This window comes from Onychomys torridus, chromosome 4 (assembly GCF_903995425.1).
Source record: "Onychomys torridus chromosome 4, mOncTor1.1, whole genome shotgun sequence".
NCBI lineage: Eukaryota > Metazoa > Chordata > Mammalia > Rodentia > Cricetidae > Onychomys > Onychomys torridus.
Genome location: NC_050446.1, coordinates 79,330,291 through 79,618,648, shown reverse-complemented (window position 1 = coordinate 79,618,648; position 288,358 = coordinate 79,330,291). Strand labels below are relative to the sequence as shown.

Sequence of the window (288,358 nt, the reverse complement as noted above, 5' to 3'; positions counted from 1 at the left end):
TTTCTTGTTGTTGTTGTTGTTGTTGTTGTTGCTTTGTTTTGTTTTGTTTTGGTTTGGGTTTTTGTTTTGTTTTGTTTTGTTTTTTGTGGGTGCTGGGAATTGGACCCAGGTCCTCTGGAAGAGCAATCAGTACTCTTAACCTCTGAGCCATCTCTCCAGTCAGAAAAATTGTTTTTTTTATTTTGTTTTGTTTTTTAATGCTTTCTTTGTCTGGCAAGATGGCTCAGTAGGAAAAGGCACTTACTTACGCTAAGCCTGACAAGCTGAGTTGACTCCTTGGTAGAAGGAGAGGACCAACTCAGGCATGTTGTCCTCTGACATCCACAAACATGCCATGAGCATGCCTGCATATACACGTATTTGTGCACACACACACACACACACACACACACACAAATATTTAAAACTTTTTTCCTTTTTTTTTTGAGACAAGATCTCTCCACATTTCCCTGGCTGTCCTGGAACTCACTACACACCCATCTGGCCTCTAATTTAACAGGCCTTTCTTTCTCTGCCTCCTGAGTGCTGGGATTAAAGGCATGCACCACAACTCCTGGCTAAAACATTTCTTTAAAAGATTCTCTCTGACTATTGTGTTAACATCAAGTTGTAAAGGAACAAAGAGACACTTGCAAGCCACTGCAGGGTGCTAGAGAGGGCCACAAAGACTTCAGAAAGTCCTCATTGCAACTTCATTTGACAGAGCATGGCTCAAGGAAACAGTGGAGAAGGATCAAAAGTGTTCAAGCATCCCGGCCTCTCTGTCTGCCTTGTGAGATAAGACATCATCAGTTGTTCATTATCATTTCCCCTCGGTTCCACCGGCCTATATGTCATCATTACAGAGAAACTGACACTAAGACTGGACTGTGGTCCCAGGACAGAGCACTAGCCCAGCACTGAGACACCCTGGCTTCAATCACCAGCACTGCCAGGAAAAAAGAGAGTAAGAAATTGACACCCTGGAATAGTGATGATACGAAAAATATTATGGGAATCACATAAATAATTTAACTTTTTTTCTAATAGGCATAAATAAAAAAGCAAAAAATAAGCCAGGTGTGGTAGTGTGTGCCTTTGATCCCAGCTCTCCTGGTGGATTTCTGTAAAAGTTCAAGACCAGCCTAACCTACATAATGAGTTCCAGGCCACCCAGAACTGCATAGGGAGAGTCTGCCTCAAATAATTAATGAACTAATTAAAGAAAAAATAAAATAATGAGCAAAAGGAAATAGGTGAGATAGATTTTTAATGTTTTTTGACTTTACCTAATATCCACAATGCCTTTTCATAGTATACACAATATATAACAAGTCTGAGCTCGATCACCTATTTTTCAATATGAAATCTGAAATTCCGCGAGTGTTGTATATATCAGTTAGACTAGCCACTTTTCTAGTGCTTAGTAGCCATATATGGCCAGGAACTTCTACATTGGCCAAGACAGATCTAAAAGAGTCTAGCTTACTTAGTTAGTTAATGTATAGAAAAAGATCTCGGGCAAAATCTGAGTATTCTCATGACACTAAGAATAATGGCCAGCCTGAGGTTACAAAACTCCCAAATCATAGTCTCTGGGTTGTTTGTTTGTTTGCTTGTTTGTTTGTTTTGTTTCTTTGGTTGGTTGGTTTTTCGAGACAGGGTTTCTCTGTAGCTTTGGAGGCTGTCCTGGAACTGGCTTTGTAGACCAGGCTGGCCTCAAACTCACAGGGATCCACCTGCCTCTGCCTCCCGAGTGCTGGGATTACAGGTGTGCGCCACCACCGCCCGGGCTAATAGTCTCCATTTTTTTTTCCTTCTTTTGCTGTGTAGCCAAGGCTGACTTTCAGTTCAAGCTTGCCCTGCTTCATCTTCTCACATGCTTCACCTTGTCATGTTTCCCATTGATTTCTCAGCAAACCTGTCTAGATGGTGGGATGAAGGCGTGAAAGGAACTCTTCCTTTGGGATGGACTGAATGTCTCTAACTTAATCTTCTGATGCGCCTGTAATTTTATAAATAAAGTTTAGAATTCTTTTAGTATACGCTTATATGAAACCTTCAATATAAAAATGTTAATGTGGGGCTGGGGAGGCAGCTCAGTGACTAGCTCCTGCTCTGCAAACCTGACAACTTCAGTTTTGATCTGCATCAGCCATGCAGAAGTCAAGAATGACCACTTGTGGGTCTGTAACCCGGTCCTGGGAAGTAGAGAGAGGTGGACTCTGGGAGCTTGCTGGCCAGCCAGCATACCCAAAGGTATGAGTTTGAGGTTCGGTGAGAGACCCTGGCTCAAAGGAATAGGATGGAAAGTGATAGAACAGGGCACCTATCATCATTCTCTTCTGGCCTCCTAATGCGTAGGTGCACCAACACACGAGCACACACACACACACACACACACACACACACACACACACATCACACACACACACACACACATACACACACACACATCACACACACACATACACACACACACATCACACACACACATACACACACACACACATCACACACACACACACACACACACACATCACACACACACATACACACACACACACACACACATCACACACACACATACACACACACACATCACACACACACATACACACACACATCACACACACATACACACACACATCACACACACACATACACACACACACACACATCACACACACACATCACACACACACATACACACACACATCACACACATACACACACACACACATACACATCACACACACACATACACACACACACACATCACACACACACACACACACACACACACACACACACACACACACACACCAAAAGAGCATACTAACTTATCATTAAGGCCCTAGGCTGGACTCTAGCACTAGAAAAAAGAAAAGAAAAGAAAGAAAGGAAAAGTAATAGGAAAACAACCTTTGGGAAGAATAATCTCATCTGTTATTTTCAGGGGAAAAAAATCACCAGGAAGGATAACTGAAACTTTTTTTATTTTTTTGTTTTTATTTTCATGTGTATTAGTGTTTTCCTGCATGAATGTTTGTGTGAGAGTATCAGCTCTTGGAGCTATAGACAGTTGTGAGCTGCTATGTGGGTGCTGGGATTTGAACCTGGGTCCTCTGGAAAAACAGTCAGTGCTCTTAACCACTGAGCCATCTCTCCAGCCCGGATAACTGAAACTTTAATAATTTTTATTTATGTTAATAAACATAAACAACTCAAGTATTGTCTGAAATTGCCAACATTTCCCCAGAAGCCGTTTTACTGATGCTATTTGGGAGGCCAATCGCAGTCACCCAGGAGAGGCTGGAACAGTTACCCAAATCAAGAGAATGATTTTTTTTTCTCTAGTTAAAACAGGAAGTTTCTGCCTTACCTTTACTGTGTTTGAAATCCTTTTGTGTTTCTTTGTTAGTCTTTACCACAAAAGAAGCAGCAAACGTCTTTATGCACCGCCGCCTGCTGTACAATAGGTTTGATTTAGAACTCTTCACTCCCGGGGACATGGAGAGAGAGTGCTATGAGGAGTTTTGTAATTACGAAGAAGCCAGAGAGATTATCGGGGATGACGAAAAAACGGTAAATTGCCCGGTGATGTCAATCACCTGGAAAGTTGCTTCATTGTACTTTGAGAAAGTGGTGATAAATGCATGATAGACCGATGTGCTTTAAACAAAATCAAAATTGTATGCCATTACCTTCTTCCACTTCTTAAAATGCTAAGTAAGCCTCTTGAAAGTTGGCTCTGTGCTTCACCAGCTTTTGTTTATAGTAATTAGCAAATTATGGGCTATGCGGTGATTTTGTGGTTAACCTTTTTAAAAATTAATTATTAAGCCGGGCAGTGGTGGCTCATGCCTTTAATCCCAGCACTCGGGAGGCAGAGGCAGGTGGATCTCTGAGTTCAAGGCCAGCCTGGTCTACAAAGCAGTTTCAGGAAAGGCGCAAAGCTACACAGAAACTCTGTCTCAAAATTTAAAAAAAAAAAAGTCTCAGGGCAGAGTGGATTTCAGTTCAAGTTTGAAGAAGGCTCAGAGGCAACAGCACTAGAAAGCCCAAGCCCTGGGTTCTGTCCCCAGCAACTAAGACATCATTGGAGTTAGTGCTTTGAGCATCAATCATTTAAAACAAAGCACAAGCTTTCCTCTTAGTGATCTTACCTTGACTGCCCACATCTATATTTCAACTGTTTATTGACAATCTCCTATGGCCAGGCACTGAGGATGTTAACGTGTTTGTTTCTGTTTTGTTTTTTTTTTTTTAAGATTTATTTTATTTCTGTATGTGTATACATGTACTGCTTGTCATCTGAGTGCTGAGGTTTGAACTCTGATCCTTAGGAATGCACAGCAAGCTCTCTCAACCATTCACCCAGCCATTCACCAGCCTCTGGCACTGAGGATGTAAAGTGGCCTCTGGTGTTTAGGACTTTATTGATTTGTCTATGTAGTTTAAGAGAGGATTTTTTTTTTTTAAGTTGGGAGTCTCAGTAAACGGAGATCCTCCTGCTTCTGTCTCCCGAATGTTGAGATTAAAAGCATGCACCACCATACCTGCCTAAGGAGGGGGAAAGACTTTTTTAAAAATTTAATTCCCAATTTTTTTATGCATATTAGTATTTTTTCTGCATATATGTTGTGCATCACATGCTTACTTGTGCCAGAGGAGGTCAGACTAAGGCTTCCCAGTCCCCTGGAACTGGAGTTATGGATGATTGTGAGCCATGCTGTGGCTGCTGGGAACCAATCTTGGGTCCTCTTGCAAGAGCAACAAGTGCTCTTAATCCACTGAGCGATCCCTCCAGCCCCCAATGTTGTTGTTTTTTAAAAACCTCTATTAAAATATAATTCAATTCTGCCTGTTAATCTAGATAATACAGGACACAGACAGGTAATACTGTGCCTGCTGTAATACAGAATCTTCCAGAAGAACTCCCTCCACATGGAAATAATGCCAGCTCCTGCTCTCCCTTCTCAAGCACCCTTCTTTGCTCTTTGCTGAATAAGAAACTCCCCAGGGAGCCTCCAAATGCATAGCGAGAGAACCTAGTTATCCATTCTTCCATAATCCTTCCCAACCACTTAACTTCCTGCAAGTATTTACCACATGCAGGAGGTGGGAAAACAAAGAATATGTTTTGTAGTTGTGCTTGTTGGGGTTTAATAGTGTTTCTTCATAATTAAAAAAAATTATTTTAAACTAGGTGGTGGTGGCACACACCTTTAATCCCAGCTCTCCAGAGGCAGAGGTAGGTGGATCTCTGGATTTGAAGCCAGCCTGGTCTACAGAGTGAGTTCCAGGACAGCCAGGGCTACGCAGAGAAACCCTGTCTCAGAAAACAAACTTAACTAACTAAAATTGTTCTACATGATCCCTCAAAACTCTTCTATTCTTTCAAAGCACATAGAACTTGAACTGCCTGAGAGTTAAGTTTGCAAGTCAGTAAATTCAACTCTCCTAGCAAAGCGAGCCCCACACCCCAGTGCAGAAAATCAGACTGCTTTCAAGATGACCAGCCTTAGCTGGGTAAGGGGAAACTAGCAGGGCATGGTCATGGAGAGCTGGGGCTAGCAACAATCCCTCCACCAATTAGCGAGACACCAGAGACAGCAGCAGGAGTCACTGCCGTCAGCTTGAATGAACTGATGTCCCGACTGTGCCACAGGCCAAGAGCTTACCATCTCCAATCTAGGTCACTGGGAACAAATGAAATGATAATACATTACAGAAATTTGAAAGTGTCGTCTTTTTCCTTAGACTACGTTTTGGCGGGATTATTCCACTAAAGGACCGACCACGCGCTCAGGTAAGGGGAAGAACTGCTGACATGTGCTGTCCTCACCTCTCATCGCTGTAACACATTTTAGTCTTGATGTCTGAGCTTGGCTATTGCTCAACGTGCATACCAAGGACAGTTTCTCAATTATATGCTGGGCTGTGCGAGACAGAAGGCTGCCTCCCTCTGTTTACATACTGAAAATCAAGTTTGGTGAGATATTAGGGAAATGAGATAATGGGCTTAAAGGTTGTTTAAGCAGCTGGGCTAAGTTAAAGCTTGCACAGAAGTAGAGTAGGGCCCTGCTAGTTTCAGCTTATAAACTAGTATAACCTTTTCTTCTGTTACCATTACAAATGAACAGGACACCTAGGAGAGGTAAATGAGATTGCTGGATAAGGCTAAAGGTAGGTAGGGCTGGGGCTGCAGTTCCAGAGTGCTTACCTAGCAAGCTCATGCACCTAGGCTTGCTCTCCAGCAAGGAACACACACACCTGCACTCACGCAGGTGCACACCCACAGTGAGCATGTAGCTCAGCTGGTAAAGTGCTTGCATGAAGCCTCAGGTTTGAGCCACCAAACTGGCATAAAATGGGTATGGTGGTGTACACCTGTAATCTCTTTGTTCGCCTTCCTCAACTACATAGTGAATTCCAGGCCAGCCCAGACTCTAGGAGGCCACACCCCACCCCGGGAGCAGGAAGAAGAGGATCACTGAAGATACATCTCAGTGGTTGAAGACACGCTTAGCATGTACGAAAGTCTGGGTTCAAACTGCCACACCAAAAAACAAAAACAAAAACAAAACACCAGGAGGAGATTATTTAGAAGTAGTAGCTGCTAGAGAAGGGAAGGCCTCTCTCTGTCTTACCTGTGTTGATCATCTCAAGCTGCTTGCTTTTCTTTTTAATAATTTGATCCATAACACTTGTACCTATTAATGGAATACAGTGTGGTATTCTAACACTTATATACAATGTATGGTAATCAAATCAGGGAAGTTATCATATCTATCACATCAACCATTTGTCATTTATTTGAAATGATAATACAAAAATCTTCTATTTTGAAATATCCAATAAATTATCAATAATAGTTACCCCAACTTGCTACAGAATAGTAGAACTGACTGGTCCTATCTGACTGTCATTCTGTTCCTGGTAACCTATTTTTTAATGCCTTCTATCCATTTCTCCTTCTAGCTACATTTGGTCATTTATTTAATTAATTTTGCCCTTTATTCTTTCATTTATTTTAGGCACCTCCTGTAGGGGACTATTCCAAGATTGCCTAATAAATAGACCAACATGTCTAGCTGAGCAAAATACATGTTTATCCCACTTACCATGACCTGTTTAAATAAATGAAATAATAAATAAGTGTCTAAGAAATACCATCTAAGAGCTGGCAGGGGGTTGGGGCTCTAACTCAGTGGTAGAGCGCTTGCCTAGCAAGTGCAAGGCCCTGGGTTTGGTCCTCAGCTCCGGGGGAAAAAAAAAAGCTGGCAAGATGGCTCAGTGGGTAAAGATGCTTGCCACCAAACCCAGGTTCAACTCTCAGGCCTCACATGGTAGAAGGAAAACACAAACTCTCAGAAATTGCCCTCTGACATCCACACATGTGTCATGACAACCTCCTCACACACAATATATAAATAATTTTTTTAAAAAAGAAAAAGAAAGGCCAGGCAGTGGTGGTTCACGCCATTAATCCCAGCACTCAGGAGGCAGAGCCAGGCAGATCTCTGTGAGTTCGAGGCCAGCCTGGTCTATAGAGAGAAAGATCCAGGTCAGGCACCAAAACTACACAAAGAAACCCTGTCTGGGAAAAAAAAAAAAAAAAAAGAAAGAAATTTAAATAACTAATATCACTTACATTTTTTAGGTAGTTCTATGACACAAAGACTTCAAGATAAATTAGTATTGCTGGGCCATATTGTGGTGCACACCTTTCATCCCAGCATTTGGGAGGCAGAGGCAGGCAGATCTCTGGGAATTTGAGGATAGTCTGGTCTACAGAGTCAGTTTCAGGACAGCCAAGGCTATACAGAGAAACCCTGTCTCAGAAAAACAATAGATAAATAAATCAGTTATTAGTTATGAAATTCTCCTTAGTGATGCGTTAAATTTATTGAAATTATAGATGATGTTTTCAGTCATGCTATTAACTTATTTTACTGGTTTCTTTTAGATGTCAACAAAGAGAAAATTGACGTTATGGGTCTTCTGACTGGACTAATTGCTGCTGGAGTATTCTTGGTTATATTTGGCCTGTTTGGTTACTATCTGTGCATCACCAAATGTACCAGGCAGCCGTCCTTGGGGTAAGTCAAAAGAGTAACTTCATTGTTGTATTCTGTGGTGTTGTTTTAAGTGGGTCAAGCTGATAGCCATTTGTTTTGAGGTTTTTACTCTAGAATAATCCTACATAATCAAGATGATTGCCAAGACAGTTCGGGGAATTTGTGCACCCTTTGCTCAATTTCTCCCATAATTTCCAATATGTTACCATCGTAGATCTGTCAAAACCAGGAAAATGGGACCAGAGATACGGCTCAGTGGGGGAAGTGCTTTCTGCACAAGCATAAGCCTTGAGTTCAGATCACCAGCAACTAGAAAAGCGTGGTGTGGCAGCATGGGTCTGCACTCCAGCTGCAGGGAGGTGGGGACAGGGGCTCCCTAGGGCTCACAGGCCAACCAGCCCAGCTTAATCAACCACCTCCTGTTCAATGAGAGATTCTGTCTCAAAAAACAAGGTAGAGAGTAAAAACACTGGTGTTGAACTCAAACTCTCTCTCTCTCTCTCTCTCTCTCTCTCTCTCTCTCTCACACACACACACACACACACACACACACACACACACACACACACTGTAACATCATCATTAACTAAACTCTAAATTTAGATTTTGTCATTTTCTGATAGTGTCCTCTCCCTACCCCATACTACATTTATGTCTTCCCAGACTCTAGATGTCTGGTGTTTTAACATCCACATTAACAACCTAATGATGCTATTTCTAAATTTTTTTAAATGTACTTTTCATTTAGTATATATGTGTATGGCCACCTGTGTGTCACAGCAAACATGGGCCAACAATGCTATTTCTAAGATCCTTCAAAAGAATACAAGGTCTAGGTGTAGCTGCTCAGAGCTATAATCCCAGAACTCAGGAGGTAGGGAAACAGGATTCAAGTTCCATACCTGTCTGGGCTACATACAGAGACTGGTCTCAAGAATCCAGAGACCAGGCTGGGCGGTGGTGGCACACACCTTTAATCTCAGCACTCAGGAGGCAGAGCCAGGCGGATCTCTGTGAGTTGGAGGCCAGCCTGGGCTACAGAGTGAGTTCCTAGAAAGGCTCAAAGCTACACAGAGAAACCCTGTCTCAAAAAACCAAAAAACAACAACAACAAAAAGAATCCAGAGACTGGAGCCCTAGCTCAGTAGTGCAGGACTTGCATGGAATGTATACAGCCCTCCTCTTGATACCTCTGCCCCATTATTTTCAAAAACAGAAGGTCCAGCAGTTTCCTGGGTCATAAACTTAACAGATCTGTGTGGCAAAAGTAAAACAACTCAGGGACTGGGGGTATAACTCAGTTGGTAGAGTGCTTGCTGGTGGCAAGAAGTCCTAGGTTCATTCCCCAGCACCACATAAGCCTGCTGTGGTAGCACATGCCTACAAATACCAGTATGAGGGAGGTGGAGGCAGGAGGATCAGAAGTTCAAGACCATCCTTGGCTACAAAATAAACTGGAAGCCAATCTGGGACATATGACACTTTGTTTTAAGGATAAGAGGGAAACTGGTTTAACCTATTATTGATACCTTAAAATTAATAAAAATAAAATTATTACCAATTAAAGATAAATAGTACATTAACAGAGATTGATAAGAATTCATAGGGACCATAATTATTTGCAAAACTGTCTTGGTTAGGGTTTCTTTTTCTTTTTTTTTTTTTTTTTTGGAGCTGAGGATCAAACCCAGGGCCTTGCACTTGCTAGGCGAGCACTCTACCGCTGAGCTAAATCCCCAACCCTGGTTAGGGTTTCTACTTCCGTGATAAAAAGCAACATGAGGAGGAAAGGGTTGATTTGGCTTACAAATCCTGGGTCACAGTCTGCTGAGGGAAGCCAAGGCAGGAACCTGGAGATAATAAGCAGAAGCCAATGAGGAGCTATGCTTATTGGCTTGTTCGCCCTGGCTTGCTCAGTCTGCTTTCTTTCTTTCTTTTATTTACTGATCTTTTTATTTTTATTATTTATTTATTTGAGTTTTTTGGTTTTTTGAAGACAGGATTTCTCTGTATAACAGCCCTGGCTGTCCTGGAACTTGCTCTGTAGACCAGGCTGGGCTCAAACTCACAGAGATCTACCTCCTGTCTTAGAGTTTTATTGCTGTGAAGAGACACCATGGCCACAATAATGCTTTTTTTAAAAGATGTATTTATTTATTCAATACACAGTGTTCTGCCTGTATGACAGAAGAGGGCACCAGATCTCATTAGAGATGGTTGTGAGCCATGTGGTTGCTAGGAATTGAACTCAGGACCTCTGGAAGAGCAGCCAGTGCTCTTAATCTCTGAGCCATCTCTCCAGCCCCCACAATAACTCTTTTAAAAAAACGAAACAACAAAAACCATTTAATTGGAGTGGCACAATTACAGTTCCAGAGATGCAGTCCAGTATCATCATGGTGAGGAACATGGCAGAGTGCAGGCAGAGCAACATGATGTCTACTGAAACACTGGGCTGTATCCTGAGCATAGAAAAACCTCAAAGCCCGCCCCCACAGTGACACACTTCCTACAACAAGGCCACACTTCCTAATAGTACCACTCCTTATGAGATTATAGGGGTCAATTACACACTTCTCAAGTGCTGGGATTAAAGGCACACACCACAACTGCCTGGCTCAGCCTGCTACATCACAGCATCCAGGACCACCTGCCCAGGGCTGGCACCATCTACAGTGGGCTGGACCCTCCCCTATCAATCATTAATTAAGAAAATATCCCATAGTCTTGCCTATTGACCAGTCTGATGGGGGAATTTTCTCAGTTGGGCTTCCCTCTCTCAGATAACTGTATCTTATGTCAAGTTCACTACAATGAACCAGCACAGTTGCTGATCATCTTAATGATTCACTGTGGAGATAATTTTAAAAGGAACACCAGGTGCTAAGCACGCTGCTGGTATTGATGCTTGTATAATCCTGCTCACACTCTCAACGTCAACAAAGAAGCTCATGATGGGCACCACATATCCTTTTCCCACTGCTAGGAACTGAATCCTGGCCTCACACATGAGAAGCGAGTGCTCCATCACATGTGTGCAATGAGTGCTCTATCACATGTGTGCAATGAGTGCTCCATCACATGTGTGCAATGAGCGCTCCATCACATGTGTGCTCCATCACATGTGTGCAATGAGTGTTCCATCACATGTGTGCAATGAGTGTTCCATCACATGTGTGCAATGAGTGCTCCATCACATGTGTGCAATGAGTGCTCCATCACATGTGTGCAATGAGTGCTCCATCACATGTGTGCAATGAGTGCTCCATCACATGTGTGCAATGAGTGCTCCATCACATGTGTGCAATGAGTACTCCATCACATGTGTGCAATGAGCGCTCCATCACATGTGTGTAATGAGCGCTCTATCACATGTGTGCAATGAGTGCTCCATCACATGTGTGCAATGAGTGCTCCATCACATGTGTGCAATGAGTACTCCATCACATGTGTGCAATGAGCACTCCATCACATGTGTGCAATGAGTGCTCCATCACATGTGTGCAATGAGTGCTCCATCACATGTGTGCAATGAGTGCTCCATCACATGTGTGCAATGAGTGCTCCATCACATGTGTGCAATGAGCGCTCCATCACATGTGTGTAATGAGCGCTCTATCACATGTGTGCACCATCACATGTGTGCAATGAGTGCTCCATCACATGTGTGCAATGAGTGCTCCATCACATGTGTGCAATGAGTACTCCATCACATGTGTGCAATGAGCGCTCCATCACATGTGTGTAATGAGCGCTCTATCACATGTGTGCAATGAGTGCTCCATCACATGTGTGCAATGAGTGCTCCATCACATGTGTGCAATGAGTACTCCATCACATGTGTGCAATGAGCACTCCATCACATGTGTGCAATGAGTGCTCCATCACATGTGTGCAATGAGTGCTCCATCACATGTGTGCAATGAGTGCTCCATCACATGTGTGCAATGAGTACTCCATCACATGTGTGCAATGAGCGCTCCATCACATGTGTGCACCATCACATGTGTGCAATGAGTGCTCCATCACATGTGTGCAATGAGTGCTCCATCACATGTGTGTAATGAGCGCTCTATCACATGTGTGCACCATCACATGTGTGCAATGAGTGCTCCATCACGTGTGCAATGAGTGCTCCATCACATGTGTACAATGAGTACTCCATCACATGTGTGCAATGAGTGCTCTATCATACACGTGAAGTGAGCACTCCATCACTAAGCGATAGTCCCACCCCTAACTGGTTACAAATGGAAGGCATTTGTTCATTCTAATAGTTTTTATTTAATGATTTATTTATTTTTATTTTATGTGCATCTGTGTTTTGTTTGCATGTATGTTTATATGAAGATGTCAGATCCCATGAAACTGGAGTTATAGACATTTGTGAACTGCCATGTAGGTTCTGGGAATTGAACTCAGGTCCTCTGGAAGAGTAGCAAGTGCTCTTAACCACTGAGCCTTCTCTCCAGACCTTATTTTAATTTTTTTTTTTTTTGCAGGGCGGGGGGAGGGTGTTTCCAAGACAGGGTTTACTCTGTAGCCCTGGCTGTCCTGGAACTTTCTCTGTAGACCAGGCTGGCCTCAAACTCACAGAGTCTACTTGCTTCTGCCTCTTGAGTGGTGGGATTAATGGAGTGCACCACCACTGCCCAGGATTTTGTTAATTTTAAAACATGATTTTACAACTGTTCAAGTCTAAATGTAGACCAATATGAAACCAGAAAACTTTAATTACACTGTTTAAATTAATGGGATAAGACTGTTCTTCATTATTTCATATCAGATATAAATAAAGAATAGAATAATTTGTAGAGGAAGAATACTCAATTGGGAATTAGGAGGCAAAGGTTCTTATGTTACTTCTGCTACTATTTAATAATGGATCATAAAGCAAATTCTCCCTCTCACTCCCTTTGTTATTTTAGACATTATCTCACTAATTAACCTATGCTAGCCTCAGACTCTGTGTGTATCCCAGGTGAGCCTTGAATTAATAAATTCTAAATTCTGGAATTACAGGCATACCTCTAAGCCACTAAATTCCTTAATTAAAAAATTATTACTATTTTTGCATATGTGCTTACGTGTATGAGTTTATGTGCACCACATATGGGCAAGTGCCTGAGAATGCCAGAAGGCATTGGATCCCCTAGAGCTGGAGATACAGGCAGTTGTGAGCCACCTGATGTGGGCGCAGGGAACCAAACACAGTTCTCTGAAAGAGCAGTGTGCTCTCTTAATGGCTGAGCCATCTCTTCTGCCCTCCTAGATATACATATTTTTTAAGTTTCCCTCATCTTTTTAATGAATGAGGAAAAAAAAAAGATTCCTCTTAAAGTTCCATAAGATAGTTTTCTTGGGGTTGGGGATTTAGCTCAGTGGTAGAGCACTTGCCTAGCAAGCGCAAGGCCCTAGGTTTGATCCTCAGCTTCAAAAAAAAAAAAAAAAGATAGTTTTGTTTCTCCAGTTTTGTAACTTTGGCTGTTTGTTTGTCAGAATTATCATTTTAAAAGTTACTTATTTAAAAATAAAAATTCTTTACATGACATCAGTAAATATAAAGGATACATTTCTCCACAACATTTAATAGAGTGTTTTTTCTGGGGGATTTAGCTTAGTTAGTAAAGTTCTTACTTAGCATACAAAGGCCTGAGTTTGATTTGTAGCACCACATAAACCAGGGGTGGAACGTGTCTGCCATCCTAGCACTTGGGAGGTAGAGATGGGAGACCAGAAATGCAAGAGTATCCTCAGCAATATAGCCAGTCCCAGGCCAGCAAAGCATTCCCTCTTGAAGGCTTAAAGGAGATCATGTTGGCTCATCTGAGAGAATCACTTAAAAGTTATTTCTATTGCTATATGAGTGTCTCAAACGGTATTGATAATGAAGATTAAAGTCTTCAAAATTTTTATTCTAGTTTGTGCCCCCAAAAGCATTTTTTTTTTAGTGTCCTGAGAGATAGCTCAGCCATTAAGAGTGTATGTGGTAAAATATCACCACATTTCAGCACAAATAAAATATTATCACAGATCTCTGTGAGTTGGAGGCCAGCCTGGTCTACAAAGTGAGCTCCAGGTCAGAGCCAGAGAAACCCTGACTTGGAAAAAAAAGAAAAGAAAAGAAAGAACTGCTAGGCCGGAGATAGCCCGGTCAGTAATATGCCTGATATGCAAGCATGAGAGTCTGGATTGGACCCTAGCATCCATGTAAACAGGCAGCACATGTTGACATGTGTTTATAGTCCTGTATTAGGCAGACAGACAGCTGGATGCTTAGAGCTCTCTGGACAGCCAGGCTAGCCTAATTGGTGAGTACTGGTCTCAGTGAGAGACCTGTCTCAAAAAAACAAGATGAATCTCTGTGAGTTTAAGACCAGCCTGATCTACATTCAGAGTTCCAGGATAGCTAAAGCTACCAAAGAGACCCTGTCTCAAACAATAAATGAACAAAAAATCACCCTAAAATGACTCCTGGGGAACAACTGAAGTTGTCCTCTGGCTTCTGCACATGCATGCACATTTGCACACATACACACACACACACACACACACACACACACACACACACAAGAAAAGAAAAAAAAAGAAACTACTATTGTGGATTTGGTATGCACATTACATGTTCTCATTTGCAACTTAATTTTAGTATTTAATAATACAGTTTAAGTGCATTTCCAGAATAGTAGTTCACATAAAATAAAATCTATCTTCTTTTATATTTGTAAGTAAGTTGTTCAAGTTCAGAATTCATCTCCAGCTTCATGCCTGTGGGCACAGCCACACCCATCTTCTGTTCAAGTCCCCAGCCCACCTGCTCAAGTTCACCACCATCCGACCTTCCACCTCTGTGAATTTTACTATTCTGACATCACACAGTACTAGTCTGCCTGGTTAATCTGGTACAGTACTTTCAAAACACTTGTAAACTTGCATTTGCCACTTAATTTATATTTTCTGGCATATTACTCTAAGATATGATTCCATCCTAAAATAACAGCAGTCTTAGACCAGCATTTGTTTCTGAAATGGACCAATGTGTATTATGCTGGGTTGAAACAGGACGTGATACAATAATGTATGTGAAATCATGGGAGCTAACATGCTGCTGTTCAGATCCTGCGTACACAATTGACTAGGGTTAGTCCTTGGACATGTTACTTACATGTCCACCCCACATAATAATCAAAGCCATCATGCATTATAGTTCCACGGGGGCAACCTTCACACAGATATGTAAATAATGTCTTTGGGCATCGTGCAATATGGTGGCCCAGATCATTAAGTGCTTAAAATAATGCTTGTATAGTACTAAATCAGTATTAGCTATTAGTGTTATTGTTCATTTTTGAACTCAGGTTGTTCCACACATTAGAGAAAGAGTATTCCTATGTACTCTTGTAGTGTTTATGCTTTTTAAAAATAGCCTCCAACCCAGGCATACAGCTCAATGGTAGAGCACCTGTATAATCCATGTGGGGCCCTGGGTTCAGTCCCCAGCATCTAAATGAATAAACAAATGAGTAAGTAAACAGCCCCCAGGGCTGGAAGCTGAAGCTCAGTGGTAGAGTGTGAAGCCCTGCGTTCAATTCCTAGCACCATAAAACAACCAAACACAAAACCTGTTCAGAGCTTGTGCCAATTACAGAGGTACTCAGCATTCATATATTCATATAAAATTTAAATTGAGATGTATCATAAATAAGCTTTTTTTTTTAGCTCAGTAAATTATAAAATATTAGCCAGTGAACCGGCCCCGGTCCCTATATAACTAAGTTCTGCTGCTTGGGCACCGTATGCTGCCATTGTTCCTCTACACCTGTTGCTCAGTGTGTTCTGGAGTTTTTGAAAGTGAGGGGGAGTGTTCAAAGAAGACGTGGAGTGATTACCATTAGGTGAGAGAGAGGGAGGGAGGTATATGTGTGTGTGTGTGTGTGTGTGTGTGTATATATATATATATATATATATATATATATATATATATATATATATATATATATATATATATATAGAGAGAGAGAGAGAGAGAGAGAGAGAGAGAGAGAGAGATTCCAAATTTAAACATTTGAAAGGGCTGGGAAATTTCTGTCTGGGGAAGATGGCGACAGGCAAATCCCCATAGAACAAGAAGAAAAGAAGGCTTCTTTTCTGGAAAAGGTTTTTGAGAAAGCAGTAATCTGTTCCATCCTGGGAACACAGAGGTGGCAAAGCAGACATATTGCTTAAATGATGCACAGCAGAACAGGAAGAACCTGGAAGGTAGAGGAGCACCCAATGGGATGCGAGCGTGGACTCCCTGGGGAGGTCAGGAGTCTGGACTTGTCTTCGGGAAAGGAAGCTGTGGGTTTTGGTGGCTGGTAGAAAGCTAGAGGACATATAGGGAGAACCGGAGTTGAATCTTGACTTCTGGCTGAGGAGGAAAATGAAACTTGGATTTGACAGAATAAAATAATATTTTATTTCAAAGATGTTAAAGACAGACGAGAGGGCCTGAAGAGGTGGCTCGGCAGTTAAGAGCACTGGCCACTGGTATAAAACCTTTTTTTTTTTTCTTTTTTTTAAGATAGGTGAAGGAAGCAACAAAAGAGAAGCTATAAAGATAAAGGACTTGAGCTGACATTTCTCCAGAGGGGACAAATGTCTGACAAACACCTCAAATGACAGTGAGCATGCTGGGATTACACACGCCCATGCTACTGTGTCTGCCTTTTACATAGCTTCTAGGAATCGAAACTCAGATCATCAATTTTCAAGACAACTCCCCAGACCTATGCCAACTGTCCCCTTAGTGGGAAAAATACTATAGACATGCATCAGAGGTTGGTCAAAGCTGTCTGACTTATTGTCGTATTACCCTTAACTCTAGGAGGTTAGTGTATGCATTGATACTTTATAGTTAGCCAACTCCATGGTCTAAACAGCTCAGTTTACTAACATTTAAATTGTAGTTTGAGGACTGGCAATATGGCTCAGTGGGTAAAGGCACTTGCCACCAATTCTGATGACCCATGTTCAATCTTTGAGATCTATAAGATAGAGAGAACCGACTGAGAAAGTTGTTCTTGGACTTCTACAAGCACACTGTGGCATGTGTGTGTATATGTGTGTAAATATATATATACACATATATACACACATATAAATGTAATTTTAAAAATTTTAATGTAGTTTGCAATTCAGAGGAGAGAATGGAAAATCATAGGTTGAAAATGTCAGACCTGTGTGGGATTTTAGTTTTCGCTGGCTGATAAGGCTTTGTGAAATTGTTAATATTGTTTAGGTATAGTAGTACAAAGCTAGAATTTTAGAACGCAGGAGGATTGCCAGTTCGGGATCAGTTACAATAGTGAGTTCAAGGTCAGTTCAGCAACCTGAAAAGACCCTTTTCCAAATTTTTAAAATGACTAGAGATGGCAGCTCAACAGTACAGTATAGCATGCCTACTAGCCCGTGACTCTGGGCTCAAACCCAATATGAAGAGCAGACAGGAGAAGAGCAGGTTAGACTTTGTGTTTCACTGTGGAGTGGAACCCAGATCTTTACACACACTAGGCCACTGCTTTACTATGTACTTAGCCAAGAATAAATGAGCTTAGAGAAAAAGCTGGAGAAAAGAAAAAAACAACATTCCTGGAATGGAACAATGCCAGTCAAGGCACAGAGAAGTGGGCTGGGGTGGAGCTCAGTTGGTATATCTCTTACCTAGCATTTATGAAGTCAACGGTACAATACCCAGCACTACATGCCTATAATCTCAACACTGAGGAGGTAAAGGCAGAAGTTCGAGCTCATCCTTAACTACGTAGTGAGTTTGAAGCCAGCTTGAGCTACTGAGTCCCTGTCTCAGAGGGAAAAAATAGAGCAGAGAGCAAAAGGGGGTCTCAGAATTCTGTATAATTAACCAAGAAGAAAGCTATGAAAAATACAGTGAATCCAGGATAAGGGAGGCTTTGCAAAGAGGGTTCAGGAGTTATGTAATCATGGAAAGCAGGCCATGTCTAGATTACATGACAGAAATACCACTTGGGAAGGTCAAGGGTCAAGCAGGCAATAAGACTGAAGTGACTTGGCGTCATGCTGCCTCACAACAAAGCCTGGATTTGATTTCCAGAGCAGGAGGGAAAGGGATTCACTCTGCTGGAAGCATTACATCAAACATCTTACTCAGTGCACACCAGCAACTCTGTTGAGATAGCTCTATTACCCCATTTTAGAGAGGAGGAAACTGAGTCAGGGAGCTTGACTTTGATCACAGGATGACAGAGTACAGTTTCTGACTAACGTCTGACTTCAGTGCTTCTCTGTGTCGCCCTGGCTGTCCTGGAACTCACTCGGTAGACCAGGCTGGCCTCAAACTCACAGATCCACCTGTCTCTGCCTCCCCAGTGCTGGTATTAAAGGAGTATGCCCACCACCACCTGGCTTCTAGAATTTTTAATGTCATTATCCCAGAAATATACTTCTCTTAAACTAAATGTCATCTCTCTGTTTAGTTCTTCAGCTGTCTACACAAGAAGGGCCAGACACACACCCTCCATCATTTTCAGAAGCCCGGAGGAGGCTGACTTGCCTTCATCACCACCATTAGAGGACGCAGGACTACCTTCCTATGAACAGGCAGTAGCACTGACCCGAAAACACAGTGTCTCACCACCACCTCCATATCCTGGACCAGCAAAAGGGTTCAGGGTATTTAAAAAGTCTATGTCCCTCCCGTCTCACTAAGCCCACCTTGCCACCTTGCTGGAAGACATTCATGTGGTTTGAATGATTTGTTCTCCCTGAAACAAAAAAGATTTGTCAGCTTTTTATGACAAACTGCAAGGAATGAAGGAGCAGTACACACTGAACAGAATCCACCACAGTTCTGCTTTTGGCTCAGACCGGGACTGGATCTCTATCATCTTGGTAAGAGACTTGAACTTCATTTCCTCGAAGTTAAGAAGAAAGTGCCTTTGTGCAATGTATGTTGTACTGGTTCAAAAGTCTGCTATAGCTGGGTAATGTGATGAATACCTATAATCCCCACACTCAGGAGGCTGACTTGGGAAGGATGAGACTTCAAGGCCAGCCTGGGCCCTGTCAAGATGCTGTCTCAAAACAAGACAAAGCAAACTAGGAACCGTCAATCATTAATTTAATGTCAAATCATGATATTGGATCTTCTCTTCATTAGGATTTCTTTTTGGCTGAAAATCACAGAATTTGACATTTTGGTATAGCTTTGTGGCCTTGATGTAGTCACTTGCTTTACTGATTTAACTGGGGCAGAGCATCCACCAGATTTGCAGGTCTAGTTTTTCACTTGTTATCAATCATGTTTCCGTGAGGTAAGAGGTGCCAAGAGGGTTTTGTTGTTGTTTCTAAAAATTACTATTCAAACAAAAACACAAACCAACAACAAAAACCATGAGAACTTGATACATACCTACAATCCTAGCACTGGGTAGAAGGACATAGGAGGACCCCTGGGGTTGGTAGCTAGCCACTATAGCTGAATCAGGAAGCTCCAAGTTCAGTGAGAGACTCTGTCTCAAAAATTAAAGTGGAGCCAGTGAGGTGGTGCATTTACCTTTAATCCCAGCACTCAAGAGGCAGGGATCTCTATAAGTTTAAGGCCAGCCTGTCCTACATTGTGAATTCTAGAACAGCTGGAAAGCTTGCCTCAGAAAAACAAAAACAAAAAACAATGTCCAGAGCACAAGCCTTTAATCAGCATTCAGGAGGCCAAGGAAAGAGGATCTCTGTGAGTTTGAGCCCGGCCTGGTCTACAGAGCTAATTCTAGGACAGCCAGGGCTACACAGTAAAACCCTGTCTCAAAAACCATAAAAATTTTAAATTAAATTAAAGATGAATTAAGGTGAAGAGCAATTGAAGAAGAAACCAATATCAACTTCTGGCCTCTACATACATGTGTTCGCATGCATGTGCATACACACATCCACAGAACTGAGCTGAGTGACAGAATAGTAGAGGCAAATGGTTGAGCACTTGCTTTCATATGCATGAGGTTAGACTCCTCAGCAATACCAACTAAAGTCACCAGAAAGCCTTTCCAGCTTGTGTGTGTGTGTGTGTGTGTGTGTGTGTGTGTGTGTGTGTGTGTGTGTGTGCTGGAGACTGAACCAGAGCATCACATATGCTAAGCACATGCCGTATCATTAAGTTAACGCCCAGTCTCCCTCGTTCCTCCTAGTCATCTTAACACATGGAAAACATACCATAGTTTCAACAGATACTTTTCGGTTGTAGTCATGTAAATGACCAGTTCTTCCTCAGGAATGTAGAAGAGGAGCTCAGTGGGAAAGCCCATGCCTAACATGTGTGCAAGACCCTGTGTTAGATCCTCAGCACCAAACCAGAACGAAATGTAGCGGGGTGTGACTCATAAGCGGAGCACACACTCCCTGACTTACATGTCTGTCTATTTCAGTGACTCACAAGCGGAGCACACACTCCCTGACTTACATGTCTGTCTATTTCAGTGACTCACAAGCGGAGCACACGCTCCCTAACTTAACATGCTTGTCTATTTCAGTTCATTTGCTTGTCATGTGTCAAGGTACTATATGCTCTGGGGTCAAGGAACTTGAACTCTTGAAAAATTGACTAGACACCAGGCGCGGTGGTACACACCTTTAATCCCAGCACTCGGGAGGCAGAGGCAGGCAGATCTTTGTGAGTTCGAGGCCAGCCTGGTCTACAGAGTGAATTCCAGGATAGGCTCCAAAGCAATGCAAAGAAACTCTTGGAAAACCATAAAAAGAAAGAAAAGAAATGTTGACTAGAAAAAAATTGGTGGTCTTCTCTGTTGTCTGTTTCTGTCAGACATTTTCCTATTCTTTAAGATCCTTTATAAATTGTTACTTTGTTTTATGATGTTATAGAGTTGAGATTGCAACCCTGCTTGCATTGGATAATTACACCCAAATTAAATATTTAGAAAATCCACATCAGTTTGCAGTGTGTGTGAATGTGTGTGTGTGTGTGTGTGTGTGTGTGTGTTTCTTTTATAGCATTGTAATCTGTGTTACACTAGTGTAACACATCAGCAGTCTCAGCACTTAGGAGGCATAGGCATGAGGATCACAAGTTTGAGGCCAGCCTGGGCCACATACATAGTTCAAGGGTCACCCGGAGTAATTAGTGAGATCTTGTGTCAGGTAAATCAAAGCAAAACAAAAGACAGCATGATCTTTATTAAGGCAGATAAAAGGAAGATGTCAGTTGTTAGAGACTGGCAAAGCTTTATCCTTTTACATTTTCAGACTTGTTGGCTGCTGGTCACAACTAAATCATCTATCAACACTTCCATGTAATTAGAAGTATTTTCAAGCCACCCATATTACCTATAAAGTTCTGCTGTTCTTCACACCTTCTCTTCATAGCAGCTTCCCTGGTGTAACTGTATGCTTTACACTGACTTTAATTCTCTTTTTAAAAGGTTACTAGAACTGACTTTGCTCACTTTGTAACAATCAGAGTTAAGGCATGACTTGCTTGAAATCTACCAGGTTGGTGAAAGCTGGTTTTGCAATGAGTAACCCACTTACCTAGTCCCATCCCATACTTCACAGGGGAGCACAATCCTAAGTCTACAGGACAAGTAGACATATACAGATATGAGAGAGTTGGAGAGATTGTTCAAGTGGTTAAGAGCATTTGCTGCTCTTCCAGGAGACCCAAGTTTGGATCCAAGCACCCATGCTGGGCTGTCACAACCACCTACGATGCCATCGCTCAGGTGTCCAATGACTTCTTCTGGTCTTTTTGGGCACCTGCACTCATGTGGCATACACTCACATAGACATGCACACATACATATAAATTTAAAACTATTATTTTTATTTTATTTTGGTTTTCTGAGACAGGGTTTCTTCTTGTAGTCCTGGCTGTCCTGGAACTCCATCTGTGGACCAGGCAAGCCTGGAACTCAGAGATCCACCTGTCTCTGCCTCCCAAGTGCTGAGATTAAAGTGTGTGCCACCATACCTGGCATGTGTGTGTGTGTGTGTGAGAGAGAGAGGGGGGGGGGGGGGGAATGAGAGAGAGAAAGAAATATAAAGTTTTCTTCTTTTAAATTTACAGTGCTTGGGGTCAGAACACAGGGCCTTGCTCATGGCAGGGAAGAGTTTTTACCACAGCTTACACACCTCCACACCCTGTATCTTTTACTGAATCCTAATTTGAACTATTCTACTGACTCCCCAAGTCTAACTCCAAAGTTAGCTTCAGGACACACCTGCGACAGCCTCACATTGTCCCACTGGCACCCTTATACTTGCCATCTACCCTAACTTGAAGGGATCTCGAATTCACCACTAACACTGGGAAATCACTGGTATTTCCAGAGCATCTAGATATCATGATACTTTGAATACAAACAGAAAAATGTAATAGAACCATTGTTAGCAGGCACCTGGAAACTGGAGGGAATTTCTCAGCCACAGCCACAGCCACAGACTTCTGTGCCACTGGTGGTTTCCTTCCCTGCGGTGTGTTTGGTGCGGAGGTCTTTGCGTGGTTACTGTGGGATGTGGTTTTGTTTTTTGTTTTTCTGGTTTGTTTTTGTTTTTGTTTTTGTTTTTTGAGACAGGGTTTCTCTATGTAGCTTTGCACCTTTCCTGGAACCCGCTTTGGAGACCAGGCTGGCCTCTAACTCACAGGCCTGGCTCTGCCTCCCGAGTGCTGGGATTAAAGGCGTGCGCCACCACCGCCCGGCCTCTGGGATGTGTCATTTAGTCTGCTGTTTCGCTTTTGCTTCTTCTCTGGGGAATAGATGGAGGTTAAACATTAAATCTGTTTTCACAGGTTTTATATACAACTAGCCCCGTTTTTCTTTCCGTTACAATTAGGAAATGAACGGAATATAGCTATAATTGATTTGAAAGAGACAAAGACATAGTTATAAAACTCTACATTTTGTAGGACAAAAAAAAAAAAGCTTTGGCTGTGGGAGTTTTGCATCTATTAATAATGTGCTCCTGAGTGAGGAGAATGGGAAGAGATGCTCTCAGAACTGTCCAAAGCTGGAGAAGGTCACGGTCCTCTGCACCTTTGGGCTCCCATTTGCCTCCAGACTTCCTTCTTTTTTGTGTTGGTGTTGGTGTTGGGAATCAAACCCACGGCCTTGTACATGCCAGACAAACACTCTACCAGAGGTTTGAACTAACATCCCTCCCTCTTTGCATTGGTCTCCGGATTTCTAATCAGATTTTTTTTCTATTTCTCAGATAATTTATTTGTGTGTATACTCCTCCTAAATGTACAAGAGAATTTTAATGCTAAAAGTTACTTGTGCTTAACAAAAGCTCATATTAGTCATAATGTTTTTGTTTTAATCAGATGTAAATTAAATTTTACTGGTTGTTTGATCTGAAATGTTGTGGATGACATTTATGCTATTAGAGGGATGTTTAGTATTTCTGTAATTTTTTTTTTTTTTAGGATTAGATTTTTGGAGACAGACATGGTTATGCCAGGAATAGCAGTACTTGGGAAATAGAGGGAAGAAGATTGATGCAGGTTCAAGGCCAGCCTTGACCAGAATGAGACCCTGTCTCAAAAAAAAAAAAAAAAAAGAAAAGAAAAGAAAAGAAAAAAGAAAGAAACAACAAAGAAAGAAAGAGGAAAGGAAACCAAAGCCAAACACTGAGGGGACAGTGAGGGAACATTCTTAGCTTACACTAGGCACCTGGGTTTGATCTCCAACACCAACTGAGCAAATTTAAATAATGGCTGGAGAGAAGGCTCTGTGGGTAAAGGCACTTGCTGCCAAGATGGACTTCCTGAGTTCAATCCCCAGGTCGCACATAGTTGAAGGAAAAAACTTACTCCTGTAAATTGGTATCTGATGACTTCCACATGTTTGCAGTGGCATGTATACGTCACTACCCTTCAATAAGTAAATAAATGCAATTTAAAAAATTTTAATTAAAATAAGATAAAAATAAAAATTATTGCTTTTGTAGATATTGTCTCTGGTCAGCTGGAATATGTATGATATATGTTGATGCCTTCAGTCTGATGGACTGCATTTCTGCCATGTTTGGAGTTTACAAACATTTTTTTTAACAGTTTTTGTTAACCAGTACAAATGTATCAGTATTTGTATTATCTGGAAAAAGCAACCCATTTTTTAATGCATAGCCTTCCTAAAACATAACTGTGTTTTATTTTAATGAACTTCTTGTTACATTTACTTTTTTTACATGTGAATAAACTTTATACTAAGTAATATTTATTGCTTATTCTATAATGACTCACATGCGATATTATGCAGGTTAAACCTGACCAACTAATTGCGTGTTTTCAAAATAATGTTTATAGCATATATATCTTTGATTTGGCTGGGCCAGCATCCTATTTAAATGATTGAGCTACAGTTGTGTGGGTGTTATTGTTTAATAAAGTTTTAATATTTAATTCAACATGTGAGGCAAATATATTACTCCTTAAGACTAAATGTATGTGTTCTGGGATGTGGCCTATCATATGAGAATGCCTGCATTTGACCCTTAACTCAGCACCAAACCAAAAAACACCTCCTTCCTCTCTCTACAGCTTAATAGTCATCTCCTTTCAGCACTAAATAACATACCTTTGTCTAGATGGACCACAGTTTTTTCATTAACCCTTTGAAGTACATCATACTTGCTTTCAGGTTTGGCAATTGTAAATAAAGACACTATAAATAGCCATTTATAGGTTTTGTGTGGGCATGAATGTACCCATAATTTAACAACCAGGCCACCAACCACTACTTTATCATTTTTGTGCTCTGATGGCTACATAGTGATATTGTGGCTGATGATTGTGGCTAATGATATGTACCTAAGGTTCTTCCACATCTTCTCATGACTTGATAACTCATTTCTTTTGAGCATTAAATAACATTCCACTGTTTGGCCAACCTGGCCTACATCATGAGTTCCTGAACAGCCTAGGCTATGTAAAGACCCTGGTTCCAAAAAAAAAAAATTGTATTGTCTAAGTATACCAGTTTACTTATCTGTATCCATTGCTTCTCTCATTGTTGAAATGAAATACCCAACAAAATCAACTTAAAGAAGAATACATTTATTTGAACTCCCAGTTGGAGGATATAGTCAGTCCACTGTGGTGGGGAAGATGTGGTGGCAAAGGCATGAGGTGGTTGGTCACACTGAGTCTAGAGTCAGAACACACGGAAGAAGAACACTGGTGCTCTGTCACATCCCCTATTCGGTTCGGGACCCTTGGGATGGTGGTGTAGCATTCAGGCTGGGTCTTCCCTCCTCGGTCAGGCGTGCCTAGGAATCCCTCAGGGACATGCCTACGAGTTTGTCTTCTAGGTGATTTTATATCTTGCCAAGTTAGCCATGGAATTACCCAGTCACTTCCTTGATTCCTTCCAATGTTGAGGATGACAGTATCACTTTTGAAACCTCAAAGCCCACCCCCAAGCACACACTTCCTCTAACAAGGCCACTTGTACTCCAACAAGGTTACACCTCCTAATCCTCCTAATCCTTCTCAAAGAGTACTACTCCCTGGTGACTAAGCATTCAGAGATATGAGCTTATGGGGGCCATTCTTATTCAAACCGCCACAAGCATCTTTTATACATTTATTTTTAACTCAGTTTTGTTTCTTTATTCAACCTGGAGCCAGTGGAAGATTCACTAACTGCTTAGGCTTAGGGTAAGCCACCTATAAAAGACATACAGTTAAATTAGAGAACTTGAATTAATCTCAAGCATAGCATAAGCCGTGCTTCTACGGAAGCAGAAACCCAAGAGAAATATTTGGGTATAGGGAATTTACTCTGGAAGGAACAAGAATAAGCAAGGAAGGAGACAAGGAAGAAGGATCAAAGTATATGTGATTGAAGTCATGGCTGAAAACAGAGTCACCCTAACATGGGAACCACCAAGAAGAAAGCGAAGTGCCTTCTAGAACAGTCTACCTGGAGCTGAGAGCCTGGCACATTTATTTATTATCACCCTTCTTCAATGATAGCAGGTTTCTCCTGGTAGAGAAATGTAGGCACTCCCTGAGAGCTCCAGTGGTGTCCAAAACATCAGAAAAACACTCACTGCAGGGTCTTGGGGGTAGGAGCCTGAGAGCGTAAAGTAAGGGGTCTGCTACAAAATGTACTGACCCGCATTCTTTGCTTATTTTTCCTGTGTGCGTGAGTACACGTACACGTATTATATATGCATAAGGAAGACTTCAGCTATCTTCCTCAACTACTATCCACTTTTTTTTTTTTTTTTTTTTAATCTTGATTGACAATTTGGCAGGATTTAGAATCACCATGGAAATAAACCTCTAGGCTTGTCTATGAGGGATAACCTAAATTAGGTTGAGGTGGGAAGACTTGCCCTAAGCATGAGTAGCATCATTCCATGGGCTGGGGTTCTAGACTAAAAAAAAAGAGATAGCCCACCCTCTCCCTGCTTCCTGACTATGGACACGATGTGACTAACTGTCTCCTGATATCATACCTTTCCTGCTATGATAGGCCTTACCCTTTTGGACTTTAAGTCATAATAAACCCCTCCTTCCTTCCAGTTGCTTTTGCTGTGGGTTTTGTTACAGCAACAAGACAATAATGGATACACTCCCCTCCCAGCTGACCTTGGCTCTCAAATCCCTCCAGGGGTCCAACTCACATCATGTGACCTGCAGCCCCCTCATGTGGTTAACATAAACTATGTGGTGTGGGCCAATACCTCTAGTAAATGAAGGTATCCTTAAATTGGACAGAATATTCCAAGCATGTACAACTTCGAGGCTGGGGCTGGACAGACAGCTCAGCAATTAGGAACACTTGAAGCTCTTGCAAAAGACCCAGGTTTGGTTGCCAGCACACACACACACGGTGGTTCATCCTTAATTCCAGTTCTGGGTAATCCAATGCTATCTTCTGACTACTGCAGACACCAGGCATCGGTGTTGTGCACATACATACATGTGGGCAAAACACACAGAAAATAAATACATCTAAAAATGTTTTAAAAGTTTATAGCTGGGGCTGGAGAGATGGCTCAGAGGTTAGGAGCACTGGCTGTTCTTCCAGAGGTCCTGAGTTCAATTCCCAGCAACCACATAGTGGCTCACAACCATCTAGAATGAGATCTGGCGCCCTCTTCTGGCATGCAGACATACATACAGGCAGAATATTGTATACATAATAAATAAATAAATCTAAAAAAAATTTAAAAAATTAAAAGCTTATAGCCACAGAATCAGACAAGTGTCAAACTTTTCTTTGTCATGTATAGGGTTCAAACAAACTGAACCTACTTTACTAGCAAAACCATGAACTGAAATAAGAATCTATGGGTTCAGAGGCTGGAGAGATGGCTCAGAGATTAAGAGCACTGGCTGCTCTTCCCAAAGTCCTGAGTTCAATTCCCAGCACCCACATGGTAGTTCACAAACATCTGTAACTCCAGTTCTAGGGGATCTGATGCCTTCTTCTGGCCTCCACAGGTACCAGGCATATACCTGCTGCACAGACATACATACAGGCAAAACATGCACAAAAAATAGAATAACAAAAAAAAAATAAATGAATAGGATAAAAAATTAGTTTCTCCTTGTAGAAGAATAGTAACTAATGACTGTATGGCCATACAAGAAATGAAAATGATGGAATTAGGAAAATTACTCTTTGGTGACTGTATTACTTATTTTTCTTTACTGCTGTAATGAAACATGACCGAAACAACCTACTGGGGGGCTAGAGAGATGGCTCAGCAGTTAAGAGCACTGGCTGTTCTTCCGGAAGTCCTGAGTTCAATTCCCAGCAACCACAAGGTGGCTCCCAACCATCTGTAATGAGATCTGGTGCCCTCTTCTGGCCTGCAGACATACGCACAGGCAGAACACTGTATACATAATAAATTAAAAAACAACCTATAGAAGAGTTTTTTGGGGGCTTACGGTTCCAGAGGGTTAAAGTCCATGACAGCAGAATGGAGGCAGCAGGCGGCAAGAAGGAGATGCTGAGAGCAGAAGTTGAGGCTCACATCTTGAACTGCAAGCACAAAAGAGAAAGCATGTTGAGAATGGGCCAAGGTTTTGAAAGCTCAAAACCAGCCCCCGGTGACACACTTCCTTTAGCAAAGCCCCGGCTCCTAAATCTGCCCAAATGGTACCACCAACTCAGGACCAAGTATTCAAATGTCTGAGCCTATGGGGACAGTCTCATTCAAAACATCACAGTAACCAAAATACTGATTGGTTGAGGCAAAGATCATCAGTGGGTGCTGTAGTGAGTTCACTGGTGACTCTCAAAAAGGTGTGTCCATGTACCAATCCTCTATATGAATGAATGTTAAAAGATCCTTGGCATAAGGATCTTTGCAGATTACAGGTCTTGAGGCAAGCTCATCCTGAATTTACCAGCTAGGCCCATACCCAGTGGCAACTGTCCTCATAAGTGACAGAAAAGCAGCAACATGAAGACAGAGACAGACTGGAGTAATGTGGCCAGGAGCCACGAAAGCCACTGAAAACAATAAGACAAAGGTTCTCCTCAGAGCTTCCAGAAGCAGTATGGCCTAAGAAACAATGAGTTTCTGTTATGCTAAGTCACCTGGCTTGTGGTCATTTGTTTAAGTCACCATAGGTAACCAATTACAGATGCTAAACTTTGAGGTTCATGGGTCATAGAGCACCCATGAAATACTGAACTACAAAAGAACACACAATAAGTAAAGGATGTAGCTCAGTGGCACAGCATCTGTACCTATATCTTAGGGAGTTCATGAGGATGGAGCATACAAACCTTTGTAAACAATACCCTTACCAAGGGTGATCACACTCAGCTTTGCTAGCTACCTCTCCGTACCAAGCTGCTGATTAAGTAGTCCCTGAGAACATTTTGAGTCTTCACGGTCTTTAAAGAAACCTCACTTCTCGAAGGAGGCTTCCAAAGAAGCAGGCTTCAAGAGGCACATTTCCTGATTCATTACTGTCTCCCTTGGAATTGTAGCAAGCAACAAAGTCATCAAACCTGCCTGACAAGATCAAACTTCAGAGACTGAGAAAATGATAGAACTTCATTCTGATTTTCAACTGGCCTCAAACTCTTCTATCTAAGTGATCCTCCTGCCTCGGTCCCTCATCAGGGACCACACGTGGGTATCACCTTGTCTGACTCATTTTTGTCGTTTTAATTCCCAATACTAGCCTAAGAAATTGAAATTAGAGATTTGTTAACAAGGTCAGAGCTGATGGCGCCTTTCAATTCAAGAAGGAAAGTGGAACACTAAACCCCTTCACCATAATCAACTCATTTCTCTCAAACAAACCCCTCAAAATCAAATTTGAAATGTGACCTCTTTAAATCTTTTCTACACAATGGTTGGTCTATTTGTAGAATAGGAAGTGTGTGGATTTATAGACTACATTTCTAATCAATCAACTCCAAATTCTGCATCTCCCGATCACTTAATGAACAAAGCCACCTCACAGGAGATGGTGTTCCATTGCTCTCTCCATCTGAATCCCTCTGTTCCCTGGAAGGGGTGTGTGTGTGTGTGTGTGTGTGTGTGTGTGTGTGTGTGTGTGTGTGACAATAGCTATAAATGTGGCCCAACACAAAACTGCAAACATACTTAAAACGTTATGAGATTGGTGGGGAGAGGTTACTTTTTAAAACTTGACATAGTGGTTCTCAACTATGAATTTTGTAGAAGATACTGTTGCATGGCAATATCAAAAAGTTGGACATGGGCCTGAAAGATGGCTCAGTGGTTAAAGGTACTTGATGCCAAGCCTGAAGACTTGAATTCAATCCCTGAGGCCTAGTTGGTGGCAGGAGAAAAATCTACTTTTGCAAGTTGTTTTCTGAAATCTATATAAGTGCCATGACACAGGTGAGCCCCTTACACATACACAGTATTTACACACACACACACACACACACACACACACACACAATTAAAAAGAAAATATTTACTTATTATTGTCATGTGTGTGAGTGTTTTGACAGCCATGAGCCTATGTAGGTGGTATGACCCAACCCTGATTCTCCAGAAGAGCAGCAAGTGCTCTTCACCACTGAGCTATCTCTCCATTCCAGTTGTTGTTGTTGTTGTTGGAGACTAGGCCTCACTGTAGGCCTTGTCAACCTGGAACTTACTTTGTAGCCCAAGCTGGACCTGGAATTCAAAGAGGTCTACCTGCTCTACCTCCTAAGTGCTGGGACTAAAGGCTTGTGCCACCACACCAGGTAAATGTAATAATTTAAAAGAAGAAGAAATGTTTGACTCACCTGCAACAGGAAGTCATAGGATGTTGGCATGGTACTTACAAAATGAAGATATAAACGATTTGGTCTAACTCCAGGCTGCCTATCAGTTTAAATAATGATTTTGAGCTGGGCAGTGGTGACATACACCTTTAATCCCAGCACTTGGGAGGCAGAGGCAGGCAGATCTCAAGGCCAGCCTGGTCTACAGAGAGAAATCCAGGACAGGCACCAAAACTACACAGAGAAACCCTGTCTCAAAAAACTAACTAACTAACTAACTAACTAACTAAATAAATAAATAAATAAATAAATAAATAGAGATTTCAACTAGACTGAGGGCAGAGTGGGAAACGTGGGGGAATGTTTGCCCACATATTTTTTTAACGGTAAACTTTATTTTCATTACTGTTTTACTTTAACATAATTTCATAGTCGACTTTTGTTCTGAGAGGAGCAAAAGATCACACTTCCTGAATTATCACCGAGAGATTCTTTCAGACTGTTCTTTGGAGCAGAACATGGAGCTTTGGGGTCCCCAGGGTTGATACACAACACTTTACTACTTGAGATATCATTTCCTGATGCGTGCTGGAGAGATGGCTGAGCACTGGCTACAATTCCAGAGGACCAGAGTTCAGTTCCCAGCATCCACATGGTGGCTCACAACTCTGTAGTTCCAGTTCTTGGAGATCTGATGCCCTTTTCTGGTGTCTTCCAGCACAAGGCACATAATGTGGTACAGAGACATACACTCAGGCAAAATACACACACACACACACATACACACACACACACACACACACACACACTTATTTATTTATTTATTTGTTTGTTTGTTTGTTTTTTTTATAAAGATGTCATTTCCTTTCTTAAAGATTTATTTATTTATTTATATTTTATTTATTTATTTATTTATTTATTTATTTATTTATTTATTTATTTATTATGTATACAGTGTACTGCCTGCATGTATGCCTGTGCGCCAGAAGAGGGCACCAGATCTCATTACAGATAGTTGTGAGCCACCATGTGGTTGCTGGGAATTGAACTTGGGACCTCTGGAAGAGCAGTCAGTGCTCTTAACCTCTGAGCCATCTCTCCAGCCCTATTTATTTGATTTTTAGAGATAGGGTTTCTCTGTATAACAGCTTTAGCTGTCCTGGAACTCACTCTATAGATGCCTGCCTCCCGAGTCCTAGGATTAACGCTGTGTACCACCACCAACAGGTCATATTTTCAATGTATAAAGAGAAAGCAGATTCTGACATTTTAAGAGCTAATGCTGCCCTCATGCAGTTTGTTTCTTGTATGATGATACCTCTCCTTTCTTTTCCTTCCTTCCTTTTTTTCCTTCCTTTTTTCCTTCCTTCCTTCCTTCCTTCCTTTCTCTCTCTCTCTCTCTCTCTCTCTCTCTCTCTCTCTCTTTCTTTCTTTAGGTTTTAGAGACAGGGTTTCTCTGTGTAGCCCTGGCTGTCCTGGAACTCACTCAGTGACTAGGCTGGCCTCAAACTCACAAAGATCTGCCCACCTCTGCCTCCAGAATACAGGGATTAAAGGCCTGTGCCACCATGCCCATCCCCAGTGACAACCTCCTCCAACAAGGCCACACCTTCTAATCCTTCCTAAATAGTTCTACCAACTGCTGACCAAACATTCAAATACGACCTAACATTCTAAGCCACCAAAACCATAAAAGTTCCAGCTAGACCTGTCAATCAACTGTCAAAGAGGTCATGCCTGATCTACTTTATGCCATGTTAAAGTGATAGAAGGAATAATTACCCCTTTACACAGATACTATACTTTTCATTTCCTACCCTGTCTCTGGTGCAGTTATTTACGGAGCTATAAGCATGCAGCTCTGATAAGGTCTGAAGGTCTGCCCACTTTTCTGTGTCCTAACTCTGGAATTTGTTAACATTTTTTCAAGCCACCCACACACACACACACCAGCCCTGCCCCATGCTGGTTATGCCTAGGCATGTTTTCCCAAATACTCAGAAATTTCTCTGAAGTTGTTCCCTGTCCCCACTTACACCACGGGGCTACTGACAAACTGCGTGGTTTTCTCTCTTCCTTTTCCTCTTCCAGGCAGTTGCTGAGATTTACAGCTTACTGCCTGGGGTTTGTTTTAAACTTTAATAAAACTGTTCCAAGCTTCCTTCTAAGTCTGTTCTCTAACTTCCTTAATTATGGGTAAGAACTATGAAAGAACCCCAGTTTCTCAGGATACATATGACAGCCCAGGTAGGATTCCCCAAAATTTCAGGTGCCAATTGATAGAAAGGGCTGGAGAGATTTAGTGCTAGTCACACAGTGAATTAAAAACAACCTGTCTTAGTCACTGTTCCATTGCCGTGAAGAGACACCATGACCACAGCAACTCCTATAAAGGAAAGCATTTAATTGGGACTGGCTTACAGTTCAGAGGTTTAGTCCATTATTGTCATGGCAGGCAGACATGGTGCTGGACAGGTAGCTTAGAGTTCTAAATCTGGATGAGCAGGAAGCAGAAGAGAAACCAGTGGACCTGACTTGGGCTTCTGAAACCTCAAAGCCTGCTCCCAATTACACTCTTCGGCCAAAAAGGCCACATCTGCTCCAACATGGCCAAAACCGACCAACCCCTCCCAAGTAGTGGCGTTCCCTGATGACCAAACAATCAAATATATCAGCCTGTGGGGGCCATTCCTATTCAGACCACTACATAACCCTTGCCTTGATGAAATCCCTGATCTGTGATGGGAAAATGGTGGGTCGTTATACAACCAATTGCAATGCAGTGCTAGTGTTTACTATAATAGAAATTAGAGCTATGTGGTGGCTTACACTTTTAACTCTAACACTTGAGAGACAGAGGCAGGGAGATTGCCAGGAGCACAATTGTTAGGTCACGGTAACCCCTAAAAAATGGCTGAGGTGTCTATTAGCATAACAAAGTGGCCAGCTCTCCCAGCATCTCTCAGTGCTTGTGGCTCCACCCAGTACTTCTAACCCCGCCTCCTCCGCAGGGGCTGGGCTTCTGCGCCCTTCAGTCCCCTGTCCTTCGTAACCCCCACCCCCCAAAGCATTTTGGCTACAGTGGCCTCTTGGGCTCTTGGCCCTGGCAACCTCTCTTGGTTGGTGGCTCCTCTCTTGCTCTCTCTCCCCCACTCTCTTCTTCTCATGGTCTGGTTCAGTCTGCCTGCGGTGTTCAGCCCGGACTCCACCCCCCCCCCCCCCCCCGCCTGCTTTCGCCTTTACAGCTACAATAAAGATACTTTAGGAACAGTCAGGCCCTCCTTGTATTTCATTTTCTTCATTCAGACCTATAATGTATAGTGAGTTCCAGGTCAGCCTGAGGTGCATAATAAAACCTCATGTCCACAAAACCAACCAGCCAATCAATCAACAAAACACATAGTAGAAATTAATAAAGCACCATGGGACAACTGAATATAAGCAGTTGATTTTTGCCTGGAGGAGATGGGAAACCATAACAGAAGGTTTATCATTTCAAATGAGTCTTTAATGAGTTAATGAGCAGGCGTTTCATAGGCAAAAAAAAAAAAAAAAAAAAAAGGATTTTTAAAAAAACCTGCTTTTCAAGACTGGGGAGGTTAAGAGCACTGGCTGCTCTTCCAGAGGAGCTGGTTTGATTCCCGGCACCCACATGGCAGCCTACAACTGGCTGTAACTCCAGTTCCAGGTGACCTGACACCTTCTTCTGGCACCTGGCATGCACATGGTGCACAGACATATATGCAGGCAAAACACCCATACACATAAAATAATAAAACAAAAGTCTTATTTTTTTAAAGCAAATAAAAACTCTACTCTGCCATATTTATTTCCATTTATTCTGCAGTACTAGGGATTCAACCCAGAGCACATGCTGAATGAGAGTTCTATCTGTGAACTATAACACCACCACCACAAACATACATACACACACACACACACACACACACACACCTGTTTAAAACAAGAACAACAATGCTCATTCTAAACTTTTTTAATAGTATTTTTATTTTATAATTAACTTAATTTCACATATCAGCCACAGATTCTCCTGTCCTCCTTCCTCCCACCCCTCATTCTAAACTTTTGATTTGAAGGAGACGTGAAGTCTGCAGTGCTGGGGACTTTACCTTTGGTAAAGACATCCTTCTGAAGACCACCCATTCATTCAGAATGCGTTGACAATTCAATTGTACATAGCTTCACAATTTTACAAGGTTTGCTTACCTGTATCAGAATATCACATTGTGCCCTATAGATGTATATAATTTTATTATATTAAAATATTCAGCGATTAGCCAGGGCGGTGGTGGCGTACACCTTTAATCCCAGCACTAGGGAGGCAGAGGCAGGCGGATCTTTGTGAGTTCGAGGCCAGCCTGGGCTACCAAGTGAGTTCCAGGAAAGGCGCAAAGCTACACAGAGAAACCCTGTCTCAAAAAACAAAAAACAAACAACAACAGCAAAAATTCAGCAATGATATTCATAGACATGTAACATTTGAGAATAAACTTGTGTTGATTTTAGGTTAGAAAAAAATGTTATTCAGCAAGCAAAGGAGCATACCATAATACAAGCAGTATTATTTTAAAATACTAAAATTTTTCCTTAAATTTTTTTTCTGGTTTATGTGACATTAACAAACTACATAATAGTGTGAGAGACTATAAAGGTTTTATTGGCACTTGCTTGGGTTTTGCCTGTAAACTCACCCTGAGTACCAGCTGTGGGTATCTCAAACCAAGTTCCATAAAACATTTACAGCATGCCACTTCATTTCCTACATTCTCCACAGAGACAAAAATTTAGTGCTCACAACTTATATTATAGCTAGCTGTGAAATCTTGTTTCACTTAGACTCGAGATCTCGCAGTGTGCTGGAAGAAAAAGTAAATGTTGTAAAGGATATTCGAGGTACTTCTCAGCAGGATCTGAGATTTGGCAAATTCCTTCCCCAAGGAAAACCACTTTTCAAAGATATCCTTGGTAAGTGCTTACTGAGATTAACATAAAACTGGAAAGGTCACGTGTGTCTACACCTTCGAATTCACTTGTAAATAACCATTACTTTCTTTACTTCCCCACCCTGGAGCCAGGCTCCTAGCATCACAGGTGCAGAAGGGCTTACACTAAAGACTGCATAGAAACAAAAGGATGTAGGCGCCAGGAGGAAAACATAGTCTCGCAGAACAAGATCAGTCTCGGAAGGAATAGCAGATCTAATACCAGGTATTACAGAAGTCACTGAGATAGTGTATCGACTTTATTAGGTCTTCCGCTACGCCTGTCCGATTTGCTTAAACCTTGATGTTAGTCTTTATCTTGAGGGATAGATCTCTTTGCTAAGCCCATGATAGGCGGTAAGCCAATACGGATTTTTAAAGGGAGATAAGTCATTAAATCCAAGCTTCACGGTTAATTTTAACTTTCAACTTTTGGCTCACCAGCCAAACGATTTCTATGACCCCTGAATTTCATTACTCATAAGGAAAAACAGCTTTAATAGACACAGCCTCAAAGTCATTAAATTACCCACACCACACAGCTTGGAAGTTAGATAAGGCAATGTTTGGGTAGAGTCCTGAAGAGATTACAGATCTTGAGGAGAAAACCCCCACACAGAGTACATAGTGAGTTCAAATGTATTGTAATTAAAGTCATCCAGATGGTAGTTGGATTAATCAATGGTGCGGCAGTATTTATCTTGAGATAGAAGATTCTGAACTCCAGAGTGAGAAAATCCCCGAGGTGGGGGGGTGGAGACAGTTAATAAGCACTCCTGGGAAAAGCCCATTCAGCGAGGGCTGGAAAATTCGTTTGAATTTGAATCAATTTGAATAGAAATCTCCCCCAGGAAGCAGGAACCAGGAACCAGATCCTCTAAGCCCAGCAAACTTTGGGCAGGAAGCGAGTACTGTGAAGCTGCAGCCCGTTGTCTGTGGTTTGGGGCGCAGAGAAAGAAATCAAGAGCTGGGAATCGAGTGTCTGAGTTCCTCCCAAGAACCCCGGAGAGGAGAGTAACGAACTCCAGGCGCAGCGTTGGCAAGTCTTCCCCGCTCCGCACCCACGCGGGTGCTCGAGCGCGTAGGCCTCGTCTGCACCGCCAGGGTGTCCACCGAGCAGCCCGTGTCCGGCCCGGCCCCCGAATCCGCAGCCCAGAGCGCGGGGCGCCGAGGGGGCGGGGCGATGAGCGGGCGGAGGGCGCGGGAGGTGCATCCTGGGAAATCCAACAACATGGGGCGCCTGGGCTGCGGGCGCTCTGGCCGCCGCGAGTCCCGGCCGCAGGCGCCGCCGTTCGCCTGACGTCCTAGCCGAGGCCCGCCAGCCGCAGCCCGGTTCCTCCGGCCAGCCGCCCCCGCCCCCCGCCTCCCCGGCCGAGCCATGTGAAGGGCCGCTCCCGCCGCCGCCGCCGCCGCCGCCGCCTCTTCCTCCCCGCGCCTCCCGCCCGCCCCCGCCGCCTCAGACCCCGCCATGGACGCGCACTACGCGCCAGCGGGCTTCGCCGAGCCTCCCGCGCCCCCCGCCAGCGCCGCCACGCAGCCCGCCGCCCCCGCCTGGGCCTACGAAGCCCGAGTCCCGACCGCAGCCTCCAGCCCCAGCTGCAGCGGTAGCAGCCCCAGCCTCAAGGCCAGGTAGAGAGGGGTGGGCTCGGGGTCTCACTGGGCCAGGAAAGGCCGCGGATGCGCCGGGGCCTGTGCCGCCCCTCTCGGGGCCCGGGCCGGGTGGGGACCTTCGGGGCGCCATTCATCGCTTTCAGGGAAGCGAGTGGACCACTCCGGGCGGGTGGTCCGGGCTGGGTGGGGGCGCCCATGGGGCAGGAGTCATGCCTGGGTCGGGTCGGGGCGGGAGGCTGAAGGGAAGGTTGGGTGGGAGTGGAGGGGCGCAGTCACCTCTCGGTGCTGGACTCCCACTTTTGGTGAAGTTTAGGTTCCAGGCTGAACGCGGTATCTGGGGAACCGGTCCTGACTCTGGGGGGAAGGCCTAGCGGGGCGCCTCAGAGCCCCGGGCAGTGACATTCCATTGTATTGGAACCTGGGTGGCCGACAATGTGGTGCTGGGGGCCTGGGCAGTGTAAAGGTGGGCGCGATGGCGGGGGTGAGGGGGGACGAGGCGCGGCGCCGTGTTGCTGACACTGAGGGACCTGGAATGGCTGGGCTGCAAGGGAACCCCCAGGGCGGGACGCAAACGCTGTGCAGGGGCTGGGTGACATATGTTTGTAGTGGTGGCTCTGTTCCACGCGTTCAAAGTTGCTCCTGGGTTTCCTCTCCTTTTAACAACGGCAGGAAGTGAAGAATCCCTCTTTGCTGTCTGTGCCTGAGGGTGACTTGAGTGTTGGGAAGCGTTGAGGGCTGGTTGGGGGGCAAAGAAGGCTCTGGAGGTCGAAGACCCAAAACATGTTTCTCCGTCTCGGCTTCGTTCTGTAGCGCGGGCATTCAAGAGTTCATCTTTGCTCCAGAATGGCTAAAGGACCCCAAAATGTGGAGAGTCCTGTTTGATATTTAAGCTCGCGGGGAATGTGTAGTAGTACCACACTTTGAAACGGTCCTATTCGAAGGATAACTGGAAGGCGTGGTCTGGTTTGGAGGTTTTGGGAGCCGGGTATTTTGTAAAGCCACCTCCCCTGAACAATACTGAATCTGGTAGGTGCCGCTTTCCGATCCAAGAACTGGGGAATCCTGGCTTGTTAATGACTTCATCCCCAGTCACCAACAGGAAGCTTCGTTGCCTATATGATCTCACCAGGTTTCTAAATCATTTTAACAACGACACGAGTGAACTTTTTAATTTCACCTTACACATTACAGTATTCTAGTTACCTTTGTTTATATGAAAGTGCCGCTTTCATGATTTAGAATAGATATGTGAAGAGTAGCTGGTCTTTGTCTTAGACCGTACCTTGGAATTATTCTGAAAGAATGAAAAAAATAATGCTCCAACAAAAGGGTAATAATAAACCTCAGAAAATCTTGGCCCTTTTATTTAAAAGAGCTAGTATTTAAAAAAAAAAAAATAAAGTGATTTTCCAATTTCGAGCTAACTGGTGATATGCTGAGGTCTTTTAGAAATAACTATAGTTTTGTGTTATATGTAAGTTAAGCCCTTTCGAAGAATTTTAGGAAAGGTATTTGGACCTTCCTTGATTATTTTTGATGGTAGTTTTACTATCATTTTACAGAGAGCATTTTCATTTCTATGATAATTTAGAAATTAACTTTCTCTTCAGTGAACAGAAATGATAGGTAATGTTCAGCATTTCTTATCTCAAGTTAAAAAAAAATATTGTATTGAGCAAATAACACTGAAATGCTGCCTAGTTATTGTCTGCTATTTCTTTGAGCAGAATACATACCTTCAAGGCAAGAAACAAAAACTGGCTGGTCATATTTTCCAAATGTTATCAGAGTAACACAGAACGACTCCCCAAGCCTGTTTGAAAACAAGTTTAAAAGATTTTTGTTATTATTTTTTAGATGTTAGTAGTACTTAAATGCAAACTCCCTGCCATTGCTTTAAAACATTTTTGGAGGGGTGTGGTCAGCTAAATTGTAGCGCAGAAAATGCAGGCTTTCCCCCTCCCCCACAAAACCTGCTTTGTTAACATGTTGTTAGGATCAGGCCATCTGTACAGGGCTGCTCACACTTCTTAATTGTTCTTTACTTTTCTTCAAATCAGGCAAATGTCTTCTTTGATTTCAGTTACATCAGAAATACTGTATATCTGGAATGTGCCTTGAGATTCCTTAAAATATAAGGCATTAGCTTAATATTTTTGCAACATTTTAAAAAGCTGTTACATAATTCATGTATCACTTGAATGTTTTTATTTCCCTTTTGTGGCAGTTTCTTCTGAAGGTGCAAATGAACACTAGCTGTGATGATGTAATATGGATATTTATCCATAAAGAATTAGCTTGTCTGCCACCTTATTTCCTGTAACTTATTCAGAAACTGACAGATGGTAATGGCAATCACTTGTTACTGACATGGGATTTAATGTCTTTGCTTACTCCTAAAATGCAATTTCATCACTCAGTAAGAAGGTGCCTGGTTAATCTTGAGTTTGAAACAATATTTACTTTGATGCAGCAGCTCCATTAGATATATTTTTTTTATTTTATTATTACTATTTTTTGGTTGGTTGGTTGTTTTTTTGAAACAAGGTTGTCCTGTAACCGTGGCCTCGAACTCAAGAGATTGCTTGCCTCTCTCTGCCTCCAGAGTGCTGGGATTAAAGGCTTGCACTACCACCGCCTGCTGAAACTCCAGGTTTTTTGTTTTTGTTTTGTTTAAAAAGGATTTATGGAGAGGATTTTAGATTCCAAATGTTTCTAAAATAGCACTTGGTAATTACTTGTGTAGTTTGGCAATAGGAACTGATCTTGTACATTTCCACTTGTTTGTGCTCGTCAGTTTTAGAAACCAAATGAGCATATCCTCTACCCATCATCGTTACCTTTTAGGGGGTTGTTTGCTTTTGTCTTTTCAGTGGTCATTATGGATACTTTAAGAGAGAATAAATTGAAGGGAGTAAGAAAAAGGCTAAGGTGCCTTTAAATTAAGGAGCTTTATAAACCATATAAGTGAAAGATAATAGGAGCTTGGATCAGAACAGAAGGAGATAAAGAGAAGTGAAGATATGTTTAACAGTAGCAAGGCTAGACAAGCATGGAAACTGGCACCTGTAATCCCGGGGGAGAGGAGGATTGCGTTGAGTTCAAGGCCAGCCCGGTTTACAATGTCTCAGCCCCACAAAAGGCAATAAGGCTTGGTGACAACACTCAAAACCCCCAGGTTTCTGAATTGAGTAACTAGATGACTAGAGGTGTGGACAAAGATGAGTCCGTAAGGACAAATAGAGGTGAGATGGGTGTAAAAACATGAGCTCATCATTAAATGACCTTTACATATTCAAGTAAAAGGTCAGAGAGATAGTGGAGTATGTGACTAGGTGCTCCAAGGAGGTTTGAACTGAAAACAAAAAGGTCATCCCCTTTGAGATGGCATTTAAAAACACATCAATCCCAAGCTTTGAGTAAACATGAGGGATTAGTTAGAAGAGGAATTAAAAACTAGTCAAGAACAAGGAAAAGCTGAGGGCCAGAGATGATGAAGGCGAACCAGGAAAATGCAACGCAGTTGAAAGAAGTTGACTCCGGAGCAAAAAGAACACTGAAATAGGATAGTGGTCTTGTTTCTTGGCCAAACCATGAACACTTATTTATTTAACTGTCATGTGACTGAATAGTGCCAGTAGACTTAGCATGCAACACTGCAGTATATGGCTGAACATGGAAGTTCAAGACTTACAATGCCCAGATGTGTTGCTTACTGTGTCTGGTCCTTAGTTTCCTCATCCATAAAGGAAAGTAGAAAGAATACATACGCTAGGGCTGGAGAGACGGCTCAGCAATTAAGGGCATTTGCTGCTTTTGCAGAGGACCCAGGTTTGACTCAGTTCCCACCACCACCCACATGGCAGCCCACAGTTCTGTAATTTCCAGTTTCAGGAGATCTTGATGCTCTCCTCTGGGGGTACCATGCATCCACGTGATGCACATATACACATGCAGGTAAAACACTCATGCACATAAAACTGTATTTTAGAAAAACCTGTTGCAAAGGATTTTTGTGTAAAACAAATGATGTGTGGCTTAGAACAGTGACTAGTACAAATTAATTGCTTATGAAATAAATGACACCTATATATAGCAACAACACTGTTTCCATGAGTTTATAGTTTTTGAACTGTAATAGCAGAAGTGTTGTTGAAATAATTTTTTTCTGATTTGGGATTGTCCTTACTTACAAATTGTGATCTTATAAGAGCTTTTGAAAACTTGAAGGACCCTCTAGCTTTAAAACTTTAGTCCCAGCACTCAAGAGGCAGAGGCAAGTGGATTTTGAGGCCAGCCTGGTCTACAGAACAAGTTCCAGGACAACCAGGGCTACACAGAGAAACCTTAAGACTCATTCAGGCTGGGAGTGTAGTTCAGTGAGTAACTTGCGTGCCTAGCATGCTATAGGCCTTGGGTTCAGTCCTAACACCACATAAAAACTGGGTATGGTGATGCATGACTGTGTGTGGGATAAGGTGGGAGTTGAAGTGAGCAGTATAGGTGCATCTCATTCCCCTCCACCCTGTGGCAGGGTCCAAGATGGAGGGTTTGGATGTTTGTGATTATTGAAGTATAGGAATATGGGCCACTGCTTGCCTTCATATTTCCTAGCTATTTTCTCTGGAATGAGTACTAAAGTATGTCTGCCATGGCATATATGTTTTTTCTTTCGTTTACTAAATTGATATTTGAAGACCTGATAGGTGTGAAGTAATGTAGCCTTTATCATCAAATGTATTTCTCTAGTGAAAGCTCACGAAATCTAATGACATGCATTTATTCACTTATTAAAATGTATCAAGTATCTAAGTTCATGATACTAGACTAAATCCTACGGGGTACTGCAGATAGGAAAGACACTGTCCTGCCTCTTAAATAGCTTGTGATCTATAAGGGTAACAGGGTAATTAATATACTTGTCACTTCTCTGCTTGGCTTCTAAATGCTGGTGCAAGCCGGGGCTTAGAGTTCCATCCTTTTCTTCTCTCTCCACTCACTCTAGCTCAACTTGATATGAATGAGATAACATTCGAGTTTATATCTCTGTTTTTGCATCTAATGCCTGACATCTTCATGTGAATATTGAATAGGTGTTTCAAACATAGTAATTCTAAAACGTGATTATCTTTCTCATCTTAGTAAATGCTGCTACTGCTTGCTGTAATCCCCACAGAAACTGTTGTATTTTTCCTGTTGCTTTCTTTGCTTCTGCTTTAGGTTCTCTAAATTTTGTTTTAATTATTTGTTTGGTGTGTATGAGGGTTTTGCCTGCATGCCATGCTCTTACAGGTCGGAGGAGGGCTAGGATTCCTTAGAATTGGAGTTACAGATGGTTGTGAGCTACCGTATGGGTATCGGGAATCAAACCAAGGTCTTCTACAAGAGCAGCCAGTGCTTTTAACCCCTGAGCTTTCTCTTCGGCTCCATACCACATTTTATTAGGTATAGATGGACAGAATAAACCTTTTACAACTAAAATCAAGTGATGAATTGTCCTGATTAAAAACTTTCAGTGTTACTCAGAGTCAAATGGAAGAGTCAGATCCTTGGCTTATGAGGCCCTCTGTTTTAGCCTCAGCTAATTCTGAAGTCTTCTTACATGTTTCTCACATTGCACCATCTCTGCAGTCAGGTTGCTCTTTTCCTGAAACATGCTGAAATTATGGCTTCTGTGCTGGGTGTTCTTTTCACTTAGAGTTGTCTTTGCTTTGCTGTTTCTGGGCGATTGAGCTCTTTCCCAGATGTTTTCCTGACTGCCCTGATGGAAGATCACAGAACAGGTTAGCAGTTCTCATCAGAATACAGTTTCCCTTCACGTTGTCATCTTTGAACTAATTCTACTGATTGTCCTGTAACTCTGTAGTGTTGCTACTCTTTCCCTCACCCTAATTACTAGAATACACATTTCATGAGAATAGGATTCATGTAGTAATTGACAGCATAAGCTAACCAGTTTGTATAACTTAGAAAAGCATTTAGAACTATGTCAGTGTATAGAACAGTGCGCACAACATGTATTACTAGCTCTGTTGCATTCTGAATGCTAGTAAACATTCAGCAAATGGAATAACTGGTACTAGGCACACACTTGGTTTCTTTTTGGGAGAGGTATAAATATGGCTGGGGGAACTTACAGTCAAAATTCTTCCTACTTAAGATGATCGCAGCCGGGCGGTGGTGGCTCACACCTTTAATCCCAGCACTTGGGAGGCAGAGGCAGGTGGATCTCTGTGAGTTTGAGGCCAGCCTGGTCTACAGAGCTGGTCAGGACAGGCTCCAAAGCTACAGAGACCCCCTGTCTCAAAAAACCAAAAAAAAAAAAAAGATGATCATCAAGCATTTGTCAATTAGATTGCACACAGACTGACTTGCATTGTTAGTGTTGCCTAATCGAAAGGGATTAGCACAGAAGAGGAATTTCCAAGAACAAGTGTCCAAGAGGAAGGACTTGGACTCTGCTCTGCTAATTTGGGGCTGGTCTTTGAGCTGGAATGGCATCACTTCTGTCACAGTCTGTCTGTCAGTCTGTGAAGTCTCTGGTTAAGTGCGGTCATTATGGGAGGGAGATCGTACAAAGGTATGTTTCATTGTGGGAGCTCACCAGAGTTATACTACCACAGAGTGAGTGCTATATTTTAGTCTTTGTAACGACTGGGAAACTTGAAGGATTTTATAGAAGGATGAATTTTGAATGAATTGGCTTTTGTTCTTTGATTTTTTTCAAGGTTTACTTTTATTTATGTGTATGTCTATAAATGTATGCCACTTGTGTGAGTGCTCGACAGCCAACTCTTTTTTCTTCCTTCCTTCCTTCCTCCCGTCCGTCTGTCTGTCTGTCTGTCTTTCTTTCTGCCTTTCTGCCTTCCTTCTTCTCCAACACTTTCATTTATTTTGACGTATTTGTTCTTAGATGGCAAGACCAGAGAGGAGTTTGTATAGAGACAATAAAACAATTTCAGAAATAAAAGATTTTAGTGAGTGAAGTATTTATTCTCGGTACTTAGCTGAAAGCTATAGCATTACTAAATGCACTGGCCTAGTAATTGTAGTATGTGTGTTTGCTTACATACCTGGTACCCTCAGAGGCCTGAAAAGGGTGTTGGATCCCCTGGACTTGGCGTCAGAGATGATTGTGAGCTGCAATGTGGGTGCTGGGACTTGAACATGGATCCTCTGGAAGAACAGCAAGTGTTCTTAACCACTGAGTCATCATCTCTCAAACTCCCATGAGTTAGTTTAATAAGATTAAATTGGCAGTTAATTACAGAATTGGTTAGAATTGGCAGAAGTAGGAAACAGGCTTTTTTGTTTTGTTTTTTGTTTTTTGAGATAGGGTTTCTCTGTGTAACTTTGGAGCCTGTCCTGGAACTCACTCTGCAGCCCAGGCTGGTCTCAAACTCACAGAGATCTGCCCGCCTCTGCCTCCTGAGGGCTGGGATTAAAGGCATGTGCCACCACTGCCTGGCTTTTTTTTTTCTTTTTTTGAGGAAACAGGTTTTGAGGCAGTATACCACATCAGACAAGAGTGAGGTGGTAGAGATTTATAATGACCCTGGAATGGAAAAAATGGGATAATAATGGCTCAGTGAGCTGGCTCAGTCTGTAAAGGTGCTCACTTGTAAGCTGGTGACCCGAGTTCCATCCCCAGAAACTCTGTAAAGGTGGGTGGTAGGAGAAAACTGACCCCGTGAAGTTGTCCTCTGACCACCATGTGTGCCCATGGTACATTTGCCTCTTCCACAGTAAAAATTAGGAGAAAAAAGAAAAGGCCAATGAATGAAGAGACAAAAGAGACATCACCAGGAGGGCTTGGCAGCATACATGTTAAACGGTAAAAGACAGGTACATTTTTAAGCTGGTAACTAGAAGAAAAATGGTGCAATAATCAAAAGAATTTTTACTGCACTTAATGTTTTTATTAATTTGAGAATTTCGTGCTGTGTTTTGGTAATACTCATACACCGTCCCCAACCCTGTTTTTTGAGATAGGGTCTTAATATATAGGCTGGTTAGCCTGGAATTCTCTGCGTAAACCAACTAGCCTTGGTTACACGTTCACAGAGATCCACCTGCCTCTGCCTTTCAACTGCTGGGATTACAGGCATGTGTCCCTTTTATTTTTCTAAAGGTATGTTTTAATGTGTGTGGGTGTTTTGCCTGTATGTATGTCTATGCACCCTATGTATGTACTGCTTGTGGAGACCAAAGAGTGCATCCCCCCCAGAACTGGAGTTAGGGAGAATTGAACCTGGGTTATCTGAAAGAGCAGCCTGTGTTTTTGATACTGAACCATCTTTCCAGCCACACCACCACCACCACCATCCCTGCCCTGCCCCCGCACCCCCCCCCCCCCAAGACAGGGTTTCTCCATGTAACAGCTCTGGCTGCCCTGGAACTCTCTGTCCCAGGCTTGCCTCGCACTCACAGAGATCCACCTACCTCTTCCTCAGGAGTACTGGGATTTAAGGTGTGTGCCACTGCCGCCCAACCATCATTGTTTAAGTGACAAATTGTTGATAAGTTTGTCAGTATTTAACATGAGGGGATTTTTTGTTTTGTTTTTTGTTGTTGTTGTGTGTGTGTGTTATAAAAAATATTTGTATTCATGTCATTGTGCATTCATATGTGCGTGTGTGCATGCACAGAGGCCAGGAGTAAATGATTTCCTCTATCACTCTCTACCATAGATTTTTGAGACAGGGCCTATCACTGAACCTGGAGCTCATAGTGCAACTCTGACTGTCCAGTGAGTCTTGGGATCTGCCTCCTACAGTGCTGAGGTATCAGATGCATGCCACCATGCTTGGCTTTTTTTGTGGATGCTGGAAATCCAAATTCAGCTTCTCGTGCTTGAATACCAAGTACTTTTCCAGCTGACCTACCTCCCTAGCCCACCAGCTGTTTTGAATTCTGCATATATTGCATAAACATATGCTGATTCACTTTTGTCAGTAAATGCTGTATAACTCTTGTGGACATTAAAGATTCAGTGGCAGTTAATTCAGGAAAAAAAATCTTTGTTCTTATCCAGTCATAGTTATAATTCTAGCATGCTTAGAAGGAGCCTAGTAAGTTCCAGAGCTACACAGGGAAACCCTCTCTTAAGGAACAAAATGAAAGTTTTGCGGGTTTTTTTGTTTGTATGTTTAATTTGAAATGGAGGGTTATTTAGCTCAGGCTGGATTCAATCTGGCTATGTAGCTGAGAATGACCTTGAACCTTTTGATCCTTTCACTTCCCAAATGTTGGGATCACACATGAGTGTGCTACCATGTATCTGGCAAAATTCTTTGCCCTTGTTGAGCTTAATTTAACTCCCTAGCTACTAGAAAGTCAGGGGCAGCTAGTGAGAAGATTTCCTCTTTGAGGAAATAGCTAAGGAAGCAGCATGTGCAAATGTCCTAAGGCAAAGAGTTTGACAGTTACCTTCCCTGATACAATCTTAGTGGTCCTGCAGAGTCACCTGAAGGACTTGGTGAAAGTACTGGCTGCTGGCCCAGAGTTTCCTAATCAGGACATCTGGATACAGCCCTATAATTTGCATTCCTAACAAGTTCCTAGGTGATTCTACTGCTGTGTAGTTAAGGACCACACTGAGAACACTGATGTGGATCTTATCTCTCTTGTCAGAGTGTTTAAGTTAGAGCTACCTCTTCACAGATCTTTCCTGACCACCAAATCTATTGTTAATTATATGTAGGTATCTTTGGTGGGTATGTGATTAGAGATGCTGTAAGATGTGTCAAAACCATTGAAGCTGGAGTACAAAAAGTCGTGATCCTCCTTGTTTGAGTGCTTGGAACCAAAGGGTCCTCTGGAGGAGCAGCAAGTGTTAACCTCTGAATCATCTTACCAGCCCCTCCCACCTTTATTGGTGAAATTATTAAGGCCACTCCACGTAGTTAAAAGGGAGGTTTATTTTGTGGGGTAACTTACAAATGAAGGGGTAGGTCGCAGAGTCTGGCAAAGGTATAGGGTAGTCCGGCGGCGTTCTCTGGAGAACTCTGCTCGGTCCACCTCTAGCGTCCCGAGTCCCGGCACCAACAGAGCCACCTCCTCCTGCTCCTCCCTCTTCCGTTCCCTCCTCTGCCCCGCCTTGTGGGCGTGATCATTACTGAAGCCTCAATGGGTGTTGGAACTTCCAGGCCAATGCTGGGATGGCTACCCACTACATCTCCCCCTTTTGTCTAAATAAGAAAGTTCTAACCTAATACAAGACTATACACAAAGAAATGGTTATCAAATATTGTCCAGGAGTAATGAGGGATAATGACTTAGATAAGTTGGAATTACAATAAATGCAAACAATATCAAGCAAAAAACACATAGTAAAATCCAGGGAAGTCTAGAGCGTGGGTAGGTGGCATGTTACAAAGATCATTCCAAAAGGTATCCTATCCTAAAGAACCTGAGTCTAATACATAATATATTCTATCTAAGATATTATATATGTATATATACTAAGTTGTAACTATAACTGCTAATCTCCAACCTCATCAAAGACCTGAGAAGGAATATAATAATACCTGAGAAATGGGAGAAGGACGCAAGCAACTTTCGGGAGTCTTGCAAGAGTAGACAGAGACAGCTAGCAGCCTGGACAGTCACCTAACGTTTCTCAGTATCATTGGTGCATTCAAATTGGCTACAGGCCTAGAGTATCTGACAGACCATTTCAGAAGCAGGAATTCTGAAAGACCATCTTACCCTGTCTTGGCAAAGTACAGTGGTCGCTTTCCTTGTGTCCCACTTGTCCAGAAAGGGCAGCATTTGTACTGTCAGCAGTTGAGGCAAGGGCAGTTCTTTGCCCAGTAGGCCATTTTGTGCCAAGAAGACAAACTTCCAAATGGAAATGTCTTAGAAGCCCAACATTCTCTCGGGATCAAATTGGTGCTGCCAGGAGCAATTGTGTCTCACGTCAACAGAATTCTAAATTATTTAAATGCCATATTCTCTAGGTCCATGAAGTGGTTGAAGATTACCTGTACATCTGACCTATATATTTATAAATCTGGTTAACCTAACTAACATAATTATAGAGGTGACAAGCATAGGTGACAATAACTCTGTAAGTCTCATCTACCTAAACAACCTAAGGACTAAAGCTTCCTATAAATAAGGCAAACAGTCTGTAAGTAATTGTACAGTAAAAGGACAATGACTTCAAATTGTGACAATACACAAAATATCTTTAACAGAGGTAGGAATGTATAGTGCAATATGCAATATGATAATAATCCTAAATATATATCAGTATACAGAATATCTTAAACAGAAGTAGAACATGCATACAGTATGACAGGCATAAATTCACATTTGTATCAATATACAAATTTTTCAAATAAGAGTAAAAATATGTGTACAATATAACAAACATAGTTCTGTATTTGTATCAATATACAAATTATCTTAAATAGGAATATAAAAGGTTTATATTTGTATCAACAGTGCAAAGGCTGCTATATTGCTAAATTTGTTTATTAATGTATGTGATAGTCTACCATAATATCTTATACATATCCATTCCATTTCTTCTTTTCCCCTTCTTTTTTTTTTGAGATATATTTTCTTTCCTTAAGGAGAGTACTGAGTTTGACCATTTCTTCTACCCCCAACCCTAGAACCATTATCCATAACCCTGAGAAATATGAAACCTAAGGGATAAGGGGCGTCGTTTTTTTAGAATTGCTTCCTGCTGTTTAGGGGGCGATGGTATCTCTGTTGGGTATTGTGAGAAAGCTCAGATAGTTAAATCTCAGTTAGACTAACTGTAGATTCTGCAGCAACCCTTAGAGTAATGGGTAAGATTGTCTGAAATTCTGGCAAGAAATGTAGTATGATGATGATTACCATGGTATCATTCTGGATTGAGTAGAGTTGTTGTTGTTGTTGGGGCCCCATCTTCCTTCTGGAGACTTCAGAGATTGCCTGTGTAGATTGGTACCAATAGATTCTTTCTTCCTGCTGTAAACATCTGGATATCCAAGGCCTTATGATTTCTGGAAGATGGGGCCTCAATGGGTGTTGGAACTTCTAGGCCAATGCTGGGATGGCTACCCACTACACACCTTAATTTAAATAAAACCCTTACTTTGACTTGTACGCCTAGCTGACAAGACCAAGAAGTGAGTTTAGGGTTTACATAGAGACAATGGATGCTCAGAGATCAAGGTTTTAGAGAGTGACATATTTCTTCTCGGCCTTTAGCTGAGAGCTGATAGCAATTATCAGTCTCCAGGTGTTGTGCACTACTCTAATAAATTTTTGTGTGTAATCTCAGCTCCTCTCACTATGCAGAGATATTATTAACCCATTTTACAATGAAACTGAAGGACAGAGAGGTTCACTTTAAGACCATAATGCTTCTAAGTGGCAGAGGCAGTATTTGAACTCCGGATGTGGGAGAATATGCTGTTAATCACAAGGTGTTTTAGTTCTCTGGGGAAATTCTTTGTGAGGTCGAGGATATAGGAGAACTGTTAAATGAAGTAAAAGTAAAAAAGAACATTAGGGATGGAAGACTTTGAAGAAGGGTCTTTGGGGTCTGCAGCTGTGCTGAGAGGCTGTGCTCCCCTTTGTTTAAAAGGATTGGGATTATTTTTCCTAGAGCATACTTTTGGTAAGTTTTTAGACTAAGGCCAGATTGAATAATTTGCCACCATATGTGGAAAATTCAGAAATACTAAAGTACTTATATTTAAAGTACTGTTCAGTATATAGTTTTCTGTTAATTTTCTTTCAGTTTCTTATGGAACCTCCACAGATTCTGCCTTATCTTCTCATCTTGAGATGGGCACACCAGTTTCCAGTTTTTCACTGTGTGTATTCATTACTTGTTTCCTTGCTGACAAAATAGTTGAAAAAGCATCTTCAGGAAGCATTTGTTTTGGGTTATGGTCAGGACTGGTGGCAGAAGCAGGTGGAGGCCAGTCACCTTGCACCACAGTGGGAAAGTATTCATTCCAAGACCTCCGTCCCACAGAAAGGTACTACTCATATGTAGGGTGGATCTTCCGATCTTGTTTGATCTAGATACTCCTTCACAGACATGCTCAGAGATTTGTGTCAAATTGGATGAGATTGAAAAACCTCATTGGATTGATGATGAAATGGACCATTACAACCCCACCCCTTGTAAACTTGACACTCAAACATCACTTTTAAGCCGTGACTTTCCCCTCTGTGTCCCCATAGGTTCATCGCCATCTCACTGAAAAATGAATTCAGTACAACTTCAAAAGTGCTATGGTATTTAGCCGTTCCCACATTGTTTCAAAGTCCAAATCTTATCCGAGAGTCAAGGCACTCCTAATTGTGAGTGCCTATAATAAACTTACAAAAGAAAGTTACATTCTACCGACACAGTAAGCATTCATTCTAATAAGGAAGATCAGAGCAAGACCAAAACCCAGCCAGGAGAAAAGTGGATCCCACAACTCAAGTCTAAAGTCTAAAGGGGTGTGCTAGCTTTCCATCACTGACAGAATACCTGAGAAAATAATGAATTTGTCCTGGCTCATGGTTTCAGCCCATGGCAGCTTAGACTTTTACTTGGGCCTGTGCTGCCACAGAACTTCATGGCAAGAACATGGCAGATTCAAAGCAACTCACTTCCCTGCTAGAAAGCCAAGAGACTTGGTGTGTGTGGGTGGAGTGTGGGGGCTATTATGCCCTTTTAAGGTATAGCCCCAGTGATGTAATTTCTTTAAAGTTCCTCTCCATTGACATTCAGGATCAATATCGGGTTGAGAGAAGGCTTTGCAGTTAAGAGGCACTGTCAGAGAGCTGCTGTGAATGTCTTTTTTTTGTTTTGTTTGTTTGTTTATCGAGACAGGGTTTCTCTGTGTAGTTTTGGTACCTATCCTGGATCTCTCTCTGTGTAGACCAGGCTGGCCTCGAACTCACAGAGATCCACCTGGCTTTGCCTCCCAAGTTCTGGGATTAAAGGCATGTACCACTGCTGCCCGGCACTGCTGTAAATGTCTTTATCCAAGTCTCTTGGTGAATGAAAGCCACCTTCTATCATCAGTGTTGCTTTGAAGAATTACACACACACACACACACACACACACACACACACACACACACACTTAACTCTCTTTCTCTCTTCCAGTCTATCAGGTATTGTAGCTATAAGTACTTGAATAGGTAAATCTGTCAGTATTTTTAAAACTTTTATTCACTTATTTTATGTGTGTGTTTGTGTGTGTGCATGCAAGTATGTGTGCACATGTGCCTCGGTGCATGTGTGGCATTCAGGGACAGCTGGTTAGAGTTGGTTCTCTCCTTCTACCACTTGGATTCCAGGGACTGAACACAGGCAATCAGACTTAGCCACAATCACCTTTACCCACTGAGCCATTTTGCCTGCCTCTCTACCCTCTCCTCTTTTTGCCTTTTTTTTTTTTTTTTTGACCTGAGGATCGAACCCAGGGCCTTGCGCTTGCTAGGCAAGCGCTCTATCGCTGAGCTAAATCCCCAACCCAAGGGGCATTCTTGTTACAGACCCAAGGAGGATTGGAGAGAGGAAGTGTACGTCTATTTGAGAATGCATTGTGGATGCCAATCTGGGTGTTCTCAACTTGATTATTATAAAAAAGAAGAGTATTTTCCTGGACTAACAGATACTACTGTGCCTTGTTGGTTGGGACCTAAAAGAGCTAGCAGAATCTGAAAGCTTTTTAATCTCTCTAAAGAAAATTATATCCTGCAATAACATTGGCAGAAAGCCCTTAAACAAAGATGGTAAGAAACCCAGGACCAAAGTACCCAAGATTCAGTCTTGTTACTCCACATGACCTCTAACACAAATGCAGATGTATAGCTCTGAAGAAAAACAATATACTAAGGAAAAGAAGGAGGCTTCAGGATATGCTAAACTTTTGGCCAAGACAAAATGCTTGTATTAATTAAATACACTCAGATGCTTATCTTAATTAAAACTGTTTGGCCATTAGCTTAGGCCTACCACTGACTAGCTCTTACATGTAAACTAACCCATAATTCTTATTTATGCTTAGCCATATGGCTTGGTACCTTTTCCCAGTTCTGCCTTCACATCTTGCTTCTCATGTTGGTGACGGCTGGCAGTGTCTTCTGACTTAGCCTTCCTGTTCCCAGAATTAAGTACTATGGATGATTGATAAATAAAGTGACTGGCCAGTAGCCAGACAGGAAATATAGGCATATAGATGGGACAAAGGGAGAGGAGAATTCTGGTAAGTGGAAGGCTGAGGCAGAGAGATGCTGTCAGCCACCAAGATGAAAAGCAGATGTTAAGATACCGGTAAGCCATGAACCATGTGACAACTTATAGATTATAAGTCTCTGTGTGTTTACTTGGTTGGGTCTGAATGGCTGCGAGACTGGTGGTGAGAGAGATTTGTCCTGACCGTGGGCCAGGCAGGACCAGGAAAACTCTAACAACAGCAGCCAAAGAAAAACACCAGGAACAGATTGCCAAGAGATGTAAGCTGTCCTCTTTCAGGGCTTCTGCTTCTGAATCCTGTCAAAAATTAAGTCTCTCTCTCTTTTTTTTTTTTTTTTTTTTTTGGCCAGAGCTGAGGACCGAACCCAGGGCCTTGCGCTTGCTAGGCAAGCGCTCTTTACCACTGAGCTAAATCCCCAATCCCAGCAAAAAAAATTAAGTCTCTTAAGAGTAACAAATAATCATACCTTGAAGGGGGGGGAGGAAAAACTACGAGAATTGGTGCACAATCAACTAAGTAGTTCACTGCTGTAATCCCATCAACAGAGAGGCTGAGGCGAGAGGCCCAAAGTTCAATAAGAGCCAGGGGTAAAGTAGTGAGATGCTGTCTCAACGAAAAGAACTTCAAGGAATATACACTGTTTAGTCTTCTGAAATTTATTTTACAACTATACAAATATATACAGAGTTATTGGTAGCTGTGGGCTGCCCCAGCTACCACCAACGTAATGCAAGAAAATCCACGAATGCAGTGAGGGCTTAGGAAAAATCCGTACATATCTGAGGCTAGACTTTTCTATCTGAGGGTAAATAATAAAGGAACACACATGCTTCCTGATGGTAAATTTCTCTTTGACTTCAACTTAAGAAATCCTCTCTCTGAAAATGTTTCCACAGTTATATCTCTTTACATACAGCTACATTTTCCACACACACTTACACAGCCCCCTCTTCTCTGAAAATCTCTCTTGCTCTCTCCTGCCTACTATGCATGTTCTCTCCTCAGCTCTTCCTGCACACACACTCACTCACTGCCCAGCTCCTTCCCCAGTTCCTTCACATAGCTCTTCTTTCATGGCAGCTGCTCTTTCACCCAGATCTACACAGCCGGCTCTCCCCTCCACTGCTGCTGCCCCAAAGCCAAGCTCTGAACAGTGGTAAGTTACATTTTGAGGGCCCTACCCACTCTCACAGTACAAGGTAAGTCATGTGGCTTCTCTTAGGCTAGTAATGTCACATTGACCCATGCATGTAGTGCTAAGTTGGTGAGGGATCCCGACAGGAAACAACTGACTGAACCTTGAACAGTCAGGTGCACCAAAGAACTACTGCAAGGAGCCATGTCTCAATGTAAACAGCCTGGCCTTGATTTAGCAGTAAACAACACCTGGGAACTAGTCTTTGTGTATTTTCTGCAGGGGCAGGTTAATTTGTTTTGAGTTTGTTCTGAAGTCCAAAATTAGCTGTGTAAAAGGCTACTTTGTGACTGAGAATCCTGGCAGTCTGAGTAATGTAAAAAATCCTAGTATAGTTTCTATGCATCAGAATTATACAGCCTAAACAGAAATATCTTCCAGAACATCCACAGCTGTAATTGTGCCCAAAGATGGAATATATTCTTGAGATAAACACACAAACACTGGGAAAGCACCCATAGCAGTTCTTTGGGAAGAAATGTAGTGGCACATGAGAGAAATTATAGACAGAAAACAACCAGTTCCGTAGACAGTGACCCCGTGGTCTTTCCAGGTGGGGCTGGCTCCCCATCAGGTAGATAGCCCTGTTGAACACTAGTTGTCACTGCTGTACATTCCCACGGCCCCCTGCACAGAGTAATGACTTTGTGATGGGCATTGTCTTAGGGTTTATCTCTGAGATAAAATAAGTGGACCAAAAACAACTTGGGGAGAAAAGGTTTTATTTCAGTTGGTATGTCTCAGTCACATTCCATCTTGAAGTCAGGCAAGGAACCTGGAGTCAAAACTGGAGAGGAATTCTGCTTACTGGCTTGCTCTACAAGGCTTGCTCAGCCTGTTTGTTTATACAAATCAGGACCGCCTGCCCACATTAATCAAGAAAATGCCCTAAAGATTACCCATGGGCAATCTGATAGAGGCATTTTCTCAACCGAGGTTCTTCTTCCCAAATAACTCTAGCTTGTGTCAAGTTGGCAAAAAGCTGACAGAGGATAGAGCTCAGAGCCTTGCACACCCACAAGGCAAATTCATTACTTCTGAGTGATATCCCCAGCCCCTAATCCAAATATTTTTTGTTGTTTTCCCAGTGCTGGTATTCCAAACTAGGAATGTATGTGTATGGGCAAGCATTCTGTCACTGAGCGATTTTATATCCTCAGCTCTGTGTATACATGTTTTTAAAATGATTATGCAGTATATAGAGATGGGCCAGGCACAGGAGACTGACATATGTGGAGGAAGAGGCAGATCTGTCATAGACTGTCGTCTTACTGATCCATGTTGCACAGAAAGAAACAGTTACCACTGATCACTGGATGATCACAGGCTGTACAGCTGGCAGTACTATGCAGTACTGTGCGTTTTCCTCATCCCATAAGGAACCACATTCCTATTTGCTGCTTCTTGTTCTGTCCTAGCCCCAATCCCTGACAAGCACAGTGATTCTTGTTTCCCCATGAATTTGCTTACTTAGGAAATTTCAGACAAATGCAATCACATATGGCTGCATCTCTTTTGTTTTTGGTTTCTGCTTAGTATTTTCTGTGTTCATCCTTTTGTGTCTGGACAATATACCATTATATGGCTGTCTCACATTCTGTTTATGTTTGTTTCTCAGTTATTGGACTTAAAGTTTGTTTCTACTTTTTGTTTGTTGGGAAAATGCTATCAACATTCATGTGGTGGTTTTGTGTGAATCTTTCATGTCTCCAGCAGTGGAATTGCTGGGCCATAGAGTAAAAGGAGCACAAAGTTTTAATTGATCTTCTTAATTTTGTGAACTGTTGTCAACTAATCTTTGTGCTTTCAAATAGTTACCAAAAACAAAACTGCAGGCCAGGTGCCCCAGTGCACACCTTTAATCCCAAAACTTCGGAGGCAGAGACTGGCCATATAGTGCGGCCCTTGTCTTACTCTACAGGCAGAGGCAGGTGGATCTCTGTGAATTCAAGGCCAGCCTTTTCTACACGGTGAGTTCCAGGACAGCCAGGGTTACATAGAAACCAGCTTGAAAAACAAACGTGCGTGGGTGCGCGCGCACACACACTCGTACACACAACTGGGCATGGTGGCCCATACCTTTAATCCTGGCACTTGGGAGGCACAGGCAGGGGGAATCTCTGTGTGTTAGAGGCCAGCCTGGTCTACATAGAGAGCTCCAGGACTACATGGAGAGACCCACTCTCAAACTCCCATTTTTCCCAAGAAAGAAAAGAAAGTAATTTGAGATAATTTGCTTAAACACACACATGTACAAAGCAAAACAAAAACAACAAATACCCTATTAATAAAAGTTTGGAAGGTATTTTTCAACAGTATTTCTTGTATTGCTTTCTCTAACATATTTTTGAGGTTTTTTTTTTTTTTTTTTTGCTTCTATGTATGTGTGTATATGTATCTTGTGTGTGCCTAGTGCAGAAATGCCAGGTTATTAATGTATGGATATAAGCTGACCCTCTGGCTTAATGTTTGAATTTTAGGTCCTCAACATTTAGCAAGATGCCTGGCAGCTGAGTAGATGCTTAGTCAGTGTTCTGAAACTGAGCATAAAATTTTAATTACTTGTAAGTATCTACAGTGTATCAAATACAATCCTTTGTGCTAGTGATGAAGCAGTGAATAAGCAAAGACCTTGTCCTTGTGGAGTTGATGTGTTTATTAGCTATCTAATAAGCAAACCAGAAATGTATAGTATGATGAATGTTACTAGTCTTGTGGGGAAATGAAAGAGAGTTGGGGAATGAAAAGAAAGAGGATGGAGGAAATAGAAATATGCCCCTTGCCCTAGCTACTTGGGAGACTGAGGCCATAGAATCATGAGTTTGAAGTTACTTTAGGCTGTGTAGGAAGGAGGAGATGTATCTCCAAAAGTCAAGGACTAGAAATGTAGCTTAGTGATATCATGTGCTTGCCTGGTGTGTACAAGCCCCTGGATTCAGTCTAATGTTTGTGTATGTTGGGGGTGGAGTGGGGCAGAATCTCAGCTATGACTTTATATCCTGTTCAAAAATTAACTCCAAGTGGAATCTGAAATCCACATGTTTTGTACATTGCGTAATCTTTACACACTTGCAGATGTTAGAGTTGTTTGGATTTTAGATTATAGATTCTTAGCTTCTAGAAGACTATGCAGATATTTCAGAATCAAACTTTTATTATTTTGTTAACTTTATAACCTAGAATCACCTGGGAAAAGTCTCCAAGAGGGATTGTGGGGGGAGGGGGTTCTTTATTATGTTAATTGAAGTTGAAAGACCCAGCCAGCGAGTTGGCAGCACCACTCCTTGGGTCCTGTACATAAAGGAGAAAGCTAGCTGAGCAGTGAGTATGCGCACTTGCGTTCTCTGCCCTCTGCTCTTGATTCTGGATGTGATTAGCTGCTACACATTCCTGCTGCCTTGACTTTTCCCTGCAATGATGGAATTGTGAGCTAAAATAGACCCTTTCTCTTCTAAGTTACAGGGCATTTTGGTACAGCAATAAAGAAATTAAGAGTATCTTTTCACTTTTTCTTTCCTGCTGGGAGATGAATGGAAGGTGTCACACATGTTAAATACTACCTGCTACACCCCCAGTTCCTGTTGTTAGAGACTGATGAGCTATTCAGCTTGTACTCTGAAAGAATTTATTTCCAGGAGAATACTCATATTCTCTTATTTCCAGAGGAATACTCAAGGGGGAAAAATTCTTTGAGACATTAGGTTAAACAAAGGTTTTTATTGTAATTTTAGCCAAATGACAATGTATTTAAAAATTAAAATTAGTACTAGTTTTTGGAAGACATTTTTAGAAAATGAAAGCTATGGGTTGGGAGAAAATATTTGTATCTGCCCAAGGAGCTGATTTGTTTCTTTCCCTTTTTGGGGATGGGGTGGGGCGGAGGTGGGGGTTTCAAAACAGGGCTTTACTGTGTAGCCCTGGCTGTCCTGGAACTCTCTCTGTAGACCAGGCTAGCCTCAAATTCATAGATTCACAAGTAAAATTGCTAGAGATTTCTTCATGCCAGATGAGGAAAATGTTCAACTTTTTTTTTTTTTTTAAGATTTATTTATTTATTTTGTATACAGTGTTCTGTCTGCATGGATCACATATCTCTGCAGGCCAGAAGAGGGCACCAGATCTCATTACAGATGGTTGTGAGCCACCATGTGGTTGCTGGAAATTGAACTCAGGACCTTTGGAAGAGCAAGCAATGCTCTTAACCTTTGAGCCACCTCTCCAGCCCAACATTGTTAGTTATTAAATGTAGTGAGAGACCACTGCAAATCAACTAGAATTACTAAAAAAGTAAGTGTGTGGCATTGAGGTCCAAAGTCAGGCCTTTGTGCTTGCTGGAGGCAAGAGCTTTGTTCCTGAAGCCTAAGTCAACAAACTGGTGACTCAGTAGTTCCCCCTTAACTTGTAGTTTTGCTTTCTCAAGTGAGTATCATCTGCCATAAAGAATGAAAGCGTGTCATTTGTAGTAAAAGAGATGGAGGTGGAGTTATATGTTAAGTGAAAAAAGCTGGACTAGGTGGTGCATGCCCTTAATGCTAGACTCAGGTAGAGACAAGAGGATCTCTATGAGTTTAAGACCAGTGAGGGGGCTACACAATGAGATCCTAAAAGGACTATTGGGAAAGAGACAACAAGACCAGCAAAAGAGGGTAAGGAGGGTATGGATGTGATTGAAGTACATTACATAGCTGAGCATGGTGGGTCACACCTTTAATCTCAGCACTTGGAAATACAGGCATGTAGATTCACTTTTCTTTGGGCCACAGACTCACAGAAGACAACACTGAGACTTATTAACTATGAAAAATAATAATTAAAAATTATTATTGCTCCTAAATAGTTATAACTTAAATTAATCTATTTATATGAATCTATGATCTATTACATGGCTTTACCTCTCTTCCATCTTGCACCTCTTGTTTCCTTTCTGTGTTTTCTGGCATCACCACCTTTCTCCTTCCCAGAGTCCTCTCTGTCACCAGAAGTCCTGCCTAACCTCTTCTTACCTAGCTATTGGCCATTCAGCTCGTTATTAAACCAATCAGAAGGCGCCTTGGCAAAGACACATCTTCACAGTATAAACAAATATTTCACAACAATAGCAGGTAGATTTCTGTGACTTTGAGGCTAGCCTGGTCTACATAGAGATTTCCACTCCAGTCAGAACTATATAGCAAGATGTTGTCTCAAGGGGAAGAAAGGATGGAAGGAAGAGAGGTACTTTATACACTAGAAAATTATCACAAAGCCCATTATTTTGTATACCTAATATATTCTAATATAATTTAAAAAATAGGAACAGTTTATTTCTGAAAAATTTCTACTTAAAATTTTCAGACCAAGATTTATTGTGGATAAGCAAAACCCAAGAACATGAAACTGCAAAACAACCCAAATAAAATTGGGCAAAAAATTTGTATTTTCTTTTCATTGTTGAGACAAGATCTCACTTTAGCCCTTGCTGGCCTAGAACTTACAAAGAGCCTCCTTCTGCTTTCCAGTCCTGGGGTTAAAGGTGTGTACCACCATGCCTGGCCTGGGCAAAAGACTTGGGTAAAACTTTGCTTTTTGTATTCTCTGGATATTCTCTGCCATATGAGGATCTCCCACTCTGAAGGCTGTCTATTAGCCCTGGTTGATGGTTCCTTTGGTGTGTAGGAAGGGACCTTTTAGTTTTATGGAATCCCATTTGTTTAATTCTTATTTCCTGAGCTACTGGAGACTCATTCAGAAAGTTTGTCTGTGCCTATCACCAGATTATATAAAAAGTCAAACAATTAAATACTCCACACTAGGGACTGGAGAGATAGCTCACAGGTTAAGAGTACTTAACTATTTTTTCAGGGGACAGGGTATTCCCAGCACTGGCATGACAGCTTACCAGCTGTCCAGTTCTAGGAGACCACCCCACTCTTCTGGCTTCTTAAAGCTCCTATGTGCACATCATAAACATACATCCACACAGGCATAGACACATCCACATAAAAATAACAAATCTAAAACTACACAGTAAGAGGTAACCCAATCAATAAGTGGACCAGTGAATTAAACATTTCTGTTTAATATCCTTAGCCATAAGAAAGTGCATAGCAAAACCACACTGAGATTGCATCTTACCTCAGGTTATCAATAAGAAAATAAAACAGATGCAGAGGTTGGGAGAAGGGGAAAGAAACCTTTATATACAATCTGTACAAATATGATTTACTTAGTCTACATGCTGCTTAAATCATTATTGATTCCTCAAAAAACTAAAACTAAGATATATTTCACCCTGCTATACTACTCCTGGGTAATATACTCTAAGTTGTCAAAGTTAACATAGAGCAGAGAATCCCTATCAGTGGATGAATGGATAAGGAAAATGTGGTATAAGTACATCTATACATGTACAAGAATGTCATTGTGAAACTATTGTTTAAACTAAGTATATTCAGAAAAGTATAAGACATGATATAGGACTTCCTTCCTTCCTTCCTTCCTTCCTTCCTTTCTTTTTCTTCTTCCTCCTTCTCTTCCTCCTCCTCCTCCTCCTCCTCCTCTTCCTTCTCCTTCATTTTTTGAGACGGGTAGCGCTTGCTGTCCTGGGACTCACAGAGATCTGCCTGCCTCTGCCTCCCGAGTTCTGGGACTAAAGGTGTGCATCACTACCTCCCTGGGGGACTATTTTCAAAGAGGAAGGTAAACTAGGATGGAGACAGGGCTGGAAGATGGGAATCTGGTGAAATATGAATCTGTCTAACCAATATACCGATTTAAAGAGATATTTGTTTTGGCACTGCCTATATAATGATTAAGTTGCATTATTCTTATTAGACTGACATATTAATTTATCAAATTTAGTGAACTTGCTCTTTAAAATGGGTATATTCCAGTATCTCAACTATAAGAAACTTATGCATGTACTCCCATCCCTACTTGTGAAGTTGATTTCTGTCTTATGCTTTTGGTTGCTGCTAGTTCTATGTGTTTTTAGCTAAAGCAACTTGCAATTGCTAGCTGCTCTCCTGTAAATATTTTGATCTCATTGTGGGGGGTGTCTGTGTGTGTAAAAATGATTTTACATTATATATTGTACTTTGTATTAGTTACTATATTTTATAATGTATTATTGTAGTGTATATTTTAATACTGTCCTCTCTCATTTAAGCTATGAAGATGGACATCCCGCACAGTCCGAACCAGATATCCTTCAAAGACAGACATTTGCAGCCTCTCATCAGCTTCCCGGTTATGGCACCACTCCTCCAGCAACTGGTAATAGTCCTTTTGTTAAGTACATTATGATTCTGGGTATACTGAACGAATAAGAAGGAAAATCAACTTTCACATTTTGGTTCATAAATATAATCTATAAGATATCTATGCCATGAGAATGTTAAAATGAAAATGAGGTAAAGCTTGGCTTTAATGATAATAAACAGACACATTTTTCTTTCTCGCATCTTTGGAGGTTTAATATATACCTAACCAGAGTCAGACATAGTGGCGCACACCTTTAATTCCAGCACTCGGGAGACAGAGGCAGGTGTTTCTCTGAGTTCAAGGCCAGCCAGGTCTACAGAGCCAGATCCAGGACAGGCTCCAAAACTACATGAAGCCCTGTCATGGGGAGGGGAGGGGGAATAATCCAAAAAAAAGAATGCTATCCTGAAATATACAGTCTCTTGATATTTTCTTATTAATTAATGGTCAATTTTTCATAAGTTATGTGTCTTTTGTTGTTGGACAGTTCATGAGAAGTCAGTACTTGAAGTGTAAAAGATTTCTTCAGTGAGTATAATTTGGTTTAACAGAAAGAAAGAAAAAGAAAACTTTGCAGTGTTAACAACATCTCTTATTTTTATTTATTATGTTAGGTATAGGCAATTTAGTGTTTTAATTTTAATGTTTTGTACATTTTACTTCATTATTTTGTGTTAGGAATTTGGGGTAAATTAACTGCCAGAGGGTCCTGTATTTACTGGCTGTCATTTTCATAGGGCATTTGTTCAATTCCCTATGTGTAAACTTACCTATTTTATAACTGCTACTTCTTTCAGAACTTAGATTTTGCTTTAAGAAAGCAAGCTAAGGGGCTGGAGAGATGGCTCAGTGGTTAAGAGCACTGGCTGCTCTTCCAGAGGACTCAGATTCAATGCCCAGCACCCACATGGCAGCTCACAACTGTAAACTCCAGTTCCAGGGGGCGTGACACCCTCACACAGACATACACTCAGGCAAAACACCAATGCGAGCTGGGCGGTGGTGGCACACGCCTTTAATCCCAGCACTTGGGAAGCAGAGGCAGGAGGATCTCTGTGAGTTCGTGGCCAACCTGGTCTACAAAGTGAGTTCCAGGAAAGACACAAAGCTACACAGAGAAACCCTGTCTCAAAAAACCAAAACCAAAACAAAACAAAACAAAAACAAAAAAACACCAGTGCACATAAAATAAAAATGAGTAAATTTTTTTAAAAAAAGAAAGCTAAAAGCCAGGCAGTGCTGGTGCATGCTTTTGATCTCAGCACTAGGGAGGCAGAGACACACAGATCTCTGTGAGTTAGAGGTCAGCCTGGTCTACAGAGTGAGTTCCAGGACAAACAGGCTACACAGAGAAACCTTGTCTTGAAAAAAAAAGAAAAGAAAGCTAATTTTAAATGTAATTTTAAAGGTTTATCTACAGATCCAATTTGTAAGTCCTTTTATTAACCTATAGATATTTTGATGGGCTAAGAATTTCTGTCAGTACTATGTCAACATTTATTTAAATATCTGTGCTACAATTACATAAAGATTTTTGTATGTTCTCTTCCTAGGTATGCATTCCTCAGCAACAACTGAGCTGTTTGTTACAGGACCCTTGCCAACTGCTGGAACACTTCCACCACCTGTGCTGTCTGCTTATCAGCACCCTGCTGCCTTTAGCAATAGAAACTTTGTGACCACCTCACCGTTGGTGCTTCAGGAGTCATCTTTTAACACTACATCAAATGGAATTTTAAACCCTCATGATCCTTTGCTACAAATTAAGACTTCCCAGGGAACTGTTCCAACTGCTTTGGCATTTGAGCGCCTGGGCAGTTCTGCATTAAGTAACAGCATACCACCTCAGTCTTCAACATACCGTTCAGCTCAAGAGTCAGCACCCCATCTTTTACAACCTCAGTTTAGTTTGTTGCCTTCAACACTTGAGGGAGCCCAGCAAACCCCTCAAGCCTACAGTTCAGCTCTTTTCACTAGTTCTGCTGCTTCCATTGAAAGAGCCCTTCTTCGAGAATGTAGTGTCATTAAACACCACCAGCGGCCTTCAAGTACCCAGTCTATTCAGGCACAACTGACTGGTTCACAGCATCCCTTACATAGTTATTTATCAAGTGCAAGTATTGGTAATTTTCAGGAAACATCCAGGCAGTCATCTTTATCCTGTAGCTCAATTCGAGATTCTACTCAGGTGAGCAATGGAGCATTGCAACAGAAGACCCCTCAGGTCTCAGCAGAACTTGCTCAGTCTTACTCACCTGTAAGTCCATCATCAGGGTATCTTCCTTCTGCTACAAAAGTAGATGGCTGTTCTACAAAACAACCACTAACGTCAGCTACAATTCTGAAGCCTCAAAGTGTGATTCCTCCTGTGCAAACACTAAACTATTCTAAACCTTTACATAACCAGAGTTCTGTAATATCAGGTCAAGCACAAATTTATTCTACAGCACAGCTACCCAGCCTTTTATCAGTTAGTCAGTCCCAAAATTATGGTTTAGTACAGCCACATAATGTGCCATCTATTGTTCATTCACATGTTTATAGGTCCAGCAGGGTTGAGAAGTTGCCATCCTTATACAAAACATTGACATTTTCTGGGTCATCTCAGCCTGTAACCTCTGAAAATGAGACACTTAGTTATTCATCCAATCAGCAAGAAGTATTATCTTTAGTTACAAATGAGAATTACCCTGCTCAGCCAGGAGACCTGTCATCAGTAGGTCACTCTCAGGGTCTATCACCAGTTAGCCAAACACAGGTCAGTTATTCATCTCAATCACAAATTTTATCAGTTGTTAGCCCTTCAGAAAGCTATGCGTCGGGGCAGTCTCTGACATTAACAGCCCCTTCTCTTTCTTATTCTTCTGCCTCTAGGGGCCAGAGCTTGCCAGATTCTAGCCCAACCCCAAATTATATTTCTATGCATTCATCCCCAAACACTCACCCTCAAGGGTCTTCACCACCTCAGCCCCCAAAGCTTTTGCCTGCTGGGCAGTCACCTTTTGCATCCTCTACTCGTGGTCAGGCAATACAGAATAGCATACCTTCCCCTGATCCAAAGTCTTATGCCGAGAGAAAACTTGACTCAAATGTGTATACATCTTCAAAGCAAGATGATGATTTTCCAGTGCAAAAGTTACAGGCGTTGCAGTCACAGGCATCTCTTGAGTCAAGCCAAAGGCTGCCTGATGGAGAAGGAAATGCTCAAGAGTCAGTTTATAAGACATCAAAGTCAGATGACCGATATTCTCAGAGGATAAGCAGAAACAACTCCCACCTTGAAGACCAAGTTGTTGGAGTTGCTCTCCAGGGCTCGAAACAAGAAGAAAACGTGGTTGGTTCAGTGACACAGCTTAGCCAGCAAAGTGGCCAGCCCAGTAATGCAATAAACCCTGATCTTAAGAAGGCAACTAATTTAATGCAAGCTCCACAGATAAGGTTGAACACTAAAGACTTCAACCAGCAGCATTCTCTCATCCATAAGATGCATGAAGCCAAGGTTCAGGAGCAGCATGATCAAATAATTAGTGCCTCATCTCAGATTCAGATTCCAAATCATGCTTTAGGGCATAGTCATCAGGCTCTTCCTAATACACCAGTCCTTTTAGATTCTGCCTGTGATTTACAGATTCTTCAGCAGGCTGGGATTCTGCAGGCAAACCTGGGACAAGCAAAGCCATCTTTACAAGTACAACGTGTACAGAGTCCTCAACAAGTAGTCCATCCTTTCCTTCAGATGGATGGTCATGTCATCCCGAGCAATGGTGAGCATCCCCAGGAGCAGCTCCATCCTCAAAATTCTGATCTTATGAAACTAGACCTCCCTGAACCTTCAAAACCTTTGCAGCAGCTAACAGCGAAGGGCCCTTTCAATGGAACCAATCCACATGATTCAAAGAATCAGTTTGTTTCTCTTGGATCAATATGCTTCCCAGAGGCAATGCTTCTCAGTGATGAAAGAAATATTTTATCAAATGTAGATGACATCTTGGCAGCTACAGCAGCAGCTTGTGGGGTTACACCCTCTGACTTTTCCAAGTCAACTTCAAATGAAACCATGCAGGCCGTTGAAGGTGGTGATTCTAAATCTCATTTTCAGCAGCCATTAGATGTCAGGCATGTGAATTCAGACTTTATAACAGCTACAGTAGGAAAACCACGGAATATTAATGACATTTCCTTAAATGGAAATCAGGTTACTGTAAACCTTTCATCGGTACCCACCCTTCAATCAAAAACAATCCTTGATCAACAGCATGTGGAAGCACCTGGTCAAAATATGCCAACTAAAGCACCTTCAGCCATGGTTGGACCAGGTCATGAAGTTCAGGAGCAAAGTTCTGACCCATTTAAGAAACAGTTGGTTATAAATCATGAATCTAAAGAAGATAGTGAAATTGCTGTTGACAGTGCATTGAGTAATAACAGAAATCAAGAGTTTGTTTCTACTAGCCAGAGCATAAGTGGAGAGAGTGCAGCATCAGAGAGTGATTTTACCCTAGTGGGGGAGGACAGCGCTATGTCGGTGAACCATAGAAGGAGCACACTTGCCCTGCTGGCCATGACGCAGCCTGGGGATGCAGCCAGTGGCAAGACTGAAGAGGAGAAGCAAGATGCAACATATTTTAACCTTCCCAAGACGAAAGCTAAAGGAAAAGGACAAGGTAAAGAGGAAGAGGACAGTAGTCAGAAACAACAGAAAAAGTCTGCCCAAGGCAAGCGCCAGAACCCCAGGGGTACGGACATGTATTTACCATATACTCCCCCTTCCTCAGAAAGCTGTGATGAAGGTTATCAGCATCAAGAAAAGATGAGGCAGAAGATCAAAGAAGTAGAAGAGAAGCAGCCAGAGGTCAAAACAGGATTTATTGCTTCTTTTTTAGACTTCCTGAAGTGTGGGCCCAAGCAACAGTTTTCCACCCTTGCTGTTCGAATGCCTAATAAGACCAGACGATCAGGAACCCAAGTCACCCGAAACATCTATCCCTCACCACTTGCAAAGATGTCACCTGCAATACCTGTGCCATTAGCATTGGAGACTGGAGGGGTCAGTCCATCAGAAAAAGTTGACAATGAACTTAAAAATGTAGAACAATTGTCTTCCTTTTCTTCTGATGAGGAAGATCCTGGCATGTGTGGCCATGATATCTATAAGAACATCTCTGCTCCCTTAACTGCGTTGGATGCTACTTCTGATAAAACAAAGAAAACAGGTAACGTTTTAAACAGATTCACATTCTATCATAGCCTTTTAGCTATGGCATGCATTTAAAACCTTTCTAGTTGTATGCAGCTCTGCAAAAGAAGACGATATCTTGGGGCTTTGCTTTTTGACATTTCCTTACATATAGGATTTTGGTTATTCCACAAGTAGCACCTTACACAGCCTGCTATCTGCACTTCTCTAAGTGGAGACATCTTAAGACAGTTTTGGAATAGGAAGCATTGTGTTATAGGTCCTCTTGCATAAACCTAGCATGTTTTCTTAATATTTCAATTTTACTCAAAGATTAGCATTTTAATATTAGATGTAGTTATGTACAAAATGCATATTAATCTAGTCAAAAAGAGAACTTAAGGATTCTGTGCTGGCTTCTCACTGTATTCCTATATCCTGGTATAGACAAATCACTTTCTTTCTATTAACATAAGAAAGGTTTGGAGAAGCACTACCTTCAATAAACAGTTGACAGGTAAGTATACTTTTTCTTTTGAAATAAGGTCTCATTATGTGGACCAGGCTGACCTTGAACTCAGTGCTGAGATTAAAGACTTGAGCAACCAGTGCAGCCACAGTTTACTTTTTTTTTTTTTTTTTTTTTTTTTTTTTTCTTCTTTTGGTTTTTGGAGACAGGGTTTCCCTATGTAGTTTTGCGCCTTTCCTGGAGCTCGCTTGGTAGACCAGACTGGCCTTGGACTCACAAAGATCCACCTGCCTCTGTCTCCTGGGTGGCGGGAATAAAGGCGTGTGCCACCACCACCCAGCTACAGTTTACTATTTTAAGGAACAGGTTAAAGAAAAAATATTACAGCAATTTATATAACCAGCACCTCTGTGCCAGAAACAAGGGTTAGGAGGTGGCTCAGCAGTTGAGAGCACTTAATACTGCTTTCCCAGAGGACCTGAGTTTGAATCCCCTAGTATCCATGTTGGGAATATCACAGCCCCTGTACCTTCAGCTTCAGGGGGCCACCTGACGTTTCTTTGGGCACCTGCACTCTTCTACCCAGTTATACACATGCCCATTATTAAAATAGTAGAGAACGAGAGGTGCACACAGGTGGTGTAACAGTAAGTGAACTACTGAAGCCCATGTGACTAGTGACTAGTGACAGGCCAGCACGTGAACCTAGGGTTCACTGATTTTAGTGTAGTTTTAATTTGCATTGCCTTGATGGCTAAGGATTTTGAACATTTTTTTTTTTCATATATGGACAGTCATATATACCATTCAGAACTATATTCAGTTCATTGTTTCATTTATTGCTTGAATTTTTCATCTAACTTTTACTGTTTAATTACCATCTGTGCCACTCTGCTGCTCAGACCTGGGCCTGGTGGGACTGGCTAGGCTGTGGCCTGCAAATGTAGGGTTTTTGGTTTTGTTTTGTTTTTTTACTTTTTTTAAAAAATTTTTTAAATTTTATTTTATGTGCATTAGTGTTTTGCCATGGGTGTCAGTTGCCCTGGAACTGGAATTACAGACAGTTGTGAGCTGCCATGTAGGTGCTGGGAATTGAACCCCGGTCCTCTGGAAGAGCAGTCAATTTTCTTAACCACTGAGCCATCTCTCTAGCTTGCAAATGTAGGTTTTAACTAAGTCTCTGTCATTCTATTTACCAATAAAGACTCAGGAGTCACATTTTGGGATGAAAACCTGCTAGGTCAGAGAAGCTGAGAAGCAACTAGATGACCTTCCACATCGTCTCTCCACAAACCAAAAAGACCGAGACTCTCTAAGTCCTCCCTTCTCCTTCCTGTGTGTCTCTGTCCATATTCCTGGCTTCTTCATCTGCTCTGGCTAATTTCTGTCAACTAGTGAGCCAAGGTTTTGTTTCTTTTCTTTTCTTTTCTTTATTTATTTTGTTTTTTTTTTTCGAGACAGGGTTTCTCTGTGTAGCTTTGCGCCTTTCCTGGAGCTCACTTGGTAGCCCAGGCTGGCCTCGAACTCACAGAGATCCACCTGGCTCTGCCTCCCTAGTGCTGGGATTAAAGGTGTGCACCACCACTGCCCGGCTCCAAGGTTAATTTTATTAACAGTCTCGGAGTTTCACAGTGAGATCAAATATCTCTCGATGGAGTTCAGTGGTTAAGATAATTGGCTGCTCTTCCATATGGTGACTGATAACCATCTGTAACTCCATTTTCAGGGGATCTGATGCCTTCTTTTGACCTCCATGAGTACCAGTCATGCACATGGTACACAAACATATGGAGAAAAACACCCATACACAAAGATACAATAAATTTTTTAAAATGATCATTGAAATTATTTATATGCTCTACATATTAATCCCTCCAGGGATTATAGAGATGAATAACTGGTATAGCCCTGTTCTTTTTTGTTTGGTTTTCCAAGACAGAATTTCTCTGTGTTTGTATCCCTGCTCTCCTGGAACTCATTCTGTAGCCCAGGCTGGCCTCAAACTCAAAGAGATCTGCCTGCCTCTGCCTCCCAGTGCTGGGATTAAAAGTGTGCGCCACGACCCAGCTTTTTTTTTTTTTTTTTTTTTTTCCTAAATCTTCCTTGTATGAGTGTTTTGCCTTAATGTATATATGTGCACCCATACAGCATACTGATGTGCATAAAAGCCCGAAGAGGGCATTGGTTCTTCTGAAGCTGGACTTAGAGTCGTGAGCCACCGGATGTGGTACTGGCAGTAGTTCCTCTGGAGGAGCACCGGTGCTCTTATTGCCGAGTCATCTTTCTGGCCCTTTTCTCTCATTCTTTTAGTTGTCTCTTCACTCTTACAGATGGTTTCCTTTTTTGTTCAGAAACGTCATAATTCTGCACAGTTCTATGTGTCATTTCTTCCCATTTTTCCTGTATTATTGGACTCCTAATCCAAGTCTTAACCTGTTCCTCCCTCCCTTCCCTCCCCCCTCCTTTGTTTTTGTTTTTTTAGATTTATTTATCACCCATATGGTGTTCTGCCTGAATGTATGTCTGAACACCAGAAGAGGGCGCCAGATCTCACTACAGATGGTTGTGAGCCACCATGTGGTTGCTGGGAATTGAACTCAGGACTTCTGGAAGAGCAGCCAGTGCTCTTAACCTCTGAGCCATCTTGCCCTTCCTCTTTCTTTCTTTTTGCATGTGTATGTTGGGAGGGGTACTCACATCCGTGTTGTACATGTGGAAGTCAGAGGACAACTGATGGGTGTTGGTTTTCTCCTTCCACCTTATGGAACCCAAGGATTGAACTCAGGTTTTCAGGCTTGGCAAGTGACTTTACCTGTTAAGCCACCTCACCTTCCTTTGGTATTAACATTCTCCTTTCTGGTTCTTAACTTTAGTACTTCATTATTTTTGTATTTTCTGTCTGCTGAATGATATTTAAACTTTTACATTTCTTTATACCATACTCTGGCTATATCCCATTAATTGTATTTATAATAATTTATTTTCAATGGTTTGATATTTCAGTTCTTTTTAAAAAATTTCATGTGTGTGGGTGTTTTGCCTTTATGTATGTGTGTATACTATGTTTGTTATATTTGTATACTACTTGCATGTCTTATGCCCACAGAACCAATCTTTCCAGCTCCAGTGATTGCTTTGAAGAACTGTAAATAATGGTCAAACATTGTCTATTAAATAGTACTTTATTATTTTGAAAAGTAATTCATAGCCCTGTTTTCTCTAGTTTAAGTTTTCATATGTCTACATTAAAATGTTACTTAATAAATTTCAGTCCTCAGCTCTGGCAAAAAAAAAAAATTCTTGCCCAGTGACAGTGATGGCACATGCTCTTAATTCCAGCACTCGGGGAGGCAGAGGCATGTGGATCTCTGTGAGTTCGAGGCCAGCCTGGTCTACAGAACAAATTCCAGGAGAGCTAGAAACCCTATCTCAGGGGTGAAAGAAAGAAGAAAAAGAAATTCTTTTCTTGAGATAAGGTCTCACCATGTAGCCCTGACTGGAACTCACTGTGAAGACCAGCTGGCCTCGAACTCACACAGTTCCACCTGTCTATGTCTCCCAAGTACTGAGATTGAAGATATACACCACCATACCCTTCAGAATTTTATGAATTTTGTAATTGGCTTGGTAAATAATTCAATGAGTACAAAGTAGAAGGAAATATTACTTGGTATTATTACTCAAATACATCTTCTAAAAAAAATTTCTGAAGAAACCAGGTGTAGTGGGGCACACCTTTAATCCTAGAACTTGGGAAGCAGAGGCAGGTAGATCTCTGAATTTGAGGCCTGCATGATCTACATAATGAGTTCCAGGACAGTCAGGGCTATCTGGTGAGACACATACGCCTTAAAAAAAATAAAAGTAAGTAAATAAATAAATAAATAAATAAAGTAAAATATTTCTAAAGAGAGAAAATAAGCATGTATTCTTCAAGGAAAACATTCTACCTAGAATTTCTCAGGGGGGCAAATAAGGTAGCTCAATGGGTAAAGGCAATTACTAGGAAGTCTGACAATTTAAGTTCGATCCTCAAATCCATGTAAATGTAGAAGAGAACTAACTCTTCCAAACAAGCCCTGTGGCATGCTTTTACACAGAGACCATAGACAGTAAACAAAAGTCAAAAAATACATGCTTCAGGAATTATGAAAATGATGGGTAGCTGAAACAGGTGTATACAAATATTTGTCGTTTTTTAAGGTTGGGTTATATATTTATAAGATGGCATGTTCTCATTCTCTTTATTGTTTGTTTACATACTTACCTTTGTAGTACTGAAGATAGAACCCAAGGTCTACCACATGCTAGGCAAGTTCTCTACCAGTAACCTGTACCCTCAGTGGGTATTTAGTTGATATATTTTGAAGTTGTGTGATTAGGGGCATGTTTTGTTTTTCTTTTTCTTTTGATGTAATTAACATCTTTTTTCCATTTTTATTATAGCTGATAGTTTTTAATATTTTTTTCAAATATGTTTATATCCTTTGGCCATTTTTCAAAATGGCTTATTTTACGTGTGTGTGTGTGTGTGTGTGTGTGTGTGTGTGTGTGTGTGTGTGTGTGTGTTGGTATGTAGCTATAGGTGCGTGTAGGTGACCATAGAGGTCAGAAGCATGTCAAAGCCTTTGGACCTGGAGTTACAGGATTTATGGGGCACCCAATGGGAGGTGTTGGAATCTCTCTGATAGTATAGTAAATGTCCTTAACCACTAAACCATCTCTCCAGCTCCATTTGCCCATTTTAAAAGTTGAACATTTATCTTTTTATTATAGAACTTTAAGTGTTCTACATATATTCTGGATACACATCTCTGGTAAATATCTGATTTTAAATACATCATTTTCATCTACTTGGCTGGGGACAGCAATTACAGCAGAAATTTTACATATTTAATGAAATCCACCTTGTTTTTCTTTAGTCCCATATGTACTTGGTGGTATGCTAAAATGATAACCTAACTTAGATCATAAGGATTGACTTTTTTCCTCCAATAATTGCATAATTTTAGCTTTTGCATTTTGGTGTGTAATCTGTTTTTATTTAATTTTGTATACGACACAAGGTAAAGGTTCAACTTCACTCTTTTATAGGTGGCTACCTGTGAAAGATACCATTTGTTGAAAAGATTCATCTTTTGCCTGTTAATGCTGTCATTTTTGAGAAAGTCACCTGGTCAAAAATAAAGTGGTATTTGCTGGGTGGTGGTGGCGGTGGTGCACACCTTTAATCCCAGCAGTCAGGAGGCAGAGGCAGGCCTGGTCTGCAGAGCAAGTTCCAAGACAGCCAGAGCTGTTACTCAGAGAAATCCTGACTCAAAACAAGTGTGTGTGTGTGTGTGTGTGTGTGTGTGTGTGTGTGTGTGTGTGTATAGATGAATGCTTTAATGTATATACCTGTTTGACCATATTTCCTTAATTATTGCTGCTTTTTAATGTCTTTGAACAATATTTGATAGTTTTCACAATATAACTTTTATACTTCTATAAATTTGATCCTAAATACTTTATTCACTTCAATACTATTTTAGATGAAGTTATTTTTCTAATATTTTTGGTTATTCATTGCAAATGTATAAAAACATATTTGATTATTATATATTGGTCTTAAAATGTCCTGCAATCTTCCTGACCTTGTTTATTGGTTCTGATAGTTCCTCAGTAAATTTTTTTTCTATATATTCAAGGTCATACAGCTATAGTTAACTTCTTCAGATATTAAGGGGGAAAATACCCAGTTTTCTTCATTAGATACAATGAATGTTTGCTGTGGGTATTTTATAAATATCTTTTGAAGTTTGGGAACTTGTAATGTTAGGTTGGTGATCATTTTTTAGTATGAAAGGGTACCAAATTTTGCAAAATGCTTTTTCTGTGTCTGTTGAGATGATCCTGTGACTTTTCTTTTTTCTCCCATTGTACTGTTAACATAATGTATGATGTGAATTACATTTCTTATTTTTTATTTTCAAGACAGAGTTTCTCTGTGTAGTTTTGGTGCCTGTCCTGGACCTTGCTCTGTAGACCAGGCTGGCCTTGAACTCACCTGGCTCTGCCTCCCAAGTGCTGGGATTAAAGGCATGTACCACTACCGCCCAGCATGAATTACATTTCTAAGATAAATGTTACTTCGTCATAATAGTATGCTTTTACTTGTGTATTTATTTGCTCTCTTTGTTTATTTGATGTATTTATTTTTGTGCTATGGATTGACGTCGTGGCTTGTGCCTGCTGGAATAGACTTTTAGCACTGAGCTCCAATAACTAGCTTTTGTTTAATTCTACATCTCGGTGTGCTCACTGGATTTTATTTTATTTATTTACTTTTTTAAAGAATTATTTATTATGTATACAATATGCCTGCAGGCCAGGAGAGGGTTCCAGATCTCATTATTGATGGTTGTGAGCCACCATGTGGTTGCTGGGAACTGAACTCAGGACCTCTGGAAGAACAGCCAGTGTTCTTAACCTCTGAGCCATCTCTCCAGCCCTCACTGGATTTTATTGAAGACTTTTGTTTATGTCATTGGGGATATGCAGTTTTCTCATTATTATTATTTTTATTATGTTGTCCAGTTTTGTTATTAGAAAAATACTCTATTGCTGGGCATGATGGCATGTGCTTTTAGTCCCAGTACTCAGGAGGCAGAGGCAGGTGGGTTTCTGAGTAGCCATCCTAAGCTACATAGTGAGACTGTCTTCATAAAGTGAGTGGGGAGTATTTTCTTATTTTGGGGGTTTATTAAGTATTAGTATTAATCCCTTCACTCTAGACATTAGCAGTCTCTGAGGCCTGTGCTTTTTCTTTATAGGATGATTTTGTAATTTTTACTTATTTGGCTAATTAGTTTATTTATAATTTTTATTCTTCCTGAGTTCTTTTTAATAGTTTATATCTTTTTAGGAGTTTGTCTATTTCACCTAATTTTTAAATTTGTTAGTATATAGTGCTGTTTTGAGGTATTTATTTGGTTGTTGTTGTTGTTGTTGTTATATGTGTGTGGGGTAGGGTTTGGTTGCGTGTAAGTCTGTTCACCATGTATATAACAGGTACCCATGGAGGCAAGAGAGGGTGTCAGATCTCCTGGAACTGGAATTAGAGACAGTTATGAGGTGCTGTGTACATGCTGGAAGTCTACGCAGGGTCCTCTGGAAAGTAGCCAGTGCTCTTAACCACTGGGCCATCTCTACAGCCTGTTTCTTTTCTTTTTCCATTCCAGTTATCCTTTCTTCTAGGAGTTCTTAAAGCTTTGGTTATCTGATCCTTTCTTAGTTCCTTTTGTGTGTCTCTGCCTTTTGAGATTATCTTTGTGTGTTTAGACCAGTTTGAGGAAAGGATAGATAGCTTCAGGTTTGCAATGCAGTCTTCTAGTCCTGATTCAGTTTGTACATCTGGTCTTTCATTTCTTCCCGTGGAATTGTTTCTAAGCAATTGATTACAAAAATAACTTATGCTTAAGGTTTTGGACCTTACTCAAAACATAGACCTGTTTAAATATTTGTCACTGATTCTGTTTGCATTATTTAGTTTCAGAAGCTCTACCTGTGTCAATTCCTGGTGCATCTGCCGAGACAGCCAGTGCTGTTCCCACTTCCTCCTGTGCTGGTGCAGTTCAACAAGACCTTCATTTGACTTCATCTGCTGTAAACGCCCTGGAAAATGCAAACTCCGCAGAACCTCCCAAAGCCATCCAACTGGACAGTCTTCCTGCAGACCAGTTTGCGAAAGGACAGGCTACAGTTGCCATCGAAGGTTTTACAGACGAGGAAAATATAGAAAGTGGAGGGGAAGGCCAATACAAAGAACGCGATGAATTTGTGGTAAAGATAGAAGACATAGAGGCATTTAAGGTCAGTGACCATTCCCGTGTTTAAAGGACCTAGTTTAGTTGGAATGCTTGGGTTTTCATGGTGATTTCAATGGCATACTTGTCATGTATGTTACAGAATATTAAAACCGCTATGGGTGTCCTGTTACTGTGTTTTATAAGATTGGACTGGATGTCAAATTTACAATTTAATTAATTAACTTAGCCTCTTACTCTGTAGCCCAGGTTGACACTGTGACAAGGGCTATCACACCCAGTTGATGTTTGCTTTTTGGAATTGGAAGCTGATGATGACCTTGAACTTCTGATCCTCTAGCCTTCACTTCTGAAATACTGTGACTACAGACATGTACCACCTTACACAGTTTTGTACAGTCCTTAGGATTGAGTCAGGGCTTTGTGTATGCTGGGCATGCACGCTAAGCTACAGCTCAAATCTAAAATTACAGCAGTTTTGTTTATTTTTTTCAATATTTCCAACTAAATATATTATTAGGGAGTATAAGAAAATGTTTATATAATTTAAAGAAAATAACAGAACTAACATAAACATGAAATTGGATTTAATTTCATAATTTTTGTTTTGTTTTTTGATACAGGGTTTCTCTGTGTACCCTGGCTGTCCTGAACTTGTTCTATAGAGCAGGCTGGCCTCGAACTCACAGGCCTAACACTTATCACTACTTACCACCTAACAAAAAGTCTTTGGGGAGAAAAAAACTCCAGCAATCACTTTCCTCTGAGTTAATTAATTTGAGCACTATTTTCAGGAAAAGCATTTTTTTAATCACAAGCGGTGAAAGCAATTTTTTTGCCACAATCACTCACTGTTCTTACCTCTGCTTCCCAAATTCTGGGATTAAAGGCGTGCACCACCACTGCCCAGCTTATAATTTAAATTTTAGTGCCATGAGTAGTATGGTATAATTCTTAGAGAACTATGTAAGTCATACTTTTGTTAGTTTGTTTTTGAGATAGGCCTTGTTAAAAGTTAGCTTGTGCACTGGAGAGATGGCTTAGCAGTTAACAGCACTGACTGAAACCTACATGACAGCTTACAACTGTCTGTAAGTCCAGTTCCAGGGAACCCAAAACCCATGACAGAATACTGATGCACATAAAGTTAAATGAATTAATTAAAAACTAGTCGGCCTGATACTTGCTATATATAGTCCAGGATAGCCTTGAACTACTGGCAGGTCTCTTGACTGAGCCTTCCAAGTGTTGGGATAACAGGTAAGAGCCACCATGCCTAGCTAGCCATACTTAAAATATTTTGTATTTTGTGTTTTTGCTTTTGCTGGTATTGTTTTTAAATTGGGATGCAAAGCAAAGGACTTAGAACTAGGAAGAGTATAACTTTAAAACTGTCTGTGATCCTACTATTCACAGTTAACTCCCATTACAACTGTATTGTATTGTTTTGGCTGTTAGAAAACTGCACAAATGAGGCCAGCGGGTGGTGGCACACGCCTTTAATCCCAGCACTTGGGAGGCAGAGGCAGGTGGATCTCTGTGAATTCAATGCCAGCCTGGTCTACAGAGCAAGTCACCGGACAGCCAAGGCTACACACAGAGAACCTGTGTGTGTGTGGGGGGGGATTCCTCCTTACAGTAATTCTATAAATATAAGTATATTGGTATTGTCCTAAATGTAATTAAATCTGCTTATTATAGGAGGCTTTAAATATAGGAAAAGAGCCCCCAGCTATTTGGAAAGTACAGAAAGCTTTGTTACAGAAATTTGTTCCGGAAATTCGAGATGGGCAAAGAGAATTTGCAGCTACAAATAGTGTAAGTAAAATGCTTGATTCCATCAGCTTCTCTAAACTGACTATTCAAGATACAATGAGCAGGGTTAGTTGCATTGACATTATTTCTGATAATAGCATTGGCTACTCTTGCAGAGGACCTGGATTCTATTTCTAGAATCCTCATGGCAGCTATAACTGTAACTCCAGCTCTGGGATCCTGTGTCCTTTTCTGATACCTGAGAACACCTGCACTCACATGCACACATCTACACTGGCATGTGTACACAAAATTTAAAACAAATAAATGAAATAACAGAGCTGGAGAGATGGCTGTGCAGTTTATAGCACATATTGTCCCTGAAGAGAACCTGAGTTGGTACCAGGAAACCGAAAACATCTTGTAAGTCCAGCTCCTCTTGAGGTACCTGCACTCACTTGCACCTCCTCCTTGCCTCATTCACATATTCACTCTCACACATACACCTCCCCCACTCCTACCCTTCTCAAAATCAGGATAAAACCAGTCTGATTAGGGCTATGTTTTAGAAAATGCAAATAATAGCTGGAAGTGAGGTCAACAAAGTAGTATTTATGTATAGATATGTAATTGTATAATTCACTTCTTTCCTTAGTACCTTGGATATTTTGGAGATGCAAAAACTAAATACAAAAGAATATATGTAAAGGTCATTGAAAATGCAAACAAAAAGGAGTATGTCAGAGTGTGTTCCAAAAAGCCAAGAAATAAGCCTTCACAAGCTATCAGGTATTTGTTTTTTATGTAATATATTTAAGTGCTTGTTTGAGTACTGTTATTATATAAAGGATCACATCAGTTAAAGAGGCTGAGAATGATACTGTCCGTTTTGCAGTAAGTGAATGCTTTTCAAAGAATGGGTTGAGCATAGTAAAGCTAGTGTTTTTCTGTGGTGGATCAGGTAACTTCTTTGCTTAGGTCTTTTTGGTGTCACTATAGTAAAGTGGAAAAAACAGAAGGTGCAAAATGTTTTGAACATAGCTCTTTGTGACAAAACCATTCTGAAGCTCTTTTCTCCATGAAATGAAAGTAATAAGTGAATGTCAGGTTTACAATGAGATAATTGTGGGGATAGGGACACACATGGACATGTGCATTATACATAAATTAGCACACAGTAGATTTTTCTATCATAAATCAATGTGCCTGGGTTACCTGCAGCATGACTGTGATGGGTACTAGAATGTGCGTATAACCCTAGGTATTCATCAATCTAGTGTCATGTAGGTCTGTTTTAATTAAGATTGTGCCACCTGTTTTCAAGCTGCTGCCCAGTTGTCATGATGGAATTTAACCACACAAATTTCTAGATTCAGCATAGGACAAATCTTCAGGGGTTCTCAAACAGATGCATTTGCATTTCTGTGTCAAAACCTTGCACTACTAGAGTGTCAGGGCCAGACTTGGCTTTCTGCATCTCATGTTCTCTGGAAAAATGAACCATAAGGGGCTTGATGGGGTAAAGATAGAGTTAATAGCCCCTTAATAACTGAACATAGAGTGCCAGTGTCAAACAGTCTATTTCAAGAAAGTGCTATGGGAGTGACCATTGAGTTCTATAGTACATGGACTTCATTTTGGAAATGTTGGTCTAGCGTGTTTAATCTTTTCCTATTAATCATAGGAGTCCTTTTATCTTTCTTTTTTGTTTTTGTTGTTGTTATTGTTTGTGTTTGTTTGTTTGTTTTCTTTTTGGTTTTTCGAGATAGGTTTCTCTGTGTAGTTTGGTGCCTGTCCTGGATCTTGCTCTGTAGACCAGGCTGGCCTCAAACTCACAGAGATCCGCTTGGCTCTGGTTCCCAAGTGCTGGGATTAAAGGTGTGTGCCACCATCACCCAGCATAAGAGTTCTTTTATCTCTTTTTTAATCTTAAAAGATTTAATGATGTTAATGAAATTTGTTTTAACATTGCAGAAATGCTCTATCTAAGCCAAGTAGTAGCAGTAAAACTTCTGACCCACCAGTATCAAAAACTACAACTACAAAAGCCTCTTCCACAAAACCCAAAGTTAAACAGCTTAAAATGAAGGCTGAGCCACCACCAAAGAAACGGAAGAAATGGAAAGAAGAATTTTCATCATCACAGTCCGAATCATCTCCTGAGGTCCGTTCTAGCAGTAGTGAGGATGAGGGTGAGTTCCCCCAAGAAATGAGCATTTTGATAATTTCAGACAGAGTGCAGGAATGAAGGGGCATGGTAATGGTGGCAGTTCAGTTTGGATTGGTTTACTGGAAGATTGTATTGTACAATTTCCTTATGCTTTGTACAAATCACACCATATAGAGCACATTGTAAAGCAGGAAAGGCAAAACTCACCTTGATGCCTTCTTGGCTGAGGAATGCCAGTTGCATACTAAGTCTGGGGATTACTAAGAATAATCTAGTCCTCAGGCTGGTGAGATGGTTTAGTGGCCAAGAGGATCTAGGCAACTCACAACTCTGTATAACTCTAGTTCCTGCACACACACTCGGTGCAATAAGCTCAAAGAGGCATGTACACATGCACATAACCAAAAAAATAAATCTTAAAGGAAGAAAAAATAGGCATGGCACATGCCTATAGAGGCAAGTGGATCTCTGAATTTGAAATCTGCATACTGAGTCCCAGAATGGCCAGAACTTCCTAGTAATGTCTTGAAAAAACAAACAAACAAATCCTGTATGGTACACCTGTATTTATGCCAGAAGAGAAAAGGAAACAAATCTAGGACAAAACAATCCAATCTGTAATTGATTAGTACAATATGATAACATGATGTATCAAGTATATTTACCATTGTTTGCCATAGTAGAATTTACAACATGTACAATGCAAGAATACAAAGCACACATTCTATTAGCTCTGAAAACATGGAGTATAGTATGTGTTAGTTATTTGGTGCTCTTACCCCACGAGGAACATGTCCTAAAACACAACAGATCCACTGAAGAGTTTTTATTAAGATAGGAGAGAAAGAGACAGACATGAACAGGCCTGTGGGAAACACACGTGGTCAAGAGGAAAGTGAGAGAAGAGAACTGTGCAAAATGGCGCCAGCTTTATAAAGGGTGGGCCGTGCATGCGTACAGGAACTTCTGTGGCTACTCCACGTAGCCACGCATGTGCGTAGATTACATGGGTGCGCGCACTTTATGCAACCATGTAAAGCCATGGAGTCCTAGACACACAAGATGTTTTGACCTGGAAATGGCTATTTTGAACAGGAAATAACTAGAAGGTCCGCCAGGCAAGCCCAACCCTGTGGGCATATTGTGACTTCACATCGGTATGTACAGAAAATTAAAACAGTTCAGCAGAGGGCAGAGGTTGACAGACTGGCTTGATTGCTACCCAACTTTTGTGAATAATTTTATTGGAATACAGCCCCACAGATACTGTTTGGGAGTACATGATTTCATATTGTTGTTTTCCTGCTACAGTGAAAGTTTTGAGTTGTTGGTACAGAGACCATGTGACCAGAAAAAAATAACATATTCACCATATAACTCCTGTAGGTTTTTTGTTTGGTTGGTTGGTTTGTTGTTTTTTTTCAAGACAGAGTTTCTCTGTGTAGATCTAGATGTCCTGGAACTCGCTCTGTAGACCACGCTGGCATTGAACTCACAGAGATCCATTGCCTCTGCCTCCTGGCATTAAAGACAGGTGCCACCATTGCCTGGCTCACCATATGACACCATATGACTCTTAACAGGAAATTTTACTGACCATTATTCTTCTTAAATAAACGGTGAGCTAGGCAGTGGTGGTACATGCCTTTAATCCCAATACTTGGGAGGCAGAGGTAGGTAGATCTTTGTGATTTCAAGGCCAGCCTGGGCTACAGAGCAAGTTCCAGGACAGCCAATGTCCACAGAGAAACCTGTCTCAAAAAACAAACAGCCAGGGTGGTGGTGGCGCATGCCTTTAATCCCAGCACTCGGGAGGCAGAGCCAGACGGATCTCTGTGAGTTCGTGGCCAGCCTAGACTACCAAGTGAGTTCCAGGAAAGGCGCAAAGCTACACAGAGAAATCCTGTCTCAAAAACCAAAACAAAACAAAACAAAAACCAGAAACAAATAAACAAACCAACCTAAAATCTAATGGTGAAGGGAAAGGAAGGGCCGCCATCCCAGCCATCCTAAAGCTGCAATGCTTTGCTTCTCTGTAACAAAGGAGAGTGTTTGGAGAAACTTCATTAGGAAGCACCATGAGGAAATTAATTATTAGACCTAGTGTCAGGCAAAAATGCTATCGGAATCCAAGTAGTGGTGACAGGAATGGAGGGGAGACAATAGAAATTGAGCGTGTGTGATCTGTACTTAAATGAGGAATTAATTGGTTGTTGAGAATATAATTGAGAATTGATCTGTGTCATTGTCTGAGAGCTGTTTGTATTAGAATTAGAGCCATAATATATATATATATATATAAAATCCTCAGTATTAAAATCTGCTTTAAATGTTTTGTTTTGTTTTGAGACAGGGTCTCTGTGTAGTCTTGGTTGTCATGGAGCTCACTATGTAGGCAAAGCTATCTTGGAACTCACAAGTATCCTCCTGCCTTTGCCTCTTGAGTGTTGGGATTAAGGGCATGTGTGAGGTTTTTGTTGTTGTTATTGTTAGTTGTCCTCTGACCTCCACATGTGTGCAGTGACAAATATGCAATGTGTGCACACATACAAGATAAGTAAGTGTAAAGTAAATATTCAAGGTAGAAGCACACACACACACACACACACATATGGCATTATTTGTAGTTTTTGCAGTTAACAGTACTCATTGCTCAAAAAAAAAAAAAACAAAACAACAACAACATCAAGAACGTGATGGGGAAACCCACAGAGACAGCTGACTGCTGCTAGTTGGAGCTCACTGACTCTGGACTGACAGCTCAGGAACCTGCATGGGACCGAACTAGGTCCCTGAATGTGGGTGACAGTTGTGTGACTTGATCTGTTTGTGGGGTCCCTGGTAACAGGACCAGGACTTATCCTAGGTGCATGAACTGGCTTTTTGGAACCCATTCCCTGTGGTGGGATACCTTGCTCAGCCTTGATACAATGGGGAGGGGCTGGGCTCTCCTTCAACTTGGTATGCCAGACTTTGTTGACTGCCATGGGAGGCCTTACCCACTCTGAGGAGTGGATGGGGGTAGAGTGGGAGGGAGGTGAGGAGGCAGGAGAAGGGGAAGGAGGAGGAACTGGGGTTGGTATGTGAAATGGAAAAAAAATTAATAAATAAACATTTAATAAAAAAAAAGTACTCATTGCTTAGAATAGGAGGACTTGGGTTCTGATTTGTAATTATACAGATTTCTCAAGTAACAAGAACAAATTTTCTTAAGTAACATGGCAGACCACTAGGTGTCACTAGTTAAACATCATGTTTAGGATTTTTAAGTCCAATAATAGGGATTTATATGCTGATTCTATTTTCACATTGCATGCGTGCATGCATGTGTAAGTGTGCATATGCCATGGCACACATGTGGAGGTCCAGGGAGAATTCTGGGGGAATCAGTTCCCTCCTGCCATGTGGGATATGGGTCCAGGAATCACTCTAGTCATCAGGCTTAATAACAAGGGTCTTTACCCACTGAACTGTCCCACAAGCTTATAGTTGTTTTGTTGTTGTTGTTGTTGTTTTGAGACAGAGATTCTCTGTGTATTCTTAGCTGTTCTGGAACTTGCTATGTAGACCAGGCTGACTTCAAGCTCTCAGAGCTCTGCCTGCCTCTGCCTCCCAAGTGCTGAGATTAAAGGCATGCGCCACCACCTGGGCTGCATGATGGTAATTTTTAAATTCTTTCAGAATATTTTTATAGTTTTGAAGTACATTTCATTTAACAAATAAGCTCAGTCTATTTAGATTTACTAAGTAGCAATTAAATTTTAAAAATGTTTAAAATATTTTTTTGAATCGATTACTACTTATTAACACTGTGAGATTTTTTTTCATGTCTCTTGTACATTCGGTTTGTTACTATATGTGAATTTAGTTAAAGTCTAAAGATATCATGGCACCCGCAGGTATTGTTGAGAAGAGAATTTGAATTGCTTTTTCAGATACATATACTTGACATCTCAGCTTTTAAAAATTCTTTATTTATGTGTATGAGTGTTTACAGACATGTATGTATGTACACCATGTGTGTGCCTGCACCCACAGAGGTCCAAAGATGCATAGGATCCCCCCCAAACTGGAGTTATAGATGGTTATACATGACCCTGTAGGCACTGAGAACCAAACCCAGGTCCTCTAAAAGAGCAAGTGCTCTTAACCGCTTCGCCATCTCCAGCCCTGACAATGTTCTTGCTCTGCTGAACTCTGCTCATGCTTCGTTACATTAGTATCTGCTGGTTTGTCTTACTCTTCAAGTGCATGTTTCATCTATCATAGTCTCGTATATCCATTGTCATTGGAAATAGTGAGTGAGGGGACACTTAGTGAGGAAGTCCTTAAGAAAATTCATACAATTCCTTCTTTATATTTCACAAGTTGTGCTTAATATTTGTTCTTTTTAAGTGTGTGTTATTCAGTAGCATTAATTGCATTATTGTGGTACCGTCAGGATTACTTATTCCCATTACTCTTATCACCCCAAATGTATACTATACAAACAGTGGCTTTCCATTTTCTCCTACTCTAGTTGCTGGTAACCTCTAGCCCTGGCTGTCCTAGAACTCAATGTAGACCAGGCTGGCCTCAAACTCAGCGATCCACCTGCCTCTGCCTCCTGAGTGCTTGGAATAAAGGTGTGCACCACCACCAGTCAGCTCCATTACTTGCTTATTATTAAAATGGTTCCTCGTCTTTCTGTCATTAAATTTAGAATTTCTTGATATTAGTCCCTGGATTGAATATGTTTTCAAGACAGGGTCTCTGTATGTAGTCCAAGCTGACTTACAATGCCCTATTTTGTTCAAGATGGCCTTGAATTCCTGATCCTCAATTGTGTGATTTCTATGTGCTTTGCTTCATTCTGAGTTTTTAACCTTTATTACCTGTATGATTAAAAATAACTTCCCATTCTGTAGGTGTCTTTTTAAATCACTTAAATCTGATGGAGCCCAACTTACTGCTTCTGTTTCTTGTGCTCTTGTCATGGTCAAAATCCTTTGCTAAATCCAAGGAAATCAAGGTTTAAAATCTATTGTATTTTTCTTTGAGTTCTGTGGTTTTAGGTCTTATACTTAGGTTCTGTTTTGTTTTAGAATATTTACAAAGTGTAACATTCAGCAGGGGTGGAGGTATGGCTTATTAGTAGAGCATTTGCCTGGCATGCATGGGACCTTGAGTTCAATAATCAATACTGAAAAGTAAATCATTGATTTCACTACTGATATCATCAGTAAGGCCTTCAAATATTGTGAAGCTGTCCAGCTTACAATAGTAGATTCAAGTTTTCTAGAAATCTAAATTTTACTTGGAATCATCTGAATTTTATCATTGGCTAGTAGTGTCACTTTTTAGGGTTTTCTTTTGGTTTTGTTGTTTGTTTTTGAGACAAGATCTCACTGTGTAGTCCTGGCTGTCCTGAACTCATTATGTAGACCAGGCTGGCCTCAAACTCGCAGAGATCTACCAGCCTCTGCCTCCCAAGTGCTGGGTTTAAAGGTGCAAGCCACCATGCCTAACCTGGTTTTCCGGTTTTTTTGTTTGTTTGTTTGTTTGTTTGTCTGTTTGTTTGTTTAAAGACTTATTTATTATGTATATAGTGTTCTGCCTGCAGGCCAGAAGAAAGCACCAGGTCTCATTACAGATGGTTTTGAGCCACTATGTGGTTGTTGGGGATTGAACTCAGGACCTCTGAAACAGCAGCAAGTGCTTCTAACCTCTGAGCCATCTCTTCAGCACCGGGTTTTTGTTTGTTTTTTGATTGTTTGTTTGTTTGAGACAGGATTCCCTGGCTAGCTTTCAACTGACAGAGAAATGCTTACCTCTCCCTACTGAACGTCAGGATTGAAGACTTGTACCACCATAATTGGAGTTTATTATTGTTAGTTATTATGTGTAGTATGTGTGTGTGTGTGTGTGTGTGTGTGTGTTTCTAAATGTGGATTTGAGTTTCTGCATTTAAGTACAGTGCCTGTAGAGGTCAGAAGGGCACACTAAATCCTCTGGAACTGAAGTTACAGGCAGCTGTGACCTGCTTACTATGGATGCTGTGAACCAAATTTGCATCGTTTTTCCAGGAACAGTATGTGCTCTTAATCACTGAGCCATCTCTCCAGTCTCCAGTTTTTTGTCTTGTTTTAAGTTTTTTTTTTTTTTTTTTTTTTTTTTTCGAGATAGGGTTTCTCTGTGTAGCCTTGCGCCTTTCCTGGATCTCGCTCTGTAGACCAGGCTGGCCTTGAATTCACAAAGATCCGCCTGGCTCTGCCTCCCGAGTGCTGGGATTAAAGGCGTGCGCCACCACTGCCAGGCCTAGATTTTTGTTTTATGTGTATGAGTGTTTTGTCTGAGGCCAGAAGAGGATGTCAGATCCCTTGGACTTTGAGTTCTACTTGGAAACTTTGGAAGAGCATCTTGACTGCTGAGCCATCTCTCCAGTTCTGGACTTTCTTGAACTCTAGACCAGGCTGGCCCTGAATTCACAGAGATCAACCTGCCTCTTCTCTCTCCCTCCCTCAGCCCCGAGTGCTGGGATTAAAGGCATGTGCCAACGACTGCCCAGCTGTTTGGTTTCTTAACAAGAGTCTTACTATGTAGCCTTAGCTGGCTGGAACTTAAAGCAGATTAGGTTGGCCTTGAATTTATAGAGCTCATCCTGCCTCTTCCTGACTTCACTATGCCAACTCTTGGCTTCTTTACTAGACATAGAGAAGTCATTGAGTTGTAAGAGGTCTAAGGTGTGGGATGTCAAAAGAGAAACCGGCTCTTATGTGGCCTGTGTGTCAGATGCTACAGTGGTACCAAGCCTCACAATCACCTGGGCAGCTTTTTGTAAGTGTACCCTTTAACACTGTTCTTAACTCCACCACAAGCAAAGGTTCTGTTTGAGAAAGCTCCCAGTCCAGGCTTTGTCTGTATTACCAGCTCTGCAGTTCTGGCCTGGTGACACAGACCTATAAGCTCAGCACTTTCGAGGTTAATGCTTTTGAAGACTGCCGAGGGCAAAACCCTGAATCACCACAACAAAACGAGCTCTGCAGTGATTGTCTCTTATGTGGGAACCAGGTAAACTTGGTAAATTGCTGATGATGACCTTGAACTCCTGATCTTCCTGCCTCACCTGCCACAACTGTTCATCTGGGATGTTTCTGTCTGTGTCTATGCTTATGTGTCTTTGCACAGTCATGTGTGTTGATACATATGCACATATGTAGACCAGAGATTGGTGTCTGCTGCCTTCTGTTCTTTATCCACTTACTTTTTGAGACAGGATTTCTCATTGATTCTGGAGTATGATGATTGGGCAAGACTGGCTGGCCAACAAACTCCAAGGATCCTCCTCTCTCCACCTTCCCACCCTGGGAATTAGAAGTGTGTGCCAATCACAATGGGCTTTTGCTTGTTGTTTTGGTTTGGTGTTTTGTTTTTGTTGTTGTTATTGTTGTTGTTTTGAGGCAAGGTTTCTCTGTGTAGCCCTGGCTGTCCTGGAACTCCCTGTGTAGACCAGGCTGGCCTCAAACTCACAGAGATCCGCCTGCCTCTGCCTTCCGATTGTTGGGATTAAAGGTGTGTGCCACAGCCTCCTGGCTCACACTTAGCTTTTTAATGTGGGTAACTGGGGATCTGAATTCAGATCTTTATGGCTAGCACTTTACTGACCGAGGTATCTCCCCAACACTGCCTGGGTTGTCTCTAAACAAAGAATCAGGAAGACTTAAATTAGAAAAACTGCCTGGGCAGCGGTGGCGCACGTCTTTAATCCCAGCACTCAAGAGTCAGAGCCAGGCAGATCTCTGGTCTGCAGAGCAAGATCCAGGACAGGCACCAAAACAACAGAGAAACCTTGTCTCAACCTCCCCCATCACCCCCAGAAAAAATAGAAGAAATGGTATCTCCAGTCTTGTTTAGAGGGTACTGCTATAAAGAAAAATAATGTTAAAATTGTCAGGAAGGAAGAATTTAGTATCTTATCTCTTATTCGTCCTAGAATTGGACCCTCCGGCCCCCTTTGTCACTCGTTTTCTGAACACAAGAGCAATGAAGGAGACTTTCAAGAGTTACATGGAATTGCTTGTTAGCATTGCTCTGGATCCAGACACTATGCAAGCCCTAGAAAAGAGCAACGGTATGGCCTGCTAAGGAGCACATTCAAAAGTTCTTTGTTTAAGTGAATTTTCTCACTGTCGTCTCTTTTGTTTTGTTATTTATTATTGGGGTTTTGTGTTTGTTTATTTTAAAATGTCTTATTCTATAGACAAGGCTGGCCTTGAACTCACAGGGAACCACATTCCTGTGCCTCCCAAGTGCCAAGTACTTTATATTCCACCACACATGACATTTTCCCCCCAATGCTTGCCTGTTACTTACTTATATATTATGTTATGGCATATGTAATGCCAGTACTATACTGGGAAATTAACAGTCTAATAACCTCAGGTATTTAGTACAATATCGAAAATGATTTATTTGTTACCGTTGTATTTTTTTTTTTTAAATATGGAACACTTCACGAATTTGCGTGTCATCCTTGCGCAGGGGCCATGCTAATCTTCTCTGTATCGTTCAATTTTAGTCTATGTGCTGCCGAAGCCAGCACGACCGTTGTATTTTGATTCTCCCCCTTTGTGTTTTTTTTGGGGGGGGGTTAAGACAGGGTTACAAGAGTAAGCCACCACACCCGTCCCCTTTTCTAAACATAACAATTTTAACTCATGTTTGACAATGGGTTGTAATAATTTTTCTTTCCCTACTTTGGCTTTGCCCAAAATCACAGTGAATGGAGAATGTCTCAGCTAGGTGTGGTGGTGCGCACCTTTAATCTCAGCATTCAGGAGTAAGAGGCAGGTGGATCTCTGTGAGTTCTAGACCAGCCTGGTCTAGATATTTAGTTCAGGCCAGCTAGAGTTACATAGTATGACCCAATCTCAAACCAACCAAGGAAATCTCTGAGTGGGGTTGTAGTTAATGGTAAGGCACTTACCTAACTAGTGTGTGCAAGGCCTGGCCTCATCTCTAGTACTAGCCAGAAAAACAAGTCTTGTTCATACTCTGTTTTATACTCAGAATTTATAGAATTTTAGAGTTTGTATTTTGTAGTATTACTATTGTTAGATAATAAATGAAGTTGAGGGGATTAATCATCTTTCTAATGGTCATCCTTTCGTTTTAACTGAGCTAAGGTGCCAGGGGTGGTGATGTACACATGTAACCCTGGCCCTTGAGAGGCTCCACAGGTGGAATGAAGCTGACCTTGTCTTTATACCTGCTTCTATGTGCGCTACATAATGAGACCTTGTCTCAAAAAAATAGGGAAAGAAAAAAGATGCAAGACTTTGGCTACACTTGCTATGATGAAATCTACTTTGCAGGCTGACCTCTGTTCTGAAAGCTAATTGACGAGTCTTTTCTCATTTTGGTTTTTGTTTTGAGACAGGGTTTCTCTGTGTAGCCCTGGCTGTCCTAGATCTCACTGTGTACACCAGGCTGGCCTTGAACTCACAGAGATCTGCCTGTCTCTGCCTCCTAACTGCTGGGATTAAAGGTTTGTACACCACCACTGCCTGGCAAAAGCCTGTTTCTTAAAAGCTGCATTTTACATAAGCCAGTGAATTTAATGTGTTCTAATATATAGATGGTTTAAGAAAAAAAAAATGGGTGTTAGCAAACACTTATGTTGATAGTTTATCCTTTTGAAATGTTATTTCAGATGAGCTACTTTTACCACATATGAAAAAAATAGATGGAATGCTGAATGATAACCGGAAAAGACTTCTTGTGAATCTTCATTTGGATCAGCCATTCAAGGTACTTCCCCTTGGTGATGTGTCAGCAAACCTCAAGAACTGTCAGTCCCAAACAAGTAGAAAGAAAAATGCATTAAAGTAATACTGTTTTTTGGTTTTGGTTTGTTTGGTTGGTTTTGGTTTTGTTTTGTTGTTTTTGTTTTTGTTTTTCTCTAGAGCTGGGAATTGAACCTAGGACCTCATGCATGCTAGGCAAGTGCTCTGCCATTGCACTACACTACCAGCACCACAGTAATTTTTATTTATTTTTAATGTAACAAGATTTGTTGTTTATTTATTATGAGTTTGTTTAGCATGTTTTTAGCTTTTTTTTATTTTTTATTTTTTATTTTTTTTTTATTATTATTATTATTTTTGTTTTGTTTTGTTTTTTCAAGACAGGGTTTCTCTGTGCAGTTGTGGTGCCTGTCCTGCATCTCGTTCTGTAGCCCAGGCTGACCTCAAACTCACAGAGATCCACCCGGCTCTGCCTCCAAGTGCTAGGATAGGTGTGTGCCACCACTGTCCAGCTAGTCATTTATATATAACATTCCTCCTATAATTGTTTTTCATGTTTCCCAGAAGTAATTCTCTTCAACTGCCATGTTCAAGTCTTGTATTCCTTTTATATCTTTTTTTTTTCAAAGGCGTATTTTTATTTTCTGTGTGTGGATGAGTGTTTTGCTTGCATGTACTTCCCATACAGTGTACATGCAATCTTCTCATGACTTACACATTCTGGGCTGGAGAGATGACTCCGCAGAGAAGAATGTGCGCTGCTCTTACAGAGGACGCAGGTTGGATTCCAGGCCCTCTTCTGCTATACACGTGATTCACAGATAGACATTCAGGCAAAATACTCATACATAAAATAATAAAATAAGCCTAAAAAATAATTTTAAAATATTTTTAACTTATATATAATGTTTATAATTAAAGATTAGCTGGGTGTGTAGGAACATATCTATAATCCCAACACTTGGAAAGTGGAGGCAGAAATATGAGGAATTCTAGTTTTTAATGTTAATGCATCTTAAAAATATAAGTTTGTGCCAGGCGGTTGTGGCGCACGCCTGTAATCCCAGCACTCTGGAGGCAGAGGCAGGTGGATCTCTGTAAGTTCAAGGCCAGCCTGGTCTACAGAGCTAGTCCAGGACAGGCTCCAAAGCTACAGAGAAACCCTGTCTTGAAAAACCAAAAAAAAAAAAAAGTTTGTACTTTTGTTACCAGAAATACAGAATTGTAAGATAATCTGAATTCAGAAAACTTATCATAAAAGCTACTCAGTCCAGAAGACTTCCCAGATTTCCTTTTTAATGTGTAACATCTAGAACTATTGATTATGTGTACTAAGGCAAAGTTCGTTTTTGTTTTCCATTGATGGTATTGTATGTGTTTGTAACTAAGTTAAGTTGTTTTCCATTGATGGTATTGTATGTGTTTGTAACAAAGTTAAGTTGTTTTCCATTGATGGTATTGTATGTGTTTGTAACAAAGTTAAGATTTTTTGAAATGCTTCAAAAAGAACATTAAGAAAAAAATGTTTTCTTTAGAAGTAATTAGCACCATCAGAACAAGGTGTAGCATACCTGTAAGTTCAGCATTCAGAGGTTGAGGCAGGAGGATGACCGTGAGTTCCAGGCCAGGTTAATAAGATTTTATCTCAAAAACAAACAAAAACTAATCTAAACAAAAGAAATTTGTACTATAGAGGAGGGGTATATAGTTCAGTGAGTGGTAGAATGCTTGCCTAAAACACATAAGGTCTCAGGTTCAGTGCTCTATACAGCCCCCACATAGAGCAAAGATCACAGAATATTTTCTTCCTCTTGCTGTGATAAACTTGGTGACTGTTTAATTTAGATTTATCTACCTTTTATGTTTATGGGTGTTTTACTTGTATGTAAGTGCCCTCAGAGGTCATAAGACAGTGTCTGATCCCACTAGAACTGCAGCTACAAACCATTGTAAGCTTCCATGTGGGTGCTAGGAAGCAAACCTGGTCCTCTGCAACAGTAGTGTTGAACCACTGACACATCTCAAAGTATGTCCTAAAGCCTTCTACAGTTAGTAGCACTCTGTCTTTACCCTTCAGGATGTTTAGCATCTTGTCCTCATTGAAAAGTTTTCTCCTTTTATCTCCAGTGACCTAGTGGCACTAGTTTTCAAACTTGCAATCTGTTTTTAGACTTTAAATTCTGCTTGTTGTAACTGGCAATTCTAGACCCAGAATGATTTAAATAGGGTATATTGAAGTGCAAAGCACCAGTGTATCTGATAAAAGCCCAAGTAACGTTAGGAAGGAGGGTGGTAGAAATTTATGGAGGCTCTTCAGTAGATATGCCAAAAGTTTTGTTATGTTTATCAAATGACAGTCCCTGTTACATATAGGCCTAAGAACACAATTTTCATTAGTTTTTTAAATGTACTCTTTTCAGGCTCATAATACCTGTTTGAGGAAACTGGAAGTCTGGAAGAGAACAGTGAAACTGACCCATAAATGTAACAGCAGCACTTTTAACTCTTTGGTTTTTCGAGACAAGGTTTCCTTGTGTAGCTTTGCACCTTTCCTGGAACTCACTCTGTAGCCCAGGCTGGCCTCGAACTCACAGAGATCCGCCTGCCTCTGCTTCCCAAGTACTGGAATTAAAGGTGTGCGCCACCACTCTTAATGCATAAAAATCCATGCTGCTGCTAGCTAAATCTGATTTTAGAAAACTGTGGTCAAAGTCATCACATTTGTCTACAGGGATCCTTCTGTTATTGCAGGTAGCTTTTCAGGTCACAGTGACTTACGAAGCATGTAAGTCAGTGGATTTTAAAGACTAGACTAGGAATGGTCCTCCCCTGTGGCCAGTGTACCATCAGTGGCGGCTCCCTGTCTATGGTCAGAACACCATCAAACACTGCTCCAAGATCTTTTCACACAAGCGCTTTCTGTGCAGCCCACGGAAGCCCAGGAGTGCAACAGGAAACACAGCAGTGCTTCTTACTGTCTTGTCCTCATCCTCATCCAGAGTCTGATGACTTCCCTGGTTTGCCTCGTTCACGCTACTAGTCAAGGTGGAAGTGGTATTTTAAGAAGTGCATATATCCCTATTTTCCTTATTTCACAGTCAAAGAAGCATTGCTGGTAATAACTCAGGAGTTCCTTCAGCATAATGTGCTGTTGCTCAAAAACAAATCAGGCCATATAATTAGATTCAAGAAATGGGGAGACAAAATCCTTACTCTGTGGGAAGAGGTTCAAAGAATTTGTAACTACATCCCACTGTGATTTTGCCCATTTGTTTTTGTGTGTGCTTGTGTGTGTGTGTGTGTGTGTGTGTGAATTTTGAATGACTGGAAATTGCAGTTAGTTTTCTTCTGATGTCAGTTATTATCCTTCATTATTTTAAAGAATGCTTTGGAAAGTTTTCCTGAACTAACAATTATTACTCGAGACTCTAAAGCAAAAAGCGGAGGATCTGCTATTTCTAAAATAAAAATGAATGGCAAAGCTTATAATAAGAAAACTCTAAGGACTTCTAAAACAACCACTAAGTCTGCACAGGTAAGTACATAATAGCTTATGAGTGTATCCCTTTCCAGTTAGCACAGCTCCCATGACACCATTGACACTAGCAAATGTGCTGTCTGGAAGGGTCGTCTGGGGGGAATAAGCAGCTGCACTCTGAGGAGGGGACTCTGTTGTTTCTCCTGTGTGTGCCTGGAACTGTACCCAGCAGTAGTGAGTGCTCACAGAGTTTATAAGATAGACTAATAAGGGAGATCATCCCATGTTTAAGTTTATATGGTCACATAGAATTTTAAAACAAGGCCCTGGGTTCAATCCTCAGCTATGGCAATAAATAAACAAACAATTTTTTTTTTTTTTTTTTTTTTTTTAAGAAAAAAAAAAAAAGCAATCCCAAGGACCGGATGCTGTGTTATACACCTTTAATCTCAGAGAGAGGCAGTGGGATCTCTATGAGTTCTAGGACAACCAGGGTTATGTAGAGAGATCCTGTCTCAGAAACAAACAAACAAACAAAAACAAAAAAACTGTGGTATTTAGTATTTTTCTTTCTTTTTCTGAGATAACGTCTCACCAGGATATTCTGGACCCTGGAACTTGTTATATAAACCAGGCTGGCTTTAAACTCATAGATCCACCTGCTTCTGGAATGCTAGGATTAAAATCATATGCATGATTCTTGGTTTAAACTTACTTACTTTTTGCAAAGAAGAGATAGATCCATTGATGTCTCTCAGACAACTACAACAAAACACTTTGTGTATTTATAGTGTAACAAATACAGTTACAGTACTAGAGGACTAGAGACATGGCTCAGTCACACCTATATACATAGTCAAAAATAGTAACTCTAAAGAGCTATGGGTATCATAATAAATCCATGCTTTCAAATAATTTTTATTTAGTGTATAAGGACAGAATGATATACATAACAATAAACCCAAAGTTGTCTAAGTTGTAGGTTGATTAAAAAAATGTTGGAACTAGTGTGGGGTGGATGTTGTGGGTCAATTTGTATTGGGCCATTCCTTTCTTGTCAGAAATTAATGTTACTTAAATATTTAAGTCTAGCCTAGAGGAAGAGCATGAAAGACTATGTAATACGCCACCAGCCACATTTATCTCTGAAGCCATAATAGAAATCTTTTATTATGCATCTAAAATGGTAGTTACTGGTTACATTTACATGCTGTACTTGGGAGGCAGATGGCAGGAGGATCCGGTTCAAGGCCATCCTCAGCCTCATGGGCCCAATTTGAAGAAAGAGACAGAGATCCTGTAACCCCAGCACTAGGAAGGCAGAGGCAGGTGGAGCTGAGTCTCGGGCAGCCAGAGCTGCTGAGTAAGATCCTGCTCAACAAAAGAAAAAGCTGTTTCTATTTAGAGTTCTCTCTAGTTGCTAGTTTTCCAAATAACATGTACTCATAACATGATGAAGGATGAATTAAAATACAGTTTATATTTAAGCTCTTCCTATGTATATTAAGAGAGCCTCATACCTAGCTATATAAGTCATTTTCCAGGTTGTCATTCGACTTTGGATCTAGTATTCTTAGCTCTGTTGTTACATGAAAAGTACCTGTAAACTTCTTTCTTTTTTAGGAGTTTGCTGTTGATCCAGAGAAAATACAGTTATATTCATTATATCATTCACTCCATCATTATAAATACCATGTTTATCTAATATGTAAGAATGAGGTAATTGCTTTTTTTTTTAATTTTTTTAAAATGAAATATGTTTTTCTGAATTTTCTATTTGTTTGTGTTTTGTTTTTTGTTGGTTTGCTTTGGTTTTGTGTTTTTGAGACAGGGTCTCTCTGTGTATTGCTGGCTGCGATGGAACTCACTTTGTAGCCCAGGCTGGCCTCAAACTCTGCCTGGCTCTGCCTCCCGAGTGCTGGGTTTAAAAGCTTGTGCCACCACCACCTAGCATCTGAATTTTCTTAGAGATTCTAATTACAGTGTTTGTGGATGCTTTAAAAAGAATTATGTGTGTGCACTTACTTGCCTGTATTCTTTTGTAAGTAATGACTAGATTTGAGTTTCTCTGCTCTTGATACTCATATGCAGGAAAGCCTCCTCACTTGATAGATATAACTGGCAGTATTTTTGTTTGTTTGTTTATTTGTTTTTCTAGACAGGGTTTCTCTGTGTAGTTTTGGTACCTGTCCTGGAGCTCCTGCTGTAGCCCAGGCTGGCCTCGAACTCACAGAGATTCACCTGGCTCTGCCTCCCCAAGTGCTGGGATTAAAGGTGTGCGCTACCACAACTGGCAACTGGCAGTATTTTTAAGATGCTAGCATTTGATTACAGTTTCATAATACATGGTGTTTTGAGCCGAGCATAGTAGCACAAGCCTTTAATCCCAGCACTGGAAGGCTGAGGCAGATGAGTCTCTGTGAGTTCAAGGACAGCCTGGTCTACAGAGCAAGTTCTGTGACAACCAGGGCTACACAAAGAAACCCTGTCTCAAAAAGTGGGGAGGGTGTGAGAAATGAAGGTTAGAACTACAACTTTTTCAGTGTTACAAATTTTGAGATGGAAAGGTTATGTGTGGCATCAGCAGAGGTTTGTTTTTTGTTTTTCTCGAGATAGGATTTCTCTGTGTAGACCTGGCTGTCCTGGAACTCACTCTGTAGTCCAAGTTGGTCTCAAACTCACAGAGATCCACCTGCCTCTGCCTCCCAAGTGCTGGGATTACAGGCGTGCGCCACCACTGCCCGGCTTCTAAAATTTGTTTTTATTTTGTGTGTTTAAGGGTTTTGCCTGTATGTTTGTATGTGCACCATGTTTGTAGTGTGTCTTCAGAGGTCAGAAGAGGGTGCATAGGATCCTCTGGAACTAGAGTACAGAGACAGGTGTGAGCCACCATGTGGATGCTGGGAACAAAATCCAGGTCTTCAAGAACAGCAACTGCTCTTAACTGCTGAGTCCTCTCCAGCCCCACAGTGCTGGGTTTTATAATTACCGGATTAAATTAGCACAGAGCTGTACCTGATGTGTTAGGCAACAGCCTCAGATAGAAGATGTTCCTAAGTCTAAAGGAGAAAGCAAAAATGGTGATGCAAACTATGTTGACTATTTTTATAGTAGTCTGAGATAGAGTTGACATCAGTATTTGTCATAGGGGCTGGAGACAGCTCAGCGGTTTATAGCACCAGCTGCTCTGGAGACCTGGGTTCGATTCGTAGCACCCATGTGGTGGTGGCTTATAACCATCTGTAACTCCTGTTCCAAGAAATCTGACACCCTCTTATGGCCTCTGTAGGCATTTTATATAAAACCGTATGTATCATTGCTTTTTAATATATATAGTTGGGAGGAATTAAGGAAAGCATGAAGCACTTTACCCAGACTTTTACCCGCCCCGCGGAGCCAAGATAACGGGTTGATTTCATCAAAACATATCTGACATCATCATTTGCTATGGCTGGGAATAAGGATGGGTGAAAAAGATAGTCCAAAAGTTGGTTCATGCCTTTAATCCTAACAGTTAGAAGGCAAAGGTAGGTAGATCACTGAGTTCAAAGCCTGGTCTATATAGTGAGTTCTGGGTCGGCCAAGACTATATATGTAAGGCTGTATCACTTTAATAATAATAATAGGCTGGAGAGAAGGCTCAATGGTTAAGAGCACTGGCTGCTCTTCCAGAGAACCCCAGATTTGCTTCCCAGCTCACTCCTATTTGATGGCATCTTATACCTGTCTGTAATTCTGGGTCCAGGGTTTCCAGCTCCTTCACATAGACATACATGCAGGCAGTATACCAATGTGCATAAAAATAAATAAAGGTGCATTAATAAGACCTTAGCATTTAAGTCTAAAAAAAGTGGTCTATGTAAACTAATGCAACAACTTATTTCTTTATTTTAGATATCGTCTGTGCAGAAAAAAAATGAAGATTTAGGACAGGAAGAAATTGTTCAACTTTGTATGAAAAATGTAAAGTGGGTGGAGGATCTATTTGAAAAATTTGGAGAACTTCTAAATCATGTACAACAGAAATGTTCCTAACATTTCCACAAAATCCCACCTTTTTATAGCACTAATGAAATGTCATAGTGTCACAGATAATCAAATCTTCCAGCAGTGGTCTCTTGCAGACATGCCCAGTACCATAGGGAACTTGGACCAGGACCTTTGCTGAGGACAGTGGTGCTGCCACCAAAGCCGGTCCTTTTATCTTAATGAATGAGTTTTCTAGTTTTTAAACTGTGGGGTGACTGAGTTCTTTATCTTCAGAGACATCTCTTGACAAATGATAAAGCATGCACTAAGTATAATTTGATTGCTAGAGAAATAACATTGAAGTGACCTGACTCCCCCATGACTGGTGTCAGAACAAAAGAGGTGGCAGAAAGCATCCGCCTGGTCACAATGTTCAGAGTATTGTACATTGTGTAGACGAGTCTGGTGTGTGTGACATCCTGTGTGAGAATGTCTTCAGTTTAAACCGTGGAACTCAGAAGCTGCATTCTGCTCTATGGAGTCCTTTAACATGTCCAGGAAACTGGGCATGGAACTGTGCAATTCTGTGACTGCTTTTTGTGTCAAGTTCTATTGTGATGAAAAAAGGTGACATACTATATTCCCTGTTTTAATGAAAAGTATTTTTGTTTATAATGTGTTTGTTCCTTTGGAAAATTTTCAATTGTACATTTTATTTTACTAATAGTTGTATTTTTCACAAAGGAAATGTGGTTTTAATTTTTCTATCCATACTTCATTGTTTCCAGTAAACCCTGTGTAGAAACATGTCATTTGCGTTGTAGATTCTGTCTGGAGGTGGCCATTTTTTGTTTTGCCCTGTTGTTATTCAGAATATTCATTTGGTGCTAGAATTAGTTTAGCTTTATAAACAGGACTGTGTGAAACACTGCACTAATTTCATATTTCATGAAATAAATTTCTTACCAAACTAGCACTTGATTTATACTGATTTGTCAAAGTGAAAATTAACTACTGGCGGGTGTAGTAGTGCACGTCTTTCATCCCAGCACATGGGAGGCAGAGGCAGGTGGCTCTCTGAGCTCCAGGCCAGCCTGTTGAGTTCAAGGCCAGCTGGTTCTACATGGTGAGCTCCAGGACAGCCAGAGCTACATACTAAGTCCTTGTCCCAAAAACAAACAAGCAAACAAAAACTTAACTAGTGATACATTCTGATGACCCTCTGGGTAAAGGCACTTGCAGCCAAGCCTGACAAATGGAGTTTGATTCCCAAGACCCACACTGTGGAAGAAGAGAACCAACTTCTGTGAGTCACGTCCCCATGCACACTCATGCACACAAAAACTGATTAATAAGACGGTATGCAGTGTTACACACAGCTTTCCTAGCTCTCAGAACTGGAAGTGGAGTTCTCCTTTGGTGCCTTTAACCTTTAGCACACTAGTGTAGCTTTCTTAAATTTGACAGCATTTCAAGTGGTTTAGCTAAGACAGTGAATGTCTTAGGTTCAACATGACCTTGCCTTGTTTTTTTGTTGCTAACAGGATGCCTTGTTTGTGAAGATTTAATAGTGTCATTCTAAAGGATCGTCATTTTTTAGGATTCTAAAGAAGTAAAACATCATACCTTTGTTTATTTTACCACCATTTAGTGCCTTACTCCTTGTCTAGAAAGCAGTGTTACTGTCCAAATAAGACAGACTTACATGGATAAGCCTGTTGTCCTGGTTTGAGAACAGGCAGTAAACTGACAAGAGTCGAAGTTAACATGCCACTTGATTTAAGAATAAAACACTTGTTACATTGGGTGAAAATGAGCATGAGTTACGCTAACATTTATTTCTGGTGATTATCTTATTAAAAGCAATATCCTTAACATTTGTACCTGCTGTTAGACTCAGTAGTACCAAGTAATGGAAGTTTCTCTCCAGGGTCGAAAATTGTAAGATTCATTTTACAAGCAGAGGAGAGCAGGAAGCAGCCATATTCCATTCTGATAATACTGACCCTGAGCACAGTCAGTGTGTTCCAACATGGAGTTGGTATGCCTATACCCCTTTACCTTCATCTTGAATTACAAAGTATGAAGTATATGTTTGAATTTCATTTTCATGAATGAATGTAAGGTTAATCTTACCATGAAAATCTACATTTCTAATTTTTTTTATTGTAATTTAAAGCAGGGTCTCACACATTAGCCTAGGCTGGTCTAGAACTCACTGTGTAGGCCAAGTTGGCTCCAAGTTCATAACAATCCCTCTGCCTCAGCCTCTAGAATGCTGGGATTATAGGCATGTGCCACCATGACTGGCTTTCCATTTTCTTTTGACCTGCAGTTGCCCTTGACCAGTTTACATTTGTATTCCTGTTTATAAACTACAATTCACAATGCAGAAGACCAAGTCCTCTGGTCCTCCCTCAGAGACCCTGTTGTTTAGATGCAGTAGTATCACCTCACTTATTCTATATAGCATAGGAAAACATCAACCCAAGGCCTTAGAGAAAAGTAGGACTGTATTAACAACCATATACCAGTCCTTTATCTGTAGGAAGCTAAATACTTAGTTGATTAGTGTTTGCCAGGGAATTTGAAATGTATGATATAGGAAAACATTTAGGTTGTAGAAAAAGGTAAAGCACATGTTGCCACAAGATAGGAAGGTGTTAAAGATTGGATTCTACATATAGAGATCTGAAGGGTTGGGGATGTAGCTCAGTGCAGAGCACTTGGCTAGCATGTCCAAGGCTCTGGGTTTTCTCCCCAATTCCCCATCCCTAGTGCACATAGAGATCTGGAGTAATTTCATATAGAAGGTATTCTGTGTTGATATTTGTTACTAGCCCAGAGCAAAGTTGCCAAAGGGGCCTCCTTGCCATTTTGATATAACCCAGTTACTACTTGATCCCCAATAAGTCTGAATTTATGATTTGTTATGTTAAGTTGATCTAGAAGCTATCCATTTTCCTATGATTTTGCCAAAATTGAAAATACTGGTAAGACAGGAAATAATCCTATTTTTAAATGTTTAATACATTTTTGTATAATTTTGAAAGTTCTAAATTTATTTAAATATCTAAAACTTGAAAATTTATAGATGGGTTTACACTTTAGGGCTATTTTCAAAGCTTCACATTTTAAAATTAATTTTTCTATTCACTATTTATTTTCCTTGAGGCAGATAATTCCAACCTATAGCTCTTAGAATATACCCATGAGTTGTTTTTGTTTGTTTGTTGGTGTCCATTGCTGGTTCAGGTGAGTGGTTGAAGAGTCTCCTCACTTCCCTTATGGTCCGATCTCTTTATACTTGATTCCCTAATGAGGTCAGCACTCGGTTACTGGTACAGCTTTGTGTCAAATGTGGAGGTTATAAATCTTAATGCATTCACAGAATGTAATTTTTTGTTTTAAATGTTTTGTTTCACAAAATGCTTTTCGGATATAGTGACATTGCCCAGGATCGCTGCTCCTGTGTCAGGTGTACTTGATACAACTGCACAAATGAAGTGTGTAACTCTTGTTCATGCATTAGCACAGATGCACAACTTTTCACATCTGTGTTCACAAATGCATGTTTTTGAAAATCACCTCTATTTATAAAACAACTCAGCCTAAGGATACAGAGAAATCTGCATTTGTAGTCCAGAATTTTCAATTGTTCCATTATTCCATGTGTGGAAATGTGAAAGACAATTTTGTATATTTGTTACTAACTAAGATCATTAAAATGAAAACCATTTTTAAAACAAAATCAGATTGTGTTTGAGTTTTTTCCCCCCTTGGTTTTTGGGGTTTTTTGAGACAGGATTTCTTTGTGTAGCTTTGGAGCCTGTCCTGGAACTCACTCTGTAGACTAGGCTGGCCTCAGACTCGCAGAGATCCACCTGTGTTTGCCTCAAAGTGTTGGAATTAAAGGCATGCACCACCACCACCTGGCCTTTTTGGTTTTAAGAATTAAAGCAACAGGTATTGTATAACTAAAAGTATCACCGTGTTCCTATTTCTTGGAGAATACATAAAGAATTCCAAGTTGGGGTTATATAATGCCAGCACTTGGAAGGCAGAGGCATGCAGTTGTCTTAAGTTGGAGGCCAGCCAAGGCTACATCATGAGACCACATCTCAAACTCTAAACCCTGGCTGTCCTGGAACTAGCTCTGTAGCCCAGGCTGGCCTCGAACTCACAAAGATCTGCCTGCCTCTGCCTCCCGAGTGCTGGGATTTACAGCCTGGCAGCCCAAGTATTTCAAGCAACATTGTCAACATTTAGTCTTGTGTAAACAATTTAGGCTACTAAAAACACTGACTTTTAATTCCTTTATTTTATACAAACAGGCCTTATATAGGCTTGAATGAAAATGGACCCCATAGGCCCATAGGGAGTGGCACTGTTAAGAGGTGTGGCCTTGTTGGAGTAGGTGTGGCCTGTTTGATGTTTCCAAGCTCAAGCCAGGACCACTGACTCTGACTCTTCCTACTGTCTTGGAATCCAGAGGTAGAACTTGCAGCTACCTCTCCAGCATCTGCCTGCATACAGAATTGTTTCCCACTATGATGATATGACTAAACCTCTATTGTAAGCCAGCCCCAATTAAATGCTTCCCTTTATAAGAGTTACTGTGGTCATGGTTTTTCCTCATAGCAATAGAAACCCTAAGATAAGGGTGCTATAGAAATGGCTCAGCCATTTAGAGTACCTGTTCTTTCAGGGGCCTGGGTTTGATTCCCAGCACCTACATGGCAGCTCACAACCATTCATAACTCCAGTTCCAGGGGGTCTGATACCCTCTTCTGACCTCCAAAGGCACCAGGCATGCAAGGCATACACATACAGACAAACATACACATGGAATTAAGTAATCAGTTACCTGCCAAAATACTAACCCTAGCACTGAGATGCTGTTAATGCCCTACTTTGCTCTACTAGCTCTGAAATTGCTGTTCATTCTAATATTTTTCCACATAATACTTCAGAAATGGTCATTCATGGTGAGGGAGCTCATTGCTTAAGAGCACATGATTTCACAGAGAATCCAGGTACTCTTCCCAGCCTCCACCAGTCAGCTCACAACTACCCATAACTCCAGCTCCAGAAGATCTAACATCTTCTGACCTCAGTGCCAGGTACTTGCATGGTGCACACACATACATGCAGGCAGTACACTCAAAAAGAAAAGTTAGGTTGGCTGTGGTGGTACATGCATTTAATACCAGCACTTGGGAAGACAGAGGCAGGAGGATCTCTGAGTTTGAGGCCAGCATAATCTACAGAGTTGAGTTCCAGGACAGACAGGCCTACAGAGAAATGTGTCTTGAAAGAGACAAAAATTAATCAAATGATCTGTATTGCAAAGCTAAAGGGTAGCTCTAAAACTATGTTGTTTGATTACTGTCTTGTTCTGGCATTTTGGTAAAATATATTTGGAATCTGTCTTAGGGTTTCTATTGCTGTGAAGAGACATCATGACCACAGCAACTCTTATAAAAGAAAACAAATGGAGTGGCTCACTTATAGTTCAGAGGTCAGTCCATTATCATGGTTTGATATGACGTGCAGGCAGACATGATGCTGAAGAAGTAGCTGAAGAGTCCTACATCTTGCAGGCACAAGAAGTGGTCTGAGACACTGGGTGCTATCTTCAGCATCTATGAGACCTCAAAGGCTGCCTCCACAGTCACTGACTTAACAAGGCCACACCTCACGTTAGTGCCACTCCCTTTGGGGGTCATTTTCTTTCAAACCACCACAGCATCTCAGAGAAGTTTTCTGGGGTCAATTATTTAACTCTGTCCTTGGGATAATTTTTCTGGGCCTGGGAGGTGGCTCAGCACGTAAAACATTCCTCACAAGCCCAATGACCTGAGTTTGAGCCCTGGAACCCATGTAAAACTGTTAGGAGAACGGGCCTCTATAGAATTGTCTCCACACATGCTCATTGGCTTGCATCCTCTACCCCATTATACACAAAATTTAATTAAAAAAAAAAAATACCTCTACATCTTTTGTCTTCCAAATAGAAATATTTTATTAGAAAAAAAAAATCTGTTCTTGCTTTGTTGTTAATGAAAGAAAGAAAATGTCAGTGTGGAAAAGAGTAGATAAACTAGTCTTTTCCTCTACAAAGTTGATGAAGACCTAAAATATGCCTTCAGTACCGTACCCACTGTGGGAGAGTCAGAAGGCTTGGTTTTATGAATTACCCTCTTCTTTGAAAAAGAACCATGTTAACCAAAATGAAAAGCATACTTCATAAAGTAAAGCTGAGCTAGGTTATTGATCATTTTTAGTGTGTGTGTGTATTCTCTTCACCTATGATGAATAATTCAGTGCTGAGTGGTTTCAAATGAAAGAAGGTACAATTACCTATTGGTCTGTTAAACCTTATCAATTTTCAGGTGTTAATCAAGAGTCAAGAAATTGCCTTATGTGTTTTACACATAGCTGTAATGCTTGCAGAGGTGACTGTTTTTATCCAAATGAAGACTATTGTTTAGTTTGGCTTCTAGAAATATTTGGACAAGGAAACAACAAAAATCAGTTAACTTCCCACTGCCCTCTTCACAACCCTTCACTACTTTGGATGACTTCCTTTTTTTTTCAGATGTGTATGAGGGTTTTTGTACATATATGTATGTGCATTTCATGCCTAGTGCCCAAGGAAGCCAGAAGAGCTCTGAGTCCTCTAGAACTAGAGTTCCAAACAGTTGAGAGCTGCCATGTGTGTAGGTGCTGTGGACAGAAATCAAGTGTCATGTGCTCTTAATCACTGAGCCACTTCTCTAGCCCCCCATCTCTTATAAATGTTTGAAGTAGCATACTGTTGTGGAATATTTTAAAATGTGTCATATTTGTTTACGCTTTAGAACATTTGCTTAATGATGCAAAAATGTGTTGCATTCTTTTGTGCTGCATTTGTTTAACTCTGTGAAGCTGTGTTACTTTGCCTGTCTAAAACACCTGATTGGTCTAATAAAGAGCTGAACGGCCAATAGCTAGGCAAGAGAAAAGATAGGCAGGGCTGGCAGGCAGAGCAAATAAATAGGAGGAGAGATCTAGGAGAAAAAAAAGGATCAAGGAGCCAGACAAGGAGGAGAAGAGGACTCCAGGGGTCAGGTACACAGCAAGCCATGGAGTAGGAAGTAAAGAAAAGGATATAGAAATAGAGAAAAGCTCAGAGGCAAAAGGTAAACAGACAGGCTAATTTGAGTCAAGAAATGCTGGCTAGAAACAAGCCAAGCTAAGGCTGAGCATTCATAAAAAAGAATAAGCCTCCATGTGATTTATTTGAGATCTGGGTGGCAGGCCCCCAAAGAGCCAAAAGATTAAGAATTAAAACCAACTACATTTTGGCGTACCAATTTGAGGCTCAGTTACCCCTAGGGACTGAGAAAGCTTTTAAAAAAGTATATGCCTTCTTTATGAAACTCTGCCTTATAGTAGAGCACATAAACAGCCCTTTTCATGCTAAATAGAAACAACAACAACAAAAAAGTAATGCACTGGCATTCTAAATCTCAGGGGTGGGGGTGGAATGCAGTTCCTGGTCAAACACACCTCCAACTGGACTTCACTAGGCTTGGCTCTCAGGAACCTAGAAGCGGGCAGAGCCAGGCACCAAAGCCATTCAGAGGCTGTAGCTAAGCTGTTTAAAGTTTCCTCATGGTCAAAAAAAATACTAGAGATAGGCAGTAAAAAGAGGTCCAGATGAAAAAAAAAAAAACCTCTAAACAGGTTCCAGTGTGTTTAATGATGGTGTAGGCTTAGGAAAGAAAAGAAAATGAGTATACACAGTCTTAGAAAGAAATAAGTAGTTTAAAAATAAAGTATTTAAAGAGAGTAAAAGAATAGAAAAAAAGGCATGTACGATGTGAAATACACAGGGAGTGGATCCTGTATATTATTGTGTTCATTTTGAATATTTTGTTTTGTTGATGATCAAATGACAGTTGCTAAAAGACATGGGATTGAAAGAACTGAAATAAAGCAACCTAGATATTTTAAGAATACCTTAACTTTAAATTGGAAGTAAAAAAATGTTATTTGTCAAATAGAGGTTAAAAATGCTTTGCAGATGAAGTTTTGCTTTTGTTTCCACAGGACATAAGAGGCTGTGGATTCATTCCAGGTTAATTGATCAGGTTTGATTGAGGGAGACCTGAAACTTGACGAGTGTTATCTATCAACAAAGGTTATAGCTGGTCTTCCCAGGACTTGGTCATTATCGCAAATTTTCTTAGGGACACTTAAAGATGCCTTTGCCCACAGACAACAGGAGGCAGTCTGGAGAACAAGACACCCAGGAGTGGTGTGGGCTGTCTTTGGTTATTTGTTGGGTTATGGATGTTGTTATCATTTAGGGGAATATAGGATAAAAGACAACTAGTAATTTCAGATATTTTGCATTGGCATGGATTTTGGTATACTGGTCCAAATTTACAGTTAATTTTGTTATACTGTATATGTTTCTACTCATGTTTGGGGTATTGTGCTTGTGCATCTCATTTAAAAATGCAATAACTAAGAAATGAGGTTAGTAATCTATAATAATCAAATTGCATTAGGTATGTTTTCAAGGTTGAACAGGTATATTTTAGACAGATGATTTTCAAATACTTCAAAGACCTCCAGAATATGACATATAATATGTTTAAGGTTTTTCATGAAAATGAGACACATCTCCTAGAAGTACCAATTTATTTTATAAAAGGATGATGGACATCAAAGAAACTCCATAGGAGTTTGTTTCATTGTGGCAAGGTTAGCCATTTGGGCAAGAAACTGTTTTTGTCTTGACTGTTTACAGTGTGCTATGCAGAGTAGACACACAAGACCCACAGGGAAGTAACTGCTGAACTTTGCCAAAACAAGGCAGAATAGTCCTTCAGGGTTCCTGCTTTAGAGAAGAGTCTGCCAAATATTCTGCAGGACACAGAGGAAAGTGACTGATGAACTTTGCCAATACAAGGCAGGACAGTTCTTCAATTTTCCTGCTTCACTGAAAAGCCTGCCAGATACTCAAGACCTGTAGGCTGACCCAATATTGCAGAGGAACTTTGGGTGACTGTCCAGGTAGTAGATGTCTCTGTTATCTCTATAGAGTTTTGGAAGTTGCTTGCAATGTACTTCCTGTTTACTCTGGTAATATTATATCCTTCTGGGTCTTTGATGGAGTTAAAGACTAAATAATTAGAGTTTCAGTTTTCCTAAGTTATGATAGAAAGTAAATTAGGTATAAAACTTTGGAATCCCTAAGATGGGATAGATGGTGGAGTGTTTTGTCTGTATTTGCTAATTACAAATAGACTAATTCCTGCTTGATAATTGTTTTTGTTGTGTATAATTTTACTATGTTAAAGTTAAAACTTTTCATTTTTATTTAACAAAAGGGAGAAATGTTGTGGAATAGTATTTTTAAATGTGTTACATTTGTTTATGCTGTAGAGCATTTGTTTAATGATGCAAAGATGTGTTGCATTAATTTATGTTGCATTTGTTTAATTATGTAAAGCTGTGTTATGTCATTGCCTGTCTAAAAATCTTGATTGGTCTAATAAAGAGCTGAATGGCCAATAGCAAAGCAGGAGAATGGATAGGTGGGACTGGTAGGCAGAGAGAATAAATAGGAGAAGAAATCTGGAAGAAAAAAGATCAAGGATCAAGAAAATGTAGTGGGTAGCTGTTCCAGCTTTGACCTAGAAGTACTACCCCCATTGAGGCTTCCGGTAATTGTCACATCTATGAGGTGGGGCCGAGACAGGAGCCCTTAAGACCCTAGATCCAGATGTGCCAGCTCTCTTGGTTCCCGGATCCTGGATGCTGGATGTAGATCAAGCAGAGTTCTCCAGAGAACACCGCTGGACTGCACTTCACCTCTCCCAGACCCTGTAACCTATCCCTTTACTTGTAAGTTACCCCACAAAATAAACCTCTCTTTTAACTATGTGGAGTTTACTTAATACTTCCACCAATAAGAAAAGGAAAAGGAAGGGAGGACTCCAGGGGCCAGCCACCCAGCTACACAGCAAGCCATGGAGTAAGAAGTAAAGTATACAGAAATAGAGAAAGATAAAAGCACAGAAGCAAAAGATATGACAGAATAATTTAAGAAAAGCTGGCTAGAAATAAGCCAAGCTAAGGCTGGGCATTCATAAGTAAGAATAAGCTTCTGTGTATTTATTTGGGAGCTGGGTGGCAGGCCCCCAAAAGAGAAAAAACAAAAACAAAAACTACAGCATACAAAGTAATTTATTTCATTATAGACTATATATCATATTTTGTTCTTATCTCCCTAATCCTCCCTCATCTCCTAGTACCTTTTGCTAGTCCCCTTTTCTGTCTTCAGTTTTCACATTACATGGATTCCAGCACCCTTCCCCTGTCCTTTTTAAGATCTCTTCCCTCTGGCTCAGGGGTTAAGAGCACTGGCTGCTCTTCTAGAGGACTTGGGTTCAATTCCCAGCACCCACATGGCAGCTCAACACTACCTGTAACTCCAGCTCCAGGGAATTTGACACCTTCACACAGACATGCATGCAGGTATGTGCACAAACATACCAACACACATAAAAATAAAAATCATTAACGAGAAATCTCTACCCTTATCCCATCTCTGCTTTCATGATCTCACACACTCACACACACACACATACTCATAAATTCAGATTCCACATGAGAACACAATATGTGAGTATGACTCATTTTGCTTAACATGTCCTCCAGTTCTATCCATACATTACAGGCCTGTGAGTCTACATGGGAACAGGGTCTCTCTAAAGAGGTAATTAAAATTAAATAAGGATGGATAACAAATCCCACAGTAATGGTAGTAGTTTTGTTTCAAACAGTCTCACTGTACATCAGGCTAGCCTCAAACTCCACACAGGAAGTCACCTGACTGCTGGAATTAAAGGTGAGGTAGAAACAACAGGGTATGTACAGTGAGAAAGTAGGCCTATGCAAACAGGAGAGGCTCAGGCGTAACCAAACCAAGCAACTCTCCAACCTGTGCTTCCAGCCTTTAGTATTGCATTTATTTTTCTTGGGGAGATGTAAACAAGTGCCTGTTCACCCCAGAGAGCACCAATGACAGACCAAAGGTGTGGTTCCATGCAAGTTCAGTTTTGGTGAGCCAGAGTTGATCTGGCTTGCTTACAGGTACATGAAAGACCCTAAAACTGCTGCATCACTGAAAAGTCCCACTCCAGTATGAGTGACAGCTGCGGGTTTTTTTTAATGTGTATGTGTATATATCTGCATATGAGGAGGACAAAAGTGTGTCAAATCCCCTGGGGCTGGAGTTACAGGCAGTTGTGATCTGCCTGATATGGATGCTGGAAACTGAACTTGGGTTCTATGCAAGGACAATATGTGCTCTTAACCACTGAGATACCTCTCCAGCACCCAGGTGATAGCTTCTTGGAAGCTGTTTATTTAAATGTAAATGTCTCTCCCCTTTTTTATTTATTTTTGAGAACAGGTAGCCTACACTGTCCTGGATCTTACTATGTAGTTTAGGTTAGTCTCAAATTTAGCATTACCTCCACCCGAGCCTCCTAGATGCTGAGATCACAGGGAAGTCACCTAGCCTGCCACAGAGAGTTTCTTGTATTTGTATGCCCAGCACAGCTTTTCCGTAGTTGCTCTCTGCATGATATATTTTTCTTTGATTTTATTTTCAATACATTTATTTACTTATTTATTGGTGCTTTGAATTGAATCCCCAAGGGCCTTGTACATGTTAAGTATACATTTATTTTTTTATATTTTGCCTATATATGTGTCTGTGCACCATGTACATATAATATTCATGGAGGCCAGAAGAGGGTTTCAAATCCCTTGAAATTGGAGTTACAAATGGTGTGAGCCACCTCATGGGTACTGGAAATTGAACATGGTCCTCTGCAAGGGCAGCAAGTGTTCAGCCCTACTTTGACATTTCTATTCTTTGGTTTGTTTACTTGTTTGTCGAGATAGGGTCTCCCTGTAGCTCACACTGGACATGAACTCATCAATATTAATCCTCTTCCTCAGGTTCCTCCATCCTGGGATTACAGCTGTGTTTCACCAAGTGTAACTAAGTAAATGTTTTCGTTTTTTCTTTTTTCTTTATATTTTGAGACATGGTCTCTCTACATAGCTCTGGCTACCCTGGAACTCACTATGTAGATCAGGCTGGCCTGGAACCCAGAAATCTGCCTGCCTCTGCTCCTGAGTGCTCGGGTTAAAGGCACATGCTACCATACTCAACTAGTAAATATTTTCTAATATAGCCTTGAAATTATTTTTTCAGCCGGGCAGTGGTGGCGCACGCCTGTAATCCCAGCACTCAGGAGGCAGAGGCAGGCGGATCTTTGTGAGTTCAAGGCCAGCCTGGTCTACAGATCGAGATCCAGGAAAGGCACAAAGCTACACAGAGAAACCCTGTCTCGAAAAACAAAAACAAAAACAAAATTATTTTTTTCACTATAATTTTTGTTTGGGGTAACTGCTCTAGAATTTTATTTATATATATATATATACATATATATATATATATATATATATATATATATATATATATATAAAATGTAGAAGCCCACAGTTTGAATCTGTAGTCTATTCTGAGTTCAAGCTTGCTTGCTCCAGGGCTGTGAGAAAGTCCTGATTAGCCCACAGAGTCTCCTTGAAGGGCTGTGAGAAAGTCCTGATTAGCCCACAGAGTCTCCTTGAAGGGCTGTGAGAAAGTCCTGATTAGCCCATGGGAAGGAACATACTATCTAGCTAGATGCAGGATGCTGATGCCAGCTGGAGGTACATTGAGATAGAAAATGAAACTGTCTGCTCCTTGACTCAAGGACAGGATAGACAGTGGTTGAATGTGCTGTGCATTGTTTTACCTCTGTCCTTCAAGACTGTACATATGCTGGCTGTGAAATAAACTTGGGGCTGTCTGGCATTGACTGGCAGACCTCTCGACTCTTTTCTATCTTCTTCACTAGTCGGCAGGTTCAGACACTTAATCCTGTTAATGTATGGAAATGTCACCTTATGAAATATCTCTATTCACTTTTTTTCTTGTTGCAGTGTCAAAAAGACTGCCACTCCTAATGTAAGAATCCTAACAATACAGTGCTGTGATTATTAGTTTATCATTTGGAGTTAGTTCCTTAGCATAATACAGCTTTGCTTCCACAGAACACTCTTGTACTGTTACATGTCCATAGGCCCCAAGAACACAGTGTCTACATATTTCATACAATTGCTCTTAAAGTCATTTTAATAGGGATGGAGGTATATCTTGCCTAGCATGTGTCAGGTCCTGGAGTTGGATCCCCAGCATTCAAAATAATTAAACAGATCAAATAGGAACCACTTAATATCTCTTAGGAGACAGAGAAAAGCAGATCTCTATAAGTTTGAGTTCAGCCTTGTCTACATAGAGAGTTCCAGGACAGAGAGAGCTACATATTGAGACTGTGTCTCACAAGAAGAATTGGGCTTGGGGCTGGATAGTTGGCTCAGCAGTTAAGAACACTTGTTGCTTTTACAGAGGACCTGGGTTCAGTTCCCAGCACCCACATGGTGACTCTCACCATCTGTAACTTCAGTTCTAGAACATCTGTCACCCTCTTCTGACTTCGACATGCACCAGGCATACACATAGTGTCCACATACATACATATGCAGGCAAAATATGCATACAATAATTCTGGGGGAAAAGTGGATGGCACCTGATTTTGAAAGAATACATGCAGGTATGCACAAACAGAAAAATAAAATTTAAAAACAAAAATGACTTGTGGGCTGGCAAGACGCCTCAGCAGGTAAAGGTGACTGCTGTCAAGGCCGATGACTTGAATTCCATTCCTGGGACCTACACAGACAGTGTAAGGCTCTCACAGAAGTTGTCCTCTGGCTTCCACATGTGCACTGTGACTTGTGCCTGTATGTGTACACACACACACACACACACACAAACTGAAAAACATTTAAAATAATCTTGCTTTTCAAACAGGGTTTCTCTGTGTAGCCTTGGCTGTCCAGAAGCTCACTCTGTAGACCAGGCTGGCCTTGAATTTAGAGATACCTCTGCCTCTCAAGTGCTGAGATTAAAGGTGTGCTCCACCACTCATGGCTTGGTATTGTACTTTTCAAGTTCAGAATCTCCGCATGGTTTCTTCCTTTTTAAAAGTATACCATCACAACCTAGTCTATGCAGCGCTGGGAACTGGACCCAGGGTTTTGCATATGCCAAACATCCTGCCAACTGAGCTATATCATCAACCCTAAAAGGGGTTTGGTTTGGTTTGGTTTGGTTTGGTTTGGTTTGGTTTGTTGAGACAGGGTTTCACTGTGTAGCTCTGGCTGGCCTGGAACTTACTATGTACACCTAACTCAAAGAGATTTGCCTACCTCAGCCTCCCAAATGCTGGGATTAAAGGCATGAACTAATTCCTGGCTAGTCCTAAAAGTTTTGTCAGGGGTTGGGAACATAAAAGTCAGTAGTAGAGCACTTGAAAGAGAAAAAGGGCTTTATTGTAATGCAACAAGGTAATCTCCTGTTGGTGGCAGGCAGAGTGCTTGCTTAGATCGTACAATGCTCTGAAAGCACTAAGTCATTAAAGACATGCAAAATTTAAAATGTCAGTGATGCAGAAAAGCCTGAACTCCAGTACATTGCTGGTGGAAATGTAAAATGGCATGACTATTACTGAAAAAAAGAGAGAAGTTCCTCAAAAAAACTAAACAAAATTACAATATGATACAGGGATCTCACTTCTGGGTATATAACCAATGATCTGAAGAAAGGATCTCTTTGAGTGTGTGTATTTGAGGTGCTGGGTATGAAATTTGGTCTTATATACACCAGGCAAGGTTTTTTTGTTTTTGTTTTTGTTTTAATTTATTATGTATACAATGTTCTGTCTGCATATATACCTGTACACCAGAAGAGGACACCAGATCTCATTACAGATGGTTGTGAGCCACCATGTAGGTGCTGGGAATTGAACTCAAGACCTCTGGAGGAGCAGACAGTGCTCTTAACCTCTGAGCCAGATCTCCAGCCCCTCAAAGCAAATGTTCTATCACTGAACTCTTTCTTCAGCTCCGAAAATGGAATCTTCAAGAGACATTCGCACACCCATGTTCAGTGGAGCATTATTCACAAGCATCAAGAGGTGGAAACAGCCAAGCAGTGGTGGCACACACCTTTGATCCCAGCACTCTGGAGGCAGAGGCAGGGGGATCTCTGAGTTCAAGGCCAGCCTGGTCTACAGAGAGAGTTCCAGGACAGCCAGGGCTACACAGAGAAACCCTGTCTCAAAAAACAAACAAATACAAACAAAAAGCTATGGAAACAGCTGGAGTGTCCACTGATAGGTGAGTGGATAAGGAAAACATGACACTTGGCTGATAAAAACAAACAACCCTCCCCCGTAAAGCATTTCCCAGACACAACAGGCAGATGTACATATGAATCGACAGTGATTAAGACAACACATGTAAAACCTACCCAAGCTCAAGCCAACAAAAATCCCAGCATGGAGGAGGAGAGGTGGGCACAAAGTCCCATCTGGAGCTGAGAAGCTGTTGGTTTTTGATAGCTGCTGGGAGAGAGTCAGTTTTCTTTGGAGGTATGACCCCTGGTATAGGAACCACACTCCAAGGCAGACCCTATGCCAACACAAACTGGGTGTGAAGGTTTTAAGGGACAGACAGAGCAAGTGCATTCACAAGAGCATGCATTCAAGGATACACAAAGTTGGGTGGATGGGGAGGTGGGGGGAGATCTGAAGAAGCATAGGGATGAACAGAAAATGTGATATAATGGAATAGTATTCTGTCTTAAAAGAAAAAAAAGGTGCTTGTCTTAGTTGGGGTGTCTATTGCTGTGATGAAGCACTGTGAACAAAAGCAACTTGAGGAGGAAGAAGTTTATTTCATCTTCCAGTCCATCGCCCAAGTGGAATCAAGGCAGGACCTATTGCAGCATCTACCTAGGGCTCAAGAGGCTATGGAGGAATGCTCAAGGTGGCAATCACCTGTAGTCCCCACTAGTCAGGAGACCGAGGCAGGAGGATTGCTTAAGCCCAGAAATTCAAGGCCAACCTACACATGCCTTTTAATCTCAGCACTCTCAAGAGACAGAGGCAGGCAGATCCCTGTGAGTTGGAGACTAACCTGGTCTACATAAAATCTCCAAGCCAGCCAGAGCTACATTATGAGACCCTGTCTAAAATAAGCAAATAAAGTAGCTGAGTGGTAGTGGTACTAATGCCAGCACTAGGGAGGCAGAGGCATACAGATCTCTGTGAGTTTGAGGCTAACCTGATCTACAAAGGGAGTTCCAGGACAGCCAGAGCTGTTAAACAGAGAAACCCTGTCTCAGAAAAAAATAAAGCAAAATAAAAATCAGAAAACCTTTATGTTGAAAAAGAAATTATAATATAATAAAACCTGCCTGAGGCTAGAGGTGTGGCTCACTGGTACAGTAATTGTTAGCTTGTGCATCCCAGGGTTGGAGCCCCCGACTCTGCAAAAACAAACAAACTACAAAAGAATTCCCCCCACACACCAGCACTGTTTTACATTGCTGGAAATAACAGAAGATTTCTCTCTCTCTCTCTCTCTCTCTCTCTCTCTCTCTCTCTTATAATTTTTATTATATCCCAACCCCAGTTTCTCTTCCTTCCTCTCCTCCCAGTCCCTCCCCCCACCTCAAGAGTTCTTTTTTTTTTTTTTCATATTCATGCCAGAACAGAATAGATTAATGAATCATAAACTTTCTGTTCTGTTTTCTACCTCTTGACTGGTTCAGACAAGTTCGTTCTTAGACCAGTTTATAGCAAGTGAAGTTCTTCCCATAGGTTAGACCTACCTGACCAGCTTGAGAAATAGCTAAGGATGAAAGTGATCTTAAAGTATTCTGTACGAGGAATAAAAACACTGTTCAAGCCAGCCCTGTGGAATGTGCCTGTAATCCTAGCCCTTGGGAGGCTGAGGCAGGAGAACTGTCATAAGTTTGAAGCTAGCTTGAGCTATATATATGGTGAGTGCCAAATCACCACAGATTATGGAGCAAAACCCTGCCTCAAAACAAAATAAATGGAGGCTGAATAATGATGCGTTTAATAATGCAGTGAAGGTGGGGAGGGTAAGCTTCTCTGGGTCCATTCAATGTAGATAGACAATGCCAGTATTCTATGTAGGAGAGACAAGGTAGCACAAACTCGTGGGGGAAAAAATGCCTCTGAATGACAAAATATATCAAAATCGTCACTAGGCTATCCTGCCTTTTCCAAAAGATCCAATGTTAGTATTTGCCATGATTTGTTTTCCCAGGATGACTCAGTAGTTAGCTGAAGTTGTTGTGCAACCATAGCCATGAAGACTTGAGTTCCGGTGTCTGCAGAGGCCAGAAGATGGCATCAGAAACCCTGGAGCTGGAGTTATGGACAGGTGGTTGTGAACAGGTCCTATGTTAGTGCAGCAAGAGCTCTTACCTGCTGAGTCATCTCTCCAGTCTCCCAAAGGGGTGAGGCACTAGAGAAAGGGCGTTCAATGCCAGCGCATGCCTTATTCCCAGGAGACAGAGGCAGCCAGAAATTCTCAAGTTCGTAGCCAGCCTGGTCTACAGAACAAATTCAAAGCCAGCTGAGGGTATACAGTGAGACCCTGTCATTCTTCAAAGGAAGAAAGGAAAAGAAAAAAGGGGGGCATGCATCCGTCAATTGGGTTAATGATCTCCTACATCATTCAACCTTGCAAACTTACCCCCCCACCCCGCATTGGGCCCCCAGTCTCCCTGCCTCGACTACCCGAGGTGCTTCCAGCACCAATCCTCTCCCTCCTCCCCCTGCAGCCTGCTCTCCCACTCTCCCCTTCCCGCAGCATGCCCCATGCTCACCAGACCCAGGGTTAATTTAGAATCAACACAGGTTTCCTTGGCAGGCAGCCCGATGATCTTTGGTTGCTGCGGTCCTCTGACCTCTAGACATTGCTCTCCTGAGCCAGATAAGGCTTTGTTTGTTTGCTCTTTAGAGGGCCAGGATCTATGGAAAAAACGCCAAGCACTTATTATCGTGACACACTTGGAAGCATTTATGGTTCAAATCCTAAACGTCGGTTCAGGTAAACCTCATTAAAAAAGCCCAGCCAACCTGGTCGTAATACTCGCAGGTGAGGGCACTGAGACCTGCAGCAGGGAGGCTCGGTGTGGGGCGAGGGTAGACCTCCGAGGGACACGTTTCGACCCAGTGGGCCTAGCCTCGGGCTAGTGCCCAGGAGCACCCGAAAGGCCGCGCCCCAAGAAGTACTTTTTACCTGGGCACGGCCCACCTAGAGTGTGACCTGCGGCGTTTTGGAGCTCGGAGACCGCAGCCTTGGAGCCAGCCAGGGGTCACGTGGCCCTCAGGGGGCGGAGCCCTGGAGCCCCGCCCCCCGCCGGGCCAGTTAACCCGGGGCTCCGGCGCGGGCGCGCAGTTTGCGGAGCGGCAGCAGCGGCGTGGACGGTGGTGTCTGTCCCGCCACGGTCATGGCCACGGTTCGGGAGAAGGCGGCGGCGCTGAACCTGTCGGCTCTGCACAGCCACGCGCAGAGGCCTCCGGGTGGGTCGGAGGGCCGCGGCAGCGCGGGGCGGGCGCGGGACTGTGGGCGGGAGGCGCGCACCGCGGGCTGGGCGGCCGCGAGGATCCGCTTTCTCCCCACGGGTGGGCAGCGAGCCACCGACCCCGCCGCAGCCAGATCCCGGCACGTTAGGAACTTTCCCGACCTTAGCTCGCGGTGGGGCCCCGGGTGAGGCTCCACAGCCTGGCTTGTGACACGCGCGGAATTTTGGATAGCTTCCTGCCCGGCGTCGGGAGCACGAACTCGGACTGCATGGTAGGACCGGAGGTCGGTGGCTCCCCAGATTCGGAAGATGAAGCATATGTTGTGTGAATTTAGCACGTTCTGTACAAGCAGTGTTTCAGTGAATCCGCTTTATCCTTTTTTTCTTTCTGATAGTTACATGACTTTGGGAGGGAGACAAAGTTATTGAATCTCTGAGGGCGGGTTTTAGATCTTTGAACTGAATCAGCGAATCCGTTCTAAAATTCCGACCCTATCACATCTCTACTTCTGCAAATGGGGTGAATCGCATGATGTGGGATCTTTGGCTTTGTCTGGATAAGTAACCACTTTCCCCCTTTCTGGAGCTGGAAAAAATGGCTCTCTACCAAAGCTTTTCATTTGTAAAATGACAATTTGTGAAACAGTGATTCCTTCTTCTAGGTCAGATGAGTATCTCAGTGGCCCCACTATTGTATTTGACTTACTAATTAATGCCCCACGTACTCTCCAAGAGGTTATTGATAATTTTGCTAGAGAACTACTTGTCAATTGTGCTTTCTCAGTGCAGTTTACAAAACGGTCCACTCCGCCAGCTGTAGTGGTTGGTGCGCGCCCTTCGACCCAGCACCAGAGAAGCAGAGGCAGGCAGTTCTCTGAATTCCGAGTCAGCCTGGTCTACACAGCAAGTTCCAAGCCAGACAGAGTTACAAGATGAGACTGTATCAAAAACCAAAGCAAACAAAAAACTGACCATATCCTGCTTTCATCTGAAAGTCTTCGCGATCGGTCTGTCACTTGAAATGATAGCTTTGGGCTCTCTCTGGTGAACGAGATTTCCAAATTCACCTACTTAAACATGAAGGTCTTTTCTCACAGTTGAAATGTAAGTTCTAGGCTCTGGACATTTGTGAACATGATTTTTAGATGGCGAGGAGGAATACGTTTTAAAACTGTGTTAGAAGACTCTCGGAGGGAAGAGCTGACCTGTTGGCCAGCCGTTTTTTATTAAAGGAAGAGCACTTCCTGTCCTCTGCACAAGAACAGCGGGCTGAGGGGTCCGCTGCCTGTTCTCGTTGGTCTGACAGCTGGAATTCCTGTTTGCCAGTGTTTGTTTATGCCTCTTCCAGCCTGGGCTGCTCTGTCACCATCCTTCTGAGCAAGATAATGGGAGCCTAGGGTTTTGGTCCCGCGCCATTCCCTCTCTGTGTGTTCTGGCGAGCAGCTTTGTACTTTCCCCTTTCCAGGGGTTAGTAACTCTTTCATACTTTCAATAGGCTATAAGCACAGCAGGAACCTGATTTATGAGGAAGAAAGGAGTTTTATGCTAATCTTCAGCCAGAACTTAAGACACCTGTCTTAATACAGCTCAACAAGAAAGTAGTATGTTATCTTGTTACCCCTTTATACTGTAACCCAAGTCTTCCAGTTTGCCTGGTGTCACTTTTCCAGGGAGCTCAGAATACTTCCCATATGCTTTCTCATTAATCTCTGAATTAAGTGGGGGCCAGTTCCTGCTTGTGTTGATGCTTCTCTTAGCACGTGTCAAAATCATTCTTGTCAGTATTTTGTACCCACAGCCGGCCTTTACCCAGGTATTGCAGAGTCAGCTTCTCTCTGATGCCAGCTAGGAAAACCAACCTTGGACTGTCAGAGGCACTATCCAGCAAAAGTGTTGCTGTATCCGTTTCTGTAGTATAGGAAAGTTACCCACTTGGCCTCAGCCGCCCGGTTGTAATAGAAACCTCTTCGACTTTTACTGTTTCCATGAAGTTTCAGTTATTGTCTACTAAGCATTTCTCTGAGTAATTTTTTTATTAAATATGTTTATTTATTAAAAATTTTTTTCCATTTTACATACCAACCCAAGTTCCCCATCCCTTCCCTTCTCCTGCCTCCTCACCTCCCTCCCACTCTATCCCCATCCACTCCTCAGAGTGGGTAAGGCCTCCCATGGTAGTCAACAAAGTCCGGCATACCAAGTTGAAGGAGAGCCTAGCCCCTCCCCATTGTATCAAGGCTGAGCAAGGTATCCCACCACAGGGAATGGGTTCTAAAAAGCCAGTTCGTGCACCTGGGATAAGTCCTGGTCCTGCTGCCAGGGACCCCACAAACAGATCAAGTCACACAACTGTCACCCACATTCAGCGGGCCGAGTTCGGTCCCATGCAGGTTCCTGAGCTGTCAATCTAGAGTCAGTGAGCTCCAACTAGCCCCGGTCAGCTGTCTCTGTGGGTTTCCCCATCATGTTCTTGACCCCCTCTTCTTTTTTTTTTTTTTTTTTTTTTTTTAATGTCGATTGCCATTTATTGAAGGAGGAAGGAGGTCTTAAATACAGGCTTACAACACAATGGGGGAACCCCAGATGGCAGAAGTTCGCTTCTGATTTTTTTTTTTTTTTTTGAGCTGAGGATTGAACCCCAGGCCTTGCGCTTGTTACCATTGAGCTAAATCCCCACCCCCGCTCCTGATGTTTTACAATCTTGTGTCTAAGCAGTTAATGCCCAATATGCTGGATATACAGACAAGGAGCTTCCCTTAAGCATTCAGGAGGGTGGAATCTCACAGGGAATTAGCATAGGGAGGATATCAAGGTCAAGGTTGGCAAGCAAGGCAACAGTTACCCAAAACGGGAGCCAGGGACCTACAGGTCCCCCCCACTTTACTAAAAAATGAGCTTCTGACTTAGATTGCATGGGACATCAGCAGGTCACCTTACCCATCATGGAGACACCTGTCCAAGCCACACAGGTGTTCTGTCCTAGGTTGGTGAGCACCCCCCAGGTATTACCCGTCTCTGAATACTCATTATCATACAGGCTCAATTGTGTGAGAGCTGCAGAGTTAACTGTTGCCAAAGATCTCTAAGTGGCACTGGGCTTACAATCTGTGTGTTCGACACAGAAAAGACCAACAGAAGTCTTAACCCACTCATAGCCAGTAGGCTAAAGGCAGCTGAGCCATTCCCTTCCTTAACGAGCCTTACTGCAAACTGGAGTCCTTGTAAGATGGTATCCCAAGAGCAAATGGAACTTGAGTTTGTAAATTTATAACTTTCAAGGCCAATTGAAATGTATATAACTATTGATTTAAATTTGTTATGCCCAATAGAATGAAAGAGTAATTAACTGTGATAGCTACTTTGCTGCCAGGGTCTCCTCTGTGCTAGCTGTAGTAACCAGTTATGAAATGGCAATCCCAGAAACAGTAGTAGCAGTGGTTGCCACTGTTATAACAGCAACAATGGCAGCAGCGATGCCAAATTCTCTTCTGGAGCATGTGGGTATCCATTGGCATGGACGCAACTCCAGGAACACGAACCACCGCGGCCCATTATTCTTGATCCCAGCATGACTTAAGCTGGCAGCTCTGCAAAAGAACAACTAAGAACCAGGCAGCTCACTAATGGTCTCATAATGGCTACATTCAGACTCACAAATTTTAAGGTATCTTCAAAGGGAGCTAAATGAATTTCAGGAGACCAAAAAATGTTGCACAGAGCCACTCCTGAGAAGTAGGTACTGCTCCAGCTTGAATAGGATTGTGAGAATGAAAACGCTTAGCTGGCATGCTACTGTTAATAAATGGAGGTTAGTGATCTTCAGTGTTATCCTTAATCTCCTAGGTGTCTGGGTGACACATTCTCAAACATACTTGAAAGAGCAGTTACCATACATTACCTTCTGGAGAATCCAACCGCATGGCTGCAGTTCCTAGGCTTACATTAATGCTTGCCAAAGCTAGCCATATTGGGCTCTCAATCCCCATTGGCATCAGAAAGGGAGAGTTTTTCACGAAAGGCCCAATAGGTCTCTGCCATGTTGGGCTTCAGCTGCAGCCACAGCGCTCAGAAACCCAATGAGGAATTTTATTGTCCTGAGGAAAGACATAAGCAGAACCCCGGGCCCACACCGACACCAGATTGGTTCCCCTCCAAGTGCCAGTAGAATGGTCATTCCATCGCTCCAGAGGGTGATTTGCAACAGGAGCCCTCCAGTGCTTATCTGTAGTGGATACTCCAGCAGAATCCACTGATATCTGAGTAATTTTTAAAGTGTCTTTTAGATACATTTGTTTTATGTGTATTAGTGTTTTGCTTGCCATGTGTGTTTGTGTGCCACATGTGTGACTGGTGCCTTCAGAGGTCAGGAGAAGGCACTGGGTCCCCTGGAATAGGAGTTACAGACAGCTTTGAGCTGTGGTATGGGTGCTAGGATTGAACCAGGATCTGACATCCGTTCTGGCCTCTGGAGTCACCAGGCATGTATATGGTGTACAGACATACATTCAGGCAAATACTAATACACATAAAATAATGAAATAAAATTGAAAAAATATAAAATAAGACTACTGTGGAAAAATAATTTTTCTGTGCTGGGGATCAAATTCTGATCTTTATACATGCTTGCTAGACAAGTATTCTTTTACTGAACTGTACCCCCATACCTTCAATGGTTTTGTTATTGTTGAGAGAACTATGTATGTGTGTGTCTAAGTTTGTGTGTGCCACATGCAGAGGCCAAAAAAGTGTATCAGATCTTGTGGATCTGAATTATAGTGGTTGTGAGCTGCCAGATGTGGGTGTTGGCAACTGGACCCAGGTCCTGAAAGAGTCGCAAGTGTTCTTAACATCCAAGCCATCTTTCCGTCTTCTAGCTTTTTCTTTATTTATGGAGACAGGGTTTTCTGTTGTAGCTCAAACTTGCCTCAAGCTGGACATCCTCTTCCCTCGGCCTCCTGAGTGTACCAGGATTACAGGTGTGTGCCACCATGTACGGGGAATTGTATTTCTTAAATAAAATTATCTTAAATCCTAAATGATTTAATGGTGATGCACACTTTTAATCTTAGCACTAGAGAGGCAGAGGCAGGTGGAGCTCTGTGAGTTCAAGGCTGGCCAGGGGTACATAGTGAGATCCTGTCAAAAAAAAAAAAAAAAAAAAGAAGTTAAATCCCCTTTTCCCGTGTTTTTTCAGTCTCTGACTGAATTTCTTTTGGAACTTGGCATCACTGTCCATGTGGAGTATCTTCTATAAGTATGGTCCTTCTGAACTAATATACAAATATTGATAGATGATTGTTAACCAAAAACGGTCCTAATTTACCCAGATTTCTTTTTTGGTTTTTCAAGACAGGATTTCTCTGTGTAGCTTTGCGCCTTTCCTGGAATTCGCTTTGTAGCCCAGGCTGGCCTCGAACTCACAGAGATCTGCCTGGCTCTGCCTCCCAAGTGCTGGGATTAAAGGCATGCACCACCAGTACCACTGCCCGGCTCCCAGATTTCTTTAGTTGTGTTCTTTGTCTGTTTTCTCTGTAATGATCCTATGCAGGATATTATAACTATTGCACTGAGTTGTCATGTCTCACTGGGCTCCTCTGGACACTGATGGTTTCCTCCCTGGTTTTAACTGGACATTACTGTTATACACAGTTAGTCACATTAACATATATGATTGCAACAGAAGAGCTAGGTAGTTTGCCTGAGGTTAGATTTTAGTAAAGGGTGGACCCAAGAGTGAAACACGGGTCCCTGGGAATCCCAGGTCCATGCTGTTTTACTCTGTATCTGCAACATCTAGCACTGTGTCATGCCTTAACACAAGTTCCCATACCTTAATAGTGTTTATCAACCCAAGGTTTCCTAACCCAGGCGCGGCTGACACTTCCGTTGTTGTGGGAACCATCCTGTGCATTGTAGGACTTTTAACAGCATTTCTAAATGTCAGTAGCCCCTTCCATCCCATTGTGATAAATAAAAAAGATCTCCCAATAGGTCTGATGAGGATGCAAAATAATCCACTGAGAACCATTGGGTTAACCTTCACAAATGGTTTTTAGTAGTTAGCAATCATCCATAACTAACAAGTGTCCATTAACCAGTGTTAAAGCAATATTGAGATAGCCCAAATGCTGCTGAGTAATTGGAACTTCTATAACTGGAAGGAAACTTTAAAAATATACTAGCTCTATTTCTTAAAGTTTTATGGGAGGGAAAAATGAGTTATTTCAATGACTTTTAAAAAGTTCAGTGCAAAGCTTTAGATTGAAAATGTAATTGTGCCGGGCTGTGGTGGTGCACGCCTTTAATCCCAGCACTAGGGAGGCAGAGCCAGGCAGATCTCTGTGAGTTCGAGGCCAGCCTGGTCTACCAAGTGAGTTCCAGGAAAGGCGCAAAGTTACACAGAGAAACCCTGTCTTGAAAAAAACAAAAAAAAAAAAAAAAAAAAAAGAAAGAAAAAAGAAAATGTAATTGCATATTTACTTATAAGTAGTATAAGGGCATGGTGACACACGCCTTTTTAATCCCAGCACTTGGGAGGCCAAGGCAGGCAGGCAATCTCTGTTAGTTCAAGGCCAGCCAGAGCTGCTTAGTGAGACCATTTCAAGAGCAAACAAAACAAAGAAATAGCATGTCTTCTTCAGGAGTTCTATGTGCATGTTGCCTGTTGGTCACAATCTGGTTTGGAATGTGTGTGTTGGTCTACTTGTGAGAGTTTACATCTTGGTAAGGGAGTTGCTTCTCCCTTAGCTGGGGTGAACTGCTGTTTTCATGGTTGATCCTGTGTGTCCTTTGTAATCTTTGAGTAAAGTACGCCCCACCATGGCTAACTTATAAGTTGGCTTTAAAGGGATTATTGGCTAATAACTTTATTAATTATTAAAAATGTATTATTAAAAATGATGATGGTCAGTATTTCAAATAAATGATTAAAGGTCAGAGTTATCTTGAAAATGAAACTTATTGTTAATAAACTTTTAGGACTACACAAGAGTTCTCATATCCATGAAAGACGAGTCTTGCCAAAGAGCTACTATTGTTTTCCAGCAAAAACAAACAAAACAAAAAAGTTTACTTGCCTAGATTTCCTCTAGCACTTAGGATTGCAGCCTGGACATGGTAGTTCATGCCTGCTCTTCACTCTGGAGGTGGAGGCACGAGGATCAGGAATTCAAGCTAGCCTTAGCTACGTAGAAAGCCAGGGAGGCCAACCTGGGCTTCCTAAGTCAGTGTCTCAACAAAAACAAAAAGGCAGCGGACTATAATGTTAGATACCTAGTTTAATTTCTGGGTTTTGTATCCAGCAAGGTTCAGTGTGTCCCCGTGTCTAATTTCTTTCTTATGGACCCGCCGTTCTGTTTGATTGATAGTCAGTGTTTGTATCTAAATGAAAGAAGTGCAGCTTCAGTCTTTAAATGCTTATAATTAGCAGTGTAGACCTGAAACCAAGCTTAAATGCATTATTCAGCTGTGGAGTTGGGTGGCAAAGGGTCTTACCTACAGAGCTTAAATCTCTGTTTTTGGATTCATAGATTCCTTTGGTCATGATGTTTTTAAACTTTTTAATTCTTATTTCATATGTGTGGGTGTTTTACCAGCATGTAAGTCTGCATTACGTGTGTGTGTGTCAGCCCAGAAGGTGTCAGGGCCCCTGGAACTGGAGTTACAGATGGTTGTAGGTGCCTTGTAGGTGCTGCAACTTGAACCCAGGTCCTTTGGAAGAGTAGCCAGTGCTTAGTTAACCACTAAGCCGTCTCTCCAGTCCTGGCCAGGATGTTTTAGAGCACAGCTGACCAAATCTTAGAAAACTTCAAGATGTAGAATTTTATTTATTTTCATTTTCATTTTCATACAGGGTCTCACTGTAGCTCTGGCTGTCCTGGAGCTCAGAGATCGGCCTGTGTCTGCCTCTGCCTACCTTGGATTAAAAGTGTTCACAGTGCCTGGCCTTCAAGATGTAGAATTTCTCAGTCTTGAAAAACAAAAACAAAAACAAAAAACAAAAACCTTCGGTGATAGAAGCAGTGGGATCTCTATGAGTTCGAGGCCAGCCTGGTCTACAAAGCGAGTTCCAAGACAGCCAAGGCTACACAGAAAAACTGTCTCAGAAAACAAAAAACAACAACAAAAAAAGATGGAATTTTTGTGAGTTGTTGAGCTCATGTTTTAGTGAGGCTTGAGGAAAGACTGAAGTGTCCCTTGTGACTGTTAGACTTACAGAAGAATCACTGTGTACCTTTTCATGTCTATATTCTGTGTAGAAATTACAGCAAGTCAGTTTACTCTGCTGACATTCATTTTGAGTCTGGATAGGTGATAAGCATGTTCCTACCCAGCAATGGGGGATCTGTAGTCAACTTGGCGAAGTCACCACTTAAGAAAACTGGTTATCCTGGCATGAGTTTTGGCACATTGGCTTGTCAAGTCCAAGGTACATTATGTATTGCTGTATCTGTATGAACATGAGCTTTGGGTCTGTGGGTGGCGATGCTTGAGGGGAAATATCCCGGAATGCAGTGTTTGGGAATTAATGGTCAGTGAGAACAGAGGGGACCTGAAAGGACTGGCTTTTACCATGCATGGAGGACTCTGGAAACATTATGTGGCACACAGGTGCTGACTACCCTGCTCTAACCTGTTCTTTAATCTTTGCTACAGTCTTATCCAACCCGTGAAACTTCCTGATTTCCCACATTTCAGTGGCAGGCTAATACGGGGAAACTTATCCCTCACTTGTGACTCAATTCCTGTGCATTCGCTGCCCCATGCTGTTCGTGCTGTGCACCCCTCGGGGTCAGCATCCTTATCGTCTTATTAATTTCAAATTAGGGACTTCAACTTACTTTGTAGGATTTATGTACTGACCTACTTTGTGGCCCAAGTGTTTTAAGGTCTGTGTTGTGTTTTTAATGCCCTCTCTAGCCCAGGTGGGTGTGAGAAAAGCACTTGTATGCCAATTACTTGGGTCTTGAGAATCGTTTGAACCCAGGAGTACTGGACCAGCCGGGGCAATATATTGAGACTTTGTCTTTAAAAAGAAAAGAAAATTACTGGCCTTAAAGTGTGTTTCACTTATATGAAAGACAGTCTGATCTCTCCAGCTTTGCTTCACTTACTTTCCTGTCTTCCGCCTATGTATAGTATATGTTATAGAATTCACAATACTCTGTTTAGGAGTGCTGGCTACCAAGTATTTGTAAATACGTTGAGAAAAGTTTCACTAATCTTAAAACTGTTGAATTTGTTTCTCCTAATCTCTTGATTCTCTCATTGTTTTACTTAATCGGAATCCCTAAGGAAAGATGAAATTTAATCCTGTATCTTGTGACTGGCTTCTCCTGAGACTGAGTCTCAGGTAACCCAGGTTGTCTTTAAACTCTCTGCATATCCAAGGATGACCTTGATTTTTGATCCTCTTGCCTTCCCCAGTGTGTGGGCTGGTGGACAGACAGGCTGTAGGACACCAGTGCCTTTGTTAGAGTTACTTGCAGGGTGGAGGATCACTTAAAGGAGCTAGGATGGAGGCAGCTATAACCCTAACCCAGAAGTCCACCCCAGCTCACAGAAGCTGGAAATCTGGAGTTCACTGCACACGTGATCCAGCTTAGATGGTCTCTGTCTCCGCAGTGCTTAGATAACCATGGGGAGGGAAGAACCTGGTGAGTCTGGCCAATTTCAGGGACTTCCCGAGACTTTTGAGTGGTTTACTTCCTCAGTTCTTTTGTTGTTGTTGTTTTTGTTTTTTGAGACAGGGTTTCTCTGTGTAGCCTTGGCTGTCCTGGAACTAGCTCTAAAGACCAGGCTGACCTCAAACTCAGAGATTCTGCCTGTAATTAGAGTTGCGCCCCACCACCACCCAGCTACTTCCTCAGTATTAGGGAGCTTCCCTTTAGAACAGCAGTTCTCCACCTGTGGGTTTCAGCCCTTTGGGCAAACCTCTGTCTCTAAAGCATTTTACATTACGATTTATAACAGTAGCAAAATTACAGTTCTGAAGTAGAAACAAAATAATTTTGTGGTTGGGGTCACCACAACATGAGGAACTGTATTAAAGGGTCACACATTAGGAAGGTTGGGAACCGCTGCTCTAGAACTTAATCTTAAGGAGCTTTGGACAAAGGTCTGCTCCACCAAAGTATCAAGCCCAGCATGTACATACCAGGCAAGCACTCTGCCAACTGAGCTATAGTCCCATAACCTAATAATTAACTTATATAAGTAAATATTAAGAAAACTAGTATTTAATTACTATCTGTGTGATCCAGGACAAGTTTTTAATACATTGAACCTCAGTTTTCTGAAGATAGGATGATTACTGATTTTCACAGAGACATGTATCTGGGTTAAATTAGAGAAGACACAGTTTGACATACTGTATGTACTCCAGTGTTAGGTATAATTGAAAATGATACAGTAACAATTTGAAGCCCACCTGCAGTCTCAGAACTTGAGAGGCAGACAAGAGGATCATCAGTTCAAGACCAAGCTGCTGCTACATTAAGCCAGGCTAGCCTGGGCTACATTAAGACTGGTGGTGGTGGCATACTCCTTTAATCAACACCAACTTGGTCTAAAGAGTGAGTTCTAGGCTGGCCAGGGCTACACAGAGAAACCTTGTCTTGGAAAAAAAAAACAAAACAAACCAAAAACCAAAACCAATCAAACAACAAACCTGACACACAGACAAAGCAACAACAGCTCTGGCTTTGCTGGGCAGCGAACACTAGGCCACTGTCTGTCTAGTTCTAGCTTACCGCTTCTCATTGCCTCCACTGCACTCTGGAAACCGCTTACCTAATGTTTGTGAGGCTGGCAACAGGTATTTCTCTGGTTTTCTACTACATTGAGGATTACCTTAGTTAGTTAGTTTGTTTGTTTTTGTTTTTGTATTTTTTGTTTGTTTTGCTTTGAGATAGGGTCTCATTCTGTATCCTTGTCTGGCCTGGAACTCACTGTGCAAACCAGGCTGGCCTCCATCTCCCAGGGATCCACCTGCCTCTGTCTCTAGAGTGCTGGCATTAAAGGCATACACCACCATGTCCAGCTATCTTCATTTTTAAATACAATTTTTAAAGTTGGAAACAATCTCACTGATTATTTTGAACTAACATAATAATGGGTAGGTAATAAATTGCCCATCATTTGGTGTTGAAAACCTACAAATAAACAGGGATTTATATATGTGTGCTGTTAATTTTCACAGTAACATGTGCTACAGTTGCTAGCAGTTACACAATTATGCTTTGAAGTAATATAGTGTGGTGACTGAGTGTACTCCTTACACTTCAGCACAGCATGTAGATCCCAAATGATGAACTTAAAATGCATGGGCCTAGGGAGTATTTGATGGCAAAGTGAATGCTGAGCATGTGCTACAGTCCTCAATTCAATCCCCAGTACAACAGAAAAACAACTACATCTCCATTGCATTAAAATGAGTTTTAAGGTAGGTGAGATGGCCCAGCCAGTCAAGTGCTTGCCTCCAAGCCTGATGGTCTGAGTTCCAGCCCAGAGAGCACATGTTGGAAAGAGAACCAAGTGAGTTTTGTAAGTTGCCTTCCTCCCTCCACACACATGCCTTGGCATGCACATGCCCACACACAGAATGTTAAAAACAAAACACCTTAACTGCATTTTAATGTTCTTCAGGAGTTCGTCTTCTGTTCTTATCACGTGTATTCTCTTAAAAACGCAGGAAGAGGGGCTGGAGAAGGGACTCACAATATGCATGCTGCTGCACAATCCTGAGGACTGGACTTGGATCCCAGCAGGCTCATTGCCTCTGAGTGTGACCTTGCACACATGCAAACACACACACACACACACACACACACACACACACACACACACACACACTGCGTTTCCTTCCTCTGCAGGCAGTGGTTCCTTTCATGGTCAGGCTCCTCATTCCTTACTTTTAAACTCTGAAGGGAAGTAGGAGTAACTCTCCTGCTTCTCTGCCAGAGAATCCTGAACCTAAATGTAGCAGTAGATTTAACAGAAGCAGGGGCTTAATTCGGACTGCTGAATTTTCAGAGGATCTTGAGAAGTGTAGCTCATCAGAGAGCACACACTGACTATAAAGAAAGGGTGGAGGGAGGGGGCGAGCAGCACCCTGGTACTGAGCGGATGATTAACTAAGCAGCTGGGATCAGGTCCATCGGCTTCTTAAAACCCAAAGCCCATTTTCTTGCCCTTTGATTTCCCTTTTCTTCTGTGTGTTTTTGCCAAATAGTGTTTCATTTAAGGAAAAATATCATGGGAAATTTTTTTCAAAATTTCATTTGCTTTGTGTGTGTATGTGTATGTAGGTCAGAGGATGATTTGTGGTAGTCAGTTCTGTCCGTCTACCCTGTGGGTTCTGGGGACTTAGTAGTCAGGCTCAGAGGAAGAACCTTTACCTGCTGCTGAGTCATCTTGCTGGCTTGGAAAGTTTCTTCTTTCACATTAAAAAACAAAACGTTTTTAAATTTTATTTTTATTTTGTGCACATGTGCATGCCCATGGAGCATACACATGGAGGTCAGAGGACAACTCTCCGGAGTCAACTTCCTAATTCGCCATGTTGGTTCCAGGGATTAAATGCAGGCCATTTGGTTTGGCAGCAATTGACTTCACCCACTGAGGCTCCCTGGCCTGACAGGAAAACTTTCAAAGCTCATTTTCCCTTTTTTGTGTCCAGCAAAAATCTCACTTTGTTTCTGTGTTCACCCTTTTACCCCCATGTAATTTTTTTGTTTATTTTTTTGTTTTTACATCCTGAGCAAAGTTTCCCGACCCTAGCCGCCTCCCGGTTCCTCCCTGCACACCTGTATCTTTGACAGTAGTTAATAAACTCCTGTTGTAACTTTACCCTGCTTACTAAGTATTTAAGTTAGAAGCCTGCAAAACAGGAAGCTTTAGAAAGATTAGTTTGTTCTTGCAGCCCGTGAGAGAGAATGTGTGTGTGACTCTGAGTCAATTCCAGAATGATTTCAGTATGCTTAGAAGTAGCACGTAACCTGTGAATACATTTTATAGCTCAAATTTGAGATGCTCTCTGCCTCGTGGGTTTGCTCTTGAAGACTGGATAATTGGCTAATCTTGCATGTAGCTGGTGGTAGATGATCTACCCACTTGATCTCACTTCCTACTGTGGCTCCCTTGACATGCCACTCTGGCCTTGCCGGCCTGCCCTAGCAGAGTTGCCCCTGGGCCTTGGATTTTCTGTTCTCTGTTCTTTCCCCTGGTATCTGTCCAGCTCACTTCCTGGTTTTACTCAAGTCCCTGTTAGATGTAGCAATTGGAAAAGTGACCCCTAGTTTTTCCGGTCTTGGTCTTTGTGATTTTGTCTCTCCAGAGCTGGAGACTGAACCCCAGAAGACACACACAATAAATAAATGTAATAAAACAGCATCTTCTTACTCAGTTGCTGCTTCTCCACCCCCACCTGTGTGTGTCTGTCTGTCTCTTTTCTTTCTTGACAGAGTCTCACTAGGTAGCCTAGGTTGGTCCCAAAGTTTTGACCCTTCGGCCTCAGCCTCCTGAGCCGCCAATCCCGAAGCAGTTTTCTTTTCAGCACTGACTAAACATAATGTTTGGGTCTGCCCATCGTGTCTTTAAATATGAAAGCAGACTTGACTTTGTTACTACTGTGCCTGCCACATAGGACAGCATTCAGTAGACAACAGGCACTCGATTGTTAAATAAATCGCCACTGATAACAGTATTTCAATAACCCGCCCTTCACCTTATGGTGGCCTTTGGAAATTCCTGCCTTCTGCCTAGGAACTGCCTAGGCCTCATTACAACTGAGCAAAGTGCTAATGCCCAGGTTCTCTGATTTTGCACCTTCCAGGTCTCAGTGTGGCCCAGAAGCCGTTTGGAGCCACGTACGTGTGGAGCAGCATCATAAACACCCTTCAGACCCAAGTGGAGGTGAAGAAACGGAGGTACCACCTAAAGCGGCACCATGACTGCTTCGTGGGCTCCGAGGCTGTGGACGTCATCTCCGCCCACTTAACTCAGAACAAATTCTTTGGTGATGTCGAAATCCCTCGGGCCAAAGTGGTGAGAGTCTGCCAGGCGCTCATGGACTACAAGGTCTTTGAAGCCGTCCCAACCAGAGTCTTCGGGAAAGACAGGAAGCCTGCCTTCGAAGATAGTAGCTGCAGTCTCTATAGGTTCACGACTCTACCCAGTCAGAACAGCCAGCGAGGCCACGAGAACCAAGTGTGCTCACCTTCCAGGTGAGTCCTGTTCTTAGAGGTCTCGGGCATATCAGCAGAACTTTTTTCTATGTTTTTAAAAGATCGTAAGTGATCATTTTGGCTACAATCTAAATGCTGGTAAATTTAATAAAATATAGCAAAATGTTGATGTACCAGGCACATTCTAGACTTCATTTGTTTGTACTTGTATTTTGCAGGAACAGTCAACAAACTTTGTTTTTCTGTCTCAAGTTATAGTAACAGTGTAAAAAAATGGAAATTTGTATACAAAGTGGGATGAGAACAGAGAGAAAGGAAGGGCAGGTAGAGACAACCCCAGCTCCTAGGGCATTCTTAGGATCTAGAAAGTGGTGGATACGGAGTGTGCATGGTGAATGAGAGCTTCGTGTGACACGTTAAAGGATTTGTGTGATTTTGGTCTGGGGGTTTGTTTTTAATTTTTGAGACAAGGTCTCCCTAAATGTCTCAGGCATTCGTGAATTCCTGAGCTCAAGCCCCGCGTCTCCTACAGGTGTGTGCCACTGCTCTGGAATGGTAAGGAACTTGGGACTTGGTCATAATAGGTGTTGGGAAGGCCACACAAGATGTTCAACAGGACAGAACCATGTTTTAGAAAGGCCATTTGGGGCTGGAAATGGTGCTGTGTGGTTGAGGAGAACTAGGTAAGCAGTATTTCAGGCTGGGGAAGGTGAGGTTGACCAAACCAAACATGGGGGAGGGAAAAGGGAGACCAGAGAGACAGTGTGGGACCAGTGACTGAAATGAGTGGAGGTGAGGAGTTCATGATGAGTTTATGAAGTGAAGAGCCTGTCTTTTCCTTCTTGCTCAAGTGAAGCTGTGGACAGTAATTTGACACTCTGGTTCAGCTCTGACCTTTGGGTATTGACTTTTCAAATATTTTTTAAGTCTCTCAACAAAACATACCTCTGTAGACAGAAGCAAGGAAATAAGGTAAAGTAGAACGTGCTCCCCACTCTTCAAGTGCATCTTGATGCTTTGTTTGGAACCCTTGAGACCAAAAATATATAGTAATTTGCAACTATGACGATTTTAGAAAGGACATTTTGTACATAAATATTGTACAGTACGTTACAGTAGTCAACACTATGTGGTAATGAAACATTAATATTTCTGTGACAGAGGAATATTCATACCAACTAGGAACAAAAGACCAATTTCAGGATTTTGTTTTCTTTGGTGTTTGTTTTGAGATGGTCTCACTGTGGAGCTCAAGCTGACCCATAACTTGGTGTAGATAGCAACCCAGGCTTACAGTAAACTCAACATTCTCTCATCTCTGCCTCAGGAGGGCTAGAATTAAAAGTTTTACCATCAAGCCTGGCTCATTTTTGTTATGTTTTAAATTTGGTGATAAAATTGTAGTCATTGAGTTACACCTAAATAAAGGTCCACAGGAGATTCTATTTAGAGTATTTGCATTTTAGAGCAGGGTGTAGTAGTACCTATCTGTAATCCCTGGATTTGGGATGTGGAGGCCAGAGGTTCAAGAGTTCAGGGCCAGCTCCAGCTACATAGTGAGTTTGAGACCACTTGGACTGCAAGAGACCCTGACCCCCAAAAACAAGTAGAGAGAGTGTGAGTGAGTGTGTTTGGGTTGAGTAGAGACTCGAAAAGGATTTGCATTTATGTTCTGGTTTTGAAACAAGAGCTCTCTAGACACTGCCACCCTCTAATCATGATTAAAACTTTATTTTAGGTACTCAGATACATTATTTAAGTCACCTGATATCAAGTCGGACAGTTTGGAGGACCTGTGGGAAAATCTGAGTCTAAAGCCTGCCGACTCCCCTCATCTAAATATCTCTACGAGGCTGTCTCCTCAAGGTGAACTAGTGATGCACAGTGAGAAATAGAAGCTCAGTAGATACAGCTGTTGACCGTATTTCCTCCCAACCTTTATTTGAATTTTAATATTTAAGCAAAGAAAGAATATGCTGTGTGTTGAAGCTGTTTATGTTAAGCTTCAACAAAAGTCTATTATCTTGAACAACACATCAGTGTTACAACTCTTGAACTGACTTTTGTCCATCAGCTGGCAGATATTCAAATTTAAAATGTTTTGCATGCAGATTCTTACTCAGTATATCCTCCCAGATGTTCCTTTTTCTATGATTTTATTAGGATACATGAAAAATTAAAAATCATAAATAGAATTCTTATGTTCTTCCTTGTGGCCATGGAATGCAGCCTGATGATTTTGATTTCCACCCCCCACCCCACCCCATCCTGGTTGTGTGGAACGCCTGAGCGGAATACTCCGCAGCCAATGGATTCAAATGAGTTTTGAGGCTGAATGGACCATTCTTTCTTCTAAAGTCCTTATTAACATGTTGTATGGCTTGATCTCTTATCTCTGACATATTGCTTTATATAGTACAAAGAATGACAAGAATTCCTGTTGTCCAGAGCCTGTTCTCCTACACTTTAAACAACTCTTGGATTGTCTTATAAGAAAGCAGCACTCCATGAGTAAGGGTGGCCTGGTACCTCCTTTCTGCCACCAATTTAAGGACCTGCCTAGACAAATCCCACAGTGAGCATGGGATAGCTGTTAATTGTTACCTCCTGCTTTGTTTTCCTGTGTAGTTATTAATGAAGTATGGCAAGAAGAGACGATCGGACGTCTGCTACAACTTGTCGACCTTCCATTTCTTGACTCCTTACTCAAACAGCAAGAGACTGTACCTAAAGTCCCTCAGTCTAAGAGACAGCCTGACATGGTCAACACCACCACCTATCTGGACCGAGGGATTCTCAGGGCCTATGGTGACTCTCAGTATGTGTAAATAATATAATTATTTCAGTATGTTTGTGGGTAGAGTGCTTGCCCAGTGTGCAAAAAGCTCTGGGTTCAAGCCTCGCGCTGATTAAAAGTAGGTGGGATGGCACACACCTAGTGTCCTAGCACTTAGGCAGTAGGGGCAGAAGGATCAGCATTGAAGGTTTCCTTCAGCTGCGTAGCTAGTTTGAGGCCAGCTTGGGCTGCATGAGACCCTGTACTTGTAATCCCAACACACCTGGGAGACAGAGGCAGGAAGCTTTGTCTGTTTGAGGCCGGTCAGGGCCTCATACATACTGAGACTATATCTCAAAAATCTGTGTGTGTGTGTGTGTGTGTGAATGTGTGTGTGTGAATATAAATCTCAAGATTTTAAGTCTTATAGTGCTAAGAGCAGACTGTTTTATCTTATGAGTTCCATGTTCCTCATAACTTGAAATACTCTTCTGAGGAAAATTATAAAAGGTTAAAATAGCTTCTGTGATTTCAGTTGATTGAATTTTGCCTCGATAGGCAGTGTTCCAGTCCAGTTAAGGAGATGGATGTGGTTAAGGAGCACAACTTACTTTATTGGTTCTTTCTAGCTCTGCATTTCAGCACACTATTAATATGAATAGTTGAATGCTAACAGATAGTATTAAAGGGCCCGGTGAGGTGGCCCACACCTTTAATCCCAGCACTCAGGAGGCAGGCAGAGGCAGGTAGATCTCTGTGTTCCAGGCCAGCCTAGTCCACATAGTGAGTTCCATGACAGCCAGGGCTACATAGAGAAACCCTGTCTGGGAAAAAAAAAATTTAATAAAAATTTAAGGCTTAAAGTCTTACATGAAAGTGTTGATCTTAACATGCTAACTGTTCAATTCTGTATATATAATAGGAAGTTTATTCTACATGTTTATATTTCTATAACCTAAAGCAATGTGGAAATATATATATATATATATATATATATATATATATATATATATGTATATTATACATATAATTTTGATGGTTTTGTTTTTCAAGACAGAATTTTCTTTGTGTAGCCTTGGCTTGTCCCAGAACTAGCTCGTTGACCACACTGGCCTTGAACTCATAGAGATCTGCCTGTCTCTGCCTCCTGAATGCTGGGATTAAAGGCATGCAACACCATGGCTTGGTAGAAATATTTTTATAATTACCTAAATATTCAGAATTTGTGCTAGAAATGACCTTAAAGATAATCTGCCTTCATCTTTTTATAAACCCAGCTGTCTCAAGCCTATAGCAGTAGAGGACATATAACAAATTTATTGGAACACAGCATTTTCTGCTGAGGATGTAGCTCAGTTGGTAGTGTTTGCCTCCTATATACGAAACCCTGGGTTTAATCTCCAATGCCTCATAATGGTAGCAAATGCCTGTGGTCCAAGCACTCAGGAGGATCAAAAGTTCACTGTCATCCTTACCTACATAGTGAGTTGAAGGGCAGCCTGGGCCACAAGAGACCCTAATCTCAAAAAGAAGAACATTTTACCCATTGATTTAATTATTTTGAAATGCTGTCTTTTATTGTATTCTGTCCTAGCTAAAGCTAGAGATAACACACCATGCATGTGGCTCTGAAGTTAGCAACATTGTATGGTAGAATTATAGCTTTAAGAGTCAGTCTGAAATGAGATGTCAGTGGTATCACACATCTGTAATACTAGCACTAGGGAGAATCAAGATTGGGTATTGTCAGATTTTCTTTTGGGACCACCAGCTCCCCAATAATAACAGTGACTTCTTACTAATTATGAAAGCTTGGCCTTTAGCTTAGGCTTGTACCCAACTAGCTCTTACAACTTAAATTAACCTGCTTCTATTATTCTGCCACGTGGCTTCTTACCTCTCCTCCATTCTGTATCACCAACTCCCTCCATGTCTTGCTGGCATCTCCTACCACGCCAGATTCTAACCCCAAGTTCCTCTCTTTGCCTGGAAATACCGCCATTCTCTCCTGCCTGGTTATTGGCCATTCGGCTCTTTATTAAATTAATCAGCTATCTTAGGCAGGCAAGGTAAAATATAGACACATCTTCATGCAGTGTAAATAAATATCTCACAACAATTGGGAGTTCCAAGTTAAGTTTTAATTTAATTTTGATGACCTTCACATCCTTACTGTAGTAGATTTTGTTTGTTTGTTTGTTTTTGTTTTTGTTTTTTCGAGACAGGGTTTCTCTGTAGCTTTAGAGCCTGTCCTGGACTAGCTCTGTAGACCAGGCTGGCCTCGAACTCACAGAGATCCACCTGCCTCTGCCTCCCGAGTGCTGGGATTACAGGTGTTCGCCAGCACCGCCCGGACGTAGATATTTTTACACACAAGGAAAATGCAATTTTGCTAATTTCTTTGACCTGTCATACACAATTTAGGTATATAACAAAAGATTTTAATGTATTTAAGTGTGGAAAATTTTATCCTGGTGGCAAGCATGAAATATCTTGGGAATTAGATACTATGTGTCTATGTGTTCTCTTTGCATTTTAAAATAACCCACCTCCCCCTTGATCTAGGGAAGATGAATGGATCTCTGCAGCCATCGACTGCTTGGAGTATCTTCCTGACCAGATGGTTGTGGACATAAGCAGAAATTTTCCTGAGCAGCCAGACAGAACAGACTTAGTGAAGGAACTTCTGTTTGATGCTATTGGCAAATATTATAGCACGAGGGAGCCTCTGTTAAATCACTTGTGTGACGTCCATAACGGAATAGCGGAGCTCCTAGGTGAGTAAGCTCTGGCCACAGAGACCAAAGTGAATTGTCCTCAAAGTGAACCAAAACAGAACTCTGTGAAGCTGGGAGGGGATCTGGACTAGTCTGTAGAGGAGAATTGAACACATCTAGGGTTCCCTCTGAGACCTTAGCAACTCTGAAGTTAGGTGGGAACGAGGCTACCTCAGGACACTGCTGCCGTTTGCTGCAAGCTCTGGAGGAGTTGTCACTTCAGGAGGGTTACCGGCTGGCCCTGCAGCCTGTCAGAAGGGCAGCGCTCTGCTCTCCTGATCCGCGTAGTCCTGCTGTTTCTCGGGGATTCTGAAACCAAAGTCAGAGAGTCCCTTATAGTTTTCTCAGGCCACTTACCAGCATTCTGCACAGTACACTTTCAGAGTGTGCTCATGGGAAACAGTGGGAATTTAAGAAGCCAAGAGTCAGATTCAACACCCGAAGACAGTCTGTGACAAGGGCCTAGAGTATCAGTTGCCGATTTGAGAGCAGGCCGTCTGTATGGTATTGGTCATCCATTTGCTTTTTATTTATTGAAATTGCACTCTTTTGAGAGTGTGTGTGCACATGTCCGCCTGCGCGCATAGCACATGTGTGGAGGTCAGAAGACAGCCTGCCAGAGTTGGTGCTCTCCTGGTTTCATTCCCACTTGGTTGTTTTGGTTTTGGAAATGACTTAGCATGAAGTGTAACAAGTTTTGTCCATCTTAGTAGAGGTGTATTTGGTCACTGAAGCATTTGTTTTCTTTCGGCTGAAGTAAATGGGAAGACAGAAACAGCATTAGAAGCTACTCAGCTGTTTCTGAAGCTTCTGGATTCCCAAAATAGAGAAGAATTTAGAAGACTGCTGTACTTCATGGCTGTTGCAGCGCATCCTTCTGAATTTAAGTTACAGGAAGAAGTAAGTCTGTTGGGAAATGGTCCGGTATGCTGCAGTGGACGGCAGCTCTCCATATTTGCTATCCTCTTAGCGCTGGCTTTAGCTTTTCAGTCTGTACCATGGGGCCTGTTCTTACTCCTGCAGAGTGACAATCGGATGCTTGTGAAAAGGGTATTCTCCAAAGCTGTTGTCAACAATAAAAACTTATCTAAAGGCAAAACCGATCTCCTTGTACTCTTCCTAATGGATCACCAAAAAGATGTTTTCAAGGTCAGACACCGACCGTAAGTCTTATTCATGCTTATTTGTGACAGATCTAAATGCACTTGAATAATGTCCTGTGTCCCTTCTTCCTAAGATTCCTGGAACGCTGCATAAAATTGTTAGTGTTAAGCTTCTGGCCATACAAAATGGAAGAGATCCTAATAAAGACACAGGTAATTTAAGACTATTAGCTGCATGGGCTGTATGGTCCTTTTTTTTTTTTTTCTTTTCCTTTTTCTTTTTTCTTTTCTTTTCTTTTTTTTTTTTTTTTAATTTAAAGCACAAGCTCATTGTAGCCCAGGCTGGCCATGGCTATGTAGCCAAAGATGACCTTGGAGTCCTGGTCCTCCTGCCTCCAGCTTCCAAGTCCTGGGATCACAGGTGTTTGAAGCCACTCCCAATTTAATGTTTCATCATTCTAAAGACAAGTCCATAGTGCTGGCTTGAAAGTACTTTGCTATAATTAGTTTGAACTAAATAATTTGAAACATTCCCCTCAATTTTTTAGGCTTAGTAGAGTTCTTCCTGGGCTAAAACAACTTCAGATTCTTTTTCTTGTCTATTTTAAAACCTTTAAAAGTCACATTTCCTTATTTACACACTCTCTCTCTCTCTCTCTCTCTCTCTCTCTCTCTCTGTCATCTGTGTGTGGAGGTCAGAGGACAACGTTCAGGAGTTGATTCTCTGCTTCCACTATAAGGGTCACAAGGATTGCACTCAAAACATGAGGCTCAGGCAAGTGCCTTTCCCATGAGCCATCTTACAGGCTATTGTAAAACATCTTTGTCATTGTTTTTGCTCTTTTGGGGGGCCCACTACCCAGCTCCCAAATAAATCACACACAGAGACATATTCCTACTTATTTCTTGCCAGCTTTTCTTTACTTAAATTATCCCATCTACCTTTTGTATCTGGGCTTTTCCCGTTCTCTTACTTCTGTAAATCTTACACGTATTCCATGGGTGGTTGGGTGGCTGCCCCCTGGAGTTCTCCTTCTCTGGCTACTTCTCTTTTCTCTGTTCTCCTCCCAGATTTCCCCTTCTATGTATTCTGCCTGCCAGCCCCACCTATCATTTCTGCTGCCTCGCTATTGGCCGTTCAGTTCTTTATTAGACCATCAGGGGTTTTAGACAGGCACAGTAACACAGCTTCACAGAGTTAAACAAATGCAACATAAACAAAAGCAGCATACCTTAAAATAATATTCTACAACATATCTTGATTGCTGGGTAGTGGTGCTGCACACCTTTAATCCCAGCACTCGGGAGGCAGAGGCAGGTGGATCTCTCTGAGGCTAGCCTGGGCTACAAAGTAAGTTCCAGGGCAGCCAGGGCTATACAGAGAAACCCTGTCTTAAAAAGAAAAAATAAACCTTGATCAGGGTTATTCTTGCTATCCTCTTTGATTTATTTTATAGAATGTCAAAGGAAAAGAAAAGAAACTACTGTGTGCTTTTTCTAGTTAAATGTGGGAATAGAGTCATTAACTGCAGCTTCTTGCTTTTGGACCTGAAGGCTACATTTATTGCCAGAGACTTGATGAAGGTGACTATTCAGGCAGCACACAGAAGAGAACCAAAGACGAACTGTTGAACTTACTAAAGACTATTGATGAGGATTCAAAACTCTCTGCCAGAGAGAAGAAGAAACTGCTAGGCCAGTTCCATAGGACTCATCCAGATATCTTCAATGAGTATTTTGGAGACTGAACTTCTAATGTCCGTGTGTATGTGCACTCTGTATTTTAAGGACAAATTATGTAGCCTAAAGATATTTTTAGCTTGGATGTCTAAATATGAAGTTGTACTTAATAAAAATTTTATACTCGTATGTGTCAAAAAACCATTACTCAAATGATGTATTGATGTTAAGGACTAGATGAGTCCTTAAGGAGAGTTGATTTACATTATTACGTTGAATTTATATAGAAAATCATAGGATTTAGAGGATATGACAGTAATATATTTATGTAAGGAAGTACTGGGGCTGGAGAGATGCTCAGCAGTTAAAAGCACTTGTTGCTCTTGTGGAGGACATGGGTTTAGGTCCCAGCACCTACACGGTGGCTCACAACCATCTGTAACTCTGGTCTCAGAGGACCCAATGCCCTCTTCTGACCTCTGTGGGCAATGTACACACACAGTACGTCTACATCCTCATTCATATAAAATAAACATATCTAATAATAAAAGTATTAACAGGAAGTCTACATATTAGTAGGGATATGGTTTTGGTTTTAGTTTTCATTTTTTGAGTCAGGATAATGGTGGTAGAAAATGCCCCAAAGGGAGCGGCACTATCAGGAGGTGTGGCTTTGTTGGAGTAGGTGTGCTCTTGTTGGAGGAAGTGTGTCACTGTGAAAACAGGCTTTGAAGTCTCATATACGCTCAAGTTTTGCTCAGTGTGATACTCGGTCCACTTCCTGTTGTCTGTAAGATGTAGGAATCTCAGCTCCTTCTCCAGCACCATGTCTGCCTGCACACTGCCATGTTCCACCATGATGATAATGGACTGAACGTCTGAACTGTGAGTGAGCTACCCCAATTAAATGTTTTCCTTTATAAGAATTACCGTGGCTCAGTGGGTAAAGACACCTGCCACCAAGCCTAAGGAACTGAGTTCGATCCTTGGGACCCACATGATAGAAGGAGAGAATGTCCATAAGTTTCCTTCTGACCACATACATGTTGTGGCATAGGTGCCCACATACATAACACACATACCCACCCACACATACAAAATCAATGTAATAGGAAATGTTTTAAAGTGGTAGGGAAAACTTGAAGACTGCTCCAATCTTCTGGCATACTGTGAGTGATCTCCCTTAATATCAGCTAGTCTTCAAACAGAAGGCTGAGGACTATAATATATATGACAACAGAAAGCCAGGGTTTGGGCATGTGTAAGGGAAAGAGGCACCTTTAAAAGTGGTAAAGGAAAGAGATCATGACTTCAGTGTGAGAGGAAGTTTCCAGAATGAGGCTACTGAAACTGGAGAGATCCACATAGTTGGTGGAGCAGCTGTACACTATCTGGTTTGCAATCTTTGTTTTGCACATAATTAAAGCATGATTCTTTGGCTACCAGAACTAAAACCTTCAGGAAAAGATAGGAGCATTCATTTTCTAACTGCTAGCAGTGTTCATGGTAGTTTTTGGTTTTGTATGTGTGTTTTTCTTTTTCTTTTTTTTTTTTTTTTTTTTTTTTTTTTTTTGGTTTTTTGAGACAGGGTTTCTCTGTGTACCTTTGTGCCTTTCCTGGATCTTACTCTGTAGACCAGGCTGGCCTTGAACTCACAGAGATCCGCCTGCCTCTGCCTCCCAAGTGCTGGGATTAGAGACTTTTACCACCATGCCTGGCTTATTCATTTGTGTGTGTGTGTGTGTGTGTGTGTGTGTGTGTGTGTGTGTGTGTGTATTGGTGTTTTGCCTGCATGTATGTCTGTGCATAATGTGTATGTGTGGTACCCACCAAGGTCAGAAGAGGAACTGGAATTACATGCTGTTGTAAACTGCCATGTGGGAGCTGGGCATCAAACCCAGGTCCTCTAGAAGAGCATCCAGTCCTCTTAACTGCTGATCCATGGCTCCAGCACCTGTTAGAATCAACATTTTACCAGAATGTTCATTTCTTGGAAACATTAAAATAAAATCACAGTTTAAAGCCAGATATGATGGCCAGTGTCTAATCCCAGTACTTCAGAGGCTGAAACAGGAGGATTGTGAGTTGCAGGTTAGCCTGAGCTACATAGCAAGATCTTGTCTGGGGTGAGGGTGGGGCAGCATACCTCAAACTTTTTAGTTAACATAATTTCTTTATTGAGTCTTTGGGAATTTCACAACATGCACCCTAATTCTGCTCACCTCCAGTCTCTCCACCATGTCCTCCCCTCATCCCTGCAGTGCCCCCACAAAAGAAAATTCAAAAAACCAAAACAAGCAAACAGAAAAATAAACTACTTCACTCCATCTTTCCCGTCCCTCCAACACCTCTTCCTTCATCCTGGTGGCCTTGGGACCGCAGTGAGTCACACAGTATACACCCTTTTGTCCAATCAGCTTTTCTTGTAAATGTTCATTGCACTGAGTCACTGGTCTGGTTCAAGGCCTCTGGTTTCTGGTACACATCATCACTGGGTCCTCACCGAAACTCCTCTCAGATATCCCTCGGTCACCCCAGTCATGGAGATCCTGCGGGTATCTTTCCATAGGACCAACTGTGGGCCTGGGTGGTAGTTGAGCTGGTCAGTCCAGGCCACTGGGGCCGCCCTCCTTAGGCAAGGGGCAGAGCTAGCTCCCCTACACCCATGCCATCAGGTCAGTTCTCCCTCACCCATGTGGGGAGTGGGGCCTGTCTCTCCCCAGTGCAGGGGAACCAGCTCTCTTGCTGCATTGTCCAGTGAGGGGCAGGGGCAGGTAATACAGAACCAGCAAAGAGCGAGGCCGGCTCAGTGTGGTCCTCTGAGTTCATCACACATGGTTCTCATGTTCCCCTGAGGTAACATGGGCCACAGACATCAACACAGATTACAGCTGCAGCAGGACCACAGACCCAGACATGGCCCATGACATTCTGGCTCAGGGTGGAAGCACAGGCTACTCAGATCAGGATGGCCCGGGTGGCAGCACGGCCCCTGGACACCCTGGCCTTCTGTGTAACCTTTGGTGGCAACATGGGCCTCGGACTTCAGCACAGATCCCGGCTGCGGTGGGACCACGAACCCAGACATGGTCCTCAACAGCAGCCCAGGTCCGGACATCACCAAGGCCCCAGGTGGCAGCACAGGCCATCCAGACCAGCATGGTCCCAGGTGGCAGTACAGTTCTCAGACCCTGGGAATCTCCATGGCACTCATGGTAAAAGGAGCCATGGACGTCAACACAGACCGTGCCTGCAGTAGGGACACATACCTCAAACTTAATAAGAATTTAAAAAATATATTACATTTATTTATGCATGTGTGTGTGCACTCGAGCATGCAGGTCAAGATCAGCACAACTTGGAAGAGTAGATTTCTTCTGCCATGTGGAGCCTGGGATCAGATTCAGGTCATCAGTCTCTGCAACAATCACCTTTACACATTCAGCCACCTGACTGGCCCAAGAATAGGGTATTTCGGGGCTGGAGAGATGGCTCAGTGGTTTAAAGCACTGCCTGCTCTTTCAGAGGTCCTGAGTTCTGTTCCTAGCAACCACATGGCTCACAACCATCTCTAGTGGGATCTGATTCCCTTTTCTGGCATAAAGGTATACCTGCAGATAGAGCACTCATATACATAAACCTTTAAAAAGAAAAAAAAGGATATTTTAAGGTAAATTGTTGCAGGATGTTGAAGAATCTTATTTTAAGGTGTGTTACTTTTGTGTATGTTGCATCTGTGAAGCGGTGTTACTGTGCCTGTGTAAAACACCTGATGGTGTAATGAAGAACTGGCCAATAAGGCAGGAGAAAGGATAGGTGGGGCTGGCAGTAGAGAGAATATATAGAGGGAGAATTCTGGGAGGGAGAAAAAGGAGGGATCTAGCAGCCAGAGAAGGAGGGGGACTCTAGAGGCCAGCCACCCAGCTACAGTAAGAGCAAGATTTACAGAAGTAAGAGAACAGGAAAAGCCCTAAGGCCAAAGGTAGTTGGGATAATTTAAGAAAAGCTGGGTAAAAACTAAGTCAAGCTAAGGCCGGGTATTCACAAGAAGGAATGAGCCTCCATGTGTAATTTATTTGCGAGCTGGGTGGTAGAACCCCCAGAAAGAATAAAACGACCAACAACAGTGGGATATTCAATCATATTATGAACCCCAAGTTTGCTTTGGGTTAATTAAATAAAATCAACCTTGGCTTAGGGAGCGGAGCCAGCAACTAGTTGACCAGAATTAGCCATAGAGAGTCCAGAGGAGCCAGGAATATGGGAGCGGAGAGATGATACTCTTACTGGGTCTCCAGTCAAAAAGCAAAATCAGCTAGGTACTTTTTGGCCTCTCTGATCTAGCAGGTTTTCACCTCTGCATCTGACTTCTGAGTCTTTGTTGGTAAAAAGAACCACAGAGACTTAGTTTAAACCTACATATCAAGGCTGAGGCAGAGCCGTGACCTGAGTGACTGGCAGGGTGCTGACTGTGGGGGTGGGGGTGAGGGGGACCAAAGATGATAATTAAAATAGCAGAGTCATGTGCAACTGCTAAGCCAATAGGAAAACATCAGTAAATTATCATTTTCTGAACACATCATAAACTTCAAGCCTTAGGGCCAGTGCTACTCTTGGAGAACCTTGTGGGTTACTACAACTGTCCTGACCCCAGCTCGATGCTCTCTTCACTCATCCATGATGCCTTCTCCAGGGCTTGTCCCCATGTGTGTGCTCAATGCTTAGGTGACTGAGCTTGGTCTCTGCTCAGCAGGGTAGACTGAGGCGGAGCATCTCCAAAGGCAGCCTCCTACAGCTAAGGAGACAGACTACGCAAACGTCAGCCTGGCTGGCCAAATTCTACCGAGGCAAATCTGAAGCATGAGGAAGCATCACCAAGACAAACCTGAAATAAGGACCAGGTAGAGCGACCCTGTATGTCCCAGGAGGGTGACAGCAGCAGCTCACCACAGGACAGCTGTTTCCTTTCTCCTTCCAGACTGCAGCTTGGCACTGAACTCCCTTTATCTCAAGGTTAGTTTGAGTTTCCAATCCTTACAGCCAAAGATCAAACTGGCACATGTTTACCATACTTAAATTCACATGTAAATGTTTATAATATTTAAAGGAAACATTTTAAGTATCAAGAGATTACAGATGAATCATCCCAAATTAAAATGGAATGGTTTTGGTATCGTCTTATCCTTTCCAAGGGAGACTTGGTTTGAGAAACCCTTCAAGGAAGGCAGATAGATGTCTATCTCAGGGTATGTCTGTGTTCTTCTGGCTGCATGGTGGAATCACCTGGGAAGTGTTTCATTCTTCTTGTCTGGCATCATCCATATAGTTTTCAGATGTCACAGTTTTAGACTTTCTGTTCCTGTTTGTTAGTTGATATGCCTTTAATCCCAGTACTTGGGAGGGCAAAGGCAAGTAGATCTCTGTGAATTTGAGGCTAGCCTGGTCTACATAGGGAGTCCCAGGCCAGCCAAGAGCTACATAGTGAGAAGCCTTCCCAAGAAACAAAAACCAAAACCCCACAAAACAAATCTCCTCACCAACTAGACATAGTCTGAATTCAGATAGGATAACTTGTGGGATATTTGAGAAAACTGTGTAAAAGATGTGTTGCTGTTCTACCTTGCCTGCCTAAGACACCTGATTGCTTTAATAAACAGCTGAATGGCCAATAGCTAGACAGGAGCGGTTAGGTGGGACTTCCATGCAGAGAGGAACTCTCTTCCATGCAGAGAGGAACTCTCGATGAATCTAGGTGTTTGAGGGAGTTAGCGGCGAGACACGGAGGAATCAGAAATACAGAACAGAGGACAGGTAAAAAGCCACGTGGCAGAATGTAGATGCCTAGGAACAGGTAAATTTAAGTTATAAGAGCTAGTTGGGAAGAAGTCTAAGCTAAAGACCAAGCTTTCATAATTAATAAATCTCTGTGTTATTTGGGGGCTGGCGGTCCCCAAAGAAAGTCCAACAGGAAAGACCTATTACAAGAAGTGAACGTTCAGTTGGTTGAATAGCTTTTTATTTAGTTGTATTCTCCTAAAGTGAATCATCTGAGAACTGTTTTATTTTTAGTTGGTGTGGGCATACTGTATGTGAGCACACCAGCCACTGCTCATGTGCAGATCAGAAGACAACTTTGTGGAATCAGTTCTCTCTTTCCACCTGTATGTGGGTTCTAGAAATCAACTCAGATTGTCAGGCTTGCTTGTCAAATGCTTGCGGGGATATCTCCATCTCGGCATCCCAGGATGGCTTATGTATTTAATTAGTGTGTGTGAGTCCATTCTCCAAGGCCCCTAAGTGGAGGTCAGGGGACAACTTTCAGGCCTCTGCTGTGTCCTTCGATGTGGGTTTCAGAGATCACGATGGGACAAAGGTCAGCAGTCTTGGTGCCGGGCAACTTTACCTACGGGGCCATCTCACCCGTGCCGTTTTGCCTCTTAAAGATTTTTATTTATGTGTGTGTGCAGGTGCATACGGGTACCCTGAGATCAAAAGAGGGCATGGGATCTCCTAGGGCTGGAGTTACATGTGGTTGTGAGCCACACCATGTGCACCAAGCTCTGGTCCTCTGTGAGGGCAGCAAGCCCCGTCTGTTATAACAGAAAACCAATGTGCCTCCTGGTAAATGGTTTGAGAGGGCTATCCTGTACTATACCCAGGCTTAAATATTTTAGCAATAATTACATGGGCTTTAATGGAGTTTGAAAGCATTAATCCCATCCGTTCTAGCTATCTAAATAAACCCACATCTTTATAGGCTACAGGCAGAAGACTTACTGCTTTGCTTTAAGAATTGCATAATTTATGCCCAGTTACAACGCATTAAAAAAAGAAACCCAGTTAAGTCCTATGGCTCTTACTATTGAAGATCGAGGCCGATAACAAAGTATTTGTTGGTGTGGTTAGTTTGGTATTTTAGTGCTGCAGGGTTGAAGGTGCGTGGGAGGTAGTTTTCTCCGTGCAGCATAGATCGTGCCCGCCCCAACCTCCTGGACCTAAGGAGATGAGACTCCCAAGTGGGCTTGTCCTGACATGTGTTTAGGGGCAACGATCTTCCCTTCCGGAACGCGACTGCTCTGCGCTCATCTAGTTTATGAGCAAACCCTGCGCTCCTCCACCGCCTTGCCCCGTCAGCTGAAGCCTGGTCAGCGACGCACGTCCAAGGGAGCAACCCTCAGGGCTCTGTGTCACTGGGACTCAGCGAAGTGTGCAGGGGTGTGTGTGTGTGTGTGAAGCAAAGAGTGCAGGTGTGTGTGTGTGTGTGTGTGTGTGTGTGTGAAGCGAAGTGTGCAGGTGTGTGTGTGTGAAGCAAAGAGTGCAGGTGTGTGTGTGTGTGTGTGTGTGAAGCGAAGTGTGCAGGTGTGTGTGTGTGAAGCGAAGTGTGCAGGTGTGTGTGTGTGAAGCAAAGAGTGCAGGTGTGTGTGTGTGAAGCAAAGAGTGCAGGTGTGTGTGTGAAGCAAAGAGTGCAGGTGTGTGTGTGTGAAGCGAAGTGTGCAGGTGTGTGTGTGTGAAGCGAAGTGTGCAGGTGTGTGTGTGTGTGTGTGTGAAGCGAAGTGTGCAGGTGTGTGTGTGTGAAGCGAAGTGTGCAGGTGTGTGTGTGTGTGTGTGTGAAGCGAAGTGTGCAGGGATGAGTGTGTGTGTGAAGCGAAGTGTGCAGGTGTGTGTGTGAAGCGAAGTGTGCAGGGGTGAGTGTGTGTGTGAAGCGAAGTGTGCAGGGATGAGTGTGTGTGTGAAGCGAAGTGTGCAGGTGTGTGTGTGAAGCGAAGTGTGCAGGGGTGAGTGTGTGTGTGAAGCGAAGTGTGCAGGGGTGAGTGTGTGTCTGTGTGTGTGCGCGCGCGCGCGTGCGCGGCGAGAGCGAAGACGGAATAGGTGAAAAACTCAATTTTCAAAGTCCTGGCAAGGAAGGTGGCTTCTCAGGCGCCTTCCCCTTTCCCTTCTCTTGACTAACGGCGCGCCTTCGCTTCACTTTTCTCCCGCGTCTCGGGCGGCGCGCCTCCGCTTTGCCGTAAGGCAACATGGCGCTTCCCTGGGCGGCCGGAGCGACTTGGAGCCGCCCGCCGCCGCCGCGCCCCTGGGCCCGCACCAGGCCCCGCTCCAGACCCCGCGCTGGCCTTATTTCCACACACAAACACAGTGCGGCTCGGCTGCGAGCCCCCGACTCCCGAGCCCCTTCGTGACAGCGGGAGCGCTGCCGTACAGGAACATGGCGCCGCCCTAGGCTGGGCAGGCGCATCTCGGCTCGCACCCGCCTCCCATAGCCCCGGCTCGGAGGACCGGTCACAGTGGCGGCTGCCCACCGCCGCGGGGCTGACAGGACGGCGGGCAGTCGGACGAGCGAGCGAGGCAGTCCGGGAGGGGTGGAGGCCCAGGCGCCCAGCCCGCCGCGCGTCGCTCCCGCCCCTTGGCGGCGCCGGCCCCGCGGGATTCGCAGCGGGAGCGGCCGCAGGGAGATCGCCGAGGCCGCGGCAGGTGAGCGGGGCGGCCGTGGAGGCCGGCGGGCCAGCCCGGGGGGGCGCGGGCAGGAAGCACCGGCGTTTCTTGGCCTCTCCCGGCCGGTCGGGTCCCGGGGATGCCGGGTGCAGAGGAGACCGGGGCGGGTGGGGGCCCACCCTCCAGGCCGCACTCCCGGCGCGCCTCCGCCCCTCCCTCGCCCGCCGAAACAGCTGTTTACGTCGGAATCCCGACAAGATTGGGCGCCAGGGGGCAGGGAGCCTTCTGTCACCGCATGACCCTTTCTGGAGCGTTCTTTTGTGTTCGGCTCGGGCCCGCGTGCAGCTCCGGACAGATGCGAGTCCTCGTGCCAGGACCCGCCTCCACTCGGTTTCCTGGTTAGGTACCAAGTAGGGTTTTATGATTGTTGAGTCAATGAATGAGAGCAATTAAAATAGCCCCCGGATGCACCCCACTGCTCCTTAATTATAGTTGCCAGCCGTGGAATGGGGGTTGTATGACAGCCTGTGGTCGCTGTGTAGTCTTAGCCGTTAAATGAGGAGGTCGGTAACTCCGTAGAAAACTGAAGTCACACAGCCTCTAAAGAGCCAGAATCGGATCTCAGTAGTGATGGAGAATAGGATATTTTAAGAAAAATGGATCACTTTTACTAAAGGTATGGTCAGCTTCAAACCACAGGTTCAGCGCTACCCTCAACACCTTGGGCAACCTCTCCCAAACAGTGACATCACACAGATGACACAGGGATTTATGTCTATCAACAGATGGGTGTCTGTTTGCCGGGGTTGGGGGTGGTGCAGATATACTAATAGAGTTTATGGAGAATATGATTGGGCTTGGCTCTTGAGAAGTTCAAAATCTAGGCGAAGAGTTTCGTTTTGTTTTTTAAGTACAAATTAGCACTTTCCCCACTGACCCCCCAGCTCTTCTTCCCCATCCTCACTACCTGTCACATTTCCCTTTCAGGTGCCCATGGCTTCTGCCAGAGGAATGAAATAGCCCTCCTTCCCGTCCCCCCAGCCCCCTTTATAACTGGGTGAAATTCTACTCCTTGCAAAGATAGATCACGTGTCATCCTTTCTGGGAAGGTTTTCTCAGCTTCCTCCTGCTATTCAGAATAGCAGAGTCATGCTGCTTTGTGTTTCACTGTGGCTCTTCAGCAAGCATGCCTGTCTCTCTCTGGCTAGACTGTTTTCATCTTTCTATCCCTATTTTAATAATCATATTTTGACTGGAATTTAAGGCAGTGATGAATGCCAGCTGTCTAGCCATCAGCTCTGCAGGACTTGGAGAAAAGTGTAAACATTCATCAGGTTGAAGGAAACGCCCTGGGAGGAGCCAGAACCTGAAGGGTCTTGGGGGCTGTCTACTGAGTTTAAAGGAGTCTTGCTTTTCCTCCTCTCTGCACCTACTGAATGACTTCATCATCTGGACAGCTCCTTAGCATGTGAAGAGGATAAAGTTAGGTGTGGTTTCTTTCTTACGGAATCTGTAGGTGATGTTATACATGGGCCTCTCGCCCTTGCAAACTCTAGTGGGCTTTAGGACAGTGAAGAGATAGGTTTTGGAAGGAAACGTTGGGTCGGGTGTGGTGGCACTTGCCTTTATCCCAGAACTCGGGAGGTAGGGGTAAGCAGAGCTCCATGAATTCAGGACCAACCTGGTTAAGTTGGTAAGTTTCTGTGTGGCCAGAGCTACACAGAAAGACCCTGTCTCCAAAGGGGAGTGGGCACTAGATTCAAAAGGTGAAATGCACCTTGACGTGGTGGTACCCCTTAATCCCAGCCTTTGAGAGGCGGTGGCAGGAGGGTCTCTGTGAGGTGGTGGCCAGCCTGTTCTCTCTATAGAATTTCAGGCCAGCCTGGGTTGTGAGACCCCGCCTCCGAAAGTAAACAAATAAATAAATGACGGAAGTTACTTGGGCACTTAAGGCTGATTATTTTGCTCACAGTCCAGGGTTGTAACTGTGGCAGCTGGTCACATTACATTCTTTGTCAAGAAACAGAGCAACAAATGCTGGGGTATCGTTCCCTCTCCTTCTGTTAGACCAGAGCCCAGCTCAGGAAATGGTGCTGCCCACACGTGGAAGAGTCTCCCCATCTCAGTTAACACAATCAGTTTCTCGAAGGCATCCTACGAGCCAGCCTAACCTGCACAGCTCTCACAGAGGACCTTTCCCAGGGAGAAGCTACGAATCACCAGGCTGACTGTTGAGACCAACCATCCTAACCAGCCTGAAAGTGTCAACTCCAGCAACTTCATTCTATTTAGTGGAGGTCTCTGGAGATTTTAGATAATTATATCAAGCGATTCTTCTCTCTCCAATATGCAGAAGAGAAGTGTGCCAAATCTCCTTAAAACAGCCTACATTTCTTTAGATATTTACCTGCCAAGTGTGTAATTCGGCTGAATTAGTGTTTATGACAATAGTTTGTGATCTTCTGGGTATAATTAGTTCAGTATTATAAATGCAGAAGCATTGTCTTTCTTAACTGGAAATGGCCTAAGACCAGAGAAGGGTGAGGAGGACTTTAAACCCTTTCATGTGATTCAAAGACTCCTTGATGGAGTTGAAGAGATGGCTCAGCAGTCCAGAGCACTGGCTGCTCTGCAGGGGGCGCAGATTGCTTCCCACCACCCATGTGGCAGCTCACAACCACCTGTTCACCCCAGTTCCAGGGATCTGATGCCCTCCTCTGGTTTCTGAGGGCACTGCACACACATGGTTCACATATGTGCAGGCAAACACTCATACATATAAAATAAAAACAAGTCAATCTTGGGCTGGAGAACTGGCTCAGCAGTTAAGAGCACTGGCTGCTCTTCCAGATGTTGAAGGGTTGATTCTAGCACCCACATGTTGTCTTACAACCATCTGTAACTCTAATCTCAGGGGATCTATTGCCCTCTTCTGACCAACTTGGGCATCAGGCACATGTGCAGTGAGTGCACAGGCACACATGCAGGCAAAACCATGCATTCACATTAAATAAATCTTCTGAAAACTGCCCTTATTAACTGGACTAGAGTGTCAGGTAATATTCCTGCTCTTATCAGCAGCTAGTACAGTGAAAACCCCTGTCACATTCATTATGATTGCTTTCTACTCCCTACTTTACTCAGACACTTTACCTGTGAGTAACAACTACTTAAAAAATATGCTGGTTGGTGGTGGTTCGTGTCTTTAATCCCAGCACTCGGGAGGCAGAGACAGGTGGATCTCATGAGTTTGAGGCCAGCCTGGTCTGCAGAGTGAGTTCCAGGACAGCCAGAAATCCTGTCTCAAAAAAACAAATTAAAAAAAAAATGTATATCCCACACATTTCTCTTAAATACTTTATAGAGTCTAGACAGTACTATTTGTCACCCCCATTTACTTATTTATTTATTATTTGTTTGGTTTTTGAGACAGGGTCTCATTATGTAGACCAGGCTGGCCTGGAATTCATAGAGATCTGCCTGCATCTCCCAGTTACTTTTTTAGAATCTAAGGGGAAAGTTGTGTATGAGTACTCACCTGTGCATGGACATAGAGGCCAGAGAGATCAACTTTGAATATCTTCCAGGCATGATTCAGTGCCTGGCTTCAGTGGGTACAAGGGATCTGAATTCAGGTCCTCCAGCTTTTAGAGAAAGCACCTTACCTACCCAGCCATCTCTCCGACTGCCATTCCCAGGATCTTAATCCACACAACACGACTGAAGCCATCCATCTCCTCAGCACAGCACTGGAAGGTGGCTAGAAGCCTGTTTCCACTGAGTTGCATTTGGTGATGTTCATTTTTTCTTAAGTGACCCTGGTCCTGAAGTCGCTCCATCCTCCACCTTCCAAGTGCTGGGATTACAAGAGTGTGTAACCAGGCCCAGCTTTGAAGGACTTTTCCTGTAAGCTCTAGCCACGGAAGTAAAGAGAGTGTTAGTTTCAGGTGGGTGTGGTGGTACACATCTGTAGTCTTAGCATTTATGAATTGGGGGAGGAAGGTCATGAGTTCAAGGCCAGACTGGACATAGACAGCCCAGGGTCAGTAAGGGCTACATAGGGAAATACTGTCTCTAAATAAAGACTTAAGATTGAGTCACCACTCCCTTTGATGAAAGCAGGAGCAGGCAGTTTACGTCTTCTCTCAGTTTAAGCCCTCCCCCACTTGTGACAGGTTATTCAGGAGTGGGGTACAGATATTACAGCGATCCTCAAAGACTGACAGGTGTCATTGCTTAGGTGTCTTTGATCACTGAGGTAGAGTATAAATGATTAAAACTTCTGAAGGCCTGTTGAAAGACCGAAACTCAGAGACTTGGCTTTGTGCAGTCAGCAAGTGACCAGTATGCATATGTTTGGCTCATTGTCTTTCTTTCCTAGAACAGTGAATAGACTTTCCTGAGGATGTCTGAAAACCTTGACAAGTCCCATATAAACGAAGCAGGAGAGTCAAAGCCTGACTCTGAGCAAGGCCTGGAAGGTGCTCTGGAACGTTCTGATGAAGGTTTACAGAAGAAAGTAAAGTCGGACCCACCTAGTCCCCAAAGAGTGGGGAGACCTCACTGTAAGCAAACTTGACTTTGAAAGCACTGGTTCTTGTTTCCTAGCGCTTCCTGGTTCCCGTAGCTCTCCACTCCGTTCTCTCCTGGTTCCCGTAGCTCTCCACTCCGTTCTCTCCTGGTTCCCGTAGCTCTCCACTCTGTTCTCTCCTGGTTCCCGTAGCTCTCCACTCCGTTCTCTCCTGGTTCCCGTAGCTCTCCACTACATTCTCGGACTATGGACGAGACTGCCGTTGATTAGTGATTGACAAGAGAGGAGTCTCCCAGATGGCAGCCTCGCTCCTGTGGTTGTACAATTGCACGAGAAGTTCAAGTGTGGGAATAATGTCTAGAATGTTCCTGTCTCTCTCCAGCCTCAGTGGCACTCGACTTTCTCAGAAGTAGTCTGAGAAACAGGAGGGTGGAGTGTAACTATTGCTTTCGTTAAAGAATGAAAAGTCTGAGGCGTCTTTGGGCCAGGACTGTGCTTATGCAGGTTAAAAAAAAAGAGTGCTTTACCACACCCTAAATCCATTTCCCCAGGGCTTGGTTCCCACAGGCAGAGGGGAGTCAGTTTGCTGAGTGAAGAAATCATTTTAGGTCCCAGCAGGGAGGAAGTCTCCTAGATGAAAGGTGGCAGGCTCTGCCCGTGTAACCAGCAGTTGCCTGGCTCATGTCTTTTCATAAACCTTTTGAAGCAAATCCAAAAATGCAGGTCTTAGAGGGAGTGTCATAGTCTAAGAATGCCAGTGTTGATGTTATCAAAGGGTAAAAATGAACGGCTGTTCTGCAGACAGGGAAGAAGGGCACAAACTTGGGGGTTTTGAGGTGTTTCCAAAATAATGAAAGCCATTCCTGAATAACTCATCAGTCAACATAGGCTTCTTATAGCACGTATGTACAAGGGACCCATTTCTTAGTTTATGGTCACATAGACTGGTAAAAGTAGCACAAATGGTGTGCATGGATGAGTTACTGTCTCCGATGTGTGTAGTTAGGAAGGTGGTTTCCCATCTTTAACATGAGGCACTCTGTCTCCTACGGTAGTCATGAACATGAAATAAATTCATGGAAAGCATTACAAATGGAGCTTAGAAGCAGCAGGTGCTCAATAAACACCAGTGGTTGTCACTACTACTAACTAGTATCATGTCCTCTGTGGCGTTTCTAACAGTGGGACTGAGTGCCGTAATGTGGAGGCTGTACTTTGAGTCGGAAATGCCCTCCATAGACCCCTGTGTTAAAAGCTGGCATTCAGCTGTGGCATTGTGAGGAGTTGGTAGAAACTTTAGGAGGGAGGGTCACTGGTAACTACCCTTCAGTGGGTTATTGGGGCTCTGGCCACTTCTTCATTCTCCTTTTGCTTTTGGCTGAGTTGAGTAACTATCCCAGTCATGTGGACCCTGCCATTGTGTAGGGCTCACTGCAGACCCAAAAGGATGGCTCTGCTAGACCTGGTGCTGGAACTTCCAAAACTGTAAGCCAACCCCCAACCCGAATGATTTTTGAGATCCAGCCTCATGTAGCCCAGGCTGGACTCAAATTCTGTAGCTAAGGATAACCTTGAACTCCTGATCATTCTGTTTCTATTTCCAAAGTGCTGGGTTACAGACTTGTACTGCCATGCCCAGTTTATATGTATGTATGTATGTATGTATGTATGTATGTATGTATGTATGTATGTATGTATTTGAGTCAAGGTCTCACTCTGTAGACTAGGCTTCCCTGGAACTCACTTTGGGCTTGGCCTCAGACTCACGTAGTCTAACTGCCTCAGTCTCTGAGTGCTGGGATTACAGGTGTAAGCTACCACACCCGACAACTTTTCCTCTTAATGAGTTGGTTTGTCTCCAGCACTCCTACAGCAGCAGAAACTGACTAACAAGATACAGACTGCTAACAGGGTTTTTATTAACTATGGTTTCTAATGAAGAAGGGGTTTTGGTTTATCTTTTCAGTTATTTTGTGAAGGTATTCTGTCAGTGATAACATGGCTCTAAATTAATGTGAAGTTAGTATTAGGCTACATTATTTGAAAATACATGTGGTTCTGTCGAAGGCAAAAGTATTTTCCTAGCACCCATGACCAAGTTTTCAAAGAGCCAGAAGCTGCTAAAAAAAAAGACCCAGGTTTTGTTCCCGGCACCCACGTCGGGTGATTGGCCACTGCCTGTGACCCCAGCTCCAGGGAATTGAATGGTTTTTACCCCCCTTGTGGTACCAACACTCACATTCATGTAGATGTGCACAGACATTCATATCTTTCTTTTTGTTGTTGTTGTTTTTCGAGACAGGGTTTCTCTGTGTAGTTTTGGTGCCTGTCCAGGATCTCACTCTGTAGCCCAGGCTGACCTTAAACTCACAGAGATCCTCCTGAGTCTGCCTCCCAAGTGCTGGGATTAAAAGTGCTCGCCACCACTGCCTGGCCACATATCATTCTTTTAAAAATTATTTTTTAAATTTATGTTTGAGCCGAGTGGTGGTAGCACATATCTTTAATCCCAGCATTCAGGAGGCAGAAGCAGGCAAATCTCTGAGTTCGAGGCCAGCCTGGTCTACAGAGTGAGTTCTAGGACAGCCAGGGCTACACGGAGAAACCCTGTCCAAACCAAAACAACAAACAAACAAAATTGATGTTTGAATATTATTTTTAAAATAATTGAAATTTAGATTAGGACAAAATTTCTAGCAATTTCTTAAAGGACTCTAAAGGTGCTTGTGCCATTTTTACTCTATATATAGAGCAATGTTCTCAGTGTGAACAAAGTCAGAATGTTGATTGACTTTGAAAACATTGAAGACGCTGTCTGTACTTCAGTATTAACTCTTTAGCCAAGGTTCAATTAATTATATGTGTTCGCAGATCTATTAGTGTGAAAATTTTCTTTGATTTTCAATAAATTGTTAAAATTATGTCTACCAAAGTATTGGTTTTTTTTTTTTTTTGTGGTTTTCTTTTCTTTTCTTTTCTTTTTTTTTTTTTTTTGTATGTGTGTTTAAGATTTTAAAAATTAGCCAGGCGGTGATGGCCCACACCTTTAATCCCAGCACTCAGGAGGCAGGAGCAGGCAGATCTCTGTGAGTTTGAGGCCAGCCTGATCTACAAAGTGAATTCCAGGACAACCAAAGATGTTACACAGAGAAACCTTGTCTCAAAAAACAAAAACAAAACAAACAAAAAGATGTGTATATATGTATATATACACACACATGACACACACACCCACACACACACACTCCCATGGATATATCTAAAATTGTTGAGTGCCTTAGAACTTTTCAAATGGAATGTGTGACAGCCAGAGCATGGTTGGATGACCTTATAATTTATATCTGAACCACAACCTTGAGCTTCTAGTTGATATCATTATCAACTCCATAATTTTCTTGTGCCACTTGGCAGCAAATCTCTCTGTCCATCACAGCCCTTGGTAATCACTGATCAGCTTTCTGTGTGGTGTTGCTGTTTGTGAGACTTCATTTGAATGAAGTTTAGGGCTGGTGCAGTGGCTCCGTGAGGAAGGTGCTCCCTGCTGAGCCTCGTGACTTGAGTTCAATCCTTGGGACTCACATCATGGAAAGAGAGAACCATTTCCCATAACTTGTCCTCTAGGCTCTACACATGTGTAGAGGCATGCACATCTGTACACACAATGCACATGTATTAATTAAAAATATTTTTAAAAATGGAATTCTAGTGAATATGGCTGTTTATATCTGACATTGTCAATAGAGAGTTCTTTTGAAATTTGTGGTTTTGTATTTAACAGTAGTTCCTTTTTCTTGCCAAGTAACATTCCATTTGTGGTGATACACAACTTTTTTAGCTTCTGTAATTAATAGACATTTGGATTTGTCAAGGTTTTGTGAATACGATTATTAATATATGAGTACAAGTCTTTTTTTAAATACTTTTTTTTTAATTTTTGAAGATTTATTTATTTCATACAAAGTGTTCTGCCTGCATGTGTGTGCCTGCAGGCCAGAAGAGGGCACCAGATCTCATTACAGATGGTTGTGAGCCACCATGTGCTGGGAATTGAACTCAGGACCTCTGGAAGAACAGTCAGTGCTCCTAACCTCTGAGCCATCTCTCCATACCAAGCACAAGTCTTTACATGACCCTACTTTCTGTTTTCTTGGGTAATGGATTAGGAGTGGGATTTCTGGGACATGTGGTAAGCATATGTTTTGCTTTATAAGAAACCACCAGGAGGCCTGAGGAGATAGATCAATTGGTAAATTCTTTGCCCAAGATTAAGGACCTGAATTTGAATCCCACAAGCCACATAAAACAGCTAGGTAAGGTGGCACATGTCTAGAGTTCAGATCAGAAGAGTCAGAGACAACCAGATCTTCAGAGTTTGCTGGCCACCTAGCATACTTGGTAAGTTCCAAGTTCCAGAACATGGCTCAAAAAACAAGATGGATAGTTCTTGGGGAATGATATCCAGGACTGACCTCTAGCCCCAACTCACTCATTCGTGCTCACACACACATGCACACACAAAGAAACCACATTGACTGTTGCTTAATACCCCCCTCCACATATAAGTCCAGACCACTCTGCCTTTGTGCTAATTTTCAGCGTATTTGGCATGGTCAGTCTTTCTACTTCTGGACGGAGCTAGTAGATGTGTTGTTACAGCTCACACTGGGTTTAATTTGCATTTCCCTAATGACTATGAGCATCTTTCCATGTACTTTCTAGGCATTTGTATATCTTCTTTGAAGAAGTGTATGTTTGACTCTTTTGCCCACTTCTTGTTGGTAATTACTGAGTTGTGGGATCTTACAGAGCTGACTGTGTGCTCTGTCAAGTGCTTTACCTCTTTTCTCTTGTGACATATCTTCCGTGTTCTTTGTCATTGTTGTTCTTTTTCCAGACATAGTTTCTCTGTGTAATAGTCCCGGCTATCCTGTGTAGGTGGGATTTTTGGTCAGGACTGCTGGCAAGCTCCCAAATAACCACACAGAGATTTAATATTTATTATAATTATTATTACTGTTTTTTTTTTTTGAGACAGGGTTTCTCTGTGTAGTTTTGTTGCCTCTCCTTGAACTCGCTTTGTAGACTAGGCTGGCCTCGAACTCACAGAGATCTGCCTGCCTCTGCCTCCAGAGTGCTGGGATTACAGGCGTGCACTACCACCGCCTGGCTTAATATTAATTATAAATGATTGACTGATAGCATAGGATTGTTACTAACTAGCTCTTACACATTTAATTAATCCATTTCTATGTTCTACCACATGGCTCAGTACCTTTTCTCAGTATGACACGTTTATCTCCTCCTTCCTCCGTGTCTTGCTCTGGACCCTCAGACTCCTCCCTTCTTCTTCCTAGTGCCCTCCTAGTCTGGCTCTCCCACCCAATCTCTTCTTGCCCAGCTATAGGCCAGTCAGCTCTTTATTAACCAATGAGAGTAATACATATTTACAGTGTACAAAGATTGTTCCACAACATTTCCCCCCTTTTGTCTAATTAAAAAGGAAGGTTTTAACTTTAACATAATAAAAATAGATATACAATAAAAACAGTTATCAAGTAAGAATTACAGTTATCCAAATATAAATCCATTTGTATTTGGCAAAATTAGAGAAAATAGTCTATTATTTATCTTATCTTTGTGAGTCTAAAGTTTTATACCTAATTTACCTTTTATCATAAATAAGGAAAACTTTAATTATTTAGTCTTTAACCCCATCAAAGACTCCAGAAGGGTGTAACATTACTTAACAAGAGGGACATTTGGCTGCCTGGCTAATCACCCAAAGTTCTGTAACATTGGGGTATCCATATTTAGCCTATAGGCCTACTCTATCTGAGAAACATTTCTGAGAAGCAGGAAATTTTGAAGGACTGTCCTCCCTTGTCTTGGCAAAGTTAGTTTGGTGGTCACTTTTGTTTTTGTTTTTTTGTTTTGTTTTTGCATCTTGCTGGCCCAATTTGGACAGTTACTGTTAGCAATTGAAGCAATGGCAGTTTCTTTGCCCCACCCCCCCCCCCAGTTTACCCAGGAGATTTAATTTATTTCCCCTTCCCAGAGAAATCTATGTGTCCCTCTTAGGGTCCCCCTTGTTACCTACCTTCTCTGGGGTTATGGATTGTAGCCTGGTTATCCTTTGCTTTACATCTAATATCCACTTATGAGTGAGTACATACCATGTTTATGTTTCTGGATCTGGGTTACCTCACTCAGGGTGATTTTATGTAGTTCCATCCATTTGTCTGCAAATTTTATGATGTCCATATCAACCTGGAATTAATCCATAGCCTCTCATTTCCTGTGGAAATAAAAGTATAACCTCTTCCCCAAAACAACATACCTTTTGACTTCCATTTTGAGTCAAGATACTTTTAAAATATATAGGTTAGTTTAATCTAGCAGTTTCCATAATTCAATATTTCTATGTATTTCCCATCTTTACATGGATTATTATTATTACTTTACTCCTTTTTAAGGACTTTATTATTTTTAAATCTATGACTATATATACTTTTCTTTTTTCTCTCCCAAGCCTATGTATATTTTTAAACACATTGTATGTAGCCTGTTTAGAGGTTTTTTTTTTTTTGTTTTTTTTTTCCATTTGGATTTGTCTTTTCTGAGCATCTGTATTGTTTTTTGATTAAATGAGATGAATCTTAAACTGTTATGTCAGCTGCTGTCATTGCTCAGTTTAGTATTGGTTTAGGTTGGCAGTTGGTTCCATCTCGAAGGCAGCTGACAGGAGACATGTCTCTGTACTACTGTTGACATCAGAAACACGAGACTAGGAAGCCATGTTTGCCTTCATTTTTGTGTGTTTAGAACCTTCTTAAAGCTTTCTCAGGTCTTATGTAGATGTAGGTGCCCCATGTTGGAATGCCATTTGTAGGCAGAGTTTTTCATTAGAACTGTGGGCCAGCTCCCAAATAACCATACAGAGACTTAATATTAATTATAAATGCTTGGCTTATAGCTCAGGCTTGTTACTAACTTACATTTTATTTTACTTTTTAATCATTTATTTATTTATTATGTATACAGTGTTCTGCCCACATGTATCCCTTCAGGCCAGAAGAGGGCACCAGATCTCATTACAGATGGTTGTGATCCACCATGTGGGTGCTGGGAATTGAACTAAGGACCAGACAGTGCTCTTAACCCCTGAGCCATCTCTCTAGCCCACTCCTACATTTTAAATTAACCCATATTTCTTATCTACACTCAGCCATGTATCAGTACCTTTTTCCAACATGGTAAGTTCATCTTGCTTCTCTCTGCATCTCCCCATGACTCCTGAGACTCCTCCCTTCTTCACATTCTCCTTTGGTCTGCAAGTCCTGCCTAACCTCTCTCTGTCCAGTTATGAGCCAGTCAGCTCTTTATTAACCAATGAGAGTAATGCATATTTACAGTGGAAAAAGATTGTTCCACAGCAGTCCTGGAACTGACCACAGACCCATAATGATCCACCTGCCTCTGACTCCTGAGTGCTGGGATTAAAGGTGTGTGCTACCATGCCTGGTACACAGTTCATGTTCCTAATAGCTTTCACAGAGTACACGTTTTAGATACAAGTCTAATTTATCATTTCCTCTTATAGTTTGAGCTTTTTGTATTGTAAAAACATATTGCTTATTATAAGATCATAAAGATTTTCTTTCCTCTTATACAACTTTTATCATCTTAACTGTCACATCTATGTTTATAACTCACCTGGAATTAGATTTTGTCATAGAGGAAAGAATTGAGGATCTTTTTTTTTTTTTTTTAATTTTTATGTCATTGTTGATCTTGTTTCTGTTTTGAGACAGGGCCTCTCTATGTAGCTTAGGCTGTCCTGGAACTCACTGTATACACCAGGCTAGCCATGAACCTACATTGATTTGCTAGCCTTTGCCTTCTGAGTCCTGGGATTAAAGATATGTACCACAACACCTAGTAGAGTGTTGTTGGTTTTTGGTATGTTTGTTTGTTTGTTTTTTGAGACAGGGTTTCTCTGTGTATTTTTGTGCCTTTCCTGGAACTCACTCTGTAGCCCAGGCTGGCCTCGAACTCACAGAGATCCACCTGGCTCTGCCTCCCAAATGCTGGGATTAAAGGCGTGTGCCACCACCACACGGTGGTTTTTTGGTTTTAAAGGCACAGTTTTTCTCTGTATTCCTGACTGTTCTGAAACCACTCTATAGACTGGCCTTGAACTTGGAGATTCTAAGAGATCTGCCTGCCTTTGCCTTTTGAGTGCTAGGTTTAAAGGCATGTGCCACCACTGCCCTGCTGTCTTTCTTTTGTATATGGGGGTTTAATTATTTTAGAAATATTTTTATTAAAATACTATGCTTGCCCTCTGACTACATATATATACACATATGAGTGTATCAGTGTCTTTCTCTCTCTCTCTCTCTCTCTCTCTCTCTCTCTCTCTCTCTCTCTGTGTGTGTGTGTGTGTGTGTGTGTGTGTGTGTGTGTGTGTGTGTTTGAGTCTATTTCTGTACTCTCTGTCAGTCTGTATGTCTGTATGTAAAACCCTATAGTCCTGATGATTATTGTTTGAAGAAAGCCATGTAATCAGCATAAGTCTTCCAGACTTCTTTCCAGAATGGTCTTGCCTCTCTGGGTCTTTTGCATCTCCATATACATTTCAGAATCAGTTGGGAAGTTTCAAAAAGACTTGATGGGATTTTGGTTAGAATATATTTAGTCAGTAGATTTACTTAGAGAAAATTGACATCTGCATAATATCAAGAATTGAAAAATATTGTCTAGGCTTTATTTGGGACATTTTTATATTTTACCAATATGCATGATATTAATTTTACTTTTATTTTGTGTTTTTATTAATATTTTCTGGAAATGCTGATAATTTTGTGAGGAAGAATTCTCAATAGTTCCACAACTTCCCATATGCAATTTAATAATTTTTTTTTAAACCAAACAGGATATGGCCAGCTCTTAGACTTAGTTCCTTTTTCAGGGAGCAAAAGGAAAGAAAAAAGTTAGGAGGAAACATTTTTCTCTAACCTAAGAACTTTTCATCTGTTAAACCCTGGGCAAACCAGCAACATCGCTTATCATTATCACCATCCCAGGAGACTAATGAAGTCTCCAGCTCAGGGCTGTCAGCAGCAGCCTGAGACCCGGTGCAAGAAAAATTCTTCTGCCAGACACTAAAGCCAAAACCCTTCAAGGGCCCAGCAGCCAGCCTCCCTCCCGTTCGCTGGAGTTTAAAGCTGGAGAAGCCTGGCCTCTGCTCCCCAGAAGTAAACTTACCCCTTGCTCCTTGGTGCAGAACACCAGGAGAGAGCTTTACTAGAACTTCGGATGTGGAAGCTGAATCTCAGGCTGCATTGAGAGAGATGAAGGCATGGAGAACAGTTCTGAGACTATTGTAGTCAGCACAGGAGCAAAAGCTACAGGACTTGCAGGAAAGAGCAGTGGGGGCGAGGGGGGCTTCCTACTGACTTCTTCAGTCTTTGATTTAGCAGGGCTGTGTACTGTAGAGTTCTAGTGTCCCCTACCTTCAGGGCTCTTCATTGGCAAGCTACAGAGATCTGTCTTACAGTCTGTCTTTCTATCCTGTACTAGGTTTTGATGTTGAGACATTATCATATGTAACCCAGGCTGGCCTTGAACTTGTTATGTAGCTGAGACTGGCCTTGAACTCCTGATCCTCCTGCCTCTATTTCCCAGTTCTGGAATTGTAGGACATGCACTACCATGTCCTACTTAAGGTAACTTTCTTTTTAAAAATTCCCTCCACCCCCAGGGCCTTGCACTTGCTAGGCAAGCGCTCTACCACTGAGCTAAATCCCCAACCCTTTTTAAAATTTTTAACATTTAGTGTATGTGTGTGTCTCTCTCTTTGTTTATCTGTATAATGTCTGTGTGTGTATGTGTGTAGTGTCTGTGTGTCTGTGTGTGCCTGTATGTAGTGTCTATGTGTTTGGGTATAGTGTCTGTGTCTATGTGTATAGTGTCTATGTGTGTGTGTAGTGTTTCTCTCTGTGTGTGTAGTGTCTGTGTCTGTGTGTGTAGTGTCTGTGTCTGTGTGTGTAGTGTCTGTGTATGTGTGTAGTGTTTCTTTCTCTGTGTGTGTAGTGTCTGTGTCTGTAGTGTCTGTATGTATAGTGTCTATGTGTGTGTAGTGTTTCTCTCTGTGTGTGTAGTGTCTGTGTCTGTGTGTGTAGTGTCTGTGTATGTGTGTAGTGCTTCTGTGTGTGTAGTGTCTGTGTGTGTGTGTGTGTGTGTGTGTGTGTGTGTGTGTAAAGGTTGAGTACTAGTTGTGGGTTTGGTTCTCTCATCATTTGGGTCCCAGGGATTGAACTCAGGTTGTCAGGCTTGGACACAAGCACCTTTACTTGCTGAGCCATCTCATGAATTCCAGGGTAGCAATTTTAAGTTTCTTTAAGACTTAATGCTATTTTAATTTTGAGAATGTCAGTGTTAGTGCAAACGTAAGTAGTTGATTATGGAAGCAGATCTTTTTTTGTTTGTTTGTTTGGTTTTTCGAGACAGGGTTTCTCTGTGTAGCTTTGCACCTTTCCTGGAACTCACTTGGTAGTCCAGGCTGGCCTCGAACTCACAGAGATCCGCCTGGCTCTGCCTCCCAAGTGCTGGGATTAAAGGTGTGCGCCACCATCGCCTGGCAGCAGATCTTTTATGTCTATTTGTGTTTGAATGTGTGTGTTTATGGACTCACACATGTCATAGTACACACGGAGGTCAGAGGACAGCATGCAGGAGTCAGTTGTCTGTCTACCATGCAGGTTCCAGGGATGGACACAAATCAGCAGGCCTGGCGGCAGGCCCCTCTCCCCCTGAGTCGGATCACTGACACCGAGACAAGATTGTAAATCTGTGTAGTTTCCCTTTTGGAAAGATGGGACTTAGCAGAGGCAGAACATAAACCTTAGCTTATTGGGACAATAAAAACCTGTAATTTAAGTTTTCAATCCCAATTTACTGTACTATCTTCCAGTCTTAGTGGGAACCATACATTTTGTGTATTATGTTAATGCTTGTTACTTTTAGGATTCTAGGTAAAAAGAAAAAGCTTAACCTATTGTTTGAAATGTTGGGGTACAGGTATCGCTGTAAGCCTTAGCTTAACGGACTTCTTCCACTGCGTTTCTCTTACAGCTAGTCCTCCGCGACTTGTCACTGTGGAGGAACTTCTAGAAACAGCAGAAGGAGTCACCAACATGGCTCTAGCCCACGAAATTGTAGTCAATGGAGACTTCCGGATCAATGCCGTTGAATTAGCAGAAGGCAGGTGCGTGCGTGGACTTGTTTCCTAGAGCATGTCCCAGTTCTGGGAATGGCTTTTCATTCGATGCCAGTGTGTTCCAATACATTCTCCCTTTTGTACATCAGTGCTAAAAATATTCCTAGGTCAGGAGCGACTGTTGTGAACAGAGTCTGAAAGTCATGGATGCCCCAGGATACAAGGAAAGGGTCTGGAGTCCAAGCTTCTTCCTGCCATCTGTTAGGGTTAGCCATTTCATTCTTTCCAGGCCTTGTTTCCTTGTCTCCCGTAACTGGGTCATTGTTGTCATCTAACTGGTAAGCTTTGCCAGATTTTAAACTGCGGGAAGACAAGGGAGTCAGGTGAGGTGGCTCATGTCCGTAATCCCAACACTTGGGTAGTGGAGACAGGAGATCAGGTCAAGGTCATCCTCGACTATGTAGCAAGTTAGAAGCCACCCAGGGCCATATGAGTCCCTATCTCAAAAAACAAAAACAAAACAATAATAATAAAAGATGAAGGCAGAGAGATGGCTCAGTCAGTAGTCAAGAGTACTTCCTGCTCTCACAAGAGGACTTGAGTTCAAGTCCACGCGCCCATGCTGGGCAGTGTACAGCCACCTGTAACTCCATTCCAGGAGTTACCTGGCCTGGAATACCTTGCCTCTGGCCTCTGTGGGAACCTGTATTCACATATATGTATCATAGCAACTTGCTGAGGTCAGAGAAAATAAAATTAGCAACTCTGGATTTTCCAGTCTTTAAGGAATTTAAAATTTTAAAATTGTATGTGTATGAGTGATTTTTCCTGCATGTATGTTTGTATACCCTATGCATGCCTGGTGCCCACAGAGCAGAAGAGGGTGTTGGCTCTTGGAATTGGAGTTATGTCTGGATGGTTGTGAGCTGTCACGAGGGTGCTGAGAAGTAAATCCACAACCTCTGCAAGAGCAACTAATGCTCTTAGCCACCGAGCCATCTCCAGCCTCTAGTCTGCTCTCCATATGGCAGGCATCAGTATATGCTAGTCACTGGATTCATGTTGCCACTAAGTGATGTGAAATCTACTCTTATGTCCGGGATGTCTTTCCTTGGTTCCTATGGTTTTGAAGATTTGTTACCTTACAGCCATAGAATTTACGACTTTGAAAATTATTTAAACTCATAGACATATATGCATATACATAATATTATATTTATTTGTCTTTCTATTTTTCCTTGTTGTCTTCAGCTTGGAGAAAAGAGTAAAGGAGATTGTACATAAAGCATTCTGGGATTGCTTGAGTGTCCAGCTAAGTGAAGACCCCCCAACATATGACCATGCCATCAAACTTGTAGGAGAGATCAAAGAGGTGAGGCAGAGAATGAATTGTGCTTAGGGATTATTCATTCAGCCTGTGTTACTATGCCAGAAGACTCTAAAGAGATTGAGGGTCATAAAGTTATTTGAAGGAATTTGGATTGAGTACTTACGTTTTAGCACCACTGGCCCTTTAAAAAATTTTTCAACCAAGCCATGATCACCTGAAGGCACTACTTTTGTACAACAAAGGAAACGTTCATATCACTCAGAGACAACAAAACTTACATTATGAAATATAGAGTATTTATAAATCTTCAACAGGTGTGGACACCTTCAGTTTTTGTTGGCCAGAGTGATTGTGCCTTGGGACTGAGAAGTCCATAGGTGGAAGGGCTTTTCTGCAGTGGCTTTACCCCTCGCTGAAGAACTAGCTGGGAAATTAGGAAGCAGTGGTTGGCTCACAGGCTTCCATAGCATCTGTGCTCTCCTCTGCTTCTCAGGAATCATTTTTAGCCACTCGTGGTAATACATACCCATGATCTTGGTTTGCTGAGGAAGAAGGGTCTCTAGCTTGCAGCCTGATTGAACCACACAGCAAGACCCTGCCTCAAAGGACAAACACAAACCAACCAACCAACAAACACCCAGTTTCTTCTTGTATCCAAGCAATTGCTGGACTATAAACAAGGCTTAAATAGCTATTCTAAATGACTCATATGCATGTCTGTCTGTAGATTTGTTAAATAAGAGGCTAAAATATGTGCAGTGTCATAACAGCAGGTCGGTGATCCTTTACTTTTGAATAGTTATCAATTCTTTTGTGCACAAGGAAGATGATGCCTAACTAAGAAACTCTGATTGAACTTAGCTGTGCTCTCTTGTAGACTCTGCTCTCTTTCTTGCTGCCTGGTCACACTAGACTGAGAGACCAGATAACCGAGGTCTTGGATCTGGAATTGATTAAACAGGAAGCAGAGAATGGGGCCCTAGACATTGCCAAGCTGGCAGAATTCATTATTGGCATGATGGGGACATTGTGTGCACCTGCTCGAGATGAGGAAGTTAAAAAGCTAAAGGACATCAAGGATATAGTGCCTCTTTTCAGGTATGGAATGTGTCCATCACAGTACACCTGGCTGAAAGCCTACTTGTAGATTACACTTCAAGTCTAGGGACTCGGTCATTTCAAAAATGTTTCTAAAACAAACATCTAAAACACAGAAATGTAGGAATTCTGCCACTCACAGCCACTGTTTTTCCAGGACTAAGGGGTTAAGGTAGGATCTTGAGTACAAATCCAGTTTGGGGAACAGTGAGATACTGTCTTAAAAATGAATGAATAGATGAATGAGTGAAGAATAAAATAAACAAAGGAGATAGCAGTACTTCTGAGTCCAGCTGGTTGTCGCTGTGATGACCAGGTTGTCCAGTCTTTCCACTATTATAAAGAGAAGTCAGGAGATCTGTTTATTTGTTCATTTTGTTTTGTTTTGAAGTTTTCTTTGTTTTGTTTTGGTTTGGTTTGGGTTTTGGTTTTTCAAGAAAGGGTTTCTCTGTGTAGCTTTGCGCCTTTCCTGGAACTCACTTGGTAGACCAGGCTGGCCTCGAACTCACAGAGATCTGCCTGCCTTTGCCTGCCTCCACCTTCTGAGTGCTGGGATTACAGGCATGCACCACCACCGCCTGGCTGAAGTTTGTTTTTGTTTTTGTTTTTTTTTTAAGATTTACCTATTTATTATGTATACACCAGCTCTCATTTGATTGTTGTGGTTGCTGGGAATTGAACTCAGGACCTTTGGAAGATCAGCAGTGCTCTTAACCTCTGAGCCATCTCTCCAGCCCCCTGGTTTTTGAAAGCACTGTATGAGCAGTTTGGGGTTACTGTAAGTCAGCAGCCGTCCATGGGCAGTTTCTGATGGCCTTTGCTTCCCTGTGGGTGACCTTAGAGAGCTGCCGGGACTGTTTGCAGTAGAGATGGCTTGCCTCTCAGGACAAGTGGGCTGCTGTGGATTTGTGAGCTGGACAGAAGAGCAGGAGGAGGGCTGCTCCTCCAAATGCACCCTTTCCTGTACATTGAGAGGAAGGCTGTGGTTCTGAAGGGCCATGGACCTGGGAGCACATTCGATCCGATTTCTGCTCTTGTGCAGGGCCACATCTACACCCGGGCCTTGGGTTCTTTTTTTTTTTTTTCCTTGATTTTTCTTTGTAGCCCTGGCTGTCCTGGAGTTCACCTTGTAGACCAGCCTGGGCTCAAAGATCCAAGCGTTTCTGCCTCCTGAGTGCTGGGATTAAAGGTGTGTGCCACTGTGTCCAGCAAGCCTTAGGTGGTGGTGGTGGTGGTGGTGGTGGTGGTGGTGGTGGTGGTGGTGGTGGTGGTGGTGGTGCTGCTGCTGCTGCTGCTGCTGCTGCTTCTTCTTCTTCTTCTTCTTCTTCTTCTTCTTCTTCTTCTTCTTCTTCTTCTTCTTCTTCTTCTTCTTCCTCTCCTTCTCCTTCTCCTTCTCCTTCCTTCCTTCCTTCCTTCCTCCTCCTCCTCCTCCTCCTCTTCCTCCTCCTCCTCCTCCTCCTCCTTCTTCTTCTCTTCCTCCTTCCTCCTCCTTCTTTTTAATGTGCTTTGGTGTTTTGCCTACATGAGGGTATCAGATTCTCTAGGACTGTTACAGGCAGTTGTGAGCTGCCATGTGGGTGCTGGGAATTGAACCTGGCTCCTCCGGAAGAGCAGCCAGTGCTCTTAACCGCTGAGCCTTGAGTTCTTAGCTCCTGCAGGCGGGCACTTGGCTGTCCTTAGTCATAGGCCAAGCAGGATGGAAGGCACTCTCAGAAGCAGGCCAGGAGTTTGTCTTTGGGTCCGGAGTGTGAGCTAACAATTATGCCACTGAACTAGAGCATAAAATACCTCTTAAAACACAGAGAAACGGGGAAGAGGGAGGGAGAAAGGAGAACGTTAATTTTTGTTCTTTATTTTGTTTGAAACAGGGTCTCTCTATGTAGTTCTGGCATTTCTGGAACTTGATATGTAGACCAGGCTGGCCTCAAACTCACCAAGATCCTCCTGCCTCTGCCTTCAAAGTGCTGGGATTTAAAGGTGTGCACCACCTCGCCTGGCTAATTTTCATTCTTTGCTTAGAAAGTGACTCAACCTATGTAAGCCTGAACACCAAGGAGCTGCAGCTCAGGTCAAGACCCCGTCCTTCCTCTGCCGCCAGGAGGGCTGACCCAGAGCCAAGGAACACGTGCTGGGCTGCAGAGGCAGTGTCCAGTGAGGAGCAGAGAATGAGGGTAAGGGGCTGCAGAGGCAGTGTCCAGTGAGGAGCAGAGAATGAGGGTAAGGGGCTGCAGAGGCAGTGTCCAGTGAGGAGCAGAGAATGAGGGTAAGGGGCTGCAGGGGCAGTGTCCAATGAGGAGCAGAGAATGAGGGTAAGGGGCTGCAGGGGCAGTGTCCAGTGAGGAGCAGAGAATGAGGGTAAGGGGCTGCAGGGGCAGTGTCCAGTGAGGAGCAGAGAATGAGGGTAAGGGGCTGCAGAGGCAGTGTCCAGTGAGGAGCAGAGAATGAGGGTAAGGGGCTGCAGGGGCAGTGTCCAGTGAAGAGCAGAGAATGAGGGTAAGGGGCTGCAGGGGCAGTGTCCAGTGAGGAGCAGAGAATGAGGGTAAGGGGCTGCAGGGGCAGTGTCCAGTGAGGAGCAGAGAATGAGGGTAAGGGGCTGCAAAACACCTTAACATTTTGCACTTTTTTTTTTTCTTCCAGACAGGGTTTCTTTGTGTAGTCTTGGCTGTCCTGGATCTCGCTCTGTAGACCAGGCTGGCTTCGAACTCACAGAGATCTGCCTGGCTCTGCCTCCCGAGTGCTGGGATCAAAGGCGTGCGCCACCACTGCCAGGCACATTTTTCAGTCTTTCAAGCCATTAGTTAAGTGTGTGTTTTCCAAATTTGTTTTACTCTTTAGAAAAGATTGTTATTTTCTTTTTAATTATATTTATGTCTGTCTATGGGTATATACATGTAGTGCAGATGCCTGAGGAGGCCAGAGAGCTACCCAATCTAGGTGCTGGGAACTGAACTAAGGTCCTTCCTCTGATGATTCTAGTGCGTGTCAAGTTGACATAAAACTAGCACAACACAACTGACCCTTTGTCCGCTTGATACACAAACATCACTTTTCTACTAGAACCTTTCTCATTTATGTGCAAAATGGCACAATAATATTAATATTATAATGTAAAACGTAAATAACTTTAAAAGTTCCACGGTCTTTACAAATTTAAACATGTTAAAAGTTCAGTCTCATCAGCCAGGCAGTGGTGGTAGATTCCTTTGATCCCAGCACTCGGGAGGCAGAGTCAGGTGGATCTATGAGTTCAAGGCCAGCCTGGTCTACAGATGAGTTCCAGGATAGCTAGAGCTACACAGAGAAACCCTGTCTTAAAACACAAAACAAACAAACAAAAAAGTTCAGTCTCTTTAAAATATTAAATCCCTAAAAATCTAAAATCTCTTTAAAAAACTCGAAGTCTCTCAACTATGGGCTCTTACAAAATCAAAACTAAGTTAATGCTCTTTTGCTTTCAGAGGGAAGAACCAGGGCACAATCACAAACAGATCAGAGCAAAACCAAACTCCCACTGTGTAAATCGTTCAGTGTCCAATATCTGGGATTCCCTCATGTTTTGGGCTCCTCCAAAGGGCCTGAGCCCTTTCTCAGACCCTACCCTCTGCTACACTCACAACTTTTGGGCTTGGCCTGGCTGCACTCCACCGTGGCTCTGACTGGTTTGGGTGGTTGTCCTGTGGTTGTGGCATCTCCAAAATCTTCTGCTGCAACTGGGCTGCACTTTCACCAAGAGTGTCTCCTGGGCTCTCTTGATGGTTCCAAGCCTCTGCTTCTCTGCATGACCCCTTCCATCCTTGGGCTTCCCTTCCATTCTGGCCGCCCCTTCACCAATGAAGGCCTCCTTTACACTGTGTGAAGATGTATCACTGACTGGTTTAATAAAAAGCCAATAGCTAGGCAGGAAGTATAGCAGGGACTTCTGGACAGAGAGCACTCTGGGAAGAAGAAAGCAGAGTCAACAGACAGATGCAGAAGAAACAGGATGGGCGTAATGGAGATGAGGTAATGAGTGTGTGAAAGAACACAGATTAAAAACATAGGTTAATTTAAGTTATAAGAGCTAGTTAGAACAAGCCTAAGCTAAGGCTGAGCTTTCATAATTAATAATAAGTCTCTATGTCATTTTTTGTGAGCTGGAGACCCAAAGAAAAAAATCTATCTACACATCTTAATGAAGGTGTTTTCTTAACTGAGGCTCTCTTACCTCTCATGGTTCTAGTTTGTGTCAAATTGTCGTAAAACTAGCCAGCACAGGTCCTCTGGAAGAGCAGGACATGCTCTTCACCACTGAGCCATCTACCAGTTCCCCAAATTCATCTTCTTAATCCACTTTTCTCATGATTTTCCAGATTTCTTTTGCTGCCCTTTCTAAGATGAGACATATATCTCTTTTCTGCTGTGGAACAATCCTTTTCTACACTATGAATATGTGTTACTCTTATTGGTTAATAAGAAGCTGACAGGCCAGTGGCTGGGCAGGAAGTTAGGCGGGAAAGCCAAACTGAGAATGATGGGAAGAAGGAGGACAGAGTCAGAGATGCCAGCCAGCTGCCAAGCAAGCAGGATGTGTAAAAAAAAAAATGAGGTAACAAGCCATGAGCCATGTGGAGCTGGAGAGATAGCTCAGAGGTTAAAAGCACACTGGCTGTTCTTTCAGAGGTCCTGAGTTCAGTTCCCAGCAACTACATGGTGGCTCACAACCACCTATAATGAGATCTGGTGCCCTCTTCTGGTGTGCAGGCATACATGCAGACAGAACACTGTATGTATAATAAATAAATAAATATTTTTAAAAAGGTAAAAAGAGTTAGCTAGTAACAAGCCTGAGCTATTGGCCAATCATTTATCTTTTCTATTCAGCTTCTGAGTCACTTATGTGGGACCTGGTGGTTGGGACAGGAGACTTCCACTTACACTTTTCCTTTAAGCTATGCTTATGTCACTGTTGCCTGTTTCTAAATCTTTTCTCTTTTTTCAGGGCAATCTTTTCTGTGTTGGACCTAATGAAAGTAGACATGGCCAACTTTGCTATCACTAGCATCAGACCTCACCTCATGCAGCAATCAGTTGACTATGAGAGGAAGAAGTTTCAGGAGGTGTTGGAGAAGCAACCGAGTAAGTTTAGTACTCCATTGCACCTTTTCATTGTTGGCTTTTGTGTTGTATTTTAGCTACTGTAGCTCGTTGTTACCTAAAAGCCAACAACTAAGTCAGATGCTGCCGTAGGCTTTTAATCCCAGCACTCGGGAGGCAGAGGCAGGCAGATATCTGAGTCTGAGGCCAGCCTGGTCTACAGAGTGAGTTCTAGGACAGCCAGGACTACACACAGAAACTCTGTCTTGAAAACAAAAACAACCAAACCAAAACCAAAAATACCCCAGAAAGCCAACGGCTGTTTCTAATTCAGACTAGAGTAACCAGGAGAAGGAAAGCATGGGATGCTGTCAAGCTTCAAAACCAAGATAATAAGAAATAAATCAACTGACAAACAAGAGCTGTGTGGGTAGACCATGAGAGTAAAAATGAGGAGAATGAAGATTACTAGATTAAATATTTCCTCCCAAGGAAAACAACCAGTTTCAGTTAAATTATATTTCAGGTCTTGACCTTAAAATCATGACAAATGTCTTTTAATTAACTTTTCTCTGCGTATGGGAACAGCAGGAAGTTCACTAACTTCTTTCTTCCTGCAGAAATCTGTTTTCACATCCAGAAAATGCCGTTTTCACTCTCTATTGTTGTTTGTTTGTTTGTTTGTTTGTTTTTGAGACAGGGTCTCAAAATATTATGTAGCCCTGGCTAGGCCGCAACAGTGCCTTTCTAGTACCAGGATTAAAGGCATGCAGCACCCCACTCGGCTTCCGTGTTGTTTTGGAGACGGGGGTCTTGCTCTGCAGCCCAGGTTGGCCCTGTGTTCTCTGTGAAATGCAGGCTAGCCTTCAACTATGGCAGTGTTCCGCCTTTGCCTCCCCAAGTGCTGGGAGGAAAATGGCATTTTTACAAGCCTCGGATGATGCAGGTAAACGGCTGACTGAAGAGTCTAGACGAGTTGTGTTTCCAGGGCGCTTTCAGGTGCGGTGTACGACGAATTTCATGTAGCACAGCTTTGCTGAGGAGGAGATGGAAATGGCCGTCTCTGAATAGATTGTGTTGCCTGACCGGGTTGTTGAATTCAGTGGCCCCCAAAGTTTAATTCAGGTGGATGCTTGGGGTCTGGGGTGGGGGGGTGGGAAGAGGAGATAAAAGTAGCAGAAGAAAATTGGCTGTCACACCGTTCAGTCTGTCTGGTGCCATGGTGCCTGCCAGGAGGCACCCAGGGACACGGTGTCATAGGCTAAAGAGTGGGATAGCGTCATGCTCAGAAGCTTGGGTGCAGTGAAGGCTTCATTGCTGAAGAGGAGCCTACTTGTCCAGTACTTGTCCACCGGGTTTCCAGAGCCTGGATGCCACAGAGTGAGGCTGTCTCTAGAAGCTAAGGCAGGGTGAGGCCACATGGCTCAGTGGTCAGGACCAAATGGAGAACTTTGTGCACCTGGGAAGAGCTGACAGCCACTGGAACCCCAGCTGCCTGTGTGGTTTGAAGGAGGCCTCCAGCAGGGCTGCAACTCTCCCAAGGGCCCTTTTTACTCAGAGTGTGTTGTTAGAGGGTACCTGCTGTGCTACTCAGCTTAGGAAAGCAGCGGGAGCTGTAATGACCACTGAAAGCCACAGAGGGCTCCCCATGCAGTGAGTACACACCAGACACCACCGGCTGTGTGGAATCCTGACTGGTATGTAAGCCCTCAGTGTAAACCTTTGCTACACAGGGAAGTCGAGCTGGTGTCTTGTCCTGTTTGTCTGGGGGCCAGAAGTTTACCATCCCTCAGAACTCTAGTCATCTGGGCTCCAGCCACATCGAATGCAGTGGTCAGATCTGGAGAAGAGAGGAAGGAACCAGGGGCAAGGCCTGGCTAGTGAGCTCTGTCAGCCTGGGAAACAGGTGTCCTGCATTTTTTTTTGTTTGTTTTTCAAGACAGAGTTTCTCTGTGTAACAGACCTGGCTTTCCTGGAACTCACTTTGTAGCCCAGGCTGGCCTCGAACTCACAGAGATCTGCCTGCCTCTGCTGAGTGCCAGGATTAAAGGCGTGACCACCACCTTGTATTCAGATAGACTTGTCTGAGCAATACTGTGATCTGATTGAGTTCTGTGGATTCCGAAGTTCATTCTCTGTCCTGGATGTCACTGTAGGACCACTCTTCCTTAAGGTAATTCCAAGTGTCCCTGCAAGTGTCAGGGTGATGAATGCAGCCCTATTTCCACAGACTCACTGGACTTTGTCACCCAGTGGCTGGAGGAGGCCTCCAATGACCTTTTGACTCAGAAGTACAAACATGCCCTGCCGGCTGGGGGAGGGGCTGCTGGCTCTGGGGATGCTGCAGTGCTGAGCCCTGCTTCTGTCCAGAATTATGCTTACCTGAAGCTTCTGAAATGGGATCACTTCCGGAGACCTTTCCCAGAGGTAGGTGCTGCTGGCATTTAACTATTCATACTTTGTCTCCTGCAGCTCAGCTTTTCTGAATGAATCCTGGTATTCTGATATAAATCACAAAGTAAAAGATCTTCTTTTCATTTGAAGTTGTGATTACTTCTTTATGAATGTTTCAGTGTACAAAATACTGGGTTTCGTTGTGATGTTTTCATATATATTACTGCACAATATTTATCTATTATCATCCCTTTGCTCTCTCTTCTGTTTGTCCCCTTTCTCTCCAAATAACCCCGCTTCTGTATTTGTGTGTGTGTGTGCTCTGCATGTGAGAAAACATGCAGTATTGTCTTTCCCCTTCCCTGTTATTCCCTCTTGTCCCCTCCCCCTCTCTTTGAGAAGGTCTCTATGTGCCCTTAGCTGTCCTGGAGCTAGCTCTGTAGACCAGACTAGCCTCCACCTCCCAGCCACCGCCTGTCCCTGCCTCCTAGTGCTGAGATCAAAGATGTGCACACCACGCCCAGCTTTCTCTTTCAAGCTCCTTCTCCCTCAACAGTCTCCCTTTGGCTTTTATCTCACACACACACACACACACACACACACACACACACACACACACCCTTCAATGTGGATTGTGCCTATGAGAGAAGAGTGTGCTTATTTCTGAGTCTCTCTCTCTCTTGAGACACACAGAGAGAGGGTCTTACTGTGTAGCCCTGGGTGGCCTAGAATTCACTATGTAGTCCAGGCTGGCTTTGAACTCACAAAGATCTACCTGCTGATGCTTCCTGAATGCTGAGATTACAGGTATGAGCCACATGCCAGGCTAATTTTATTCTTTATGGCTGAATGAAATGCCCCTGTGTGTATGAAACACGTTTTCTTTATCCCTCCTCTGTTGCTGGGTGTCTAGACTGAGTCTATATTCTGGTCATTGTGAGTGATGCTACAACAATCATGGATCTAATTCCTCCTTAGCTTGTACCATTCAGTGGTTTCTTATGGATGCCTAGGGGGCCAGCCTCGAGGCAGCTCAGGGCTCAAAGGAAATCCACAGCATCTGTGTGTACTAGACTTTTATCTGAAGGGGTTAGGGGAAAAGACACTCACTCTCTTGATGGTTTCCTTCAGACCTTTTCTTTATTCTTCTTTTGCATTCTCTATTCTTTATTTTCCTGGTGATTTCCTGCTCTCCTTCTTGATGTTTTCCTTCTAACTCATTTTCACTGTATTTAACTCTATCTCTATTATTTCCCTTACAGCTTATATACCCAGCAAAATCTTTCAGGCAATACAAAAATTACAATGTGGCTATGTTCTGTTTTTCAACTGAATGAATACAAGTAAAAAACAGCATGCTTTCCATATCCCTTACATGATTAAACATTTTACGTATTAGAGGTGAAAACAGATTATCCCAAGAACCCACATACATTCCTATCCAAGCAACTTGTTATAGATTAACTGTGTGAGCAAGCAAGGTGTTCTTCTCAGTCATGTATTTTACTGGCAGGCTGTGTCTTGTGGTGACAAAGAAAGGGCCAATCACGTTATTACTTTTCTTGAGGAATCACAGACCTACATTTTTTTTTATAGACTGGGTTCTTTAACATGAGAGGCAGCCCACCTTCAGGTGGCTTCGTGTGGTCATCAGTTCGGCTGTCTGTCATTTTTTATTGTTTTCTTTATCTCCTTACCTGAGGTGGTGGTGGTTATTGTTTGTTGGTTGTTCCGAGACTGGGTCTCACTTTGTATCCCAGGTGGCCTTAGACATTCTCCCGACTTAGCCTCTGAGTGTGTTTGTGGGTGGGTGGGTGGAGGGGTGGAATTTCTCGGCTGAGCCACCGTACCCAGCCTGCCCAGCGCTTGAGTCTCCTTTGGGCTGTGTACCAAGGTGAATAACTGTAGCCTCTGCCTCAAGGAATTCCTCCCCCGTGTCAGCACGGTGACTTCCTGGTTTGTGGGGGGAAAGATGGGGTCTCAGGACTTGGATGCTTCCCTTTTAAATCTGGGACACATGGGAAGGCGCTGGCTACTCCAGCTCCATCTTACCCCGCCCTTCCTACCTACCCCTGTACCTCCTACGGAGATTGTGGCTGGCAGCCAGCCCCTGCTCACCGGGTTTCTTCATCTTTCAAAAGGGAACCCCCTGTTTGCACAGCCTCAAAGAGTAAAGGAGACTTGCCTGAGGTCACACTGCTGTGAGAGTAGAGTCTGGATTTATCCCCAGGCCTGCCTCAGCTGATGCTCGGAGCTCTATCTGCTCTGAAAGGAACCCGGGAAATCTGAAAAGGCGCCACAGGACAGATGGAGGTGTGGCGCCACTGCCCTCTGCTGGCCAGCTTGAGTCTCTGCTCGGCAGTGACGTGTATATTCATTGCAGACCGTTTTGATGGACCAGTCTCGTTTCCAAGAACTCCAGTTGCAGCTGGAGCAGCTGGTCATCCTGGGGTCTGTGCTGCTCGTCACACTCAGCACCGCCGCACCTGGGATTTCTGGCCACACTGACTTTGCTGAGGAACTCAAGATGACGGTGAAGATTCTGCTAATGGACATGCATCTGCCGTGAGTGGCTGGGGCCCTACAATGGATGGAATTGTGGTGTACTATGGGAGTTTCCCTGTGTGAGGCCTTTAGGAGCATAGGAAAGACTTTACCTACCTGCAGTTTAGGCATGGATGTCATGTCCAAGTTAAGGGAACTGTAAACTTAACAAGGCTCTAAGACTGTGGTTTTCAAATGTCTGCTCAGGGTCCACAATGAGCAATTCAGTTTCTACTGTGCCTAGTACACTAACGCATGTGGAACTGCAATAGACACCCCCAAGGTGGGATTTACCCTATGTTTAACCTCTTTTTTCTAACCTGGTCTTATTTACCAATCAACCAGCAAAACACCCCACTGCCTTCCATTACTGAATTGCTTTCATAACCAACTAGCTGTGAAAACCACCTTAAAGAACCCAGAGTGACCTGTGCCTTGGCCCCCAGGACAGCCAGTTGCTCTAGCTGTGGCTCTTGGGTGAGAAAGATCACAGAAGAAACAAACTTTGCCCCTCCAGGGAGCACTCCTAACATTACCCCCTGCCCTTTGCACATGCCTCATAGACATCTTGTGCCTGCCACCAATGTGTCATTTTATCATGTATCAAATTTCACATTGTGAAGTCTCCAGCAGGTGCTGTCTCCATACAGCCAGTACATGGCTCCCATGATTCATGGCACATAGGGTGGGTTTGAATAGTTTCAGTAAGCCCTGTGTCTGACAAGGCCCCATGCAGAGACACTAAGAGGGTACCCCCACTCTGACCTTCTCATCTGTCTAAGTTAGGGTTTCTACTGTGGGACGAGACATCATGATCATGGCAATTCTTATAAAAGAAAACATTTAGTTGGGGCTGCCTTAAGTTCAGAGGTTTAGTCCATAGTCATCATGGGGTTGGGGTAAGCATGGTAGCATGCAAGCAGACATGGTGCTGGAGAAGGAGCCAAGAATTCTACATATCTGGATCCATAGGCAGCAGGAAGAGCAGGAGCCACTGGGCCTGGCTTGAGCATTTGAGACCTCAAAGCCCACCCCCAGTGACACACTTCCTCCAACAGACCACACCGCCTAATGCCACTCCTTAAGCATTCAAATAAGAGTCTGTAGGCCATTCTTTGTTGTTTGTTTGTTTGTTTGTTTGTTTGTTTGTTTTTTGAGACAGAGTTTCTCTGTGTAAAAGCCCTGGCTGTCTTGGAATTCTGTAGACCAGGCTGGCCTCAAACTCACTGAGATCGGCCTGCCTTTACCTCCTGATTGTTGGTATTAAAGGTGTGCACCACCACCACTTGGCTGACCATGACATCATCCTTTCAAAAGGATTGTACTGCTGAGTTTGTACAGTAGGTGGGTGTGGCCGGTGCCATTTGGGCCATATTCGCACACTGTGGCAAGTGGTTGACTCAGCCAAAGACGCTGCTGGCCTGAGGCCTATGCTGATGCTATTGCCCAGGTTCAGCCTTTGGCCATCCCCTCTGTTTCCTGCCAGTGCAGACTTCCTGGGAGCCCTGGCTGCTTGGCTGTGTGGAGTAGCACCAGCTGTGAGTCGTGGGCCTTGCACCCTTACTTCCCAGAAGTGCTATAGCTCAGAGAGGCTCTCGACCCAGAAGACTGTTGCTTTGCAGTTACACGGAGTGAACAGCCACTAATGAGTAGCTGTGAGCAAAACTGCTGAAAAGAAGGCATTCTCATGGCCTCCAGCAGGAGCTGTCCACAGCTGTTCCCAAGGATCAAGGATATCCGTTTTCTCCTTTGGATTGTCTTCTAAAAATACCTAATGTAAGCTGGTCATGGTGGCCAGTACTTGTGATCCCAGCACTTGAAAGGTCAAACAGGAGGGCCAGGAATTCATGACTAGCCTCGGCTACCTGAGATCCTGTCTCAAAAACCAAACCAAAACAAAGTAGCTGCAGAGGGTCGGGGATATACCTCAGTAGGCAAAGTGCTTACCAGGAATGAGGTTTGGGGCTTGATCTCCAGCGTGGTAAAAAGAAACCAGGAGACAAAGGGGTACTCAATAAAAAGAGTTTTATCCCCACTCTTGTCCCATAGCTACCAAATTTCTGGTTTCTATGTGTTCCTCTGGAGGTGTTTGAAGATAGAAGTTAGTCCCAAGGTTACTCTGGCATGAGTGAGACACTGTGCCCTGAGGCCTGGAGATGTAGCTCTGTTGATGAGGGCACGCCTAACATGTATGTGTGTAACATGCATGGAGCCCTCATCCTCAGGTTTTATAGATCTAGTGTGGTAGCACACAGTTCTAATCCCAGCACTTGGGAAGTAGAGGCAGGCGCATCCAAAGTTCAAGGTTATCCTTAGCTACATAGTGAGTTGTAGACCAGCCTGAGCTACATGAGACCCTGTCAACAGACAAAAAAAACCCTCTTGGTATGATACACAGGGATGCACAGCCTAGGAGGTGAGGAGCAGGGAAGAAAGCCACAAGTCCCCACAAAACTCAGTGCGGGACAGGGCATGTGATGGGCACTTTGTATTCCTGAGGCCTTTGTTCTGGCTCCCTTTCCCTTCTCTGTTCCAGTTCCTTCCGTCTGGAGGATGCTCTGACTTCCATTGGGGAGAAGGTGTGCCTGGAGGTGAACAGCTGCCTCTCCCTGTGTGGATCGTCTCCATTCTCCATCAACAAGGAGACTGTCCTCAAGGGCCAGGTTCAGGCCCTGGCCAGTCCTGACGACCCCATTCGCAGGATTGTGGGTATGTTTGGGGAACGGTCTCTCAGAGGGCGTCTTAGTTACTTTCTGTTGCTGGAATTAAACACAATGACCAAAAGCAACTTGGAGAGGAAGGGAGTTAGTTCATCTTAGAATTGTCAGGGTGTACTCATCACGGAGGGAAGTCAGGACAGGAACTCAGGGCAGGGACTGAAGTAAAAGTCATGGAGGAATGTTATGTATTGGCTTGCTCAGCCTGCTTTCTTATATAGCTCAAGAAGGCCTCTCTGGGTGGCACCACCCACAGTTTGCTGGGGTATTCCACATCAGTTGTTAATCACTAAAATGGCCAGGTGTGGTGGTGCGCCTTTAATCCTAGCACTTGGGAAGCAGAGGCAAGTGATCTGAGTTTGAGACTGGCTTGATGCAGAGACCCAGGACAGCCAGAACTGCACAGGGAAACCCTGTCTTGAGAGAGAGAGAGCGAGAGTGAGAAACGCCTCCAGACCCGCCTGCAGACAATCTGATGGAGGCATTTCCTCAGTTGAGGCTCCTCTTCCATGAAGACCTTAGCTTGTGTTGACAGAAGAAAAAAAAGATAACCAGGAGAGAGGGGCTGGAGGACAAGCCCTCAGAAGAAAACTGAGGGCTGGGCATATGGTTCAGGCCTTTAACTCAGCACTCAGGAGATAGAGGCAAGAGGAACTCTGTGAGTTCAAGGCCAGCCTGGTCTACATAGTAAGCCAGAGACGCATAGTGAGACCCTGTCTCAAAACAACCAATGATAATTACAGCAACAGTCTGAGAGGGTTGATGGCTCATGAGTGGTTCTGAGGAGTTCATCACCAGTGTGAGAGGCTGACCAAGACTGACTTCAGTGTCACAGGCCTTGACTCAGATCCTTGTTACTAAGGTATATTTCATACAAAATGAATAATGTGGATTTTTTAAAAACTAAGACAGTTCTTTTCAAGCCTGCTTTATCCCAGCCCTGCATTAGCCACAGTTTAATCTGTGGCTCATTGAAAAGGAGGCTTCTGCAAATCATAGAGATTTGTACTCCCAGGGAAGGCCTTTGAACAGCCTGCAGCCCTCATGCTGCTCAGGTCTCACCATGCTTCCTGACAGCAGTGCCACTTTCAGACTGCGTCCTGGCAGGAATGACACAGGACCCCTGTAGCAGGCCTTCTTTGGGGCCACCAACCAGCTCCCAAATAAAGACGCAGAGACTTCCTGTCAATTATGAGTTCTCAGCCTTGTCTTATGCTTGTCCCGCTCGCTCTTATAACCTAATTTAACCTGTGTTTCTCCTCATCTACCTTTTGCTTCAGGGCTTTTTACTTTTCTTTCCTTCTGTATGTCCGACTCCATGTTTGTCTGTCTGGTGGCTGCCTGACTGGCTGGTCCCCAGTGTCTCCCTCTCATTCTCCCTCATTCTCTCTCCATTCCCTGGAGTCCAGATCTCTCCTCCTACTTATTCTCTCTGCCTGCTGTCCACAGCTACCCCTCTACTGCCTAGCTGTTGGCCATTCAGCTTTTGACTAGACCAATCAGGTGCCTTAGGCAGGCAAAGGAATGTATCTTTATATTATTAAACAAATGCAGCATAAACAAATGTAACACATCTTTGCCTAGTTACAGTAATATTCCACAACAGACCTCCACTTCCAGATGGGTTTCCAGCTCTGGGAACCTCAGAAGAACCAGATCCCTTTAGGAATGGAGAGGTGTAGGACCCAGCTGTCAGTGTGCTTTTTGTTTGTGGGTTCAAAGGTACCAGTTTGTACTTGAGAGTGTACTCCAGTTCAGAAGGCAAGGCAGGCAGTTTGAAAAATTCATTCATGTCTCTAGAATGGCTAGAAAGTATCAATGAGATGACTTCTGTGGTCTTCTACTGTGGGCATCCAAGAAGGAAGCATATGCTGAGCCATGAAAGACAGAGTGTGAGTTAGTGGGACAGCACTCTCCTCCTACATCCCTCCTCTCTTTCCTTCTGACCTTCTCAGTTATAGAAACTGAACTCAGGGCCAGGCACCCACCATGGAGGTGCACATTCAACCCTCTTTCCTTTTTCCGAACAATATTTTTCTGAGATTCTGTTTGTTTATTGAGACAAAGTCTCTGTAGGTCATGCCCAGCCTAGATTTATTTTTGTGTGTGTGTGTGTGTGTGTGTGTGTGTGTGTGTGTGTGTGTATTCAAAGACCAGTGCTCTTAGGGCAAGCCATCTCTCCAGCCCCAGATTTGAACTTGTTCCTGCTTTACTTTTCTTTCTTTGTGCGTGTGTGCTCTGTGGCCATGGTCAGTGTTAGCCTCAGTGTCCTGCTCCTCTGAGAGCAGAGCAGGCCAATGCTGCAGACTCCCTGTGTGCATCTATGTGTTCTTCACTGCTGAACTGCAAAGTTCTGCAGATCTGATCTGGGGTGACTAGGAAAGGCCTCCCCCAGTTACTAAAGTAACAGACACCGAATTGGACATGTATAATGTCACCCTGAAGGAGACACCCCTGATCACTCTTCTTTCCACCACAGAGTCCCGAGTTTTTACCTTCTTGGAGACATACCTTGCCTCTGGTCATCAGAAGCTATTGCCTACAGTGCCAGGGGGATTGGGTCCCATTCAGAAAGAGCTGGAAGAAGTTGCCGTGAAATTTGTGCGCCTGGTCAACTATAACAAGATGGTGTTCCGCCCTTACTATGATGTAGTCCTCAGTAAGCTCCTCCTCCGCTCCTGAGGAGGCGCACAGCTGCCACAGCACCGCCTCTCCTCAGAACCCGCTCTCCCTCGCAGCGCCATTGCTGCGGAGAATGGCATGTGGTACACTCCGTTAATGCGCTGGTTCCAAAGGGAAGACTATCCCGTGCTGCCTAGAAAAGACTGGCTGAAGAATGCACTGAGTTCTGTTTTGAGGACTGTACTACGAGTGCAAGTTTGCAGACTCGAGAAGCTTCCCTTCTCTTGAGTTTACAGGTAGCACTTAGCTTTCATCAGTTGGCTGCCGCCGTCTCTGCTCCTGCTGCATCAGGCTGGAGAGCCAGTTCTCCCAAGGAGCCTGGGGCCTTTCTCTCTTGTGGGTCATTCCTTCTCAGATACCCCGTGCTGAGTCCTAGCCATGACTCATTCTGTCACAGTCCCCCTACTCTTCCTGTGAGTGTTTTTTTCTTTTTTCAAGACAGAGTTTCTCCATGTAGCCCTGAATGTCCTGGAACTCGCTCTGTAGTCCTGGCTGGCCTAAACTCACTGAGATCCCCCTGCCTCTGCCTCCTGAGTGCTGGGATTAAAGGCACGTGCCACTGTGCCTGGCCCCTGCTGTGTTTTATGACGAGGCCATCTATAACCTTACAGTGTCTCTCCGGCTCATCTCCACCTCTACCTATTCATTGCTTCTTGGGTCCAGCCTGGCCAGCGTTCAGAGCCCTTTTGTTCCACAGAAGTTACTCGATAATTTATTTTGTCTTTTTTTTTATCATTATTATTTTTGAAACAGCATCTCTCTATATATATATACCGCTGGCTGGCCTGGAACTTGTTTTGTAGGACAAGTGGACTCAGACTTGCATCCGCCCTCCTGCCTCTGCTTCACACATGCTGGGATTACAGGCCTCTGCCACCATACCTGCTGGATAGAACTTGATTTTTAAAAGCTTATTTGTTGGCTTGGGATGTAGTACACTGGTTACCTGGCTGCCTAGCATGGACAAGGCTCTGATATGGATCTCTTGCATTAAACAATGAAAGATGTACACACACACACACACACACACACACACACACACAGAGAGAGAGAGAGAGAGAGAGAGAGAGAGAGAGAGAGAGAGAGAACGAACAGGCATTGAGAAGCCATAAGCCCTTGTAGCTTCAGCTACTTGAAAGGTAGAAAGATTGTTTGTGCCCAGGAACTCAGAAGCAGCCTGGGTAATAAAGACTCCACCTTAAAAGAACAAGGACAGAAATGTTCTTTCTACAGAAGTGTTCCTGAGCCAGGATGGCAGCAGCTGAGGCTTATGGAGCCAGGCATGGTGACATGTGCCTGTAATCTTCGCTCTAGGGAGGCCCAGGCAATAGAATTGCAAGTTGAATTTGCTAATCTGGACTACCTAGTGAGAGTCTCCTTCAAAAGCAAGACAACATGCTGGCCAGTGGTCGTGCACACCTTTAATCCCAGCACTCAGGAGGCACAGGCAGGCGGGTCTCTGTGAGTTCAAAGCCAGCCTGGTCTACAGAGTGAGTTCCAGGACAACCAGAGCTACAGAGAAAAACACTGTCTCAAAAAAAAAAAAAAAAAAAAAAAAAAAAAGAAAAGAAGGAAAAATGACCACACTTATGTATGAAGTCTAAAGAAATGAAATCCTTTTACTTTTAATCCTTAAAAGATAGATGTATATAGTTTAGTATAACAGGAAAGAAGAGAATAACCCACTGTGATAAATACACAAATGTGCTGATGGAATTCTAATTCAGAAATTAGATTTAAGTATTTCAGATAAAATAGCCCACCCTCCCTAATTTAGATAAGGAAGAAAATTCCCCAGTATTTGAGCAGAATTCTTAAGGAATTTGAGTGACCAGAACTGGAGTCACAGTCTTTAGCTGCTTTGTGGGTTCTGGGAATCAAACCCAAGTCCACTGGAAGAGCAGCCAGTGCTAACACTGAGCCAGTTCTCTAGTCTAGTCCCAGGATTTATACAAAGGACTTGGATCTGCTTGTAGGAACTCAGGCGGAAATGATAAGATCATTATTAAAGGGACTTCTAATCTATAGTGATATGGCAAATTGGAAAATAAAAAAGCTGGACTGAATGTAATTGTCATCTCAGCATTTGGGTAGCTGAGACATGAGTATTGAAAGTTTGATACTAGGCCGGGCAGTGGTGGCACACACCTTTAATCCCAGCACTCGGGAGGCAGAGGCAGGCAGATCTCTGTGAGTTCTAGGCCAGCCTGGTCTATAGAGCGAGATCCAGGACAAGCACCAAAACTACACAGAGAAACCCTGTCTTGAAAAACAAAAAGAAGAAAAAGAAAGTTTGATACTAGGGGAGGGAGGGAGGGACAGATGGACAGACAGACAGAATGAGAATCAAATGTACCCTCTTGTCTCAGGCTCCAGAACCCCTGGTCACTCCAACAGGGCAGGCTGACTGCATTTTAGATGAGAGTACTTTAAAAGAACAGCTCATCTCTTACGGTGTGTTCAGTGAGGCCAGAGGAAGGTTTGGGGAAAGAGCTCACTGGCATCTGTGCTATTGAGGCTGAGACGCCCCTTACCTGGATGCAGCACTGTTGGCCTGCTTCATCCTGTTTGGAACTTTTACTCCCTCCCAGGGTGAGGAGCAGAGCCTCTCTTCCCTCTGATGCAGAAGATGCAGTCGCCACTTCAGAGCTGATGTTCTGACAAATAAAACTTGTCTGGAGATCAGAAGATGGAGCTAGCCACTAGTTAACCATAGAGGCCAGGTGGTGTGGCTCACGCCTTTAATCCCAGGGGAGGCAGAGAGGAAGTGATAAGGTGGTTTGGTTTGAGAGTCCAGAGAGGTGAGAAGTCACTAGTGGCCGCCCCTCTGCTTCTCTGACCTTTCAGGTTATTACCCCGATATTTGACTGGTTTTTAATTGATAAAACTAATTAAGTTCACACTTCACATAGCATTCTTCTAAATCCCTAAAATGCTAAGAGTTAACACATTCCCCCTCCTGGTTCCTAACCTGGTGGAGTTGAGACTGAGCAACTTGAAATTTTGATGCATAAATAAAGACCTTTACAGACTCCCAGCTCAGCACTTGTGTGTTTTCTGCTACTGGAGTTTTGTTTGGGAACAAAAGAGGTGTGGTTCATGGCCATGGTTTTCACGGAATCATTTGGTGCTTTGGGAAAGTGATTTGCCTAATTTTCTTTCCGAGCTTCTCCTAGGATTAACATGAGAGCCAGAGGAAGTCCGCTCCAGTCATCTACTCAAGCATTAGCCAGCATTTACTGTGGGTTGTATGGTGTGGTGGAAGCCCGGGCCGCACACACGCCGCACACACGCACTTCGCCAGCACACACGGTCATTACTCAGTCATTCACCAGTTATTTGTAGGTTCTATGACATAGCTTAGTGGTAGAATACTTCTCGAGCAGCACAAGGCCCTCGTCCTTAAAAGCTTCGTGATAATTAGATTTCACTTAATTCCCTAACAGATTTATGGAGATGTGTCTTTTTGTGAACTGCTGTTTAGTTGTGCTCCAACCACAGCCGGGCAGAAGCAGGCACAGTCAGCACTATCCAGCCTTTTAGAGCTGATAGTCATGAATAGCAAGAGCAGAAACTGCAGCCTCCTTGGCTCTCACTTGGGTGGAAAGGTGAGTGGATTCTCAGCCAGGTGTTTTGGGTTTATTTATTTATTTATTTTGCTAAATTTGAAGCAGCAGATGGGATTATCTAGCTACACAACTGTAAATGGAGGCTTTTCTCTGTCTTGCCCCATGCCACAGCCATTTCCAAATAATCACTCAGAGGCTTATATTAATTATAAATGTTTGGCCAATGGCTCAGGCCTATTACTAGTTAACTCTTACATTTAAATTAACTCATATTTCTTTTCTATACTTTGCCTTGTGGTTCCTGGCTTGTTACCTCATTTTCTACACAACTTGCTTCCTTGGCGAAGGACTGGCATCTGCCCCAACTTTCATCCACTTTTCATCACCAGTTTGATTGTATGCCTAACCTTGTTCTGCCTATTGGCCCAAACAGCTTTATTTATCAACCAATGAGAGCAACACATATTTACAGCATACAGAAAGACCACTGCACAGCACACAACCCAATATAAACACATTTCAGGTAATGAACCTTACTGATACATGTGTTACTGATTAGCTGTGTTAAGTGAGCGAGGTGTAATAGAGCACACTTTTAATCCCAGGTGTAATGGAGAGGTGGAGGCAGAGGGATCTCTTTGAGTTCAAGTCCAGACTGATCTACAAAGAGAGTTCCTGTCCAGCCAGGGCCACATAGTGAGAAAAAAAACATCAGGACTCTGTTCTCTGTTATGTACTAACTCATCAAATCCCCTATTTCCACCTTGAGAATAAAGCAATAACCATGGTCATTTGCTCCCTTCCACCTGACGATCTGTGACAGGATGGTGGACTGTGCTTCTGATTCAGATCTGGGTTTAGGTGAAGCATTACTCTATTCTTTATCATTAAACATTCAGGAGTCAGATACCAGGAGAACCTGAAGAATAAGGGAAGCAGAGAAGCCACCTGTCCTCTCCTACCTCCTCCGTTCATTCCTTCCTCCAACAAGGGTCAAGATCCCTCTCTGCCCTGCCTTACTGCTTCCTGTCCCAGCTTTCCTCAGTCCTCCAAAGCCTCTGTGGTTAATTTTGATCAGCTAGTGGCTAGCTCTGCCCTCTGACTCCAAGCAAACTTTACTTTTTCTGGAAATGCATCAAGAGGAGGTCTGTTTCCTTGGTAGAAACCAAGGAGCAAAATGTAGTTCTTCTGATATGTTTTTCCTCACTATAATTTGCTTTATTGTTTTTGGGTTGTTGTTGTTGTTTTTTCCTTCAAGACAGGGTTTCTCTGTGTGGCTGTTCTGTAACTCGCCTCTGTAAACTAGGCTGGCCTCACAGATCCACCCGCCTCTGCTTCTTCCAGAGTGCTGGGATTACAGGCACATGCCACCATGGCCTGACTGGGTAATTAACTTTAGTCTCTTAGCTGATCTCTAGCTCATGAGAAAAATGTACACAAGTACCTTTTGAAATATACTTCAGTAGAGAATGAGCTAGTGAGTCCTTAAAGAATTTCATACTGACATTGCTTTTAAGAGAGATGCAAAAGCCTGGCTTAGTAGTACACGCCTTTAATCCTCGCACTTGGGAGGCAGAAGCAGTTGGATCTGTGTGAGTTTAAGAGCAGCCTCCTGATCTACACAGTGAGCTCCAGGACAGCCAGGACTATATAGATCCTGTTTCAAAAAACAAAGATGAAGTAGGGATTGGAGAGATGTCAATTAAGAGCACTTCTTGCTCTTGTAGAGGGCCAGAGTTCACAACACCTATATCAGGGGGCTCATAACTAACTACAACTCTAGTCCCAGGGAACTGACACCCTCTTCTGGTGTTCATGGGTACTGCATGAACACAGTATGCACACACACACACACACAGAGAGACAGAGAGAGAGAGAGAGAGAGAGAGAGAGAGAGAGAAAGAGAAAGAGAGAGAGAGAGAGAACCACATGTGACTCCAGTTCCAGGGGAACCACCACACATGTGGCACACATACATCAACAGAGTCTTTTTTTCTGTGTGTCTGCTACATGTGTGTTTCCTCATCCCCAATGTCTTTCTTCAACTGTAAAAAAAAAAACCCAAAAACCCAAAACCAAAAAAAAAAAAAAACCTCAAAAAAGCAAAAACATCAATCTCCCTTAGTGTTGAGGAAATGACATTCATATTTAAATATTTACAAAATGCTTAATTTTTTTTGTTGTTTTTTGTTTGTTTGTTTGTTTGTTTTTCGAGACAGGGTTTCTCTGTAGCTTTGGTGCCTGTCCTGGACTAGCTTTGTAGACCAGGCTAGCCTAGAACTCACAGAGATCCACTTGCCTCTGCCTCCTGAGTGCTGGGATTACAGGCGTGTGCCACCACCGCCTGGCTGTTCCAATTTTTTTGATGTTGTTTTCTGATATTGGTTGTCTCTCAGTGGTCACACTGCTTGTGCAGGCCCATGCTCTCCACCCCAAACCCCTTCAGCCCAGGATAACCTTGAAGTCAATATGGGATGACCTTTAATTCTTGGTTCTCCTACTTCCCAAGTGCTAGGATTACAGACATGTACTACCATGTTAGGGAAACACTCAACCTTATTCATCCTTAGCCCTTAATGTCTCTTAAAAATGTTTCCTATAAGTACCAAAAAACCCAAAACAAAACAGAAAATGACTTTGCAACGTACTGTTAACATTTACTATAAATGGTATTAGATAAATAATATAGCATCTGTATCTATGATCATAAAACATGAAGAAGCAGAAGAAATATTGGGGAGATGGCCAGTAGGTAGAGGGCTTGAGGATCTGAATTTGGGTCCCTAGTACCTACATAAAAAGCCAGTCCTATAATCTCAGCACTGGGGCAGAGACAGGCAGACCCTAGGAACTCTCTGGCCAAACAAAAAAGGAACACTTCTGGTTCAGTGGGAAACAGTGTCTGTCTCAAAAGAATACGAGTTACAGAGGAAGACAACCGAGGTCCTCCACTGGCTTCTGTGTGCACCCCCCATACACACACACAAACAGGCATGTGCACACACATTCACAAAGAAATAGAAGGAGGCATGCTTTTGAGGTCCTTTATTTTTTCAAAGGACCTTTTTAAAAATTGTAAACTACAAAACAGATGCCATATATTCTGCCATAAATAAAAACAAACAGGCAGGATTACATAAGCAAACTGAGAACAACTGTTTTTCAGAAAATGTGAAAATATTCTGCAATTATAAGCCATCCAGTTTTTAAAATAAAACTGTGGAAAGCTCACAAGTCTTCAAGCGGCACATACAAGAAGTCTTGAAGAGGAACGAGATGTGCCTTTGCCGTTTTGTCCTGTTCTCATATTATTTAAAACCTATTGTTTCTTAGAGGATAGGTCTGTTTCATATTCAAAACCCACACAGGCTTGTTTTTTCTCAAGAACCAGATGATGGAGGCACCAGTGACAACACAGCTTTGTCTCCAAAACCCTTGTACAAAGCACTGCTTCTTTCAAACATATGCCGGAAGAGGCAAAAGGACCCTGGGTAGAGTCTTCTCTCTCAGAGAGGCAGGTCTTGAAGCTCCTCATCGTATTCGCTTCTGCTGCCGTGCTCTGTAAATGTCATGAACGGGGGGTACCACAGCCCCCTTTTCTTCATCGTCGTCCGAGTCCTCGTTAGGTCTTTTGACAGCCTTGGTGAGCACAGCGCTACTCTCCACCGGGCCATTGCCTTCCACAAGCAGCTCTGGGGCCCCACCAGTGATGATCCTCACAGCTTCCTCCACAGCTACAGATGGAGCAAAAGACAGGGCAGGATGCTTACAATGGTGTGCCACAGAGGAGCGTGCTCATCCCATGCCCTGCAGCAAGCATGGACTATGCAGTCACTGCTGCATGTCACCAGCTGCTGTGAACCAGGAAAGGGACAAGACAGGTCAGACAGTGCACTAGCATGCTAGGATCTGGTGACATTAGATGAGGATATGTATGCCACTTTACTCCAGGGTGTCACCTACCACACTGCTGCAGACTGGGTAACTGGTTTTAGAGACCTCAGTGGAAGAGAACAATCCTTCCTCCTTGGGAAACAGTAACATGGACTCCACAGTGAAATGGAGCTTCTATTACTCACTGTTTGGTATCTTGCATCTTCGGAAAATTTCCATCAGTTCATCCACTTGTACAAAAGGACCCTATTATGACATGAATACATTTAATCTCAGTTAGCTGACAGGTTAACTATTTTGTACACGCAATGACTGTGGCCCACAGAGCCAGTGTGTACAGTGAACTCACCTGGAAGCAGATAGGAGGAGGGAGCAGTTTCATCAGAACCACAGCTGCAGGAGGCACTGGAAACACTCCACCAGGGACAGGGTGTAAGCCTGGGGCTGAGGGAGAAGGTGGGCATGAAACAAGTGGGGCAGTTTCGACACGAGCAAGTGAAATCAAGTGGCCTGCACACAGCAACTGTCTACGTCCCTGCTGCTTTCCTCTCCACACTTAAAAGGGTTTCAGTGCTTTCCCCCATGACCAACTGAAATGGGCCAGACAGGAAGCGCAGTGCCAGTCTCACAGGCCCTGGGAAGCTGACAAGTGACTTCATGTAAACAAGCCAGGGCTGGACTAAAGGACATTTTTGTCACTACTTCTGAGTTACACAATGTTTAGCAATCCTGTTATTCAACAGCACACTGAATCAGAAGGTCTTGGTCACAGAGGGGCTCCTAAGATTCACAGCTGTGGTGCAGATAACACGACCGACCACAGTCTGTCTCCAGCTGCTCAATAATCTGCATATGGCAGCTTTCATGAAAACTGCCGCTGGGAAATGGGCGACTGGAATCTGCTGCGCTCAGCACTGCTTTTTTTTTTTTTTTTTTTTTAAATTCTTAGCTCATCTGGTTCAAGGATTACTGTCAAGTCACTTGTCACTGTGAGCCTAAGTCTAACAATTAACCTACAGTGGAAAAGGCCAGGTTACATCCCCCCCACACCTTGGATTGAAATCAAACAAACCGAGGTCTCAGTACTGGGTCTTACGTGCTAAATGTCGTGGCTGAAATGGAATCATCTGCTGAGTGTCTGGCTTAGGGTACTCTGGTTTTCTATCCACTTCATCTTTCAGGACAGGCACTATAGAAGGAGCTACAACTGGGTCTGGAATTATAGCTGCTAGCTTAGCACGGGAGACATCCTGAAAATGTAGAACAGAAGATCCTAGACCTGAGAAGGGTCTTACAGAGGATTGTGCAGTTCTATAATCTTGAGGCTATAGCAAGAATAACTAGGTTATAAGCACGGGAAGCACAGAGAAGGATAAGTAGGAAATCTCATGATGGTACAGATTGTTCAGTATTCAACAAGGGAAGCCACTGGCTTGAAGGTTGACTAAAAAGTTTTAACTCAACCCCAGCTAAGAATCACTGGACTGACTCCAGGCAATGTCCTCGCAGGACAGATACAAGCCTTTTCGGAAAGAGTTGTAGGGATGGGCACCAAAGAGAGGGTGGGGTAATTTGAAGGAAAATTCAAGATTTAGGTTTTTTGTTTGTTTGTTTGTTTGTTTATTTGTTTGAGACAGGGTCTCACTATGTGTCCCTGGCTGTCCTGGAACTCACTATGTAGACCAGGAGGGCCTCGAACTCACAGAGACCTGCCTGGTCTGCTTCCTGAATGCTGGGATTAAAGGCGTGCGCCACCATGCCCAGCTGAGATTTAGACTTTTGATACCTCTCTTTGAACAACATCTCAGTTAAAGTGAAGAGCCTGGGTTAAGTGAACTCTTGCTTCATGAAAGCCAAGATAAGGATTCTCTGCACCTATCCTGGCTAATAGCATCTTGCTAATGCAGTGAAGGCCCTTAAATTGGTAGAGGGGAAAGGAATGCATATTGAGTGCCCTCATTTGTCAGGCTTTTTTAGCCAGACTGGATTTATCTCTGAGGCAATCAGTTAACATTCACAGCTGAAGCTCAGAAAGGATCACATGGCTAACAGGAAGTAGATCGAGGATTGGGAGCCCACCTCTGATCTTTTCAGCTCTAGTAGGACCCTCTCCAAAGGATGTCAGAGGACAGAACAGTTAACAGGTCCTATCCATTTCAGTCTTCAAATCTGCTCTGACACAGTTGGTGACATTGCTATTATGTGGGCAAATCTATCTGAGTAGGCACAGTAAATTGCTCACTCTGGTGTACAACTTACTATGCCACTGAATACCACATGGTAAAGTGCTCTAGTTTTACCCAAATACAAAGTGGAAGTGGAAATACAGGCTGGAAATTTATATTAAAAAGTAGCTCACTGGGCGGTGGTGGCGCATGCCTTATGAGTTCGAGGCCAGCCTAGTCTACAGAGAGAGTTCCAGGACAGGCTCCAAAGCTACAGAGAAACCCTGTCTCAAAGAAACAAATCAAAATAAAAAACAAAACAAAACAAACAAACAAACAAAAAAACACCAAAAAAAGTAGCTCTAGTTTGAAATAGTCAAAATTTCCTTCCTTCCTTTCTCTCTCTCTCTCTCTCTTTTGTTTTTGAGACAGGATTTTACTACGTATCTCTGGCTTTGATCTACAGTGATAAGAGATACACTGCCTATGTCTCTGGAATGTTGGGATTTAAAAGTGTGTACCACCAAGCCTGGCAACTACTTGTCTGGCCAAAAAATTGTTTTAAATTATATTTATGTGTGTGTATCATGCATATAGGTGCACATGTGCTTGTCAGAATTTAACTTGGTAGGAGTTGGTTCTCTCCTTCCATCATGTGGGTTCCAGGGATTAAACGCAAGTCACCAGGCTTGGTGGCAGGCTCCTTTAGCCAATAAGCTTTGCTGGCTCTCTTTATTTTCATTCAACTCTTTAAAATCACTTTATCCTAGAAAAAAATTGGCCTTTTCTAATAATTCTTAAATAAGTCTTAAAATGTCTGTGGTGTTCACTGAGAAGTAAAATGAGGTAGAAACTGTTCATTTTCTAATAGTAAAATGTGGGTTATTAGGAATCCTTTGTTTCAGAATAGGATTATGGGGCTGGTGCAGAACTGGATCATCCATCAAAGAAAAGGCCTAAAGCTGAATTATGGACAATTTTTCTCAAAGTTTGTAGTCTGCTTCAGTGAGACTGAGAACAAAAGAGGGTGCTGAGGAAGAGGATGATGGCCAAGAATATCCTATTGCAGGTGATTTAAAGGACCAACCTAAGACTCAGGTGAGTTTCCCCCTTGACTTTTTTCATGCCCAGGGAACAGAAGGCCAAGAATGAGGGACCAATGGAGTTTTGCACAAAGGCTATCCTGAGGCTTCAAAACCATTTGGCTTCAGGGACTAATAGTTTTCTTATGGGTCAGTCATCTACACAGATGAGGACCACTTTTAGAGAAGCCAGTTCCCCCAGGGGCTTCGGCAGAAAGCTACGGATCTCTCAAGGAGCAGCATGCATTTGGCAATCTGTGGTTTTGTTTTGGTTGTATAGCTAACTGGCCTCCAGTTTGCAATCCTCTCTTTCCCCATTCCAGACCTAGGCTTGCTTTGTGAGGACCACCATGCCTAGCCATGTCCTTCATGGTGTCTCGACAAGAGATGCAACAGCAATTCATTTAGTTTAAGCTCCATCAAAAATATTCATAGTTGATGAGAATGTTTCAAAAAACAGATAGTAAGACTTTCTCCATCATCCATCAGACATAAGGCACCAAGTTCCAGGTACATGAAAGCATTTACTTTCTCTATCTCAAACATTTCATTTTCATTTTTTGTTACTTTTGATATTCATAACAACAAAACAGTGATTTTTTTTTTTTTGTTTTATTAGCAACATAGTAAAGAACTGATCTTAGAATGAAAATTACCCACAAACTCCTAAAACACACGTGTATCTTGGTGCTGAGTACATACCTTATAGCCCAGTGCTTTGAGTTCACTTGCAGAACAAGGATAGAGATCCATGAACTTGTATCTGTCCACCAGTAAGGCCGTTTCCTTGCCTTCATACTCCTCTCTGAACGCTGTGAACCGCCTTTTTTCCACCTTGAGTATACTAGCTAAATCACCAATATTACTTTCAAAAGCTAGAAATCGAGCCCAGATTTCTCTGTCAGAAAGTAAATATGACCAATACTTAGTCATAAAAAGTTTGTTTTAAAATAAAGATTTCCAAATAATAGAAAACCAGGATAATATAATGAATACCTGTCTTCATTAGGTTTAATAATTGTTACTTTCCCCCCATTTGTTTAATTTTATTTTTGCCTAAGTATTTGAAAGTCAAGCACAGTCACAGTACTTTACCTAAATATTTGGACATTCAAGCTCTTACACACACACATACACACACACACACACACACACACACACACACACACACCTTATCTTCCTATTTGAGGTAAATAAAAGACATCATTGTTGATGGAAAAAGAACTTAGAGTTCTATCATTTTTCCTGCATAATGTGGCTTCATCACTTTGCTTAGTGGCATAAATTATGTTGTGGAAGATTTTCTTTATCTAATGTATGAATAAAAATACATTCCAGCTGGGCAGTGGTGGCACATACCTTTAATCCCAGCACTCAAGAGCCAGGCGAAACTCTGTGAGTTCAAGGTCAGCCTGGTCTACAGAGTGAGATCCAGGACAGGTACCAAACTATACAGAGAAACCCTGTCTCGAAAAACAAAACAAAAATATTCCAAAATCCTCTATGATTGTATGATTCACTGCGACCAAACTGCACATCGCTGTTTTAATGGTCTCAGATTACTTTAAGTCATAGGCACCTAAAGTGAGATACTGGATACCTATACTGTACCAAGAACTATGGAACTCCCACACTGGTAGACATGTTTGTGATTCGGTGAGAAAGTGAGGATTAGTAAGGTGGAATTTCCCACTGTCTAGGTGGCTGAGTTGGGAACCGAAGCCAAGATGCAAATCCTTACTGTGTCGGCTGTACCACTAGACCATGTAACTCGCTCCCCAGGCAAAGCCATAGGTGGGATGTAACATCCCAGCTGTTGTGGGATATTTGATAGCACATAGACACCGAGACTGTTAATAAAGTTAACCTTGAATTGGGGGTGGAGTCAGCAATTAGCTGAGCCAAATTGGCCCTGGAGAACGTAGGGATATGGACAGTGACACATAGGGAAGAGGAGAGATTTGGATTTTTTCATGGTCTTTTTGATCTGGGAAGTGTGGAGAGAGGGTCAGCTGGTCATTCCTCCTCCTCTGTCTTGATCGATCAGGTTTTTACACTAATGTCTGAGTCCTGAGTTTTTATTGGTAATAGGACAACTTAGATAAACCCATGAACCAGCTTTCAATACAGAAGAGTCTTTGCTTTCCACTAAGGAGATACATTCCAGAATGCCAATATATTAAGTTCTAGAAATATTAAAGTAGAAAGACATAGTAAAATACTTAATAAATTATAAAAGTGTTTCAAAATAATTCTAATCATATATAAAATAAAAAGCTTAGGTGAGTTATGAAAATATTGCAAGTAGGGGAATTAGACAGAAAAGAAATTTCTCCTGAAATGCACACTCAAGCACACAGTCTTACAGCTCAGAGCTCACACACTGTGCATGACTTACCCAGACTTCTCAGGAGGAAGGCTTCCAGATGTTAAAACTCGTTCAAACAAAACTCGGGTATTATTGTCCTCTAGGATATTAAAAAAAAAAAAAAAAATTCAGTGTTAGATCAAAGAAAGCTTTATAATTCAACAATTATTTTTTATAAGCAAAACAGAACAAAACCCCAAGCTTTATCTTCAAGCTAGTCCTCACAAAAATCCAATGCAGAAAAATAACTTGTCACAACTGATTTTTACAGATGAGGAAATTTGGAGGTTCAAAATCACTGAATTTGAGAGACTGAGAGAGCAGGCCTTTATTTAATTCCAGCACTCAGGGGGCAGAGGCAGACAGATCTCTGTAAGTTCTAGACCAGCCTGGTCTACACTGTGAGTTCAGGCCAGCCAAAGATACATATTGAGACCCTTGTCTGAGACAAACAGATGCCAACCGAACCCCACTGAACTGAGTTTGGCTCACTGTTGTTGAGTAACAAAGCAGTTATTAGAAGCAAGGTCTTTTTACCTTTGACTGAGCACTGGTATATACTACAGTGCAATGCAAACTGTGATGTATGAATAAGATGTCCTATTGGCCTTTCAAAAATAATGAGAATTACACGGTACACTTAAATGAGTATATTCACTGTATCTCAATTATACTTCAATAATTTTTTTTATCCAGCAATGTAACCTATTTTTAATGTCTTAGCATACTCAATTTACTATCTGTCCATATGCAAAATAAGTCCATGAAAGATTAAATGTATTCAGCCAAAGTCATATTCACAACTTCAAGTAACATAGTATATTTTAAAACTTTTATTTTATGTGAAGTGCTTCTCCTGCATTTATCTGTGCACCACTTGCATTCAATCCCCGTGGAAGCCAGAAGAGGGCATTCGAGCCCGAGACTGAAGTTGTGAGCCTCCGTTGCTGAGTCTCACCAGGTGCTGAGACTCGAACCCAGGTCCTCTGGAAGAGCAACCTGTGCTCTTAACTACTGAGCCATCTTTCCAGCCCCATGTTTTTAAAAACGTTATTAAATCTTCCATTTTATCCTTGCTTTACTCTGAGGTTTGTTCCAAAAATCCCTTTTACTACCCCACCTAAGCTCCCCTTCTCTACCTGCTGTGCTGCTGGCTGGAAAGACGCTTTCCCTTTTCTTTATCTGGCTAACAACTGTTCATCTTCAAGACCCAACTCACATGCTTTCTGTGAACCCTTAGGATAGTGCTGTCCACACAGTGGAATGCAGTGGAATGTCATTCAAACCCCTGCTAGCCATACTAAGAGGGTATACAATTTCAGATTGTTTAATATTAAGAAACCATGGCAAGGACTGAAGAGATAGCTCAGGGGTTAAGAACACTGGCTGCTCTTCCAAAGGGCCTGGGTTTGGAAGGTCCCAGCACCTACGTGGCAGCTGAAAGCAATTTGTAACTTCAGTTCTAGAGGCTCCAATGTCCTCTTCTGACCTCTGAGGGCAATAAAGACCTGGGTACAGAGACATAACATGCAGACAACACACACAAAATAAAAATAAATAAATCTTAAAAGAAAAAACACGACAGATTCTAGAATCAGCTTACCATTGAGGTGAGAGAGATAGTCGATATAAGCCAATACATATTCTGGAATGTCTCCATATTTCTTTAGTCCCAATTCAAAAATCTTAAAGGCAACAGATTTGTCCTAGAAGTAAAGACAGTACTGGTTTCCATGAAATGCCAGACAATGTATTAAAACAAATATGAAAGCTACAGAATCTAATAGTCATGGCAGTGCACACCTATAATCCCAGCAGGAGGGACTGAGAAGCAAGAGGATTGCCACAAGTTCAAAGTCAGCTTAGCTTACATAGCAAGACACTTTCTCCAAAAAAAAAGAAAGAAAAAAAGAAAAACTTCTACATCTAAATATGACAAGACACAGAAGAACTAAAATGGAAATTAAAATCTTGTTACATAAAAATTACTAAGCATAAAATTAAGTTCAGGGCCAGTTTAGGAAATGAAGCAAGAACTTCCCTTTAAAATGAGGAAAGAAAAAAATAAATAAAAAAATATGAGAAGGGGGGGGAGGGCGCGCGGGAACCTAGAGATGTAGCTGGTGGTAGAGCACTTGCCTAGAATGCTCAAAGCCCTGAGATCAACTCTCAACACCACCATAATCAAAATAAAACAGCTAAGTAACCAGTGTTAGCATACTGTCTAAGACATATTCCATGGCTGGCTGCCAGGTTGCATTTCCTGTAATCTCAGGACTGGGGAAGTGGAAGCTGGAAGATCAAGTCTGAGACCAGCCTGACATACTTAGTAATGATGTGACTCAAAACAAAACAAAATCCAACAAACGAACAAAAACAACCAAGCTGGGAGGGGTCAGTGGTAGAACACTTGTTTGTCATGTATCAATTCCTGAGTTTGATCTCTAGCACTGACACCCCCCCCCCCCAATTCTAAGTAGAGAGCTTGTCTAAGATGTCTGAGGCCTTCTAGTATATAAACAATCAATGAAAAAAGAAAAAATTAAAAATTTGGAGTTTAATAAGGCACAAATTAGCAAGCAATTGAGCTGGATAATGTTCCACATAATTTTATGCAGATAACTTAAGATGACCTTTTAAAAACAAGCAATTAAGCTTAATTACTTAAAGTAGGGCTTTCAGAGATGAGGTCTTTGCTATGTAAATCTGGCTGGCTCAGACTCACTAAGATCTGCCTGCCTCCACCTACAGTGCTGGGGCTAAAGGAAGGTATGGGTCACCATGCCCAGCAGGACTGCTTTTCTTCTTATGAATATACTCTTCCATCTTTACATAAGCATTTCAGTAGTTACCTTACTACAGTAATATTCCATGAGTGCTGCAGTAACATAGACATGATGGCGAGTTCTGGCATCCTCTCTTGCTTTTTTAAATATCATTCTTCCAGATTTGATACCTTCTGCTCTTCTTGCAAATTTCATATACTGGATATATACCTATGAGAAAAAAATTATTTGTATTCTACACATTAGGCAGAATACAGTCCTCACAGCATCTAGTACCAGAGCACTGAGCTCTATGAACTACAGAGTAAGAATTACGTTACTTTCCCACAGGCATTAGGGATACATGCTAATTTTTATTGAGACATAATTTACATGACACAAAATTATTCTTTTTTTTTATTTTTCAAGACAGGGTTTCTCTGTGTAGGTTTGGCTGTTCTGGAACTCTCTCTGTAGACCAGACTGACCTCGAACTCAGCGACCCAACTGCCTCTGCTTCCACAGTGTTGGGATTAAAGGCGTGTACCACCACTGCCAAGCTTCTTTTTCCTATATCATCCGATGGTCATACAATAATCACTACCATTTGTAGACTATGTGAATTAAGGGGGAATTCAATCCTTATCACCACCAAAACAAACAAACAAATTAACAAGGGCTGAAGGTATGGCTCAGTGAAAGGATTGCCTAGCAATGTACAAGGTCCCACATCTGACCACTAGCACCATAAAAATTAAAAAAATAAAAGTTGGGGTCTGGGAAAATGACTCAGTAGGTATATGCACTTGCTGTACAGGGATGAGGACCTGAGTTAGAATCCCTAGGACCCACATAAAACCCGGGCTGTACATGCCTATAACCCAGTGGTGAGGGCAGGAACAGATGAACTCAGGAGCTTGCTGGCCAACCAGTCAGCATAACTCAAAAGGTGGGTTTCAGGTTCAGTGGCTGTCTCAAAGGAATGAGGTGGAAAGCTAAAGAGAAATACACTGATGCCCATTTCTGGCCTCCACCCACATGCACAGGTGTGCACACCTGCTCACACACATGAATATACATATACATATACATGCTCTACATACTCCCTCTAACCACAACCAACAAAATTTCATAGTAGAAGTCTTCACTCCCTTAGTTAGGTATATTCCAAGATCTATTTTTTTTTTTTAAACTGAGGTACCTGTGAGTGCCCATATTTCTCAGATTTCTTCCTCAGCATATCTGTTCTGGTATAGAGGAAGGCTCACTGATTTTTGTATCTTTCCACTTTGCTAAAAGTGTTTGTTCAAAGTATTTTCTGTTGGAGTCTTTAGGTTTCTTCTTATGCATAGAATCATAGGATCTACAAGTAAGGATACTCGAACTTCTTCCTTTTCTATTTTCAGCCGCTCTATTTGCTTCTCTTCTCTTGTTGCTCTAGCTAAGGAATCCAACACTACATTGAGTAAAATTGGAAGAAGTAGATACCCTGGTCTTGTTTATGACTTTAGTGGAAATACTTTGATTGTCACGTATATGTTTATCACATCAACATTATGTTTCTGGGGTTGGAAAGATGGCTCAGTGGTTAAGGGTGCCTACCACTCTTTCAGGACTCAGATCAGTTATCTCACAGTCACCTTTAACTCCCACTCAAAGGGATCCAATCAGAAGGAACCTACACTCAAGTGCACAAAATCTCTCTCTCTCTCTCTCTCTCTCTCTCTCTCTCTCTCTCTCTCTCTCACTCACACACACACACACACACACACACACACACACACACAATCTAAGCAAAAATGTTCCTTGACTTCCCAGTTTCTTCAGGACTTTTATAATAAAGAGATATTTGATTTGATTTGCTTCCTTTTAAAAAGTCCTTATTTATGTGTGTGTCTATGCACACACGTGAATGTGAGGTGGTCAGAGAACAACCGTGAGAACCGTTTCTCTCCTGACACTACGAGAGTCCTAGGGATCACAAGTTGTAAGGCTTAGTCACAAGTGTCTTTGCTTTCTGAGCCATCTCACTGCCCCTGACTTTTCATACCCTTATCCATGTAGCTTTCTTCTGATTTGTATTTTACTCTCTCTCTTGCCTCCCTTTCCCTCTTCATGTCACCATTTAAATATTGATACTTTTACCTCTCTAACACTAAAAACTACACTTCCCTCAATCAGTTCCCCCAAACCAGTCTCTGAACCTTATAGGGGACAGACCTCGATGTACAAAAATGTCTTCTAATGCCAGTTAATACCAGGACTCTTAATCTGTTACTATAGCTAGGGCATAAACAGAAGTGGACTCAGTAAAGTTAAAATAAATGAAAAGTGTGTGTGCGGGAGGAATTAAAAATAGAGGACACAGTGGTGCACTCTCTAACACAGAGAAACTCTGACAGAGAGAGAGAGAGAGAGAGAGAGAGAGAGAGAGAGAGAGAGAGAGAGAGAGAGAGATTGATTGATTCTGGGGATGTAGGACAGGATCCAGACAGAAGTACCAGTATGCTTAACCAGTGAGCCATGTCTCCAGCCCCAAAGAGTTGGTTCTTGAAAACAGAAATAACATTGATAAATCCCTATCCAAACAAAGAAAAAGATACAAATTAGTAAAATTAGATAAGAAAAATGAGATGTTATTATAGATTACAATAACAATAGAAAATCATTAGGAAGTACTTTGAAAACATATCAGAAAAAGCTGAAAATTCTAGAAGAAATTGCTAAAATCCTAGAGACATATGACCTACCAAAATTAAGAAAATATGAACAAGGGGGCTGGAGAGATGGTTCAGCACTGGCTGCTTTTCCAGAGAACCCAGGTTCAATTCTCAGCACCCACATGGCAGCTCACAACTGTCTGTAACTCCAGTTCCAGGGGATCTGACACCCTCACACAGACATACACTCAGGCATAACACCAATGCACATAAAATACAAATAAGTAAGTTATTTTTAAAAATATGAACAATAAAGTGCTTCATAACAGTCAGTGAGCCTGAAGGAAAAATAAATAGTCTCCTAACAAAGAGAAATCCAAGTTCAGATGGATTCACTGCTGAATGCTCTCAAACCTTTAAAGAACTGAAAGCAACATTCTTCAAACTATTCCATAAAGTCAATGAGGAAAGAACCCTGATATCAAAAATAGAGGACACAACAGAAAAAACAAAGACCAACCCTATAGATGTAGAATATATTCCCTGATGAACACAGCTATAAAAATTCTCAATAAAATTCTTGCAAATCAAATTCAAGAACACATAAAAAGATCATACACAATGATCAAGTTGGCTTCATTCTAGAGATGAAAGCTTGGTTCAACACATGTCAATCAATAAGTGTAATCCAGCACCTAAATAGATTTAAGGACAAAAAGAATGTGATTATATCAATACAGAAAAGCCTTCGACAAGGTTAAACTTCCTTCATGATAAAAACCCTGAAGAAAGTAGGAGTAGAATGCACATATCTCAATATAATGACTATATACAAGAAACTTAGCACCCACATTATCAGAAAGAGGGAGAAGAAGGATTGTCTCTAAATTCTGGAACAAGACTTAGTACTCACTTTCTCCAATGATCAGTCAATATAGTACCTGAAGTCTTAGCTAGAGCAGGAATACAAACAAAAGAAATAGATTTAAAAATGGAAAAGTAAAATCATCCCTTACTTGCTGGGCGTGGTGGCACATGCCTTTAATCCCAGCACTAGGGATGCAGAGGCAGGTGAGTTCTAGGCCAGCCTAGTCCAGTTCCAGGATAGCCAGGAACACATAGTAAGACCCTCAAAATAAACAACAACAACAAAGAAATTATTCCCTACTTGCCAATGAGGCAAAACTGTATTTAAAAGCTATTCCATCAGAAAACTGTTGGCTCTGATAAATATTTTCAGCAAACTATCAGGATACAAAAACCAACATAAAAATCTGTATGCTAACAAAAAAACTAGCGAAGAGATTAGGAAAAAATAGCTCATTCACAATCACTTTTTAAAAAAACAACACAAAATACTTAGGAAGAAACTTAACCAAGTTGGTGAAAGACTTGTACAAAGAAAGCTTTTATAAATATTGATGCACTACATTGAAGAGACATGAGAAGATGGATAAATGTGTATGTTCATGGATAGGCAGAATGATGATGTGCAGATAATGGTATTACTGAAAGCAATCTACAGATTCAACACAATTGCCATAAAAATTCCAATACCTTAATGTTGGGACAGGGTCCATGAAGGAAGCTATGTGAGGAAAATTCTGAGAGCTTGTGAGAAAATTCCAAGAAAAAAGACAAGAGTCTGTGGCCTCTTGCTCTTGGGATGCGCTTTTGTGGCCCTTTCAGGTGTGGCAGACAGGAGTGGGTTTGCGCATCATTTCCTGTACTTACTCAGATGGCATTTCCAAGCATGGGTGTCTTCATGACTGTGTACAGCCTGAACTCGGGTGAACTTTGCTCAGATGAGCTTACTTAACCCTCAGAATACCCCCAGAATTGAGGGTATACCAATAAATTGTCTTATGCTCTCACTAAGTTGGCTGTTTCATGGGACTTTAGTTCACCTCATTATTAGGCTCCTCTCTCCCAGGTTCACACCAACTAGAGCAATAACACCTTAATACAAGGCCTCAATTGAAACTGCCATAAGAAAACATAAGGACAGTAATTCAAGGTGTGGTACAGGCATGATCTAATTAAAAAGGACTGTAATAGCACAGAAAATAACTCCAAAACTGACAGATGGGATGATATGAAATTAATAAGCTGTCTTTTCTAGCTAGCTATACTTCAGACAAGGGCCAATATTTAGACTATATAAATAACTGCACAATTAAACACTTCCCCAACAATTGATTGTCTTCCAAACAATCAATGGAATATAGAAAACAACAATCTATATTAAATCAATGAACTGAATATGAAGTTCTTAAAAGGAGAAACCCAAATGATTATTTTTTTTCTCACAAGTATCAAACCATCCTTAGCCATCAGGAAAATGGAAATAGAAGCTCCTTGGAGATTACATGTCCCTCCAGATGGCAAGTCTACCACCAACACCAAGTAAACAGAAGACAACAACTGCGCATGGGAATGTGGGGAAGAGACACTCTCACAACTGCGCATGGGAGTGTAATGGAGTACAGTTACTATGGAAACCGAATGGCAGCTTCTCACAAACTAAGATTAGAATACTATATTACCTAGCTAGTCTACTCCTGACATATACCCCAAAGACTCTAAGTCCTACCACAGAGATAAATGCGCATCCATGTTACTGTTACTCTAGTCACAATAGAAGGGAATAGAACTACCCCAGATTTCCATCAACAGGTGAATAAATGAAAGAAATATGGTATAATCCACACAGTTGTACTCCTAGGCATTCAGAAAGTAGAGACAAGAGGATTAGTAGTTCAGGTCTATCCTCAGCCACACAATGAGCTTAACAACCTAGGCTGCATTAGACTCTATCACAACATCTCCACTCCCCAAAGCCAAAAAGAAAAAAAAAAAATGATGGTATATATACATAATGGAATTTTATTCAGCCATAAATAAAAATATAATTGTGACATCTTCAAGAAAATGGATGGAACTGAAAAGTATTATCTTAAGCAAAATAAGCCAGACTAAAAGACAAATTCCACATGTCTTCTCTCACATGTAGATCCTAAACTTTGATTTTATATACATGTATACATATGTATATATAGGAGAGATGGTGTCTTAAATTAAGGGTTTTTATTGCTGTGAAGACACACCATGACCATGGCAACTCTTATGAAAACAAACAAACAAACAAAAAAACCTCAACATTTAATTGGGGTTGCTCGCTTATAGTTTCAGAGGTTTAGTCCATTATCATCCTGGTAGGAAGCATGGTGGCAGACAAGCAGATATGGTACCGGAGAGGTAGCTGAGAGTCCTATATCTTGCAGGCAACAGGAAGTGAACTGAGACACTGGGTGGTATCCTGAGCATAAGAAACCTCAAAGCCCTCTCCCACAGTGACACACTTCCTCTAACAAGGCCATACCCACTCCAACAAAGCCCCACCTCCTAATAGTGCCACTCCCTATGAGATAATTATAGCCAATGACATTCCAACTACCACAGATGGCCCATGAAACTATAAACTCACCCATGAGAAAAGAGACAGGAGAAGGTATAAGAAATAGGATCTATGTGATATGAAAGCAGAAGGCTGCTGGGATTGGAAAGGCACCAGCTAAGGGGGAAAAGGAGATGAAATAGGGGAGTGGCAAAAATAAAGTATGCATGAAAATGCCACAGTGAAACCCTTACTTTGTATGCTTGTTTGAAAAGATTAAAAAATATGACCATTGAGTGTTATATGTAGTGGGTAGCTATTCTGTCTATGACCTTGAAGCACTGCCCCTACAGATGTAGCACGTAACTGTTCCACCTGCCCATGACCTTACATGCCCCTGGGGCATGGCCTCTCTGACCCTTAAGACCGGGGATGCATGTAAGCATCTCTCTCTTGGCTCCATCGTGGTACTTGAATGCTGGACTGATCCAGGCAGCCGGAACAGCGTTCCAGAACCTATATCAATTCTGTTCTGTACGTGAGTTTTCCCCTAATAAATCCTTTGCCCTTTAAACAGACTCCATGGATTTCTCATTATAGTTATAGAAAGACCTTTCTTTAGCTATTTCACACTGATGCAGTAAAAAAAAGAGCCAGGCAGTGGTGTCGGACACCTTTGATCCCAGCATTTGGGAGGCAGAGGCAAGGGGATCTCTTCTAGTTTGAGGCCAGCCTGGTCTACAAAGTGAGTTCCAGGACAGCTAAGGCTATTACACAGAGAAACCTTGTCTCAAACAAACCCCCCCCACCAAAAAAAAAAAAAAAACCAGAAACAAAACAAAAAACCCAAACCAATAGAGTAGAGCTCACCAACTTTTAGGAACTGGGACATAGAAGGGTATTTTTCAGGGGTGATGGAAGTGCTCTGTTTCTTTATTTGGTTTTTGGGGCAGAATCTTATAAAGTGCAGGTTATCCTTAAACTCACTATATAGTCAAAGATAACCTAGAACTCCTGATCCTTCTGTCTCCACTTCCCAAATACTGAGATTACAAGTGTGAGCCATCATGCCCAGCAGTGTTTTGATCTACTAAGACATAAGAACAATGAATCTTATTGTGTATGAATTAAATTTTTGTTGTATGAAGTCAGAGTATGATGGTAGGAAAGACAGACTTGGAAGGTTACTCACCAAGGTGGGGTCAATATCCTCAATTGCCAGAAGTCTGTTATATATACTGTGAACCTTCTCATACTTCATGCGACTCTAAGGTGGGCAGAGAAGTTAATGTAAATCTATACTCACAAACAGCAGATCTGAGCTTTAAGGAGCCCGAAAACTATACTCCTGTCCCACAACACACACACGATGGCACCTATACTGCACATAAACTTTTATGAACTTGAGCACTAAAAACTGTTTATTGTTATCATCTCTGGCTACAAAAACAAAGACGCTGCCAGAAAAACAAAATCAAAAAGCCCCAAACAAACAAACAAACAAACAAAAACCTTAATCCTGTAGTAAAATTGTAAACACCAGATGTAATCCCAGTATTCATTAGCAGGCTCAGGGAAAAGTACAAGTTTGAGTTTGAGGCCAGCATGGGACACACACACACACACACACACACACACACACACACACACACACACCCCTTTGGACTCTTCTCACCTCTTCATAATCTGCATATGCAAAATAAAGGAGCATGTTCTTCTTTAATAAAGTGCTTATGGCTCTTTCGTATATATTAGCAGCTTCATCACTAAATAATTTGGCATTGTTCATATCCTAAGAGGAAAAAAGAAGCACATCCACAACAACTTTAATGTAGTTCAAAGAGTAAAAATGAGACAGTATCCATTTTATAAGGTACTTACTAATAAAACAAATACACACTTGCATTTAAGAAAGAATTACCAAGGATTTCTTCCTGCTCTAGGCAGGAAGAGTTTCTAGGGCTCGAGCCCAGGGACCTCTACCACCCAGTTGTGCACTCCAGCAACTGTGACTTTACACTGTATTTTCATATAGACACACGTGTCACTGTACTTTCCTGAGACTATACCCACTACCTTGTCTAGGCTGTCCTCCCCACCTCCTAATAGCTCCCCTTCTACCATTTAATGTATGTGTCGCTGTATGTGTAGGTGTGTGTGATTAAACCTAGATAATACTTATACTTTATTACTAAAATTGGTGTTATATTTTTCAGTAGATCTTACTGCTAGGGCAAAGTCACAAAAGGTAAAAGAGGACAGGGAAGGATACGTACCCCCTTTTCTGCAAGCAGCTTACTTGACTGCTCCAGATACTGGGCAGCTTCGTACCAGATATCAGGGTGATGGCCCAGCACAAGCAGGCATTGTTCATAAGCAAACATGACTAAGGGAAGACAAGTACAGAACACTCAATTAAGATAAACAGCACTAACAACGGTATCACCACAAACACACATGAGATTATTAAGACACAGACATGGTCTTTACCAATTAGTGACAATTCAAAATAAAACAGTAACCTCTGATGCCATCATCCAGAGGCTGAACTGTCCAATATTCAACAGGTTACTATCTACTGGGACAGCTATATGCTGGAAAAAGAGAAAGGCACCATCAGTGCAAAAGTGAACAAGACTTCCAACATTTAAGAAGGATGTAATCTACACAGAGGATGGTTATTAAGAAAGCAAAGGCCTCTGACCACCAGACACACATACACATACGTACACACACACACACACACACACACACACACACACACACACACACGAAGAAAGAAAGCCTAAGTAACTTCATTGAGTGACTGGCATCTGGAGTCCAAAGGGGGAGAAGCTGGTCAATGAGAAGTAAGTGGGTCAGAGGGAAGAGTGGGTACAGGTTGCCAAGGATGTGACTCAGTGGTAAAGTTATTATCTGCCATGCATGTGGTTCTGGGTTTGATCCCCAGTGCCCCAAAATAGATGTAGGCAAAGAAATAGTATTTATAAAGTCCTGCATGTGAGTGAGCCTACAAGATTGAAGAATTCAGTGAAATTCCAATCCAGTAGTAAGAGTAATTTATGTGAGTCTAACTCTTCTGAAATTAAAAATTGTAAACTGAAGACAGAAGTTATATCTCTGTGATAGAGCATATGCTTAGCACGCACAAATCCACAAAGCCTAGGGTTCAATCCCTGCTACTTCTCTATCTCCATGTGTGTGTCTATGTGTGTATGTTTTGTATACATATGTAAGTAAAATGAGATAAAGCACCTGCCCCAAAATAATAAAAAACAGAATATTAAATTGTTCTTCATGGGCTGGAGAGATGGCTCAGAGGTTAAGAGCACTGGCTGTTCTTCCAGAGGTCCTGAGTTCAATTCTCAGCAACCACATGGTGGCTCAGTCATCTGTAATGAGATCTGGTGCCCCTTCTGGCCTGCAGGGATACATACAGGCAGAACATTGTATACATAATAAATAAATACATCTTTACAAAAAAAAAAAAAAGATTAAAAAAAAAATTGTTCTTCCGAATAAAGCAGAAATCAAAGCAGAATGGGCCAGAGGCAATGGAGAAATTCGTATTATACAAAGTCCAAATGGACAATAAGTAATTAAACTTCCTATTAAATAAAACTCAGTATTCTTCAGAGAAGACAAAAGAATCCAGGCTTTATAATTGTACATTTATAAAATATTTAAAGGAAAAAATTTAGCTGTTTTTTATACAGGTAACAAAACATGAAAATGTGAGCAAGAGTCAACAGTCAAAGGAAACCAATCCATGGCGGCTCACTATCTGCAGGAGTTAGTCAGTGAGGGCTGCTTTATAGCTATTGTAATCGTCACATTCATAAATCTCAAGAGGACACATTACAGGGGTTGAAGAGATGGCTCAGCAGACAAGAGCACTTGTTCTCACAGACAACCTGGGTTTGATTTCCAACACCCACATGGTAGCTCACAACTATCTATAACTCCAATTCCAGAGGATCCAATGGCCTCTTCAGGTCGCTTTGGGCACCAGGCATGTAAGTGGTACATAAGACATTCATGCAGTCAAAACATCCATACACACATACAATTAAAAATAAAAATGCACACATACACAAATACACTGCAACACATGAATCTCAACAGTGAAATTAAAATTATAAAAAGAATTTTAAATGGAATTGATAGAACTAAAAAGTACAGAATATAAAATGAACCATTTGCTGTATTAGCTCACCAGCAGATTGGATATAATCAAACAAGGGGTACGTAAACATGAGATAATGAATGAAAATCCACAAGTGGATAAGAAAAGATTTGGGAGTAAGAGACAAAGCCTCATCTGGGCATGGCAGCACATTCCTGTGACTCAGGAAGCTAAGAGGAAGATCACAAGCTGGAGGTCAGCCGAGGCTACATATCGAGCTTGAAGCCAACCTAACCTGCAGAGTAAGAGCCTGGAGTGGTGGGTGGGAGAAGCAGGAGCAGATAGCTTGAGGCAATCCATGAGGTTAGTATCAAACAGTCCAAGATACATGTAGTTGGAGTCCCATGAGGGTTACTCTTGTTACCTCTTTTCGTTATAAGGGTCTGGTCCTCTGTACGAAGAGGGTTACTCTTCTCCCACTGGATGTACTTCTTCCACATGTCTACTTGCTGAGCTTCTTGAGGAGTATTCTGAGGAGGAACTGAAGGAGCATTGCGGTCCAAGCCTTTCATTACTGTCTCATATTCCTAAGCAAACATTTAGAAATTTTTGATGAGCCTAGAACAACTCAGATATATGGGGAGCAAGTTAATCAACCTGAAATACTTCGTTTAAAATGTTTACTCTCCTACACCTAATATCACTTTGTTAATTGAGAAGACACAGGAAGAGTGTCATTAGTTCAAGGGTAGCTCAGCTATAAAGTATCAGGCCAGTCAGCACTACATAGCAAGGCTCTATTTAAAAAAACAAACAGGAAAAAACAAATACTTTTTGGACTGGGATGTAACTCCTTAGTAGAACACTTCCTAATGTGTGTCAATTCCCAGGTTAGATGATGCCCCATAACAAATACACACACTGGGTTAGTGATGCCCAGTAACATCCACAGACTCATTGGGTTAGGCGATGCCCAGTAAACAAACACACACACAACACACACACACACACACACACACACACACACACACACACACACACACACACACCCCAACACCACCAACAACAAACAAAACGAAAAAAAGGAAAAACATTTCTTCTAAATCCAACTTATATTTGTCATTCAACATAACTTAAAGAACTATTTCAATTCAAGTATGTCATTGTGCCAGGCCTTTGATCACAACACTCAAGAGACAGAAGCAAATTGATCTCTAAAAGTATGAGGCCAGGCTGGTTTGCTTAATGAGTTCCATGACAGCCATTGCTACAGATCTTGTATCCAAAAAAACAAAATTGAAAATACCAAGAGCAACATCAGCTAGGAAAGCTTTAATAATTATTTGAATGAGTCAACAACATTAAGTTAAGTAGCCTGATAGAATTTCATACCTTTGCTACCCGTCTAGCATTCATGTAGTCTCTACTTCGATCTTCAATCATTTTTTTAGCTAAATGAATATTGATACCCTGAAGAGAAAAATTATTGTTATTAATTGCTTTTTCTTTTCTTTTCTTTTTTTAAAAACAGTTTTGCATGCCAGGCAGTGGTGGCATACACCTTTAATCCCAGCACTCAGGAGGCAGAGCCAGGTGGATCTGTGAGTTCGAGGCTAGCCTGGTCTACAGAGCGAGTTCCAGGACAGCATCAAATCTACACAAAGAAACCCTGTCTCAAAAACAAACAAACAACCCCAAAAGACCAAAACAAAATAACAAACAGTTTGGCAGACTAAACGCATAGCCTCCTGCAAGCTAGGTAACTAGACAAACACTCTACCACTAAACTACAAACCCAGCCTAGGGAAAAAAAAGTTAAGTAGACTAGCACACAAGATGGTTTGGTAGGTAAAATCACTTGCCATACAAACCTGTGACCTGAGTTCCATCCCTAGAACCCAGGTAAAAGTGGACAGAAGTGACTCTACTAAGTTGTCCTCTGACCTCTACAGATCCATCAGGACATGTGTTCCTTCACCCCCACAACAATATCTACTGTGTCTATTGGGAGTGGGCCGTACAATCCTATTACTGGAAATCTTTTTACTTTATTTCTTTGGTGTGAATGGATGGATGGGTGGGTGGGTGGATGGGGTGGATGGGTGGATGGGTGGGTGGGTGGGGTGGGTGGGTATACATACTATAGCACATGCATGGAGGTCAGAGGACAGCTTGCAGCAGTGGGTTTCTCCTTTTACATTGTAGATTCTGAGTGTTGAACTCAGGCCATTAGGCATGGCAGCAAGTACTTTTACCTGCTGAACTATCTTACTGGCCAAGAATTTGTCTCTCTGTCTCTCTGTCTGTCTCTCTTAAAAAAAAAAAAAGCATACTGTTGTTTTGCCTACGTTATGCCCGTGCATCAGTGCATGGCTGGTGCCCATGGAAGCCACTAAAGAGAGCTGGATTCTCTGGAACTGGAGTTATAGATAGTTGTAAGCCAGTGTGGGTGCTGGGGATGGAACCTGGGTCCTCTGGAAGAGCATCCATGGCTCTCAACTGCTGGGGCATCTCTCTAGATTCCAACCTAGGAATTTTTATAGTCATGACATCATGAGATTCTAACGTACCTAGTCAAAGCAGTCATTAAGCAAACAAGTAATAAATGCTGTTAAGGATGTGGACAAAAGGAACAATTATATACTACTAGTGGGAACATAAATTAATTCAAATGTCAATACAGAGATTTCTTTAAAAGGCTACAAAAAGACCTACTATGACGCAGCCATACCATTCTTGGGTAGCAATCAAAAGGATTTGAAGCCAACATATCACCGAGATACTTACACATTAATGTTACTGCAGTACTATGAAAACATAAGTTCCTTTATTGGAATCAACATAAACAATGTGTCCAGGAGTATATAGTTCCATGGTAGGGCATGTCCCTCATTTGCATAAAGCTTAGGGTTTAATCCATGGTGCAGCAATCAAACACCAATAGCAGCAGGAGACTCTGTGTAACACTAACATCCAGGCACCGGACACTAGAAGGCTACACTCCCTAAGTTTCAAATAGGTAACAATTCAAATGTCCAGTCTGTAATAAACTCTGGCTTACTAATTTACCTCTTCATACTTGTTGTAGTCTCTCCAGAGTTGCTCAATGTTGATCATTGGATTAACACAACCTCGTTGATAAACTCTTCGGACAGCAGTTATTCTCTGATTTTCTGCATAAGATCCTACAGCTTCCCTGAAGTTGGATAAGAAATACTATTAATGTATTATAGCTAAATCAATTGTTTATATATTAAAAATTAAGGCAATACTTACACGCCTTTTAGAAAATTGATGTAATCCACCCAAATCTAAGAAATAAAACAAACATTAATCTTTCTTGATATTTCACATTTAAGCATATGCCCAGGTCGCATGCATACAGGGTAAGTACTCTACCACTGAGCTATATTCCCAGCCCCTGTGTATATATTTAAAAATCTGAACTCTACCTGATAGGACATAATTTCCATTCCAATTTTATCCAGCGCAAAGTCATAAGCTTGAGCCATTTTTTCTCTGAAATGAATATGAAAGATATTTTTAAAAAATTGTTATCAGCTGGGTATGGTGGCTCATGCCTGTTATCCCAAGAAGCTGTTGACTCAGGAAGCTGAGGCAGGAGCACTACCCTCAGTTCAAGGCCAGCCTGGGCTATGTAGTATACCCCATACTATTCTGAGCTACAAATACAGACCTTGTCTGAAAAAAAAAAAAAAATCAAAAACTAAAACTAAAACCTAAACTGTTATCAAAATGCATCAGAGAACATCCAAGTTAGAGTCAGTGAAGATAGGTAGGTATAAGTCATAGTTGGGAATTAACTACCAAGTAGCTGCCTAGGACATCTTTCTTTCTTTTTTTTAAGATTTATTTATTATGTAGACAGTGTTCTGCCTGCATGCCAGAAGAAGGCGCCAGATCTTATTATAGATGGTTGTGAGCCAACATGTGGTGGTTTTGAACTCAGAACCTCTAGAAGAGCAACCAATGCTCTTAACCACTGAGCCATCTCTCCAGCCTACCTTGGACATCTACAGTGGCAAATACAACTTGTACCATATAACTTGCCAAGCATGGTGCTGAGACAAGCATTAAGAAGCTTTTTGAAAAAGTTTGACAAGCCTGTCGAAAGTGCTATGGTGCTGCAAATACATAGTGTTTCAATATAGACACATTTGGATGAATTAGTTCTCAAGCAGAAGATAAATGCCAATGGCTTTCTTTAAGTACTTTTCCTCATTTCTTGGAGAATTCTGACTTTTCAAATACTTAGGTTTCTTCCCACCTGTAGCTCAGAGACAAGAGATAGTATGAGTCATGTAAAAATGACTGTGTGTCTAGAGACACATACAACCCCCAACACACACACACACACACACACACACACACACACACACACACACACACACACACACACCACACAGAGGGTTTCTTTGTTTAGCCCTGGCTGTCCTAAAACTCAATCTGTAGATCAGGCTGGCCTTGAACTCAGAGAGATACACCTGCCTCTGCCTCCTGAGTGCTAGGATTAAAGGTGTGTACCACCACTGCCCAGTCTCAATATGCATTTTTTTATTAGGAAAATTTTTATTCATTTTACATACCAATCACGGATCCCCCTATTCCCTCCTCCTGCCCCTACAGCCTTCCCCCCAACTCCCATTCCCTTCTACAAGAAGGTAAGGCCTCCCATGGGGAATCAGCACATTCAGTAGAGGCAGGTCCAAGCCTTTCCTCCTGCCTCAAGGCTGTGCGAGGTGTCCCACCATAGGTACTTGGCTCCAAAAAGCCAGGTCATGCCCCAGAGATGGATCCTGACCCTACTGCCAGGGGCCCCTTAAGCAGATCAAGCTCCACATGCATTCTTAAGACCATGTTTTCACTTACTTGTAACTTGGAAGTTTACCCTTGGTTTCTCTGACGTATGAAAGATAACACTTCCATAAATCAATGTGCAAGACCTTCATAAGGCATCTTTGAAATAGCTTTAAATGTAAGAAAATAGTATCAGCATTCAGTTAAATCAATTTCATATTTGCATAAGTGAAATAGCATATTAAAAAATAAAAACAGGTCTTTCCAAGAATTACTTTCTTACAAATAAAAGGCAAATAAAGGGGACAGAGAGTTGGCTCGGTGGTTAAGAGCACTGGCTGAAGACCTAGGTTTAATTCCCAAAATCCATATGGCAGTGTATAACTGTTTGTAACTCTAGATCCTGGGATTCAGATGCCCACTTCTGTGGGAGCCAGGAATGCATGTGGTATGCGTGCATGTACACACACACACATACACATACGCAGGCAAAACACTTATACACACAAAATAAAAAGTTCTTTAAAAGGTAAATACGGGCTGGGGATTTAGCTCAGTGGTAGAGCGCTTGCCTAGCAAGCACAAGGCTGTAGGTTCGATCCTCAGCTCAAAAAAAAAAAAAAAAGGTAAATACAATACATCCTCTTCTTTCAGTTTAGAGAATTAAAATCATGCTTATGAGTTTGTCAAGTCATTTTCTTCTTCCCAGAACCATACTATGTAAGAAAACAAATGTAGTATTTTTCTTTTCTAAACTTGTCATTAGTTTAAATTAGCATATGGAAGGAATTTCATCGAGGCATTTTCACATCTTGCTCTTATTGACCCTTGTCCCTGACTCCCAGTAGCTCTCCTGCTGCTGTCATGGCCAGTAACTAGTTTTTCTTTTCTCCTTAAATCTCCTCTTCTCTCTTGGTCCCTTTCTAGTTTGTTCTCTCTCTCTCTCTCTCTCTCTCACACACACACACACACACACACACACACACACACACACACACACATACCACCACCACCACCAAAAACAAACAAACAAAAAAAACCATGTCTAGAATCCCCATGAAATAAAAATGCATTATGAATCTGGTTTACTTTTTTAAATATTTGATATCTAGTTTCATCCACTTTCCTGCGAATGTAATGATTCCACTATGTATATGTACTGTATTTTCTTTATCCATTCGTATCTGTTGATGGACATTTAGGCTGGTTCCATTTCTTCTGCTGTGAACAGTCCAGCAATAAACAAGGATGTGCAAATGTCTCTACAGTAGGACTCAGAGTCCTTTGGGTGATATAGTTGGGCCACATAACAGCTATTTATTTGTTTCTGAGTCTGAGTCCCACTATGTATCCCTGGCTGTCCTATACAGAACAGGTTAGCCTCAAACTCAGAGACCCATATCCCTCTGCTTCCCTAGTGCTGAAATTAAAAGCATACTCCACACCTTGCTGCTATTTATCTTTGAGATAGGGCCTCATGTTACCCAGGCTATGTACTAGAAATGGCTGTCGAATTCTACTGTCTCTACCTCCCAAATTCGGCTGAGATTACAGGTGTGCATTCCAGTGTGTTTCTATGCAGTGCTGGAGCTTGATCAGCAGTCCCAGCTCCTGCTTCTCATCTTCTGAGACACCCCATACTGATTTCCACAGAGCTGCACCACTTTACACCCCACTATTGATGGTTAAGCATTTCTCTTTCCTCATTTTCAACAGGATTTCTTGACATCTTTTTCTTGGTGTTAGCCATTTTAACTGGAATGAATTAGAATTTCAAAGTAGCTTTATTTTATATTTCCCGAAAGCTAAGGAACACTTAAGCTTCTAAGTGAAGTATTATTATGCTATAACTACTACCTGGAGTCAATAATAAACTATTTTACTATATTTACTTACCATATTGTTCATATAGAAACTCTTAAACTTCAAATTAAATTTAAGAGAACTTACCTTTTCAACCTTGTCATAATTTTTAGCTTTAATCTGAAGAGAAATAAAGAAAAACATAGGATTAATGTTACTATTTTTAAGAGTATCAACACACTATTTCTGAATTTCTAACTACTTTGACCATTTTTTACCAACCTTACAAATTTTACCTTCAAAAATAACAAATAGGTCAGATACAGTGTTGCCCACATGTGATCCAGAACTTTCAATCAGGGGACCCACATGGTGAAAGAAAGAACTAGTTTCCAAATGATCACTTATTACCCATCAATTACTCTTATCACTAATTTCTGCTTGGAATTAAGCATGCCTTCCTTTTTTTCTTTGAGACAGGGGAGCCTTGGCTGTCCTGGAACTTGCTCTGTATACCAGGCTGGCCTCAAACTCTTAAGAGATCTGCTTACCTCTGCCCCCCAAATGCTGAGATTAAAGGTGTAGTGCACCACAACATGCATTTTAAACTTGTAATTTTCTATAAACTTGTAATTCTTTGAGAATTTCATACAGTATATATATGTGTGTGTGTGTGTGTGTGTATTTTTGTTTTCTTTTGTTTAGTTTTTTCGAGACAGGGTTTCTTTGTGTAGCATTGGCTGTCCTGGAACTCACTCTGTAGACCAGGCTGGCCTTGAACTCATAGAGATCTATCTGCCTCTGCCTCCCGAGTGCTGGGATCAAAGGCATGCACCACCACTGCCTGACATTGTGGGTTTTTGTTTTTGTTTTTTTTTGAGATTATAATAAAACATTTCTCCCCTTCCCTTTTCTAGCTCCAAACCCTCCCATATATCCTTTCTTGCTCTCAAATTCATGGCCTCTTTTTCATTGTTGTTACATACATACATATATTACATATATTCCTAAATACATAAACACAGCCTGCTCAATCTGTATGAGGAAACTTGCTTGTATGTTTTCAGGACTGACCATTTGGTATTGGATAACCAATTGGTGTGCTCTTCCATGGGGAAGATTATCTGCCTGCTCTCAGCCTTCCTTAGTTGCCTATAATTCTTTATGTAGGGCCGAGGCCTCCTGTGCTTTCTCCTGTCCACATTAGCACATCTACTGGTATACTCTTTGTTCAGCTGATGTTTAGACAGTCATGTTGGTGAGACTTCATGGGTGTAGCTTCTGGCATTCCTAGGAGACACATTTTACAGCGAACACCCTGTTCCTCTGGCCTTTACAATCTTTTCGCCCCCTTCCCACAATCGAGTCTAAGGTCCAGGAGTTGTGTTGTAGATGCACAGTTGGGACAACATTTGATTGGTTGTAGTTTTCTGCAATGCAAAGAGAATTTCCCTTGACAAGGGGTGAGGACCACACTGCTCTGTGGTTATATGGACAAATCTTTAGAATATAGTTAGGGATTATTCTGGTTTAATAGCGTAGATTTTGTACGTTCTCCTCCAAGCCCTATGTAGTGGCTAGGTGTTCAGTACTAAGCATTATTCCCCACTGTTGAGCAGGTCTAAAGTCCAATGAGAGAGCTGTTAGTTACTGCCAACATCTGCATGCCGCCACTGCACCCTTCCGGTTACTGCGCCATGCTTGTCACAGTTGTGCTTCACAGGCATCGCAGCTGGGGAGGAGTGCTGGTTGTTTCCTCTTTTGGAAACTTGCATGGCACCTGATACCATGAAAGCTAGTCCTCAGGGAAGTGGAGTTTTGGTTAGATTCAGCTCAGGGACCTTTGGGCCCTGTGTCTGAAGTACATGTCTTTAACAATAGCCTATGTTTTGGAAGTCTCCTGGACAATCTAACAAACCCAATACCAGACATGAGAAGCCCGCTTTTGAGCTGTTGGTCCGGTTTGTCCAAAATATTCCTAAAATACTATCCTTTTTGAGACAAGGTCTCACTATGTAGCTCCAGTGAATACATCTTTTTCTTGATGTTAGCCATTTTGACTGGAATGAATTAGAATTTCAAAGTAGCTTTAATTTATATTAAATTGCCAATTTCCTGGAACACTTTGTATAGACTGGCCAGCTTTGAACTCACAGAAATCCACCTGTATCTGCCTTCAGGGGGCTGGGATTAAAGGAGTGGGCCACCATGTCTAGCTATCTATCATATTCTTTCCCATCCCCAAACTCCTCCCATATCCTCCCCACCGAACTTAATATTTTCTCTTTTAAAAACAGAAGAAAAAAGCCACTAAAGACGATGGAGCCCGATTTGTGTTGGCCAACTACTCCTGAGTATGGGACTTGCCCTGGAGTGTGGTTTACTCCCTCTGCCAGCACCCATCCTTTGTAAATATCTTCTTGGCCTGGAATGGGACTTTGTACCCATGTCCCCTCCTCTGTGCTGGGATTTTGTCATGTTTGAGCTTGTGTAGGTCTGTGTATCCTATCAGTCTCTATGAGAACATATGTGCATTTGCCCTGTTGTGTCTGAAAAATGTTCTTTCTTCACTCAGCACTTCTGGCTCTTATAACCTTTCTGCCTCTTCTTCCATCTAGCTCCCTGAGTTTTGAGGAGAGAGGTCAAATAAAGACTTCCCATTCAGGGCTGAGCACACCAAAATCTCCCACTTTTTTCAAGCTGTCCAGTTATGTTAATTCACATGTACTGTAAGAGGAAGCTTCTCTGATGAAGGTTGAACAATGCTCTGCTCTATGTGGATAGCAATGTGTCATTAGGAATCATTTTATTTGCAATGTTCATTCAACGGTATAATTAATAGTAGGTTTTCCCTAAGGCCCATGACCCATCTACTCAGGTTCTTTGCCTGGTATGGGCTATTTCATAGAATGGGTGTTAAATCCAACTTAAAATATGGTAGTGGATGTATAAATTTAAGTTTTTTTTCACTCAACAATTTTTTCTTTTTGAGTTGGGCAAGGTGGTACACACCTTTAATCCCAGCACTTGTGAGGCAGAGGCAGGTGGATCTCTGTGAGTTCGAGGCCAACCTGGTCTACAGATTGAGTTCCAGGACAGCCAGGGCTATATAGTGAAATCTAGTCTCAAAAAACAAAAGCAAAAACAAAAATGACAAAAATTTTTCTTTTGAAATTATAGTCTGTTTTCCATTGTTCCTTTTTCTTTCTACACATAAGGTCTTCTGGTTATAGGCTCAAACTGTTAGTTTTACTTTTTTGATTTACAAAGTTTTTCTGCTAGATTTTCCAGGCAATTAAATCTCTGACAATTCTACTTCACTTTCCTACTGATGCTGTATTTGGTTCACAAATGAATAGTTTCTGGAAGCAGGATAACATCAATCAATAATGCACTTTGAATCTTGTGTTGAACTGCTCTTTTTTCCAATTCTCCTCCTCCAATAGTGGTGTTGTTGGGAGCCTGCTATGGCAGGTTTGGTTTATATTCTTCCTGGTGCTACACTTGGGTTGTTTTCGGATTCATGGAGCTGTGCTGGTAATACTCTCCCAAGAATCCAAGAACACATGCTTTGGTAGAGAGGACTCAGCCTGCCTGTTTGGTTTAGGTTTGTTTTTGTTTCTTAAAAGCCAATATAGGCTGCAGTTAAGGGCACTTACTGCTCTTGCAGAGAACTTGTCTTAGTACCCACATGACAGCCCATAGGAACTCTAGTGCCAGAGGATCCGACACCTTCTGTCCTCCATGGACACTGTATCCAGACAGTGAACAGATAAATTAAGGTAAAACACCCATAAACATAAAATAATAAAAGTAAATCTAAAAAATAAGTAAATAAATAAATAAGGCAAGCTTGTGTCAACTGTCCTCTGGGGTAGGAAAGCAATGAACGGGTTCTAAGTGTTAATATGGGTCAACTTCCTGGTCTTTTGCCTGTCCTCTACATAAAGCCCTCTTTGAGACATCCATGAAACCTGAGGCATCCATCTCATCACTAGAGAGTGGGATTCAAGGTGAGTGTGAAGAGGGTAAGTTCAACTCACCAGCTTCCTACATGCAGATGGAATTACTTAGTTCTTACAATTGGTCAGAAAAACTAAATTATTCATTGTTGAAACTACCCAAGAATATGAATATACAACTCCCAACAGATGCAAAGTTAAAAACCATATGGCAGTATGTACAAACTTCCAAGTGAGAAAGATAAACTAAATCCTACATATCAATTTATACTCATAAGAATGGTAAAACTTTAAAAGTGTATTAATTAGGGCTTGGTGGTGTGCACCTTTAATCCCAGCACTCAGGAGGCAGAGACCAAAGGATCTCTGTGAGTTTGAGGCCAGCCTGATCTACAGAGTGAGTTCCAGGACAGCCAGGACTATGTAGATAGACCCTGTCTCAAAAAAAAAAAAAAAAAAAAAAACAACTAGAACAAAGAGATATTCAAACTATCAAGGACATGCAAGGAAAAGTTATACACTAGCGGACAAAGGAAGACATACCCTTTATGGAAAACCACTGGCAATAGCCACTAAAAGAAAAACACTAAAAAGACCTAGGTTGGTCAAAGCTCAGTTGGTGGAGTGATTGACTAGTAGTATGAGGCCCTGGGTTTGATTTTCAACACCACATAAATCAGATATGGTGGCTCGTGTTGTTGCCTCAGCATTTGGGAAGTATAGGCAGGAGGACCAGAAATTAGGCTATCTTTGGCCACATGGCAAGTTTGAACCCAGCTTGGGACACATGAGAGCCTATCTCAATTAGAAAAAAGACTCAACAACTCCAGTCCTGAAATCCACACCAAAGAAACAAAAGCAGCAGGTTACACAAAGTATTTGTACAAGGCTATTATAAACATATAGCCCAAAATAAATGCCCATAATATAAACAGTATAATAAATTATGATGCCTCACATCATGAGTTATTGTGCACCCATATATAATGAACTAGCTGCACTAGCTAATTACGAGAGATTTCCATAAGACCATGATAAATGGGTGTGTTAGTACTGTATGTAACATAATTTACCTTTGTGAAACAACAATCAAAAGCCATTTATGATTTTATGAGCATGAAAAAACATGGAAACAAAGTTGTTAAACACAGTTGTCACAGCACTCAGCGATAAAGCATTCTCCCCCTCAAAAGGTCCATACATCATTTATTTGGTTTCCCGTACACAAATTAGTCCTGTTTCCTGAATTCTTTCTTTCTTTCTTTTTCCTGAGACAGGGTTTCTTTGTATGGCCCTGACTGTCCTGGAACTCAGAGATCCACCTGCCCCTGCCTCCCCAGTGCTCGGATTAAAGGCGTGCGCCACCATTGCCACTTGATCATTTCTTTAATTGGTATTAGCATACCAAATACAAGCAGAAAAGATACTTTTGATTAATGTAAAGTTAATTTTCTGGCACATAGTATATAGTCACCAACTGTCAATCATTAATTCAACAAATGAATATCAAGAATTCCTCTAGTATGCCTATCTTGACAAAAACACAGAAACAGATATAATCTCATTATTTCTTTGTGTATGAGAACTTATTTGTGTGTGTATCCATGTGGAGATCAGAGGACAACTTGTGGGAGTCTGTTCTCTCCTTTCACCCCTACTTTCTTGAACCATAAACCTCCAAATCATGACACAGAGACTTATTATTAGTTATGAATGCTCAGTCTTAGTTTAGGATTGCTTGTCCCACTAGCTCTTATAATTTATATTACCTATTTATATTAACCTACATTCTGTCATCTTGCAATTCCTGTTACCTCACAGTCTGGCTGGTGATTCTGCCCTCTTCTTCCCAGAGTCCTCTCTGTCCCCAGAAGTCCCACCTAACCTCTTCTTAGCTATTGGCCATTCAACTTTTTATTACACCAATCACAGCAATATGTTTTCACACAGTGTGCCAATATCCCACAACAATGGAATCCTAGGGATCAAATTCAGATCATCATCAGGCTTGAAAGCAAAGCATTCCTTTACCTGTTGAGCACTCACTGACCCTTTGTCCTGTTTTTGAAGCAGGATCCCTGTTCTTAGAGCTCACTGATTGGCTGTGCTGGCTGTTAATGAGCTCCAGGGATCCATCACCTGTCTCTGCCTAGGGTTCCAGATATAATGTTATAATGTACTCAGCTTTTATGTGGGCACTGGGAATATAAACACACACACACACACACACACACACACACACACACACACACAGAGAGAGAGAGAGAGAGACAGAGAGAGAGAGAGAGACAGAGAGACAGAGACAGAGACAGAGAGAGAGAATGTGAATGTATTGTCTCTTTATATGACCAAGGAAGTCAGAGGTATTGGTTTCCTAAAACTGGAGTTCCAGGCTGCCTGATGTGGGTGCTGGGAATCAAACTTGGGTCCTGTGCAAAAATCAATAAATATTCTTAAACACAGAGCCATTTCTCCAGCCCTAAACTCAGATCTTTATGCTTGCAAAGCAAGCATTTTACCAAGGGAGCCAAATCCCCACCCTAATCATCTCATTATTTTAAAAGTGTTCTCTAAAAGAATTTTTTTATGCATTAGGTATTTTGGTGGCATGGATGTCTATGCTCCATGTGTATGCAATACCCTCAGAAGCCAAAAGAAAGAGATCCCCTGGAACTACATATGGTTGTGAGCCTCCATGTGGATGATAGGCACCCAACTCAAACCTTCTGGAAGAGCAGCCACTGCTTTTAACTGCTAAATCATTTTTCCAGTCTCCTAAAAATACTCTTTAAAATTATCGAGCAATTCTTCTCAATACACTTGGGGAGTAAAATTTCCATTGTAATAAGATGAAAAGACTATGATCATATTTAACATCACCAGCATCAGCTCTGCCATTTACACTATAGGAATAGTAATGTCTACTTCAAAAGGTGCTTTACGATTAAACAGTAAACCATCTGGAAGGCCCATGTGCTGAAAAAGCCTACTAATAATCAAAAAGTATAAACTTGTTGTGAGAAACATCTTACCTATAGTTACACATTCATAACTATTCTTAATCACAAGCTGGGTGGCACATTACCATTATCCCAGCATCTGGGGGTATGTGGGAGGGTGAGAAGTCAGAGACATGTCTACAAAGCAAGTTCCTGCCCAACCAGAGACAGTGAGACCTTGCCTTAAAAAATAAAAATTCTGGCTGGGCAGTGGTGGCGCACACCTTTGATCCCAGCACTCAGGAGGTAGAGGCAAGCGGATCTTTGTGAGTTCAAGGCCAGCCTGGTCTACAGAGTGAGATCCAGGAAAGGCGCAAAGCTACACAGAGAAACCCTGTCTCAAAAAACCAAATAAATAAATAAATAGATAGATAGATAAAATAATTCTCAGTCAAATTTATTAATCTTCTTATTCCATTTCATAGCCTCCTGTAAAATAATTATATATTTGTAAAATAATTACAGATGGTAATCTAACACATCTGGCCTCATGGAATTTGCATTTATGTGTACATACCAAACACACATACACAGAATTATCACAAAATTCAAGGCAAGGGCTACATAGCAAGAACCCATCCTTCATCATAAAATACCTAGGAAAAACAATCTCAAACAGTTTATATATTTTGTTGGGGTTTTCACAAATTCACTATTTGGAACAAGTCAAGATGTGTGTTTTTAGACAGTACTGAGCAAAACAAGTAAGGAAATCTTATGGCAATTGTTCACAAATGATGAATAAAAGAATTGTAGATCTAAGCAGAGCAGTGGTGGTGCACACCTTCAATCCTAACACTTGGGAGGCAGAGGCAGGTGGGTCTCTGGAAGTTAAAGACTAACCTGGTCTACAGAGTGAGTTCCAGGACAGGTTCCAAAGCTACACAAAGAAACCTTGTCTCGGGAAAAAAAAGAAAAAGAAAAAAGAAAGAAAGAAAGAATTGCAGATTTATACTTCCAACTTGTTCTCATGATCTTTTTCACTCTGAAGTGACTAATGTGAGTTTGAGGGTCAAAGATGTCAAATTCGAGAGATGGCTCAGAGGTTAAGAACACTGGCTGTTCTTCCAGAGGCCCTAAGTTCAATTCCCAGCAACCACATGGTGGCTCACAACCATCTAGAATGAGATCTGGTTCCCTCTTCTGGCCTGCAGGGATACATGTGGACAGAACACTGTGTACATGATAAATAAAATTAATCTTAAAAAAAAAAAAAAAAACTAATAAAAATGATGATCTCAGTGTGATCTTCAAAAAAAATGTCAAATTCTAATTATGAAAAATAGCTTAGGCTGGACAATGGTGGCACATGCCTTTAGTCCCAACAATTGGGAGGCAGAGGCAGGAGGATCTCTGAGTCCAAGGCCAGCCTGGTCTATAAAGGTAGTTTAAGGATAATTAGGACTACACAGAAAAACCCTGTCTCTAAAAACCATAAATAAATAAATAAATAAATAGATGGATGAAAGAAAGCAAGGAAGAAAGGAAGAAAAAGTGAGTAGCTCTAATCATAAAATCTCAAAACAAATGAAATCCTAAATTCTTACTTTGAACATTTTTTTCCCACTACAATATGGCTTCTTTTCAATATCTTAATATAGTGAAAATTATAGGAAGATTGCAGAATATAAACAGTTGTAAGGAATTTACAAAACAATACCTACAAATGGACCAGGCCTGGTGGTGCACACCTGTAATCCCGGCACTCAGGAAGCAGACACAGTAAGATCACACATTTGAGGCCAGCCTGGTCTACAAAGTAATTTCCAGGACGACTAAAGCTGTATATGGAGAATCTATTTCAAAAACCTACTCAAAATAAATTGCAGCAGGCCTTTCTCCCTTCCTGAGCACTGGTGGACAAAACGGAGCCTTAACTCATTGAGTTGTATTTTAATTATAGTGAAGACAATCCAACAACTGAAGAAAAAAGACAATTTTCAAGTTTTGCCAATCTATATTTCTTAGTTCTTCCTATAATAACATTTCTTACTTAAGTAAACTATAATTTTCCCATTAATTATAGATATAAGTGGGGCTAAGGGTATATGGTATGGCTCAGTGGTAGAGTGCTCACATTATAAAAAAACAAAAACAAATAAAAGTACAGATACAATTGAATGACTATAGTAGTACACACACCGATAAGACTTAGTAGGTTAGACACACTCGTAGATTCCTCATACACCTTAAGCACGTTACTGTCATAGAATTAACAATTGTCAACTATAACCACATATTCTAGACCTTTGTGAGTATAACAACAATTAAGTGTCCTAAAATTACTTTTATAAAATTATGCCTACACTAAACTTACGTCCCTTAGGGCTATTTGTACTAATCACTGAGTACTACTTAACCCTTTACTTTCCTGGGTCACCTAAAAAGTCTGTGAGGACTAGGAGATGCAGCTCAAGTGGTGGAGCACGTTTTTCCATGCACAAGGTTCTAGATTTGATCCTTAACACCTCTCTCATGTGCTCTTGTGATTTTTTTTTACCAAGTGGATATGGGGATACTGTAACTGAATCCTATTAAAGATCTTATAACTTAATTAGAAACATGAAACCAATGTTAAGATCAATACAGAAATGAATTTAAATTTAAATTACTTTTGCTCTGTATATGCTCTGTATTGTATAAAATTCAGGAAAAGAGGAATGAGAAGTAGAGTTTGTAACAAGTTAAATTATCATTGAGATGGAATTCAGGCCACCATGAGAAGCAGGGTTCATATAACCCAATGAAATCACATGACAGACTCAGGTATTCTGTAGAATAGTGAAGAAATCCATGGTAAGTAAGAATATGTACTGGAAAAACAGGTTGGCTAATTGTAGTGCAGATCCACCACAGAGGGCAACAAGAGCCAAGCAGAGTTAAAACTGACACACAAAACACCTAGATGTCATTGTGTTTCTTCTGGCTGGTGACGATGATGAGGCAAGCAGGGGGGAGAGATGGTTCATCAGAAAAATGGTGGTGGTGGGCTTATAGACCAGAGAGAATACTGTATAGTTTCTGGTGCTGTGAGTACTAGTTACAAGAATAGCTAATATTTATATGTCAGGAAATATTGGCTTGAGGCAGTATTACAGAGGGACAAAACTGAATAAACAGTTTCCATGGAACAAACATAAAAGCTGTTGAGGGCTGTTGCATAGTGAAGTTGTATTAGACAGACTGTTTTCAAATAGGGCAGTATGATTTAATACAGACATGAAGAAAATGTATACAAATTCCTTTTCTTTTTTTTGGGGGGGGGCAACAGAGTCTCCTCTATGTAGCCCTGGCTGTCTTGAAATTCACTATATAGACCAGGATGGCCTTGAACTCACAGAGGTCTGCCTGCCTCAGCCTCCCGAGTTTTGGGATAAGAGTTTGTGCCACCAAAGTTGGCCGGCCAAGACTCTTATGATCTATTCCTAGACAGAGAAAAGGAAGATTCACAAAGAGTACTTGAGATAAAAGAAACAGGAGAAAAATAATATCAAAGTAGTCACAGAATACAAAACAAAACAAAAAAGAGTGGAGAGTAGAAAATGCCACCAGTCAAAAGGCTGGAGAGATGGCTCAGAGGTTAAGAGCACTGACTGCTCTTCCAGAGGTCCTGAGTTCAATTCCCAGCAACCACATGGTAGGTAGCTCACAACTATCTATGATGAGATCTGGTTCCCTCTTCTGGCCTGCAGGCATACATGCAGACAGAACACTGTACACATAATAAATAAATAAATCTTAAAAAAAAAAAAAAAAGGACAGTACACAAAAGACAAGTAGATCTGGCAATAAAAAGGTCATTGCTCATTTATTACAATTTGAATGTTGAAGCAATTCAACTTCTTAAGACTTAAAATCACTTACAAAATCCTGGTAACACCATCAGCATTTATCACAGATACTCAACACCTAACACTGCATTAACTCAGGTCTGTGGCTGGTCAGCTGGCCTACTTAAATTCAATCCCTGAGACATGGAGGAGGAAGAGAATTGACTCCAACTTCCATATGCATGCCATACACACACACAAATAAAAACATTAAAAAAAGAAATGAAAAGAATTAGCCTTAAAAAGAAAATGAGGTACAGGGATGTTTAGACTTGTCCAAGACCACACTGCTGAGGGTTGTTTTGTTTTTTTCCCACAGGATCTCACTATGTAGCCCAGGACAGCTTCAATACATGATCCTTCTGCCTCAAAGTACCACTTCCCCTTGACACACACATTTTAAAACATAGGATCTGGAGAGATGCCTCAGTGGTTAAGAGCACTTGTTCTTGCATAAGACCTTGTTTTGATTCCCAGGACCCACATGGCAGCTCACAATTGTCTGTAACCTTCAGTACCTGGAGATCTGATGTCCTCTTCTGGATTCCACCAGGCACATACACTGTGCATAGACATACATGAAGGCAAAGTACTCATATACATAAAGTAAAGTAAACAAAGAACAAATATGTACATTTAGAATATAGAACAGCAAGGGCTGGGCATGTACCTCAGTTTGTAGAGTGCTTGCCTGTCACTCACTAAGTCCTTGGGTTCAATTTTCAGCATCATATAAAATGGGCTGCAGGCATTACTTAGTCATCTTCCAATCTTTTGTTCTCTTGCAATGATCTCAAAAATACTTGTAGTGGCATATGCATGTACTCACACAACTAGAGAAGTGGAGGCAGGGAAATGAAAAGTCGAGGACATTCTTGGCTAGCCTAAGTTACACAAGCCCCTGTCTAACACACATACGCACATAACACACATACACCAGGTATGATGATGCACACCAGCAATCTCAGCTACTGGAGAGGCTGAGATAGGAGGGTCTAGAAGACTGAGACCAGCCTAGATAACATAACATAGCCCTCACAAACAAAACCAAGTAAGCAAGCAAACAAACAAGCAAACAAAAACCCATGAAGAATGGAACTATAGCCATTATTATTTTAAATGTAAAACTTAAATGTTGAAGCATTCAAGAGCATGAGACAGAGGATTGCTTGAGCCCAAGCATTCAAAGCCATCCTGGGCATTATCATAGGACCCTATTTTTAAAAATAATACACTAAATAGTATACACATTTGATAGCTATGTATATACTAGAGTATAAGAGACAACAACACAGGAAGCATGTATTTAGAACTATAGACCTAACTACATACTGGGAAGGCTGAGACAATTTCTCTGTCACAGTTAAATATTTCTCTAATATTTTATTTGCACACAAATTTTACAATAGGGACGGTGGTGGCGCCTTTAATCCCAGCACTCGGGAGGCAGAGGCAGGTGGATCTCTGTGAGTTCGAGGCCAACCTGGGCTACAGAGTGAAACCCTGTCTCGAGGAAAACAACAACAACAACAAAAAACCAAACCAAACCAAATTTTCCAATAGTAAAGAGAGTTGGGTTGTTTTGGTCAAACTGATCTCCAACAGTTCCTCTGCAACTATCACTGGCATTTTTCCATGCATGGAAACATCCCCACTGTAAACCTACTTTTAAATGTTCTCAAGATTTTTATCCAAGCTAAGAAAGTGAACTAACTGCTTAGGATACTGATCTCAACCAAGACTGTGAAACACAAAGCTTGGACATAAATTTAATTTTGCCCTAACAGGCAATATCCACCACTGAACATTTATATTCAGCCTTATTTTAGCTAACAAAGCAAAGTAGTTTGTTATCATCAACCCAATTATGACTTTTCAAAGCATAATCAACCTGTAGTGTTTATTGTTCAGAAACAGCATCTTCCTGAATTATCCTAGGCAGTTATTTTGCTTCTGTTTTGCCATGTTTTGTGGTTTGTGCATGCTCTTCAACCACACTTAGCTCTGTCTCCAGGCTACATAGTCCTGTATTTTTCAAAGCAACTTTGGCACTCTTCCAGAATTTACCTCTCATTAAAGATCCGTAACTATGAAATAAACCTTTCACATGCTCAATAACTTAGTGTATCCATATTCTAAAATATTCAAGAAAACAACCAATTGAATTATGATCCAACATCCATTCTTTCAATCCTATATGCATAGTTTTCTGACTTTACTGATGAAATAACTCAATTGTAAATACATTTAAAATGCTTATCAAATAATGTAATCATCTTCTGCATCAAAATTATACATTTATTCAATCCTCTTCCCTGTACCCAAGCTACTCATTAGCTACTCTTTTTAAAATCCTAAAGTAATAGCTGGATGGTGGTGGTGCACACCTTTGATCCCAGCACTCAGGAGGCAGAAGCAGGATCTTCCAAGCTTTTAAAAATCACCAAAAACAAATCTGAAAGGTCCTACCAGCAATCTTTTATAATGAAATACAAATTCTAAAAGGTAGGCCTAATGAAACATTGTGAATGTATAAATATTAAAAAGCTGTATTAGGGGTTGGGGGTTTAGCTCCCTGGGTTCGGTCCTCAGCTCTGGAAAAAAAACTTAAAAAAAAAAAAAAAACTTAAAAAAAAAAGCTGTATTAGTTTCTCTGGACTTTTTTTTCTTTTTGAGACGTGTCTCACTGTGTAGCTCAGGCTGGCCTCTGCTTCCTTTGTACTGAGTAAAAGCATGCACCACCACACCCAGCTGTTAAGTGAAACACTGGAAATAATAAGAATGTATAAGACTAGTTAACTAGTATTTACCTCAAATAGACTGCTGTATGAACACTACAAGTGAGTTTTAAAGAATATAGTACACTACCATTTCTGGGGCTGAGCTGTGGAACAGCACTTGACTAGCATGTGAGACCATGTGATCAGTTCCCAGCATCAGAACACTCTACCATGTGAAAAATACAAGCTGTGAAAAAAGCATTAAGAGAGCTAGAGAGACCGACCACAAGTTAAGAGTATTTGGTGCTCTTCCAAAAGACCTGAGTTCAAATCCCAGCACCTACATTAGGTAGTTCACAACTCTATTTAATTCCAGCTCTGGGGAATCCCACCCAACACGTTCTTCTGGTTTCTAGAAATACCTGCATGCATGTACAATACACATGTAAATAAAAACAAAATAATTTTAAATATTTATATTACTTTATGTGTATGAATATTTTGCCTGAACACATGTGCAAATATGTGTGCCTGTTGGATGCCCTGGAACTGGAATTATGGATAGTTGTGAGCCACCATGGGTGCTGGAAAATGACTCCCAGTCCTCTGCAAGAATAACAAGTACTCTTAATTAACTGAGCCATCCCTCCAGTCCTAATATTAAAAATAACACTTAAAAAAGCTTGGGGGTGGCTGGTACAAGCCTCTAATACCAGCACTTGGGAGGCAGAGGAAGGCAGTTCTCTGAGTTGGAAGCCAGCCTGGTCTACAGAATGAGTTCCAGGACAGCCAGGGCTACACAGAGAAACCCTGTCTCAAAAAAACAAAACAACAACAAAAAAAACCCCACAACCAAACAAAAACAAAACAAACTAACAAAAAAACCCAACAAAACTTTAAGGTTTTATAGACCTCGAAGTTACACTAGTTAGGTTAAAGGTAAAAGGTACCTTGGCAGTGGCCCAGACCTAGATCATAAATTTTAGAACAGTCTAGGACACAGCAAATCCTTGTCTAAAAAAAAAAGAGAGGGGTTGGGGATTTTGCTTAGTGGTAGAGCGCTTGCCTAGCAAGCACAAGGCCCTGGGTTCGATCCTCAGCTCTGGAAAAAAAGAGAGAGAGAGAAAGAGATAAAGATAGACAGGTGAAAGCAGGAATATACATTTTCTCTTTCTACTCATAATTCTAAGGTCTGTAATCCCTAAGATGGTAGCTTTAGAAAGTCAATTTAGTTTATTGGTATATTTTATGCATGCATGCACACATGCACATATGAATGTATAGAAGTTAGAGGACAACTTGGAGATGTTAGTTCTTTCTTCCACCACGTGAACCCCAAGGATTTGACTCAGTTTTCAGGATTGGTGAAAGGCACCTGCACCTGTTGAACCTGGTTACAGTCTCTGAAATGGGGTTTGAAATTTAGTAGATTTCCATGATTTCGATCTTTACATGAGTATAATAAAAATCAATTCAATTTCTCACTGATTCTACTAAAGAGAAACAAAGTTTTTTGGTTCTAGAATAATCTCTTAAAAAGCCATGAAAATGAGATATTAGAGCATGAAAGTGGAAGTATAAGGAGGTAGATCTAATCAACAAACTGTCATTACAAGAACAACAAAAGGATAAAAATTCTAAATTCTGTAAATATAAACTTTTTCATTGTGAAACAAAACAATTCAAAAATTGAGATTTGGCTATTTCTAATTGGACTGTCAAATTATAAACAGATATGATAAAAATAGGAAAATAAGTTATAGTGCTAAGTACTCAGCAGCCCCTTCTCAGTCACTACCTATATCTAAATAAGGACAGAGGAAAAGTTACAAACCATCATTCTATCACCCTTCCTATACTCCACTGTTCCACCACAATATGTATACAAAGTATTAAATTTAGAGTCAAAAATTCAAATTTGTATAGGTAAAATTTTCATTGGATAGGATGGGTTATATTTTGGAAAAACAGATTCTGTTATTCAGTATTTGATTATATCACTAATAGGAAAGCCAGAATGGAAATGTTTAATGTTAGTAAGTAGAACATAATCTTTGTATATATTATTTCAAAAGATCTCTCATTATTGAAAGATTTCATTATGATGTTAATGTCATTTTCCATAAAATGACCCAATACAAGTCTCTCAAGAAATAAGCCAAAATCTTTCTCACAAACATCTTTTTTGGGGGTTAAGAGGCAGCTCAAGCATAACTTCATCCCAGATTTAAAAAAACAAAAAAACAAAAGAAAACAAAAAAACCAACCACCCAGGATAAGCAAGCTGTAAATCTTGGCAACTAGGTGGAGTGGAGGAGGGATAAGGAGGGAGAGAAAAAGCCATGTCGGTTCAGTTAAGCCTGGAGGTCAAGCCACATTGCAGATAGTCACATGGAAAGAGGAGGGAGGCCACCCAAAAGAGAAAGAAGACCAAAGTGTTAGAGAAAGTATATTTAGGCTCTGACTAGTATTGAAAAGAAAAAGAAAAGGGGAAAGTTGTATCTTTTGAATAAAGACTCAGGAAGGGCAGAACCAACAGAACTACATGGTGGCTCTGGAGCAACTGAGGCACATACATATTTTATAAACAAATGATCAGAAAATAAATACAACCAATAGAGATAGTCCTTTGTAAAACTATGTAAAACTATTTTTACAAAAACACCCAAATCTTCTCATGCCTGATGTTGAATTGTAAAAATACAAAAAGCTTAAAAGATGTATAATGAAAAAAGAAATCAAGGATTGGCCAGATGTTTCAGCAGATAAAGCACTTGTCATAGAAACCTGATAAATCAATCCCTAGAACAACTTAGAGGTAGAAGGAGAGAACTGACACATCAAAGTTGTCCTGTGATCTCCAAACTAATGCCACCCAACATTCTCCTATTACATGTGGTGTGTGTATGTGCATACAACTTATAATAATTGTTAAAAAATTCAAGACATAGGACGTTGGGGGTTTGACCAACAGAAATTTATATACAAAACACGTAGCTGAAAATTATTTCAAGAATGTCAATAAATATACCGAAACAAAAGGAAACATTGGTCCTTTATCTTAAACTAGATTGATCATTCCCACAACTGACCTTAAAAAAAATAAGCAAAGGCAATATACTTGGTAACACACTGATGATTTAGATATTGCCAGGAGTACTGGAACTTGGAAGCCGAGCATGGCAGTTCATGCCTGCAAAGTTAGAACCAAGGAAGCAAGACATGGGATGGGATGTGGCTGCAGTGGGCAGGTGCTGAAGATAAGGAGCAGGCAAGACAGGTCCTGCCTGGCCACAGAGCCTTTCCACTCATCAAAGAACCTTCGTGAAACAATTCAAACAAGGAACTAAGTAAGTACAAGTGTGGGTTGCAGAGAACCCACAGGGCACTGCTATAAAAATTAGTCTTTGATAAAGGAAGTTTTTTGTTTGTGTTTGGTTTTTCGAGACAGGGTTTCTCTGCCTCGCCTCCCGAGTGCTGGGATTAAAGGCATGCATCACCACCACCCGGCGCTGTGGGAGCATTTAATGTTCTGAGGTACAGAAGGAAGTAAACAAAAACAGCATACTGTGCGCTAAGAAAAACATCCACTTTTTGGGCTGGAGAGAGAGCTTAGTGCTTAAGAGCACTGTTCTTCCAGATCATCCACATGGCAACTCATGGTAACTCCAATTCCATAAAAGCTGATGCCCTCTTTTAGCCTCCATAAGTAGCAGACACACATATGATGCAGATATGCATGCAGACTAAAACCCCACAATGAAATACTTGTCTGTTAAGGTGAAAATAAGAAAGAATGCATATAAACACATTAGACACCTTAAAGTTCCTGAGAAACTGAACAATGTGTGGAAGGCTTTGTGCCTCAAGGTTCCATTGTAGGTGCCTCCTCTATTTCCTTATTTTAAAGCTTTTTAGGAGCTACATACGTTTTTTTGGGGTTTCTATTTTTTTGTGGCACTTGGGATTGAACTTGCTAGGCAAGCACTCTACCAGTGAGGTACATTCCTGCCTTTCATGACTTTTATTTTGTCCAGCCTGACCTTGAACTTGCTATGTAGCCCAAGCAGGAGTAGGGTTCTTCCAGCTAGCCTCCCAAGCTGATAGATTACAGGTGTACTATGGTGCCTAGTTCATTTTTATGTTAATGTATTAAACATACTGTCCATCAATGCTCAAAACAATTACAAAAACTTTTAAGAATGCACAAAAGAAATAAAACATACTTTATACATACTGAAATTTGAAGTACATAACAATTCAACTTTTAAATTAACATATGCTAGTATGTTCATGTTTATATGCAGGTACACATGCCATGGTGTCCAAGTAGAGGTCAGAGGGCAACTGCTGGTGCCAGGCTTTGCCTTCCACCTTGAGACAGGGTCTTTTGTCTGTCACTGCTTAATTAGGTCAGCTAACCTGTGTTTCTGGGAATTCTGTCTCTACCTTCCATCTCACCTCAGCAGGGCTGAGATTAGACATGTGCCATTGATTGCATTTGGCATTAGATGGATTTTGGGGATCCAAACTTCGGTCCTCATGCTTACGCAACAAACACCTAAACTCCTTAGACATTTCTCCAGCACCTAATGGTATTTATTTTAGGGAAAGATTATGTGTATCCTCTAAACATCTATTGGAATTAAAACTAGGCAGTGACATTGGCATATATTTTCAGTACTTGGGTGCCTGATACAGAGGGATGAGAGTTCAAGGCCAGCTGGGATAACAAAACAAATTCAAGGTCAGCCAAAATGAAATTTCAGTCAACATCTTTAAGAAACTACATGCCACGTAACAAATCACAAACTTTAGGGGTAAATCAATCAAATAAAATTTACAAGGGACAATAAGATGGTTCAATGGATAAGAGTGCTTGCTTACAAGCCTGAAGAACTGAGTTCAATTCCTGCAACCCACATGGTAGAAAACAGTTGACTTCTCCAAGTTGCTACCCTTTGAACTCCAGATACAGCATTGATACACTGTATGTACATATACATATATTAAATAAATCAACCAATCAGATTTACAATCTTTTATTAAAAATAAAATCAAAAGTTGGGCTGGAGAAATTGCTCAGTGGTTAATACTTGCTTGCAGAGAACCTGAGTTCAGTTTCCAGCAGACACAGAAGCCTCCACAGTTACCCACACACATGTTGAATATACACGTACATTAAAAAAATTAAAGTCAAGGGGCTGGAGAGATGGTTCAACAGTTAGGAGCACATACTGCTCTTGTAGAGGACTTGAGTTTGGTTTCCAGTACCCACACTGTCTTCAGGGATCTGATACCCTTTTCTGTATTTCACAGGTACCTGACTTATATCCACATACACCTACTGACTTAACTATATACATAAATAACCGAAGAATAATAATAATATAAAAAATGCTTTTTAAAAGTCAAGCAGGAGCCAGGCAGGGGAGGTGCATATCTTTGATCCCAGGCACTTGGGAAGCAGAGACAGGCAGATCGAAGCCAGCCTGGTCTACAGAGTGTGTTGAAGGACAGCTAGGGCCACCCAGAAAAACCTTGTCTCAAGAAAGAAAGGAGGAAGAAAAAAAAAAAAAAAAGGCAGAGGATGTAGCTGAGTTAGTAAAGTCCATGTCTAACATGCCCTAAGGCCTGAGTTCAATCACCAGCATCATATAAAATGGTTATGGTGTTACACATTTGTAAATCCAAGCAAGTGTGATATAGGAATGGGGATCAGGAGCTCAGGGCCATCCTTAGCTATATAGTGAGTATGAAGCCAGCCTGGGTGACAGAGTAAAACACTACCTCAAAAAGCTAAAAATAGGAGCTGGAGAGATGACTCAGCGGTTTAGAGCACTGGCTGCTCTTCTAGAGGACCGTGGTTCAATTCCCAGCACCCACATGGCAGCTCATAACTGTAACTCCAGTTCCAGGGGATCCAACACACTAATACCAATGTGCATAAAATAAAGTTAAATTAAAATTTTTTTTAAAAAAGCTAAAAATAATAAATTTTGTTTTGAAAAGAAAAAAATTGAATTTAAAGTGTACTAGCTAGGAATATTAATATTTAAGTGGTAGTGTACACACCTAGCATGCACAAGGTTCAGAATTCAATCCCCAGCAAAAAATAACAAAAGCAACCCAAAAATGTAAGGATAATCCAATGAGTTATTAAGAGTCTCTATTCTTCATGTAAGTTAAGCACACATTCATATGCAAAACACATTCCTTTTAGTTTGTTATATACTATTGCAGATGTCCACAAACACATTTTTAACAGAGTATTTCATTAGCTTTGACAAGAAATAGACTCCATCTCATATTTGAAAACTGTTAACTGACCAGCTGTCTTCTTTTATAAACTGAAGAGGCAGCACCACTGTGTTCTTGCTTCCTCTGCTGCTGTGAGGTGTCAAGCTAACTGCCTTCAGTCTGAGGACCACAGACATTTTGTGTTCATTTACTTCCGAGGGCTTTTTGTTGCTGTTAACTTTTGTTCTTGTATGTCTTGGGGTAGCTCTCCCCCACCCTCAATCTTTCCCGAGATTCAGTATCATGAATCTGTTGACTGAGTCTAGAATCCTAGAAAATTCTTCAAATTCTGCTTTGCCTTTGAGTCTCTCTTCTATTTCTAGAATGTCAAGAAATGTTTTGTTTTTAGTCCTTTAAAGCTCCATACTGGATTCCGGTTAACCTAACGTAATTCTCACTTCTGAAATATTTGGAAGTCTGTAGCTACTATGGGCAGTTTCTTTACATGCTTAAATAACCAAAATGTTCCAAGTCTCACATCTGTAGGGTTAATCTTTGAGGCCTCCTATGAAGGCGCACTCCTCTGGAAGTTTGAATAAAAGATTACCAAGCATCAGTATCACAGTTTAGGCTGAGTACCCTTAAACTGATGGTTTGAATCTTTTTCTCAATACTTAATCCATGTAACACTGTTACATGGTTTTAAATGGTCTCATTGTTACATTCCAGGACTTCCCCTATTTCATTCTCCAGACCAAAGGAACTTCCCTCATCCTTTCCCGTTTGTAAAATGGCATAGACTTAATCCTGGTTCACCGTTGTCATTCTAAGTGTAGCCTTTTAGCACAGAGCTCTAAGGGAAGAGACATGCCATCCAACTTCCAATGCAGGCAGGTCTTGAGCTTTGCTAGAATGCAGAAGACTTCCAATTGCAGCTCAGATTCTTCCAGTTTAGTAAATTCTCCCAAGACAAAGTTTAACCACTCCTATATTTGAGCTTCTTTTCCATTTTTTCTCCCAGCGATACTGTGGTCTTTGGAATTCTTTGTTGTACTGAAAACTCTTCAATGCTTTAAAGATATTCTTAACACTCTACCCAGCAGCTTAACTTCAGAAAAAGATGAGTATCCTAATTCGTTACCCAATACTCTCCTGTAGTACACTTTATTAACATCAGTTGCCCTCAAATTACATGCAAACTGTCTTGGAAAACAAACAACCACTCTACGTAATGCTCATGGAACAGTAAAATTCCAAAGGTAAAAAATTAAGGTTTAACAAAATTCAATTAAGCAAATACATTTTTCTACTAAAAAACTTTCATAAGACCAGTAATTTGATATTTTTAATGTTTAGTATGCCTAAGTGAAAGGTTTAGATTAAAAGCTTTTACAAGAATTAAAAACAAAGGCAAATGATATTAAATTTCCAATGCTTTTCTGTAAAACTGAAAGCTATTCTTTTAGATTTTTTTGAAATCTAAATGTTAGCCGGATGGTGGTGGCACATGCCTTTAATCCCAGCACTTGGGAGGCAGAGGCAGGCAGATCTCTGTGCGTTTAAGGCCAGCCTGGACTACAGAGTGAGTTCCAGGAAAGGGGCAAAGCTATACAGAGAAACCCTGTCTTGAAAAACAAACAAACAAACAAAAAAAACAAAAAAAAAAAAAAAAAAAAAAAAAAAAAAAAAGAAAAAGGAAAAAATCTAAATGTTATGTTTAAAATAAAACAAGTGTATGTATGTATGTATGTGTATATATATAAATTTTTTTTTCGAGACAGGGTTCCTCTTTGTAATTTTTGGTGCCTGTCCTGGATCTCGCTCTGTAGACCAGGCTGACCTCAAACTCACAGAGATCTACCTGGCTCTGCCTCCCAAGTGCAGGGATTAAAGGTGTGTACCACTGCCACCCCCCCAAAAAAAATTTTTTTTAAAAATATATTATTAACTAATGTATGAGTCTGGGCTCTTGAACCATGGTATGTGGTCAGAGGATAACAATGGATGCTGGTTCTCTCCAACCTTGTTGGTTCCACTGAACTCAAATCATCACAGTGGCAAGCACTATGATCTGCTGAATCTTGCAGATCCTTTGTTTGCTTGCTTGCTTGCTTGTTTGTTTGTTTGGAGACAGGGTTTCCCTATGTAGTTCTGGCTGTCCTGGACAGCTACGGTCAATCAGGCTGTCCTCCAACTCACAGAAATTGGCCTGCCTCTGCCTCACAGACACTAGGATTAGAGATGTGTGCTATCCATATCTGGCTAAGCCCCATATTTTCCATATTTTTGAAAATATAAATGTCCTGACAGTTTTTCACTCATGGGTCACATATTGGCATTATGGAAATATGAAATATTAGTGATATCTGTCAAAGGGATGAGAAAAAAGTTAAAATGGCTCTCCTGTAATTCAGCAAATCAACCCATGAACTCAAGTTTTTGTAAGTACATATACAAATAATCTCAGAATTTTTACTTCAATATAGATAAATTTTATTGTATCCAGTAAAGAGTTTAATCTCAAAATCACAACCAGCCAGTTTTGGGAATTTTAGGTTAGTAACCCTTAAATACCACCCCCAAACCCACATGCATACTTTTTAAAATGCTATATAACTGGGTAATTCTAAAGCCAGGCACATGTCCAAAAAAAAAAAAAAAAAAACCAATCAGAACTCCAGGAACTAAGGCAGAAGGATATCAAGCTCCATGACAGCCTTGCAAGTAAGTAAGGCAAGGAAGGGAAGAGGGGGAGGAGAGGTACGGGGAAGAAACTGAATAATTTTAAATGTCAAAGAATCTTTCTCTAAAATTAAATGTTAGGGATATTAGACAATGGACAAAGAATAGCCTGTAGGGGCCATGAGATGCTCCAGTAGATAAAGGCACCTAGCCCTGAGCCTGACAACCTAGGAGAGAACAACTCTGGTAGATTGTCCTAACATGTATATGTGTGCTCTGTTATTCAACTGCTTATGAGCATGCATATATACACTAAAAGTAATAATTTAAAAACATCTTTTTAAAGTTTCTTTAATGCTCAAGTATAAAAGTGCATTTTTTCTAGATCTATATGTTATCACTAAAAGTATTAGCCACATAAAATTTTATAGTAGTAAAAGTGAAACTTTGGTATAAACAGTTATATTCTAATTTTTAGAAATTAAAATTTATGAGTGGGGCCAGAAAGGTGCTAAAAGGTTAAGAACACTTGCTGTTCTTGCAGAGGACCAGAGTTTGGTTCTCAGAACTCAAATGACAGCGTGTAACAATCTAAAGTTCTACTCCAGGTGATTTGATGCCTTCTTTTGACTTCCATGAATACCCAGCACAGATGTGGTGTACAGCCATCTATGCAGACAAAATACCCATATACATAATTTAAAAAATAAATTAAAACTCAGGTTTAATGTAATATCCCAGCAAAGATACCTGCTCCCATTTTTATAAAACAGGGTTTTACCACATACTATAGGCAAGCTCAAATTCAAGATCCTACCTCTACCATTTCTACTTACTTGGAATATAATCCTGAGTATGTTTTTGGATATTCTAGAAAGTAACTAAATGTGATCAAGAGCCAGCACTCATGCCATGTATGGTGGTACATGCCTTTAACTCTAGCATGTGGGAAGCAGAAGCAAGCAGGCCTTTATAGGGTAGCCAGGGCTACAGTCACTCTCTCAAAAAAATTGGCACTCATGAATTCAGAAATCAAAGTCTTACGGACTCTACTACTTTAAGTAATGTATTACTTAACATAACATGGTTCTTTCTAAAAACTATGTAACATGGACATGGTGGCACACCTTTAATCCCAGGATTTGAGGTGCGGAAGCAGATAGGTAATTCAAGATTAGTTTGGTTTGATTTCCAAGCTAGTCAGACATATAGTGAGACCCTATCCCAAAATGAATACATATTACAATGTCAATATACTTCTCATTAACAACTCCCTCATCAATAACATTGTTTAATTGGGCAACCTTTCTCAAAATCTTTTAATATTACAAGCAACAAAATTTGGAATCTGATCTACCCAGTTCACTTGGTGACAGAAACTTGGAAACCACTATTTGTAAAGCACTACTGTGCTTTCAATTTTCTTAATTTTAGCCATACTACGTGGGTACCCTGTAGGTCTTCAGGTAGTCCAGAGATATTCCTGTATTTCAGAAGACCTCAGTACAGCTGCAGGTTTAAAGTTACGTTTCAATTTTTGTTACTAGAATGAAAAAACTAGGGCTGGAGAGATGGCTCAGAGGTTCAGAGCATTGACTATTTGTTCTTCCAGAGGTCCTGAGTTCAATTTCCAGCAACCAAATGGTGGCTCACAACCATCTGTAATGAGATCTGGCGCCCTCTTCTGGCCTGCAGACATACATGCAGACAGAACACTATTCATAATAAATAAATCTTTAAAAAAAGAAAAAAACTAACAGCTGGTATGCTTTCATCTTCGTTCCTGCTCCTTAAGTGTCTGTCCCATTCAGTGTACACTGTATTTTTTCAATAATAAAATGCATATAACATGATGGCTACTATTCCAGAGGACCTGGGTTCAGTTCCTGGCACCCATGTGGTGGCTCACACCTATCTACACCTCCAGTTCCAGGTGATCTCATGCCCTCTTCTGCCCTCTGTGGGCACTGCACACTTGGTACACATAAAAACAAATCATAAAAATGCTTACAGGGAATGAACTATTTATTTTCTGTGTAACAAGCCAACTTGGAAACTGTGTTCATGGATCAGATAGATACTGACAGAATGGTTTCTTTAGACTTGGCAGCTCCTATAAAAACAAAATTTTCTTCTCTCAAAATATAAGACTTTGGGATATTAATTCATCTTTTTCTCAAGCTACATAAATACAAGTAACGAGGAACCCAGTTTTTATAGCTTCTTAGTTTTTATACTTGAAAGTAAAAACTGAAACCAGATAAGAATTTTTAACCAACATACAATTTGTCTAACCTAAACAGTAGTACAGGAATGGTACACACCTTTAATTCCAGCACTCCAGAGGCAGAACAACATGATTTCTGAGTTTGAAGCCATCCTGGTCCTATAATGTGAGCTCCAGGACAGCCAGAGCTACAAAATAAGGCCCTGTCTCAAAAACAAAAACCCCAACAAAAACAAACAAAAACCACACCACACACCACACACCACACCCCCCACACACACACACACAAAAAAAAAAAAAAACCAGGTAAGATAGGTAGGTAGACAGATAATAGACGGACCAGTGTATGAACAGTAAATAGGCACTAGAAAGATGGCTCAGTGTTAAGAACACAGGCTGCTCTCCTAGGGGACCTGGATTTGATTCTCAGCATGTGTTCCAGGGGAATCTCATGCCCTCTTCTGGCCTCTGTAGGCACTGCATGTATGTTGTGCACAGACATACATTCGAGCAAAACACACATACAGTTAAAAAAACTCTTATTACAGCAATCAAAACAATCCTTAAAAAGAAAAAACCTTACAGTAATTTTCCATTACTTAACTTCTAAACTTGCATTACTATTTTCAGAATAATTTCTACTTAATACTTTTCCATAACAAAATTATTCACCTAATTAAACATTTTTTCATTTTACATACCAACCAGTTCCCCTTCCCTCCCCTCCTCCCACTCACCTCCCATCCACTCCCTAGAGAGGGTAAGGCCTCCCACAGGGAGTCAACAAAGTCTGGCATATCAAGTTGAGGCAGGACCAAGGTATCCCCCATAGGGAATGGGCTCCAAAAAGCCAGTTCATGTGCTAGGGATAAATCCTAGTCCCATTGCCAATAGCCCCACAAAATGCCCAAGCCACACAACTGTCACTGACATTCAGGGGGTCTAGTTCAAGCCCATGCAGGTTCCAAGTCCAGAGTGCTTGAACTCCCACTAGCTTGGGTTAGCTGTCTCTGTGGGTTTCCCCATCATGATCTTGACTCCTTTGCTCCTCCCTCTCTTCAATTGGACCCTGGGAGCTCCACCTAGTGCTTAGCTGTGATCTCTGCATCTGCTTCCATCAGTTACTGGATGAAGGTTCTATGACAATTAGGGTAGTCACCAATCTGATTATAGGGGAAGGCCAGTTCAGGTACCCTCTCCACTATTGCTTGGAGTCTTAGCTGGGGTCATCCTTGTTAACTTTAAGCATTTTTAAATGTCTTGTGCCCATTCTTTTTCTTCAATGCCAACAATTTTGCTCATGTTCTTGTACTTAAGAAACCTTGGGGCTGGAGAGATGGCTCAGAGGTTTAGAGCACTGGCTGTTCTTCCAGAGGTCCTGAGTTCAATTCCCAGCAACCACATGGTGGCTCACAGCCATTTAGAATATCTGGTGCCCTCTTCTGGTGTGCCATCATACATACATACAGAACACTATACATAATAAAATAAATCTTTGAAAAAAACACTTAAAAAAAAAAAGAAAGAAAGAAAGAAAGCTCTTATGGAGGCATTTGCTTTTCAGCCCAGCACTGGGGAGGCAGGGCTACAGTGAGAGCTTGTCTTTTTGTTTTTTTTTCCCCCTGTGACAGGGTTTCTCTGTGTAACAATCCTGGCTGTCCTGAAACCCAGCGATCCTCCTGCCTCTGCCTCCTGAGTGCTGTGCCACCACACCTCAGCTGAGATTCTGTCTTAAAGAATAATGGACCAGGGATGGTATATCCCCATGACACAGCACTTCAGAGGCAGGGACATGAAGATCAGGAATTCAAAGCCAGTCTAGGGTTTCAAATATTCAAAGCATGCTTCTCTCCCTCTCCTTCAGAAGGCCTTTTTGCCAAGGATCCTCAGCTAATTTCCTATATGTATATACTTCAGTGTATAAATCTTCTTTAAAAGGATTGACTTGGGCCAGGAGGTGGTGGCACATGCCTTTAATCCCAGCACTCGGGAGGCAGAGCCAAGCAGAGATCTCTGTGAGTTCGAGGCCTGCCTGGGCTACCAAGGGAGTTCCAGGAAAGGCGCAAAGCTACACAGAGAAACCCTGCCCCAGAAAATAAATAGATAGATAGATAGATAAATAAATAAATGGACTGACTTGACTTCTCCATATTTTCTGTCTTCTATACAAAAGATGTACATAGCAACTAACATCATCTAGCACATTTTTATTCAGTAGATAGTGAAAAGTTGGTCTTATAACTTACAAATTTTCCCATCCTCCCTTGACAAAAAGTGAAAAGCAAAAATTTTAAATGATGCATCATTCACAATATCGCTACAGCTATGTAAAACCTCTGAAAATATACGGACTGTGAAAAACACAAGGACCCCACCCAGGGTTTCTCTCTGCAGCAGCCCTTGCACTCAAACAGATCCTCCTGCCTCTGCCTAGAGTACTAGGGTTGAAGGTGTGTGCCACCACTGCCCAGCTAGATGCCCTTTCTAACAGCCTTTGGATCCAACAGTAAACTGTACTACTGGAAAATATTTTAAAGACTAGAGACAATTTTATCTAACTACAATTAAAACAAACATCAGAAAGTGCCTGTTTCATTCTACTAAAACCCCCACCTTATTAGGGTTCTTTTAAGGACTAGGCTTTCATGGAGACAAACAAAAAGTAAAACCACAAACAAAAACATAGACTTGAATTTGTAAAACACAATTCTATGCTGTCTCACTATCTAGTTCTGGACATCCTACAACTCACGATGTAGAACAGGCTGGCCTGGACTCAAGAGAGCCTCTGCCTTCCAGTGCGTGGATTAAAGGTGTGCACCACCACCTCAGCCCAAGTTACAAACCACTACATATATTCTCTAATTTTTTTATTTTATTTTTCAAGACATGGGTCTTTCTGTGTAACATCTGTCCTGGAACTTGCTTTGTAGACCAGGGTGGCCTCCAACTCACAGAAATCCTTATGTCTCAGCCTCCAGTGCTGTGATTAACAGCACATGCCACCACTGTCCAGTTCATAATTTTCTACCCCAAAAATAGTTTTGGAATAAACATCATTAAAAGTAAAATTATACAGTTCTTCAAATTTAGAAAACAGAACTGAAAGTTGTTTTACAGGTAAACAACTTAAAATGTAAAATATCATAATGGCCTTTTAGAATCCTACACTACAGAATGTCTAAAGAAAAAATGGAAACAATGTAATCTCAGAAGTAGCCATTAGTATCACTTGGAGGGTTTATATAACACTTTCTTGTGTTAGAAATAAGCATGAGGCCTTTAATCCTAGCACTTGGGGGGTAGAGGCAGGAGAATCTCTGCATTTGAGGTCAGCCTGGTCTACATAGAGTTCCAAGATAGCTAGGGCGACACAAAGAAATCCTGCCTCAAAAAAGAAGCAGAGAGTGTGTAAGAGAAGTATGCTTAGAGAAAAATAATCAATCTTCATTTGAAAAAAAATACACCTTACCTCTTCCCTCAAATCAGTATTTACAATAAGGATGTCAGGGGTGGGGGTGGAGTAAGGAGAACAGTACAAGAATTCTTGAGATTAGACATATAAAGCAAGTGTATGTATGTCTGTATCCTCATATCTGTAATCCTAGCATTTGGGAGGCTGAGACTATATAGCTAAGGCAATAACAACAAAACATTCTAATATAAAGTATAATTTGAGCCTGCATGTTAATTACTATACTCTGAAATGTATAAACTAGCATAATGGCCCATGCCCTTAGTGTTTGAGTAATATAATTTTTTTTTTTTTGAGCTGAGGATCGAACACCGAGCTCTACCACTGAGCTAAATCCCCAACCCTGAATAATCTAATTTTTAAGTGTACCTCAAAATTCTGAGACTTAAATGAACACAGCTAATAAAAATTTCTGGCAAGAAAACTGAGAGCAGACAACGAATGTTAACGAATTATAATTATTAAATTTAAATCCCCAGCTTTGCTTAAATCAAGTATCTTAAAAAAATTATGCACCTATGCATCAAAAGATAAATTATGGCTGGGCAGTGGTGTCGAACGCCTTTAATCCCAGCACTCAGGAGGCAGAGGCAGGCGGATCTCTGTGAGTTCAAGGCCAGCCTGGTCTCCAAAGCGAGTTCCAGGAAAGTGCAAAGCTAGACAAGAGAAACCCTGTCTCAAAAAACAAAACAAAACAAAACAAAACAAAACCCACAACAACAAAAAAGATGATTTATGGCTAAACATGATAACATGTAACACACAGGAAGATACTTATTAAATGTTACACACATAATTTTTATGTTTGAAACAAGGTCTCTCTACATAGCTCTGACTGGCCTCAAAAATCACAGGAATGCACTTGCTTCTTTCTACCTCCTTTCTGCGAGAACTAAGGCCACTATGCTTGTTTACACACTTCATTTTGAGACAAAGTCTCACTAAATCACCCAAACTAGCCTTGTTATTCACTCTGTAGACCTGGTAGTATCCTCCTGCCTCAGCCTCTGAGATTAAAGGGTCCTCTAAATATGCAGATTCTGCACTTATATTCAAGGACTGAAAATACTCAAAAAAACAAACTGCAAGGGCACTGAATAGATTCCTTTTTCTTATCATCATTCCTTAACAAGTATTTTCACAGCAAATGCTGGGTGGTGGTGCACACCTTTAATCTGAGCACTCAGGAGGTGGAAGAAGGCTGATCTTTGTGAGTTCAAGGCCAGCCTGGTCTACAGAGCAAGTTCCAAGACAGCCAGGGCTACACAGAGAAACCCTGTCTTGGAAAGCAAAAAACAAAAATCAAAAACAAAGAAAAACCACAAAAGAACAAATATCAAACAAAAATTGGCACATTAGAGCAAAGAATATGTTGAATGTTTGGTACATTCATCTAATTTAAGATTAAATAATTTCGGGTGGTAGAGCACTTGCCCTAGCAAGCGCAAGGCCCTGGGTTCCATCCTCAGCTCAAAAAAAAAGATTAATTTCAAAGTAAGTTTAAAATAGACTATAAAAACAGCTTCTGGGCTGGAGAGGTGGCTCAGAGGTTAAGAGCACTGGCTATTCTTCCAGAGGTCCCGAGTTCAATCCCCAGCGACCACATGGTGACTCACAACCATCTATGATGAGATCTGGTGCCCTCTTCTGGCATGTAGACAGAACACTGTATGTGTAATAAATAAATCTTTAAAAAAAAAAAAACAACAAAACAGCTTCCATTTTTGAGGCATGAGGCTTACAACTGTTTTTAAACACTGTCTGTAGAAAAGTTTCCAGTAAAATAATAATTTAATAATCATTTTATGCCACAAGAACATTAAACTTTGTGATCATTATATAATCTGGATTGTCAACTCTAAGTACTAATGTTTTTAAAGCATTTTGGTCACCTACCAGGTTCCAACTATGAGAATCACAATATCCAAATACTTTTATTTCGTATGTATGGGTACTTCACAGGCATTATGTCTGTGCGTCACCTGTATGTCTGGAGCCTTTGGAGGCCAGACCTACTAGAACTGCACTTATAATTGTGAACAGTCATGTGGGAACTGGAAATTGAACCCGTCCTCTAGAAAACAACCAGTGTTCTTAACTGCTGAGCCGTCTCTAGTCCCCCCAAATTTTCTTAACTGCAATGCAAAATCAAAACGGATAACAATGATACTGGTTGACAAAGGAGTTGAAGGAATGTTATATAAGAAACTTGTTTGGTATTACGTAGCTTAGCTACTAGAAAATGCTGCCACTAATTTTCTCCAGTTTAAGGGATTCTCTTAATAAAACATGACACGCCCTTAAAGCTTGTCAGATTCTTAAGAATTTGACACTGACCTTAAACTGGCCTTTTGAAATTGATGGGTTTCAACTTATTGGGGAGGGTAAGCACACATGTGCAAGTCAGAGGACAACTTGGGGTATCTGTTTTAGTATTCCACCACATGGACCCTGGATATTGACTTCAAATCTTCAAATGGCAATGGCACACATGTGGAGGTCAGAGGACAACCTGGGGCATTAGTTTCCTTATTCCACCATGTGGGACCTGGGTACTGACCTCAGATCTTCAGGTGGCTGAGCCATTTCCTTGGTTATTCTGGGGGATGGGGGCAGAAGGGTCCCATATAATGCAGGGCAGTGTTCGGCCTTCAACTTGTTTTCCTGTTTTCTTCATCCTAAGTGCTGGGATTTTGGTAGACAGCACTATTCCTGGCCAACATTTTTAAAAGGTTATGGAACAAGGGCTCAGTGGGTAAGAACACTCAGTGCTCTGTTGCAGAGTTCCTTTCTCTGCCCCATAACTGCCTGTAACTCTGGTTCTAAGGGATCTAATATTATCTTTCTGGCTTTGGTCAGTCACTGCACTCATATGTGCAAAACCACACACAAAAATATAGACATAATTTTTAAAAACCAACAATAAATTTACTAAGTAAAAAAATTGCTACAGGATCCAGGTGGTGGTGGTGCACACCTTTAATCCCAGGACTCAGGAGGCAGAGGCTGTCGAATCTCAGTGAGTTCGAGGCCAGCCTGCTCTACAGAGCAAGTTATTGGACAGCCAGAGTTACACAGAGAAACTCTATCTTAAAAATAGCAGAAGCAAAAGCAAAAGCCAAAAAAAAAAAAAAAAAAAAAAAAAAAAAAAAAGCCACTAGCTTCTAACTGTGGAGGTAAGTAGATAAGAGTTTAAGGCTTACCTAGACTATACAGTAAGGCCCTGTCTCCAGAGAGTGGTGATGGTAACCAAAGAAGTCACATATTCCTATCCTGACTAGACAAGGAATAAACAGCTACAATGTTACCAAACACCTAATAAGACACTTCAGAGCACCTCTTGACTATGTAGGAAAGAACAAAATTACCTTTTCACAAGGTAAGGGAATGTTCACCAGACAAAAATAAAAATTGACTGCCATCTAAGGCCTCAACTTCCCAAAGTGGCAGGTAGAAATACTTTACCATGCATTCATTGTTAGAACCTCAAATCACAATACTGGGTATACAACTCAGATTCATGTGTAAGCTTTGGTTCCAAGGGGTAACAACTTGATGTACTCATGGGTAAGAAACCCAATTTATCTTCTCACTCTATAGTTCACAATATTCTTTGCTTTAAATATGCCAATGGTCCAGCATTTAAGGTGTTGAGTGGAAAAAAACTGAAAACCATTATCACTGAATGGTCAGCGCTGTTTCTTTAAATCCATTATATGGCTACAGAAATTACCTTGTAAGAAAGGGCTATCTCCCACGTGTGAATTTTAAGATAAAGAAAAACGTTATACATTATATGCAAAAGGTGAAATTTTCTAACTGCAATGTCTACCACCAAACATGTTTAGGGAGTAATATTTAGATTGAAGATTAAAAAAAAAAAAATTCAGCTTTATGACTTTGTTGACTTTCAGTATCATAACACATTATTTCAAAAACACATTTCAACCTTTGTGTTTGACATAGATGTTTTAAGAACTATTACTGATTAACACCTCCAAATGGGAAAATTTCCTTTGGAAGTCACAGGCATACAAAATGGAAACCTAACCCCACTAAGCTTCCCTAGGCCTAAGAAAAGCAGGTGGTTTTTTGGGTTTTTTTTTTGTTTCTAAAAAAAAAAACAAGGTGTAGTCAAGGCAAATATTCACTATCTTTGTTCAGATGGGAAAGCATGCATAGACTTCAATCTATTATATTAACCAACCACTTCTTTCTGCTAGGAATTTTCTAAGAGAAAAACAGTTCAGTAATAAGCTAATGCATCGTTGCCCTCATACACTAAGAATATAGCTTATCTGGGCATAGAGGGAACTATGTCAGCACTTGGGAAGCTGAAGACCAGCTGGGGTGGCACAGTGATACTGTCTAAAATAGACCAGGACCAGTGAGACAATAGTGTAAAGTTGCTTGACACACAAACATGGCAACCTGAGTTCAATCCCTGAAACCCACCGTGGAGAAAGAGAACCAACTCTCAAGTTTTTTGACCTCTGATGCTGTGGCATTCACACACAATAATTAAAAAACAAACTAATCCACCTCAGTGTAGTAGAGTATTCCTGTAATCCCAGTTGTTGGGAGGAGAATTAGGGGAATGAATGAAGAAGAATTTAAGGTCATTCTTTGCTACAAAGCTAAGCATGAAGGCAGCCTGAAGTAAATCACATCCTGTCTCAAAAAAAATGTAAACAAACAAAAAGCAACAAAACAAAAACCTACCTACTAAAAAAACAAAGTAGAATTTATAAAATTAATATTTACTTTTCTGAGTTTGGAAGTCATTGTGGAGTTGGTTTTCTCCTTTTCTCCACGTAAGGACCTGGGATTGAACTCAAGTTGTCAAGCTTGTGTTTGAATGCCTGTATCCTACTAGCCCAAAGTTTAGCTTTTAAAAAGATATATTCAAAACATGGTGGCACATGCCTGTAATTACAGCATGCAAGAGTCTGAGATATATGTCTTCAAGGGGAAAAAAAAAGGGAAGTGGGGGGGAATTCCAAGGGCCTTTTTCTAAAAAATAAAGTCAACTGCCAAGTGTTCAGAATCAGGGAGCCTGAAAAGTCTTTTCTGTGCTGAAATTATTTCTATTCCCAACTATGGAATTTGAGTATAGTATTGTGAAGCATTTGAACATTGTTTACTCATGGATACCATATTGGAGTATATTTTCACCTCTTGGGATGGGAGAAACTCATAGGCCAAAATTACCTTATGATAAATAAATAAAACCACATACTTTGGTTTCCAGGACCCACAGGGCAACTCACAAAAACCTATAACTCTATCTCTAGGGAATATGATGACTTCTTTTGACTTCTGTGCACATCAGGCAAAACGTCCATAACACATACATCTAAATATTTTTAAAATACTCAAGATTAACTTTAATTGTATGTATGTGTGTCTGTTTGGGGATATGTGCACATGAGTGCAGTTGCTGCTACAGTCCAAAAGAGATCTTTTGATCCTCTGGGGCTGGCGTTACAGGCGGTTGTGAGCCTCCTGATGTTCAGGAAACCAAACTCCTCCATTAGAGCAGTATTTGGTATTAACTACTGAGCCATCTCAAAGCCCTATCCTCTATGACCTTGCCTATAGTTGTAACAAGCTAAAAAAAAGTAAGTACTGTTATTCCACAAAGGTGGAAATTTAGGCTAAAACACTATCTTTGGGAAAACTTCAAACTGCATGATCAAATTCTCCCAATTGATTTTAGAATGTACACACATCATAAGTCTATTTAGTCCTTTCCTACATTTTCAGATTCCTTTTGAGTTTTTGGCACAGGTCTCTCTCACTGCAACCCAGACTGAGGTGGAAACCACTAGTAGCACAGGCCAGCCTGGAGTATGTGAGAACAAATCTTGTTCAGCCTCTCAACTGTGATTACAGTTATGAGCTACCACCCAACACTATAATTTTGCTTTACAGTTGAGAAATCCAGGACTGATGAGATGGCTCAGGGGGTAAACTTGCTTGCCTTGCCACCAAGTTTGACAATCTGAACCCGATTCTTGGTCCTCACATGGTACAAAGAGAGGAACTGTCCAAAGACCTCCATAGGCAAGAGACGGCACAAGTGTGAGCATGCATACACACAAATAAATGAATATGAAATTAAAGTTAAGAAATTTAAAGAATTTTAGTTAATTAGAGTACTTTACCTAAAAACAAAACAAAAAAAGACTGACTAAATGTCAGAAGAAAAGAATAAATTTCCTAGAAGATATAAACTATAGGTTTTACTTAAAGAAATTTTAGGAACAGTTGTCTTTTGCGAATAGTTTAGTATGAAATGCCTTGGATCACAAGAGAAAAAAACTATAGACTACTACTAATAGTAACAAAACTTAAGTATCAGTGCTACACAAATGGGGGGGAAGATACTTCAATAAAACTTACAAATAATTTACTATTTGTAATAGCATGAAAATATTAAAAGTATGAAAATACTTCTTTCATTTGTAAAACAGTACTATAATTATCCAAAGCAGCTGTGGTTGTGGTTGCAAGTAGTTCCTACTATCTTCTCTATATTTATGCATTTAAGAAACAGTAGATTAAGAAGAAGAGTTTTAGAGTAAAATCTGAATAATCACACAGACATGGACCAACATTTATTACAAACAGGAAAAGTAGATCTAAGAAGAGTACAGATTTTTCAATAAAGGGCTATAAAGCTGAAATATAGAAATTTCCAGTCTACATAATTTTATCTGTATGTTAAAATTACATTGCTCAATATGTACAAAACATTGTAATACAGTAATTTAAACTGCTATGTGAAGGCATTAAAACAGAATCAAGAATGGAGAAGTTTATTTCAATTTAAGTCACTCATGTTCCATCTTGAGTTCACTTCAGTTTTCCAAGTAAGGTTATTTTGAGGAAAGTAAAAATTATAATTTACAACTTACTATTTAGAAGGAAAGAAAAAACAAATATAGAGCAAAGAATTCATGTTTAAATTTGTAAATGAAAAGCCGTCAACTCTCTACATGCTTTATTAAATCGCAGCTTTCACAAACAGCAAGGTGCATCACTGCTGTCACCAGCAGCATGACTTCTTCCTCCTTCAGCTACCCATGAGAACATCCTTCCGTTCGCAAAGTCTTATGAATGTGGATCAACTCAAGACAAATTACTTGGAACAATAAAATATTGTACCTTACATGTTGTCAGTGTTCACCTAATTATGTGAAAAGCTATAGAAACCACAATGAGAGAGAAATTTAGGGGAATAGAGCAAAATTGTGTAATGTTCCTCAATTCCGTGGTAACTTAGTGACCCATTAAATCCCTGGAAAAAACAGCTCTGTAGAGAGAGCTGAGGTTGATAATGATTAGAATCCTCTAAAATATTAAACAAGTAAAAGTTGTATTTGTTAAGCTAAAAAAAAAGAACCTCCTAGAATTCACTTAAGACATTATATGAATTCAACAAAGCTGTAGACACACTAAAATATTTCTTTTACATAAAAACTAGGCAGATTTAGATCCGCTTCCTGATAACACACTTAGGTTATTGTTTGCTTTTCTTATTAAATCTTCTGGGGCATAAGTTATGGAATTCAAGAAAAGCAATACATTTCAAGGTCTTGGGACAAAAAATGATCTTAAATATTATATATAGTGCTAAGTATGTTGCTCTAGTTTTCAAATTTTATAAAAATACGCAATTTAATTCTCAATGTCCATCCACTAGGAGAATACTACCTCCAATATTTTTAAACTGTAGCAAAAAAGAAAAAACAAAACAGGAAAACAAACATCTAAGTAACGAATGAGGGTCCCATTTTAAAGCATGTATTTCACACAGGTAAATTTACATAATGCTGTCACTGATAGGAGAAAAGCTAACTTTTTTCTAAATAACTGTTATACTCATTTTTAATTCATATTTCCAATTAGAAAATAATTTTAAAAACTACTTTCTTTTGCTCCTTCTGTATTGAAGCAGACTAGGCAGAATTTACAAGAAATTTCCTCAGGGAAGCATTTCCCCCCGCTTACTTAGATGTTTCTTCTAGTAGAAAAAAATATTTATTTAGCTACACAATAGTTTAGCTGAATTAAACAAATGTAACATTGTAAATGCCCCACAATGAAATACTGAGTTACAACAACATATTAACAAAACTTTATTTTCTTGAGTGTGCATACAGGATGTTATAAAACAGTTAGTATAGTATTATAAGTACTGTAAATAGGTTATATGTCTTCATAAAAAATAAAGGTCACATTGAGTGACATGATCAAAGAAAATTTTAGCTTCTTGTGGGTCAAAAGATAAATGTGAAAATAAAAATTAAGAGTAAACCAGAAAAGAGAAAGACAGCTTAGGTGTGCATTTCTGAAACCAGCATTTAATTTGACATTGTAATTCCTAAACCAGAAATATAAAAAATTAAACACACATATATTTGGTATCATTTTTTTCAATAGCTGTATACATATACATATTTCTATGTGTTTTATACATACATATATACATATTTGTGTGTGTATGAGCGTAAAGTAGTTGCAAACATTACCACTAAACAAACCAGGCAACTCCTAGCAGCTCTGAACTATTATATGAAACAAATGTGTTATTTAAACAACTTTCAGCCCTCTGGAATAACACCTATTCTTTTGTACAATTCTTTTTTAGAATATAGTTTGTATCTTATACTTAGGGAGGAAACAGTGAGAAAAAAAGCAAGAAAACCTTTTTTTTTGTGTTTATAATTACAGAATTAGAAGCTCATTGCCAATTCCAGCTGAACTTAAAGTCAGTATGTGAATTTTGGAGAAAGATTTTCAGAACTCAGAAGGTACTACTTTGTTTTCCAAAAATAATTATCTTTCAATCATGTGAGTTTATATATAAACTAATGTGTTTGTAAAGTCAGACTAGAAAGTAAAAGGGGTGTAGGTGATCCTGGTTCTTTGTTTTCATCAAGTTACAGGAAGCAGAATTGTCTTCAGCATACATGAGAAAGGTCTGTTTGAGTTTCAAGCCCATCTACCTTATTGGTTTAAAAATACAGAGGAACAAAATGACTCCAGAGGAGAGGTGATGAAACTTTAGAGATAAGGTTATGGGTCAAATCATCAGACTCCACACAAGTTACAATCTCATTCACACATACAAACACAAACATGCAAACCAAACACAAACATGCAAACCTCTCTCTCTCTCTCTCTCTCTCTCTCTCTCTCTCTCTCACTCTCTCTCACACACACACACACACACAATGTTCCTGTTATTGTCCAGTAATTTTCCTTCCCTCCAAAATAATACAATCTAAACTATAGCACAGATTCAATCGAGTACACTGTAGCCACTGTTTAGATATGTTGCTGGTTGGGACTACTCTGAGGATGCACCACAGGTGATACTGTGCTACAAAGTCTATTCAGTACCACTGATGGTTAAAGTCCTTTCAGAGGTCCAAAAGAGACCCACAGATCACCAAATTTCAGCAACAGTTGAAGCCACAGAGTACTTAGGTTGAGAATTTATATTATAAAATATTAAAAGTACTACATAAGTATAAAGAAAGGGTTATCATTTTTCAGCTTAATGTGAATATTCCAGCTATTTCCATCTCTCCCTTCCATCCCATTTAATTTATATTCTCTGATTACTTAGGGCCAATTGGCACATTAACGTTTTATTGTAGATTTGACTGTTAATTCCAGTTTAAGGTTATTTTTTTTTAAATCATAATCAAGGATGGGACCTTAAAGTAAACATGCCTGACTTCAAGTTAAGACAAACAAAAAGGAAAAAGAAAATCAAAATAACATTGGGGTAAATTATGATTAAAAAGTTTGAGTCATATTAGCTTATTCCTATATAATGTAATCTTTATCATATGGCAAGATAACTTTAAATCACTGAAGTGCTTAAACTGACAAACCATGCATTTTTCATCAAATTAATGTGAAATAATTATTCCCCAAAATGTTTCATTTCACCAGACATTTAAAATATTCTATTAAACTAAGCCAACATTTCTGTATTTTCGGATTAGTTTGTTATAGGAATAAAAGAAAATTGAGTTCTAAATAAATGACACAGGAGGCAATAAATTGACACATGACAAGTAAATAAAAGGCTAAAGCACTCCAACACCATTGAAACTGTTTTAATGTTGTTGCAACTCCAAAATGCAACAATCATCAGCTTGTGAAAGACCCAAATTTCAAAAAGTCATTTTAATTACTCCTTCATAGCTATTTTACAAAATAAAGGCAGAGACATTTAAATCCTCCTTGTCCTGATTATACTACACTCCTAACTTCTTTTCTATCACTATAGTGTAAGTTGTAATTCCCACCAGATGCTATATAAGAAAAAATAAGTAAAATATTAACCTCTGCTTCAATGTACAGTTTCCAGAATCTGCCAGAACTGGGGAACTGGGCAACAAGGCGCTCGTAAGTCTTCCGTGCTTTGTCTATAGGTTGATTCTAAAATTGAAAACCAATAAACAGCATTTACAATGTTAGGACTATAAAAAATATTATTACTGCAGAATCAAGTAGTGTGATTGGACCCATAGAGAAGGAAATGTAATCCTATATCACTAAACCTGTGCCTCTCGAATGAGAATGCTCCAAGCATCAAGGTCATATGGATTTTCTTCTAATTTCTTTTCCGCTTTCTTCACTTTCTCTGGGACATACTCAGCTGCCTGAAGGGGAAAAAAAAATAACAAACTGAAGTTATTGTCTTAAAACTCTCATGCCCAATTAAGTTAAAAACAACACGTCTATCTTTAGATCCAATGTCAACACAAAGTATTAGAACATCATTTTAAGAGGAAGGCATTATCTAGACTATGGGAAGTGCATACTTTATCACAAGTTATAGCTGGGCATGGTGGCGCACGCCTTTAATCCCAGCACTCAGGAGGCAGAGGCAGGCGGATCTCTGTGAGTTCAAGGCCAGCCTGGGCTACCAAGTGAGTTCCAGGAAAGGCGCAAAGCTACACAGAGAAACCCTGTCTCGAAAAACCAAAAATAAAATAAAATAAAAGAATAGCCATGAGAGCATAAAGAGTGAGTGATCACTTTTCTTAAATAAAAATGGACTTTATTTGTATGTAAGATACTTCAAACACACAATTTGTAGTTTTTATACACAACATAATGAAAACTACAAGAAAAAAGATGTACCTCTATTGTTAGTGTCTGCCTAGCATTCATGAAGTCTCAGGTAACACACACACACACACACACACACACACACACACACACACACACACCCTTTTCTTAAAAGAGAAGAACAGGGGAGGGGGGGCTGGAGAGATGGATCAGAGGTTAAGAGCACTGACTGCTCTTCCAGGGGTCCTGAGTTCAATTCCCAGCACCCACATGGTGGCTCACAACCATCTGTAATGAGATCTGGAGCCCTCTTCTGTATAAATCTTTAAAGAGAGAGAGAGAGAACGGTGCTAGAGTGATCCCTTAGCAGTTCTTCTAGAGGACCTGAGTTTAGTTCTTGGCACACAAATGACAGCTCGCCAGTCTATAAAACTCTAGTTCCTATGCTCTGTCCTCTATGGGCACAAGTACATATATGCAGGCAAAACAGACATACACATTAAAAACCAAAAACAAACAACTAAGGATTTTTTTCTAGACAGGGTTTCTCCATGTTGTTTTGGTGTCTGTCTTGGAACTCGGTCTGCAGACCAGGCTGGCCTAGAACTCACGGAGATCCGCCTGTGTGGTAGGATTAAAGGCGTGTGCCATCACCACCCAGCTAACTAAAGATGTTTAGAATATTACTGCTTATCAAAATGAAAAGTGATACACAGCAGGGCATTAGTGGCGCACACCTTTTTTAATTCCAGCACTTGGGAGGCAGAGGCAAGCAGATCTCTGTGAATTTGAGGCCAGACTGGTCTACAAAGTGAGTTCTAAGACAGCAAAGGCTACATACACAGAGAAACCCTGTCTTGAAATCCCGTCCCCCGAAAAGAAAAAAAAAAGTAATGCTCAAAAGAAATCTATAAACACTGACATACTAAGTAAGTTTTATCCCACTCCCCAACACCTCTGGACTTCCTGTCTCCACCTCCTAACAGCTGAGATCATAGGCATGTGCCATCAGACTCCATTTACCATCACCACCGCCCTTTTTCAGAAAGGATCTCAGTATGTAGTTCTGGATGCAGTGAAACTCACCAGTCTGGTCTTGAACTCAGAGATCCACCTGTCTCTGCCAGAATTAAAGTGCCGATTTTAAAAGCATGTGCCAGCACACCTGACACTACCCCCATTTTATAAATGAATTATTAAGAAACAATTCTGTCAAGCACCCATCTAGGAAAGTTCTAAAAGTCATCTCTTTAGAATAAAATTGCCTGGGAGGGAGAAGTAAATTTTTTTCTTAGAAATAAATTAGCTTTACTGGGCGGTAGTGACTCATGCTTTTAATCCCAGCACTCAGGAGGCAGAGGCAGGTGGATCTCTGAGTTTGAGGCTAGCCTGGGTTACAGAGTGAGTTCCCAGAAAGGCTCTAAAGCTACACAGAGAAACCCTGTCTTGGAAAAAACAAAAAATTAATAAATTAGCTTTAACCACTGATACGGTTTTATTTAAAAAGAATTTTTTCTTTTCTTTTTTTCTTTTCTTTATTTTTTTTAATCAGGGTTTCATTATGTAGTCATGCTGATCTTGAATGCTAGTAAATCTCCTGCCTCAGATCCAAAGCACTAGGATTACAGGTATGAGCCACCACAAGGGCTTGAACACATTCTAAGACTGCTGCAATTTAAATTAAAATTATCCTTTACTAATATATACAAGAGCTTTATGACTAGTGTAGGGAAATAAGAAAGCAAAGTTCATAAAAAAAAAATGACAACCAGCCCCACGCACATACTAAAACATCTAAAGTTTGGTAATGGTAAAAGATCAATACAGCAATGCATGGAAAAATAATAATAAAAGTAGCATTTTATATCAGAATGGTGAATTTCCAGCAAATATAATTAAATAATTGAAATCAATTTTATCAAGGTAAAGTCTCACTATTTTTCATTCACCAAAATAAAGCTAAGAACTAGACAATATTCTGAGATGTATCTTAAGTTTTTGCTTGTTTGTTTGTTTGTTTTTCAAGACAGGGTTTTTCTTTAGCTTTGGAGCCTGTCCTAGAACTCGCTTTGTAGACCAGGCTGGCCTCGAACTCACAGAGATCCACCTGCCTCTGTCTCCCGAATGCTGGGATTACAGGCGTGTGCCACCACTGCCCGGCTTTTTTTTTTTTTTTTTTTTGAGCTGAGGATCGAACCCAGAGCCTTGTGCTTATCTACCACTGAGCTAAATCCCCAACCCCCTATTTTTTTTAGATTTATTATGTATACAGAAGAGGGCGCCAGATCACATTACAGATGGTTGTGAGCCACCATGTAGGTGCTGGGAATTGAACTCAGGACCTCTGGAAGAGCAGTCGGTGCTCTTAACCTCTGAGCCATCTCGCCAGCCCTCCCTCCCCCCCCCCCCCCCCAGCTATTTTTTGGTTTTTCGAGACAGGGTTTCTCTGTGTAGTTCTGGTGCCTGTCCTGGAGCTCGCTCTGGAGACCAGGCTGGCCTCAAACTCACAGAGATCCACCTGTCTTTGTCTCCCGAGTGTTGGGATTAAAGGCGTGCGCCGCCACCACCTGGCCTTAAGTTTTTCATATGCTTTTAAATAAAGTTAACTACAATTTAAAATTTTCAACTAACAAATTCAAAAGTAACACACGGGCGGGCATGTGGCACATGTCTTTTAATACAAGCACTCGGAAGGAAGAGGCAGGAGGATCTTTGTAGGCCTTTGAGGCCAGCCTGGTCTACAGAGTGAATTCCAAACCGGCCAAGGATATACAGTTGGGTCCTATCTCCAAAATGTGTGTGTGTGTGTGTAACAGATGAAAGGACAGTAGTAGCCACTAAGCTTACTAGCATAAAGTCCAGTAAATAAAAAAGGTCAAATAATTTTTTAGACACTCAAAAGAAATGAAATTTATCCTATGGGATAGAAATGAAATATTCTATAACTAATAATGACATTCTCAGTGTTGAGGTGAGGAAAAGCAGGTAGAAAACACTGACCAAAATTTAATATGAATATCTGATACTGAATATCATTTCTAGCAACTTATTCTACTATACAACAATGTACAAGCAAACAGTCAGCTACTGGCCTGCTGTGTAAGACTGGTAATAATTTAAATAGCCATGTTGTTAAGAACCAGTTAAATTATGAATTCTGGAGTCACTGAAACTGAACTAAGTCATTATCTGAACTGAAAACAGTTAAGATATTACAGTTTCCATAACAATGACTGAAATAAGACTGAAGACTGGCAGAAGCACATATAAACCAAACAAATTTTTGGAGGGGCATGATGGCTCATACCTGCAGATGTCAGTATCTAGGAGGCACGAAGATGACAATGAGTTCAAGGATAGCCTGTGCTAGGAAGTAAAAACTTGTCTCAAACACAACGAAGAAGCAAGCAAGCAAGCAAGACCCCAAGGAGGTTGGAGAAATGGCTCAGCAGTTAAGAGCAATTGCTGCTCTTTCAGAGGACTCAAGTTCCAGTCCTGGTACCTAGACCACATGGCTCCCAAATGCCTGGGGATCTGATAGTCTGTTCTGATCTCCCTGGAATCACCCCCCCTTCCCAACAAAAATAAATAAATAAATCTGAAATAACCGGTAAGTTTTGTCTGGAGGTATATATAAAAATTACAGCCTGGTGTAGTAGGACACACCTCTAATCCCCAACACTTGGGAAGCAGATCTCTGAGCTCCAGGCATCCAGAAGACCCTATCTGGGGTGTGGAGGTGAACAGGGAACAAAAACAAAGAAGCCTGGGGGGTGGGGTGGGAATCAAAGCTCCTAAAATGACCCCAAATCATGGGTAAAAAACTGCTTAAGAGGTGGTTCAGTGGTCAGGAGCACTTGCAACTCTTACAGAAGTTCAACTCCCAGCACCTATATTGAGCATCACAACCACCTGTAAGTCTAGTTTCAGGAGATCCAATGCCTTCTGGTCTCCTCAAGCACGAGGAATGCCCATGGTACACAGAGACACACACAGGCAAAACACCCATACACAATTAAAAAACAAAATGAAGTGAAACAAAACAAAAACCTTAAAATTAAATAAGAAATAGTTATTAAAGAGGCTGGCAAGATCGTCCAGCGAGCAAAGGCACTTCCCATGCAAGCCTGATAACCTATGTTTGATACCTGGAACCCAGAAAAGTTGTCCTCTGACCTCCATACACTCACATAGATAAATCATGCATGAGCAGCACAAACACACACAATAAAAATAATAATAAAAGGGCTGGAGAGATGGCTCAGAGGTTAAGAGCACTGACTGCTCTTCCAGAGGTCCTGAGTTCAATTCCCAGCAACCACATGGTGGCTCACAACCATCTGTAATAAGGTCTGGTGCCCTCTTCTGGTCATACATGCTATATACATAATAAAATAAATCTTTAAAAAAAATAATAATAAAAGAATGATTAAAAGGAAGAGGGTTTGGATTGGGGATTTAGCTCAGTGGTAGAGCGCTTGCCTAGCAAGCGCAAGGCCCTGGGTTCAGTCCTCAGTACCAAAAGGGTTAAAAAAAAAAAAAAAAAAAAAGGAGGGTTTGGAGAAATGGGTCAGTTAGTTAAGTTCTGCTTTGCATTCATGAGGACTGGAGTGCAGATCCCTGCATTCACCTCAGAGGAATAGGCAGAGAATTAGGAGGGTACTCATTATTCTACCACAACACAGGCAGGCAGGGACGCAGGCACGCACGCACGCACAGCAGCCTGATTACCTGAGTTAGATCATCAGGACCCTTGTAGTGGAAGAAGTGACTATTCCAAGTTGTCCTAACCTCCAAAAAGCACCCACTGACCCACATCCACAAAATAAAAAATTAAATTGTAATAAACTTTAATTACACTTAAACAGATACAGGTATAGATTTCTTTTAACCTTTTAGTAGCCTAGCTCATGTACACACAATAAACCCAATAATATACTAAATTTGTTACTAAAAACTAGAACATCCCCCACCCCTACTAAGATCTGTGCCCTCCCTCTCAAGGGAAAAATGACTGTTGATAAAAAACAAAAAACAAACAAACAAACAAAAAGCAAGCAAAACCAAAAAACACTGCCAAGGTTTACTGCTGCGTTTTTTGTCTTTGTTTTTAAACTCTTGTGTGGTAGTTTGAATGAGAATGACCCCCAGAGGTATGTATGTGTTGGAAGACTTGACCCCCAGTTGGTTAAACTGTGTGGTAAGAATTAGGAAGTGCAGCCCTGTTGCAGGAGGTGTGTGTCACTGGGGGTAGGCTTTGAGATCCCAAAAGACTCCCAGAGTGGATCAGGAAGGGAGTTCTCAATTGTTCCTGCCACCATGCATCTGCTTTGGACTCTAACTCCCTGAATTTATATATATAAATAAGCCCATTAAACTTTCTTTCTTTTTTGGTTTTTTGAGACAGGGTTTCTCTGTGTAGACCTGGCTGTCCTGGAACTCATAGAAATCCTCCTGCCTGTGCCTCACAGGAGTGTTGGGTAAAGGCATGCACCACTGTGCCCCACCACCACCTGGCTTAAACTTTCTTTTTCAAGTTACCTTGTTCACGGTGTTTTGTCACAGTAATACAAAAGTGTAAGGATGTTTAATTTTGTACTATGAGAATTATTTAAAGTGCCTAATAGTTTGAGAACTCAGCTAGAGCTCAAGATCTTCTTGTCAGAAAATTAACCCCTCAAAGTAAATAATTATACACTATAAAATGTATAAAATAGAAAAACTAAAAACTAATATTTGGTCTACATATGCAATGTAAACACTAAGACGACTAAGGTAAGAGGATTGACATGGACTTTGAGATTAGTCTTGAGTTCCAGGGTAAGACTTTCAAAATCAATTTTTCTGCCCAAGCTTAATCCTAGCAAAACACACACACACACACACACACACACACACACACACACACACACACTTAAATAGAATAAGCTACCCTTTTAACAAGTCTCAATTAAATAGCTCAAACTCCTGATTCCCCTTCCTCCTTCCTCTACCTCTTGAGTGCTGAGATTATAGTGGTGCACCAAGACATCCAGATAAAACCAAAGTTATACATTGTAATATATAATGAATACATCAAAAACGTTCTAGTGGCCAGTTCAATGCAAACTATTCTGATTACTTATGTCAAAGTCACAGGTGATATAGCTATTATAGTTAACACTATTGCTCTAGTTCCTGGTCTATATTAATAATACAAAAAAGGGCTGGGGAGATTAGGTAAACAGCTCAGTGCTAATCAAGTTTGAGGAACTGAGATCAGATTCTCAGATCCAACACAAGGCCAGAAATGGTAATACCAGCCCTCCTATGGCGAGATGGCAAATAGAGACTGGATAATTCACAGAAGTTCCAGGGCCAGCCACAAACAGACAACAAGAGACCCTGGATAGAGGCGCTAGGCAGGAGAGATGAGGGCTCAGCACAGCAATTGAGTGATTGAGTGTTTACTGCACTATCAAAGCACCAGAATTTGGGCCATGGCACCCACAAGGGGCATTACATATATCTGTAATTCCAGCTTCAGATGATCCGACTCCTTTTTCTGGCCTCTGTAGGCACCAGCATATACATGTACGTAACACAACACACACACACACACACACACACACACACACACACACACACACACACACACACGTGGGGTGGGGTGGGGTGAGTGGGGAGCCATAAACAAAATGTTAAAAGAAAATGCTCAGAGATTAGTTAAAAAAAGAAAAACACAATTTCAATAAAACTTGAAAATTCTATACATAAGTAACTATAGGAACAACAAGATCAACATTTGTAATTCTATTTTCCTCTGTCCAATGATGAAATAAGTAAAATGTTTGTAAAATAATCTACATAGGTAATTCTCAACTGTATTAACAATGGAAGGTAAAAGACTTCAGTCTGTTGCTGAGGGAAGAGCTTGATGCCTGAGGGAAGAGTTTGATGCCACTGTCAGGCCTTGAGTGTCCTGAATTTTTACTAGGTTGGTGAAGATTCCACATGTGAATTCTTTGAGGTTATCCTCATGGGTCGCATCCATAAAGCTATTAGTAGAAACCCTGACATTCAGTAATCACCAAAACAGCACAGGAAGATCTGTGGGCTGACAATCTGCAGGAGCAAGAGCTGTGACCAAGTTCCACCACCCTATTGGAACCTCACACTGCAGCTGGGAGGAGGTACAGTACTCTCCAGCTCCAGCGTTAACATTAACAGTGACTCTTGTGAAATTCATACACAATAAACAATTTAGGGCAGTCAAACAAACAAAACCCCAAAACCAACTACAATGGAAGCTATCCAAAATGATTCCAAGCACATGCCCTTGCTTACTAGTGATGGCCACATTCAAATTCCACAACAAGAACCCTTTCATCTTCAGTTATGACAGTAGGTAGCCAAGGTTGTCCTGGAACTTGATCTATAAACCAAGCTGGCCTCGAACTCACAGATCCAACTGCCGCTGCCTCTGCCTCTCAATTGCTGGGATTAAAGGTATGTGCCACTACCACCCAACACCAACTAATCATAAAATCTGAAAAAGACAACCAGACAGTGTGTGCCTCATAGCTTAATTCCATATGAGATTTACAATATCATCTATGAAACACAGTTGAAAGAAAACAAAAACACCTGAGGTGAATCTGGCCAAGCCTCAAATCCCATTAGTAGTTTCCAGAAATTACACTCTAGAACAGAGAAACATGCTAAAGTGCAATCAGCAATATACAGCAAGAAAAAATTGTGGATTGTTTTTCTTGTTTTGCACCACCCAGCTAAGAGCATTCTTCTGTCACACTACAGAAGAAAGAAAAGCTCAAGTTTCCTAGGATATATAAAAAAAGAAACATGGTAGTGTAAATCTGGTTAAAAAGACTGTGACAAAGGTCATAGGCCTCAGTGACGAAGCTACAATTATTTTGTTAAATGACCATGATGTACCTGTCAAACTGCCTTCTATATAACTATGTTTATGCCCATATATTAGTGCTATTGCCAGGTTTGGTCAGAAAAACTTCTGTTTGCAGTAAGTAGCAGTTAATTATCGCAGACTCATGACTGGTCAAAGTGAGGAGAATAAGTGTCTATTGAATGCTCAGTTTTAAATTGGAACATCCTACATCACCTTCTCCCCAAGGCTCACAGAATACCTCAGGAAAGGGAGTGGAAAGGATTAAAAGGCCAGAGGAAGTGGGTATGGTGCAGAAAGCTGCTTTCCTGGTAGGACATGGCCACTGCACCCTTGAACACACAGCAGCTGTGATTACCTGAATTAGACCTGTAAATGACTGGGTCCATAAACATGGGCTCACTAGGCCCCTCTGGGCATCTACAGGCAGTTAATAGTTGTGACCACTGGTAAGACACCCATGCTCCTGAAAGCAACCCTAATGAAACTCACTGGGTCCCCTAAAGGGGGAGAGGTGAAGATAAAAAGTATAAAAGGGGGATTACATGTTCCAAAAGAGGATCAGAGGGAAGAGGGAGACATAAAGGATAAAGGGGACAAATATGATCAAAATACATTATGTATACATATGCAAATGCCATAATGGAATCCAATGTGCATAATTAACATATGCTAATGAAAACATTTTAAAAGACAGACTGAGTGCCCATAAGGAATTGTGTTATTTATTTCCTGGCTGTGCTGCTAAAGCAAAGAAATAGGACACAGAAGGAAAACTCAGGGCAAGTTTCTAGCGCCCATCTGCAAGAGAGATGAAAAGCTGCAATTGCACAGCTCAGCAAAAGAATAGGTAGCTTTTAATCTCAGCACTTCAGAGGCAGAGGCAGATAGATCTCTAAATTGGAGGCCAGCCTGGTCTACTGAGTGAGTTCTGTGCTATACAGAGAAACCCTGTCTCGACTCCTCCTCCCGCCCCCCACTAAAAGATGTAGGCTTTATCAATGCTTATATTAGAAATTAATAATGAATTTTAAAAATTAAAAGTACCGAACTCATTTAAAAATAGGTATTTTGAGAGAACATATTAAGTGGCAGAGCACTTGCTACTACTTGTAAGTTTCCCTGTTCAAACGCAGCACAAAGAAAACACCTTAAACATATATATATACACACACACTTTATAAAACAGAAAACAATGGCTATGGTTGTTTTGTGCAGAATAATCAAACTTAGGTATTGTGCATGATGGGTAAGAACTCTATTAAAGAGCTATTCCCGAACCAATGGTTGTACATTTGGGTGATCTTTTAAGTATCTAGTGGAGGGGCTGGAGAGATGACTGCTCAGTTAAGAGCCCTGGCTGCTCTTCCAGAACACCTGGGTTCAGTTCCTAGCACTCACATGATGGTTCCCAACCATCTTTAACTCCAGATCCAAGGGATCCTATGCCCTCTTTGGGCCTCCATGGGTAACAGGCACAGACATGGCACCAATCTACACATAGACAAAACACGTACATACATAAAACAGAATAAAAATTTCTTTTGAAAGAAAAGACATGGGTATTATGGCTCAGCAGTAATAGGAAATTTGTCTAGTAAGCTTAAGCCTCATGTTTGAGCCTCAGATCTCAAGTAAAATGTAAGTAATCAAAAAAAAAAAAACCATGTCTTAGATTTGTTTTTTTGTGTATATATATATATATATATATATAGATAGATAGATAGATAGAGAGAGAGATAGATAGATAGATAGATAGATAGATTGATTGATTTTCCCTGCATCTATGTCTGGGTATTGTATGCATGCAATGCCAAGAAAGGCAAGATGAGGGCATTGGATTCTCTAGAACTGAAGTTATATGTATCTGTTAATTGCCATGTGGGTGCTAAGCAAACTGAACCCAGGTCCTCTGCAAAACCAGCAAGTGTTCTTAACTGCTGAGCTGTCTCACCAACCCCAATAAATACTATTTTTAAAAGAATAATGAAGGATGAGTGCATAGCTCAGTGCTAAAGTATTTGCCTAGCCATGAATGAGGCCCTGAGTTTAATTTCAGCACCATAAAAACAAAAATAAAAACACAAGGAAAATATGCAATTCTTTCTGTTCCTACTAGAAAGGTAAAAGAGTGTGGAGGATAGAGCCTTCTCCAAATAACTATTCAAAGTAAACTGGAGTAGTGTCACATAGGGGATTCAAAGTAAAACTGAAATACAAATCAGCTTAGACAGGCAGATTGTAACAAATTCAAAGACCAGCCCAGGTTACATAATGAGTTCTAGGACACCTGGGCTATACACATACATATAATTAAAGAGAATGGCTTCATCTAAATGAAACAAAACAAAAATATGGGGGAGGGGAAGGAGCTGTACAGATGGGTCAGTAAGTTCAATTCCCAGAACCCACACCAGGCAGCTGGCAACCACCTGTAACTCCAGCTTTAGAGGGATCTGATCCTCTGACCTCTGAGGGCACTTGCATTCATATTCACAAGCACAATGCACATATACATAATTAAAAATAATTTTAAAACAAAGCTTTAATGTGAACGAACCAGGCATGGTGGCACATGCCTTTAATTCCAGGTACTTGGGAAGCAGAGGCAGGTAGATCTCCTAATTTTAGGCCAGCCTGGTCTACATAGTGAGTTCCAGGATAGGATAGACAGGGCTACATAGAGACCCTGTCTCAAAATAAACAAATATACATATGAATTAAGGAAAAAAGGATATCATTTAAAAAAAAAAGGTGAAAAGTTAAAAGGAATTAAATCTATGCTTTGATAATAAGCTCTTCTTGTCTGAGACCAACTGAACAAGCAAAGATGAGCCTCAATTCCCATTTTGAAGTATTTTCCATTATTGAATGTACTAACTATAGTTAGGGAGAGTTAAGGACAAAAATCAGTAATACATTATTCTCATATAGTCTGCAGTTTTACTATTTACTTTTATCAAGTATATATTTAAAAGCAACTTACAGCTGGGCTTAATGGTTCATACTTGCAAACCCAGCACTTGGGAAATTGAAGCTGGGAAACTGAATTCAAGGCCAGCAGGTTCTGTACTATGAGACTATCAAGGAAAGCTTGAGCTAAGTGAATGAATATAAGGACATTTATCCTCTTCCAGAATTCTGAGGTTTGCAACCTTTCATTTTCTTAAAATCACCTCAAGTACATGTTTTTTCTTTTTTTACTACTTGTTTTAAATGAAGATTCTCGCCGGGCGGTGGTGGCGCACGCCTTTAATCCCAACACTTGGGAGGCAGAGCCAGGCGGATCTCTGTGAGTTCGAGGCCAGCCTGGTCTACAGAGTGAGATCCAGGAAAAGGCACAAAGCTACAGAGAAACCCTGTCTCAGAAAAACAAAAACAAAACAAAACAAAAAAAGAAGATTCTCAATTTACTCACAGGATTAGAAACAGAAATCTGAAATCACAGCAGACACCTGTATTTTCATAAAGAACCTAAATAATTGTGACAAAATGGGTCCTGAACTCTACTATGAGAAACAGTAAATGGTCCAATATTTTAGTCAACGCCACACACCAAACAGGACTTATCATGGTGTTGAAAAATTCCACCACAAAAAAGTTTAGTGACCTTTTGGTTTGGTTTGTTTGTTTTTGGAGACAGGGTTTCTCTGTGTAGTTCCAGCTATCCTGGAACTCAAAAGATCCTCCTGCCTCTGCCTCCCAAGTACTGTAATTAAAGGCATGTGCCAGCACCACCAGGGCTGTTTGGTGACATCTTGACCATCACAATTTCAATGCATTATTGGTGTTAGAAATGATGTATTCTGGATAACGACAGCAGATCCGACTGTCAGTGCCGGCCTTCCTCGTGCCGGGCCCTTCCTAATTCCATTTCCTTCCCATTCCGGGCCCTTCCTAATTCCATTTCCTTCCCATTCCGGGCCCTTCCCTATGGTCGTCCCCTTCACCTTGGATCATGTTCAAGAAATTTGATGAAAAAGAAAATGTGTCCAACTGCATCCAGTTGAAAACCTCGGTTATTAAGGGTATTAAAAATCAATTGATAGAGCAATTGCCAGGTATTGAACCATGGCTTAATCAAATCATGCCTAAGAAAGGTCCTGTGAAAATTGTCCGATGCCATGAACACATAGAAATCCTTACAGTAAATGGGGAATTACTGTTTTTTAGACAAAAAGAAGGGCCTTTTTATCCAACCTTAAGATTACTTCATAAATATCCTTTTATCTTGCCACAACATCAGCAGGTTGATAAAGGAACCATCAAATTTGTCCTCAGTGGAGCAAATATCATGTGTCCTGGCTTAACTTCTCCTGGAGCTAAGCTTTACCCTGCTGCGGTAGATACTATTGTTGCAATCATGGCAGAAGGAAAGCAACATGCTTTGTGGGTTGGCGTCATGAAGATGTCTGCAGAAGATATTGAGAAAGTCAACAAAGGAATTGGCATTGAAAATATCCATTATTTAAATGATGGGCTGTGGCATGTGAAGACATATAAATGAGCCTCAAAAGAAATGTGCTTGGGATAAATATGGATATTGTGCTATTATCTGTGTTTGTGTCTGTGTGTGACAACATGAAGACAACACCTCTGTGCTTATGCTGATTAAATTCTGTGGATGCTTAAAAAAAAAGAAAAGAAATGATGTATTCTAGACAAAGGTTTAGCACATATAATTACATAGTACATAATACTTTATAATAATAACTGGGTTGCTGCCTTAAATACTTACAGTATTTTTTAAATGTATTTATTTTATTTCATGTGCATTCAAGCTTGTCTGCATGCATGTCTGTGGGATGGTGTCAGATCCCCTGAAACTGGAGTTACAGGCAGTTATGAGTTGCCATGTGGCTGCTGGGAACTGAATCTGGGTCCTCTAGAAGAGAAGTGGTCTTCAGCCCCCCCCCTTACAATATATATTTTTAATCAAAATATATTTTAATCATAGAGTAAGTAACATCCTCATTATTTTTCAGAGATAAAAAAAACTTAAAATGCACTGGGCAGTGGCAGTGCATGCCTTTAACACCCCAGCACTCTGGGAGGCAGAGGTAGGTGGATCTCTAAGTTCTAGAGACCAGCCTGGTTGGGAGGGGGAGAGGGGGAGAAGGATGGACAGACAACTTAAAAAGTAAGGTGTAGCTAGGCAGTGGTGGTGCATGCCTTTAATCCCAGCACTCGGGAGGCAGAGCCAGGTGGTTCTGTATGAGTTCGAGGCCAGCCTGGTCTGCAGAGGAGATCCAAGACAGGCACTAAAACTACACAAAGAAACCTGTAGATGTATCCTGCTTGTTAAATAAGAAACACAGAGCCAGTTGCAGAGTTAAAAACCACGAGGTCAGAGCCAAAGCAGAAAACCTTACCCTTCACTGCTTCTGCGGTTCCTCCTCTCCGCAAGAGACCTATTTCTGTGCGTCCTGTCTATTTAAAGACTTTCTGTTCTCCTCCCTCATTGGTTGTAACCCAGCCACATGACCTCCTCATCATTGCCTGTTTGTACAGACCTCCAGGTCTTCTATGGTTGGTATTGAAATTAAAGGCGTGTGTCTGCTATGCTGGCTATGTCCTTGAACACACAGAGATCCACCTAGCTCTGCCTCCCAAGTGCTGGGATTAAGGGCGTGCCCCATTACTGCTCGGCTTCTGCTCTGGCTTGCTCTGACCTCAAGGCAACTTTATTGACATACAAATAAAATCACATTTCAATACAAATAAAATATCACTATAGAAACCCTCCCCCAAAAGTAAGGTGTAGCCAGGAATAGTGGTACATGCTCAGGAGGCAGAAGCAGGTGGATCACTGTGAGTTTAAGATCTATGTGGTAAGTTCCAGGCCAGCCAGAGCTACAAAGTGAAACCCTGTCTCAAACAAATAAAATAGTAAGGTATGTTGTGTACCTTCACCAACACTAGAGGCAGAAACAGGTGGATCTCTGTGAGTTCCAAGACTCCTGGGGCTACAGAGTTAAACCCTGTCTTACTCAGGAAACAGACAAGATAAGGAGTTTCTGGGCAGCATCAGCTACATAGGAAGACTCTGTCAAAACAGTTTACTATATAACAATATTATTCAGGTATGGTGACTTATGCCTACAACATAAGAGACTGAGTGAGGCAGAACTGCCTTGAGTTTGTGGCCAGCCTAAGCTACATAGTGAGTTCCAGGGTAACCCAATTACAGAGTAAGACCACGTAGCACAAACAAATCAAAATGCAGTTGACTAAAATGCCCGAGGCCCTGGTTCCATCCCTAACACCATGGAAACCACCAAATGAACCAACCAGCATGCCCCATAAGGCCAGGAAGCAGCTTCCTTTCTCTCTACTTTCTTCCTTTCTCCCACTCATTTCTGGATCCCTACCTCAGAAGCTTTATATCTGGTGCATGCCAGGCAAGTACCCTACCATAGTCTCACAGCAATGCTCCTCATGTATCATTCCCTCTTGCACTATTTTTATTTTGTACTGTTTGTTCAATGTGCCCTTTAGAGCAACAGGCTAATAGGATTCTGCCATTAACATTCCAGTGAACTCATAGGCTATAAATATATGTACACATAAACCCCTACCACAAAACCCCAATCGGTAACATACAGTCTGTGTAAGCATGTTCACTGTACAATGTTTAACACAAGAAAAATTACTTCAAGAATATCATGAAACAACATGACTATTACCTACATGACAATTATCTATTCTATCTGTTCTAAATACATTTTCCAAATATCATGTATCCATAAAATAGAAGATGGTACCAAACCCAAATGACCCTAACTTAATTTTTGCTAAAACACTAAGAAAACTGCATATAGTACATGTTTGAAGTCTTTTATCTCTGCAAACTTCTTCCAAAAATAAAAACAGGCCTAACGTGGTAGTGCACATCTTCAATCCCAGCACTTAGGAGGTAGAGGCAAGGGGATCTCAAAGCATTCTGGTCTATATAGTGAGTTCCAGGCCATCAAGAATATGTAATGAGACCCAACCTCAAAAGAAAGATAAGAAAATAAATAAGCCATGGCAGCATTCTATGACTTTCTTGGAGTAAGTACAAGCTAATTGAGCCAATTTACATGCTCAATGAATAAAGTATATTACAGGATAGGTGTCACATTTAGGATTGGATGCCAGCTTGGTCCTATGTTCCTTTGCCCATGTAAATAAATTGTGTTCAAGAAAAGCAGTCTGTATCTGGTATTACATAGCAATGACCCCTCCAATTTTTCCAAAAATAAAAATCATATTCAATTTAAAAACTTAAAAGAAAAATCTAAGAGTAAGGTGTTGGTTGAAATAATAATCATACCCACTTTTTTATCCCCTAGGAAGCAAACACAAATATACAAAGGGCTGGGGATGTAGTTCTGTGGAACTTAAGCTAGCATAATCAAGGTTCAATACCCAGCAATGAAAGAAAAATCATTTAAAAAACAACAACAACAACAACAACAAGAAGAAAACTCCTGGGCTAGAGATATAGTTCAGTGGTAAAGCATTTGTCTAGCAAGAATGCTACCCAAAGTTCAATCCTCAACACTACCAAAAAACAGAATAAAAAGTCTAGCTTGGTGGAGGCACACCTATAATCTAGCATCAGGGAGACTACAGCGGGTCACTCATGGAAGAAGAGAAATCTTTTGAGTTGAGGACATGCCTATAATTCCAGCACTTGGAAGATGAGTTCAAGGCTAGCCTGAGCTACCAAAGACCCAGTTAACAAACAACAAAAGAAGGAAAACACAAAAAGCAAAAACTTAACCTCTGGAATTTTACCAACAAGGAAGGCTCTTTCAATCAAAAATAGCCAAGATATTAATTCACTAGATTAAGTGGTATATTAGGAAAATAGAGTAAAGAACATAGTTTTTGTCATTCTAATTGTATTCAATATTTACAGAATTAAATTATCTATCAAACCATAAATAATTTAAATAGCTGGGTATGGTAGTATATACTTAAAATTCCAGTACTCAATGCTCAAGAGTTCCAAGCCAGCCTAGACTATAAAGATACCCTACCACTAAATAAAACCTCACTGATTCAAACCCCTTTTTAGGTCTCTCCTCATACAATTGCCAACAGTCCAAACAAAATGACCCAGATTTACAACTGGATTTTGTTTAAGGAGAAATGCAGATATGGGATATGATAGAAAAGTTTAAAACCATGAACTGTTTTTGGTGATGTGAATAGGTACAAACATGTGGATTCTGATTTTGCCCTTCTACCTGTGATATACATTCCTTTATGTCCAGAAACAACCTAATATTTAACAAATACAATCTCTATTAACAGTCCCTTTCAAAAGGAAAAAAAACAAAAGACAGGTCTAGTTAGGAACAATTATTGCCAAATAATGTAGAGGAAGTCTATTTTTCCTAAGAAATATTAAAATCAAACCTATTTACCTACTCAAAATTACCTTATACTAAATACCATTTAAAACGGAAAAATTTTATTAAACATATAAAAATAATTGGGTCCAAAAATACATTGTCCAACATATTTGGTTATCCTGCTTTCTTCTCCATTTTCTCCCCTCACATATATCTTGAGTTTTAAATTATTTGGTAATATTGTTATTTTTAAACAGATTTTTAAGTACTAACAATATAAACTTGGTTTCGATACTTCTATAAGGGTTTCAATTATTTTTCCTCATTAAGAAGTATATCGGGGCTGGAGAGATGGCTCACAGGTTAAGAGCACTGACTGCTCTCTTCCAGAGGCCCTGAGTTCAATTCCCAGCAACCACATGATGGCTCACAACCATCTGTCATGATCTGGCGCCCTCTTCTGTATACATAATAAATAAATAAATCTTAAAAAAAAAAAAAAAAAGTAGTATATTAGCCAGGCGGTGGTGGCGCACTCCTGTAATCCCAGCACTTGGGAGGCAGAGGCAGGAGGATCTCTGTGAGTTCGAGGCCAGTCTGGTCTACAGAGCTAGTCCAGGACAGGCTCCAAAGCTACAGAGAAACCCTGTCTCGGAAAAACTTAAAAAAAAAAGAAAGAAAGAAAGAAATATATCAAAGTACATATATTTTTCCTATTTTCTTTATTCTCTCCAAGCTATTTTTCACTAGTAGAAAAACACTGACTCATGACTCCTCTGGGTGAAAAAGACCACCCCGAAAAATGAAATAACTATCAAAAAATGCTTTTCTTCTTCTTTCTTTGTTATACAGTTCAGAACAGACTCTACCCAAGACCCTCCTACTTCAGTTTTTGGAATGCTGGGATCACTAGTGTGTGCCACCATGCTTGTCTCTTAACAGTCTTCAGTTCTGTTTAGGTTTTCTTACCCATACTTAAGGGTCATTTTTTTAAAAAAGGTTTTATTTCCATTTATGTGCATGAGATGAGACCAAAAGAGGACATCAGATCCCCTGGAGCTGGAGTTACAAGTGCTTGTGAGCCTCCCAATATGGGCACTAGGAACTGAACTCCAGTCCTTTTACAAGAGCGGCAAGCAGGGGGCTGGGATTTAGCTCAGTGGTAGAGCGCTTGCCTAGCAAGCGCAAGGCCTTGGGTTCAGTCCTCAGCTCCAACAAAAACAACAACAACAAAAAAACAAACAAAAAGAGCGGCAAGCACTCTTAGCCACCAAGCCACCTCTCCAGCCAGAAGAGGTCACTTTTAAGTACTCAATTTCTCTAGATTTCCACTGGCCACTGTCTTAAACACCAAGAATTGTACAGCCAATTCACATTTTAAATCCTGTGATATCATTTACTTACTACTTTAGCTAAAACAACTGAGATTTACTTCAGTGCAATGAAGGCAGAGGAAAAGAGCAGCTCTGTGATAAATACACCATACATTGTATTATTTCTTTTTCCGCTTGCTTGAAATGTATCACTACATGTAAAAAGCCACTGAGGGGTGAGAGTCGGGTATGGCTCTCAGTGGTTAAGAGCACTTACTGCTCTTGCAAAGGACCCATGTTTAGTTCCCAGCACCCACATGGCAGCTCACAACTATACCTCCATTTCCAGGGGATCAAAAGTCCCAACTCTGACCTTGGGTGGTAGGTACATGGTACAGTATACAAACATGCAAGCAAAACACTCATACATTTAAAAAGTTAAAAGCCAAAGTCAGACAGTGATGTCGCATGCCTTTAGTCACAGAACTCAGGAGGCAGAGACAGGAGAAATCTGTGAGTTCTAGGCCAGCCTGGTCTATAGATTGAGTTCCAGAACAGCCAGGGCAGTTACACAGAGAAGTTACCTATCTCAAACAACAACAAAGTGCCTTTTGGGCCAGCAAGATATAGTGCTTGCCACCAAGCCTTAGTTGAATCACCAGGACCTACAGAGTAGGAGAGAATTGACTTTTAAAGGTTGTCCTCTGACCTCCACCAAGGTGGAGGCACACGCACAAACATACACACACACACACACACACACAATAGATATATATATCTTGAAGAATGGGGTTGGTTTTTTCAAGACATAGTTCGGTTTCTCTGTGTAATAGTCCCGGCTGTCCTAGAACTCACTTTGTAAACCAGGCTGGCCTTGAACTCAGAGATTTGCCTGCCTCTGCCTCTGCCTCTTGAGTGCTGGGATTAAAGATGTGCACCACCCCCACTACTGTATTATATTCTATCCAAGATACTTAACTTCAAAATTATCAAGACTGAGAATAGACCCAACTATAAAATCCTAAAGAAATACTCCAAGAGTAAAAGATCTATTAAATGACACCATCAAAAACTCTCCAAACAAAATCTCAGAGAACGATAAAATAACTGTCTCTTCAAACAGATAACATAAGTGAAGAGGAAGGTGCAGGCTAATAGGAAGGATGGTTATGAGATAAATATATAAATACTGGATTCAGTGTTTTACTTAAATTAAATTTTTGTTTGGTGGGTTTTTTGGGTTTTGTTGTTATTGTTTTGAGACAAGGTTTCTTAATAGCCCAGACTGCCTTTAAACTCACTATGTCACCAACAATGACTCTGAACTTCAGATCCTCTGGCTTCCAACTCCTGATTGCTGGGATTACACGTCTTCACCACAAAACCTAACTTAGGTAGTGTTCAGGATCTACCCCAGGTTGGATTCTGGAATCTTGTGCATACTACATAAACACTCCTATCAAATGAGCAACACTTCCAACCCTATAAATCATATTCTTGGGGCAATGACAAATCTGAATATCAATTATGTTAGAAGTACATCATTATTGAGCCAGGGGCACTGGAGAGAACCTAGGATCCTAGTATCACCTAGAGGTGGAAGTTTAAGGTCATCATCAGCTCCAAACTGAGTTTGTCCTCAAACCTGTACAAGACCCCATTTTGAAAAAAATAAAACAGAAATACAGTATAACTAGATTTTGAGTGGGATAATGGTATGGTCGTTATGTAACAGCACTAATGCCATTATATAAGAGAATGTTGAAATAGTTTGGACTGAAGTGTAACAGGTCAACTGTCAGAGAAATGTGTATGGAGAAAGAAATTATGTCAAGGTTAGAGGTATACATCTGTAGTGGAGGGCTTGCCTAACATGAGCAAGATCCTTGATTTGAGCCCTAGAACCACCATACACAAAAAATACATGTGTAAATACATATCTGTAATACAATAATATAACAGCGCATACATACATACATACATATATATGTATATGACAAAACCTGTAACCATTGTTGGATTCAATGATAACTATAATAGATGGTAAGAAAAGTTTTTCAACTTTTTTTTTGTTGTAAACTGCACAATAAAATTCAAAGGAGGCAAGCTTGGTGTGGTGGCCTCAGATCTACAATCTCAGGACTGTGAGGCAGAAGGATTGCAATGAGTTCAAGACCAGCTTGAGTTAGAGTATTTTCCTGAACTTGGGGGGGGGGGAAAAAAAAAAAAAAAAAAAAAAAAAGACCTAGCTGTGGTGGCGCACCATTTTTACTCCTAGCATTCACAAGGCAGAGGCAGGCTATCTCCATGAATTCGAAGCCAGCCTGATCTACATACCGAGTTCCATGCCAGCCAAGGCTACACAGTGACACTGTCAAAATAAAGGGGCTGGAGGCTAAAGGTTTCTAAGTTTTCATTATAACATCACACTTCTTGTTGAGGTTCTAACTCAGCGGTTGAGTGCTTCCCTGAGCACACAGGGCCCTGGGTTCAAGCTCCATCTGGGGTGGAACAGGATGACACAAAACAAAAAACCCACACAGTTCAATATATTTTTGTCTTTACAATTTTATATAAAGCAATGAATGTCAGACACATCCAATATTTGCTTCACTTTAAAAAAACCAAAAATATCAACCCAGAAAGGGTGGTGTAAAAAAAAACAATTTTGGTAAAATAGTTCAAAGGCATTGTATTCGTGGGCATCCCAACTGTAGGTAAAAAGCAATGCCAAGATTTCAGGGATGAAATCAGTCCTCAAGCAAACAAGTGAGCTTTGCTCACTTTCCCAAAGTAATTAAATCTATAGTTTCTTCTCTCTCTCTCTCTCTCTCTCTTTTAGTTTTAGTGCCTGTCCTGGATCTCACTCTGTAGACAAGACTGGCCTCGAACTCACAGAGATTGAGGCCTGGCTCTGCCTCCCGAGTGTTGGGACTAAAGGAGTGCGCCACCACCGCACGGCCTAGGACTATTTTTCTATAAAAAATAAATAAATAAATATGCTAGGATCAAGATCGAAGCACCTCTTTCATAAAATCAAAATTTTTTTACAATAAAAGGCAAATATTATCCTACAAAATTCAAGCTATAAAAGAGCAAAAGAATCCGACGTGGAGATGCACGTCAGTATTCTCAGCTAATCCTAGCACTGGAGAGGCCAAGAAAGCAAGACTGTCACTAGGTCGCACCTAGGTTAGGACTACACAGTAAAGCCCTATCTAAAAAACTAAAAGACAGCAAAAGGAAGAAGGGGATCTCCTATCTAAAAATTCGATTTTTTAAAATACTTAAATATCACTCTTATCTACCATTCAAGCAGCTGGTGCCTACAGTGACCAAAGCACATTTCCTGTTTTCGATTTATCAAATCCCGCAACATGTTTGCGTAGCCGCAAAAGCAAAAATAAAGACGAGAGAAAAATCCACAAAATTCCCCCCAAAGTTCGGCATAGCCACGCTCTGCTCCGGGACTGTTGCTTATTTACCTTCGCTCTCTCGGGGGCCTATTTTTCCAGACTGGTTTCGTTTCTATTTCTGGGGACAGCGGACTGGGGAGCAGACGAGGGAAATAGTGCCAAGGCAGGTACAGGTTAAAATAATCCGGAACTACCGGAACACCAAAATGGTTTCAAATAAACCGACCCGACGCAAGAACTGCGCTGAACTGGGCGAAGCGACCGCTCGGCTATTGTTTTGAGTCCAATGCTTGCTCCAATGAACGCCACGGAGAGGCCAATCGGCACTGGGAGACCTCAGGGGGTGCGCTCCCGTCCCCGGGGGTCCCCAGACCTCCAGAGCCCTTCCTCACGCGAACACCGCTGGAGTGTTCGCACCCACAGGGCCGGAGAGAGAAAGAGCTCGCCACGAGGCCCCGCCGCTCTCGCTCCTCACCTGCTCCGCGGCTGCGTCTCCTGACATGGCCTCGGGGGATTACAACGTACACACTGGCCGGCAATGGGAAGCTAGAAAGGAAAAATTAAGCTAAAAACAACCTCCCCAAAAGGCAGTAACACTACCCCCTGCCCAGCAGAGCCAGCGCCGCCACAGGAATCGCCACCGCCCACTCAGCTATGAATTAAAATGGCTGCGCCCCAGCCGGCTGAGGGGTGTGAGGCCTTCCCGTATTCACTTCCGGGACAATGGGCGGGGCTAGGGCTCAACTCCCGGATTACTAGAGGGGCACACGCGCAGAGCGAGCGCAGGGGGCGGGCTCAAGGCGTGAGCGAGCGTCACGGCCCGGAACTGAGGACGCCCCGGCCCAGATTTCCGAAGGCGGCCGGAAACATCCGGGCTGTTGGTCTGGCATCTCCCGCGCTTCTTGGAATTTAATTACGGAGTTGCAGAGCTGGGCTCCTCCCTGTTGAAACCTGACTGCCAATCAGTGCAGTTCAGGCAAACAGACCATTTTAGGGAACAGCTCTGAGAGTCGGTGAAATGCCTCTCATGTTTAGGGGATAAGGAGTCTGTTAATGCGTTCTGTGATCTCGGCTAAGGCTCTTTTCTTGAGGATGAGAGGAACAAATCAAGTCGGTATTGACTTTTGCTGTCACCATGCCCTATAAGACCCGAGATTTTAGCTTAATATGTCACCACGGTTTCCTGACTGCAAATTTGAATTCAGACTTCTCATCTCACTAAAGGAGTAAACCTGGGCAATTAGCATCCTCTCTGTCACAGTTTCCTTGTCTATAGATAGGAATAATAACAGCAGCTGACTACATCCCAATGATTTACCCTTATACCCTTTTCTGTTGTTCTTGTTTTTTTATTTTTTGTTTTTCAGGACAGGGTTTCTCTGTGTAGCTTTGGTGTCTGTCCTGAAACTCACTTTGTGGGCTTGGCTGGTCTCGAACTCATAGAGATTCGCCTGGTTCTGCCTCCCCAGTGCTGGGATTAAAGGCATGTGCCACCACTGCCTGGTTTGGGAGGCATTTTCTTAATAGAGGTTCCCTCCTCTCAGTTGACTTTAGGTTGTGTTAAGTTAACATAAAAATTATCCAAGACAAGGATCTCCACCCCCACACCACATCCTGAGACAGGGTTTCTCTGTGTAACTCTAGCTTTCCTGGAACTCACTCTGTAGACCAGGCTGGCCTCAAACTCAGAGATCCACCTGCCTCTGCCTCCCAAGTGCTGGGATTAAAAGTGTGTGCCACCACTAGCAGAAAGGATTTTAAACATTCCTATAGTAAGACACACCTTCTGGATCCATCTTTACTTCTTGAAGTTCTGGGGACTGAATCTAGACTTCTCTCATGTGAATGTTTCCTGTGCCAATGAACTACACTTGAAGACCCACAACTATATTAATAACTGTGCCACTGATATTGACTCAGCACCCTGCTGTAGAATAATCCTTCTGTACACTGTGAATATATGTCGCTATGATTGGTTTAATAAACAAGCTGACTGGCCACTGAACAGGATAAAGTTAGATGGGAAAGCCACACTGAGAATGATGGGATGAGGAAGGAGAGTCAGAGAATCACCAGCCAGAAACAGGGAGCAGGAGATGAATGTGCCATACTCGTAAAAGTACCATCATGTGGCAGAGTGTAAACAAGGAGTATGGGTTAATGCTGCAAGCCGCAAAAATATACAAAGTAGGATTTCAGCTGATTATGACAAAGCTAACACCTGGAAGACGCCAAGGGCCTTCCAGAGGTCAAGCTGAGGCTCAAAGAGTCTTGGTGATATTGGGCTTTTAATTATCAGCCGTTTTCTGCTATGAGTTTGTTATGTGCTATTGTAGCTTTCCCATCATTTATTAGGCACCATTTCCCCTCTACTAAAGGAATATTTAGATAACCTGCGCTGACAGCTATGCACAGCCAGAACCCCAGTCAAGCCTCCCTGTAATTATCGTCATTGGCAGCATCCGGCCAGATCCATCCCCAGATGGAGGAAAGTACCTTATCAGAGATACCTCTGTACTCTCTAAGAACAGACTTAAGCTTCCAGACTACCTGTTTGAGAAACCCTGACAAATGTGTCAATTAAACTTAACTTCCTCCTTTCCCAAATCGTACCTCTAGTACCAGATCTCCCTTCAAATATCACCAGAGTCATCTAGCTGTACACAGGTTGCCTAGTGACTGAACACACCTTTCCCCACCCTGCAGAAAAACTGCAGATAGCTTGGACAGATAGGAGCCACAGGAAAAAAGTTTATTTTCTCCCATTGACCTAGCAACTTATAGATTTTTAACATTTTCTACCAATCGTTTAAGATTATAGTTGAGCATATAAGATCCCTCTTCTTAGATATTACTCCAATTTAGCCTTTAGTTAATTCATTAGTCACTTCCCTTCTGGATTGCAAATGATAATGAACAATGACTGCCCCTCTATGGGATTCTTATCCCCCTCCTCTTGACCCTGAAAGCCTGACAATCACTGCCTGAGGAAACTCTTACCTGCCTTATGACCACTCAAGAATTCAAGCCTGGTGACCTTGCTCGACCAGGGGACTGCTATTGCTTGGGTTTATAACTGGACTCCTGAGAGATTTGAGGAGGACAGAGAGACAGAGAATGGAGAGGGACAAGAAGGATGTTGCCCAGAGAGAACATGTGGACGAGATGGAAGATGAGGAAGAATCAGATGGGGAAGTACTAGTCGGGTAAGAATAAGATGATAAGGACCTCGATGAGGCAGAATTAAGACAAGAGAATTAAGATAGAACTTAGAGGGAGCAGTAGATGAATATAGAGAGAAATCAGGCAAGAAAGGAGCTAGGCACTAGAACAGAACTGAAGCTGTGTAAATAGGATGTTATTCCAGAGAATTAAAGTGAATGGAGTAAGGCACTCAGTGTGCTGAGATTCTATTTCCGGAAAATAGTCTTCATCATTTATGTTCTCTCTCCTGAAGCCCCTGGGATGTGTAATATTAAGGCTGGTCCCTCTAATTAAGGTTACTGGCGGTGGTGGCACGCACCTTTAATCCCAGCACTCAGGAGGCAGAGGCAGGTGGATCTCTGTGAGTTCGAGGTCAGCCTGGGCTACCAAGTGAGTTCCAGGAAAGGTGCAAAGCTACACAGAGATACCCTGTCTCAAAAAACAAAACAAAACAAAACAAAACAAAACAAAAAAAGGTTACTTAATCTAATTTAAGGTTACTTAAAATGTAAGCTAGTTAGCAATAAGCCTGAGCTATTGGTCAAGCATTTACAATTAGTATTAAGCCTCTGAGTGATTATTTGAGAGCAGCTGCAGAACAGGAATAGACAACAAATGGCACCCAACCTCCATATAAAGCCTAAAAAAAGCTTTAAAAAGGATTCTAAACACACAAAAATGAAGTCAAGCATGGCTTCCTGGTAACTGTTCTTTCTTGGTAGGCTCTGTTGGCCAGCAGCAAACAGAGGTATGGCTACTTTAAGAGGTGGCTTCTTGACTCAGCAAAATATGGACAACTCTTTTAAGAAGTCCTGAAATAAGATTGCCATGGACGACAGTGGGAGTAATGAAGGGCAAGGTTGGAGGGAAAGAAAGCTTAGGGGAGCAGGAGATCCCAGCTGGATCAAGAACTGAAGGGAGAACAAGGAATAACAGACCATGATAAATGAAGACCACATGAGAACAGGAATAGGCAGAGTGCTGGAGAGGTCCCCAGAAATCCACAATGATACATCCTCTGTAGACTGCTGGCAATGGTCGAGAGAAAGCCTGATCTGACCTAGTCTGGTGATCAGATGGCCAAACACCCTAACAGTCGAGCTGGAACTCTCATCCAATAACTGATAGAAGTGGATGCAGAGATCCTCAGCCAGGCCCCAGGTGGAGCTTCAGGAATCCAATTGTCGAGAAAGAGGAGGGACTGTAAGAGTGTGAATTGTTGAGCCCAAGATTGGAAAAAGCACAGGGACAAATAGCCAAACAAATGGAAACACATGAATTATGAACCAAAAGCTGTGGAGCCCCCAACTGCATCAGGCCCTCTGGATAAGTGAGACAGTTGAATAGCTTAAACTGTTTGGGAGGCACCCAGGCAGTGGGACCCGAACCTGCATGAGCTGGCTGTTTGGAACCTTGGGCTTACACAGGGACACTTTGCTCAGCCTGGAAGGAGGGGACTGGACCTGCCTGTACTGAATCCACCAGGTTGAATTGAATCCCCAGGAGAGTCTTGGCCCTGGAGGAAATGGGAATGGAGGGGAGGGGCTGGGGGTTTACAGTGTGTTTAAAAGATACATAGGCAGCTGGGCAGTGGTGGTGCACGCCTTTAATCTTGGGAGGAAGAGCCAGGCGGATCTCTGTGAGTTCCAGGCCAGCCTGGGCTACAGAAAGAAATCCAGGACAGACACCAAAAACTACCCAGAGAAACAAAAACAAAAAACAAAAACAAACAAAAAAAACCCACGAAAACAAAAACATAGGCTTGGGAGAGAGAAAAGAAAGAACATATAAAGTCATAGATTTAAAAGAGCATATAGGGGCTGGAGAGATGGCTCAGAGGTTAAGAGCACTGACTGTTCTTCCAGAGGTCCTGAGTTCAATTCCCAGCACCCACATGGTGGCTCACAACCATATGTAATGAGGTCTGGCACCCTCTTCTGTATACATATAAATAAATACACCTAAAAATAAAAATAAAAGAGCATATATAGTCATAGATTTAAAAAATATTGTTTTAAAATAATGAATTGGGCTGGAGAGATGGCTCAGCCGTTAAAGGCTAGGCTCACAACCAAAAATATAAAATAATGAATTAAAGTCCTTGAAAGGGGAGTAAAGTAATATAAAAGAAAAAAAAACATGTAAAGATGGAAAATACACAGAGAGTCTGAATACTGTGTTATTGTGTTGTCTTTTAATTTTTTGACAGCTGAGGAATGAGCAACAGCTGCTAAGAGACATTTGATTATAAATGCTACTGGATTAAACCATTCTATATATTTTGAAAATGTCTTGACTTCAAAATGGAAGTCAAAAGGTATGTTACTTTGGAAAAGAGTCTCTGCTTTTATTTCCATAGGAAATAAAAGGCTATGGATTCATTCAAAGTTAAAGATGATTAGGTTTGATGGAGGAAGATCCCCTGGAATCCTGATTACAGACATAAAAAAATAAACCTAAAAGAACTAGAGGACATGTGATATATATTTTACCTGCTCAAACATAAAACAAAGCCAGGTGGTGGTGGCGCACACCTGTAATCCCAGCACTCGGGAGGCAGAGGCAGGTGGATCTCTGTGAGTTCGAGGCCAGCCTGGTCTACAAAGTGAGTTCTAGGACAGCCTCCAAAAGTTACAGAGAAACCCTGTCTCGCAAATAAATAAATAAATAAATAAATAAATAAATAAATAAATAAAACAAAATATCATCTTTGGCTGACTTGTGTACAATGCAAAGTCTATACTTGTATTAATACAGACATATATGTTACCTTTAAAAGTTTATATATTTTCAGAACAAGGGGACCAGACACCAATGAAAACAGATGGCCCAGTGATCCAACATCTCAAAATACCTCTGTTACAGTCTCCTCTGAATTCTGCATCCAGAACAGCTGCAAGACTGGCTGATGATCCATCCTCACAAAATACTCCAGTCAGGACTTAAATATTATTTTAAATTTTCTCGGGGTCCCTCAAAGATGCCTGCAACCCCAGATAACAGGAAGCAGTCTAGAGAAAACAACACCCACATTGCCAAAATATCGTTATGGATGTTTGTTATCATTTAAGTGGGGGTTGGTTACAAATTGTTATTGGTCATAGTCAGGAAAAAAGCTAAACAAAGGAGCTAAATTCAAAGATCTCTTTCTAAAAGAAAAAAAAGGGGGGGGGATATGATATAGAAATGGTGAGATGAAAGGGTAGATTATTGAATATTTTAATCCAAAAAACAACTATTAATCTTAAAATTTTTACATTGGTATGAATTTTGGTTTGTTGGTACAAATTTAAAGTTATTCCTGTTATACTGTATGTATGTTTCTACTCTTGTTTGGGGTATTGTGCTTATGCAGCTCATTTAAAAATGTAATGTATAATTAAGAAATATAGATTAATAGTAATCTATAATAGTCAAGCTTAAAGTCATGTTAGGTATGTTTTTAAGGTCATACACAGATATATTTAGATAGATAGATGGTTTTCAAACACTTCAAAGACCTACAGAATATAATATGGCATTTAATATGTTTAATAACCTAAGGCATTTCATGACAGTGAGACACATCTGCTCCTGGCAGCACTGATCTACTTTAACAAAGATCATGCATCGAAAAAACTCGGGTATGAAGTTTGCTTTCTCTATGGCAAAAGGTAGCCATTTAGGCGAAGAAACTGCCCTTGCCTCAATTGCTGACAGTTACTGTCCAAACTGGACCATCAGGACATGAGAAAGGTGACTGCCAAATTTTGCCAAGACAAAGTAGGACAGTCCTTCAAAATTCCTGCTTCACAGAAAAGTCTGTTAGATATTCTAGGCCTGTAAGCTAAAGATGGATGCCCCAATGTTACAGAGGAATTTTGGGTGACTGTCCAGGCAGCCTGATGTCCCTGTCATTAGGTAACATTTCACCTTCTAAGGTCTTTGATGGAGTTGAAGACTAGAGAATTACAATTATAGTTTTTCTTAGTTATGATAAAAAGGTAAAATAGATGTAAAACTTTAGACTCACAAAGGTAAGATAGACAATAGAGTATTTTCTCTAATTTGCTAACTACAAATAGACTGGATATTGTAACTGTAATTCTTACTTGATAACTATTTTTGTTGTATATAATTTTACTATGTTAAAGTTAAAACCTTCCTTTTGGGGTTGGGGATTGAGCTCAGTGGTAGAGCACTTGCCTAGCAAGTGCAAGGCCCTGGGTTCAGTCCTCAGCACCGGCAAAAAATAAATAAATAAAAAATAAGAATAAACATAAAAAAAATAAAGCCTTCCTTTTTAGTTAGACAAGAAGGGAGAAATGCTGTGGAACAGTTCTTCTGTGTGCTGTGTGACTATGCCGTCACTATGGTTGGTCTCATAAACAGCAGCTGAACAGGATAAAAGCAGGCAGGGAAAGCCTCACAGAGACTGGCGGGATGAAGAAGGGGGCCAGAGAGCCACCAGCCAGATGCAGAGGGAGGAAAACATACCGTGTTAATAAAGGCACTGCCATGTGGCAGAGTGTAAACAGGAGATATGGGTTAGCTCGAAATGTAAGCTAGTTAGCAATAAGCCTGAGCTACTGGTCAAACATTTACAATTAATATTAAGCCTCTGAGTCATTATTTGAGAGTGGCCATAGGACAGGAAAACTCTGTCAACAGCACCCACAAGTCCTGATTTAATTTAAGTGTGTGACTGTTAAAAAAAAAAAATCTAGAACTCAGGGGGCTGAGGCCAAAGGAAACCTGAGATTTCCGAGGCCAGCCTGGTGCAGTCGAAGTTTTCCTGTGCCCCACCCAGTCCCACAGCTGGTCCCAAGTAAACACACAGAGGCTTATATTAATTACAAACTGTATGATCTGTGGCTTAGGCTTCTTGCTAGCTAGCTCTTTCATCTTAAATTAACCCATTTCTATTAATCTATATGTTGCCACGTGGCCATGGTGTTACCAGTCTGCTGGCATCTTGTTTTGCTCCTTGAGCGACGAGATGGCATCTCCTCTTCCCACCTGTCTCTTTCCTGTATCTTTGCTTGGAATTCCCGCCTGCCTCTAAGCTGCCTTGCCATAGGCCAAAGCAGCTTATTTATTAACCAATGGGAACAACATATATTCACAACATACAGAAAGACATCTGCCAGCAGCCTGGCACTCAAAGTGAGACCTTTTGAGGAAGAAGGGCAGAGAACAGAAAGAAAAAGGTACTTGCAGTGGTTCTGTGAATCCCCCAGATGGCAGCAAATACAATTTACATCTAAAGATTAAACAATGGGGGTTGTGGATTTAGCTCAGTGGTAGAGTGCTTGCTAAAGGCCCGGGGTTCGATCCTCAGCTCAAAAAAAAAAAAAAAAAAAAAAAAAAAAGATTAAACAATGGTGGTAAACCCACTAATAAATAAATCAATCTGTCTATCTATCTATCTATCTATCTATCATCTATTTATCTTCCAAATTCAATTAGAGGCTAGCATTGTGGTACCAACTGTAATCCCAGCACAAGGAGGGTCAGAAATCCAAGGTCATCCTTGGCTACTAGTGAGGCCAGTGTGAGCTATATAAGACTTAGTCTCTAAAACACAAGAAAATAAATGAAAGGAAGAAAAAGAAAGAAAGTCAATTAGAAATTTTAATCAGGCAAGGCTGTGGTGGTGCACACCTTTGGTCCCAGCACTGGGGAGGGGGCTGGGGGGGGAATGGGGAGGCAGGTGGATCTCTGTGAGTTCAAGACCAGCCTGGTCTACAAAGTAAGTTCCAGAACAGATAAGGCTACACACAGAAACCCTGTCTTGAAAAACAAAAACAAAAACAAAAAAAGAAAGACAGAAAGAAGAAAAGAAAAAAAGAAATTTTAATCAGCTGGGCTTAGCTGGTAGCTGATGTATGGTACAGGCTTGGATATTATATATAAGTTAAACTCCCTGGTTAGCTGGAGGTGGTAGCACATACCTCCCAGCACTGGGGTGGCAGAAGCAGGTAGATCTCCATGAGTTTGGGCCAGCCTGGTCTACATCAAGAATTTTAGGACAACTAGTCTACATAGAGAGATCTTGTCTCAAAACAACAAAACCAAAAAGAAACCAAAACAAGGGAACAAAGAAACAAAAAACCCTAGTTAAACTTGGTCAACACAGGCTGGGTATAAATCACATTTGCTACACATACTTGCTCTAAATAGATCAAGTACAGCCAACCTTTGTACCCATGCAGCTGTATCTTTCCATTTCTGTCTTCTTATATTGATTTATTTTAGAGAAAAGGTTGACAGGCACTTGACTTCAGCTATGCAGAGGGATGGGTGAATATTTCAAAAGCCTGTGTAAGAGAGACACAGATATATCTGGGATTTTATTTTTAAAATAGGAGTAGTATTCTCAAGAAACCATTTCTCAATATACATGCTGGAACTGACTAGGGTAGCTGCTGACTTATCTTGAATCAGAATGCTGACTGAACACATTTTCATCCCTGAAATTTATTCTGACTCTCTTACTTGAATTTAAAATATTTTAAAATTAAAACAACTCTGGATAATCAGTTTAAAAGCATCTAGGTATTCAATTATATTTGTTATTATAAAAGATCTATTTATTTATTTAGACTATGAGTCTCACTATATACCCCTGGCTGGCCTGGAACTCCTTATGTAGACCACACTGGCCTAGAATTCACAGCAATCTACCTGCCTCTGCCTCCTAAGTACTATGATTAAAGGTATACATACATAAAAAAGTACATACATAGATACACAGCAAAAGTTATTTATTTTATTTTTTATGTATATGACTGTTTTGCTTGCATGCATGTGTGTGCAAGGACCAGGGAAGGAAGGGAGGAAGATATTTTATTTCCCATAATTTCTTTTCATATTCAATCATATGCATCTCTTCTCCCACTGTAGTACACATTAAACAAATACAAATTGGATTCTGTGTTGGATTATTTGTAGTTTTAAAAGATGTGAAGTCTTAGCCCTGCGGTGGTGGCACATGCCTTTAATCCCAGCACTTTGGAGGCTGATGGAGGTCAATCTTGGTGAGTTAAAGGCCAGCCTGGTCTACAGAGCTAGTTCCAGGACAGTCAGGGCTACACAAAGAAACCCTTTGAGGTCTCTGGTCCTGAAGACACTACAAAACTCTGTTGCAGAATGTAGAGAAATGAGGCTGGAACACAGCTGGAGGCTTCTTCCCTGCTCGCTAGTTTTGCTGGTTCAATGAGGTGCTATACAGGTTGCTGGGAGAAAAAAAAAGCATCAACATTCTTAGCCAGCTATGAATCCTACAAACAGCATTTATGTTCCTTTTTCTCTTCTTTGTTTCCTCACTTTTTATGATTAATTTAAAATAGAAGTAACATTGTTGTTTAGTTTAATTTGTATGTGTGTTCAGGTGTGGGTGTGGGTGTGCAGGCATGTGCGCGCACACACATGCTCACACACACCTCCGGTCAGAGAACAGCTATGAAAAGTCAGTTCTCTCCCTCAACTATGTAGATGAAGTCACCTGGCTTGGTGTCAAGACCCTTTACCAGCTGTCAATCTTGCTGGCTTTGTCGATGTTTTGAGACAGGAGTCTCATTTAGTCCAGGATGGCCTGGAATCTTAAGATGTGTAGCCAGTGCTGATCTTGAGCTCCCAATCCTCCTGCTTCTTCTTCCCAAATGCTGAGATTAAAGTTGGGCACTACCAAACACAGTTTAGAAGTCATTTTTTTAATTAATTAATTAATTTTTGAGACAGGGTTTCTCTGTGTAGCTTTGCGCCTTTCCTGGAACTCACTTGGTAGCCCAGGCTGGCCTCGAACTCACAGAGATCCGCCTGGCTCTGCCTCCTGAGTGCTGGGATTAAAGGCATGCACCACCATCGCCTGGCTAGAAATTATTTTAAAAACAGACTTTACTAACTCTGGGAACTACTTGGTGATGTTTAAAAATAAGGAGCACCTTAGGACTTTTCTTTGACAAGCTTCAGAGTTGTCCTGTGTTATGTAGAAAGGTTGTATTCATTTCAGGGAGGAAAAGATTACCTACAATCTCCATGCATTATATTATTTAAAATGCACGCCTGTTTTCAGCACATGCATTGGACCCACAAAGAGCTCTCAGATAAGGATGTGTGCCTCATAATCTCGGTGTGATGGTACTCCACACACTGCCTACTCTTGTATCGTTTATGTGACTCCATCCAAAGACACGTCTGCACTCATTGTACAAGGCCCCAAACACTTGGACTCTGATGGTCATTTCATTACTTACTAGCCATAGCACACAGAGGTTGGAATGTGCTCTCCTGGCACAAAGCGTTCTGCTGGAAGTCTAGAGAATAAAGTGTCTTCATACTTGAGTTACTAAGGAGAAAACACTTGTGGAAAGGGAAGAAAGCAAGTTCCAAGAAGTATATACTTATTATCTCTGGGCCAGTTCCTTGGAACTCTTTGTCAGTGAGGTCATACATTTTGTTCCAGTTGTGGCCCATTTATCTCTGCTAGCGTCCTTAATTATAGCAGGCACCCTAACTCTGGCCAGCTGTTTTAACAAATGTCTTTTCTTGAGCAAGAGGGAACCTAAAAAGAATTTTTACAAATCCATGCAGGACTGAGGAAGAGGCTTGGTAGAGAGCTTGCATGAAGTCTTGGGCTTGATCGCCAGTACCACTTAAATTGACCAGGTATAATGACACATGTCTCCAATCCTCCCTCCAATCCAATGGGGAGGTAGAAGCAAGAACATCAAAAGTTCAAGGTCATTCTAAGCTACCTAGAGAATTTAAGACCAGTTTTTGCTGTATGAGAACCTAAGTTAACAATAACAACAACAACAACAACAACAACAAAATACAAATCTATCACTATAATTAGAAACAACAACAATGAAACCACTTATTTAATTGACAATTAACTAGAAGAACTATTTTCTTTTTCTTTTATGTTCCCCTGGTAGGACTGGTCTGGAACTAGTTATGTAGAGCAGAATGGCTTTGAATTCACAGAGGTCTGCCTGCTTCTGCCTCCCAAGCACTGAGATTAAAGATGTATGCCACCACACCTAGCGACATTTTCATCTAGATACTGGTTAGTAGTATATACAAAGACACTGTCCATATTACACAGGCAAATCAATCCTTAAGTGATTCTAGATGGACTATTAATTAAGCTGTGCTAGTGTTGGTAATTCCCCAAATTTATTTTATGGTGTCTGGATCAATATACAGGTAGAGCTTTCTTAAGATAAAAGACCTGTGGCTGGGGCTGTAGCTCACTGAACTAGGCCTTGTGATCAAAACCCAGTACATCATACACACACACACACACACACACACACACACACACACACACACAATTTTATGTGAAAATCCAGCCTCTTGAGTTTCAAATAAAAATCATTTCTTTAAAGCACTTCAAATCTAAAAATCTAATAGCAACCCCCCCCCCCAAACAAAACAAAACAAAAAAACAACAAACCAATCAAGACTGGCCTAATTTGGCTAAGGTGAAAAGACTCAGGGAGTTACTTCCTACTTCATTTCAAACACCAGACGTTTATTCCTTTGGCTACTTTGGTCACCTGTGCATCAGAAAGAACATGATCTATTCCTTAGCACGATCTATTCCTGTAGTCCCTAACTTGGGAATACAATACATGAAAGTTGGCTAATGAGGATTGATGTCGAACTGCCCAGAGGTAAACTAGAATACTGGTTTTTAGTAAAAAGAACTCTCTTTCAGTGACCAGATTCAGGAATACCTAGAAACCTGGAAAAGCATGGTTTTGACAGTGTTTCCAGAGAAGGTTAGCACACGAGCGTGAGAGGACCAGAAGGCACATCTTCAACGTGGCTGGCACTGTCGAGTAGGACAGGAGTGGAAGAGAACAGGAGACTCGGTCTTTCGTTCCCTCTAAGAGCTGGGTCATGTTGATCTCCTGCCCAGGATCCCAAAATCCAGGCTATTGGGCCTTCAGACCCCAGGGTCTAAACCAGTGACAACGTCAGGGGCTCCCAGGCCTTGATATCCAGTTATGAGTGATAGCATTGGTTTTCTTGGTCTGATGTTCTCAGACTTTAATTTAGTCAGATTGTCAGCATTGCAGGGCCTCTGCTCTACAGTGGAACTTCCCAGGCACCACAGTTGCAGGAGCTAAATCTGCAATAAATCCTCTCATATATTTGTAATGAAACCTGCTGGTGTTGAATACATTGCAATACCTGCTGGTGTTGGATACATTGCAATACCTGCAGGTGTTGGATACATTGCAATACCTGCTGGTGTTGGATACATTGCAATATCTGCTGGTGTTGAATACATTGCTGGCTGGTTAGAGGTTGCAGTCTTCCATAGCCTGGCAGCTTTCTCTAAGCTGGACAATGTGGAACTCCCTCCCTCCCCAGCAAAGCTTCCTGCTCTCTACAATAGCCTCATCTGGAGGATGTCCCTGGTCCTGGAGGAATGACCTTATCTGAAAGCTGTCTCTAAACCAGATGCCTGACTAATCTTTAGCTTGAACCCTAACATAGATACCTGCTGGAAGACTCCCTTGCCACACATACTAGGAGCCTTATGATATGAGTGTGCCTCTTAATGCAAATTAGGTGATGCCCCTGCCACTGTCCCCAGCCTTTCAATTCCCCTTTCTTCCTGGTATAAAGTGGAGTTGTAACACTTAACCATCTCCCCAGAGAGCTGTCTCCATGGACTCACAAGCCTTGGGGCCCTGCTCACTCATTTTGGCACCCCGCCCCCCCTCAACTCCCGAGGTACTTGACACCAAGCCTGATGACCTAAATTTGATGCTGTTGTTGTGATAAAATACCTAAACACACACACACACACACACACACACACACACACACACACACACACACACACACACAACCCACCACCACTAACAACAACAACAACAACAAAACAAAACAACCAAACAAAACCCCCCAAACAAACAGGGTTCAGAGTGTCAGTGTGGAGGCAGGAGACTGAGGCAGCATTCACACTGCAGCCCCATTCAAGGAACAGAGAGTGAGAAACACCTGGGCTCAGCTATTAGCTTTATCCTTTTTATGAAATCTTTTTATGAGTCCAGGGAATGGTGCCTCCCACTTTCAGGGTGAGTGTTAACACCTCAATTAACCTAATCAAGATAATCCTTCACAGATGTAGCCAGAGACCAACATAATCTAGATAAGCCCTCACAGGCATCCCCAGAGGCCTGTCTCCTAGGTGGTTGTACATCCTGTCTAGTTAATGATCAATATTAACTATCTCAGTCAGAAAGCATGAAATACTGAAGCTTTGATGGCACTAGGTATGCTGGGACTTGCCTATAATCCATGTACTTGGGAGGCTGAGGCAGGGGGAAGCAACAATTTTGTTTGCTTGTTTGGTGGGTCTATGGGATCTAGCTTGAAGAGGCTCCCATTGGTCAAATGTTGCCCAATTAGAGCATCAAAATAAGCAGTAACTGGAACGGATCATAATTCATTAACTTAAAAAAGAATATACAAATTCATGCTATTGCATACAAAAAAGAAAATCATTTTTAGAGCCTCTAAAGTAGTAACTGAGCCATAGAATATCATTAATAAATCCTAAAGCTACTTGGTGTAAGACTGTTGGGAAACAAGACATTCACATAGTCACAAAGTATCAACTCTCAGGGCTGGGTAGTGGTGGCACACGCCTTTAGTCTCAGCACTTGGGAGGCAGAGGCAGGCATATCTCTGTGAGTTCAAGGCCAGCCTGGACTACAGAGTGAGTTCCAGGAAAGGGGCAAAGCTACACAGAGAAACCCTGTCTCGAAAAACCAAAACAAACAAAAGTATCAACTCCCAGAATGCTTTTAAATTACAAAGGAGGGGCTGGACAGATAGCTCAGCAATTAAGAACACATATTGCTCTTGCAGAGGAGCGGAGTTCGATTCCCAGCACCACATCTGGTGGCTCCAACTACCAGTAACTCCAGCTCTAGGAGTCCATATACATCTGTACATGAGTGCAAGTACCCATATACACTGCACACGCACACACACAGACACAGACACAGACACACACACACACACACACACACACACACACACACACAAATTACAAAGGAGAAAGACACCTGGATGTCAGAGACAGGAGGACAGAGGGTAAAGGACAAGATAGAGCTGATCTTGATGCACACGGATGAAATGCTCTCTGTGTGGGACTATCCTAAACTTATCTTCTCACTGCATGGATTCACAAGGACTCACAAGACTAAACTAAACATCTCCCTGGTGTGATGGCACATGCTGGTGATCCCAGCCCTTGGGTGACTTGGGGGCAAGAAGATTGTACATTTGAGGCCAGTCTGAGATACTTAGCCAGTTTTAGGCCATCTTGGGGGTGATAATTACTTACAGTTGTCAGATCGATGACATCTAGAATCACCTAGAAGGTGGTCCCTCTGCATGTTTGTGGGGAATCATTTTGACTAGATTGGGATGGGAAGACCTACCCCTTGTGGGTGACACCCCTTCCTGGGCTGGGATCCTGGAACTGTATAAAAAGGAGAAAGTGAGCTGCGCACAAGCGTTTGTCAATGTCTACTTGACTGTAGCTGCAAAGTGACCAGCTGCCTCCAGTTCCTGCTGCTATGACTCCAGGATGCACGTTCACCTCAAAGTGTAAATCAAAATAACCCCTCTCACCCTTAATTTGCTTTCCCCCAGGGCACAGTATCACATCAACATAAAAGTGATTACGCTGAGCTCCATAGTGAGACACTGTCTCAGAATAAGAAACTAAAGGAACCACCTCAAATAAAGCTGTTCTGGGCACTGGGGAGATGTTCTGTGAGTAACTGGATTTCTGCATGAGCACGGGACCTGAGTTTGGCATTCACGTAAAAGCTGGGAGTGATAGCACAAGTCTGCAACCCAGCATGGCAGAGGTAGAGACATGAGTTCGTGGGAGGCCCAGACCACTGAGAGACCCTGCTCAAAAAATATAAAGTAAAGAAACGGGGCGGAGAGATGGCACTGGCTGCCTACAACCGTCGGTCACTTCAGTTCCGGGGAATCTGACTGTCTTTTTTGGCACAAACACGGCACAGAGACACACATTCAGGCAACACAGCCACACACATAAACCAACGTTAAATTAAAAAAATTAAATGCCAAGCATGGTGGCACACGCCTTTAATCCCAGCACTTGGGAGGCTGAGGCAGGTGGATCTCCATGAGTTTGAAGACAACCTGGTCTACAGAGTGAGTTCCAGGACAGCCAGGACTGCACAGAGAAACCCTGTCTTGAAAAACCAAGATAGGTTAAAAAAAAAAAAAAAAACAGGAAAAAGAAATAAGATTGTATGTTGTCCACTTGACCTTACACTCACTACCAATAAGAAGATGAACTTGATTCCATGATCCTCCTGTTTCTAAGATGATGATAAGATTTGGTGATAAGATTTCAGGTACAAGTCCCACCATGCCTGGCTTTGTTTTTATAAATTTGGTTATTCTAGATACATCATATGAATAGAATCAAAAAGTATTTGCCCTTTTGTAAACTTTTTTCCCCCCAGAGCTGAGAACTGAACCCAGGGCCTTGTGCTTGCTAGGCAAGCACTCTACCACTTAGCTAAATCCCCAACTCCCCCTCTTTTTTTTTAGTTTTTTGAGACAGGGTTTCTCCCTGGTTGGTCTGGAACTCACTATATAGGACAGGCTGATCTCAAACTGGCAGAGATCCTCTTGCATCTGCTTCTTGAGTGCTGGCACTAAAGGCACATGCCACCCATTTTGCGACTAGTTTGTTAGTAAAGTTTCTTGAGGTTCATTCATGTTCAACATGTGACAAGATTTTTAGATGGTCTCTTTTTGTTGAGAACAGTACCTCGTCTTTTTGTATGTTTCATATGTATGGACTTTCATAGGATGCGATTCTGCATTATGTGTGTATCACTTTTTTAAAAAATAGTCTCTGGTGCACGCCTTTAATCCCAGCACTTGGGAGGCAGAGCCAGGCAGAACTTTGTGA

At 41.6% G+C, this 288,358-nt stretch overlaps 6 protein-coding genes and 1 non-coding gene across 11 annotated transcripts in view; 5 read left to right on the top strand and 2 right to left on the bottom strand.

Annotated features, from left to right (window-relative positions):
- The window catches only part of Prrg4 (proline rich and Gla domain 4), a 25,174-nt gene extending 6,086 nt beyond the window's left edge, over positions 1-19,088 (top strand). The window contains exons 3-6 of the mRNA XM_036186584.1: positions 3,404-3,567; positions 5,746-5,794; positions 7,955-8,087; positions 18,560-19,088. Coding sequence (XP_036042477.1) covers positions 3,404-3,567; positions 5,746-5,794; positions 7,955-8,087; positions 18,560-18,791 — 578 coding nt within the window. The 3' untranslated portion in view covers positions 18,792-19,088. The remainder of the gene's footprint in view (positions 1-3,403; positions 3,568-5,745; positions 5,795-7,954; positions 8,088-18,559) is intronic.
- A 17,678-nt stretch (positions 19,089-36,766) lies between these two features.
- On the top strand, positions 36,767-96,273 carry Qser1 (glutamine and serine rich 1). The gene is made up of 12 exons (XM_036184941.1): positions 36,767-36,948; positions 60,485-60,591; positions 62,133-65,792; positions 73,753-74,075; positions 75,731-75,847; positions 76,440-76,573; positions 77,759-77,976; positions 85,927-86,064; positions 87,646-87,743; positions 91,122-91,274; positions 92,841-92,936; positions 95,112-96,273. The coding sequence occupies exons 1-12, from the start codon at positions 36,788-36,790 to the stop codon at positions 95,250-95,252; spliced, it is 5,346 nt and encodes a 1,781-aa protein (XP_036040834.1). The 5' UTR covers positions 36,767-36,787; the 3' UTR covers positions 95,253-96,273.
- On the bottom strand, positions 86,430-86,535 carry LOC118583352. Its single transcript, XR_004944923.1, has one exon. It is a non-coding gene; the product is annotated as a U6 spliceosomal RNA (small nuclear RNA).
- A 17,324-nt stretch (positions 96,274-113,597) lies between the features above and the next one.
- Positions 113,598-136,463, top strand: Depdc7 (DEP domain containing 7). Of its 2 annotated transcripts, XM_036185483.1 has the most exons (9): positions 113,598-113,773; positions 127,610-128,000; positions 129,700-129,827; positions 130,590-130,779; positions 133,303-133,514; positions 134,272-134,414; positions 134,538-134,663; positions 134,752-134,830; positions 136,172-136,463. In XM_036185483.1, exons 1-9 carry the CDS (start codon positions 113,701-113,703, stop codon positions 136,363-136,365), a joined length of 1,536 nt encoding a protein of 511 aa, XP_036041376.1. In that variant the 5' UTR covers positions 113,598-113,700; the 3' UTR covers positions 136,366-136,463. The 2 variants fall into 2 exon arrangements, with proteins under 2 accessions (XP_036041376.1, XP_036041375.1); XM_036185482.1 differs by having other exon boundaries at positions 113,667-113,773; positions 134,272-134,663; positions 136,172-136,411.
- An 8,055-nt stretch (positions 136,464-144,518) lies between these two features.
- Tcp11l1 (t-complex 11 like 1) lies at positions 144,519-178,784 on the top strand. Of its 3 annotated transcripts, none has more exons than XM_036185724.1 (10): positions 144,519-144,766; positions 149,114-149,292; positions 160,395-160,527; positions 161,731-161,851; positions 162,687-162,907; positions 167,886-168,022; positions 170,211-170,407; positions 172,758-172,939; positions 175,455-175,627; positions 178,115-178,784. In XM_036185724.1, exons 2-10 carry the CDS (start codon positions 149,133-149,135, stop codon positions 178,315-178,317), a joined length of 1,527 nt encoding a protein of 508 aa, XP_036041617.1. In that variant the 5' UTR covers positions 144,519-144,766; positions 149,114-149,132; the 3' UTR covers positions 178,318-178,784. The 3 variants fall into 3 exon arrangements, with proteins under 3 accessions (XP_036041617.1, XP_036041616.1, XP_036041618.1); XM_036185723.1 differs by having other exon boundaries at positions 149,109-149,292; XM_036185725.1 differs by lacking the exon at positions 149,114-149,292.
- Positions 178,785-184,914: 6,130 nt separating this feature from the next.
- Positions 184,915-271,868, bottom strand: Cstf3 (cleavage stimulation factor subunit 3). Of its 2 annotated transcripts, XM_036183737.1 has the most exons (21): positions 271,652-271,868; positions 249,686-249,787; positions 249,468-249,563; positions 211,112-211,144; positions 209,234-209,331; positions 207,796-207,862; positions 207,620-207,654; positions 207,413-207,539; positions 205,736-205,813; positions 204,768-204,930; positions 202,494-202,603; positions 201,893-202,009; positions 201,410-201,484; positions 194,248-194,391; positions 192,999-193,101; positions 191,426-191,495; positions 189,730-189,925; positions 186,877-187,030; positions 186,130-186,224; positions 185,966-186,026; positions 184,915-185,620 (listed from the first exon to the last, which is right to left on the bottom strand). In XM_036183737.1, exons 1-21 carry the CDS (start codon positions 271,676-271,678, stop codon positions 185,418-185,420), a joined length of 2,154 nt encoding a protein of 717 aa, XP_036039630.1. In that variant the 5' UTR covers positions 271,679-271,868; the 3' UTR covers positions 184,915-185,417. The 2 variants fall into 2 exon arrangements, with proteins under 2 accessions (XP_036039630.1, XP_036039631.1); XM_036183738.1 differs by lacking the exons at positions 184,915-185,620; positions 186,877-187,030.
- On the top strand, positions 262,022-262,609 carry LOC118581528 (malignant T-cell-amplified sequence 1-like). Its single transcript, XM_036183740.1, has one exon. It carries the CDS (start codon positions 262,061-262,063, stop codon positions 262,607-262,609), a length of 549 nt encoding a protein of 182 aa, XP_036039633.1. The 5' UTR covers positions 262,022-262,060.
- Positions 271,869-288,358: the final 16,490 nt, after the last annotated feature.

Bases quoted from the DNA above. Each gene is read 5' to 3' on its own strand.
- Qser1 (XM_036184941.1), top strand. From the start codon at position 36,788: ATGGACGCGCACTACGCGCCAGCGGGCTTCGCCGAGCCTCCCGCGCCC. The intron at 77,977-85,926 runs GTGAGTTCCCCC...TATTCGTCCTAG, and splicing joins TAGCAGTAGTGAGGATGAGG to AATTGGACCCTCCGGCCCCC. The intron at 92,937-95,111 runs GTAATTGCTTTT...TCTTTATTTTAG, and splicing joins ATCTAATATGTAAGAATGAG to ATATCGTCTGTGCAGAAAAA.
- Cstf3 (XM_036183737.1), bottom strand. From the start codon at position 271,678: ATGTCAGGAGACGCAGCCGCGGAGCAG. The intron at 249,788-271,651 runs GTGAGGAGCGAG...TTTCCCCTTCAG, and splicing joins GAGACGCAGCCGCGGAGCAG to GCAGCTGAGTATGTCCCAGA. The intron at 207,863-209,233 runs GTAAGTGAAAAC...TATTCATTTCAG, and splicing joins GGTAAACTTCCAAGTTACAA to AGAAAAAATGGCTCAAGCTT.
- Tcp11l1 (XM_036185724.1), top strand. From the start codon at position 149,133: ATGTCTGAAAACCTTGACAAGTCCCATATAAACGAAGCAGGAGAGTCA. The intron at 170,408-172,757 runs GTAGGTGCTGCT...TATTCATTGCAG, and splicing joins TCCGGAGACCTTTCCCAGAG to ACCGTTTTGATGGACCAGTC. The intron at 175,628-178,114 runs GTATGTTTGGGG...TTTCCACCACAG, and splicing joins CCCCATTCGCAGGATTGTGG to AGTCCCGAGTTTTTACCTTC.
- LOC118581528 (XM_036183740.1), top strand. From the start codon at position 262,061: ATGTTCAAGAAATTTGATGAAAAAGAAAATGTGTCCAACTGCATCCAG.
- Depdc7 (XM_036185482.1), top strand. From the start codon at position 113,701: ATGGCCACGGTTCGGGAGAAGGCGGCGGCGCTGAACCTGTCGGCTCTG. The intron at 129,828-130,589 runs GTGAACTAGTGA...TTTCCTGTGTAG, and splicing joins TACGAGGCTGTCTCCTCAAG to TTATTAATGAAGTATGGCAA. The intron at 133,515-134,271 runs GTGAGTAAGCTC...TTTCGGCTGAAG, and splicing joins CGGAATAGCGGAGCTCCTAG to TAAATGGGAAGACAGAAACA.